Source organism: Oxyura jamaicensis, chromosome 1 (assembly GCF_011077185.1).
Source record: "Oxyura jamaicensis isolate SHBP4307 breed ruddy duck chromosome 1, BPBGC_Ojam_1.0, whole genome shotgun sequence".
Classification (NCBI taxonomy): domain Eukaryota; kingdom Metazoa; phylum Chordata; class Aves; order Anseriformes; family Anatidae; genus Oxyura; species Oxyura jamaicensis.
The window spans coordinates 95,794,897-96,017,561 of record NC_048893.1 but is presented as its reverse complement, the minus strand read 5'-3'; the positions used below and the strand labels follow the sequence as shown (position 1 = coordinate 96,017,561).

Genomic DNA, 222,665 nt, shown 5'->3' with positions numbered 1-222,665 from the left:
AAAAAAAAAAAAAATAGGAAGAGGAAAGAGCATATTCCAAACATTATAAGGGTGGTGAATGGGGAGACCTATGGATATGTGCTACTTTGCCATCACAAGAGTGAAATAATGTACACACCTCACAAGCCTCTTGGTGGGAGGAGGAGCCTTGGATCAGAGGAAGAATGTTTAGTGTTTTCTTATTCTTTAATATAAATGACAGACTGTAAATAAAGTAACTGATCTTAATTGTGTAATTCATTACTATTTATAGTTGCCCTAAAGAATGCCCCGATGAAACTGAGCATTTTAACCCTATGCTTGTTAAAACATACCTTTTATGGTGTATATATGCACACACATCACATATGGGCCACTGCCTTATGAAATCACAGGAAGACAGCTATTTCCCAGTGTTGGACTCCAGGGCCAGACTGACTCAAAGATCATACACAGCAGTCATGAGTTCATCAGAGTGCGAAGCATTACAGTTTTCTTCTTTAAATACAACCTACTTACACTCTACCAAAATAGCTGAACACATCTAAAATAAAACAGCAAAAACCCCTAAGGACAGGAAAACCACAGAGCTCTTGCAAAGAACGACTGTTGGTATTGGGTGCTGCAGTGCTCCCATTTTCTAGGTCCTTGAGATACAAGTAGTCAGTGGTACCTACTTATACAAGACCATACATTTGAAAGCTCTGAAGGAAAATGTTTTTTCCTACTACTCATGGATAGATATACTTCACTACAAGTATAATGAGATAGATCATCCATTGCACAGTAAGTCATTCTAGATCAAAGCCACAGGAGTCTCGTCTCCCCTCCATCTACTCCTTCTGGCTAGTTTCAGCAAAGAAGTGTGTTTCCTCAGCTGTAGCTTAAATCAAGAAATCACAAAAACTGTAACTTCAAGCAGTAGGCAGTTGGAAGCTAATTAGTCCTGTTTGATGTTCAGCTGTATGCTTCTGCACCAGTGGATACCAGGCAGGTTTAAGTGATCAAATAACTGGCTTTAAAATCTTCCAGAGGGGACTAATAGGATGAAAATTGCAATTGCTTTGTAAATAGCTCACAAGTAGTATAAGCTTCTGATGGAACATGCAACACTCTGTATCACACAGAAAATTGCTTGTATTCTTGTGATGATGATTGGTTTTAAACACCAGAAATCATCCTTGAAGCTGTACAGATTCTGAGCATCTAAAACTGCAGCTTGTTTTTAGATATGGGAAAGGACAGAGGATTGGTGTTTTTGGCAAAAACAGCACACCAAAAAAAAAATAATGCACATTTGATTTAGCAGACACAAAAAGAGAAGCACCAGAAAAACTGTAGTAATTTCAAAGCTCTGGCTACAAAGCTGAGCAAATACAGCACAGATGTAACAAAAGTACTTGGGATGTTCTGTCATTGCAGAAAAAAGCAGGTCACATATCCATCTGTCTGCTTCTAGGTCAGCAACTCAAATTGAGATGAGATGATGGTGGGGATGAAGCATGTGGGCAGAACATTTTGCCTTTGATTCATTGCTGCCTGGCTTCCTGGCTTTGAGAACACTTCTGAAGGAGCTTTCAGAGCCCTTTTTGGAGCATGTAACTTTACTTCTGGTTAGTGCAGCAGCATTGCAAGCCATTCAAGACAAAGTGATTAACAACATGCACAAATTCTGTCTGGAACAGAGTTTCTTTTCATGTCTGTGACAGGCTGTATGAATGGGAAGGCTCAAACTGATATGTTAGTGAAGTTGATATTATCCTGTAAGTTTCCCACAGTAAAAAAAAAAAAAAAAAAAAAAGGCACTAAATCTGTGGGATATTTTGGTGCCTTTAGCCATACATTACACCAACTACATAAAGTTTTAAAAAAGTGAAGGGGATTGATATCTAACACTTTCCACACAGTAGAATGAAAATGACAGAAGAAATGTCTAGAGAGTACCTATTTAAAGAGTTTTTAAAAGCTTGTCTTTCATCATGTTAAGCTCAGCAGTTACAGAGGTATTATCCCCCTTCATTTCCCTACAATATTACAGCATTATACATACTGATGAACAGTCATGTTTTAAAACTTCAGTCAGCATATGTCAAAGGAAAAAAAAAAAGATATTGAAATGAAATACACAGAGGCATTAAGACTTTCAACACCTAGGAGACAAATTTTAATCCTCTTGACTTCAAAAGCTGTAGTCTAACACTTGTATTTTCCACAAGTATACATGCCTTGGCTTTGCTGGTAAGCGCTGTTGTACATAGTCACTGCAGAAGGAGAGCTTTCTTCTAGGGCCCTACTCCCCCTCTAAAATTGCAACAGTTGAAAGGGCAGAATGAAAGCAGGTTCAAGACCGTTTCCCTTCCAGTAGTGTTGTCTCATCAGGAAACCAAATACTAAAGTAAAAACATTTTAATGTTGAGTGAGTGCTATTGTACATCAGAAATGGTCTTAAGGAAACCAAGACACTGGAAATGTGGTGCACATTGTGATAAAGGGTTAAAGGCAGGGAACTGGGGCACCTGGACAAGGCTGAGTGCAGACCAATTTGGAGCAGGAAGACAGAGGAACAGAGCACCCTGGGAGCCAGTGCAGGCAAAGGGTGGATAAATGTGTTAACTGAGTGGTTCTGATTCTGCCACCAAGGTGACAGCTGTGCTGTAGCAACCCTGCGCTTTTCCCCACAGCATTAACTACAGCCCATGGTTTCCAAATTGTACTGTTCTTCCCTTCCCAGCTAATACTGGTGAACCTCACTGGAGAGGTGTATGTCCTCCCTAACTAATGGAGTATCTGCTTACTCAAGGAAACCCTTTGGTTTCTAAGAGCTAACTTTATTCATTCACATGGAAAATGACTTGACACTGGGATCACTGGAGTTTCTGATAATTTCTTGCATTTATTTATTATTTTTTTGGATGGATGGGCCAATGCATGGAATGGGGTTGCACAGGGATGAAGCAAAGTTGTATGACAAAAGAAGCCTTTTGCACAGGAGATCTGTAGCAGGTGCAGCTAAAAGGGAGCCAAGCTTTGAACCTGCATGCTTTAAATTTACATAGCTCTCTGCATTGTAGACACAGGAAGATCAAGTCTTTAATATCTTAATTTAGGTATTTGAAATGAATGCACAATTTAACCCTGACCTTTCCATCTCTCCATTCCCCTTAAGCAAAATAGAAAGATTCTCTTTTTTTTTTTTCCTCCCCTGAAAGCACCTCGAAAATAGATGCATGAGCGACGACAAAGCTTGCAAATAGCATAGTGGAAAGCGTCACAAAACAAAAACAAAAATCATTGTTATAACAAGTGCTTTGTAGTCAGACCAGGATTTAGTTAACACTAAATACATAATACACAGGACAAATATAAAGCATAAAATCTTAAACTAATATCAACTTGCTTTTAATGCCATCCATCTTGCAACTATCCATTTAGCTAGCATACTTGGAAGAAGTAATATGTGACCTCATCACTAAAAACTATTATAGTATATTCACATAAGGAAGTTTAGGTAGGATCACATTTAAGAGGAAGGTGAAAAACAGGATGACCACCTTAAGAAACATGACAAAAATTTGGGAAGATCTGTCCAGAATAAATAAGAATGAAGGTGTAGTAAGAGAAGACAGAGAGAGGTAAGTATTTTATTGTAGTTTTTTCCCCTATAGTGTTGAAATCCAGATAGTCTTCTCCCTTTTTTAGAATTTGTCTCTGTAGTATACAAAATCCCATGCTAAATATATTGCTCCTCTGAACCAGCATAGCAGGTCCTACGTTCTAAAATTAATTACATTATTTTCAGCGTAGCATGTTTTCACTGAAGTTTGCTCTTTCACAGTATCTATTTTCCAACAAGCAATGAAAACAATCTGGTCACTTCAGATGTGAGAAAGCAAACAGCAACAACAAAAAATGACCTTTCTAATGGAAAGATTTTCTCAAAAGTTCTTCAATTCCAATGCAAAGAAACACTGAGGTTTCTAAATATGGAAAGCCTATCACCTAAAATTTAGCTAGCTTTCACTAGTCAGCTTTTTTTTTTCCTCTGTCTTATTAGTCACTTAGGAAGTTTCTTTCAAATACCAATCAAATATTTGATTCTTGCTACATTTCTGAAGGAATCAGAATTCACACACAACTTCCATAGCATCCTGACTAATGTGGCTAAAAGGCATTTTTGATTTCAAAATGTTTCCCCACCAGCTTCCACTTTCACAACATGCTAATGACATAATGAAGTGAGACAGAATGGGAAAAAGTATTTCAACTCATAGTATTTTATGGATGAGAAATATTAAGAAACCATCCGGGCAAAAGGAATGCTGAAGATATTTCATTGACTTGCTTTATGCAAGTGAGACAGCAGCAACATAATCCATCTGAAATCTCTTACTTTAGAGCTTGTAAACGATCTCACCATACTCCAGCTCAGCAGACTGCTGCCTCCCCCTGTAATAAAACTCAGGTTCAAAACTCAGGTTTAAAGCAGGCCAGGACAGGACAATCCAGCCAAATAAACTGAATTATATTAAAATAAGAAGTAAAATAAAAATAAAACAATTAATAAAATAATTAAAAAGAAGGCCCATTACCCTCCTTCAAGTAAAACATTGATGCTCAAATGCAAGAAGTTGCTAAGCAAAACCTTCACAAGCAAAGATCCCTAACCCCCAAGGCCACGTGGTTGAGGGTACTCTCATATCACCAGTCACAACTGAAAATATAATTTGAAATACAAGGACATTTAAGAACTGTTCATCTTATCAAAATGATATGCAATGCTAAAGCAGATAGGCAATTATAAGAACTTTTCCTCTTTAAAATATGGATGACATTTACTTTTCCACATTATTTGCTTTTGATTGGCCAAGGCTCAGAATTAAATTCATTAAAAGTATAAGCCACCTTTTATGAGCTGAAGGATGCAGAGTTGCTAGGAAACAAAGTTATGATCATAGCGTAAGCTTTCATGACAGCTGGAGGAAGTACTTTATTAGAAGTCCAACTGGGGTATTCAAGAAACAGAATGAGAAAGACAATGGAAGTGGGAGTCTCTTCCATATTTAGTACCTCTACATTAAAAAGACATACTGTGTAGGCAAATTCCTGTCTGTTATGCTGCCTTAAGTCTGCCCTTAAGGCAGCAACCCAATGAGAAACATTAAATGGAAAAGACCTTCCCCTCCCACTACCCCCCCCCCCCCCCCAAAAAAAAAAAAAAACAAACAACGAAAAAAAAAAGGCACACAATCCCCCAAAACATTGATGAAATACCACTTATGTCCCACACAAAGTTACTATTGCAACGATTACAGACAAGCCTTCAGGCTGCAATTTGGGAACTCATCAGCTGAAAGAGACTGAATAGGATCAGAATACAGGTGCAGTCATGGGATGGATGGGACCAGACTTGGAAAAACATCTCATATATATCGGACAATCATAAAGACTGATTACCATGTTAGTAAGCACTCGGGATCTCATCTTCAACATTACACTCATTAGTAACCAATGTTTAGTTTGGATTAATCTAGAAAGCTGCAGACACATAGAAAACATGTTTTGTTGTTGTTGTTTTTAAGGAAAACTGTTAGAACACGAGAGTTCAAGAGCCAGGTTGTACAAACAGCTACCATATCAATAATTTTGGGTGTAGGTGTTTCTAGCCAAGACTTCATCTCTGATCTATAGGGAATAACTGTTCTGTCTTAGTAACTGTGCTGCCTCTAAATAGTTCAGATTGAAGAAGGTGATTCTCCCCCTGTACTCCACTCTTGTGAGACCCCACCTGGAGTACTGCGTTCTGCTCTTGGGCCTCCAGCACAAGAAGGACGTGGACCATTGGAGTAGGTTCAGAGGAGGGCCAGGAGGATGATCAGAGGTCTGGAGCACCTCCTATGAAGTCTATGAAGTCAGGCTGAGGGAGCTGGAGATGTTCAGCCTGGAGAAGAGAAGGCTCTGGGGGAACCTTATAGCAGATTTCCAGTACCTACAGGGGTATAGAGGAAAGCTGAGAAGGGACTCTTTGTCAGGGAGTGTAGGGATAGGACAAGGAATAATCTTTTTAAACTAAAAGAGGATATATTTGAACTAGACATTAGTAGGAAAGGCTTCACTGTAAGGGTTGTAAGGTAATGGAACAGGCTGCCCAGAGAAGCTGTGGATTCCCCATACCTGGAGGTGTTCAAGACCAGGCTGGATGGGGCTTTGAGCAACCTGGTCTAGTGGGAGGTGTTCTCGCCCATGGCAGGGGGGTGGAATTAGGTGGTCTTTAAGGTCTCTTCCAACTCAAAACATTCTGTGTTTCTATGGATCATTTTGTATCGGAAGACTAAGATTTTTTCTTGTTTAGTTACACCAAATAAATATAAAAGAATCATAGAATATGGATAGTGGATCACATGGGGAGCAGAGCATAAACTACATATGTCAGAATATCTGTTTTCAAATCAAGTATAGGATATCCAAGATTATAATATAACTCAGTTCTTCAACCTCTATGACCATTGAGCTAATATGGTTCAGGAGCACATGCTATTTTTTTTTTTTTTTTGCAGTCATTACACATTTTTAAATTTATTTTTTTCCTGCCACCTGCAGAGAAAGGAAGACCTTCTGTGGACAAGAATAACCATTCTCACATTAGTATCGGTCTATCTGCGGAAGAGCTGCCTTCTGATCTCAGATTACCAACTTCTGCAGAATACCACAGCATGCTGAAGACACACAAAAGATTTTGATTTCTGTATTCCTGTCTCCTGCAGTGGTCACAGCCCCTTCTGGTCACAGCCCACTCCTTTGCTCTCCTCCAGCACAGATCTTCAATTAAAGCCACACAGGGAGGCAACAAGACCAAAGCAGGATGCCAGCTACATCCAGGTGCCTTCCCAAGGATATCCAAAGGCAAGTTGGGCTCTAGGCTAACCCTAGCCCAGGCCATCGTGCTCCAGCCCAGGGCCCTCCTGCCCCATCACCCTTCCAGGAGCTGAGTTTGTCAAAGGTGTTCCTCCAGAACTGTGGAGAATAGGGGCAGTGGAGAAGGAGGCATCATTCTCCTTTCTGCTTCTTTACAATAAGAGTCTCAATGACATTACTGTTTTCATTAACCCTACATTCTGTCCATCAAATATCATACCAAATTAACAATTTTTCCAGACTCTACACAACTGAAAGGCAACACACTGTTTAAGGATGCTTCCTTTACCATCCATTTCATATTAAGGATTAATAGTAATACACACTAGAGGTAAAAGAAAGACCTGGTGACACACACACAGTATCAACAAAGAGGACAACAGGCACCAACATTGCAGCTGGATAAAAGGTAATCAGTCTCAAGCAGGCTGTATAAATACTTGATGTTACAAATATTCAGCGTTACAAATTTTCAGTTTTCACTGTAGGATCTTAAAAAAAAAAAAAGAAAAAAAAAAAAAAAAAAAAACATGCCATTCAGTGTTTTTTCCTCAGTGCCTCTCTCCACAACTGGAGAAACACATTTAACCCACTGCAACGTCATGTGAAGAATGAAGCAGCAAGCTCTGCAGCTTTTTTGGGTTAATCAACATAGGGGAAAATAAGCCAAAAGCTGCCCATCTCAAACTGAAAAGTCAGCCTCAGATTTACTATAATCAGAACCTTCAGAGAAAGATGTGATAAATCTTTGTGTGGTACTATAATGCCTTCATGGCACACCTTCTAAGAAATTGTCTCCTTTACTGAGATACTTGCAACTTTCTTGAAAACTCTTCCCTACATTTATTTAAACACAGATAAATGGACTACTTTAAAACCATGAAGAGAAAGGGCCAGGGAAGGGTAGAACCAAAATACAGTTAAAATCACACATGGATACTTTCAAAGGGGTGTCAAAAAGCTACTTACATATTTACAGGGTTTTTCAGAATATCTCTGCTCTGAGATCTATCTCCAAATATTTTTGTTATAGAAATACCTTATTCCAGAATCCTGACAGGGTAGCTGGTTATCAGTAAGTCTAAGAATACTGCTGCTGCACATTACCTTTATCTTGCTTTTATTCTTAGATCACCACTGTTGTAATAACCCTATTAGTATTCTTTGCAAACCCTGCTAACAGCTCAGTTAGTGCCTATGTACACTTCGCAGTATTGCTCTAACCAAAAAAAAAGTTAAAATCTCCTCAGGCATCACTATAATAAACATTCATTTTAGAGAACAGGATGTTTTGTCGATACCTTTGTGGTACATTCTTGCCTGTGTTGAAATCCAACACTGCCAAGTAAAATCTGTCATTTAAAAAGCTACATGATACTTCACAGCTGGGGCTTGGCAAGGGTCACCTTCTGTTCCACAGTCAAATTCCAAAGCTTCTGAAATTTGTTAATATTCACAATTGATACACTGACCCCTCAGCTGAGGCATCAGATGGAGGTACAAAGAAGAGATTTAAAACCTACTTAAGTGAAGTTTGCTGATGCTAGATCAAGGATTTGGATTTTGAACATATGTTGAGAACATATTCAGGGTAGGTCTGAAAAGCCCCACATTACAAACCATTAAGTGTCTGAAGAATGGCACTGAAATAAGTCAAAAGCTGGAAGGAGTATTCTAGCGCGCACACACACACACAAACACACACACAAAAAAAAAAAAAAAAAACTTTCCTTTTTTTTATGTCTATAAAGACAGACACAGAAAAGATAAGCAACAAAGAAAAAAAAATGAAGATAGATTTCCTCCATGTTTTAACTCTTGCTCCCTCATTTATCAAGATCATGTGTAGGATGTCCAGATTTTAGCAACAGGAAAGCAACAGGTAGCTCTGCAGGGACAAACATGACAGATAGATACCTTTTCAACTGTCCCAATGCAGAGTCTGGATCCTCATCTTCCTCACTCCCTTCCATTTCATTGTGAGAACTTCAAGGTCCCAGGGCTGCTTCCTGGTAGGGAGACATATGGAAAATCCCATGCCTTCTATGGAAAGATATCTGCTATTAAAATCAGGGACTACACAGCAGTTCAGAGGCCAATGGAACCAACATCCAGACATCGTAGCCTTCCCTGTATTGTTTCTGGACATGTAACAGCTGCTTCATTTGGTACATTTAACCCTCTGCTCTTGTAAATAAATGCAAAAATCCTAAGAAAACTCATAGTTGCTACTTGCTCATCAAGATGATGTATGAAAACCATTTAACATTTTCAAATGAAGAAAAAGATGCTTAAAAAAAACAGCTCTTAAAGTATGGGGTGAGAGGATTCTTGCTGTACTAAGTCTTTTGTTAACCAGAGATTCTGAACTTGAAGAGCAAAAGCACAGTTTCCATGGTTTATCCCTTGTACAATGAACTAAATTGATGGCTTCTCCCTCAAGCGTCACTGTTTTGGCTCTGAATACTTACTCATTCCCGTAAGCAAGACAAAAATCCCAGCTGAGGCAGAAAGATTTTGGAAAAAATTATCTCATTTAGTTCTGAATCATTGTCTGTATAGCCAAATAAGATCAGGGCACAGCCATTTGCAGGTGTCAAGTCAGGCTCTATAACTCTGTATATACTTTGAATAAAGGTCCCAGCAGGCTATCCTGTGACAGTCACAGTGTTGGCTAGAAACTGTTCTTCCTCTTCAAAACAGAAAGAAAACATACAAACAAAATCTAAGATCGGGACATCAAGATCTCTTCCCATAACAGAGCTATTTTGTGAGCAGTCTGATAGGTCCTTTAGTGTAATTACCTGCAGGATGTCAACTAATTAAGTTTAGTTCTGGAATTATAACCATTTTGCAGATGGCTGAAGACAGCATGGACTGAGGCCATGCTACCAGCTGAAGCCTCTGGGCCACATTAATTACTGTGTGCCATTTGTATTTGCTCCATGCCTAAGATATAAAGCTTAGATTGTCGCTTCTCTACAGGCATGCTCTGACCCTCTAAGATGAAATAACTTCACAGTTTTCAGGACTGCATTAACTGATGATTAGTTGAGTGCTAAGTCAATTAAGCATGCTTCATTTTCATTATCAGATATGGCTGAGTACTCCATTTATTCATTAAGCAGGTTGCCAAGGTCGTTATAGGTATTCTGAATGTAGTCTTCCAAAGTGGGAGATAAACAATCTTTTGTCTTTGCTTAATGGTTATCCATTTTGTAATATATACTCTTCTTTAAAAATAAATAAATAAAAACAAAAATAAAAACAAAAGCCACTTAGCTTACATACCAGACAATTTTCTTTGAGCAGACAGCTCTCTTGCATTATGTTTTAGAATTCTTCACATAATTTGAACTACTATGAATATTACAATATTACTGGGCTTTAGCTCAGTCACTTTTTTTTTTTCAGATTTTTCAAAGATTGAATCTAAATTATCTTGCACATTAATCAGTTTCATCTATGCTGCATACTGCAAAGATAACAGATACCAGTGCTGCACAAAGGCAAAGTCAGCCACCCCACAGCACATCTGGTACCCAGGGCACCTTTCCAGGAGGGGAGTGGCCACGACACAAAAGGAGCCTGGAGCTGGGGTCCTCAACATCTGAAGTGTACCTATTCGACCTTGACCCTAAGGGCTCCATGCCCCTACTTTTACTTTGCATACAATTCCTTTGAAAACCCATTAAAAGTCAAAACCTTTCAGCCTTTCTGAGATTATTATTAAAATGTTTGTCACCACTTCTTCCCATCAGATGTGAATCCAGACTAGATTTTCTGCAAAATACCAAAGGTTATTAAACAAACAAAACAACAACAAAAGATTAATTCCTAATCCTGATCCTGCTAAAACACAAAACAAGGTGCTTGAATTAGATTTTTTTTCCCTAGTACACAGCAAAATTTCTCTTCGTAGCTTAATTTTGAAGCTTCTTAACATGCTTACAGAGCTATCACTGTTAAGGCTCCTGAAACGTGCTTACAGAGCTATCACTATTTTACATGAAATACAGCACAAGTAATGGAAATTCCCTAAGCTGAAAAAGGAACCTCTATTTCTTTGAAGAAATTCAGAAGCAGGTAACAGCAGAAACTTAGGATAGCTACTTCAGAGATAGTGTAAAGATCCCTCCTTTCTCCATCCTCTACATACAAATACATATTTTGCATGTCCAGTGAAAATGTTGATACAAAACTGGGACCTCTTCAGTTGCACAGAAGCATATCCTGTTGTCCTTTCCCACAGTCCATAATGAAACTAAGTCTACCTGTATGGAAAGAATTCAATTTGTCCAAAATTAAGTTTTCTGTAACGCAAAAAATAGCAAATAGTGTGCAGGGACAAAATTAGAAAAGCCAAAGCTCATCTGGAGCTCAATCTGGCTACTGCTGTTAAAGATAACAAAAAATGTTTTTATAAATACATCAACACAAAAAGGAGGACTAAGGAGAATCTCCATCCTTTACTGGATGCGGGGGGAAACTTAGTTACAAGAGATGAGGAAAAGGTGGAGGTGCTCAATGCCTTCTTCGCCTCAGTCTTTAATGGCAATTCCGCTTGTTCTCTAGATACCCAGTACCCTGAACTGGTGGAAGGGGATGGGGAGAGAGATGTGGCCCTCACTATCCATGAAGAAATGTTTGGTGACCTGGTACGGCACTTGGATGTGCACAAGTCAATTGGGCCGGATGGGATCCACCCAAGGGTACTGAGAGAACTGGCAGAGGAGCTGGCCAAGCCACTTACCATCATTTATCAACAGTCCTGGCTATCGGGGGAGGTCCCAGTTGACTGGCGGCTAGCAAATGTGACACCCATCTACAAGAAGGGCCGGAGGACTGACCCGGGAAACCACAGGCCTGTCAGTTTGACCTCAGTGCCAGGGAAGCTCATGGAGAAGATTATCTCGAGAGTCATCACGCAGCACTTGCAGGGCAAGCAGGCAATCAGGCCCAGTCAGCATGGGTTTATGAAAGGCAGGTCCTGCTTGACTAACCTGATCTCCTTCTATGACAAAGCTGGGTGGATGAGGGAAAGGCTGTGGATGTGGTCTACCTTGACTTCAGCAAGGCTTTTGACACCGTTTCCCACAGCATTCTCCTCCAGAAACTGGCTGCTCTTGGTTTGGACTGGCGCACGCTTCCTTGGGTTAGAAACTGGCTGGATAGCCGGGCCCAAAGAGTTGTGGTAAATGGAGTCAAATCCAGTTGGAGGCCGGTCACTAGTGGCGTTCCCCAGGGCTCGGTGCTGGGGCCGGTCCTCTTCAATATCTTCATCGATGATCTGGATGAGGGCATTGAGTGCACCCTCAGTAAGTTTGCAGATGACACCAAGTTAGGTACATGTGTCGATCTGCTCGAGGGTAGGAAGGCTCTGCAGGAGGATCTGGATAGGCTGCACCGATGGGCTGGGGTCAACTGCATGAAGTTCAACAAGGCCAAGTGCCGGGTCCTGCACCTGGGGCGCAATAACCCCAAGCAGAGCTACAGGCTGGGAGATGAGTGGTTGGAGAGCTACCAGGCAGAGAAGGACCTGGGAGTGATGGTTGATAGTCGGCTGAATATGAGCCAGCAGTGTGCTCAGGTGGCCAAGAAGGCCAACAGCATCCTGGCCTGTATAAGAAACAGTGTGGCCAGCAGGGCCAGGGAGGTGATTGTCCCCCTGTACTCAGCTCTGGTGAGGCCGCACCTCGAGTACTGTGTTCAGTTTTGGGCCCCTCGCTACAAGAAGGACATGGAGGTGCTTGAGCGAGTCCAGAGAAGGGCTACGAAGCTGGTGAGGGGCCTAGAGAACAAGTCTTACGAGCAGCAACTGAGGGAGCTGGGATTGTTCAGCCTGGAGAAAAGGAGGCTCAGGGGTGACCTTATCGCTCTCTACAGGTACCTCAAGGGAGGCTGTAGCAAGGTGGGGGTTGGTCTGTTCTCCCACGTGCCTGGTGACAGGACGAGGGGGAATGGGCTTAAGTTGCGCCAGGGGAGGTTTAGGTTGGATGTTAGGAGGAACTTCTTTACCGGAAGGGTTGTTAGACACTGGAACGGGCTGCCCAGGGAAGTGGTTGAGTCACCATCCCTGGAGGTCTTTAAAAGACGTTTAGATGTAGAGCTTAGGGATATGGTTTAGTGGGGACTGTTAGTGTTAGGTCAGAGGTTGGACTTGATGATCTTGAGGTCTCTTCCAACCTAGAAAATTCTGTGATTCTGTGAAGTAATATAAACCTTAGGTAAAAGAAAAGTAGTATTTGGGAGTAGTTTAATAGAAGCCAAGAACCAAAGTCCTTCCAACGCCACAAGTTTAAGTGGCATAGGAAGACAGAATTTGGAAGACAAATTGACATCCATAACAAGATCCTCATTAATGACTCGTGTCTAACTCTTCAATATTTGTATAGAAATAAAATTAAGGAAGTTCACGTACTTCTGAGTCAATGACTATCAGTGATCTCATACAGTCTTCAGCTAAGGCTTTTGATATTTGATGAGCTGATGTTGGAGAAAATATTGTTGTAATGACTTCTCCAACTATTCAATGGCATATTAAATAAATAACAGAATAAAGCCTGTGTAACTATGCCTGAGGGTTGAAAATCATTCATAAATAAATAAATCCAAGTTATTTCTGCAGCCTGTGGAACAATAGCTGTCTGTATCCTATTTTCTCATAGCATTTAAATATTTTGCAGCTAGAATGTAATGTCTATATGTAAATAAAAGATTAAAAAAAAAGAAAACATCACTTCTACATATATGGAGGTTAAAACAGACAAAGCTGAACTGTAACCTGATAATCTTCATAGATAGCCTATATTTCAACAATACTGACTGGATATTTCAGTTAGAGGAATTACCACGATGAACAGATTCTTGATTCAAGATCTTTTCTGCACTTACATAATCATTTTTATTGCCTGAGCCAGACTATTTCATACAGTGCTGTATGGACATGTTACTTATCCAGAATTATGGACCACTAGAGACTATAGTTTTAAGCTACAAGCTAATACACTATGGGAGGGCTAGGGACGTGGGTGGTATTTGGAAGACTGGTTGGAAGATAGGACGACAAAGAAAGAACATCTTATTGAACATCTCATTAATTATGTCGATTTCCTGATTTTCCCAAGAAAGGAAAGATGAAAGGGCTCACACTGTTTTACCAGCTCACTATTTGTTCATTCTGAAGTCAAGTGGAGTGACAGCTTGACACTAGATATACTCCAGGAGGGAGAAGCCAGTTGACAAAAAGTCATAGTTTCATCTGTCTTTCACTGCTTCGCAGCTGCCCTTGTCAGTGTTTTATCTGGCTGCAGTTGCCGCTGTTAAATTTTTGTGATTTATAGGTACAGCATCGCCTCATGAATTACAGAGATAAAGTGACATCCAGATTGTGACTTCTGTAATTTCTTGTTTTGCCTTACACTACAATTAAGACAAATCTCTCTTATATTAGAGAACACTGGGGTGGGGGGTGTGAAACAGGCCAAATCAAGCTCAGGCATACTAAACTCAGATCCATGTGTGTATAAAGAGCAAATTCACATTAACATTGGGCTGAGCTAGGACTCTACATTCCTACATGATCAATGAAGCATGCAGAGGATGATTCAGGACCCCCTTGTATAGTTCTTCATTGACCAATGAGCTATAGCTCTTCATTCCAAGCTTCTAACCTAGTTAAAGGTGGATAGCAAGAGGTATTCATGCTATCCAGGTGATAAAATAAGGCCATTTGCATTTGCCTGCTATTTACCTAGCATGCACCTAGCAGACTTGAAGAATAAAACTCAGCCCTAGCACAAATAGAAAGAACATTAATTGAAGTCAGTAAGACATCCGTTTGCTTACTGCAAGGCTGCCTTCTCTTCTATGAAAACGAGAACATCATGCCACTAAACTCAGAAAATCCTTATCTCCTAGTTTGATGCTTTGGCACACACCTACTCCGATACTCAAGCTGTAACCCTCCTTTGCTTTTTCCACGTTTGTGGAAAGGGGATTGTTGAAGGTCTAAGACATGCGGTATATCTTTATACTTGGGAAAGTTCTTTACACAAGTTGTACCTAACAGATCTTTTCTGACCAGAAACCTAAGCACATCTTTTCTGACCATTGGCATAAATAATGGGAGCAGCAGTTTCTAACCAAGGTATGGTTGTACTTCACCTATCAGCTTTTATGTCATTAGCATTTACTTCTCCCATGCATCTCTCATCAAGGTACATCTCAATATCACAGAAAAATATGGTACTTTTTCAGTTCTCACAAAAGCTGTGGCATTTCATCCTGATGTTTTGCCTGCATTGAAATGTGCACCAGAAGAAGAAGTAGAAGATAAAAAATAATCCCCTAAGATGAAACAAAAGAAGCCTGAACAATTATGCCTAAGCCTTGAGATTCAAAAAATAAGAGATGTGTCATTCCACCATAAATTAATTTAGCAAAATTGCAATAGCTCTAGTCTAAAACTCAATCTATGTGTTTTTACCAAATGAAGGATAATGGCAGTATAATTTGATCATGTTTTCTGTCTACCCAAAGGGTAAAAATTCTGCAAGTTAAGGGCTATGATTTGCCAGGTAGACGTATACCTTCCAAAAGCTTAAAGCTGAATGCAATAAGTTCACGTTACAATGAAGGTGCTTAATTTAAAAAGTGAAGATAATTAAATAGTAAGATATTCTCAAAGAGTTTTAAGCCAACTTGAGACATCCTGCAGAAGCTGTGATCCTGACCAAGTCTCTACAGCTTATTCAACACAAGAAGACAATCATGTTATTTGTTTTAAATATCTACACTTAATTAAAAAAAAAAAAAAAGAGGAAAAAAAATAAACAGAAAACTATGAGAACTTCAGCACTTAACAAAAAGCCAGGTGTTTCTATCCTCAGTGTTTGCCTTTAATTGAAGACACAGCCCTTTGCCCCATGTCATGCTATTACTATTTCTTGGCACTGCTCAGCATAGCACTTACACATAGCAATACTATTTCTACTCTCCATAGTCATCGTGAAACACACATAATTCATCTACTCTCTCAATGTACTGCAGCTAAAGGGCAGACTGCAGAAGCTTCCTCCTAAAACTGTCAGATGTTAAATTAAAAGACACCGCCATGATTATGGTAGAAAGCTAGGCTTTTATTTTAGAGTGTAGCAACATCTTAGGTAATGCCTGTATCCTCACCTCTTTCACCAAGGACAAGACTAACCCAAAATTACTACCTCATATTTCCCCCAGAGGAACACGCACATTTTACCTGCAGGAACACAGGAACATTCTGTAATTGTCTCTAACCTGAGACAATCCAGCACCTAACTTTCTTGGGTTCCAGTTTAAAATCTCAATTTAATCAATCAAAACTAGTGAGAGCACCTTTGTCCATGTCTACTGGCCTTCCATAATTAAACTGTCAAGAGCAGCTGGCATTTTTGGCTCTGTGAGCAGCAATATATGTTTTCTCAATTATCAGGTTTTTGCCAATACTTTCCCCCTGCCACCCCCCCCCCCAAAAAAAAAAAAAAAATCCAACTTGCATTTTATCAAAAATCCACTGAAAAGAAGCCACCTGACTTTACCCTGCAATTTCCACATAAAGTAATAGCACTAGGAACAGACCATAAGGCAAACAATGTCAAATCCTATGGAGGGAAAAAAAAAAAAGGTGAAAAATTTGAAGGTGGCTGTTTTTAGCAGTATGGTAGCACTGACAAAGCTATAGATCTGAATTGATCTTAAGATGCCAGTGGAGCACTAATGTTTTCCTATTATCTACTGCTGGCAAGATGCAGTAACAGCCTAGATGCGGGGGAGGTAAGGAGAGAGAAAAGTGAAAGACGACTGCAAAATAAAATGTTACATAAGGATAAAACATTATTAAGCCAGAAACAGGTAAAATGAAGCTTCAGAGTCTCTGGCTCTCAGCCCAGCCCACTAAAGCATGCAGTTTCTAGATGACAGACACCTGGCACATTTAAAGTCCACAAGTACATGATGTTGAGCAAAAAAATGCCTTGATTTAGCATCTGCCTCAAAGCATTCCCCAAGACTCACCAGGTGAGATACAGCCATCCAGAATTTTAGAATGATTAACCATTTCTGTTTTCTTGATAATTTTGGAAATTAAGCCAAAGCCTAAACAGACCATGAAAATCCAGTGATGCACAGTTTCAGCTGGAAGGGATTGATGATCTGGAAATGGGAAGGTGAAACCAATTTATTTCCTCCATTTTCTTCTCTGACTCAATAAAGGAATCACACTAACTACAGTTAGAAAGGTCTCTATCCCCATTGTATAAAGAAAGAAAATAAAACTTTCCCTACACAACAGGCTTGCAACAACCTGCAGATACCCAAGTATGAATTTGCTTTCAGCTTCTAATTTTTTGGATGGTCCATGGACCATACATTTTGTCAGGGAGTGTGATGATAGGCCAGGGGTAGTTATTTTAAACCATGAGGGGAGATTTAGATGAGTTGTTAGAATGCAATTCACTCAAAGGGTGGTGAGGCACTGACACAGGCTGCCCAGAGAAACTGTGGATGCCCCATCCCTGCAGGCGTTCAAGGCCAGACTGGATGGGGCTTTGGGCAACCTGGTCTGGTGGGAGGTGTCCCCATCCACACTAGGGGGTTGGAACTCAGTGGTGTTTACGGTCCCTTCCAAGACAAATCTATCTATGATAAACTGCAGCCACAATCGTCTTCGCTATTGGAGATATGGTATAGGAAGAATGTTTGCATAGACTCACCTATCATCCGTAGGTTGCTTGAGACTTTCCCTTTCCCATGGGAGACAGGCACTCTTAAATTGTATTTGAAACAGCCTGTACTTTTTCTTTCTCCTTTGTGTAGGAAGGAAGTCAGCATACTTAAATGGGCAAGATAGTCTCCATCCTGCATAAGCTCTTTCTAAAGAAATTGAATACATAAAGCAAAAGCACTGCATTTTCCCCAGCAGGTCTGGGAATTCAGTTCAACAATTTGCATTAGCATGTCAAAGAGAAAAACAAAGTCAAAAAAAACAAAACAAAACAAAAAAAACCAACCTCTGCCCAGTAGAACAACCAGAAAACCACGTGATTATCTTTTTTAACTGTCATTCCACAGATTATATTCTTGGCCACCAGCCCTGTCCCAGATAGAGGGGGTACCAGAATTTGCAAATTTATGTCAGCAGGATTGACTTAGGTTAATTAACTGAGATTTGTTAAATGAGCTAACTGTACTGAATTAACTATACATCTCATATCACCATAATAATAAAAAAGTCCATTTTTTAAGGCTCTAGTCCAGGCAATGCTTCAGCTTAATCTCTAACACTCTGCACATAGCAATTTGAAGAAACTTCACAAGAAAAATACATAGCTGTAGCTCCTTCCTTCTTCCTATCTGTGGGAGAAAGTATATCTCAACACCAAGTTTCCTTAATAAGCCTGTATTTTTGTTAACAAGGAGGAAATGTGCATAAATCTGCAGGACCCCAGAACCTATCCATGCTGCCCTGCTTATATAGCATAAATGATATTTGCTCTATGTAAAAGAGGAAAATTTTATAGTAAATTTAAAAACTCTCACTTTTTAAACAATAATATGTTAAAGTATATGAATTGTTTTAGAGGTCTTGGAATATTTTTAAATCTGAAGCCAGATGCTTAATTTTCAGTAGGCTTTATATAATAATATAAATAAGGGTCTTAGCCTTGCTAGGTTTGAGCTGCAGTTTTTCATGTGTTGGATAGATTTTGAATGGACCCAGAGAAGAAGATTATGGTTTGTTTAAGCAAATAAAAAGAAAGTATCTAGTTACTCAGAAGACTACAAATAAATAAAGAACAATTTTAAACAGAAGTAATTACATTTAAGAATGAATTACATTTTCTCCTGAAGAAAGTATTTAAAAGTGAGCTAACATTCAAAGACAGTAACTTTCAAACATAGAGATGAATCTTCAGGAGGTCAGCAAGAAGAAGGAGATCTATCAGGACAAATAAATATCTTATCTGAAAGAAGAGGCTGAATCCAAAATATCAATTGAGCAAGGACCTAATTCTCCCCCAGAAAGCTCCAAAATCCCTGCTCCTCTAGGCATGGTAATATTAAGCATGTGCAGTGTTTTAGTGTTTTACCACATTCATCAAAACAAAAAGACCCAGAATCTGATTATCCTCATCACAAAATATGGTCAAAATCTCTCAACAGTAAAATCAGGTTTGAATCATTAAGAAATACATTGCCAAAAAAAAAATCTAACTGGGTTCAGTCCTACCATGTGCTTCTTTATGCTATTTTTAAAGTGTTCTTCTGACAAAGTGATTTTCTACTGCCCCTCCCCATAGAGTCTAGTCCCCAGGATTCATGTCAGTGAAGATCCAGGCTCAGAGTCTAGGTACTTTAAAATAAAAACTTTTTACTTCACTTGATCAGAGATCACAGAATGAAGGGAATCACCTTCCTCCTCTTTCTCTCCTTGGAAAGAAGGAAGTCCTGAAAAACAATTTATTACTGAAAGCTGTTTGAGTACAGCTGATTGCCCTGCACTTAGAACAAGTCTTACCAGATTATATTTGCTTACTAAATTGTAAGTTTAACTCTCTATGAAAGTAATCAATGTTACCATGGATAATTGCACTATTTATATTTAAAAAGCTTACCACCCAGGAAGCAGTCTCCCAAGATAATTTCATCTCCAGAATCCCCCTCTAGTTTAATTGATTTTTTTTAATTCTCACATCACTTTTTTTTTTAATATATATATATGTTTTCATACTCATTTTGCCCTTCTTTCTGGGCCTTTCACCAATTTATCTATGTATCTACTGTTAATCTTGTAAAATTCCAGGACCCAGAATAAACCACAGTCTTGGGATAGGTGTGCCTACATCCCTACATCTTCTCCTTACAAGGAGCTCACTAAAGAACAAGAAAGAATTTCAAACACAAAATGCTAGATTGTGTGTGCGTGCGTGGGGGGGGGGGGGGGGGCCCAAAGAACAAGAAAATCTATATTTATTTTTAATATCAGAAGCATAGTTACCATGTCAGACAGAATAGAGTTTCTCTATAACTCTTCCTGTGTCCTGCATTCTCACAAGCTGGTTTGTGTTCCCAACCTCAGCTTCTGACTTCTCAGACAATTTCTGAGCCCTTCCCATCAGTTGCTCAGGGGTTTTATTAGCTCCCTGCTACCTTTGCTACTCTCTGCCTGAGTGACGTGACCCCATCAATATGCCCCTGCCCAGCCCAACCGTGCAACACTATAAAAATCCTCCTCTCCTGGAGATGTACACAGCCAATTCTCAGCCAGATAATCTCCAGCTCTTGCTGGAGGCCTCTTGCTCAGAGTAATGCAACAAAAATGAAAACGAAATCAACCGCACAGCCTCTCTCCTTCTAATAACATATACAGTTTGTCTCCTTTTTACTAGGTGCAGTCATCAGTAATTCATGATGACACGATTAATCTCACACTCAGTCCCTTTTCCCAATTTGAAAGAGCCCCTTTCGGAGTACTGTGGCTTTCTGCAAGCCCTAGCACACAGCCTGAGATGTCAAGACCTACCATCTCCCTGACCCTGCTCCTCACATTTCAGCCCTATCTCTGCAGCCTCCTGCCTGAGCCTCTGTAGGAGTCCAGGCTTCCTCTTCCTTCCTAAAATGCATTTTTTGTGTCACAGCATGAATTTTCCAAAGCAGGAAAAAGCAAGAGGTTTTTCATATAAACCACCTGCCTATCTGTCTGGACTTTGAAGCCTGCATTTTTCTACAGAGCAGATCTGACAGAGCTTTGCTATCAATTTATAGGGAGAGAAAGAAAGCCACAGCAACTGCTGGAGGAGCCCCAGTGCTCCCACTGTCCACAGGAAAGCCCTGTGCAGCCTGATGAGGCTGTGCCCACCAAGGAGCTCTGCAACTATATCTTATTCTGGTACCAACAGTTATGAGAAATTACCCATTGTGCCTTAATTTCTACTTCTAAGACAGGAGAGAAAAAAAAAAAAAAAAAAAAAAAAAAAAAAAAAAAAAACACTACCACATACATACATAGGGTGGGAAGATCAAGAAAGCAGCAGGTCCTGAAACATCATTAAACACTAGAAACATTTGGCTACAAAACACAAATATAATCTCATTGTTGAAGCTAGTATTACAAATATTTCTTGGGAGAGAAAAAATGCTGTTTTCTTGGTATTATCTGAAGACCTCAGTAATGCGTTGTTTCTAAACTAGATGAAGTGTTAGAAACAAACAATAGACTGTCTTATCCAGCCCCACACCTCCTTATCCAGCTCCTCCAGAATAAGCTGCAGGCCTGAGCATGCATCCTTTGTACGCTGACAAAACACTTGTTGGACGTACTGAGTGAGGAAAGGTTTGGAGATATAAGATCATTTCTCCAAGAAAAGTAGCATTCTACCCAGCTGTCAAGAAGCACAAGTTCCTTCCTAGTCCTTGCAAGCTGCAAATTTAGTTATTTGCAGCATGCATCCCTGAGAAAAAATGGTCACATTCAGAGGAAAGACCATGCATAGTGGAAAGGAGAAAGGAACGCTATATAGACATAGACAGTTATTAACCTCTTAATTCAGTGTTACAGGAAAAAAAAAAAAAAAAAAAAAAAAAAAGTGTATGAATGCCTCAGTCTAAGAGTAAGCATCACTAACATAAAGAAATAGCCATTAGGGAACTGGAAATATTTTGAGTTAAAATTTTGTCTCAGACAAGATAACAAATTATTGTCCAGTCTTAGTATTGTGGGAAAGATTCAATCCCATACTACAGAATAAATAAATAAATAAATCAGACAAAGTGAGATCTTTGGGTCAGGGGAAGGAAGATTGGCAATCACCCTCTGTCTTCCTCTGCTGTGGAACCCAGCAGCATAGCTTGCAAGACAACTCCAGAGAGTTCCAACCCAGCCACATTCTTACGCCAAAAGTAAAGTGAAATGAACAAACACTATATGAGATCATTATATGAGCATAGTTCAGAACAAAAGCGAATTTAATTCAGGGTTTTAAAAAATAACACACACATCCTACCTCCTCTGTATTTTACTGCCAGCCAACCTATTCTGTAAAATTTTCCTCTGCTTCTGGTTCACAGTTCCAGAATATCCCAGCAGTTGCTGGGATATTGCATTTTGGGATAATTTCAATGAATGAGAAATACAATAAAGAGCAAAGAAAGTTGGAAAAGGAGCTTTCAGAACATGTTTAATTTAAACATATCTATGGTTAAAGCCTCCCACTTAGTTCACTACCAAACTTAAACGCAGATATTCTAATCTCTGACTATTTTTACTTAAAAAAAAAAATCCCTATGTTCTTGTTCTCTGAACTGAGGGTACCACCGTCTTAAACATTTTCTTGAGAGGATATAAAGGGAAGATCATTCTCAAGTACTTTTTCTTTACCCTCCCGCCTGATATTTCAGAAGTTTCTCCCTGAAACTAAATAAATAAATAAATGAGTACTTTAAGGTATTTATTTAGATATGATTCCTATCCCTCTTTCAGGAAAAAATAAGAAATCTGCAATTAAATTCTCATATTGACATCAGCTGGGATAACCTCATCTTTGGAGCAATCTTATATGAATTTTAAGCTAAAGTATTTCAGAGCAGCCTTAACTGCAGCAGTCAGCGATTTTCTTCTAGAGAAAATGAGAATTGTATTACCATATATCCTTCTGACCCCAATATAGTCACAAAAGAATCTGAGGAATGACACACACAGAAGATGCATACACCTGCTGAGAGACATTATAACATGGTACACAGCAGCCAGCATAGCCCAAGAAGACAAACTACTGTATGAAAACCCTTGCAAAACTGAAGATGCACTGTGCAGTTCTTGAGCAGAAGGGAATAATTGGCTTCACATAACCAAAGCAATTCTTTCCACTCCTTTGGTATCAGCCCAGTAGATTCTCAGGAAGCCCCTCACTGCTCTGAACGTAGATTTATTTTTTTTGATAGACATGTGAGAGCCTTGGTGAAGTCCAGATCTTAATCTCAGCGAGGAAAAAAAAATCCAAAGACCTCCCTCTAAAGGAGCATAAGTAGTAGTATTGAAAAGCACTGCTTTATACTGTTCACTTTCAAACCATGAAGCAAACATGATTTCTGATATTTCTATCTTCCATGAACAGAAAGAGCATTTCTCTGGCATTAAAAGTGTGAAATGGCAGCTGAAGTGAAAATAGTGTTTTTACCAAATCAGTGACATTTCCTTCTCTCCCTAGTGTATCACCCTAACCTAAACTAATGTTTTCTGAAATATCAGCTATGTACTTTCACATTAGCTAAGTGTCTTGGGCTTTAACTTAAATTAGTGAAATAAAATTTACTCCAGTAAAGATAAGGAAAGTAAACTCAGCATGTTACATGTGCATAGAAAGTCACTGTGTGCAAATATTAAAAAAAAAAAAAAAATCCCAGTGATAAGAGTAATGCAGATCTTTTCTTCCTTTATTGAACCCATATCCAATTCCTTGACAATATGACAACTGGAGCAATTTAGGGTCAGAATATATATCTGCTGTCATGCTTAGGCTCTGGAGGCCCTGCTTTAACCTCTGGCACCATGGCTAGTATGGCAGCCTTTCCAGATCCATTTTCTGAGCAATTTTATATTGAAGGTTTTTGGTGTGTGCGCGTGTGTTTTTTTTCTCCCTCATTAGAATCCCAGTCATTGGCTGAACCCAACAGATGTACATTTTTATCATATTTGCTGGTGTATAAAGGCTCAACATAGAGGCAGAGAGGTGTGATATGATCTAAAAAGGAAGTTTGCAAAAATGAAAGATTATGCTCAAGGACTAAATTTGCCCTAGTAAATTGCTTTACACCTACAAATTCCTTCTAAGCTGGCATATGACAGAGTTCAACTCAACCTTAGTGCCATAAAAATGCAAATTGAGCATCCGGGTAATTCCTTCCACACCAGTGCTCCAGGTCAAGTTTTAGTAGTTCAGGATGTCAGGTTAAAGAAGTGTTTACTTATGCAGGAGATTTACAAAATAATAATAATAATAAACACTACTTATACAGAGAGAGAAGTATAATTATATATAGAAAAAGGATTGAACCTTAAAAACTTCTCCCGTTTGTGGTATTTCCATCCTAAATTGGATTAATTTTTGACACAGTTTCCTAGGAAAAGGTCAATTATTTTTCAAGTCCTACAGGCTGTTTTAGAGGAGATATTCTCATCAAATTCTGAAGATTTTCTTCCTTTTTATTTTTTTTTTTTATTTTTGGTGACAGTATTGGTCCTCTGTGGGTGCATAGATTGGTTCATAAGCTATAAGTACTCACTTAGAAAGTATTCATTCACTGTTATTTATGTTTTATGTATTTTGCATATAACAATATTAAGCCTTAAAAAAAGTGCTCTCTAAAAAAGTGCTCTCTGTACACAATCCAGACTACTGCTTGCAATAATTTTAGTTAGCTTGAATGTATTGTCTTCTAAATTAAGACCAAAACAACAACACACCAGCAACACATGGAATGGAACCAGTATAGGAAGTTCCTTGAATCAGAATACTTTTTTCTTTCAAGGGACTAACAAAAAAAAAAATGGTCTTATAGAGTTGGAAAAATTAATGTTAATTTTTTATTTTCACATCTTCTTGTCAATTGCTGAAAAGGATTCTGTACACTTTCATTTTTTGTAGATGAAAAATTGCATTAATAAGATTTACTTGATTGTTATTGTGCGTAGAATTCACTAAAGGAAAAATATATTACCAGATTCTTTACTTTATAGTTGTAATTCACACAAAAGAAAGTTAAGTACACCTTCTGGGAAGAATATGCTTACTACGAAGGACACAAAGACTAGATTAATGTTTACAAACAAGGTCTGAGTACTGCACTAAGGTAAAATATGAAGGGGAGTTTGAATTATATGATTTATTACTTAAACTGAAAGCTCATTTTAAGAGCTGTAGAAATATTAGAGTTAATTTAGAAGAGTTTTGAGTAACACTTCAGTTGTTTTGAAGTTGTTTAGATGACTAAGATGATAGGTTAATGACGTACTAAGTGAAATGATCCATGGCACCTGCATTAGAATTGCAGTAATGCTATTTATGATAACAACAATCTTCACATCAGCCCTAACTACTGTTTTTGAAGGTTATTAGGTATTTTAAAATGAGATTTACGTTTATGTTGTGGTTAACATGTTTTATTTCTTCAGTTTGCATGCCTTTCCCTTGACTTTGTAATTGTAAGTACTACATAACCTGGCAAAAAATTTTGGTCCATGTCTCTATGGGGTTACATACTGAAGATGTCTTCTAGTCTTCACCTTCAATAGACTATATCCAAACATCAAGGGACATTTTTTTCATCTAAAAGGAAGTAATCTTCCTCGCTAGTCAGTCGTGTAAGTTACAGCAAGAGTTAGGAACATGAAGATTTTTCCATTTTCCAGTGTTCCAGAATCCCTCACAGCTGGGTCCCCGTCTCTTGTTACAGCTTTTTTCATCTAGTCATACTAATAGCCAAGACTGACTATGGCCATGCCAGCCCCTGCTGTTTCAAAGAAGCTGGGAGGGAAATTTATATATATAAATTAATATATATATAATATAAATTAATATATAAATTAATATAAGTTTTATATATAATATTTTATATTTTGCTGGTTTCCTTTCTTTTCTTGGCATAAGGATATTGGAATAGAGATAGCCAAACCCTTTACCAGAATATACCATTTACATCATATAGAAACCCTTCTACTTATATGCATCGTGCACTATTTGAAGTATTTTATTATAGGTTCCCTCTATACCACAGGAAAGTACAACTGCTTCCACTAATATTACGGAGTTTTAACTTCATTTAATGGATATGGAATACTTCAAAAATCAGTCATCCAGGAAATAAGGCTGCAGATTTTGGAAGAGAATGGAAATAAATAAGAGCATGGAATACTGATAAGAAATTTTGTGCAAAAGGGAATTAAATTTCTCTGGAGCTGTTAAAAAAAAAAAAAAAAAAAAAAAAGGAAAAAAAAATGTGCTTCACCCATCAAACTTCCTTTTCTAATACTGGTGGTCATCTGTAAGGCTTTCAAAAAAAGACTGCATGAGTAAACTAATTTCATGTGCCATATTTGCACAGTGACAAATATGACAGTTTTCTTTATTAAAATGGGGCAACAGGGAAATTCCCTTTGTGCTTTGGTAGCCTGCCAGAAAGAGGTAAACAAGGTGACATAACATCCTGCAGAAAGCTAGCAGGAATGCAGAACTCCAAAACCTGGTTGCTAGCTCCTGCAAGCTTTATCTTCCTCACTGGAAATTACTCATTTTGAGTAAAAACTGATGAAGTCATCTAAAGTGCCACACAGTTCTCAGGAGGCAAGGTTTTTCTTTTGATGGCTTCTTATATTCCAGGGCAAAACAGTATCTTTGAAGAGAGGCAGGGGGACCCTCTTGATGGTGAAGCTGATCCAGAAAGTTCTGAAGATGGCCTGTTTAGTAGCCAGGGACAAAACTATTTGATTTTTTTATTTTTAAACTTCAAAAGTAATTTTGCACTTACCAAAATTCAAGCGTAATTCTTTGTCCTGAATTGCCCTGTCTCATGTTTTACCCAGTAGTCACAATTTTAAAAACCTACTGTATTACACTAGGAATACACAGGTGGAAATAATTAGATTCCAGTGTAGGAACACAAAGACAAAGAACTGCAGCTTGTTTCAAGTAAATGAAGGTGACATGATGCTGAACAGAGTTACAGTAAGCAGCCTCTTCTTTTCAAATGCTATAGCACAAAAAGAAAAAAAAAAAAAGAAAACATAGTAAGCAGCAGAGAGAAGGAAAAAAAAATGCTTTGTTCCTTAACTCAGCTTTCAGCAAGCAGAAAAAATTCAGTGTGCTATTTCATCTAGCTCCAACAGACTGATGTATTTTCTTAGGTGAAACTATTGTTTCCCAGGTAGCTACATGGTCATTTCCCCAGCATCCTCAACCTCCTGGCACATCTCAGCAATTCACAAGCACCTCCTCTTTGGGAGTAGGTAGACGGTGTCCTATCTCCAACATACAGAACAGTGGCAGTGATGAAAAAGGGACAAGCCATTTGGAGAAGAGAACAGAGCTGAGAATATGGAAGGAGAGGGACAGGGAGGAATGTCTGCAAGAGGAAGCATTACAGAGGTACAGCAAACTACTAGGGAAGAAGGAGCAAGGAAACAGCATCTAAACTTGGCTGTCAGGCAGAGATTGAATGATCCTGGTATGGCAGTAAATGAGACAGTATGGATCAGAAATGGGATGTGCTGGAGCTGGAATTGGAAAGGGAAGAAGGTACTATCACAGAATAAGAGTCAAGCAGAATGATTAGCACTGCTCACATGAGGGATAGCAGTAGGACACCCCCTCTCCCCTAAGGAGGGTCACGGCAATTCAGGGGCAGAGGAGGAAGAAAAAGGGAAACAGGGATAGGTCCCTGGTGCAAATGTGCTTCCAGGAGCTCAAGACAAGCACCAAGCAGTTGCAGCAGACAATATAGTGGAATCACGAGTGTAACACAGTCTTACATTAAATCAGTCACCCACATATAGATGGTCTACTGTACTGGCCATCACACCCACAGATGGTGCATACCAAGGCATCTGCTTATCCACAGGACAGGAAAATTTTGTTCAAATGAACACTTATAAGCACCTGATGCTGCTTCTGCTGCTCAGGCTGAGTACATCAACACAGCCTCCACTCATTCCTTCTAGCCCATTTTTCATGTGTCCCTTCTCTTCTTAATGCTGCTTTTTTTTCCTCAGTTCACAAAATCCATCACTTGAATTTGTCTAGGCTGGCCTCCCCAGATTGAGCCTTGCTCAGTTTTGGCTGTCACAATAAACATAAAAAAGTGATTCCTAATGTCTGAAGGAGAGATTCGAGCTTAGCAATGATGAAATTGAGCAGTATAGTACAACATCTCCTGGAAAGCAAGAGATGGAAAAAAGAAAAATAACACTCCACATGGTGCAATAGGAATAAAAACATCTTCAAAACTCTCTTCAGACCTAGTGCCAAATCATTTCAATGTGCAATGCAGTTTCTAGAGAAGCTCCCGATTATATGCCATTAACGCACTGCACAGGATTCATATTCTCTGAACAGATACCCTAACACAAACTCATTTGTCAGTCAGGCCTGTAACTTTTCAAATTCTTCTAGAGTTTGGAGGAAAGCATTCAAAATGCCTCTTAGTGGACCACAAAACAGCCCATCAGTGTTTTTGGTACATTGTGATATGATTAAAAATTCTTGCAATGCAAAAAGCCTGACTAGCCAGAAATTTAGCCATTTAGAAGAGGTTAAATAGTTAACAGGCACAATTTCTCAATAGATAACTGTGATGCTGAGTTTCCAGTATCAATTTTTAAATCATGAAAGTGTCACCCAAACATCTGTAGAACTGTTATGAGTTATCAGTGAAATAGGAGGAATACAACATTTTATCTTTTTACTGATACGGAGGATATATACATATAAAATCTGATTAAACAAAGCTTTCTGCTGGTACTGGTCATTAGCAGTTGTTTAAAGAAGAGCACAAAACTGTGTGTTTACATCCATCCATCTGCAGAACAGCCACAAGTGACAAAAACCTCCTGAACAGGTGGTAGTGCTGTTTATGATAGTGTATTTTTTGTTGTTGTTGCTTGATTTTTGTTTTACATTGTATAATCCTTGACAGCCTCCTCCCTGCCACCATGGATTCCTTCAGCTTTTAGTATCTACAGTTTCCTGCAGCAAGGAATCATGCAGCTTCGTGAACAGCCATTCACAATGCTGCTCAAGTACTTCCCTCTGCTTGCAGTAATGTGAGAAGGACTTAAAGGTTTTCAGTGCTTCTCAGAAAAATCAGATCATCCCTTCACATGAAATGCTTTTTCTAAAGTTCAGATTCATAGATAATGCTGCTCTAAATTTACACATAACAAAAATGTTTTACTGTACTTAAAGGCACATGCACTCCGCTGCTGCAGAGACTCTGGGCCTTGCAAAACTGTTCAAAACAAATGAAAAAATAAACAAACCTATGTACCAGCCTTCTGGCTTTTAAACTTGATCTTGAACCACATCATACACAATGTTTGACACTAAATGATGTCAGGGTGAAAGATCTCTCTAGAGCTCCTTCTCCTCTAGATCCAGAGGAAACACCACTTGACATGTGATCTCATTTGGGGTTTTCTTCCCAAGACATTGAGTATTTTCTGCTGAGAAGTAGTAAGACAAATTAGGCTTGATTAAAAAGGGAAAAAAAAAAAACTGATGTTTTGAGGGAGAACTGGTGCTTGTATTCCTGTGAGGAGTCTTGGCATCTTAATCACCAGGACACATTGCAGGCATATTATAGTGTCCATGTGTTAGAAAAAGTCTGTGAACCATAGCCATCTACCACAGGCAACATAAGCAAAAAAGTTCAGCTCAGTAGAGCCACAACATGCATAGCATGCTCATCAACTCAGAGTTATATTACACCTTACCCATTTTATGGAGTAAATTACATAACTACTTTCTTTGCTCCTCTGAGACAGATCTACTATGGCATGGAAACTCTACCAATAACATTTTAGTGAAAGCCTACTTTCTAACAGGTTAAAAAGGTTTCTATATCTAATTGCTTCATAGTTTAAACTTGAAGATGTAAAAACACATATTCCTCCACATTTTATAGTGAATCCTCCTTCCACTGGGGGAGGGCACAAACTACGAATACCACTCTTGCTGGCAGGAGCTCCACAAAGTGCTGGAGAAGACTGGCTAGTTGGCCCACAATAATGACTTTCGCCATGCTGGGCAATCACCCTTGTTGGGATACCAGTGCCCCAGGATGCTCACTCCATCCCTGTCTGCCCACTATCACTGCCCAACTGGCTGGAGCCCCACTAGCATGAGAGGTGGTTCTCCCAACCCTTGCCCCTTCCTGAGGGGTAATGCAGCCCAGAGTCCCTGCCTTCTCAACTAGAGATATGGACAGCAGACACCCACAGTACCCAAACATATTTGCTGTGTAGGAACCTGCACCAGGGAACACAAGGAAGACAGCACCAGCGCTCAGAAACTTACATTTAATGGTCACTAAGGCTCTCTGCAAGCAAGCAAGGGAATAGATAAGCTATAACCCATTACAAATGGATTTTTCATCCTAAACAGCTTTCAGCTGCAGTATAAAGACAGCCCATGCTAGATAAACATCTTCAGTGTATTTTGTTAGCAACAGTTCACATCATGGGAAGTCAGTGTGCTGAGTATTAGTTATTTGTGTCTGTAGTATTACAGATTGTTATCGTGACTGTATAAGTAAAAGAAAGAAATGGATTAATACAACATTGACAATAATATTGTTATTAATATATAGATAGTTAACTTTATCACCAAAAGATACACCCTTATCGCATTTTCTCAGTACTCTGGAGCAACCTCCATAATATCATTCACATATTATGTACACACCAGAACAGCAGACAGCTGCATGATTAAACACACTGCATTATTAAGAATACCAATTCCTAACCAGTTATGAATCATGAAAAAAAATTGTGTAGTCATGAAAAGCATCTTTAATAGAAATAGATATTTTATTTGGGTGATTTTATGCCACATAAATATTTATGTGTTATTAAATAACGTTTGATTGACTCTTTGGTATACTGTCTGGCTAATGTAAACACAAATGTTGCTAAGGTCTTCTCTGTCAATATCTGAAACAAAAAGAAAAAATGATATACAGTTGCTCTTCCCTCCCCCTTCCCACCCCCCCAAACAAAAACATTCTCAAATTCATAGAAACCAAAACAAAAGTAAGGCAATTTCAGTCACAGCATTCAAAGCTTTTCAAAGCCTTATATTCTCTAGTATAAGACACTGACTTCCTTATTTAAAACTGAATACCTTCCTAAAGTCACTGACGTATTGTCTACAAAAAAAAAAAAAAAAAAAAAAAAAAGATGTATACATCCTCCCAGTCTTCAAACAAAAGTAAATGTCAATAAGTCTTAAAGTACTTTTTGGCTGACCCTTTCCATAACTTCTCACATATCTGTAGGAACAGCCTTCATCATCTTGTAATGACGTTGACCATGCTGAACAGCACCTCCCACAGATAATATTTTGATCCCACCGAACACCAGGTACCATTCTCAGATGTTTCTAAGTCACGAAAATTATGCCAGTCCATGATTCCCCAGCACAAAAGAATGCTGTCTTATCTACGGCCCTTGCCTGAACTTGTGCTCCCAGATTTATTATTATATTTGCAACTTTGCTGATTCTTTTTACACATTTTACTTCACGTATAATTTATGCTCCTCTTCCAGTTGTCCTCATCTCTTGCCTCAGATACATTCCTAATACCTGCCTATAGTATGGCAGAAAATGAAACAAAACCCCTTACAATTACTGTCCATATAACTGTGAGGTTTGATCTGTAATCATGAAGGAAGTATTAACGGTCTTCTTTCTCTTGCCCAGTATTTTAACTCAGATATGACCCATTCTGAATCTTTCTTCACTTTTTCTTTCTATTCATTTTTGTCTCCGTAAGAGTGCTCTCAGTCCTTGCACGCCTCCTCCTTGCAGGATTTTTCCATACCATTAATTATTTTTGCTTCTTCCACCTCCATCTCTACTCTCTTGTCAGCAGCAGGCAGGCTAAAAGTGCGGTTTTCCAGATGGCTGCGCATGCCACAGTGAGGGTGACTGACATTAAGTATTATTTCCTCTGTTCTTTCCACAACCTGTTAGTAATTTTTGGTTCTTAACAAACCAAATCTTTTTTTTTATTTTTATTTATGGTCTGCAGTTAAGTCTGAAGCTATCAGAGCAGCATGTAAACAATTCACATTATTCCTTCTGCTGTACGTTAACTTGCATACATCAGCAATCAGTTTGACCTACCACATGTTAACAGTTGCCTTGTTTTGTCAGGTCCCTGCAAAACTCCTTAATATAGCACATCAGTATTAAGCAGCAAATCAGGATGCCTCAGGGCTGAAGAAACTCTAGCTTAAACACTAACTTCAACTGGAGCCAGTATTTTCTTTGGTGTGTCTTAAGCAGTCTCTCTCATAGCCTACTCCTCTCACACTCCTTCAGGACCTGCCCACCAACAGTTTCTTTGACACTTCTCAGAGAATGATAAGCAGAGGGCAGACATGAAGTAGGACTGAACAGCAGAACTCAAGTTGGTAACGCCACATTCATGACTGCAGATTCTCAAGGAACATGTAGTGGCATTCTTTAGAATAAAGAATTACAAAGTTCCTCAGTTCAGACTGAAGGCAGAAGAAATCATTTATGCATATCCAAGGATTTCTATGTATCTTTCTCAATGCTCAAAGTCCCTCTGCCAATATTTGTTACTGCAAACTCAGCCTCTGGATGGAGCTTCCTTTGAGTAGTCCTTAATCAATCACTTCCTATGCATCCATTAGCTCATCCTCAAATGACATCAGTTGTAGAAATAGACAGGCAGCAAATTACTGCACTACTAGAACCAGTCAAGCTCTCTGTAAAATACGGAACAATTCAACATGAATCAAGGTGACAACTGAATACTCTTCATAGTAATCACAGTATTTTACTACTAGGCAGAATGATCAGAAGCAAAAATAAGAAGTTTGCCTCTCCAAATCCAAGCTACATCTCCTCAAGAAAACCCACTTTTCAGAGTAGCACATTCCAGCCATCTAGTAATAACAGTGTGAGGACACATGCTACAAATACTTATGCACAGAGCACAGTATATACAAGAGCACAGTAAGGGTGTTAAAGAAAAAAAAAAAAAAAAACACTAAGGAAAAAACCTAAGGCAAGAAAACACTCCCACAAGATGACTCAAGAATTTAGACATTTGCATGAAAATTTTTGGGTTGAAAAAAAAAGAGGTAGAGTAGATGTAAAATGCTATAGTTACCGAAAGGTAATAAACCAGATGTAAGAGCCAGTAGTAAACATGCTTGCTTTTAGGGAAATTGTGTATGCTTTGATTGCAAAACTGTCAGAATGCAGAATAGAAATATATTCTATACTTTACAGTAGGTCATTTGAAAACTTTAATAGGAGGAGGAAAAAAAATCAAATACTTCTTCTGGAAAAAAAAAAAAAAAAAAAAAAAAAAAGCCTCTTAAGACAATGAAAAAAATCCAGGACAGTTGCTTAAAACAGTAGAGGTTTAAAATGTCTCAGAGAGGTCCATAAAATCTTTGAAAATCTTTTTTCTAATATTGAGTTTGACCTATCATGAGACAGAGAACCCTTAGATTCAGAGATGTACAAATAGTTTAGATATAGAAATTAAAAACAGGAAAACATTGGTGTAATGCTAAGACCTTACCAAAAGAAAAGCTTATTTGAATGCTGCATTCAGAGAAAAGTTAACTTCTGCAGTTGGGCTATTAAAACCAATTAACCCTGCCCTGAACATATAAGGCTACAGTTACCTTGCAAGATTACCAGTCTGCCTATTGTGATTCCATTATGTAAATCCTTAGGCAACTTTATAAGAAAGACTACTAAACAACTATAAACAGCACCATATTCAATATTTCACCCTACACCATGCCAAGGAACACCAAACTACTACAAGCACGAAGACTTCTGATTGAACACAGGCTCTTACAATTGTTTTCTGGATTCTTGTGAAAGCACCATTGGGTTTACATTTCTCCGACAACACAATCCAGGGTTCACCTGTGTTATAGATTGTTAGTTTCTGCCAGAATGGCTTATTAACTCTTCCATCCCCCTTATAGTGAAAGTTAATAGATTAAAAAAAAAAAAAAAAAAACTCTACAAACAATTAATTGTTGCTTCATTTCTCTGGACTACATCATAGGAAGTAATTTTGTAAAGTAATGTTTACCCATAAAAACTATCACTCATAAGTTTTGTATATTTTCAGTCATCAGTTAATCCCGCTTAGTATTTATACTGACAATTCCTCCTAGTTTACTGAGTCTCTCAAAATATCCAATTCTTTCTTGTGACCTTGGTGCTGAAGGATGTTTTGACTCAATTCAAGTAAAGAGCAAGTCCTCTTTGCCCCTAAAGAAAAAGCAATGAACAAACACCTCAGTATAAGCAAAGATAATCTAGAGCTGTAGAATAATCTCTCCTGGGGCTTCATTGAAATTTAATTTCTTGGTAAAAGCAAGACAACTGGATAGATTCAGTTGATTTTCCTAGCTAGTCTTATTCTAGAAGAGAGGATGAAAAATGGATAGCAATAAGGGGAAAAAGAAGTCCCAGATGATGATAAAACAGGAAGCTTGGACACATTAACCAGTGTATACACTTGCTCTTAAAGAATTAATCTCCAAGCCAGAAGACAGATACATAAATGCTCAAGACAAGTCTTCAAGGCTTCTCACTGGCCCAAGAAATATTTATTTGTATGAGGTAGCACAGAAGGGAGAAGAAAACCAGAGAAACTGAGAGGTGCCTATTACAAAATACCCGATAGTACAGCACACCAAACAAGACATACTGGCTATCATCTGCAGCATCTGCCTGAACTATTATTTCATTTTTTTCAAGGGCGGGAGACAAGTATCTTAGTCACTTACCCAGAAGTACAGAAATCTGAGGTCTGCTGTTTTACAAGAAACTTGTTTCACTACAAAACCCTTTCTCTTTCCACATGATAGAAGCTTTCCAAGAACATTACTGAAAATGTATGGAGACACCTAAAACACTGTTCTCTCCAAAAGGTTTCAGTTTGGAAGGAAATTCATAGAGTAAGAAGAAAAATAAACCATAGAGTAACTTAATTAGCTGAAATATAACACAGTTGCAAGGAAATATCAGAAATGCTATGACAAACACCATCTACAGAGAAAAGCAACACTCAAAATCACTGGATTAAGAGAAGCATTCTCACCAAACCATATACAGGCCCAGGTTCTTGATTGAGTTTCAGTCTGAACATCCTGAACACACTAACACCAGCAGGAAGTGAAGGGAGGAGAGCAAATCAAGCTTCTGTGAGTCAAACAAAATGAAGCCTGCTTGGAGACATCAAAAAAAAAAGGTATCCTTGTCTCAGGAACACCCAGAATGCATTGACTGGTAAAATACTGAGCAGTTGTTTCTCAAATGGATTTCAACAGAGCTGCTGTATCTGCCTACAGGAGCACAGCTCTCTACTGTTTTAGTTGATTCTACGTTAGTCTCCACAGCTAGGAAGAATAAGACTTCTTGAAAATTTAAAACAGAAAATTTAGTGGTGCTTTAAATCCCAAATCATAGCTACTTGTGTATCATGACAACGACACTGTTAGATGTTGAGAAATCCCAGTCTTTTAGCTATTTCCCCATATCTACTTGGAGGTTAGCCAGAGTAGTCTGATAGATACCTAGATAAGCATCTTTGCTTGTTTAGATGCCAGCATTACTTTTGCATTGGAGGTGGTACAAAAGTTGTTTAGAACAAACAACCATTTGATAATACAAAAATAGTTACATTTAGTGATTGCTACATTTATATGGATTCATATCCATAATATCATTTTGAATTTACAGTCTCCTATAAATAAGGAAAGAGCTGAGGTCCTCAGTCTGCTCTTCCAGCTTCTCTGACAATCAAGCTTATATCAGATTCCAGATTTTGTAAATAGGGCCATCGATCCTCTCTGTGCACAAGTCCAAAACACCTAGTACAATTTTTAAATGCTTGCAATCTAAAATACTATTGACTGAATCAACTACTCTTTATATTTCTTAATGGCAGACCTTCCCAAATATATTTTGTATGGTCTGACTGGGACTTTTCTGAACTCCTAACAAAAACTAAGTCCGGTAGCTACAATTATGATGGGGAGGGGAGGGGGGAACACCTTCGACCAGATTATCCTATACAGAAAAGGTAATTTGGGAGGGAAGCACAATAACATCACCTACTCAAATTGAACAAAATCAGGAGATTCTAATTGCTCTTTCTTCTCTTTAGAGAAAGTTCCCATTGGAAAGGAAGGCCAAAACCAAATTCTTGAAACAATAAAATCAAACTAACCCAAGAACCATTACTGCTGGGCCCTGCCAGCACAAACACCAAGTCTTCAGAAAGCAAGAAAGAAGATGCTAACTCAGTAACTTGGTTCAACCATTTGCCTATTGAGCCTAGTTCACAAAAATCAAGCCAAAGTAGAGCTGGTTAATAGGAACAACATCTGACATGGAAGACATTACAAGAACCCATCCAGAACATGTAGCTCTTTAATATGACAAGAGGAAACAGTGGTCCTAGAATAGTTGTGAAGGAGGACAGCAGTAGTACACAAAGAATCCTGGAGCAACTTTTGTTGTTTTTCTTCTGAGAAGAATGGCTGGAAAACAATTTCACAATAAATAAATAAATAAATAAATAAATAAATGGAAAATAAAGAGGACTATCAAAGACTACTTGCAGAAAGTGTTGAGCTGTTTTGTTTCAAGTAAAACTGACTTGCAGACCTTAAAGGGTTTAAAAAAAAAAAAAAAAAAAAAAAAAAAGCTTTCCTCACACTTGGGTGCAAAAGAGATGAAGTAGGAGACAACTAGCCCCTCCACCCATAACAGGTAACATATAAAAGCATAAAAATTTCAATAGTTCATAGAATCCTTGTTTTTCCCCTATGCTGGAATCCCATGTCAAAGCAAAAAGATATCTCTAGACCTTCCTTCCATCCAGATGCAGAAGATAAAAGGGTTTAGATGTCCTGAAAGCAGCTTGTATTCCTACCACAGCTGTACCCATCAGTTTAGTTACAAATAGAGTGCAGGGCAAAAAACTTCAGTGAAATGATGTTTAACTAGGAATTAAATGTGAAAGAAAATGAAACACTACCCCCAAAAATGGCTGGGTCTCTGTACTGTCTTCTAAACTGTAAGGTTTTGTCAGGTAACAGACATTGAACTGATTGTCGGGTTGCTGGAATGGACATAATGGAATGAAGGTGTCCAGTTTTCCAACGTCTGCTATAATAATGAGCTCAGGTTTTGGTACTTCAAAATAATAGACCTCACTACCTACATGTCAGCTGAAACGAACCAAAACATTTTAGAAAAAGGTTCCCAAACAGCATTAGGAAAGTATGGAAATCATAGCAAAACAGACACTTCCACTGAAATAGAGTAAACTGTATAGCTTGGGAAAAAAAAAAAAAAAAAAAAAAAAAAAAATCAGTTAAATATCATCTTTTTGTAGCATGCAGAAGCTAAACCACAGTTCAACCACACCAGATTGTGAATAGTGCAATGCTTTAACATATGCCTTTTTCTATAATTCTCAGTCAATAAAAAAAAATGGAAACCATTTATTATTTCAGTTCCTGCCTCAGATGGCTATTCTAGAAATGGCATGAAAGTAAACATAAGGAAAACAATGCAGCAAGCTACTTTGCTGTGTTTCACTCCAGCTTGTATTTCTTCAGAAACTCTAACAACCAAAAAGTCCCATAGAAGACTGAATTGTTCCACCATATGCACTCTACCTCAATAGCACCTATTGAAAAATAATAAAGATACATAAACCTCTGTACACTTAATCACAAAGCAGAGAAATTAGGGCAAAAAAGAAATCCTTGCAGAGGATGAATGACAGGTGCACTAGCTGGCCAGATGAAGGACCTGCAGATCTGGAGGACAGCTGTTCTTGGAACAGTCCCTTCAACATGGTCTCCAATTGTTGGGTTGAATATTTCCTTAGCCCAAATCACCTGTATATATCTCCAAAGAGAAAACCAAAAAGAACTATGCAGTACTAAATGTACTTTTTTCCCTTTGAAGTGTACATCCATGCCCTTCATAAGTTGCTGGAATTCAAAGTAATTGAAATCTGTATAGCATATCTCATCTTAATATGCTTTTGTTGTTATTAGCCTTGCCCCTCCCCAACTTTTCTCTCCCAGTCTAGGCAGAAAAATAATGCAGTTAATAATGGGTAAAAATTCAAGAAGCATATAGAAGATAATTGATTTGAATCTTTACCAATTACTAATAGCCATTATGAGAATATTAATTTTCATCTGCATTGTTTGTCTACCTACTCTAAATTATCGGGGGGGAAAAGGAAGAAAAACAGTATGCTTTAGATGTTTGTAGCCCAGCACTCTCCCTGATGGCACTTTGCATTTCTGCAGTGAGCCAGGTTTTGTACCTAATGATCATTCTCACAGGTAACACTTATTTGTAAGCAACAGCTGAAGGTCCAAATCCTGAAAGCTACTTCATAACTTTGCAGCCAAAGGCTAAAGGTAAAACAATAATAAGTAATTGTTGCCTTATCTGTACTTGAGTATCATAGCAGAGTTTGAACTTATTCCATCATCTCAAGTCACCAGCAACAAATTTACTATCTCCAAAAGAATCAACAAGATGACTCTCACCCAGCAGAAACTCAGGTCACAGCCATTTTAAAAGATAATGGTTGAACACTTACCTCAGTATAAAGTATTGACAACAAGATAGTCTGATATGTTGATACACTGAAAATCCTAGTCCTCTCCTGCCATATAGGCATTTTTAACAGTCCTTTTAACAGAATGACATCATGCTGGATGCATAATAATATGTATTAACAAGAGGAAGTGCTGGGTCCTGCAACTGGGACGGGGCAACCCTGCCTATGTGTACATACTGACTGATGAGAGCAGCCCCACAGAGAGGGATCTGGGGATCGTGGTTGCTGGCTCATGTTAAACTTGCTGTCAGTGTGCCCTGACAGCCAGGAGGGCCGACAGTATCCTGGGATGCATCAAGCACAGCATTGCTAGTCGGTCAAGGGAAGTGATTGTCCTGCTCTACTCTGCCCTGGTGCGGCTTCATCTCGAGTAGTGTGTGCAGTTCTGGGCACCACAGTACAAAAAGGACATTCAACTGTTGGAGAGTGTCCAGAGGAGGGCTACAAAGATGGTGAAGGGCCTAGAAGGGAAGACATATGAGGAGCGGCTGAGGTCATTTGGCCTGTTCAGCCTGGAAAAGTGGAAGCTGAGGGGAGACCTCATCGCAGTCTGCAGCTTTCTCACGAAGGGGAGTAGAGGGGCATGCACCAATCTATTCTTAGTCACCAGTGATAGGACCTGGGGGAATGGTGTCAAGCTGAGGCAGGGGAGGTTTAGGCTAGACATCAGGAAGAGGTTCTTCACTGAGAGGGTGGCACACTGGAACAGGCTCCCCAGGGAAGAAGTCGCTGTTCACAAGGAGGTATATTTTCAGGTTGCTCCAGAATCAAGTCAAAATACTGATTCTCATTTTAGGTATACTCAGAAATGACCATTGAATTGCAGAACTGGGAATCCAGAGAGTAGGCCCATGAAATTACAAATTCATATCCTTGAGGTGACTTGTAAGCAGAGGGCCTCTTTTAGGTCTGCCTAAAGATTTTGCCCGTAAGTTATGATTCCAGGCATGGCAGACCAGTTTTCATTTTACTGAATTTACATACAGCCAGAACCATTTATCTGTTTGCCTAGCTATAGAAGAAAGGTGGCTCAGCTTGCTAAGCAAGAAATAATGATCATTTCAGATGATTACTTGATGAATTTAATGAAGAACACAATTAGCATGGCATAGAATGAACATGAAACATGCAACTCTTTTGATATCAGCTTTTCCTAGAAGGTAGGAACCTAGCAGGTAGCTATTGTAACAGTTTCAAATCTTAATCTATGGACTGTAATTATGTATCATGAAATAGAGTATGCATGTATAGAGAAAAGAGTTTTCTGGACTATATTAACCTTTGGAATTAGTCTGAGCTCTAAATGGTGTGAATTTTGACAACTCAGTAGGAGGACAATCTCCTTTTTCTTTAAGAAGCACAAAAGCTGATACAAATTGAAGAGGACCTCCTCAGTAATTAGATGTGAAAAGAAGGGGGGAAAAGTTTAATCTCTGCAGAAAACAGGCGCTGATGAATCAGCAAGTGATAGCTTTCCTATGGAATCAGGTAAGGACTGCTGTGGGGAGGGAGATGTAAGGCAAGAAGACAACCACTGAGTACTAGGCAGAACAAGAGGCAACAGGGTGCAGAACATGTCCTCTTCCCTCATCCAAAGAAAAAGGATGTACATGAGAAAAAGGGAAAAAGAATTATTCCTGAGGCTGATTTTAAAAGCAGTTTCATTATTATTTGGAAGTCATTCCTATAGTCAGTGCAACAAAAAGAAAAGAATACTTGCAACTGTCTTAACGCAAATGCTCTCTGCAACCTTACAGAATGCTATTATGTCCTGCACTTGCCTCCTCAAAGGGCTTAATACTGAAAGATGATTCCCTGTGGCTTAAACTCCTCATATAATGCAACAGCTGTGAAGTGACAAGATAGCTCCATATAACAGAACATCTCAAGCCAACAATAAGGATCCCGTGGGCTACAAATGCATGACCACTGGCTGACTACAGACTACATATATCACACTTTAACGTCTTCTAAAGTCTGAAAGAAGTTCAGGCAGAATTTGCAACATCAGTTTCAGCACCTTAAAAAGAAACCTTCAGTGGAGAACTGCATGACAAAATGACAGCTTTTGGGCTCACTTTGTGGCCACTCACTTTTGGAAAGCCCTTTCACTTTTCAGGGTACCTATTTCCGTGACAGAGACGCTGCTTGTTAGACCCAAAGTCTTTATTACATACTTAGTTTTGTAAACATAGTAACTCTACATCTTATCTGGATGACACTTTCAATCTGAATCTTACATGTCAGGAAGGTACAGGAAAATATACTAGAAGCACTGCAATATCCAGCAAGGTGATTTACTCAGTAAAATTATTACCCACTTTATCCTGGAGTGGTTTTACCTGTTTCCTTCAGCTCCCTTCAATAAAAGCAAAGTCTTGTTGTGTAGCAAGAGTTTTCCAAGAACATGATCTTAACACACAAGCAGTGTATTATTTATTATATATTATGTATTATATTATTATTTATATATATTTATATATATTATGTATTATATTATATTATTATATATATTATGTATTATATTTGTTCTGGATGTATTCACCAAGCTGGAAATACTGCAATCACCACTGAAGGGTTCTAGAAGCAAGACCTGTTATAGCCTACAACAATAATCTCCCTGTAGCACCATTCAGACATTGCTACGTGATAACAACCAGCATAACAGTAAAAATTACACCACATGTGCTATGGTATCTGAAGAATCACGATTTCAGCAGTAAACACTTTTCATCTTAAGGAACAATCAACATGTTCCTTACTTCATGCTCACCCTCCCTTTTATGACCATCTCTTTTTATGTGACACCCGTCTTATCATTACACTGGCAAACCACTATTTTGCTATTTTCTGTTGAAAAGTAGAACTAGCTTAGATAGATATCTATACCTAAAAGCTTCAATCACTGAAAAGATTTAGATACTTATTGTATGACTCAGTCCTAATGCTTCAAGCAGGATTTTACTTATGTTGAAAGATATTTTTAATCTTGAAAGATCATTTATCTGACCAGCATCTCTTTAAGGTGCAAAAGAAATATATATATATTAAAAAAAAAAAAAAAAAAAGCCTTTCTTCCATAGTTCCCCCCCAACATGGACTAATTCATCTCTTTCCCTTCCTGTTTAACTTCAAATAATGAAGCTGCAAATACTACATAGGAAAAGTGACTGATGTCATAGCAGTTAACAGGCAGATATTATTACTTCCCCACCCCCTTCTTCTCTTCTTAAATATTAAAACAATATGTTTTTAAAATGTATTGAGAACTATTGGTTCCAGTGTAACAAAGATTAATAAAATAATGATACAGAACAATTTTCAAAAAATCAAGTGTATTTAAGCTTTCTCTAGAGGCTAGTCTAGAAGTTCAGACAAACAGATAGTAGCGACATACTCTGGGAAGGGCAATGGAGCAAGTATGATATGTTGTTCCCACAACACTTGAAACTGAAGCAAATCCTCAGTATACCATGACCAAGATTTCTAGCATAGCCTGCAGTCACTGGAAGGCATTTTTCCTTTTTCCTGATCCTTTGTACAAGTTTTCCACCTCTTGAAACATGCAGGTGAGTTGGAGCCCCATGCTATCACCCTTGGACTGCAGTACAAAGAGTGATGGTGAGTTGAGGCACTTACAGTATTTTGGGGTTAGAGGTTAAAAAACACCATACTTTTAGCTAAGGAATGTCTTGTTATTTTCCTGCTAATTTAACTCATAAAATTTATTTATAATAAAAAAAAGACAGCTCCAAGTTTATTAGACATAGTTTCTCTTCCAGCCAAGATATTTTCCTCCCAGCAGCAGTAGTTCCAGTGGTAGTCAGAAAACATACACAAAGCCCAAACTCTTCTTCTTAATGAAGTATATTAGCTATTATAGCCAGACTTCCTTTCCAATCTCCCCTCCCTCCCCCCACTTTTTTTTTTTTCATGGAGTTAGGGAGTGGGTAGGAGAGAAAGCAACTTATCCCTTTCTTAAGACAACCTGACCAACTTCCTGAGTAGAATAAAGGTAATTTATAGACACAAAAATACTGAAAATGAACTTGATTCAATAATTTCATGGTAAAATTAGAATGCAGAGATTGTTGTTAGGTTCAAATACTTTTGTAACAGTCCATCTCTGACAAACAAGCCAAAAATTATCTAAATTTCACAGATTTAAGTCTTTAAGAAATTCAATAATTGCATTTCAAGCTACTGGAAGTTCTGTAAAAGCACAAATCAAACCACCTGAAATTGTACAGGCTCTTATGTATCCATCACATACAAATTGGAAGAAGGTTGTCTTTAAATTAACTGCCTGACGAAACACTACAAAAATGCAGCAATAATGGAAAGATTGATATTTAGGCTGTTATGCTAATTAAATAAATTAAATGAAGCTGTTGACCTTACAATGACAAATTCAGGCTTTTAAAAAAATATTTTACATCAACATTGTCAGGATGCCATTATTTTCAAGTTCAGCTATATTAATCCTTACAATCTTTTCAAATTCAGATTAAAAGCACATCTTCCAAGATGTTTGCACTACCTCTGATGACTGCAGAGGTTTATAACAAGATTACTGCTGAAATATAATGGTATTGCCATCAGTTGAGTTTAAAAAAAAAAAAAAAAAAAAAGAGAAAAAGTAAAAAAAAAAAAAAAATCGGCCTTATTTATAGTTTTCACTTTCTATAATGACAGATATAGTTTTAAGATTATACGTAGACCTAGCAATACAGCACTAAACCAAGCAACTCAAAAAGATTCACATAACAAGTGATGGCATGGTATCTGTGTATAACAAACAAGCACAACAGCTACCAAAACTGATGAATACTAAAAACAGAAGAACTCATGGACCAGATTTTCTTTATGCAGGTTGCCTAAATGGTGAAAAATCACATCTCATCATTAAACAAAGAATAAAACTTTCTACTTTCTTTAAAAGGACAATAGATGGGGCTCATAAAGCTATGATAAAAATCAAGATAATTGTATTTTATCAGTTGTCCCACCTTGTCAAATCTTTCTGACTGTGCTAGCTCTTCAAGAGCTTTATTTTGCTCCCCACAAAAGAAAACTGAAAAGATGTAGGGGTGGACCATAACACACTATCAGAAAATTTACAGTTCAGGATAGAGCAAGTTTCTAGCCCAGGTCAAAAGAACTTTGTTTCATATGGGTCACTGCCGATAGTGCTCTCAGAACTGTCCTTGAGGTCAGACTCTTTCATCATCCTCCTTGCACGGGGTCATCTCTTTACCCTTCTTCCCTGCCACCTTTCAGCTTTGAGGTTACCAGAGCATCAGAATAGCTGCCACATTGTGCATTACAGGAGATGCAATTATACTGCAGTCCAGTCATTAGGCTGCTGCCTTTTGGTCAAAATACTGCATTCTGTTTTTAACCACAAGCATTTGAAACCTTTGTTTTCCAGTTAGGAGCTGACTGTATCAAATAGTCAATGAAATATGACCTAGTACTTAGAAGAGTGACACATGAGCTCGCTTAGTTATAGGCAAGATTTATACAGACGCTCATGGAATGCAAACATGCTGCATGTTGATGTGGGGTGAGAATGACCAACAGCCATATAGATAATCAGCTAAACTCATGCTCCTACTTATACAGCCACTCTGTGGAATACAGTACAGACTTCTGCTGGCAAGTTTAGGCCTTTCTTCGTAAGACAGCATACTTATCAGGCTGTGTTCTGTCATTATGACCTGGATCAATAAACTCTATTTCTGCCCTTGTTCTCTGCATGCAGATTCTCCATCAGCCTTACTGAAATTTTTTCTCACCTCAGTGAGTTATGTTCCAGAGCACATCAGCTTGCTGCAAAGTAGACCCTGCAGCAAAGAGTTGTTTTTGAATTTTGGGCAAGACAGAAAGCTTGTTTTACAGCATAAATATATTAACCATGGATTTACTTACAGGATTAGTAAATCCCTGAAGGGGGTGGGGGGATGTCAAGATATGTAACTAGCATCTCCTATATTCTCAACTCAAATGTTAACTCATTTTTCCCCTATGTCTTTAACTACTACCAGGAGGCAAGATATACTTTCATAAAGTCTGTTAATTGATAATTAAAACACTCCCACATACTAGATACTTTACTCACAAGAGACAGTATTCTAAGTGACAAAGCAGAAGAGGAGCCTGAGACACATTGCATAAGCCTCAGACTTAGGAGATGCGAACACAAATTTCCTTCAAGTCAACACAGATTTTGAAACCACTTGTAAACAAATTGCCTGCCCAGGCAAGGCAGGAGTCAGGCAGAGCCACAAGGCAGTCTCTGAGCAAGGGCTGTAGAACAGGACTTTGCCCACATGTCCCCCACTCTTTATTGGAACAAGACAGGGCTTTATCCCTCTGACAGATGCCATCTCACTTCTCAAAGGACAGAATAAATAATCATTTAGAAGATGACTTCTCATCTTTTCATTGAGCAGCACTAAGAAAAGTTTAGACAGAGTCAAAGCAATATAATTAGAAAGCTGGGCAACATGTAGCATAGTAAACCCCAGAACAACCAGCTAATCTGTCATGGGTGCTGTGAGATGACAGGCTTGTTGACAACAAGCAGTTCTCAGAGACAGCTGCTTCTTCCTCTGAGGGAAGAGAAACGAGGTAAGCATAGTCTCTTTCTCTGTACACCAGACTGGCTATGCTAGGAAGCAAGAGCCATTTGCCTTCAGCAAGAGTCTGCTTGGCAGCTTCTGTATGAAGCCACTGGGGACAGCCCTAACCTTGCTTACAACCACAGCAGTAGTGACAAAAGCACAGAAGGAAGCAGCAGAAAGGGGTGTTGAGCCAGTACTGCTCTTCAGTGATGTTTCTGCAGATAGGTTTCAAACCAACCGTCCCAGCGGCTGAAGAATGACCAGAGCATATATGGCTATTAAATTATGTTGCTTATGCTGGCAGAATTACCTAGGAGGAGCAGATCTTACACATACTAGGACCAGAGACATGATATCACTTCTCAGCAGATTACACATCAGGGTGGAGCCTGGCCCAGGAAACCAAGTTTCTCTCCATTGGCCTGACTAAATGAAGGTTGTAGTTTCATCTGGGACACAGTCAATTATTTTATTAGTAGCTGGTATGTGCAGTATTTTGGATTTAGGACAAGAATGCTGATAACCCACTGATGCGTCAGTTGAGGCAGAGCAGTGCTCACACAGAACCAAGGACGTTCCAGCTTCTGGTGCTGCCCTGCTAGTGAAGAGGCTGGGGGTGCACCAGGAGCTGGGAAGGGACACAGCCAGGACAGCTGGCCCAAGGCTGCCAAAAGGGATGTCCCATGCCATGCAATGTTCTGCTCAACCCTAAAACTGGGGGATTTGGCCAAGAGGGGTTGCCACTTTGGGGGGATTGGCTGCACACCAGCTCAGTTGGCTGATGCTGAAAAACTGGTTTTTGTTGTTATATGTCAACCTCCCCCCCCCCCCCCCCCCACCAAACCGTTATCTTAGCCCATGAGTTCCTTCACTTTTCTAATTTTCTTTCCCACCCCACTGTGGGCATGCAGGGGGAAGGAGTGAGCAAACAGCTGTGTAGCATTTAGTTGCCTGTCAGATTAAGCCACAACAGTCAGCCACCAAAAACATGGGTTCAGCTACTAGAACCAGTTAACAGAGAATGCACCCTTTTACACTGCTCATAGACAGGCCTCACATACATAAAGCATCTAGGGTTGCCCCATTAAAGAGATCAGACATTGTCTCATAATGCATCTTTAGTGGCTGTTATTAACCAACTCAGGACAACTGCTGCAAAATTGCAGTAGCTTACTCCTCCACCACAAAAACTTTCACAACTTCAACTGTTGATGTGAGTGAGTCACCACACTTTTCCTGTATTGGGTGTCAGACCTGTGCATCAGATTTGCTGTTCATGAAATGCTAGCTTCAGTCATGACATGGAACTGAAAGAGAAGTGCAGACTTGCATGAAAAGGGCACCAGTAAGTCTGATGTGATTCCCAGGGTGCTCTATGAGAGCAATCACACATTGCTCATCAAAAACTCATTTTGCTTGGTCTTTTACAAAGGTATCCCAGTGAGAAATACCAATGCCACGGCTTTTTCTTTATTTGTTTGCCTGGCCATGCAGATGGAATCTCCATACACCAGCTCATCTGCTTTTTTTCCAGAAGTGTCATCTTTGTTTTGCACAGGAAACCAGCAGCAAAGTACCCCTCCAACTAAAACAAGCTACTATTAGAGGCCTGTTATACCACCACATTAATCAGCAAAGCCCAAATGACCAGATATGTTCAGTGGTATTAAAATACAAAATTTAAGAGATGGCTAAGTAGTTTGTTAGGACAAATAAAACTCCTTACAACTAAAAGCTAACTGCCTGAAATCATTTCCAACTCCCCATTTCTGAGCTAAGATAATATGGGATGTGCCACTCCTATAGGCTCTACCATCTCTCCATATTTTCACATTATTTACTGATTGATTCCTTCTTAGCCCTGTGATAGACAGCAAGCTGCTTGAAGAGTCCATCCCTCCAGGAACATGGATGGATACCTGGCCACGTTAACACCAGAGTGATTGTTTATCCTCACCTCTCTATTTTTCTGAAACGATGTATAGGTTGGAGGCTCTGCAATTATTTGGCATAGAACATGGAGCAGAGGTGGTGATGTCATCCAAACGTTGTCTCACTATGATCATAGTGAGAATGATCATAGTGAACAAAGCTTCTTTCAGAACTGTCCTAATTTGTACTTACATTATTACACGTCTGGAGTCCCCAGAGCTCTGACATCCCTTAGTTAGCAAGTGAAAGGCACATTAATTATCATGACTATCCATTCTAATTGTCCGTGCTCTTAAAGTCTTTTTGGTTGATTATTTGAAAGTGATTTAAAATAAGTTTTTAAAAAGTAATCCTCTTCTACAAAAGTTACTGTGGTTGGTTAAGCAAGAGAGAAGATGATATCATCTTCTCTAGCAACAGTTGTGTCAGAGCAACAGCTAGCAGCACATTTTTGTTATTACACAGAATTCCTGACCAATACTATTCTTGTTGCTTTTGGTTTCCCCCTCCCCCACTGGAAACACAAGTACATGCAGAGAACACATCATTGGTGGTAAGGGCACGGAAAGTCTATCCAGTTCCACATCTCTTCTAGTGAACTGGTAGTCAACAAGTACCTAGCAACTGTTCACATATACATGCTTGCTCACTTGGATACAAATAGACACTTGTTTTGCGTTATTGTTGTGGATAAGTCACACCTACCTCTTCTCATTCTTTGACTGACACAGGAACTTCACATATTTGAAATATAGAAAAAGTTTTCCATGCTTAATAACTTTTATTTACATCCCAAAGCCTTTTGGTAATGCACAGGGTAACATGCATAATTTATCACACAGCACTATCAATTTTCTTAGATGTTTAACATTTAGCAGTGCCAATTGGATTTTTCCACTGAACTCATTTTATAACATCAATCCTCCTGAAAACCTTTCAGGAAAAAAGTCCCAGTTATTTATCTAACTAGAATCTAAACATTACAGATAATGCTACTTCATTTTAACTGTACAGATGACTTCATTTAAGAGGAAGAGACTTTAAACCTTCCACTTCAAATGGACAGAAGGCTCTGGTTTTCCATCTCTGCGCATTTCATACATACTCGCTCATCAACTGTCTCCTCTCCATGTTACCCAATCGTTCTTCTGGATCTTTCAATAACTTAATTATAGAACAGAGTGTAACCTACCAGTATAACATGAATTTTACTGTTGAAGAACAGTTTATTCAACTTTCAAAAACAACATTGCAAGAAGTAAAGAGCTATACTTTCTGTGCTTGTAAGGGTTTACATTTTTATTAATACTGATAAGGAGTAATAATATACTAAGAGAAACTAATCTTTTCAACCCTTTTGGAAAGGATTTTTTGTCAACATTTTATTAGACTGGAGATGTTGAACAGACTTCTCCACATCTTTTTACAAGACAAAGAAAAATAGTTATGTGGATATGAAGGTCAGTTTTATCATATTAATGACGCCTTAGGTCCTTTAGACCCACATTCAAGTTCAGGAAATTGTTTGCCATTATTTGCAGTGAGGGAAGGGTTAACCTGAACAATCAGACAGCAATGTTGAAGTGATCTAGCAACAACAAACTCTAAAGAGATCAATTGTTTTAATCTAAAACACTTTAGTTCAGATTTATAACCACAAAGCATGCCATCATACCAGAGATGAGAGATACAATTTTTTTCAAAAACAACATGATTTTAATTTGACATAACACCAGCTTATTATTTATTTGTTTACATTAGCATCACCAAACTGAGGATTTCCCCCCCACACACTTCAAAATCCCCAAGACATCGGGGGGGGGGGGGGGGGAGAACATTAGGGATCTCACAAATTTCTCTAGAGGCAGAAAAAGAACACTTGCATTGTTTTGAGAAAGCCCAGAAAAACATTTGAAGCAACCCTGAAATTCTCCAGAGCTTGAGCCATACACTCATCTAATGATAATGCTCTTCAAATCCATGCACTGCATCCAGAATTTAGGGAATGCTCCTCTCATGATTTGTAGGTGCCATGCATCTGGAAGATATATCAATAAGGACCTTGCATACCTGAAACCTAATGACTGAATACATCAAAACAAAACTAAACAAATCCAAGAAGTCTCATTTTGATTTCTATGTTGTGATACTTCAAGCCCATTTCAACAGTTAGGTATATTTATATTTTTCCCAATTAATCTTTTTCTCTTTTGTAATCCTACATGGACTTTTAGAAGTACCTGTGGCTGAGATTAATGCCACATGCAGCAGACAAGCACCACAGTTCACTGCACAGGCTGTTCCCTATGCAGTAAGCAAGGTACTTCTTGTCACATGTAATTCACAAAGCAAATTAAGTATGCCAGACTCAGTGAACATTGTGAAAGCTCAAAGGAGAAAGGGGCTCAGAGCACAATCAACAGAAAGGAAACAACAAGGTAACAATGGGTTCACCAATTATTTTCAGGCTGAGCTTTAAAGAATTTTGACCATCTCAGAGCTGTAGTTAATACACTAAGGAAAGTCTTAAAAATACTTGGACACTACTGCAAAAACATGGGACTTTGGAAAGACATCTCATCTGAAGAAAAAAAATCCCTCCATTCAAGAGGAAGTCAGACAACTTATAACTGGAGTACTTTCATAATAAACTAGAATAGAACAATGTCCAATGCTTCTTATTGATGCAGAAGTGTTTTCTAACAGACACTATTGCAACATTGATGCAATATTCTTTGCCAAACATGAACAAATTGAAAAGATGCTAATTCAATGCTTTAAAAACTCTTTTTGAAGGTTTATGCTTTTTCAAGATGAAAACTCTTACATAGCTTTCTCTTATTCTATAGCGTTGCTATTGATCCTTCACCATCACTTAAATTTATTTGTGCCAGTCCCAGAGCTGGCTTATATAGAAAACAGACCTTTTTTTTTTTTTTTTTAAACCAATGCCAAGTAGAAATGGGTAACCACTTCTACCTTGCCACGATTATAAGGTGGATTTTAGTCTCTCATGAATGGGAGGAGGCTTATGCCAACTGATTTGTTGATTAGGCAACCAGATTTTTATTTTAAATAAATCACAATTCCTGGTAAATTGACAATCGTTCATAATAAATCACATGGTCTTTTCATTACTTCAATTTCAATTCTTTCTCTCACCACTCTTAGTAGAGGGCTGTGTGTTCTTATCTGAGCACCAGAGAGTAAGAAGGAAGAAAGAATGAAAAGGGAAACCAAAAAGGGGCGGGGGAGGAGCTGTTATGAGAAGGCAAACTAAACAAGACTATTCAACCATTCAACCTTGGGATGACTGGGATGAGAATTATCTTGCGCTCAAGATCAGAGCTTTTTGTTCATTATTTCAGGAAGCCTTTAAAAACAGCAAGAATAGTCCTTAAATGTAAAAAAAAAAAAAAAAAAAATAAAGACATTCTTTCACCAAATACCACTATCCCAGCAAACTTGTGAAGGTTCATGATAAAATGTACAAAAACCACCTACAATATACATACGCATTAATCTTTTATTAAAACTTTGCTTAGGAGCAGCACTTAGTAAAATGCTTAATCTATGGTCTCAAACTTGATTCTAGAAAGAAGTAAAGGTTTTTCCCCTTCAATTCCCTTGCTAGTTTTCTGATCCGTCAATAGGGTCTACTTGCACTGATCAAGAACTGTAAATAATTTTGATGGTTTAAGAAAAAAAACTCAAACTAGTTGTTGGTCATTAATAGTAGTTCAACACTGTATGCAATGCAACATATACCCATGTAAAATACTGCTCATCATAGTTCAATGTACTCAAACAAGTTCTACCTTCATTAATTTTGTCTCAGGCCATCAACAGAACATGGCAAGGCCATTCCTGTTTTTTCTTCTAGAAACATCATGGGAGAATTCAAAAATGTTTGCTGACAATTAATTAATTGCATCAAGAGCCATGTGAAAAGGTCCCCTAACACAACCAATAACAGTATGATTTTATAATGGCCTTAAGATCTAAAAGGGAGACACCTCCATTGGAAAAAAAAATACTAATGTTAATGAGCTACAAAGATGAGGAAGATCTCATAAGACAAGCAGATGAGGAGAAAAAATGAAAGGGAAAATATTTTATTTCAATTTCCATTAGACTTCAGTGGCAGAATATGTTATTACCATTAGCGGAATAGGACCAAGGTATTTCACAGCTACATAAAATTAACTTGAGGAGTGAAGTTACAGCAGCAAGTACCAGAAAAGATGACTTTCTAAACAAGGAGGAAAAATACAATGTAAATAAATCTATGTGCTCATGTGCACATCCTTGCAATGCAAGAGTTTGAGACACCCAGGGGATTCAAATATCTAAGTTCTGTTACAGTAAAGAAAAAATAAGTATCCAGATCTCCACAACAACTGAGTTTTTGCTCAGGGCCAAGACTCCAGATTACTGCATTTGCACACACAGCTTAAAACAACATTTTTATTCATGCAAATTAAGCTGCAGTCACCAAACATCAGAAGACTAGCTCTAGTCATTGTTATATGATTTTGGTAGATTCTCACCATGAGAACTTGTCAGTGTCACAGATCCTCCCTCATCCCTCCCAGCCCCATACCTGGGGACACTGGGGAGAAAAGTGTTCTAAGAGGCAACCAAAAACAGTCTTAACAGAGGCAGAAGATAACAAAAAAAAAATGTTTAGTTTCAATTGTGATTAGATTTAGCAGTTTCAGTAAAAGATTACCAACGCAGATGAGGCATTACATTTTACATTTAGAATATTGCAGTATCAGGAAAAAATATATACGGTTGTAAAGGTCTGGATTCATTTATTCACATAAGGGATACTAGAGCATGTGATATTTCCTGCAACAACATTAGTGTTCTACGGGCATCTTTTTTTCTTTCACCAAAAGCACCTAAGCTTTTGTAACTCTGCCTGAAATCCGTTATAACTACCGCATTGCACACAGAAATTGATGAACACCAAAATTTAGAGCTAATCTAACAATCCATCCATAGGAAAACATGCTTGATTTTTACTCAGATGGTTGATGGATTATAAAAGGTTATAAAGCAATGTACTTTCTCAGCTAACTATAAACACCTTAACCTAATTCAAATTGCAACATAAGTCTGACTACACTGTGATTTCACAGCAGTTTCTTGCTGTAAGTGACAATCAAAATACTGATCTAAGATAACATTAACACTTGTAAAACTGCTGTTCAGTCTCTCACAAAAAAAAAAAAAAAAAAAAAAAAAGTGAGAAATAGTGTGATTTTATGTCAACACAAAAATAGAAATTAATGGAATCCATACTGTTCAATGGCTTAAACCACAATGTTGACTTTGAGGTAAAAGAGGTCAGGAAGAAATAGTTTCAGTGCAAATAAACCAAAAACTCTCAAAAAAAAAAACAAAAAAAAAAACTCAGAAGTAAAGAGTTGGGTGTTGACCTTGAACTACAATGGCTTCCAAAACCTTGATTTAATTTTCAGTCAACAGCTCCAAGCACAGATAAGTTCCATCTTCATCCATTTTATACAGCTGTTTATCTTCCTACCTGTATTTCCATGTTTACAAATTGGTATTTCACTGAAACAAAGTATGCAGTTCAGAAGAATTTCTCACTAAATTTTTGCTCCTAAATATATACCCATGTCCAAAGGAAAAGCAGAACACAGCAGTTAAATCGGCAGTACATAATAGCAAGACATACCTGCATTACTTGAATCACTCAGCCCAAATACCAATGTTTCATAACACAGTTTCATATGCGTAGTTTTCCTCATCTCCAGTATGGGCACTGCCTGAAAACAACGGAACTAGTTCTTTCTAAATTTAGAAGAAAAATTGGTAGTGGTTAACCCTCGTGAAGTTGTATGACCCTTTGACATTCTAAGGAGGAAAACCCAAAAGCTCTTGCAGACATTTTCATTTATTTCATTATATAATTAGTGATGCAAGCCCATTACACAACCAATATGTGAAAAAGCAGCAGCTGCTATTTCAGCCGCTGTGGCTGCAACCCGGTGACCTTGCCATTATTCAAAAAATGTATTGCAGTTTTGGTCACTTTTGTAGTGTGATTTTATGAAGGTAAAGTGATTTAATACCTGTTTTAGAAGCAGATATCATGCTATATCCCTGCATGATAGATTTCAGATATATATACAACCAAGACACGGGCATATTAGCTTTTCCTCATAGATAAATGAACAGCTTATTAAATCTATAGATGCATGTGTGCATATGCACACATTGCAAGGAATTTAGGAAGTTTACACAAAGTATGCTCCTGTGTGCAGTGCCTACTCCAAGGGAAAACACAAGATGAAAGCCTCCTCTGGACCCATCAAGGTACCACAGATACTTCATAAACAGGGTGGTACTCCAGATGTGCTTAGCAACAAGCAAATAGAGAGTACTCAGATCAATTAGCTGGTGGCAATATCCACTGAGAAGGCTTAGCAACAAAACTGATGTTGTGAGTTCAGCCACTTGATGAAAAAAGTTTAGCAAACTCATGGTTGTCAAGAATATCCAAAAGTTGCAAAGAAGCATTCTCTATGCTGACTTATTTTGGGTTTGTTTGAAGAATTGGAAAATTTTTATCTCCTTTCTTTTTCCTTGTGCATTATCTTGGCCATTACACTCATTTTTCTATGAATGAATGGACCTTTTGCCATTCTGTTTCTTTACAGCACACCTGCGAAGGTGTCTGTCTTCATTCATCCCCTCATTTTTTGCAAATGGACAAAAGCGTTGTAGCATAACCCATCACAGCGTGTAGTGCAGCCTCCGCTGCAGAGCGTTAAGAAAAGGCTGGTGTGCTCAGAAACAGCATGTTTTGAGTTTTCAGTGACTGACTAGTAATTAGTGATCCCAAAATAGTAACTCCAGGCTTGTAGCTTCTTAACAGCGCAAGGCTGATCAAACTGCTCAATGCAGTCAATCTCCTGCATCATTCTGAAGTTGTAGCTTTTAACAACTGAATACAAAATATTCAGGCATTGTTTACACACTAGTATGTTTACATTATATATCTAGAAGTATTAATGAACCTTTTTTAATAAGCACATTTAATTTGGATCACATATCTGAAAATAAACATTTGAAAGCCTGAAGCTTCCAAGACCACCTCCTCCTTGTCTCTCCCACCAGAGAATACCTCAACTGAATTTGGGTCTTTCAAAAGGACATATAAATGCACCTTTAGGAGGTTTTTACAAGGACCAGTCCTTATAGAAACATCCATCAAAACACACAGTGACCCAAAGCAATCAATATTCAGAGCTTCTCCATAGGTCACAAAGAAACCAGGCTCAACACGCCCCAGCTCCCCACGTTCTTCTGATTGCATCGAATATTTCAATCTGACACTCCCAAAGGGAGTAGCTGCAGGTCTGAGCTGAGAGAAGGAGAAAGGAGGGCCCAGAGCAACTGCACAGCTGTTCCTGCATCTGAGCTTACACAGTTTGCCAATACACACTAAGAGAACATTAGACAGCTTTAACTGACCCCTAGCAAAACCCTACCACAACAGAGACTGGCTATTTATTATTGGAGGTAGTTTTCTCTTCCCAATTATGAATAGAAACTTCATCTAGGACCAAAGAGATTTTTGTTAATTAACTTCTATCTGAACTGGCAGCTAAGAGAGATTTCCATTACCAGTTTGCTGTCACCGCTATTTTGAGAAATCTTCACCTAACCAACAGATCCATCCAGGTCTGGGGCCCCCAGCACAAGAAGGATGTGGAGCTGCTCAAGCAGGTCCAGAGGAGGGCTACAAAGATGATCAAGGGGCTGGAGCACCTATCCTACAACGAAAGGCTGAACAGCCCCAGCTCTCTAAGCCTACAGAAGAGAAGGCTCCAGGGTGACCTCATGGCAGCCTTTCAATATTTAAAGAGGTCTTATAAAAAGGATGGAGAAGGACTCTTTACTTGGGTAGATAATGATAGGACAAGGGGAAATGGTCTTAAACTAAAAGAGGTGAAATTTAGATTAGGGGTTAGGCTGAAATTCTTCACTCAGAGGGTGGTGAGGCACTGGAACAGGTTGCCCAGAGAGGCTGTGGATGCCCCACCCTGGACATGTTCAAGACCAGGCTGGATGAGGCCCTGGACAACCTGGTCTAGCGGGTAGCATCCTTGCCTCAACCAGGGGAGTTGGAACTAGATGATCTTTAAGGTCTCTCCCTTCCAACACAAGCCATTTTATGATTCCATGATTTTATGATCTCAGTAAAACAAAGGGGATCACTGTTATATTAATGCTGCTTACTAAACCTTTGTAATGGGTGGAGTACCAAACCATCATTTCCATAAGTGATATTTTCCATACATAAGAATTATACATGAAGCATCTTCTGTAACAAAAGAACAAAAAAATCCTCTGTAAAATATTCTTTGGAATTTTAAAACACCCACATCCGTATTTTTTTTTTTTTCCCCACTCCATTTTGTCTCTCTCCCCAGTGGTCAGTTAAGCCAGGTTTCACAACATTGTTCCTTTTAAGTCTGTTTTACAAGTGACTAAATGAGAAAAAGACAAAAAAATGCTGCCTGCAGTATTTATGCTTTATTTGCCACAGCTTGAAATAAGGCACTGGAAGGGACACTGGAAGTATTACTGATGTTGTGCAAATCCTTTGCTTTATTTGCAACCTATTGATGCATATGCAGGAGCACACAATAAAATACCATTAAAGTGATAAATGTTTTTAACTACCATGAGCTTCCCTATCTCATGTTCTTTGGTAACTCTTCAACTGTTTTTCTTCTGCTAAGCAAAATTAAATACCTTATTTTTAAAAATACAAGCAGATTGAGAGTTCATGATTCCAATGCCTGTGATAACCTTACCAATGTTGCAGTGACACTGGGTGCATAGACTATTTCACTAAAAGAGGAACGATATGGAATGAAGAGTGACAAATATTTGTTGTAAATGGGTACAGCAAACACATGCTGGAAACTAAAATGCATTTCGTTTTGGCCAATTAAATTTGAATATACAAGTGGCAAATCTCTAAACTATAAACATCCGTGGCAAAAAAGTCTGCTTTCTCAACACTGGCCTCTATTATATTTGTACAGCAACACTGCTGTTGAGTTCATAGTCTAAATTATTCCCTTTTAAGGCTCCAAGTCTCCATTCTACAAGCATCTATTTAACTTTTTTCAGCTCTCTAGGGGTTTGTCTTTTACCTCATGAAACTCCTTAAATTAAAAGCAAGATAAGGATGCAGTTAAGTTCTTGCCATCGTTTCCTGTCCCTTATTGTAGGCAGCATTTTTTTTTCGCTAGAAATGTGAATATTCTAAAATAGAGGAAAACATCAAATTTCCCTGGAACAGTGTTTCTTTGCTTTATGACAAGCATCTGTATACTAAATGGCATCTGCCTCACTGAAGAATGGAATTTTCCCCACATGCTGAGGCAGTCAGGTATGTAATGTACTGTAAGTCATATATTGTGATTATTACTTTAAAAAGAAAAATGTATGTATTCCTTTTCCCCAAGTGACAATCAAATTACAGGCAACTGTAACTCAGACACTGGGGACAACACTAAAGTGCTTATTCAGCAAGCAAGACAGTTCACAAGTAAAAGGGATGGTGTGCTTTTTGCTTTTTTTAAAGCTGGGATTTCAACTGCAGTAGAGGTTGTCTGCAGTTTTAGTAATGTGCTATTTCTGCTGTTACACCCCCCCCCCCCCCCCCCCCCCCGATGTTACAGGATTTTACACAGCTCTAGAAGAAACTTTATTACTAAAAAACTGCAAGGACTGACATACACAAGAATAAAATACCTCTCCAATTAAAGTTAAAAAACAGCCAAGAACACTTTTTTTTTTTTGCCAAACCCCAGCTTCCTACCTAGTACCCTGAAATAGAACCCCCGTGCTTCACTTCCCTCTTCTCCTTCATACAGCTCCCACACCACACAAGAAATATTGCTATCTCATGATCTAAGCCAAGCTTCACAATCCCATGGAGAGAAAGAGAAATGGGGGGGGTGAAAGAAGTAAAGAATTCTTCAACATCTGAGTGTTTGTTTACTTAAAAAAAAGTGTCACTTTGATAATCCATTTACCTCATTGCTGCCCAGACTTCTAGGCAGATCTTGTTTGGCACTGCAGTCTCCAGAAAAATTGTTTTTTCCAGTACAGTTTTCTCCCTCACTGAGCTAAGTATTTAGAGGCTAGAGGCATCAGATCTCAAACGATTTGGTGCTCAGGATTTAACAAGGAATTTTACCAGTGATTTTTTCTTCTGAAGGACATCTCTTGTACCTGTCATCTTCTGAAGATGATTTGTTTGTCTTATTTATACTCTTGTGGAAAGGATGTTTATGATCTGGGATGATAGTTAATTCTATTTTAGATTTTTTTATGGCTGTTACATATTCACTCTACAAAATAATATTCCTTGTTTATTAATATCTCATTTTTACTGGAAAAAAATGAGCCAATAACTTCCACTATACTACAGCCATTAGAAAAGGAAAATATTACATGCAGCAGCTATCAGTGTGGTTTAATAGTGTTGTTGTTGTCACTTGAAAATTCTTCCAAGTACAAAATCAGAAGTTGAGAAATAGTTCCCAAAAGATTATCTAAGGATAAAGGAAACAAAACCTGGATCTTAACTATGGCTATCAAGTTATGGCAAAGCCATAATTACTTATGTCTTAAAGACAACATTACAACTGGGACCATTATAGTACACATGTACATTAATTATCACAGAGGTTAGTAAGATGAAAGTGAAAGACAGTAGACAGCACAAATGAGACATGTTGTATAAAGGGAAGAGATGTCTCCTGTCTTTGAAGAAAAGTTCTTTTTTTTTTTTTTTTTTTTTTTTTTTTGCAAATTATTTCATTTTGGTTACATTCTCCCAATAATGTTTGGTGTTTTTTTTTTTTGTTTCTTTGTTTTGTTTTCCAAAACAGATAGTAGCTTTGGTTTATACAGCATTAACTACTAAGCAATTCAAAGAGTTACTAAGATGACAACCATACATAAAAGTGTTTCTACCTTAATTAAAAATCATATTGCTATTTCAAAAGCCTTCTGTAGTCCTTTAAAATTATAATATTTGTTCAATTTGCACTATGCTTAGTGTTTTAGCTATCTTTCCTTAAAGTTGCCTGTAAATAACTTCAGATACAACAAGGATACTGAACTAGGGGTGAAATTATACATAACCTGGAGGAAAATAAGTTCTGTATTTAACTGCTGGTATTCTGTACAAGAACAGAACACTGTTGTAAAGATCAGTTTTATAAACCATAACTGCCATCCATGCTCAAAACATCATCATCTCCAGAGCCATGCATGAGGCTTTCTGGAGTAAAAATGCTTTCCAAATCAGACAAGTTCAATAGATCATTTTACATTTACTCTAGGCTACAGAATTACAATTACATAGTGAATTCCTCCAGCTGAACAGCTAGTTGGTGTTGTAGGGCACCTCCCTAGAAATCAAATTCTTTCCAACTTTTCTGTGGGATGAAACAAAAATCAGGGTAGTTATTTTTCTTCCAAGCATTAGTATTCAGTGAATGGTATCTGGCTGCTACAGTATTCCTCCTGTAAGAGGGGAACAGCAGCTCTGAAAAGCTGAAGTATTTTTCTGAAGTGTAGGCACTCAGACCACTAGGCACCAATCCTAATAAGATCCCCATTAACCGTTCAGGATCAGGGCTTCTGGCTGTAGCATGTTTTGTGGACAGAAGGAAAAAAAGTAGTTGAAATACTTATCACTCCTGTCAGCATGCAGAGATTTACATAAGAAACACTTCAATAAGTCACTGTGTGGTGCCAAGGTCTCGAACACAGGCAATGATGTTGTACAGGACCAGGCATCCAGAGAGACTCCCCAGGGAAGTCCCATGAACTGCAGTTATCAGTCCCCTCACCTCTCACGTCAGTAACCCCAACACGCTCCCTGCACTGTTCCTAACTCCACTCTCAGCCTGAGCTTGGTAGAAATATGCAATAGAATCATCATAGAATATACAAGCGAGAAGGGACCCACAAGAATCCTCGAGTCCAACTATAATATTGCTGGATTTATAGCAAAAGTGTGTTGACTCTTACTTGTATCTCAGAAGGAATTATTGACCATTTCATATATGGCAAGGTGTTGGCATGAAGGCATACCATAACAGTACAGTGAATGTTGCACATGGGAAAATAGATGAAGACATAATACACTGAAATTTGCAGATATTAGAAAAATAAACTGAGACCATCTCTAAACATTTAGAAAAGCTTTGCAAATATCTTAGTCTCCTAAGATCCTTTTGCAGTTCTGTAGCCTTGAGCAAAAGGCTAATAACATTTGATTTTTACTCTTGCAAAATAAAGGCGAGTTTGCAGATTTTGCTACATACATTTAATATTAAGAGACATTTTAACATATTGACTACTTTCTGCAAGCCTGGATAAAAGTTAATATCTAATAGATATCAGTAGAAAAAAAAAAAAAAGAAAACAAAAAAGAAAACAAAAAATGACACCCTGATGTTCATGTGAGCTACTGTTCTGAAGAAGAAAAAAAATCAAGTTACATAGAATTTGAAATTTAGAAGATGGACTGTTCTCCAAAGCTGAAAAATTACTTAAGACACAATAAAGCAAGTAACTTACATTCTCTAATTTCCCAGTTAATGTTTATTAAGCTTTTGTTAAAAAAATGTTGTTAGCAGTGCACAGTCTTGGACAACTGCTTAAAGCAAGCGTCAGTGAAAGGTATTTACATGGAATTGTTTTTTCACCTTTTTGAAGGGAAAATGTGGGTGTCAATTACAACAATGCAAGCAGAACAAATTTTGGAAAATAAGCATTGTATTTTATTGGGTTATACAAATAAGCTATTTCCAAAGCAGTTTTATAGTGGTACAGTTAGTATGTTCAGCATTGCATTGTACTGAAGAAGTGACTTCGGGGGGGAACACACAACCAACATTCTGTAGTGCATCAGAAATAGATATTGAATTATAAGAAATTAATTTCAAGTAGAACTCTACTAATCTGCAGCTCTTTTGAAATTTAGATACTCTTTAAATATTTAAATATTAACATTTCAGCCAGAATTCTCTCAGCATGTTTTATTCCTCCAAAGCACAGTTTTTGTCCTGAATGAGTCAGGGGGAAATTATCTAGTAATCATAACAACTATAAACTCATTAATTAGTTGACTCACTTGAATTTACTCTGGAAAATAAATAAAGTACTCCATTCTCACCACTTTTCTCCTCACCTTTCATGAGAATGGGTTTAGAAAACAATAATACAACAGTAATATACTTGTTAACAAGCTTATTTACAGTCATCTATGGTCATTCCCTTCTGAACTTTCCATTAAGAAACAGCAGACTTATCACCCAAAATTTTTATTTCTATTTGTAGTTTAAGGCACAATATTTTCATCCACACTGCAAGCATATTTAGATACAATTTTTAGGGTCTAATAGACTAATTATAAAGTAGGTACTCAACATCCGCTACAGAAACTTGCAAAGTCAAAGGCACAAATCCCAATGATATTTTTTATACTCCTATATACTCTCAGCAAGTTGTAACTTTCAATATCCAGCATACACATGTATACACCTTTACAAAGAAAACAGGAGTACAGCAATTTTGTATTTGATGAACTTCAGATTAACTCAAAACATAACATTTCTTGTTCTCTTTTCTGCAGAACCTGCCGCATTTCATCTTAATATTCAGCATAAATAATGGATCTTCTTTATTGGAATATATGATAGAACATAGTCCATATAATATAAACAGTCCATCTTAAAGATCAGCACATTTTATATTCTTCAAGAAAGCCAAAAAGAAAATCAGTTTGAAATAATATGACAGTAGGAAGAACTAGATGAGTCATAAAAAGATTATTTTATAGTAAAAAAGTATCTCAATCTCTCAGTCATACTTGAAGTGCTGTTCTGAGAAATTTTGGTGTGTTTTTTTGAATCTTGTATTGGAAAAAGTTACTATAACAATAGCTTTGCTTAGGAAAAATAGGTGTGGAAATATACTAATGCTGGAATTTTTGCCTCTTCATCAAAATCTTACCAAGCCTTTCTGTAGGCTTTCATTAATCACATGTAGCTACACAAAAAAAGAACAAAGAGCTCTTGTCCAAATTCTATCAAAGATTCTGGTGAGACAAGATAAAGTATATTGCTAATTTTCCAAAGAATAAAATAATAAAAAAAACACACACAAGTAATCAACAACAACAAAACACCCACACCTTGATGATATTCTAACCTGTTTGTATTTCTCCCCACCATGGGATTTGATTGAGATTAACATGTATATTAGTAATACAATTATCACAAATAAATTAACACACACATTCCTCTTTAAAAAATAGCAAAAATATTATATATAATAAGTGTTAATATAGGGATAAATCTTCCCAGAGCATCAAAGGACTTAAATATTTTAATTCTAAATATTTATCTTAAGGTTAACCATAAAATATAATTTCACATATTCAAAATCTTTCTCAAATGAAGCTTCAACTCGCAGAACAGCAGGACTCATCTCTCCTACATTATCTTTATGAATATTTTTATTAAAGACCATGCTACCTACTAGTAACAACATCATAACATCAGATGCTTCCTCATCACTAAGTAAAGCATTCATAACATGCATCAAAACCATCATCACTTTATCGCTTGAAACAGCCTTGAGAGCCATATGACCCTGACAAAAAAAAAAAAAAAAAAAGCCACCAGACCACCTTGAGTTCACGGACAACATCCCCACAGTAGCCCTGCAAGACAGCACCTAGAGATATAGCAACCTCACCTGCACATAACTTCAGTGAGATGGACAAGTTTTAAATCATTTTACCTTGATTTAGCTGCAACAGATGAAAGGAGAGAGGTGCTGTGAATCCAGCTGTACTTCCCATTTCATCAAATATCTGACAGATGAAAACTTTTGCCTACAGCCTGAATGCCACCATCTCAGGTACCAGTGGTAAACTTCTTGCTTCAGGTCTTCTCAATCTTCAGTTGCTGAGAACCAAAACAAATTAACAGCTTGCCCAGAAGAACTACAGTTGCAGCTTAGGTTTTGTTTTTTAGGAGAGGCTGTACTGCTGAAGCACAGAGACCAGCCACTCACCTGACCAAGGCAGACTGCACACACTTCAACCCTCCACTTCCTTCCAGCTACCAAACCCACCTGACTTTTTCTATCCCTTTATAGAAATCACCTGGCTATTTCCCAGTTGGATCTGATATCAATGAAAACCAGCTGGCTCCCTAGCCTCAAGCTCCTCCTAGCCCAAAAAGCAGATCAAATTAAATTTATAAATTCAAAATAACATATTTATAGGTTTAAATGTTTTTTATTGTTAACTGCAAATACTTTCCCTCATAAAAAATCTTCCAACACATTGATGAAGGAAGTTTTCATGTTCAGGAAACCAGCCTGCAAGTATTTTTGGTAGACAGCAAATATACCCTTAGGAGGAATCTTGGTTTTCACCTAAGAATTGATTTTTTCTCTGCAAAGATAGTTTCATAAAAAACAACTGCAAACAGACAATGGTTAAAGTTTGAAGAAAACTATACCTGAACTTCATACAGATTATGCTAGGAATGAACTAATGAGCCTCAGATCACTCTTATATCAAATAAATCTTAAGACCATGGATGTGACAGAACACCTAATCATATTTTACAATTCCTCCTAAATATTCTAAGACATAATGAGAGTAGAATGCAAGAGACACCCTTAAGGCTATGAAAATGATTTTGAAAGATTGTCTCTACTAAATGTTAAGAGCAAAGGTTCTGTTAGAGGTAGGGGAGTAGAATGGAGACTGAGAAAGTAAAAGCACTCATAGCATAGGAATTATAGATAAGAACATGCTTTAAAAGGCATCTTCTCTATGAGGGAGCAGGTGGGTATCTAATGGCTTTGGATGAATGCAGGAGTTTGTAAGTTAGAAAAAGACAAAAAATTGCCAATGAAAATTGAGAGAAAAAAAATGTAGAAAAGTGGATGTTTTGGGAAAATGTATGGAAGAAAAACATTCAAAGCTCCACGGTGACAGAGGGAGCTCACTATCTATTAAGAAAAAGGGAAGTCACAAGGGTGAATAAAGCAAGACAAAAAACTTAAGAGAGATGGTTATCTGTAGGGAAACACATGGATGTCCAGCAAAAGGTTTTAAGAGTAAAAGCAGAACTGACAGTAACTTCCCCAGCCTAGATGACTTTGGAGAAAGGCAACTGTCACGAGCAGGTTTCCCTCCCTTGTGAATAACTGAAAGTCTGACTGTAGTGAACAGCCATGAATTTTACCAGCCTTAGATCCTGGGGATCTCGTGCAATAGTTGGTTGTTCAACAAATATCTATTTGATTCTTATTTTTTAAGAAAACACACTAACAAACAGTACTTCTGCATTATAAGAACACTGCTGTTTACAAAGTTATATTGAAACACCTATTGAAAAAAAAAATAAAAAAATACAATCTAGTGATTTATATAGAAAATAACACAAAAGTACCTTTTCTTATACCCTTTCAGAAGAGCATTTTACAGTCTCCAATTCATCTGAGCTTTGAAAGAGTATGCTCATCCGAGCACAGAGTAAAACATAAAGATAGATTGGTGGCGGTCCTAAAATATGATTTACATTTTTGCAAGTTCGGAAACTGAAGAAACTGATAACATTACACATCTCCAGAAATGTGTCTTGGTGACAAAGCTGCTTTTCAGAAAGCAGGGACATTTAAAATCTCAAATATATTCATTCCATAGTCTATATTCAAAGCAAATCCAAGTTCTTGCACAAAAGGAGGTGAGCAATCAGCCAGCTATACGCTACTATTAATGATGCAAGAAGCTATTTCAGCAACTGGGATCTTTAAAAGCAAAAGCTGTCAAGGAAAGATGCACTTATTTCAAATCCATTAGAATATTTGTCTCAGGTATTCTTCCATATCCTCACCTGAGCTCACTCTATTTAAGAACAATGCAATTAGTCTAGTTTTTTAATAATGGAATATTTAAAACCTTTGCAATAAATATGTCCCTGGGCTTTTCTTTTTCCCATGGAATTTTCTAAATATGAATCAAAGCAGAAGAAAACAGGAAGATTCAGAGAAGTTTGAACAAACCTTTCACCTTAAATTAAATATTATTTGGTGCGTTCTATTTATTTTTAGTCAATCAGAACCACACACAAAGATCTCCTTAAGAAACCTGTGATTTAGTGCCAGGCTGTTTTGGAAATTTATCAGTATCTTTCTGGACTAAGAAGGATAAGGAAAGGGGATGAAGATTTTTTTGAGAAGTCCTGCAGTCTTAGTCAAAGTCAGCACTTGGTGGCACTACAATGGCAAACATAGATCCATACATGGGCAAGGCTTTCTTGGTCTTATTCTGCCAAAAATCAGCACAAATGTCCACCTAAGTGTATAAAAGGCCTTAGAGCAAGAGATGTTGGACTTGACAGAGTAATCAGAGAATCACAGAATCATCTAGGTTGGAAGAGACCTCCAAGATCACCAAGTCCAACCTCTCACCTAACACTAACAAATCCTCCACTAAACCATATCACTAAGCTCTACATCTAAACATCTTTTAAAACCTCCAGGGATGGTGACTCAACCACTTCCCTGGGCAGCCTGTTCCAATGCCTAACAACCCTTTCAGTAAATAAGTTCTTCCTAATATCTAACCTAACCCTCCCATAGCACATCTTTAGCCCATTCCCCCTCTTCCTGTCACCAGGCACGTGGGAGAATAGACCAACCCCCACCTCACTACAACTTTCTTTAAGGTACCTGTAGAGTGTGATAAGGTCCCCCTGAGCCTCCTCTTATCCAGGCTGAACAATCCCAGCTCCCTCAGCTGCTGCTCGTAAGACTTGTTCTCCAGACCCTTCACCAGCTTTGTTGCTCTTCTCTGGACTCGCTCAAGCACCTCCATGTCCTTCTTGTAGCGAGGGGCCCAAAACTGAACACAGTACTTGACGTGCAGCCTCACCAGAGCCAAGTACAGGGGGACAATCACTTCCATAGCCCTGCTGGCCACACTGTTTCTTTGTTTCTTATGCAAGCCAGGATGCTGTTGGCCTTCTTGGCCACCTGAGCACACTGCTGGCTGAGACAAATGCATACTTACTATTCAGCCACCAGGGAAGATGTGCTTTCCTTAGTTATTAGTATACTACCATTTGCCTTTCTTTTTCTGCTCTTTCTCCGGTACGGTTTGTAAATGCATCTTGAAAAAGATTATTTACCTCTCTGTCCTTCCTGATGAATGATGGGACTACTTCTTCCTTCCTGAAGAAAACAGATCTGGCTACTCATAAGATTTAGGTTGTTAGACCTGCTTTTTTACACCAGGGAGAAGGCAGTAATTCACTTTGGCAAGCTCTCCTTAGTTTTGAAAATATCTCCAAGATGACAAAGAGTCTATTTTTTAGTGAAAACAACTGTGTCCCACGGACTTTAACAGAAGGTTTTCAACTGATCTGAATCAGAACAAAATCATCCTGTTTATTGAGACAACTGCTGTGGGCAAAGATCAAAGTGCAAAGATTCAAAGTATCAAAATAATTCTGGTAGTCTATTAGCACAGAACAAACCTATGGGCTTTTTGGATGGGATTCTGACTGAATAAAATGCTCTTAAGAAATCCAAAGTGAAAGACTGTTGTAGCATCAAAAGGTAGTATGGTACATAGTTTACCTCTTTCAGTTAATGTTGCTTATATATGCTCCTTCCCAAGGATTTTGAAATGTTTGCATATGAATTTGATTGAGTAAAGGTATAGCTTCATAGCACTGATAATATAGATGTCCTTCCTCATTTTATGTAGGTAGGAATTTTCCTTTTCTCTATTATCCACAGCACTTATCCTCATCCGATACAGTACATCACACGTTTTTGAACTCTATTATTATCACTCTGCTTTCAACCTTCCTTCTATAAAAAGTAACCAAATTCTTTAAATAAATATGAGTGAGCTTCAAGAGGTGAGAAAGGCTAAGAATAAGTTACCTCATGTGACAGTGTTTCTGTTCTCTTTTATCCCACTTTGCTATTTTATCTAATACAATTGGAAGAGATTTTCACCTGCCCATAGAATCTGCAGTCCTTGCACAATGGACCCTTTTTCTTCAGTTGAGGCTTCCAAAATAAACTTTATTAGAAGTAATTGTGAAAATAATAATAATAATAATAATAGAATCAGGAATAATAAAAGTAAATAGAAATGAGAAAGGAGGGTGCCCTAAAAGGACAGAATCAAAGAAATGGTACAACATGACAGGAAATTAAAACACACCTTATAAACAGAAGATGAATAGATTAGAGAAAAGGCAATATCTGGATAAATTAGGAGGAAGCATGGTAAAGTGGAACATTACAGGGGCTAGTCCATATTCTTTTCTTCAACTTAAATTACTTCAGATTTTGTTGAAGTAGAATGAAATATATTTTGTCTCAAATGAATGCTGCCTCTTCAGACCTGAATTATGTCACCGGCACTTTTGCACGTTTAAATAGACAGTATGCTTTTCTTTTGCCATTTTCATAAGTTATTCCACTGCCACTCTTGTGTTTTTTGTTTGTTTGTTTTTTAATCAACATTGATACATCTCTACAAGCACTCCTGACATCAATGATTCCTGTGATCAGTATTCGTGCAAGGCATTTCTCTTTGGGGAAAAAGAGATACTCTTTTTTTTACTATTACTGCTGAGCTAAGGACTGAAGTTGTTATTTATATTACTGTTTTATACTCTACAGCAGACCTTTTAATTTGAGATATCAGATACATTTTAATGTTCTAAGTAATGACATTATTACCTATGTAGCTGTAAGCATGCCGTGTACCATTTTGCCCTGCAATTAACATTTTCTCCTTTTTCCTATGAATAGCATAGGTTTCCAGTTGCATACTGCTCAGATACAAGTGCGTGTGCATGTGCAAGCATGATCACAGCAGCTGACAGAACAGCAGCACCCAGCCAAGCAGAAAATACAATTTCCGGGAGATAAAAACATGCGTTCCTAGAGACAACAATCTGCCCAAAGAAGTAGTCTGATAAATGTATTTACCTAGTACTTTAGCAGTGAAAATGATCAAGACTTCTCTAGTGGCTCTCATCTAAAGGGTCCCTCAAACCCTTATGTTCTTTGTTTCGATAAAGAATAGATTTGCTACTTACAAAAGACTGACTTATCCACCTAATCTCCTAGGCTGCTATCATTTTAGAAAAAAAAAAAATTGTTTTGCATAGTCTCTAGACTTTAGAAAAAAAGTGAAATGTGGAGGACATCCTCACTTTTGGAAGAAGGAGGATATCATATGGATTTTGCTGGCTTCACTTTCTCTGTACATGAATATCCACACTGATATATGTTGGCTTAAAGAAATCCTCTAAAAACCCAGTGGACAACTGGAATGGAAGTTACTAAATCTAAGAAAGAAAGATTAAACTTCTCCCTGACATAATCCAGTTGTAAATCAGGGTATCAGCATCCAGGGAGCCTTGTCCTCCCTTTCAGCTGTGTGTCATATTGAGTTTTCACACTCAGGAAACTCTGTAATGAACTTTTCTGTTAACAGTACATTTGATGTATTCTTTCTGTGTGACTTACCATTTCATTCCTCTTTTCATGTACCTCATGAGATAACATCCATGCTTTTTCAAGTATCAGTCCCTTTCCTGTTCCTCAGTTACCCTCTGCTGTATATCTTCTTTTCCCCTCTCTCTTCACAGAAGTTGCAGCATATCCCTTTTTCAAGATGGAGTCTTGGCCTCTCTATTTTTCCCTGGATAGGAGTAACCAACCAAGACTTGTCCCATATACCATGCTAAATTTGCTGTGGGGCATGCTTGAGCTTTATCCAATGGCTTCTATGATGAGAGCAGGTTTGAATACATTGAGTGTAAGTATTATTTACAAAAGGTAAACATTTTCACATTTTCCCCGTCTAGATAAACAGCAATGAGATACATGCATTTCATTAAGCAAAAATAATCAGCTGTTTTCATAAGTAGCAATCTTCATTCTCACTTAATAGTCAGACTTTAAGGGAGCTGAGAGTGTTTTAATTAAAGGATGCAAACAAATGTCCTGATTTTGAGAGATGCTGAGCACCTGGTATTCCATACCACAGGTGGTCTGAGCACTGACCTGCTCCACTGACCCTCATTAAGGGCACACCAAAGCACAGCATGGTGACGGCTATGCAAGGCAGAGTCAACAAGGCTAAATTCCTTGCTCTTTAAACATGGTGATATAAATAATAACATCATAACCCCCGTCATTTAACCAAAGCTATTTAGGCATCCTCATGTCATATTTTATCCCAAACATGTAGGTATTTATAGCAAAGCAGAAAACGCAAGGACTGTGAGGCATCAGTCCTGTGGTCATCTTGGGACTCAGCAACAGCTCCCAAAGATGACAGATGCTAAGCACTGGCAGCCGTACTGCAGGTTCAGCAAGCATCTTCTCACCTCTTCTGTCCACCAAACCACTCATGGAGCCCCTGCGCACTGCTCTGAGGTGTTCAGTCCTCGAGCTGAGCCTGCTCTGCATCTCACTGTCACACTGATTCAAGTGTCCCCTCAGACCACATAAGCTAGTCAGGATATGCACAACAGTCAGGTTTGCTCAGAAAAAACAGCAAAAGATTGCAGGGATTTTTAAAGGGAGGGGATGGTCAACCAGAGCTCTCAAACCCCTGTGATGCTGGGCTGCTGCCCTGATAAATCTCTGCCATGGAAGAGGTTCTTCTCCAAAGCAGTGTGGCCTTAGATACTGAGCATCAGCTTTTACACTTACCTTTCATAAACTCTGTAAAAATTCACTAGAGCTCTTCTGTGTTACCCTGGCTTAATATTGACAGGCAATGGTGGGATGGCACAGCAGAGGAAAGGTAACAAGGAGGTACCAGGAAGAGCAGCAAAAAAAACAGTTAAGCACATAGCAGCTTGTTACGACAGGCAGCCAGTTTCCATAGTGGAGTTTGGCCTGGGATCTCCTCTGAACTCGTCTCAGACTGATAGCACAGGCTGCCATCACACCCATGAACATGATAAAACTTAAACTACAATGGTAATTTCACCTCCATGTTCAGGTCTTACTTTGATTATTGGAAAAACAGCCCTGTAATCTGTACAGGCATACCCTGAACTGAGGGGGGAGAAGGGAGTACCAGCCATCCATTACCTTCCTAATCCATTTGCAGCACAGAACGGAGAGCTTTGCCAGCACGCTACATGCTCTTCCAGAGCAAAAGTCTGGTATTGCCTTTGTTTTTTTTTCAAACCCATGCCTGGCAAGGAGGAAGTGTGTGAGAAAAAAAAAAAAAAAAAAAAAAAAAAAAAAAAACACCGGGGGGGGGGGAGCCCACAGCATCTCTACATTGTTAATCTCCAGGCCTGTGGATGCAGTTCAGGAAGAGAGAAAGGAAGGCAGGCAGCAAACCCCAGCTACCAGTTTGACACTAGTGAGTGAGAAACAATGAAGCAGCAAGGAACAACTAAGGCAAGCAGCAAGGAGCAGCTGATGTCCCTAAGAAATAAATATCTCATAAAAAAACAGACCCCACAGACAAATGGAATCTCTCACAGGAGAGGAAATTGTCCACCTGATTTATTGCACCAGCGTCATTTAAACATGATGAAAAAGCCCCAGACTTTCAAACTTATCTAGTCTCTTGCTTTCAGGAGGTAGGAGAGTTTACACAGGATAGTGGCTTACAACCCATCTCCAATTTTTTTTTTTATTTTTATTTTTTTAATCGATATTGATTTGGGGCACTCTTTACAGAGGTAGAAAGAGAAAAACAACCTGGACTTCATGGCTGGGTACTGGAAACCAAATACTGGGATAAATGAGGATTCCCTCTCCCACCTCTCCCAACACCAGATTCACAGTCCAGCTCATCTCCCACCACATTGGCCCTTGGGAAGCAGAGCTCAGGTGCAGTAAAGGGCCTGCTGGCATGCACAGTAAATAAGTAATTCCATAACTCACATCTCTTCCCCAGGCTCTGAATGCACTGAGGTGAGAAAGATGCAAGAGGTGAGAAAGGCTGTTTTCTGAAGTGGCAAGTGACCCTCACTCATGCCAATCTTCCATAGCCTTACTGATGTCTTCAGACCCCTAATTTCCAATTTAATGTAGTCTGTGGAGAGTTTATTTACCATAAACAGAAATGGACAGAAATCCCCCTTGGAATTCTCCTGACCACAGACCCTTGGAGAATTGTCTCAGAACAAATTTCTGAGATGCTGGTGACTAACCCTGACTGTTCAAGGAAGAAGTTGGGACTTCCATCTCATTGCTGGAGATGAACACTCTTTGGAAACCAAATGGGGTGCAGTCTTGAATTTGAGGAATCTGTTTTTTACATTATTTTTCATCTAATAAAGATGTTTTGCTGCATAAAGTTACTCAGAAAGGGACTGAAATGCATGCAGTTATGTTACAAAACTCATCAGTGTTCTGCATCCACAGCCCAGCCACCATGCCAATGTTTTAATTGCTTATTACTAATCATTCAAGCAATCCATTATTATGATTATCTGTGCTGTCACAGTGTCTTGCAGCCCAAGTCCAAGATCAAGACTTTAATGAGATAGGCACTATGGAAATTCAGAGCAAAAAGACTGGCTGAAAAACCTTGGGATCTAAGTACATAAGAAGTGTGGGCCTTCTTCCCTAGGAATTCCAAGGCCCTGTATGCAGCCATTACCTGTTCATTGGCCTACATTTTTTTATTTTTTCTGATGGGATTAAATAGCTTTATCTAATCTAACGAAAATATCACTTAAGATAAGTAAAAAATTGCTACAGCTGTTTGTGTGACACTCAGAAACAGGAGAAAGAAAAAGAAAAAGTAAAACACACAGTTTTAAAGCAAACAAGAAGGGCTTTTGGTAAGTCCAGTCGCTAGCTCTGCTGTGGAACAGCTTGCTGGAAGGACATTGTGGAAACCTAAAGTATAAATGTGTTCAAAAAGTGGCTAGTTTGTAAGCTTCAGCAAGATGAGAGGGTGTAACAGGACAAGGCACTCTGTGTTTGCCCCAGTCTTATGCCCTTTTCCTGCATACTGACTACCAGCTCTCCTCAGAGAGGCGATAATGGACTTTGAAGGACTTTGTGCCTGACCCACTGTGACTTCTCCTATGTAGAAGGACACAACAAGAAATATACTCTCAAAAATAAACTTTAGATTTCTACCTATTATAATCAAAACAGAACAGCCACTTCTTGTTACCATCAAAGCTATTGCTGTGAGACACACACACTGGTCAAGGTGCTGCTGCACTGGGTAGGGGCAGCTTTGCTCAAATGTGCAATCTCAGGCTGGGCCATGCTTTGAAGGCAAAAGAACACACAAAGCACAAAGTAGCAATGAGCAATTCCCACCTGTGTCACAGGAATCATACCACAGGAAGCAAGAGGTCCTAAGGAGGTATTTGAAGGAGGAACTGGAGACGTTACTTGTGCACACTGTGACAACCAGTACCCTTGCACTCTGCTTCGGGAATCACTAGAGAATTTCTGCCACCGTCAGTTTTCCCTAGGAGAAAATCTTTGCAAAAGGTTTATAGGTGCTGCAGTAAATCATATACTAAATTGTTGGTTCTAGAGAGGCACTTTCACATCCCCCACTAGACCGGCTGTAATGGCATTGATCTGAGGCCAGAAGCAGATGATAGTGCGAACACAGGTTAATCATACATGGTCAGCTCTTACTCATCAGCAGCAATGGACAAAGGAATGTTTTGCTTAACTTCTGCTATTTCTAAGTCACTTGTGGTATAATTAAAACTTTGTTCATTAAATCAAACAACATCAGGAGATACACACGACTGGTAGCTGGGGGAGCAGAAGACTTTATTCAGTAGTATCATAACCTGCAAAAGAAAAAAAGGTATTCCATTCATCTAAAACTGGAACTTTAAAAGCCTGAAGAATACCAGCCCTAAGCAGCCTCCTCAGATCCTGGCAGACGTCAAGTGATCCAGGGAGACCACCTCTAAAGAGACCAATGTAAATATAGTGTGGCTGTGTGATGCAGGTAGGTGTTAGAGCTACTGTCTACTTAGGTTTTCCTTTGCCTTTTTGAATAGCCAAAGGCATAAAAGAATCTCTAGCACTTTCATCTTTTTACAGTATTTGTAGGATCAAAGTTTGCAATGTTATGTAGGGGGCTGGTTTAACCAAAACAAAGACTTGTATAAACAGAGGTCCAAGCAAACAACAAACCTCATGAGCTGAAAACAGGGCACATATGGTTTACTAACTAGCACCTAGGATCACTCAGTACCAAGGTAAATATCCATGAGGAAAGTAAATTGCACAGAGCATTGGAAAAAGGAGCTGAAAGTACTGCTTGCAATTAGGTCATCCGTGACCTCTCAGCTTTACAGGATGATGGGCTAGAAGCATCCACAGGGATGTGTTGAGCTGGGAGGCCCAGTGCTGCATGCCAAGGAGAGAGAGAAAAGGCACGGAATAGGTGTGCAGCTGACAGCAGGTCGATTACGTCTCAAGCACATCTGAGCAGCAGCAAGGTATCAGTCACTTCAAAAATCTCCCCATCCAAACACGCTGCTCTGCCAGCTGGTCTTTTGCCTTTGCAGAAGCGCTGAGTGCATCCTTGTCCACCCCTGTGCCACATCACACGCAGCCTGGCAACTCTTCCTCACAGCCTGGCCATAACATTTTGGAGGAGGAGAACAGCCTCACCCAAGAGCATGCACTCCAGAGGAGCCCAAACTCCACGGAAGATGGGCGGCTGATGCAGACCTTCCCCTCCCACCCCCTTCCCCGGCACAAGGCGCGGATCTAGAATACGGCGACCCCGCAACCAGCCCCTCCATCCCACCTCGGATACCCCGGGGCCCACTGGGGCCGGCTCGGCGGGTGCGGACAGCCTGGGAGCCGCGGGTGGAGCCGCGCCGCACCGCAGCCCGCAGTCCGCTGCCCTCCCCTGGCGGCCGCGGCTCCGCTCCGCTCCGCTCCTCCCCGCGGCTCTCCGCGGAGCCGCCTCCCGCAGCGCTCCGGGGCCAGGCAGCGGGAGAGGAGCTGTCGGGGCGGCGCCGGAGCGCAGCCGGTAGAGTTTGCCCGGCCGCCGGCTGCCTCCTCCCCTTCCCCCCCCCCCCCCCCCCCTTCGTGGTTTTTAATTTTTTTTAATTTTTTTTTTCTTCGCCTTTTTGACGAGGGGGGAACCGGGGCTGCTGCTTCGCGCTCCGCGGCGCTGGAGTGGATGCGCACGGACCAGTCCTCGTGGAAACGGCTCCCGGCATTTCCCCCCCAAAAAAAACCCAGCCCCACCAACCCACCCAGTTGGATAATTGAAACGGTAAATCTGGCTAACTTTTCATTATCTCGCTTGCTGTGTGCTTATACCTGTAGATATTTATGGCTTATCTGGCTTCTTTTCGTTGTCCTTTGGTTTTCATTAATTAGCTTCTCTTGTACTGCTGGAGAACTTGAAACGTTGGGGTATCTAACAGAGCAGGACTCAGTTTCTGCTTTATCTTAAAGTTGGACTGAGGAATGGAAACCTTCCCAGTTGATATCAGCCTTGCACATACATTTACTTGTTTTATTAACCTGAACATAGATGAGATTTCATATGACAGCATTCCTTTGACTTTGCTTTTCCTTAGCTTAATTTTTGCTGATGCCAAGACAACATAGATATGTATATGCTACACACATGCAGTCCTGTATGCTGATTGATTTTGTATGCTGGCATTCACATCTGAAAATACAAGTAGGCTATGAATCTTTTTATTTTATCACGTCAACATGTGAACTGTCATCTGTTTTCATCTTAATTTAACTTGTAGATCCTGCCAAGACAAGGTCACCCAAAGAGACTCAAATGGTACTTCTCATCCCTGTAATTATTTAAGTTATTGAAACATGCTATGAGTTGCAGTCTGTATAATTTGTATAGCTTCTTAATCTGGTAGGCTTTTGTTTGAGAGAGAATTAATTTTATACATATTAATTACATACATTCATAAAGTTGGATGCTTTATGACACTGGGCACCCCAGGATTTTTCCACATTATAAAAAACAACTTTATATTTCTTTGTTTTGTCAGATATTATAATTTCATGTATATTTATGCTTTCTACTATTAGATGTTCTTGGAGCAGTAACCCAGTAAACGTTTACATGAGGAAAATAGAAATGAGAGGTTATTAAAAAAAAAAAAAAAAAAAAAGTTACTATATACATGGAAAAAAGCCCCTCTTATTCTCATAAAATAGGGGAAAATGAGAGTAACAGTTTCATAGCTAGTAAATATGATTGACCTGAACTTAGCTGCACAATATGAGCTAAACTTCAAACTCAGAAAAAAAAACTCAGCTTAGTGTAGACTCTGTAGCTCTTCATTGATCTTGTTTCTTTGCTTCCTGAGAAGTCATTTATGTATTGATCTACCTACCTATGCATACAGGTACATATGCTACAGCACAAGCACACGTACACAATCACAATAGCAGCCAAGCACAAGATTTTGTGATTCCAGTTTTTGAGCCACACAAGTCTACAAACAATGGTAAGAAAAGGCAGAAGGAGAGATTTACAACACTTAATCTTGGGCACTTATTTTAGGAACCTTAGCTTGAGGACAAGTCTCAGTGGTCAAAGAAGAGAAAGAGGATCCCACACACCCTTCAACATGCATAGCATTTGCTTCTGCTCTAAACTGTTGCTTGCTGTCATTACAATTATATTTGAATTCATCTTCCAAAAACTTGTGTCCATCTGTCATTTATCTTGTTATTGTTGAAAACAGGATAGAATGTTAGTTGTTTATTTCTAGATTGCTAAATATTAAGAGCTGTTGACCCAAGAAACAAATCTTCTGCAAAGTTTGTATTTTTTTTCCCAAACCTGTGTGCTGCTGTGTGCTGACACCAGACACTAATTTCCTGCAGTGTTGCATTAAAGAGGAATTGGGAAGCAGGGAGCGCAGTTTCTTATGCACATAGGAGATGAATGTTTAAGTGACTGGCCAACAATGCTGTTCAGAGCGTTAGTAAATCCAGGGAATGTTACTGTCTGAATACTGCAAAGAGTACAGCATTGACCTTTACATCAGGTTGCTTTAAGGTACTGTAAGCACACTGCTCTTGGTACCCCAGCCTATGCCTCTTCATAATTATCAAACACTCGTGGGCAAGACAGCACCTTCTATCTTTGGCATGTCATAAATATCTGAAAGTTTCTTCATTTTCATCACAGAGAGTGAAGTGTTTGTAGAGTCAACAAAGGAAAAAAAGTAATGAACCACAAACCATTGTGAAATTTTAATACAAGAACTAAAATAGATTCTTAGGTAAGTCAGAAGTTCTGCTTTCTTGAGGAAAAAATATTTGAGTTTCTGTTGCTTTAATTTTTTCCCAAAGGTTTTTGCTTCTGTCTTTCACTGGCTTTAGTGAAACCTACAGATATTCAAGTCCAGTCTTCCTCTTCCTTCCTTCCTTCCCGTCTGCAAGCTCCAAATTACCTTTTTGTTTGTTTGTTTGTTTTTTAAATCCAGACAGCAAATGGAAGGGCTAACCGAATACACACAGGCAGGAGGCACTATTTGCTTGCAGAGTTTGATTTCCCAATGCTGAGATTGCTCTTGCGCTGGGGTTACAGACACACACACAAAGGCTCATACTGCACATGACATCTCTCAGATGCTCAGTGCTTTCTGTATCAGTTCCACATCTGGGAATGACATACCACTATTTTAGCATTTAAGACATAAGTGATTAAAATTTAGACCACTTTTGTAACCTACTGTAACCTACTGGTGCACAGCTGCTAGAAGTTGCAACCGAGGTTATTGGATCTAGACGAGTAGAATGTTTTTTTTTTTTTTGCCCCAAGTTATTCATTGGAAAAACTGTTGTGACCTGCCAGATTCAGTGGCTTGCCCCTAGTATTAGCCCTTCACCCAGAAACAGTGGAAAAAAACTTTGTAGCTTCAGAATGAAAGAAACACTGACTTTAGTCAGCTTTAGTATTTGAAACCATTTTAATACCGTTGTATTTTATATGACCAAACTCCACGTGTGATTATCCATTTAACCTGTGAGATAACTACAGAAATTGTTGGAGACAACTTGTACTATAGCATACTAAGTGATTAATGTTAGGTACACAATATAATGTTTTCACTATTTGATGGGTTGTATCTGATGGCTTTTAATGTTGGTGGGTTTGTTGGTTTTTGTTGTTGCTGTATTTTTTTTAATTAGTGTTGCATTTATTTTGCCTGCAGGATTTCTCTGTAATTTATGATCACAAACAAAGGTTACAGACTCTCTAATTCAAGCTTCAACTATTATAGCATTTTTATACAAATGTTCATTTACTTTGTCGTGGCGTTTAGCAAGAAGGATCTATCAATGTGATCCATTATTCTGCATCTATTGTGTGAAGTTATTCTATCAAAAATGTGTCCCTTGGTTATATTTTTTTTTTGCAAACTAATTACACATGAAACATAATATTGCCTTCTACTTCTACATTATGTTTCCAATTGCAATAAAGTTTCCAACTGTATAAGTTTCAATACAAGAACAAAACATTTTTTTTTCAGTTGACATTTGATGTCCATGGCAGGAAAGGTTGCACAAGGCAGCTGCTCCTGGCAGAAAAGCAAGTCCTTCAGAATGTGCACTTTACATTTTAATTAAAACCAGAACATACTACAGAAAATATTGGGAATGTGTCTCATATGTCTTTAATTTCAAGCATTACTTTCATTATGTTCCTCTTTACAAATTAGTGATGGAGTATGAGAATAGAATTGTTGGTCTTTTCCTTCACACTTTCTTCATGTCATCAGTTTTCCTTCAGTTCGTGGAGGAAGAAAACACAAAAGAGTACAGAAAACTACACAGACCAAGACACTCTAATTACTATTCAGTTCCCCTTGCCTATTATTGGAGGGTATAATATCATAATCTGGAAGGCTTACTCAGAAGTGGAAGTGATATAAAACTAGGTTTGACTCTTACAGCTGTGCATCTCTGTGTGTGCATTTGCAGTTTCTCTGCCAGGAAAGAGGCAGGGAGCCTGAACCTGGTTAGTTAGCTTTATATATCAAATGTAGCTTGTTCTACCATGAAGTATCAGCAGCTAAGCACCACAAAAGGCTCAACCTAAATACGCCCATGCACTGGCTTCATCAACAAACAAGAGGATTTCTATAAAGTATGAGTTGTGATTTTGTTTATTAGAAGAAAGAAAAAAAAAAAAAACCCTACATCAGCATACAAACATGTAGCCTTCTTGAATATATTTAAGTAGTGTTTTTTAATGGCAAAATGCAAGCTGGACTTTGAAAGTTTTTTGTTGTTGTTTTTTTTTTTGTTTTTGAGGGCTTATCACAATGAAGAAGCAGCCATCCCAATTAAAGTTTTGGATTATTACTCCCTAGAAACAGTCTGTTGCCATTCTGAAAGTAATTCACCGCATTTTGGTAAAACCATCACTTAATTATGTTCAATAAGTGTGCAACTGTTTCAGGCTTTGACTGAACTGGTTTTTAGTTGGTGATGGAAAATACAAAGGCTTATTGGCAAAACATCCAAGCATGAATTAGCAAGTCAGCTGGCCCACTAGCAAACACAGCCATTATGCCTTAGGAGCTAAACTAGTGAAAAATCATTCTCCACCACAAGGAATATTTCATTGAATACAGAGCTTAATCTCTCAAGACTGTCACTATGAGGTGCAAAGGTGATCCAGCTACCTGCTTGGGTATATATATGTTATATATATGCATACTGATACAAACACACACATCAACTTCATAGAGGTCAAATACAAAACCCATAAAAATAAGTAATATTTGTGAGGAATTATGAAGGAACATTAGGAGCGTGATCAGTCGGAAAAGAGGAGAGCAGAAAGGAGAACTAAGAGAAACACAGAAATGTCAGACCCATTATGTAAATTTCGGACAGATTGGGTGAGAAGGACTGAACTGGCTTACTTAACCTAGAAAAGCTACTTACTGTGCAACAATGAAGTGATTACAATTTGATGGATGTTTTATGATAAAGCAAAACCAGGAATTCCTCCAAAAGGTACTTTGTGCCTATCGAAGTGTGGTTGCATTTGGCAGCTTCCCTTGGCTTGAGCAGAACATCCTATCTCTGCAGCTATAAATCACAATCAAAACTATAATAAATTTTAGAGACTTTTGACCTTCAAAATAGAATTTATGAGTCTTTAACTACTGTATGTGTAACTACATAGTCACATCTGCAATAAAAATTCTGGACAAATAGACAACAGTCAAATGCCCCTTCTCTTTTTTTTCCCCTCACAGTAGTGGAAACAAAAGTTAATTTTAACCAGATTTCATTCCTTTTGCCCACAGTAACTCTTGCTTCCTAGAGCTGTCTGTAGTTAGCTCCTATAGCAGCATAATAATGAGAGCAGAACGTTTGGCTTGGGCCTTTTCACAGACAGAAATTCTGAATGTTCTCTGATTATTGCTTCCTTTCTCTGATAGAGGACAGAGGAGCTCAGTGAATCACTCCTAGGGTCAGCACAATAGTGTGATTTCAGCATCACATTGCATTTTCTCTCTTCGCTCTTCCTCCCAGTCTCACCATCTTTCTCACCTGACAGCAGCTAGATTTCAGGCAGACCACGCTCTCTTTGTCCTCAGCTGTCTGATTCCTGGTCTTCTGAATTCCTGGATTGCTTCTGATTGCACTCGCATGAAATGCTCTGACACTGCCCTGACTGAAAAATGTTCACTGTGGGCAGCAGTAGTTATTGTTGCTGTTGTTTTTCCCCTACGTGGGAAATCAGCGTGCATAATACTTGTAGTATATGTAGTATACTGTAGTATGTGAGAAACAAGCATTTTCCAGCTGTAAGGTGCAGATGATTTCTCTGTATCATAACCACATTCATTAGTCTCTAGATAGAGTTGGGCCATAATTTGGTCTTTTGCTGAAGAAGAGTTGATCTTTCCTATGGAAGAAAACGAAAGCATTTCAATTTTTTTTTTACCTGGCATAAACACTCCTCATTAGATAGCATTAAATCTATTCGGCTCATTCATACTAAGCATAAGACTATCTATGAAGTTTAATGTGGAAAAAAAAAAAAAAAAAAGTAACTACCAGTATTCATTCTCTTATCCTTAGTGTTGTGCTAGATTATAAAAGATCAGCATGGCTTGGCCAAACCAGTCTATTAGTGATGGAACCCACAGAGTACAAGTTTCCTAGCTCACTGTGATGACTACAGGTCACTGAGCCACTGAGGAGAAGGGAGAGCTCTGAAACCAAAAGAGAGAACTGAAATAAATACATCTATTATTAACACATGATCTCTGGAAGAGATTTCAGGCTGTGGTTTGTTGGTCTCTCAACAACCACCAGAGAATGTAGGCAAATTTGGACCATATCCAGTATTGTTTAGAGACACAGCCCAGCCAGCTATAATACATGCCTCCAGCTGTTGTTACATTAAATCCTAGTAACTATGGAACAAGCTTCTAACTTGCCACAGACACAAAGCAATAAATATGGCTTGGGTGAATATATAAGAAGGGGTGTGTACCACTGGCTGGAAAACTTTACTTAGAAAATAGGTCTTAATAATTCATTATTACAACTACTGTCAAACTGCAAGGCATGTACCACTTGTGGTTGACCAGGAGACTCTCCTGGGTGTCATGTAATGTTTTAATTAAAATTTTAATAACACTTAATATTTAATTATTCATTAACAGATCAGCAGAGGGAATTACTTGTACACTTGGTAAGTGTGCAGGTGATACCAGGTTGAGGAGGAATGCAAATAAGTTGAACAATGGAATTGGACTTTAAAGTTTTTATAAGAAATGTAGTTCAAAAGAATGAGTATCAAATATGCTCTTGAACATGAACAACCAAGAGGGTGAATGGAAGATCAGAAATGACTGACCAGTCAGAGACATTTGTGCCAACATACATCAACATCACAGGGCTGACTCATGTCCAGATGATGTAATCAGCAGATAGTTTTTGAAAAACTGCTACATGGCCATCCACATCCTGAATTTAGGCATGTGAGGAACAGTGAGAGCAGGGCTTCTCTGCAAGGAGAGTGTGCAGGGAGCTGAGGTGACCCCAGCACAGATGTTGCCTCAACCAAGAGGCCACAGACCCACAGGGTCTAGGCAGACAGAGCCAGGGGATGATAATGGGGTCCATTGACAGTCCAGATGTCATGAGAGGATGAACCAGGGCCAGGGGCCACCCACCCAGGGAGGACAGCCAGGAACAGACAGTGATACTGACATTTTTCAGTAACATTGAAAAAATCCAAACACACCAGATAAAACAAGTAAATAATACAATTATCTGTTCAAGAAAAGAGGGAAGTTAAACTTTAGGAGTCTAATATCATTTAAGACTCTGTAAAGGCTGCATTTAAGGCAGTTTATATCTTTCTTAGGGAAATGACTTACATTCTGTCCTCTCTAACACTTGTATCTACATAAACAATCTTCTATATTGGGCTTGCCCAACAAAATGGCATCATTACCATCTCCTCTGCACAAAGAATTTTTACATTAGGGTTATAAATTAAGCTCATTTTCACTCTTTTTTTTACTGAAGGCTTTTGATTTTTTTCTTCCAGCCAACCCTCACTCTTCTCAAGGACTGTACTGCAGGACTTAGGAAATTACCTGATGACTGACAGTTGCCAGTGGCAAAAAAGGCCCCTGCTGTTTTGGGAAAGATTAAATGTATGTTTCTTTTCATCTAGACTAAAAGCCTAGGGTGCCTATTTTTTGCTGGTTTTGTTTTTGTTGTTGCTGTTTGTTTGTTGTTGTTTGTTTGTAGGGTTTTTTTTGGTTAATATTTTAGGATGTTTATGTTTAGAATAAAGAACTACTTTCTATTCCTAATGAGTACCTGTGGGTATGTCTACACTGTCACTTCCCTGATTTGTTCTTAAGTCCCTATCTTCTAATCATCTAAACTGCATCAAAGTTAATTTGTTCCTGAAACATTTTGGAGCAAACCACCGGTTCCCATTAAGACAAAAGGCAGGTAGGGATCTGGAACTTATTTGCTGAGGAGACCATTTCAAATAAGCACAATAGCTGAGACCATACCCAGATTTGGATCTTTCTGTCCTACACAGTTTTCTCCAGTGCATTCCCAGCAGACCTTCTACCCTTAATGGCTCACAAACCCTGCTGCAGTATCTACAAACACACAACCTATCTCCCCCTTGGTATTATGCTATTGTCTTTCATTCCACTGGAGCTGTTTTGAACCATAAAACCTCTAAAAAAAACAGTAATAATCTCTTTGAGTCACAGAGACCTTTGTTAGGTGCCTTGAAGTGTGAGCACAGCTTCTCCCACTGCACTAAATGGGGATTAACATATATTGGGGGCACAGGGCACTTTTTTTCTTTTTTTTTTTTTTTCATTTCAAATTTCTACAATGGCCTAGTGACACCAAGTTATCTCCTTGGCGAAAATAGACAAAGCTCTCTTCACTAGGGCCAGCCAGTTACTGAGAGACTGATGACAAAATGAAGAAGTGAGATGAGCAGCCTAAGATGTCTCCCTTAGATTTTGGCATAAAAGTCAATGGCATTTTTAACCATCTGTAAAGGTAGATTTGAACTAGAAAATAGACTTATTTTTGTATATAGCTAGTAAGGAAAGACAAGGAAAGAGAGCTGCAGGTATCATTATGTGGTGGGCTTTCCAAATCCCATAGTAAGAGCAAAGAATAGGAGCTTTCCAAAAGCTGACACTTTTCTAGAAAAGAGTTGCTCTCAGGTGAAGCAATTGCACAGTCCCTAGTGAACAAGTCTGAGCTCTGTGTACATGATATTGTGACAGGAATTTATATATTTATTGTGGAATTCTTAATCCACTGCAACCATCTAAAAAACAAATGTCTCATCCACTTACTTATGTGATATTTGATCAGCAGCTCTGTGTGTATATCTTATTTAAGATGACCTATTAAGCTGTCACCCATAGCTGCTGGACATATAACCGATAACACCATCAGGAAAAGCAAGCGTTAAAATGGAAACTAGCTTTACTTGCTTTTGTAAACTTTTGTCTGCCATTCCAGAACCTTGCAGCTTGGCCAACACAAACTCACACAGAGTGCAGGTTTACCATGATGGCATTTCTTAATTATCTCTCTTTAGTGCATTTGTGTTTCATTTCTCTACTCTCAGGTAACAAGTAAAGTTTGCTGTTCATTAGCCTCATCCTTGATCTTGCACTGAAACCATTTACTGGCTCTTGGCAGTTTGTTAGGCTAATGACACACATCTTTTGTTATATATAGCTACATTTAAGAAATAAGCAGACCATGTTTAATCATTTTAGTCACTTCAAACTACTAAATCTCTCTTAAGGGGGGGGGGGGGGGGGGGGGAAAGGAAGGAAGGACGCAAAAAAGCTGGACTGAATCTTCACCTGTTTTTATTATAAAAGTACCAGAAAAGTGTGGAAAATATGAATGAAGGGAACCAGATGTTAGACATGGTAAGATTTGCTGTTGTTTTTTTTTAAAGATATCATCCTATGAAGGATGATCAGCTACTGTCTCAATGGTGCACATCACTGGTTACATTAAAGATTTCTGTCTAAAGCATGATGTTTAATCTCAGAAAAACAGTCATTAATTTCTAATTTTGAAAGTTAGGGAAAAAGTTAGAAAAAGCATATCAATCATTAATGACAACTAGCAAAATTCTGAATGTAACAACTTAGTCTTTAAAAAGAGAAGAGGAAAACACAGCTTGCACATTTTCAGGGCTATATAATACAACATCCTGCTGTGAGCTGTACTTCTGAATATTTAAACATAGTTTCTTCCTTGGGTACTGGTGGGGAAAGGGGAGAAAGCATAAGAAAAAGGCTAGGTTATGAAACCAAAGAGGGTGAGAAGAAAGAAGAGTGGGAGGAGCTGTCACTCACAAGAGCAGCCCTCAAACTCCATTGACTAGGTAAGAGCACTTTGTTTAGGTACAAAATGTGAAATGTGCATTGGCAAAAATAGATAAATGAAAATGTTAACTGAGGGACACTAAACCAAAGTTTTGAACTATGCAGTTTTGAAAACATTCTGCCATTCCCTTCCACATCTAAACGTTTCTTGTCTGATTGTGAATTTTATCCGTTTGTTTCTTGCTTCATCACTGGTTGGCAGCGCTGCTCCTGCACCCAGCCAGAGACAAAGACCACTTGTGCATCTGGCAGAGTGGAGAAGTGCAAATGGATGCAGCAACCCATGTACCAACATTTCAAGGGGATTTGATTACACATAGGAAAGGGTAAGATATCTATCTAAGGAAGAGATGCCATTCAAAGGGTCCTGGACAGGCTGGAGAAGTGAGCACTGCGTCCAGGTCTGGGGCCCTAGCAGAAGAAAGATGTGGACCTGTTAGAGTGGGTCCAGACGAGGGCCACAAAGATGATCAGAGGGCTGGAGCACCTCTCCTATGAAGAAAGGCTGGGAGAGCTGGGGACGTGCAGCCTGGAGAAGAGAAGTCTCCAGGAAGACCTCATTGTGACCTTTCAAAACTTAAAGGGGTCTTATAAAAAAGATGGAGAAGGACTCGTTACTCAGGTAGACTATGATAGGACAAGGGGGAATGGTCTTAAACTGAAAGAGGATAGATTTAAACTAGACATGAGGAAAGTCTTCACCATAAGGGTTGTAAGGCACTGGAACAGGCTGCCCAGGGAAGCTGTGGATGCCCCATCATTGGAGGTGTTCAAGGCCAGGCTGGATGGGGCCTTGGCCAGCCTGATCTAGTGGGTGGCATCCCTGCCCATGATAGGGGATTGGAGTTAAATGATCTTTAAGGTCCCTTCCAACCCAAGCCATTCTACGATTCTATGAACTCCACAGTTAAACTAGAGCTCGTCCCAGCCTGTGGCAGTGGAGAACTGTCGGGCTAGATGGTGAAAAAAGGACAACATTACTTAATCTTTAATCATATATAAATACAACTTGTCCTTTTAGACTTCTGCTTTGCCAAGAATTCAAAGACTAGCCTTGTGGTTAAAACTATCAGGTCTGTGTGTTTGTGAGGGGGACTTAAAGAGAGATCACGTGAAGCACAGAAGACAAAGAACAGAAGTAAAACCAGTGAAGCTGCCTGGATTTGGTCATAGGCTTTAACCACAGGCAGGAGAGAACAGTGCTAGGGCAGCAGACTGCAATGGACAGGGACTTTCTTTGCTTACAATGATGTTCTGTTAAATCAGAGTTGCTGCAGTGAGCCAGAGCACACACAATCAAGGTGAGCAGCTGCTAGAAAGAGAAGACATCTCCAGGAACTGCAAATCCAACACATTAGGGCTCTGCCTGAATCATCCCCTCTGTCTGAACCATTTCCACAGTGGGAGCAGCCTAGACTGTCACCCCTGTGGCAGCAGAATTCATTTCTGCCTTCTTTGCTGAGAAAATTTGACCTGGCTGAGTGAATTCTTTTCAGTTTCTCCCACTTTTTCAGCACAAGTAATAACGTGATTGCATGAAGCATGGCAATAGCAAGTAGCTATATGGCAGTACTACTCTGTGAATGCAGCTCCATGGTGTGTCAAGTCTTAAGCTTCATGAGGAAAAAACGTTTACTTTTACTTCTTTGATAAAATAGCTGGGCCATTTTGCAGTGTACAATACTAGGATTTTGACAGGGTACAGAGAGAGCTTACCTTTTGATTTAATCATCTTACCTCAAGCCTGGAGACTTTTTTTTTTTTTTTTTTTTTTCAAAAAAGGCAGGCTTCTGTTTTTCAGAAATAAATCATGTAGTCTCAGCTGAGCCTCCCAAGGGAAGAACATGTCAAAGCAGCCTCTCTGGTTTCAGTGTCCATGTGGCAGTACCAGGAGTCCATTCTGTTATGGAGAAAATAACAGATTTTTGGGTACATGTACATATACTTATCAGACACGAGGATATTTCTTTTTACAGAACCAAATTATTTCTGATAAATAACGTTACACTAATTGTTTTAATAAAGGTATTTTTAAGGGTCTTTTTTTACAGCTTTTATAATGTTTTTGCTCAGCATCAATACATCTGCTCTTTTGCATTGCCTACTCTGTTCTAGTGCATCCCACTGTCATCCTTCCCACGGGAGGTCTTTTCAGCTCTTGGACCATCATATCTGCTTACATTAAGGTTGATAATTGGAGCAAAAACTTGTGGAAGTCTGGGCATCATGATGAAAATTATGCCCTGTAACTCTGTGATTTATTTCATATACTGAAGGGAGCTTAAGTTATTTAAGAATCTCCAGGTTTATTTACTGATACTTTGTATTTCAAAGAAATATTTATGTAAGGTGAAAAAGTGAAGTTCTGCTAAATTAAGCAAAAAGTCAAAGCAAAACAAAACAATCAACCACAAACCATTTTTAAAATAAGACATTCAATGGCTTTACAAGAAACTACAGAGTACAAATGTTGGTTGTTGTTGGGTGGTGTTTTTTTGTTGTTGTTGTTTCGAGTATTCTGAAAATCAAAGAAATAGCTCTATGGAAGACTTACCTCTTAAATGCTTTGTTATAAAATACTAGAAAACTAGAGAAAACACATACAATACAGTTAAACTAAGAATGGAAAAGAAACGATGCCAAGTGGGAAGGGAATTTGTCGCCTTGTTCTCTTTTTGGAGAATGGGTGCAAACTAGCAATGAAGTCAAGATTTATGCAGGAAACATAAGCCCTCTCACAACTCTGCTGTATTTTCTTCATGGCAGTTCTGAATTTATCTCTGACATTTAAAGGTATATTGTACTGAAGCTTTTCAGAGCTTCTTTTTTTTTCAAAAGGAAAGTTGGTTTTGATTACCTTGTGTCTGTCATGGATGCATCACAAACTTCCCAGCATCTTCCTACTCTGACACTAAGATTTATATTCTCCATTGAACAGTTTAAATAATATATAAAGTTGCAGCATAAAAAAAAAGTCCAGCATCCATGATACATTTAGGGAGAACACTCTTGTTCCCCATACTGTTTTCAGTGACTTAATGATCTCTGTATTGCTCTGTGAACACAGAAGTTTCCAAAAAAAAAATATATATATATATATGTTTACCCAGAGGTACCTGCATTCATGTTCTGAAGAACTAACATTGAAGAACAACTGTAACCGATAAAGCTGAGGAAATGATATTCTTGGTGAACCACGTATTTACTGAAACACTGCAATTTAAATTGGTAATTTTTTTTCTGAATACATCCAAATAGTTTTACCAGGGGAAAAAAAAAAAAAAAAAAAAAAAATTTTTGAAAAAAAAAAAGAGCACAGAGATGCTTTTTTTTCTTTTTTTTTTCTAACAGTTTTGATACAGCAAATAAGATAGTTACAAAAGGATGACAGTATTTCTGTTTTCCTAATAATTCAGCAATTGGAGAGCACATTTCACGTGCAGCTTCTTGCTCTTTTGGGGATTCCCTTCTTGCAGCCACCAGTAGAAAGCTCTATCCTCAAGTACAACAGGGGAGGACACTGCAGTTCGGTTCTCCTGTTCTTGCTGTTCTCAGACAGACTGGGAGCCATGCAACAGCATAAGGAATGGCTCTCTAAGCATCTTTCTAGGGCACTCTGTAAGGTTTCTGTGTCCTGGTTCAAAGGACATTTTTCCCCATGTAAGCTGCAAGTGGAAAGGTAGAAGAAACCAGAACTGTGTGTTGTTAGGTGTGCAGACGCCCAAGCTTGGAGCTGCTTTACCTTTCCCCAGCACAGGCAGAGCTGATCTCTGCTGGGGTAAAAGTGAATAATAAAAGAAAATCAAGACATGCAACATCCAACTTTTTTGTGTTTTTGTCCAAATGAATCCAAATGAATAGGGAAAGATATTTTTGGCAATTTGGAACAACAGCCAAAAAGAAATCTAATACTCATTTTGCAGAAAATCCCATTAAATTAATCTTTCTCAGGACCTATCTGTGAAGACAATCTGATGCAACACATGAAAACCAGGGGAAAAAACATACACTACAATCTCAATATCTGTGCCACAGCCATGTAAATCACTTGCAAGAACATCTTGCAAGTTATCTGCTGTGTTTGGACACATCCTGACACATCGATGGAGAAAGAGGAGAATCAGTCCTGATTGTCTTTGGCAAGTGCTTTCTGTTATGAACTCACACCGAGGTGCTGCCCTTCCATAAAGGACTGCTCTCACCTGGTTTTCACTGGTTGTATGACCACAGTTGTAAGATGGAAGAATGGCCATTCAGTTGTGTTTATTTTTTTTTGATTCAGAGAGAGTGGTATACTGCTGTCTATGGTCAAAGCCAGGGATGATATGGAAGATCAGGAAGCTCATCTCTCATCTTCCCAAGTAATATGGTAATGACAGTGACTTCTCAGGAACATGGTGAGGCTAAACTGGTGACCGCTACACAGTCAGTTAACAGGACCACCGCAACATTAATATCAGCTTGTGACAACCAAAGAGGACTTCGTCTGGTGGTTTAGAAATTGCTCAACTCTGTCTCAGTCAGAAAATTCATAAAAACAATCTTTATGCAGAAATACTGGAGAAATATTAGAAGGAAAAAAAAAAAAAAAGAGAGAGAGAGAGAGAGAGAGAGAGATTTGGCCAGAATTTACCTGGAAGAAAAAAAGATTAAAATGGAATTAAAAAGCAGAAAGATGAGAAGCTATATAACATTTTTCTGACCCCGATGCAACTATCTGCCAAAATCTAACTTCCAGCACCTGCAAAAGAGGTTTGTGACCACGAAAGAGAATGAGGGAAAAAATACATTTATCTTTTTATTATTATTATTATTTAATAAACCTGTAAGGCACCATGCTGGAAGCAGCACAGGAATCTAGATAGTTCCATGCTGTTGCACTGAATTTTAAAGTTAAAGGCAGACTGGCAGAGAGATTTGTTGAAAATACATGTAGGCTGAAACACCATCTATGCAGGAAGGAACTCTGTAAGCGTCAGGAGCTGATTTATTTCATCAGAACTAACTTCACTCATAAATGTGATTCTGACTTTTTCTGCCAATTCTTTTCATAGAAGCAATACATATTGTAGGTGCGATCAACTTGCGTATCCTTTTCCAAGTGAGCTACTTTTGCAACATCATCATTTTGTCATGCTTTTTCTGCTAATCTAATGTGTAGCACACCTGTGACTAACTGATTTTTACTTTCATTTTTTATTGAGACAATACTGTGTAGACTTTTTTGGCAGTATCCTGACATAAATCTTTGTCTGCTGAGCCCAAGCAAATTTACCTTCTGGAAATTCATTCATTTAATCTAGAGAGTCATGGATCATTTGATGAATGATAAAATTGCATGGTCAGCCTGAAAAGTAAGCCATTCATATATATATTTTTTTTTTTTTTTTTTTTTTTAAAAAAAAAAAAAAAAAAAAAAAAAGTTTGCTCTTGTACAGCTCTAACTATGACTCACTGACCCAAGAACTCAAAGAACTGCAGGGATATTAAGAACATAAAAACAATTATTTTAATAAATCAAAGTATTTAAAGAAGACAGGAAATACAGACTTGTTTGTCCCATCTGAAACAGAAAGCCTGTCTGTGCTAATGAGAACAGATCATACCCCTCTCATTCCATTACAAAATTTCTTGGACCAACACCTGTCAAGAAAATGTTATCACTAGATGCATTGCCTTTTAAAGAGTTGTAGGAATCAATGAATGTAAGGATCAAGAAGTACTGCTCTTGCCTTCAGTAAGAAAAACATTTGGTGCCCTGTCTCCTTTCTTCAGACTCTCCTCTTTCTGCCTTCAACAGTCACCAACTCTGAAAGAGCTGAGCTGCAATGAAGAAATACCCTGAAGGAACAGAGAGACCCTGTAGGCAGAACTGCTCTTCCCAGGGAACAGATACCTCCCCACCAGGGGATAAAAAGTCCTCTGTATTGAGGGTGAAGAAGGGGGAGGAACAGGACAAAAATACACCATTCTTCGTATCTTCTACTCCTTCCAGAACCTACCCTGAAAGTGAGGATCAGTGCTCCTCTGTAGGGAAGGGAACTACAGGCATCTGTCCTCACCACTCTTGTTTGATGCCTCTAAGAGTGAGCAGTGTCACGCCTAGCATTCAGACCAGAGCATCTACAGGAGAGCGTCTCATTTGTAGCAGTAAACTGGCTTAGATTCAATTCAATTTAGATTGAAGTGATGATAATGTGCTGTAGGAAGGAACTAAGAAGGTAATTCAGAAGGTGTTTCTGCCTATTGGAAGGTTATCTGGATAGTTACTCTTACTATTTGTTTGCAATTTAAATTCCCAGTTACATCTAAGTAGTCAGTGAGCACGTGTGTGCACATGTGCTTGTCTTTTATTTTTTTAATGCCATTTTACATATATGACTGGAGGAATCAATGGAATGTAGAAGTGTCCCTATCAGAACCAGGTAAACACACAAATGAATCAATTGAAAAGATAAAAATACTTCCAGTGCAGTCTCTGCTTTTCAAGTTCTCCAGCATGATAACAAGGAGGCTGTAGCACAGACTGTGGCACCGGGCTCTACGTGGGAAGTGACGGTAAAAGCAAAACCTTATCTGAACAGGCTGTCCAACAGTTAACTTGCCAACTCTCAGGCACATGCACACAAGCCAGCAACACCATTTTATGCTCACTGCTGACTACAGCGCTGCTTGTGAGGAAGTTTTGAAGGCAGGCGTCTTGTCTAAGAAAACACTGATTGCATCAGACTGCCTGAGAAACTGCCTCCTTCCTTGCACCATGTTGAGGAAGCCAAGCTAACAGAGGTACGAAAGCTGCTTCTGCATCCTGCAAGAGGACAGCACAAGGCCTGTGAGGGATCTGCTGATTCTGAAGTTTCCTTCCCTGCCTGGTAATGCTAAATATTGTGCAGCCCCTTTGCCTTGGAGAACATGCTCCACACCATCTGTGAGTGGGCTTCAGGCTGGTTCTTCCTCGGCAAAATAGCAGGAGCTGGGCTGTATTTTGGGGCAGTGCCTGGTGGCTGCTCATCTAGAGCAGGGAAACAGAAATAACATTTTTGGGCCAGTGGAAACGTTAACGATTGCAGAAGTTCAGTCTTTACAGAGCACTATCTGGGGACAAAGTACCTGGCTAAAAACCTCACAGAGACTATAAAAGAATAAATCAAATTATGTAAGTCATTACGAAACAATATCTTTTGTGCAATCAGAACTGCAATCTAGGCTGTTAGCAACTAATTCAGATCATTTCTGGACATTGCTTATGATTGCTAAAAGGGAAGGTAGCAAGCCACTCTTGTAGCCAAGCTTGTAATACAGTGTCTTGCACTAGGATAAGCTGAAAATCACTTCAAAAGCATTGGTGTAATGGTCAGTTCTGGGATATCCGATATGCTGTAGTGCAATCAAAAAGCATAAACAGGAATTACAGCTGGTCTGAGGAGGGAGGAAGGGCAGAGACCATGTGAAAGAGGACAGGGTATAAAACCCTGTGGAGAGCCTGAAGCTGCCCCTTCCCACAGCACAGCACACAAGATTCACCTCTAGTCTGTGGCACAAAGGGTTCCCACTTCATTTCATCCTCTGCTGATCTTCCTGCGACAAACTTCTCTGTGGCTTCTAGCTCAAGGTTACTCACTCTGCGATCTTGGTACAAGAACATGCAAACTCACTCAAGCAAGCTCTAAACAAGGCATGCGGTTTTGGAGGCCTCCACATCAGAGATGTGTCCCTTACTTCACCTGTAGCCAGGCATAAATATAAAGGATAAGAACTGGGGAAATACAATTCAGTTTTGCAGCTATTCCATCCAGGTAAGGTGACACAAGACATTCACAGTTGGTTCTGCAGATCCTTCCAAGGCTTCTGTCTTCCCCATATGCAGTAATGTCAACTGATTGCTGACTTTGAATACAGCTTTTCATCACAGAAATGTTGACAGTTTAATTATAGGAGGCCCCACATGAGTTAGAAGAGAGCATACAGAGCTTAGTATCGCAACTCCCAACAAGTTCTTTGAGCAGTGAACCTTTTGAAGCTTGCTTTTCTGTAGCTTTTGTTCCTACAACAGTTTTCAGTCCTTCTGTTTGCTCCTACAGATTCTCTGATATCTAATAATAGGTTGAACTCATGCTGTGGCCTTTCCATTAGCAGGGGTTTGCCTTGTATCTATTTAGCAGTATGTTTTCACGAAGCATATAGGAACTCTTGATCTCTCTGCAAATGTAGTTAAAACCAGGCAATGACTTCTAAGGAACGCATGGGGACTGACAGACAGCAGGATCTTGTAAGGACCATTTCCCTAGGAAACTGGATTAAAAGACTGGTGGCTGGTAATGCAGCAGGCTAATTCAACCCTTCCTTTTCTCTCACCAAAATAAGAGATTTAAAAAAAAAAAAAAAAAAAAAAAAAAAAAGTTAATTAGCAGATTTTCATTCAGGGGAAGATAACTCTCCAGATTTTATTGCATTAATAGGGTCTAGAAGAATGACATTTTTATGTCCTTCTATAACTAGAAAAAAAAAAAAATTAAGTGTCCTTTCTTATTTATTACTGGTGATTTGCTTTATCAGGGATTTCCATTGCATGGTGTCTCCTTTGAAATAATTTCAAAATCATTATCTCTCTAAGGCTGTTTCAAGCAACATCACAGAAAGCTCCCGTAACCTGTTTTCCTACTAGAACTTTTATCTTTCTTGATTATCAGCTGTGTTCCCATGACAATTCCTGCACTCACACATCCCAGAATTAGCTCCTAACACGTTCCAGCCTGATGGTACATCAAGCCCACTCAGTGCTTTGGAAGCTACATGTACGCAGCAGGCTCTGAATCTGTGGGGAAAGAAAGGTCTCCAGTGTGGGTATTAAGACTTACATTTATGATTGAAAGATGGCAGAAAGGGTGTACAGAAGGGAGTGAAAGAAGTAAAAGACACTCAGGTTTACCTCCAAAAAATAGTTGGGGGATAGGAAAACATCTATGTAATAAGCATATACCTTTGGTGAAATGGAGCACATGCTTAAAAATGGCTTGTCAACTTAACTTCAGTCAGATGGTAAGGCAAAAAATGAATACATCTGTATTTTGAATTCACTTTCCTGCAGCTTTCCATCATTGAACTCTCAGTTTTCCTGGGAGCTTACTATTTCTGTCAGGTGGCCAGGTGTCATTTCCACTTTAAATGCTGCTGCATAGCTGGATGCATTCCAGTTGCAGATCTACATACCTTTTTCAAGACTGCAACAGTCATCTTAGCCAAAACCTCAGCAAACCCTTGAAGAGATCTACTAAGAAAAAAAAAAAAAAAAAAAAAAAAAAAAAAAAAAGTGCTACTTGCCATAAAAGCACCATAAATGATGCTATACATCCAGCTGGACCAGTAGCCAAGAGAGCAGCATCTGGATGCTCCACTACTGCAAGCTAAGTCAAGGACCACTGTAATGGTTTGGCTCTGCCAGTGCTGTTGGTTTGCTAGGAAAGCCACTGTTGCTCTCCCACATCTTGTGGCCAGCTCTAATGTTTCTCAGCCAAGACATGATGAATTCCAGCCAGAGCTGCTGGCAGATCTTTATGCCAGAAGCCCTGACAAACCAAAACTGCCAGCAGAACTTGTTCAGCTTTAATACAGCTACCCAGAGAGCTGCTGAGTAATTTTTTTCTGCCAGTAGTTGGAGTTCACAGATGAAAGCTGCTCTGCAGCTTCTTAAGTGTGTTTGCTCCCAGCTTGTTCTCGAGAAGCTCTCCAGACTGAAGAAGTAAAGCTCTTCAACTTGTCTCCATCTGAGAACAGCCTACCATCTCACCATATGTCACAACAGCATTTTCTAACATTTTCTTCTCCCTCTTGGTGCTTCTTACAACTTTCCAAAGTTCGCCCTCTGGCATTATCCAAATGGCACAGCAGTGTCAAGCCACAAAAAATGCACCTGGGAACACCTGCATTTATGGAATATCAGAAAGTCTCTTTGCTCCCAAGTAATCACCCTATCTCACTCAGTATGATGGTACCTCAATGAAAAAAAAAAAAAAAAAAAAAAAAAAAGCTTATAATGCAAGCATAGTTACCAAGATAGCAGGCACAGGAGAAAATGCAATTGAGATCTGCTTCACTGTTTGAACAATGCTCTGAGCTTTCAGCTACCTTCAGCTTTTATAAGATATATTATCCAAAGGAAGTAATTTAAAGACGCACAGAGATTTTAAGGTATTCAGTTGGCTTTAATCACAGCCTCAAATCAAATGCTTTGATTTCAGAGAAGTTATTGCAGAAGTCTATTTTTGCTATGCAGTTTGTACAAACCTTCAATAACATAAAATTTAAAGTAAAAATAATGCATTCAAGGGCAAGAGTGTCTTTCTGAGGGGTCACCTATATTAGTAATATTGTTCTCATTCTGACAGGATCTCTGCCACAATACTAATAAAAACATTACTGCCTATAGCACGAGCTCCCATCGCCATTTTAATGAGACTCTTTTTGTTCCTTGGTGGAAAACCTCACAATAGCATCTATCCATCTCCATAGGGATATACACAAAGAGGTTCCTAGTTGTTTCTCTGCCTCTCTCCAATTTCCCAACAGCCCTTCCACCAATTCAGAGTTACACAGACACCCTCCAAGTCCCTGTGCTGAACAGAGGGGTGGCCAACGGCCATGCCCTGCAGATCTACAGGCTGAGTCCAGGAAGAGACCATGGGAAGTGGAGAGGGAAAAAACATTGCATTATTGTTGCCATAGAGACAGGAATTAGCACAATAACTATTGTGTTGTGCTTCAAAGCTCCCTGCTCTCCAGTTTTAACTCCTTCCCCCAGCTCCACCACCACTTCTGCTCTGTCCCAGCAATATCCCACCACACCTGACAGATTTCTGGGTCAGAAACTGGAAATGGAGTGGCAGAATAAGAACATGAAGTCTGGTTAGGGACCAGGAAAAGAAAGCAAGGCCTTGTAGAAAGAGGAGATCATAAAGTGTCATAAAACACAGGGACACACAGAAAAGGGTTTTGGAAATTGTATGGAAACAGAAGATGGGAAATATTTTAGTACTGTACTGTTACCCTCTACCCTTCTTTAGAGAAGCCCTGCCTCTCATGGCAAGCAAAGCACAGGCGGTACACCACTTGGCAGTATAATCTGGGACTGTCACTTTCCCTCCTGTATGAAACAGCCTCCCCTTTTTCTTCAGCACTGAGAGGAAAAAAAATATTCTAGTAAGTAAATCACATTTTCTTGTGGAAGGAATAACAAACATTGGTATGAATTCGATAGTTTTAAAGTTTTTCACATCCACACCGTTACTTTCAATTAAATGGTTGGACCATTTCTGATGGGTCCGATGTTCCATTGCCCTAAAGCTTGTACTGTTTATTATGTTTGAGCTGTTGTTGACAAATTCAACACCCTTCTGTAAAACCATCCATGCTCTAAATATGTAGAAACACTGGAAAAGCATTAAAAAGGAATAATGAAGATTCAGTTTTGAAAACTAGGGGGACAAGGCATTTCTGATCCGCTAGGCATCACAATTAACTAAAGGTGCTGGAGGCAGCTTCTCTGGCTATGTAAAGCATCTCTGAAGATCTTTTGCCTGCCAATAATTGTGTCTCTTGCTGCTACAGCCATTGTGCAAAACCCAGCAAACAAGTCTTGCTCGGCTACCTCCGGCCCTGCATTATGCACCGGCCTTTCTTCTTTCAACCTTTCAAAACCATGCTCCCCTGCAACCACCAAAAGCACAGCTGAAATCTTTGCCTAGCTAGTGAAAGATATCATAAAGCAGCAATGCAGAGGATGAAATTAGCTTTCCAGGACAGCAGTGGCATGCCCAGCCCTGCCCAGCCAGCTCTGCCAGGGAGCAGGGCTCCAGCCACAGGGAACATGGGCTGTGAAAAGGGCCCAAAATCCAGCTGGGGGATATTCTATTCTATTCACACTTAGCCTTGTTGTTGTATATCCTCATGCTGCATCACACCCTTTCCTGAAAACGAATATTGCTTTTCTGAACCAAGGGAGCTGAGCTACTGGAAGTTCATTTGGTGCAGGTAGAATCCAACAAAATTATCTCCTTACATTTCATCCTCCTTTGTGCAAACTGACAAAGCAAATGGGTCTTCACAAGCCACCTGGCTGTGCAACTGCAAATACAGACAGTAGCATCTCCATCATGAGGTCACGAGGGATCTCACAGAATCACTTTTCCTCCCTGTTGGCTGAAAACAACTTGAAAATGGGAGAAGTTTGCAAAATACAGTTGAATAATACAACTGATTTTAGCTTCTGCTACTCCCCAGTCCCAGCATTCCCAGAGTTTATTGTACAGTTTCAAACCAAGATTTGGGGGAAAGAAAAAGAAAACACCTCAATTTGCTTTTTGACCTGTGACAGGAGAGAATATTATGAGGCTAACCTGTGGTGTTGTGCTGTGGTGTCAGAGACATTGTTGCACAGATTTAAGAGTAGTGAGAAATGACCAACTTTGGCTGTTAGTTACTGTACAGAAGTTTTCAAACAAAACCATAATTTCTAATAACTTGTTCTCATAGGCAGGCCTTCAAAATGATGAAAATGAATGCTTTAAAAGTAAGGGAGCATCTTCACTCCTTTATTGATCTATACAGTATATTTTGTAAGAGCAAGAGAAGAAAGTCCAAAAGCAGAACAACGTTCAGTGGGGCTTTCAACTCCACCCTCACCATCTCATGCTTCCGTCCCTCCAGACTTGCAAAAGAAAATACCTTCAGACCAAAAGTCCTATACCTGTTGCTTCTGTAGACATTCCCTTGTCTTGCTGCTGAAAACCTATGCTTTTAATACAGCATCATATAAGGAACACCTTTCTGAGAAAACTTTAAACCAGACATGAAACAGACAGAAAAACTGTTCTTTCAAGCTCAGGAGGTTCATGGCAAATCAACTCTTTAATTCCATCTCTCTTCTCTAGTCAGCAAAGCATCTGACTACTATGCTTATTATAAAAGGTTGTCTCAGTAGTAAATAAGGAATTTCAACACAAAGCACAACTGCGCTCTAGAATGACTAAAGTCTGAAAACATGGGAATCGTGGAGGTGGGTGAGGACTGCTGCTAACAACTCTGTTCCCTGAAAATCTTGTTTCATGGAATGTCATAAATAAAATTATGACAAATAACTACAATCTTCTAACTCTCAAAATCGCAGGATGGGGAGAAGCAGTGGGGTGTAGATTTTGCTCACCTGCCAACAGTGCAGCATGCAAAAATGCCATTGTGAAGTTCCAAAATCACAGTCAAGAGAATCACTCAGCAGTCGCCAAGCTGGGAAATAGATTTACCTGCTTAACCCTCCGGTGGTGCAGTAACTTTGAGTGCAGGTTGAAATCATCTGTACTTCTACTGCATTTTCCTGTTATGCTTCTAAAAGATGGGCCAATGAACTCCTTTATTTTGTGAACCCTAAAGAAAGACAAGAAATTATAAATATTTTTTTTCTGTTGTTCCCTAACCTTTATAGATCTCTGAGAATTTTATGTCTTTAGTGTGATTTACTTATTGTTATCCCTGGATCTTTTTTTTTTTTTTTTTTTTTTGGTATCATAAGCAGAATAAAATTTCTGAATAACAGAGAACATTCTGTGCTTCTATTTGGGGGGTCACTTCACAGATAAAACACTAATATGAATCCCTAGATTATTTAAACACTTAATCTCACCAAAAAATTAAAAGGACTTACATACCTAAGCTAAAAAGATTTTTAAAAATAAAAATAAATAAATGTCACAGTAGGCTGGGACTACTCTGTGTTAATCTAGATATAGTTTGTATCCAGGTGGTCTCACTGAGATATGTTTGGTTTCCCTCTAACATCATGAATGGTACTTAGCTAGTTAATACATCTTCTAGCGGTGGACTTGGCAGTGCTAGGTTAAAGGTTGGAGTAGATGATCTTATAGGTCTTTTCCAACCTAAATGATTCTGTGATCCTATGATCTTCACGGTGTGAATAAAATTAAGCCAGACATCTCAAGAACCTGGGCATCATCCGTATTAATAAAACTGTATTTCACAAGGTTTCTTTTAAGCATGAGCACAATATGGTCAAAGTATGGGGAACTTTCACACCTTTAGCCAGGGTCAGTTTGGGCTATTTGCTGTGTTGTGAAATGGTTCAAATGGGTCACATAGATGGTCTGTTACATGCAAAGCAATGCCTGGCTCCATGGCTCTGAGTGACGACTGAGTGAGAAACTGCAGAGCTTCTCAGGGTACTCCATCTCATCCACATTAGCTTTGTCCTGTAGGAAACACAATACTCCTGGTCCTTGGCTGTTGTTAAGAATCCAACCTGATGGTTAATAAAACTGTCATGATGGTTTTTTTTTTTTTTAAAAAAAAAAAAAAAAAAAAAAAAAAACTCAGTGGCTTGGAAATCAAGGCTGAGTGATATTAACTAGCTCAAGTCTTGAACAGAGTCATGTGATACCATCCAGTGGAGAGCTGCAAGGTGGTAACAACTGCTTTGTATCTTCCAAAGAACACAAGGCACTTAGCAAAACGGGTGTAGGCTGGTACATAATGGCACATAGGGCATAAAGATTTGCTGGCATCTATTCGCTGTCATGTTGCAGCAAGTGCTGCACTTTGCAGTGTTTTTCAAGCCCATTTTTATTTTCCTTTCCACTTGCCTTTGAAGCTTTGATCACAATGCCGTACATCTAAAGACACCTGAGAAACAGATTGCTAGGCAACAGATGCTGCAAAGGACAGCTTCCTCTCCCTCAGTGCTGAGATGGCAAGACACCTTGTGGTGCTCAAAGTTGCCTGTTGCAAAATATTCATACCAAAAATGGCTTAGTGTTATTCAGGCAATCAGGTGAAGCAAGAAATTACTTGGCAAGTAGGAGTTAAATAGGAATAAGGAAAAGAGGCAGTTCAAGGAAATAAAAGAGAAACATGATGGAGGGCTTCAAAAGACAACATGAAATAAGGAGGTGTTTTGAAAAGTGTGGGAATAGGAAGAGAATAGGAAAAAATATCAAAACAGATACAAAGGAGATCTCAAGACCTGTATGACAGCATAAAATATGAGTTTAATTCACTGTCATTCTTATAAAAGTTTGTTATTACGGTAATGTTTAGCATTCATTTATTATGGGAATGTTTAGCATTCATTTTACACCACACTATGAAAAAATATGTCTACAATGAGGAAACTAACCTTACTGTTGTATTTTCCTTCAGAATTATCAAATAAATCATTTTATATAATTTCAACACAGTCCATAAATGTTATCCATGGAGTAATAGAAAAGCTTATATTGATCACCACTTGGGAGAGAATGCAGAAATATACATGGCCAGCGACCCAAGTTATATAAATCTTCAGAGAGGACAAATGGGTATTTCACCCAAAATATAATTTGGAGGCCAACGTATACATGCAAGATGGGATACTTGACAATGCTAAGCAAACAAATTGTTGTGCCTGTCTTATAAGAACTTCTTTCAAGATAGGAAAAGCAAGGGGCTAAAGTAACCTGATCTGGAAGTACAGTATAGTGCTGCATTTAGGAAGTGTGTTTTCCTTGTCTAAATATGAAACTGCTATTTTAAATGTGTAAATAGGCTTGCCCAGTAAGATGGCAACACAGATTGCAGTGGCAACACAAACATGCTAGGTATGCAGAACCAAGAAAGTACTGAGCAGCCATGAGAGCTGAGTGTTAGAGATGAAGAAATGCAGACATACAGTGAAAATTAGGCTTTGCAAGGGATATTAAAACAAACGGGGAGAAACAGAGTTGCTATGCAAGAAAAAATGGAACAGATTAAAGATAATCTAGGTACAACAAAAAACTAAGTAAATACTCTGCCTCGTTTCAGATCAAAGGAGATGTTGAGCATGGAACAAAAGGCAGAATGGCTAACAGGAATCAGGTTAGGGGGATTGTTAAGGAACTTATTTGGTCTTTTGAAACCAAATAATTTTCACAGCAGAATTCTGAAAGAACAAGACTTTAATGACTATACAATTGCAAAGAGGTTGATGAAAGACTGTTTCAGCTTGCCAAAATAATGGCTGAGAGAAGGACAAGGGTTCTGTTCTGTCTGCAAACATATCACTGAAGTAAAAACCAGAGAATGGAAGGAAAAAAAAAAAAAAAAAAAAAAAAAAAAAAGATAAAACAGTTAAAGGGCAATTTTGACATGAGAGCAAACATCCTGAAGTTAGAAAAATGTTTCTACCTTCAAGGCAATGAAGTTTGGGAACAATCTTCCAAAGAGAGTAACTGGTACAAAACTAGTTAGAAATGGAAACTGATCACAGTCTGGAAAAAGGGTTTAGTGACAAATTTGCCTGAGGCAGGTAGAAGAAAGAGCTTTTCGAGTCCTTTTTTCTATCAATTTCTCTCTAATCAGGTCTCTGTGATTCCTCCATGATGTTTCACTGTGCCTAATATTCCAGCATGGAGTAACAATCTTTCGCCACATTAATATTATCAGTCAGTTTAGCTACGTTCTATTTTGCATATGTCTCACTCCAGCAAAATATATGTGTACACACACTGACAAACTCCCTACACGAGGTACATATTATCTCACAAAACAGAGTTTTATTTTGGACAAATCAGCACAGTGTGCAGTTTTCCACTTGTGCCAGTTTTTCCTTGAGCTGAGAGAGAAAATGGAGAAGCCATGCCCTGCCTTCTCTAACAGCTGAATTTCCTCAATGGCTCCCCACTCATGTAATCGACTGCGTCCAAGCCACCCAGAGCAGACACACGTTTAAGTAAAAGCAACCAAGGATTTCCCCTCAATCCATTACCTTAAAACTTTAGCAGAATGATTCAAAGTCTGTCAGAGCCAAAACAAACTATTGATACTATTGAAACATAACAGAAAAGAAGGCCCAAGACTTCAGATAATTACTTATATACTTTTCAGGTTTGGAGCAAGTGAGATATTCCCTCAACAGGCTTAAGTAAACCTCAGTACATGTTTTGTTTGTGAATTGTTCAGATGTTTAGATGTTGTTTGGTTTTTTTTTGTTTTGTTTTGTTTTTTTTTGTTGTTTTTTTTTTTACCAATGACACACCACCTTGGCAAATTCCTTTTTACTTTTGCACCAATATATACTTGTTTCAAGCACATGATATTTCACAAACTTACTCTAAGGTTTCTTATTAAAAAACCTTGCAACAGTCTCAGAGGAAAAGAATTCTGCAAACAGAGTAATGTTAAATATTGTATTTTTGGAAAACTGGAGTGTAGTGCCAATTAGCCTGCAGTAGTCTGAAGGCAAAATTCCCCCATCCCCTACCAGGCAAGGTCACTGAAGCTGTTGCACACATGCTAACACAACCTTTTACTGCATATACACATTTAAAATAATTATTTTGTATGCCAAGATGTATCATCTTCTTTTAAGTTCATTTCCAGTGAGTAATGGATGGCTCTAAATCCAATTTAATCCATTTTTACCACGCAATTTTCTGCAATGTCTACTATTTTCAGAGTATATTACATCTTCACTACTTCTGAATGTATCTTATTAAGTAGCAATTGCAAATATATGTATCATAAATTCCTGTTCTGTAATTCCTCCTTTTAGTCAAATCTAACTTCCTTCATTCTTGAAAGCACAAAAAAAAACCCTGTAGAACAAACATACATTTCAATTGGACTCCATATAACAGTCACTGAACAAAGACATTTCAGAGATAACCTGTATTTATTTGTTCCTAAAACCAATTCCCTTTTCTACTGACTCCTTTAAATGCATTTTGCCTTTACAAAAATTGATATATAGTTATGCAATTCAGTTTGATGACAGACTTTCTTTTTTAAAACGTTGGAAATTAAATTTACTAGTATCTTTTTTCTCGTCCTCAGAAGATCAGCTTGAGGTATTTGAGCAGCATTTGGAAAACCTCTACAAACCCGAGTTAAAAAGAGAAACAAGAGAGTGGGGGATTCTGCAAAGCCCAGGAGTACCCATTTCACTTCTTCCCTAGCTGAAATGTAGAAGGGCTCTGGAGGGATGCCAGGATGTTGTTATCCTTAGATCCCACATGCAGGAGGGGTTTGGGTGGTTTTGTTTGTTTGTTTTCACAGTCTCCATATGAAGTTCTTCCTGCTTATATGAGACCAGTTATTCAAATGGGAATAAAGATTCAACTTTAAGAAAATTCTTACATTTATCTGCTTAAAAAAAATCTTAAATCTGTTGACTTCACAGGCTCTAAGCCACTTATGTTAAAGCTATTTTTTCTGCACTCCTGCTTCACAGAAGCGACAGTTTGTCAACAGGTTTTACTACATTGCTTTTGAAGGGGTTCTGGACGTGAGCATCCCATTCTAACCAGATTTTACTCAATCACAATGAAAACAGCAGGAAAGCATGGTAGTGCTTTTTCCTTCCATATAAATGATAGTTCTGCCTATAAAATGGCCATAAAAGCAGCAGGCAGGAACTTTATAAAATTTTGTCTGTCAGTTATTCTCGTGTCAAGTATACATTATTTGCAAGTTAAACTTGTTTTGTTTTCTGCAATCTGCCAGCTCTACAAACTCAAGCTGACAATCAAGAAAAGTTCTTCTCATGCATAATTACTGTTAACGAAGAATCCTCTGGCCAAATTGATTCACTGACACTTGGGCATTTTGTTTCCTGTCAGCATTTTTTTCGGCTTTTTTTTTTTTTTTTAAGTTAAACAAGAAAATATTGGATCTGGTTTGCTGTCAGCACATCTCCTCTGCTGGGCTTGCACACCAAAGCAAGCAGTTAAAACACCAGCTTTAAAAGTAAGCTAGTTACTATAATTTTGAATACATATAAATAACATAACAAGTAGGCGGCAATTTTACATTGGAGTGGGAGATGCTAGGGAAAGTCGTTTTTCAGCACAACTTTTGAAGTACCTGGGACTGAGTGGTGCTGTCTTTCACTTGTATTTCACTCTGCCCTTTTCTATAAACTTGTAGCACCTTCACTTTACTAAACTCCATGAAAAAATATTTTCAGGGATAGAAGTTTTCAGGGACAAAAGTTTTCAGGGCTTGGGAAGAGAAAATTAGACCATTAATTCAGTTTTATTCTTTAATAAACAAAGTGTATTTTAGCACCTACATTTCCAGCTTTGGAACAATTATCTTATGGTAAAGAATGTTATGTCCAAACCAATGGGCCAAGTGCCAAAGTTGATTTTAATTTGAAACAAGTTGGGAATCTCTGCCTGTCTCATATCAATATTCAAGAGTTTATCAAGAAGAGTGGACTGATTCCCCCCCTTCTTTTTTCATATGGAGTAACATATACTGGTATCTGTAATCATTACCTACTTTTATTGTACTGATAACAGTTTTTCATAATAATTATTACACACCAGTTGCCTAGAAGAAAGGAAACACCTGTAAATGTAAATTCTCCTTTGATGAAAGACCGCTAGGTGATACGTAATGTCTGCAAGACATTGATGTTGTACCCACTCACATCCAGAAGTCAGCCAATTTTTTACGCCTAAGTGATTACTCCCAGTGGCAAATGAAACTGCCTTCCCTGCTTCTCCAGATGCATGAATTTTTCAGCTTATTGCCTTTTTGCAGAAAGGAAGATCAAAGTAAAGATGGTGATAAATATCTCTAACTCTATCCAAATCAATATCTTCAAACATAAAGATGAAGTGCTTTAAATAAGTTTGCACAAAGATTCTCTCAGTACTATATCAATCTGCAAGAAATGATATACGTACTCTGTCAACACTGTGGAACTTTATGAATGTACTTTAAGATGAAATTGACAGTTAATAGCAAATAATCCTAACATTTGCTAACATAGTCAACAAAAGATGGTTTAAAGCAGACAGATTGTTATTTACAGCTGCACCAGATGGGACAATTTGAAAAATGTTTAGCTGCTCTTTAGTTAACATTTAAAATATATCCCTCAACATCCTTGAATATTTTTAAACTGAGGAGATTTCATTTTTGAGTAATATTTTCTGCAAATATTTTTATGTTCCTGCTGTCATGTACAATTATACATGCCTGTAAATAAAAGACAAATTGCCTAAAGAAAACTACCACTGGAGCTTACACAGCAGAAACATTAAATATTAATAAATGAATACATCAATTTTAGTAGAGAGAGACTGAACTTTGTGGGAAACTTGTATGTTATTTATTGTAATATATTATTTGAATTGAATGTTTATACTGCAGTATACATTCAGGGGGGATTAGTGCCATCTGTGTGTCTAGTTCTCAGATAAATGGTCAATAACAAAACCTTTAAGGAAGGGACCTTGAGGTGGTCATGTTTTGATTCAATTATTTTCAAATGTCTTTAGACTCCCCAAATCCACTGCAGGTCTTTGCAGTTTTCTTCCACCCTTCTGCAACGTTCTCTAAGTATAAAATTACTTTAACAACTAAAATCCTGAGGGGTGGCACAAGGACACAGGAGCTGCTGAGGTGGTGCTAGGACTGCCCTAAGCACAGGGGCCATACCCAGAGCAAGCTCTATGCCTCATGTCTAACCCCGTGAAAATAAAGATTAAACTCTTCTGTCCCCTGTGGCAGGGTTTTCTCTGCTCCTTATAGCCAACTCATCCCAGAAACAGGATGAGAGTAAACATTAGTTTGCAGAAGAGGCACCAAGGAGAAGCAGCAGGGAGTCGTCCAAACACAAAGCATCAAGGCACCACTCACCTAGAGTTTACCTCTTCTACCTTAACTCCAGTCCTGTCCTGACATCCCCTTGCTTGGCTGCCACTTATTTTACTGTGAAAAATCCTGTTTTTAATCTACTGCCATATAGTTCTCAGTGCTGTCTGAGTCTCACATATTCAAAGAAGAAGATAAAGCACTTTTTGTTGTTGGATCCACATAACACATTAAAAGTGTATCTAAATGCATAAATAAAGACCTAAACTTTTCACTTTGATGAACACCAGTACCTTACATTTCTCTCATGGCACTGCATTAAATCATGACCTTCAGCACACTTACAGGACAGGATCTTCAAATTTCCCTTGGAGTTTTAAATACTACACCTTTCCTACACAAATTTCACAAGAACAGGTCTTTTAGATACATGTCTAAGAAAATCAAGCAAGAACTTGATTAACTTTCTATCTGTACCAGACAGTTTGGACATACTATTTTATTAGCTGTTAAATCATTTAACCTGTGCACTACTACTACTGTTATGAGCTGGAAACACTAATTACAAGATTCTTGCAAGGGGAAAAGAATATCTTTATGCTTTTTCACCTCTGGTTTATCAGAGCTGGAGTGTGGCACTGTTTCAACTATGGCTCCTCTAATTGTAATTTAGAGTATGTTTGCCCTAGTCTTCAATACAAAGAGAAATAAAAGGGGGGCGGCTAACATTTCAAACTTGCAACCAGAAGTGGTCATGGGATTTTAGGTTTTATTTTAACATTGTGCTTAGAGAAGTAGTCTCTACCACCCTGGAAGGACATGGAGTCAGAAACTGCAGTATACCAGCAGGAAGAATTTAAGATGAATAATTTTTTTGCTTTATTTTCCAAGTACACTAGCTCTAATTTTACGACCTTGGCACATCAAACCAGACTATACAGTCTTTTGCAATAATAATTGTTTCCACTGCTAAATGGTAGTAATGCTAGCATGCTGGATTAATATCCTAATGACTTCTACTCTTCTGGTCCCTTTTTCACTCTTCAATAGATGAACAGGGAAAAGGGAGAATAGGGAACAGAAAGATGAAAAGCCCTCAGAGAGCTGGGTTTAGGTTCTCTTGTTCTCATTTGAAAATTAAATTTTCAAGATGATACAATAGTAGTCAACCCATAGCAGTTTCATAGGCACAGAGCTGTGAGTACTGTGTATAGCTCAGGAAAGGACTACATGCTCTTCATAAAGTTCTCACTTGAGACATAGCCTAACTAAATAATGTAGATTTTGTATTTTAGTTTAATATGTACCTTTGAGAAAGATGCATCAAGGGACATGTCTTCCAGGACTCTGGTAACTACAGTGATACTCAGCAACTGAAGACTCCTGGAACAAATAAAGAGTCCATAAAAGACTTAATTTCTAATGGCTCTTGATTGTCGTAAAGAGTTGTTGCTGTGCACAGGTCTGTTCTCTCTGGTCTGAGCTGTGAAGGTCCACCCAACCCCAACAGAGAATCTCAGATATTCAGCTCCTGCAGTAGGCTTCCGTCAATGTCCATGCCAATAACATGAGTCACCTAGCAACATCACTGCTGTGTGGGTTCTGGATTTAAGTACATTATAAAGGAATTGCCACATTCCCACATTCTTAGAGGATGCGTACACACAGAACTAGTTTTTGTAGGTGAGATTTTCCAAGCGATACTGCTGATCCACTTTAGAACATGCAAAATATTTGTTTTTATGAAGTTGTATCAATTGGTGTCATTGTTTGCAGCAAGATTTTCATAGGTAACTTAGATGTTTACATCTGACCAGGGCATCCTACATTCTCGTTATAGCCAATGAAAAGAAAAAGACTTTAAAAAAAAAAAAAAAAAATCCTCTCACCTCTTAAAAGTTTAATTTTCAGATACAAAACACTGTACTCTAGAAGGGCTACTGAATATAAATGGAAGGCAAAAATATATATTTAATAGATATTAGTATCGCATACATCTACATTTAACAAAAATAATCTCTTCCCTTGAATTTCTCACATCATATTGTTGAATTTAATATCATTAGAAGTAGAAACTACTACTTTTAAATGGGTACATTAAAATAGTTTTAAAATATTGGTCCTCCTGTATTACATCCAACTTGAAAGGCTGTGGTAAGTTAACCAAGTAAAAGGACTCTTTACAGTAAAAAATATTCTTGGTTACAGATTGAGTTTGCCTTGGACACTGAATACAGTATAAAGATCATTGCAGCTGATCCACAGAATAGTTATAAAAAATTTTGAAAAACAAAGCTCATTTAATGGAAGAATAATATGAGAATCAAACACCACACTAAGCATAAAGGATGCCTGGCTGTGCATGGATCTGGGAAAAAAAAAAAAAAAAAAAAAAAAAAAAAAAGTACAATGTATTCCCTTCCAGGTGTAAAGATTGCTCATCCAGGCTGTTTTGTGTTGTCTTTTTTTTTTTTTAAAGCTTCTAGCCTATGAGATTAATTCGCTGTTCATCAACCAAGATGCACATATGACATACTGCAAGAAGACAATATTGCTGCTTTGATGGCTTTTATATAAGAGGTTTCTGACATTTGATATTTGCTGGATCCCATCCCTTCATTGCTTAGCTTCCATGCTAATGAGCAAATAGTCTTTATTTACATTACTCCTTAAAAAAAAACTGCAAGAAATTCCTGCATAGCATTTCTTTTCAGTGCAAGTATTTCATTCCAGTACTTCAAATATCAATTTTGTATGCAACAAGCTCTAGCTTTATGTGAATTTGAATCCATAATTTTTACATAAAATACTTTGATTTTCAGATGAACTTTTCCTTACAAGGTTCTGTTTGCCTAGTACCTTTAGCTGTGCACCTCCTCCTACCACCAACGCATCTACTTGTACATGTCCCAGGGGCAGCAATGATGTTGTTTAGTTAGTGCTAGTTTAAATCAAAAGACTTTGCAACCATTGTCTTCAGAAATCACATGGGTAAGAGTTCAGAATACCATTAGTGTCTTTCACCACAGAAATACTTAAGAGAGTAGATGGCATAAAGGTTCTCAAGGAGTAAACAGTTATGATTAGAGCTCACATCTCTACATGTTCCAATTCTGTTTGAATCTCTTCTTTCTGTGGCAAGGCTCTTCTACAGAGACTTAAGTCAGATATAACAATCCTTTCCTGAAGTAGTTTTAAATTATATAGCTTCTGGTGTAGAATTGAGTTGCTTTGCTTTTGTGCATCTCATGAAGGAGAGACCATCACCCCCCCTGCTCTCCCCACACCCTTTCAGCATCCCTTGCAGTTTGATATTCCTTGGGTAAACTTTTGTGTTTAGTCTCTGCAAGCTTATCAGATGTAGACTTGAGGGAGGTGTGGATTGTAAACCTTTCTAATTTGTCAGTGTCACAGGAACAGAATAGTTGCATTTGTTTGATTATAAATCTATTTTAAGCACTATTTGGGAACAATTTCAAGTTTTTGCAGTTAAGTGACAGCAGCTGTGTCTTGACTGTGTCCTTTGTAAATCTAGCTCCTTCTTCCTCCCAAATAAAAGATTATCTAAAAAATTAATATGCTAGTTATAGACAGGACATCAGAAATATCTTAACTACAAAACCACATTAAAATTGAGAGATCATACACTAGTAATGGTAACTTGGAGTGATTTTTTTTAACAAGTGTCTTGCTTTTTCATGAGTGCCTACTCAAAACTAACACTATTGATCAATTAGCATCTACATGATAAGAATCCATTCATCTTTTTCTGTACTATCTTTATATGTTCAAATTTGTATTTGTTTTGTCTTTTGTACATTTTACAGTATTTTATGAATCAACCAAAATTGGAAGTTGGAAAAAAAAAAATTAACTCTATGCTCATCTGCATGAAAATCTGGATCCAGACAAGACAGCTGGGACAAGGAACTCTGCTTTAAAACAGAGTTCATTCACATTATGTAGGGATTTATACACTTAAGAATTTCTGCAGACAGAAAATTAAGTCTATGCTACAGATCCTTGAGCCGTGCAATAGTACAGCCAACAAAATTCACATGCATGACACTAATACAGTATTAAGCCTCAGCACTGGTATTTCTTTTGGTTACCTGCCATCAGTAAGAGAGGAGTTCTTTTTACCTATGACACATCTTTTTTGAGTTTTCCTTTCTCCTTCCTTTGAATCCTGAGATTAAGTCTTCAGTGCCTTTCAGCATTGAGCATTTTTTCCCCAAAGTTGGTCCCATCAACTGGCTGCAGCTAGAGACAGACTGAAAGTAGCATGAGCCAGCTTACCTACCAACACAGCTCCCAGGGCTAGGGCAGGAATTCCTCTACACATCCCTCAGGCTAAGACAAACCACTTCAGCCAAAGCAAAAAAGCAAGAGATGAGCCAACATAAAAACAGTCTCTTACCTTTAGCATGAGGCATAATTTTAAGACTTCTGTGCATTTTGCTCATCAAGTTACCTCCTATTGCAATCACTTAGCACACACAATACTCTTATTTGTTCCTGGCTTCTGTTACTTCATCACATATGGCCTAGGTTTGTAACAGCATTATCAAACAATTTGTTCCTGGACTGCTTGCAAACATGCAAAGTAGATGTTTTGCAGACCTTCTGAATCAGACACCTGTGGTCAAATAGCCTGTGCATGCAGGAGGCTAGTATAAGCCTTCCAAACCATTAATAGCACTTAAAATAAATTTTGTTCTGTAAAACTCGTAATTGTAGATGCAGAATGTATGTTTATGCAAGTGCTCTGAAGCAGCAGTTTGAGTTCTTCTCAGGTTGATTGTATTTACCCTAGGCAGAAGTATTTTTCAAGCTGTTTGAAATAATTGGCAGCAAGCCCCGTAACAGTTATTCTAAGAATTAGATTGCTAAAACACAGTAAAAAGCCCAAACTGATTTCCTAATAGTCTTCTAGCCAGCAGTCTAATTTTAACACCTCCCCTTGACCAGCAGCAATGACTGACAATGTGCAACTCTGGAGACTTTCCACTCATAAAGACATATATAATTGTACATAGATAGCCTGGAGCATTTCTTCATCCCCACCGAAAAGCAGCATACTGGCCTTAGCATTTCCAGCTGGTTCATTCAGAAAACTTCCCCTCCCCCATCTAGCCCCCCAAAACCACCTGGTCCTAGCCAATTTCCCATCCTCCCCTCCCAGTCAATTCCATCACCTGTCTCTGTACTTGCCCACCACAAACAGGGACCAAACTGCTCCTGCTAAGCTTGGTCTACCCCCATCATGCTCTTTACCTAAGCCAGTCACCCAGAGCAGGAAGAAAGGCATTCAGCATACATTATTATGACACCATTAATCATTACAATTGTTTTTAGTGAACAAAACACGCTGCAGAAACAGTAGGCAGTAATGCTAGTATCATTTGTTTCATCTGCAGTGACAAGGCAGTATGACCTAACTGCAGCTTTCCTGTAGTTCATTTATTGTAGATATCACAGCTGCGATTCTGAAGAGCCTTGGTAGTTTGAACATGCTGCTGACAAAAATAATATGCGAATTGTGACTTTAGTGTCCTAGCCAGCTTTTAAGATGAATTTATCCTCTGGTTATGTTTACTGAGATCTAAGGTGTCTGCTTTTAATTTTATATAATTGCAATACATGCTGAAAGAGAAAGGGAAACTTTGGGGAACGTATGCAGGGGGATTCCATCTCCAAATATAGCCAGAGCACAAATGAAACAACCCTCCTGTATAAATAAGCAGTGGGATTCTTCATAAGGGAATATTTAGTATACTGACTGAAAGAAAACTGGAGAGGAAAAAAAAAAAAAAACACTATAACACTCATCTAATAATGGCTTTTCATTAAAAGTGTGATCTCTTCTAGCTATTCATTATTTCTGAAATGGTTTAAAACATACAGTGTAAGTTGCAGGTGTGGGAGTTACAATTCAAGGTATCAAGGAAAACAATATACAGACAGACACAAACAAATCACAACAGAAGAAAATGGCCTATATCATCATTTACACAGGGCTGAGTTACATTATGTTTTTTCATAAATACTAGCTCCTGTGAAAACAGAAATCAGTTTCCCTCATAGAACAGTATTTTTAGAGGCAATCCTATGCCAATTAGTATTAACCAAGATCATTAAAAATAAAAAACATACAGAAAGCAACTCTCTAGAGTGAGAAATGGTGTAACATCAGTTCTACAATGCATCTGTCTGCTTAATGGGTTGAATCACTGTCATGTCTGAGCTCCTCAAAACCATCCTGCAAGATAGGAAGGTATCAGGATCTACACACAGTCTCTTGTAAACTGGCAAATGGGATAGAAGTAACAAAAGGGCCCATTCAATGCACCACACTTATTTGTGTTCTTTTTCAATGGAGCTGGACATTGAACCATCTAATACTTTACACAGAAAAGCAGCCATGCCCCAAGGACAGCAGATGTCTTCAAATACTGAGCAGTATATGTTTTCATGCTGTCCAAGAGCAGAATGAGGTCAGCGAGGAAGAAATTGTAAAATACTGCTTTTTAATACTTTGTTAGTGGTGACACAGCTTCACTGCCCACTTTCATGTCTCCAGACTGTGATGCTATAAAGCCCAATGCTTACATGGACTCATACACTCAACTTTTTTTTTCAGACTTCATAAGACTTTAACAATGAAGTCCAAAACACTGGTTTTAAGCAAAGTGCTGCAAAGATTTGGATCATGTTACCTAAGAGATCATCTTTTATCATATGTTGCTGATCACATTTTGACTTCAGATCACAAAATGTCTTCAAGCTAAAGACTAAGAGGGAAGTTGTGAGCTTAGCATATCCAGTGATGGACCCTTCAGATCTGAGTTCTGAGTTGTGCTTTCCCCTTTAAACAGCCACATCCTGGAGGTCTGCTTGGAACCTGCACAATCAAGTGTGTCCTTGGTGCACTGTCACCAGAAAAAAAGAAAAAAAAAAAAAAAAGAAAAAGAAAAGGATTCCCATTAGGGAAACGCAAGTCACCAGCAGCCCTGGAGCTAACATCCAGCAAGTAATACCCAATTAAAAATATACCATAAGCTGATAACAAATGTCATAGCTCTTGGCCCAGGCAGCCAAACTGCTTAAAAAGAGAGGTCGCAGAATGTGCTGATGCACTCAGTGACCTGACAGCAAATCTAACCCTGCCCTGGATAGAAAGTCTGGTCAGAGCTAGCAAGGTGCAGGAGATAATCAGTTCTTGTATACACATATATTAGAATGGAGTGAGAAGATTAATCTCTTTATTCAGAGACCAGTGAGATTATCAAGAAGAGTTGAACAGTATGTGCAGGGGAGAAAAAAAAAAAAAAAAAAAATCTTATTATGAAAAAAAAAATAAAAACAAGGAAAGGGAAGTAAAAAGATTCTAGCATCAAAAACACTAATTTGTTGGAAGAGGAACATCAGTCAGCAGGTTGGACTGCACACTGGGTGAGAAAGCAATGAGGAAGAGAAGTGGGAGGAATAATAAGAACAAAAAGCAGCAGCTAATGGGATGAATTTCTGTGAGAACAGGCCTAAAGAGTTAGAGATACATATGCAAAAGTCCCTACCAAGCAGAGGTCTAACGGGGTGCGCTTAAGGGAGTGGGAGGTTCACACAGACAAAATCTGACATTAAGTATGTACTCTATTGTCTATTGTCCAATGCTTTTACAGATATAACAGTATATAATTTCTTCTCATCAGACCCTGAACCCTTCACAGAAATTCAAGAAGGAACTTTTTAAAGTCATGAAGTAAACACTCATATCATTAAAAAGCACCTCTTTAAAATGGATGTCACTGTAGAGTTGTCGGGAGGGTGGGGGAGGGGGGTTGTTTTGTTTTTTGTGCATATGTGGGGTTTCTATTGTTGTTGTTTTGACTTCCTAAACCCAAGGAACAGTACAAAATTGACATAAAAGCCTAGAGAGAAAGAGCTCTTTGCTAAAAGGTAGCTTAAACTAGAAGCTTCTTCCAAGATGTAAAGCCACTTCAGTATTATACACTCCGAGTCACTCAGCAGGCTGTCAGCAGTGAGAGACCTATTTAACTAAGAGATATCCCTGAAGACTACACCAGTACCTGAAGCACCACAAAAAAACTTATTTATGTTTTTATATTTTACAATGATCACAGAGAAAAGCCTTCCCTGGTTTCTAGGTCTTAGGCAACATATTTCATCCAGTTTTGTAAGGAGATCTAAAAATCTCTCCTGCAGATGCTCCAGTGAACCTGCAGAGCAAAGTAAAAAATGCTGGGCCTTACTCACAGCCATGTAATCCTACTTACTCCTGAAGAGAAAGCGACACGTACAATGGAGATCAAAAGTACTTAGAGATACAGGCCCAGCTCCCTAGAGACAAATGAACAGCAGAAGAAATGCTCTGAGGCTTGAAACAGTCAAAAGAACAACTACAGAAATTACATAATGCCAGAGTCTCACAGAGTTTGGGTTTTGGCATTAACAAAGAGGTTAAACAGTTGAAAAAAAATCCTGTTAAACACCTGTTCCTTCTGTTTCCTGCTGTTGCATCCAAATGTTATTTAAATTCTGTTCTTTCCTGAATTAGTTTTCAAGTTGCAGTATTATATCAGCTTCACAGTCAGTATCTTGCTGCTTCTTTTATTCATCCCAGAAGCAACTGGTTTTAACAGCTGGCTACACTTAGTGTTTCATTCCTTCACCTATATACAAATATATACATAGATACACATATATATATATAAATAGGCCTTTACACATTTTATCAACTATACTGTCTGGATAATTTTTTTAACACTTCTTTAACACACTATTCTTGTTCTGGTAAATGAGGAGGACTGATATTCACACAACAGTATTTACTTAAACTGCTCAGAACAAAAAAAAAAAAAAAAAAAAAAAAAAAAAAAAAAAAAGGTCTTCTGTGTTTTGTCTTTGTCTTCTGCTAAAAAGTACTAAAGAAAAAGATGGTGCAGTGTTCTCAGGATGCTGAAAATGACCAGGTCCTCTAACCAGCCATCAAAGCATTTACTGTAAACAACACAGCAAGACATAGCTTGCACTGTGCTTGGTTTTTGAGAGGACAGGCTATGAGTCAGGGTGTGCCCTAAAGACAGGAAGGAGGACAGGGATGAAAATAGAAGTCCTAGGAAATTGCATTTTGCTTTTGTCTGTTCCCTCCCATTTTTCACCTTCAATGTTCCTTCTTCCACTCATTTTATATCTCCCACTTCTATCAGCCTCCCCTGAAAGCTTTGCTCTTACCAGCAGCATCCGGCACTCACCCCTGCTTGCACCTATCCTCCTCCCAGTCCTTCCTGTGTAGCTGGAGCCAGCTGCTCTGTTTTATCATCTACCTTTTCCTTAACCTGCCACACAGAGGTGTAACCTGCTATACCTCTTTGGAGGAAACAATAAGCATAATTAGTCAAACCCTGTTGCCAAGCTCCTCAATTGTAATCCTTGCCTCAAGTGCTACCTCAACCAGAGCGCAGTGCCATCTTCCTCCTGGAAAAGCACCCATATGCCAGTTCATTTTGTCAGCAAAAATCCTAAGGGTTCTGCTGTACGCATCAATAAATCTCAGTTCTCAGAGCAGCATCAGCTACAGGCATACATGAAGCCAGCACTGCAGCTTACATGCTCGGCTTCCAAGTCTGCCAGTGCTGAAGCCTCAGAAGTTTCAAATGTGCAGGGGGTCCCTGTCCTCTCTCCTATTTTTCATGCAACAGCCAGAGTAGCAAATGCAACTCTTACCGCACTTTCCTCCGTGACCTACCATCATCCTTCTCCTCTGCCTCCTTCTGCTGTGTCTCAGACAGACTTGTCCTTCATCCTTGGGATTGGGAATCTCAACTTTATCTCTGCCACTAACAAGCCTTGAGCATATTCTGCCTCAAATTTTCCTGTCTTCAGTACTAGTCAAGGCACTAACCAACTGCAATGGCCTTTTCCACAGCATAAACCCTGTCTGGGACTGCCTTCATCTAGCCATGTGGGTCCTGTGGTATTTAGGAATAAACTTATTTCCCCAGGCTCTTCAGCCATAATCCATAAACCCAACACTAGCATTAACTATGTCCTCAGTGATACATACAGTACTCCATGGCTAGCAACGACTTATGTTATAACAGGCCTTGCTGGGTCTAACAGCAACAATATCTTTTCTGATCTCCAGTCCATTGCCTTAATCTTAGTCCTAGTGCCAACCTTGGTATTAAGAACACTGTAGCAACCATTCCTTGACCTAGAATTAACGATGAGACATAAGAACAGATATCTTTTATTGAGTTAAATGCCTTGAAAGGCTCAACGGTAAAACTTTTTTCTTCCTATCACCTTAGACAGCCATTGCAGAGACAGCCCTAGTCCTATCTTTGTCTGGGGGCCTCCTAGAAACCATTAGTCATTTCTAAATTAATTGGGGGGTGGAGGAGGATCTTCTATGTGAATAACAATATAAGTCACATCCATACAGATTTAGTAGGGTGCTGCAAAAACCTGCCTGTTCAGATCCTAAGCTTTCCAACTCCCTGTGCAGGAATCAGTTTTCTCCAAATTAATCACTCACCATTACCAGAGCACTTGTATAATCTGCCCCTTCAGGCTTCTAGAAAATTCAGCAAAAAAAAAGTAATGCTCTATAGTATGACGTCACAGAAAATACACCTGTTTGCCACTTACCATATTCAGAATGATTTCTCCTCCTCCATTTGCCCCCTCACAACACTGCCCTTCTGGTAACCAGCAACAGATTTTGCTCTGCAGTTCCTTATCTCTAAAACCTTAACCGTAAGTTCAACCCTGACTGATGGAGGATGGCATCAATGTCCTGTATGAGCAGCAGTCAGTGGCTTCACCTAAACTCAGGTCTGGTTACACTTCAGCTAAGGGCTAGCAGGATCCCTCTCTTTTTGTTGTAACTCTTGCCCTGATGAGGTATCTCCAGAAGAACAAGCCCAGGAGGACAGGGAAAGATCTTGGCTCATCTCACTCCTTCCTAGGCAAATAAGCTGCCAAGGGCACACTGGTCTGCTCCATGTTACAGTCCCCACAAGCAGATCAGATGCTGACAGAGATGGAGATGACAGCACTGCTAGGAGCAGTCCCAGAGCAGTCCCAGTCTTCAAAAACAAACACCCTGGGGCTAGTGCCAGACCTCCTCTGCATCACAGGAGGTGACAGCAACTATCATGTCACACATTTCTGAAAACACACAATCAGGTGTCCAGCTCTTGACAGGTGCTACGTTGGCTAAAAGAGGTTCCAAACAATGGGGCCTGTCTTCAAACACTAGTTTCATTGCTGTTTAAAGTTTCTTGCTTAGGGAGTTTGCTATTCTAAGACTGATAGCCTGAAATATAACACATAAAATAAAATAAAAAAAAAAAAAAAAAAAAAAAAAAAAAGCTTGATAAAAGCAAAAGCTCGATTAGTATTTTTCTCCTGCTTACTCAGGCTTGTAGTCAATCTTCAACTCTCCAGTCAGGATAAGATGACCTGATGACCTTTGCTTAGACCCTACGTCTTCTAGTCTAAATAACTACCATGCTCCAAGTCCAAAAAGGTAGGGAAAAGGTTTTCCAGGAAGGGAAGCATTGTTCATGATTGAAAAGTAAACAGTTGTGTCTTCAGGAGCCAAGGAGGAGGGTGTGAGCCTGAGATTTAGGAGAGGAAAATAATGAGATAAAACACATCTGTGCTTTTTCATTATACATCCATTTTTCTTAAAGATGTTTTTCTTTGTGGGAATATGAAATGGTGAGATGGTCTGCATATTGCCCTCTTTCCTCACAGCTTTTATCTGAAATTTTGCAGCACCCAGTCTTGGCTTCAAATTCTTGAATTGTCTATAAACAACAGTGGAAAATTTATGATGGAGTGAGTGCAATACATTTCTTATAAATATATAGAAGAAAATATTCTCTTACCCTAAACAACATGCTCTATAGGCACTTCTATATTTTCAGTATAAAATTGATTTAGCTAATCCTCTGTATGTACACTGTGTACTTAAATTCAATTGCATTTTTTCTGCTTTCAAATGTTCAGATTTTGAAGACTGATTTTCTAATTACCTGTACATTCCCACCATTTTTAATGTAAATGAATGTTGATGACAATGAAAATTTGTTTTACATAAGCTGTAAAGGAGTGAGGAAATCTGTATCAATTATAGTTGATGATAGTAGATTTGCCTGTCTTTATCCCATCTACTGAAAATGGAGACTTCATTCAATCCTCTTGTCCTTTTATGACCTCTCTTGCTTACCTGTTTAATTTGTTAGTAATGGCAGAATATGCAATGTTATTAACATTGTATTTGTATATTTTGAAGAACATTTATCACTTTGTTAGAGATTTTGTGTATTCTGCCATTAACATATCAAAGATTTACTTAATTCCTTTAAAATGTTTAACCTATTTTTACTATTTATAATGTATAGCTTCTCAATATATATTTAAAAATGGATGAGTTTTTACTGTTAGATGCTCAGTTTCTCAGGTGTGTTATACATAGCAAATTGGTGAGATATATCTTGAAATTCCCAACTTTTCTGTAATATACATCTGCTCCAGAGAAGTGGTAAGTCTACCCTAAAATGTTCAGCTGTAAATGCGTCAATCTGAACCTAGGAATTACCAACTGGAGACAGCAACTCATTATTTCACAGCAGGCTAGCTATGTGGAGTCATTTTTTTCTATATTAAACAGCTCTGAGAGAAAAAGTTGAGGCAGTGGGGGGTTTGTTTAGTTCTTCTCTGAAGGAGGACACAGGTCCCAGTCCAGCAACTATGATCACATCAGCAAGCCTAGACACTATAGTGGGAGAATCACCAGCTTCTATAAGAATTTGTTACCAGTGCAAAGATCTGCTGATGTGCATCCAGCAGCTTTGCCAGAGCTTTACTCTAGAAGTTTGGAGCTGAGTAGTATTCAGATATGTAAGACTCAGGGAACTTTGCACATCTTGAGAGTCTGGATTTTTTTCCCTGTATATTCACAACCGTGTCAATCATAAGGTAAAAACCTGCAGGTGTTTTTCTGTAAGCCCGAAAATTAAGGCACAGAGACATTTTAACAAAGTTGGCTTAGCTTGGGCAAAGATTTTCAGTTATCATAGACATACTACTTGCTTATGTGTTGACTCCCATTCCATATTAGCCCATAATTTTTAATAAAATGAAGTAAATCTAGCCTTCTTTACAGTGGGGGAAATCTTCAGAAAAAGCAGGTGTTGCTCTATCATTCACCTTTTTCTTGGAATTTGCCAAGCTAGGCTCAAGTGTGCATAGGTACCCCCACCTACTCTAACAAGGAAAAAAATAATGTTTCTTTAGACACACTGATCTCTGACTGATCTGAGGAGCACGTGCGTGTGAATTTAGTTAAGCAACAAGAAAACAGATGAGGTGCAATTGGCCATCCTTAACATTAAAAAAAGTACTCAGTTTCTGCTCCATAGTAAAAGAGAGCACAGGAAAACTTCAAGTCTTTCCACAGAGAATGGATAGCAGATAGTGCAGTTGTCTCAGCTGTCACAGGTTAGATGACCCATGGAGAAAAGGAGAAATAAAGCAGTTTTTACTCATAGTAAATGGTTAACCATCAAGAATTTCTAGCCTGTAGGTGGAAGTTGAATGGACAATTTTTTGTGTCTGAGAAGAAATAATAGCAGCAACAGTCTGTGACTTAAACTGGAATAACCATGCCAGTTCAGATTTGTGTTTCATCTTTAATCAAAAACAGGCAGAATGCTAAGCTGGCCTCCCTAAACTGGAGAAGGATAAGGAAGAGGAGGGGATTTTATGTACTTGGCACTAGCAAATGAATTATATGGTTTTTGAGCTCTAAGACTTCATTTTTTAAACTAAACCATCCTGTGAAGCATAGACACTTTTACTGAACAGAAGAATGTGGTTTAGTACATGATTAGGTGAAAGACCTTGGAAAGCTTGTCCCTGAAAATATTTTAATTCAGATAAAATCCAGACATCTTTATCTAAATCTGCAATCTATTTGATACATTTTGCCTCCTCAACATAAAAGAAAGCTAGATATTTCTCACTTCACTCTCTTTTTGAGAGAAACAAACACAATTTGTGCAGCATTAAGGTACAGAGCAAAAATAACCAATGCACACTTTTCAAAATTCCCCAATTTAAATAGCACTAAAAATAATTTCTTCATAAAAGAAGTTCTACTTTATCCTTATATAATTACAAACATCTCTATAATGTTCTCAAATGCATCAACACCCTTTGTGTAGAAAGTTAACAAGTGATTTATCACTGCATATAAAAAGGTTAGGCTTGAGATTTAAGCTCAGACAGGCTGCTGGCTAATTTTTCTAAACTGATGCAGCTTTTGGGTATGACTTCAAATGGCTGCAATGAAATATAATTTAGCAGAATGGAGAGGAATTATTTGATTGCACACCACCATAAAATAGATCTGGTTTTGAAAGGAGAGATGGTACCTCTGAAAATGGCATACTTTGAGCTGTATTCATCAGGACCCTACAAACACCAGTCAGTTTGGAAAATAGAGACTGACATCATTAAATTACCCAAATCATATCTTAACTTTCTTTCACAGCAATAATTGCACTTACAAATATGCTTTTTGTGTTACTCCATATGAGTTGTTGTGATGTATCCTTCTGGTACATTCTCACAACTTTGAGGAAACTGGTGAGAAATTGTTTTGGCTGAGTGAGAGTTTCCACTCTGGTTGCATTCTGCTCAAGTACTCCTCCCTGGCAGCAACTCTCTACATTTGCTCCAACGCCAACCCAACAGTGCAGAAAAACAGATCAAAGAAAGATGGAAATATTCCATGCTTAGGCTGGCCAAAGCCATTTGTCTTCAAAAAATACTCATAAAGAAAGCTATCCAAGTCAGTGAAAGATAATAGAAATGCTTCCCAAGACCTTTTATGCTAGGTCAACAGGGTATGTACTTGCCTTCAACAGAAGTAAAATACTACCTTCAGCAGGTTCCACTGCCATTCCTATGCCCCCACAAAGGAAATTTTCCACAAAGACTACTTCGACAGCAGCAACTGTACTGGAAAGAAAACGGGTAAAGAATCCAAGTAGGCTTTGGAAAGCCACTGTGTTGTTCAATACCCCAAACTTTGTTAGCACTGATTACCAACAGCAGAGTCATTATCAGTGGCTCGGTGACTCACTGGGGACAAGGCAGCAGGACTTTATTTTTTCCAAGAACTTTCTCTAAGTCCGGTATCACCAACAGCTATACATTAAAACAGAGGCACCATTCCAGGAAAGGTTGAGCTATACGACCACTTTGGTAAAAGATTATTACATAGGACTCAGATGCTGCCTGCTAAAAAGGTATGCATTTCTGCTATGTAAGACATTGCTCTGTCAGCACACAGAGAGGCAGCACACTTATCATACCTCTTATACCAGTCAAGAAGTGGCAGATAAATTTTAAAATACTAGGCACTCTCCTCGTGAATTTTTTCTTGTCCACTATTATGTGCTTTTCTCTTTGGAAGTACTCTGAGTAAGTGACCAAAAGAATCTAAGTCATTTTAGTAACATTGCTTTCACAGAGAGATACTAGTGTTCATCATGAGTTCAGATGATCAAGAACCAAAATGTTACATCAAAAACTCTACTTAATACAACTGAAATTTTATTTTCCTTTAATTTTGAGAACAAAGTTCTTTACTTAATTAATCATGGGTTGCTTTCCAAAAAAAAAAAAAAAAAAATCATTTTATTCACTCAAAAAGGTCAAAATATGGTATAGGAGGAACACAAAGAAGTAAAACTTTGGCTATAATTATCTTGATAGGTTAGACAAGGAGCTTGTTTTACTCTTTTTTTTTTTTCCCCCTTATCTTTAGTAATTAAGGTAGAAATTGAAACAAAACAACAACAAAATCCTTTCTCCTTTAAAATGAACTTCAAACTCTTCTTCAGGCTTAGTCAAGAAATAGTCCTTTCCAGTTTCCTGATCTGCCAAGGTTTGACAGACAAATCCTGAAAATTGTGACAAAAATCTGTGTTTTTCATTAGATGCCTGAAGATAATTAAATTACCTCTGGCTCAGTCCTGCCATATTTTGAAACTGCTGAGTCACTTTTTTGTCTTGTTGCAAGGCCTGAAGAAAACAGGCTTTGAAAGAAAAAATCCCTTTTAAAGAAAATGAAAGGGCATTAACTTCTTTCCTCTGCATATGCAGTTTACTGAGGAAAGTTCCATTCAGAGAACAGCAAAGCAACTCTGACTACTTGGTCTTGCTTATTTTCCCTTACCTCATTAGACATCAAGGAATGTTAGAGCTAATAAAAAGATATAAAGTGTCCTTCCAAATAGTCCACGGCTTCACATGTGATCTTTTAGGTTCTTTATCATATAACTTTTATCTTTATGAGAGAAAGTTCTCTCAGTCATGGTTAATTAATGTCTGGGACCCAAAATTGTTTTAAGTGTGTATCTATTACTTTGATTTGTGTTTCATAATTGATTTGTCTTGAAGCAAAACAAAGGGAAATGCAAGCTGACATAATTTTGTTCTATTGCTATTTATGTAATTCTTTAAATATATTAATTAAATTACTACCCATTGTTGACATTAAGTAACAATAATATTTGCAGATGACTGGGTCTTGCATTTATTACTATTACTATTTTCATACTCAGAGGATGTATTCCTATGGAATATGTAAAGATCAACAACAGTACTGCAAAGTGACAGAAACAAAAAAAATGGTGGAGCAGGAAAATATAATTCCACAATCACAACCTAGCTTTTTTTTAGGTAAGGAATTATTTCTATCTATTTATATCTTCTCCTTCTCTTGTGGTTTCATGAACCAACTAACTCTGTGTAGGCCTCATGGCAGAAATGGATCTTTGGGAAAGATGTTCAATAGAAAAGTTAGTTTTTCAGCATGTTCAACAAAGATCTATTTTCTTTTGCCATAAGATAATAAATAACAGATGTGTAAGCCAGCCTAACTTTCTGGAGCAGTAGAGGTAGAAGGAATGCATTCATGCCATACAAATGAAGACAGGTGGGGCAACCTTATATTTCTGCTTCTCCTGCCCATCCCTGCTTTAAATCCTCATCTCCAATTAGTGATGACATGTTCTAATCCTCTTTATACAAGCCATCTGAGGATTGTAGCTTCACATGGGAAATATCAGGGGAAGAAAATCTACAGACAAAAATCCTTCTTTCTAACATAAGCATTTGATAACATAAAAGGAAGAGTTGAAAAAAAAAATAGAATACATAAGTAAACGTTTTGCAGGAAGGTTTGTTTAGAACTAAATATTGAGATCTGAATATCTCAATAAATATTGAGATTAGATTGAGATCTTTGAGGGTGCAATTTATGCCTGCAAATCTCATTTCATATCGAAATAGTCATACCTGGGATTTGCTAAAATTCTTTTTCAGTAATAGAAGAAATAATGATAATAATCAGCTTTGTTTCCACAAACTGTCAACAAAAATTGCTCACAAAGATGACCATCTACCCACTTAACCCTTCATTAACTCTTCATTTTCATTTTTGCTTTGCTGCAATCTTCCTCATCATCAGATGTCAAAGGTTTCATTTATTTTTATGGCATTGAACATTTGAAAAGGATTTATTTATACACAGATAATGTCATGTAGCACTAGATCCTCAGCTTCAAGCTCAGAAATACTTACTGTGGTCAGATAAATTATCATTTTATTATTATTATGCCTATGCAAAGTAAACACATTTTGAGAATATTTATTTTTCTTTCAATTGAGGCAGGGAGTTTATGACATTTGAGCATAGGCTCTTCTTTCCTATTTTATGCATTTGCCTTCTGGTCATTGTCAACCCCTGAAGTTAGAATAAAAAATTCCTTTTTACTGTACTGTCAGTGTGCTGTCATTACTGTGGACTTTTTCTTCTCCTGGAAGGCTGCTTTGTAAGTTGTTTTTGAAAAGCTATACTTGTGTGTTTGGGATTTATAAAACTGTACTGATCCATCATTTTCTGGCATATCCAATGCAGTCACTGTAAATTTGGAGTAAAAGAGTTCCCATCCAGCTAAGGACATCAAGCCATTCTGGGACGTATTATCTACTTCTAAGCCCTTGCCCCTTTTATACAGGGAAAACAAACAGTTCAAGATCACAGATTGATTTCTGTTTGCCTTTGCACTAAGGCTGTCATTTTCGTTATGCCACCTCCAGTGTCTGCTGGTTTTGAGAATACAAAACCTCATGCATGATTTTGAACCTAGGTCTTCTGTACTATAGCAAATGGTGCTGCCAGTTGAGCTTTTAAAACAGCTGTCAAATTCATGTAAAGATGATTTTTTCCAATAATTATCTTAGCACAAGATACTATTTTAAAAGTCTGATTTAGCATCCTCCACAGAATAAGTAAGGCACTTTTAGTTTTGTCGTGGAATTATTGCAGATGCTATTTTTAACCATACACAAAATAAATAAATAAATAATAATAATAATAAGAAAATCCACGCATTCCACAGGACGTTTTCCATTGTTTTTCACAAGATCAAAGCCCTCACAATATTGATGCCCTTACTAGGATGAAAGAGTTGGAACTGATAGCTCTGCTTTTTGGTTACAGGCAGACTTCCACAAGAGGTAATAAACATTCAGACCTGAAGCAAAAGAACTGTGAGGCTTGAAAAGCAATGGAAGTAATGAATATGCTTCAGAGACAGAGTCAGGTCCAGAATTACTGGACCAGGAACCACCTCCTTAAAGGCAGTTGCTGTTATGCATAAATTGAGATCATTGGCATTTTGAGCAGATGTGAAATGTTTTTATATTGGGTAAAATAGAGGCTTATATTTAGAAATATTAATTCCTGGTATGTACAAGACAACCCTGCTCATCTGTTAAAAGCTTGGCATCTGTTTACTAAATGAAACGGTTAATTCATACAATCTGGGGCAAGTTCCTATTTTTTCCCTGTGCCTGGGGATATTCTACTACAAAAAAAAAAAAAAAAAAAAAAAAAAAAAAAAAAGTCTGGCTGTAAACTACTTATCAATGGCTCCAGAAGTCCCGATTTATGCAATTCTGTAATGTCTTCCTCTCCATTATCAGTTTATAGGAATCATTATTACAAAGATAGCCTCAGTTACTGATTGAACATAACTTATTTCTTCAGCTGTTCTTAGAAAGCTAAAAGAAATCATAATCCCATACAGACTATACCTGCTGGCTAGGTAAGGTTCTCCTAGGAGATATTTGTTCAGTATAGGTGCTGAACCTCCAGGTCCTTATCCCAGGGTACTTAACATTGTAATTAAGCCAAAATGATGGAAGATAAAACAGCTACATTCATATTACTCTATCACCAACAAGGATTCCCACATCCACCCTCCTCTCTCCTACAAAAAAGGTCTTAGCAAGACCTGGTAGACAGCCTTCCCAGGAATGTCTAGATAACAAGGTGCAAATATTGATTAGAAGGGGACGCAGGTGGCTTCCAGGTTCCCTTCAGAGGACACTCATTCCTCATTCGGGCCAGAATTATGTACAGCGGGTGGTGGGCCAGCTGTGAAATTCTAAACTGATAAGGACAATGAAAATATGAGGATGCAGAAGCTGGAAGGAAAGAAGGCTGGGGAAAGGACAGACTGCAGAGGGAAGGTCGGTACAAAAAGCCCTAGAGTTTGGGAAAGAACAGAGCCTTCTATTTCTCTAGGAAAATAAACAAACAAACAATCTCCAAGGTGTCTAAGTGCAACCTCTACTTTCTGTTAACTATAATTTCTTAACTTGGAATGAAACTCTGCATGTAAGGTCTCAAACAGGAACTAGAAGTCATCTTCCACTCCTACTTCTTAGGACAGTATCTGAAAGACAGAAACCTTTTTGAGTATTGTAAGATATACCTAAAATTATCCTAGCTCTAGTAGACTTTCACATTCTTATATAGAATGTAGTTTTGCCACATCCAATGCAATGTGTTGAAGGAAAAAGGATTCAGACAATGCTTACCCTAACAACTTGCAAGCAAAACCAGGCGGGAGGACTACTTTGCCTCTGCCTTGATCAGTTGTTGCCGATCATCTGCTGGATGCTTAATCAGAAACAGTCAAGTACATCATTACTCTCTTTAGCACTGGACTTGAACACTCTTCTTCCCATAGTAGCTCATACTGGCCACTCCACCTTCTCAGCTTCCAGGCCTTGCTTAGAGATAGAGAAATCTGTACGCCAAGAGTAAGGGAAAAGGCGAAAGCACATGCACTCACTTTAGTAATTAAAGTCTATTATTACAGCCAATAAGTTACATTTTGAAGGTTAATGCTCTGTACTGAGAAGAATAATTTTTGAAAAATGTAAGTCTTGCATCTACCAGTAACATAGATTGAATCATAATAATAATAATAATAATAATAATAATAAATAGCTTTTACTTTTCCATGATATTCCAACACATACTAGACTAATGTTATATTTCACAATTTGTTAGGAACTTTCCCTCGTATCATGAGGTCACTGCCTGTCCTTTAGCAATAATGAAACCCCTATTTCCCAAAGTTACACTGACAACCTCAAGAAACTATGCCATTGCCTAGACTGGCCTAGGCCATAATGTCATGTAGATGGTACAACAAACAGGACTGTAACCATCCTTATAACCTGCCCCAGAGAGCTTTGTGCTGTGGAAACTCATCTAGTACCAAGTCATGGTCAAACATTAGTAGAATTATATTATGGATAAATTACCACATTATTTGATAATGTCTGAAAATATATTAGTTTCATTCTTTTTTTTCCAGCAAATCAATGATCTTCCCGAATTTTTTGCCTTTTATTTTGCTCTTTTGACTCGTTGACTGGTCTTCTGATTTGAAATAAAAACTGCCTTTGATATTCGCTGAATTTTAAGCACATTAGCCTTTTAAATACCTTATATTCACAATTAAACCAGACTCTTAACTAAAACTAAGTCAGTTTTCTTCAATTTCTTGAGCTCCTCAAGTGGAGCCCATTTCTGGAGTAACAAATCCTACAAAGTTTTTACTAGTCATTAGCTTGTTATAAAGAACTTCAGATATTACCAGCTATATTGCTATATGAATTCTGTGTGGTTTTCCTGACACTAACCTCTAAGCTTTTAAAGAATCATCACCAGTTAGTTGAAGAAATCCTGCAAATTACAGTTTAACACTTCTGAAAGATGGTTTTCTTCCTCTGAAGTAGAGATCTCTCTCACTGTCACTTATGGAGTCTATATTTATGACATTTTGCTTTCTCACAGGTATTTGGCAGTATCCAGTATTGCTAAGAGTGATGCAATTCCTCCTTCCACTCTACCCCCTGGGCCTCCTGGCATAGAGGCTGTCTTACCAAGGCTAATGCAAATATTGGAAATGGTGAGTCACTTTTTACCCTCATACGTAGAGGCTCTATGGGGGCCCTCTCATGACCGCTATGCCTAATTTAAGGGTCATCAAATTCATTTAATTGGATCTTCCATCAAGGCTCTGCAAAGCATGTTCAACAGAGAGTTTTGCTGAGCTCTGAGATTGATCTTCTTGTAAGATAATGCAGGAGAGAAAGGGGTCTGAAGAGACAAATGTTGCCAGGTAAGGGTTGACATACAGCCCTATGGCAGCCTTAACTGTTCAATGTCAGCACACTCAGTGCAATAGAAAGCTGTAGACCTGATAGGGAAAAGTCAAAAAGGACAATCAGTTTGAGAAAAGGAAGGTGGTGACCAATGGAGGGAGAACTATAAATAAGTGAAGAACATCCACTGCAGTCTGAGTTCAGGCACTGCAGGAGAAGCTTGCAGTCTGCAGTCCTAGACCTGACCAAACTTCTCTGCAACCTTGGACATTTAAATATTCAACCAAGGGGAAAAAAAAAAAAACAGTGGTAGTAGTATAACGCTTCACTTCACAAAAGTATTTTAAAGGCTTAATTTTTGTAGGACATTTTGAATATGAAAAGCACAGCAGTACTCATTATTTTGCTTAACTAAAGATCTCTTTGCCTAGATGAACCCTAAAATCTTTTGATGGTAGCTCATCATGAAGATGCGTTAGGATTTTTCTCACTTTTGTGTTGTCCGGTGGTTATTTCATGCCACTGCGTGCTTGTTTTTGTTTTTGCCATGTGCAGTTTTTCAAAGTGACCTTTCCCATAATGCATAAATGTAGCTTCCTAACAACAACAACGATGAAATCCCCAAATCCTTGTGTTCCCTAACAGTTAAAATGCAATGATACCAATTCTCAAAACACCTTAAATTGGCTTACATACAACAGCATTTAAAAAACGAAGGGTAAAACTTCCTGCAACTGTGCCAGGAGACAATGTTGTCACTTAATATTGGTATGTCTGGATAATAAAGGAACAAGAGACAAATTTAAATCTTCAGCAATCAATTATGAACAAATGCATATTAAGTGTGATTGCTCATAAATGTACCTGAAAATTGCATATGCTCAGAGGGAATAAAGAAATGCACTACTGTTCTATATTCTATGAAATCTTTCTCAGGACATTTTCTCTCGCTACTTTTTTGATAGAAGAAGAAACAGACACTACAGACAAGCCTGACATTTTCAGATGTTCTGCACTCCTTACCCTCACTTATATCTACATAAGTTCAGAGTCCTGACATGTCAGAGCTGTGTCTATGGCCTGGGTGTATGATTAGTCAAAGTGCTCTTTAAAATTCTTATTCACAGCAAAAAAGGCAAAGAAAGTTGCTGTGCTTGTAATAAAAGAACAATTAAAAAAGCGTCACTGTGGATAGCTGTAAAATTAACAAAAATAAGAAAGTCTTCTAACTGATACGCTGTAATCTTAATTAAACATACAGATTTTAGTGAAGGTTTTGTCACAATACAGACCGTTTTCAGCCTTTACAAGCCTTTCCTGCCACCATGAAGAATGCAGAGAGAAATAATAAGTTCCCAAACATGTATGATTTTATACTTCTAAGCAGGACTTTTCCTTGGCCAGCAGTTCCTCTAACTGCTAAATTCTAGGATGGATGAGCCAATAAGAGACGTGTAGCTGTGGTGGTTAGGAACATGGTTTAGTGGTAGACTTGGCCATGCAGGGTTGATGGTTGGACTTGATGGTCTTAGAATTCTTTTCCAACCTAAATGATTCTAGGATTCTTTCTGATGTTTTTCTGATTTGGGACCTCATTAATTTATCTTTTAAAACAAGGACTAAAGAATGCACAAATCATAAATCAAGAGAAAAACATTACAGGTAGAAGGCAGAATAACCATCAAGGTATCAGGAAAACAGCAAGGTAGTTGGTGCTCTTTGTCTCTAACAGTGTTTTAGCCCATGAGTTGCATACCAGACTGCATGAAACACTTACTCTGGCCTGTTAAGCTATGAAAGTTAGCAGCATCCAAACCAACTATAGGTATTAAAAGCTCTTGGGACAGCTGTGATTATAACATGGAAAAGGAGGGATTTCATACCCTATCTAGAAAGTTCAGCAGACCCAGGTGTGATGAATGTTTGCTACAAAAGCTTCTTGCTTTTTTTTTTTTCTCCTACATTTTTGAAAATGTACTTTCTTCCTTACTGTTCCTCTTTCTTTTATATTTAGTACAAGAGAAATTTTGGCTATTCAGTATTTCTACTATATCTGAGGTGATATTACAGAGAGAAACTACCTGGTGGGAGAAAATGGAAGGGAAGAATAAACAAATAAACAGTGTGCTTGTTTTTTTACCCTTCTTTTTTTTTATGATGGAAGTTTGCTTGCTGGTTGTATGCTAGTTTGCAAAAGACAGTGACAGACTAGCAGCTTAAAGAAGACAGGTCTCAACAACGCATTTTACTGCACCGAATGTTTTGTAACAGTTTGTGTCGCATAAAGCACTTTCATACCATCTGTGCTCCAACAGCAAAGGACTCTGTCCCAGGCAGAGCCTTTTGTCTTTTCATAGTCAACAGGATTCAATGGAGATGGATATCAGAATTATAAAACTTGTCTCTGGTTGGATGTGTGTAGTGTATCAGCTTCCCCTGCAAATCCTCTGTATTCCTAACATCCCACAGTCTGTCAAGAAAATCAGCACAGTGCCCCAGACATGCAGACATGAAGAAAAGTATCATATCGATACTAGTATCTAATCTAGTATGATATAGAAAATAGTATCATATAAATCACATTGGTGCCACTTTTTAATACTGGGCTGATTTGCTGAAGAAAAGAAATAATATAAGCAATGCAAGAAAAGGAAATGCAATTGAAAGGCAAGCATTGGTCTCATTAGCGTTTGCTATGCAAATTCATTATATTCTGGAGAAGGTAAAAATATTTTAATGAGGAAAACAAAGACTGCACCTCCTCAAACATTTCTTTTAAAATCAGGTTTTATAAGGACAACTTATTTCTCAGATGAATACAGATAATACATACACAATCTGAAAATTAAATAGAGGCCATGAGAAACCTGAGTATCTTGATTACAACAAATTGCCTTCTTTAGGTTGTGGTGTTAGCCATTACTAAATAATTATTTGTTGCTTAGCACTGGAATAAAGGCAATCATTAATACTAATCTTTACATAAGTAAAATAAAGCATTATTCCTTATACCGCCACCAGACCTTGTTTTTCTCTACTAAAATTGTATATGTCAATGGCAGTGAAAAAGTAACTGAGTTGCCATCACTTTCTTTTATTCTTTAGAAATAGATATAGATTATCTATAGATCTATAGATTATCTATATTCTTTAGATATAGAAAATGGGGCACAGAGCGGGGATGGGGGGGAAGGGAGAGAGAAAGATCTGAAAAAGAGTCAAACAGACCCCCCCCCCCCATGCAGATGGCCATAAAAGCACTCTGTTTTCCATATTGTCCACTCTGACTCACATGTTTCTCATTATCATCGTTGTTTCATGGATTTTTCTTATTTTAATGAATTTCAATGCTAAGACATATCTATTTTCTTGGCTGTCCTGCTTCATTATTGTGATGAAAGCAGTCTTTTAATTTTAAACATTATTATTAAAAGTAACACATGAAAATCTTATCTGAAAGATGCATTGTTTTGGCAGTAGATACAAATCAAAATGCAACTGCCAAGGTACTCAATTGTATACTTTGATAAACGACTGAGTAAATTTTAGGCAAGAAGGAGAAAGGCACTTAGCAGCATTTATCATTTTAATTACTAGCATATTTGTAGACTAGCATATTTGTATATCTTTCTTATACCTCAATAAGGTCAAAACTGAAGCTAGCTCTATACATAGCAGTTAGCTGGTGAAGTCTTTGTCTCTTGAATACGTTACAGCAGAATTATTCTAAAAAGACTCGCTTTTCCTGAATCTGTTCTTCAATGCATTAAGCACTAACATCTTTCAACATTAAGTAGGTTTATGTTATGCCACTTCCTCTTTTGTTAACCATGTAAATATTCACAATCTATTTGTCTTTGAATATACTCATTTTATTATTATTATTATTTGGGATCTTATGAGGTGTTCATTATTACCTAGGCTGAATGGTCCATAAGAACACTTGCTAAATAAGCTCTTCACTAGGACATACACATCCGACAATAAGCTGTCATAATTATATTTACCTTTAGTTTTGAATCTTACAGGTGTGTGCTTTGTAGGTTGTTTTTTGTTGTTGCTCTTTGTGTTTTTTTGTTGTTGTTGTCATTGTTTGTTTGTTCTTTTTTCTCTCAGCTAAAAACAATGCAACTAACTAATTTATTGAAAACCCTGAACTTTACTGAAGAGTGGTTAGAGCATCCTGCAGGCTGTTGCTGGACAACATACAGACATGATACAAGTTCATCTGTACCTCAGCTGAGAATATCTCATGGAGTTTAACACATGTGGTGTTCCATGATGCTTAACCCTTAGCTATTTAGAGCTGGCATATTCTTTACTACACTGGCTCCCAGCAGATGCCTCAATCCACTGACCTTTGCAATGCCACAGAGGTTACAGAGATTGCTTTAAGGCTGGGATCCATAGTAGTGCATCCTGAATACTTATGAAGACAGAAAGTCATTTGGGCTCACAGAATCTTCTAAAATATGCAAGACGTCTCTCTGGTCCCTTATCCTTTCCAAATGGCAATATAATGCAGATTTTAAGTGCCAGTCTATCACCCTCACATATTGCTGCCCACATAAAGGAAGCAAGTATGCTCTGCTACCTCAGGGTCATGAAATACTTCACTTCCCTGTTAGCAAATACAAGCACCTCCAGTAAAAGAGAGGCATAAGCTTATCATATCACTGTATAACTGATTCGTATCTGATACGCAGCTTGTGCCAATTTTGTCTCTGCACACTTCCTTGCTGGACATCTTTTTGTTTTATAGCAGTCTGTCAAACTTAAAGGTAACTAAAGAGATGCTCGGCCCCATGTAAATGTTATCATTTCTCTAATTGTAGATAGCTCAACTAAAACAATTTTTGGAGTCCGTAGACAGCAACAATGCTGGTGTACATATATTTTTCCTCAGCATTAAACTAGAATTTATTTCAACTTTCTTGCCAACTAGCTTCTTCTCTGACCTCTGCATTTGCTTTTTTTTTTTTCTTCGATATACACTGATCTAGTTTTAGACAGCATTACAAGGAGTTATCATGTGATTTAACAAAAGCAATTTGTTAAAGATTTAGAAATGGAAAACTGAAATGCAGATAGGAGTTATGTACAGAAAGGCCTCATTTTGACATCCTTTGCCCTCACTAATATAAAATAATAGCCTGGACACATTAGTGTTTTTTGGTTGGTTGGTTTTTGGTTTGGTTTGGATTGTTTTTTTATGTGTGTTTGGTTTTTATGTTTGTTTGTTTTGTTTTGGGGTTTGTTGTTGTTTTTTTTTTGGGGGGGGGGTCAAATATTATTCGGGAGAACTGATAATTTAAAATTTGTTTTACTATCGTACTATAGAGTTCATTCAAAAAGTTTTAGCAAAATTCCTACATGTTAAATTTGACTTTGAGGTTATTTTAATTATACTGGAACCTCCTAACTTGAACTTAACAAAGTCACGTAGATGTTGCACTTCAATTAGAAAATTCCCAAGTTTGGTACAGACACTGAGGCAGAAGAAGACCTATCAGAAGATTAAACTTAATTACATTTTTACACTATAAAGCTGAAAAGCTGACCTTTGCCAATTGCTTCTATTATCGTGTATTGCAAGAATTATGTTACTTCTTTAGGTTATAGCTGAAGTAGATTATATCAGCTGAAACTACATGAATCATAATTCTGTTTTAGTCAGTGGACTCCGGGGAGGACAATTTTAGCTACAAATGAATAGGGTCAATTACACTTGAGCTAATGGAAGAAAAATTATTAATATTTTGATAAAATAAGTACTTTTATAAATAAATGGGTGGAAATTGTCCACAGTTTTAAAATGTGTTTTTGAAAGTAGCTCTAATCACCATATATTTGATAAATCTGTTTCCTGCTTTGAACACAGTAATGTCATCACCTAAATATGTCTAGTTGAATTAAAATAAAGTCTGTTATTGTAGAAATGGTTAGTACAGCAAAGCTCAGCAGATTTTCTTTTGAAAGGCTCAGCAGATAAGTATTCAAAGTTGGGATTTTATTCAGTGTAACTCAGTGATTCTAACCAGTGGCTTAATGAATTGCTGTACTGCATAAGCCATGACTGTATCTGAGGTACAAGAGCATGAATACAAAGGTCTATCCACTAAACTGTATAGAATTATCCTGGAGTGCTTATTTGTTCTTAATTGTGTTATTGTAATAGTGCCTAGATACCCATCTTGTACTGAACAAACATACAGTAGTAAATGGTCCTTTTGCTAAAGAGCTTTCAGTATAAACAGGAAAAATGAATGCTTTGGAAAAATTATTTTCGAAAATAATTGTGGTACTGCTTAACTTGACAAAATTTTAACAGCTTAACGCCCTTCAGAAACTTGTTCAGTTATGTCAGGCAATTAAAATCCACTTTTGTAGTGATTTAATAGTTTGCATCTGCCTTCCATCTTAATGCACCTTAAGTTGCAAACTTGCATCCCTAAAAATATTTCAGCAAACAACTATTTTATCTAATATATACCATGCATATCTTCCTGTACCCAGGAGTCCTTTTGTCACATGTAATGACATGAAGCTGGTTTTGTAGTGTGGCTTCAAGGCCTTTGAAAAGAGGATGACCATCACCTTTACTACGAACAACCACATTTCAGTCTGAAGAGCAGATGGGCCAGCACAGTGCACTGCTAACAGCAAGCTATGGTCTTAGCCTGAATATACATACAATCACAGTAACAGAAAAATTTAGTGCTTGTTGCTATAATAACTATGACTAAAACTGCACATGAAAAATCCCTATCTTTATCTGAGTGACTTCTCTTTTTTGCCTCACTTCAAACCACCAGGGTAATAGCCGTTTTAGAGCCTTTCCAGCTTTCCCTTGTATTTCCATCCCAGTAGTTCCAAAGGATTTTTCCAGTTGCAATGATAGATTTACCAAAGATCTGGGGGACACATAGAAAAGATGAAGGGTGGAGGGAACAACTTTGCATGCATTTGAAAGAACCCCATGCTCTCTACGTTTTGTTTGCAGCCTCCAGAATAGAAGGACTTGTAAGAGCTTGTGTTTGGGGTTTTGGTGCCTTGCTGCTGCCACCAATTCTGGTATCTGGATTGCAGTCACTTGCATTGTAAACACAAATGTGCACAGCCTATTAGGAGCATAAAATATAACCACAACTACTTCAAGGAAGTTAGTCTTCTGATCTGCAAAATACTGGAAACACATTCCTTGATATCTTAGATATTTCACCTGTGGAAAAAATGCCATAGTTTATGACTTTCCCTTCTGTAAGATAAACTGCTAATTCTGCAGAATATTAGGAAGTATCCATGTTTCTAAGCTTATGTTAAGACCCAAATGAAAACTCAAAGCATAGAGAAGAAAAAATAATAAAATTAAATTTAAAAGGGACTTTTTGTACCTTGAACTCAAATGCTACGCTAAGTTGCTGACTGTCATCTCTCATTCAGTTATTCACTCATGAGATGCACACACACAGTGACTTAGGTTAAGTGACAGCTTTTATACCTCAGTGTGGTGTGAGCTCTTGTGCAACAGTGTTATAATTTTACAATGACTCTCCTTCTCACCTATTCTCAACTGAAGAAAGGCAAAGCTTAAAGCAGAGACAAGTGAAACAAATGATGATGTTGAAGGATGGAAATGCCTGTGGCCACTGGCTAACCATTCTTCAAAACCATCACTAAATAGGAAACTGCTACTTTTTTCACAGCTGTGTGACTACAACTTGCAGGTGATATTTCCGAGTTCTCAGCTGCAACTATGTTTTTCATGTCCATAATTAAGACAATGACACTGGATTCAGTCTGTCATCATCCCAAAATACACCATTTGTTTGCTGCAGAACAAATCAACAAGGGAGAGGAAAACTTTTCAGCCTCGTTCTCCAAGGCTAAAAGCATACTTTCAGGCTATTAACCATCTGGCAAAATCTTTCCAGCTTGAATGCAAGAATCCTACAACAATCCTGTTAAGTCTTTTATATTCTACTACTACGAATGAGCTTTTAAAAAAAAAAAAAAATCAATCAATCCTGCATGTCAATATATGGGCTCCTTTCATTGACACCCAACAAGTATGCTGGTACTGGGTCAGACTTTAGTGATGGCTTCAAAAACAGTCACGTTGGGACAGTCCTGTTGAAAATGGCTTTAAAGTTCCTGAGATGGAGGTTACATATAGTCATCATGTTCAATACCAGTGTTGGTGTTTTTTTCCATGAATCTGTCACCATCCTTTTCCGATCTATTTATATTGTTGACTGCTTCAGTATCCTGTGGCAATGAATACTGCAGTTTTAATAACTTCATAGCCTCATGAATTCTGCAATAGGACATGTCCTGGGTTATTAAAAATGTGCTTGCAGATACTTCCACTGCTTCCAGTGGAATTTCTCTAATTTATCTTGCATAGCTAAAGCAAGAATTTGTTACTTTGGGCTTTGTAAGGTGAATATGCTTTATGCTGAGCACAAAAAGCAGAGTAGAGGATTTTGCTTGCACATTTCATCTCTAAACAGATCTAAATGAAATGACTTATCTTCAAATAATCAAATCAGGAGTGGAAATTAAAATTCATGAACTTTATGAAGCTTAGGATTCGCCTTCCCTATAATAAATATCTGAGACCAACCAATACAGTTACAGCCCTGAAAATTATATATATTTAATATTTCAAGCACAAGTCTGTCACAACTTCACAGAGGCAATTTAACACTGACATTAAAAATAAATAAATAAATAAATAAGAAATTATGGTTTATGTAATAATAACAGCTTTATTAAAAAAGCTTTTAGAAATTATCACAGAAATTTACCATTTACATGGACTCATTATACACTTCAAAATATTTTTTTTCTGAAGTAATGGAACAGAAACAAAATTAAATGTCCCTTTAGATTTCACTCAGGGAAGATTTTCTTTTGTATATCTTTGACTCTAACCTTTTGACAGCTAAAATGAGTGTTGCATTACTAAAATGGATAATGCACCCTCCTTATTATCTTCAGATATAGTACAGTAAATACTGATTAGATTTAACATGTTAGGTTTACAACAGAAACGATACTGAATCTGTATGAGTGTGTCAATGAATGATGTCAAGCTGTACTTTAGGCTTCACTATTTCCAATTTCAATTTAAAATTGACTTTTATGTCAGCTTGAGTAGGTTTTTTAAATATTAATAACATATGTATATGCATACTTATACAAATATTATTTAAATTGCTATAATTTAAGAATAAGCATTCTCTTTCTCCCCTGCTGTCTTTCAGACAGCTCCTTTGTACAGGAAAAACAAACCCTGTATCAGACAAAGCCTGTTATATATTTTCAGGGGATATAATAATCATAATTTAATTTTCTGTGGCAGCTCCTCTTTCCCTACACTTGTAACAGGATTGTGGCATCAGAAGTGTACAGTTTTCATGGTAGCAGAACAGTGTACTGGAAAATTATGACTTTATAGTTTCATAAGCTCTGTGTCCTTTTCCCAGCATTTTCAGGACTGCAATATGCAGGTTGATAAAATCAACAATCAATTATATTATGTGGCTAATGGGGATAAGAATGAGAACAAAGTGAAAACATGAGTTGTATTTATGGTGAATATTTTGAGGTTGGTAGTTTATTTTTCAAGCAGGCTTGTCCCTGATCACTACTGGGAGGACAATTCTATGTCAGTGATGCAATTCTTAGGCCCCTGCCATGCCAGACTGCCCACTTTTTCCAACACCCACAGAATATCCTGTTTATTCCCAAGGCTCATATTCATTTCTTAATTAAATCTTGACAGTTAAATTGTCATTTATGGGAAAAATCTATGGTTCTTTGTGAGACAGTGTCTGGACACATTAAAACCATCTGGTCAAGGGTGGTTTTGTTTTGTTTTTTGTTTGTTTTTTTGTTTGTTTTAAAACAGTTCAACCAGGTATGCCTTGAAAGCATTACTAAGGATAAGCGGTAGGTATTTGAATATGCTTCCGGGATGAAATGCAAGATTTTGCAGGGAGTCCACAGTGCTGTAAAGCTCAGTCATAACGTTTGGTATGTTGTTCTGCTACAAGAATCCACAGTCTACTTGGACACCAATTTATTTTCCAAATCCTCTTCTCCCAACGTCAGCTACCCAGCCTATGTAGCCAGGTGTTATTATTACCATTTTCTTTAACTCACCTCTGACCTACATTCACTCAGCTGCTTGTTAGTCTTTCACATATAAATAGACTTTAAATGTTACTGTGTGATTTCAAACTTATGTTAATAGATAACACCACCCACTCATACTAAAGAGAAATACTACTTCATCATCTTACAGGTTTAGAACCATAGTTAAGATAAACTTGAGGAGCCCTTTATACATCTCACTCCAAACACGCACATTTGAAAAGTGCTCTTATTAATATCTTCATAATAATTATTTTCTTACTCCTTATTACCATAGAGGTGATTCTTATTACTGAAAAACAGTTAATGTTACTTTCCAAAGGAAAGAGCTGCAAAGTTGATTTGAAGTTCTGTTTGCATTTAGAACAGTTGATCTTGCCCACTCTGTGGTACTCCTTTACAAAACCAAACACATTAGTAAGTGTTTGAGCAGGGGTGGGAAGCCAGAGTTCAGTAGTGTGTGAGAAGACAAAGGGAGACATATTAAACTTCTACAGGGACAGGAAATTTGGTACTGCAGACAAAAATAGCCAGCATTGTGCAAATCAGTGCAAATTATCAGGGACACCACTTCAGGGAAAGCAGGAATTTCCATTTCAGTTTAAGATATTCCTGCAGTGCAATACTTCTTTTTCCACAGTGAATGAGCAGACATCTTGCCTTTAATCTTCATCTTTAAAATGAAAATGTTACAATGGTAGAATAGGCACTAGAAGGTGCATTGAAACTGTGTGGAGCACACCAGCAAAAGAAATGTGCCCCCCAAACTATCAGGCATAGATGGTCTGGTATGCGCACTGCTCAGGCACATCCTCTGGAGCAAACGGACCATGCGGCAATACCTAACTAAAATAATGGAAAGAAATCCATGGAAGATTGCTGCATGGTCAGACACCATACCCACTCCAGAGGTTCCTGAAAAGTCAGTAGAAGATGATGTAGACCAGGAGATTAACAGAGTGCTACCTTGCTCTTCATTTCCACACTTTTCTATAAGCATACACATGGGACACTTTTCTGTCCCTTAGTTCTACTCATCCTGTTATTTGACAGAGCTAAGAATTAACACAAAGCAAGCCATAGTGATAAATAATGGCTTGCAGTCCAATAGCCAGAATAAGCTGGTTGTCTTGGAAGTCACGATGCATCAATGCATCATTTTACTCATAGGCAGCACAAGAGCTGAAGTCAACAAGCCCTACAGGTTTGAACCATGGGCTGATCTCCTTTGATATGCTTTCCATGGGAAGCCCCTGCATGAAGATTACTCCTTCCTATTTGAATGCAGACATCAGTGAAAATAGTGCCAGACTTACCAACTATAGAATCTGTTTGTTTGCCCTTTTTTTGTAGTGGGCTGTCCTGGAGCCATAATCCAGGGCCAAAGCAATCTTTGTTTTGAGTTTATCTGCCCTCTGACATTTTCACCCAGGCTGTTAGCCCTTGTGCCATCAGGAAGAGTTATTATCTATTATTCTTACAATGTGCTTTTTTCAGGTAAACGTTAAGACCATGAAAATCTGTGTCCTAGACTTCCACAGTAGTGTCTTTTTACCACTGCTATGATGTTTGCATTATATGACTGTGTTATAGCTTAGGGCATAAGAATTTGAACATACAAAGGCTGTTGTTGGAGGGGCACAGATGTGGTGCTGCCTCATTACTACTGTTTCGGAGCAGGCTTGGGCATAAAACTCTCCAGGTTTTGGTATTTGGTTTTCCTCTATTAGAAATTGTCACTCTGTATGGGAGACAATTTAAGTACATGCACAGTACTGATAATAAGAGGATCAGAGACCTTAAGTAAAACAGGAGGTAAAAAGATAATGTAGTCACAGTGCAAGGGCAGCACATCCTCAGGACAAAAGGGGAAAGGGGGAAGAGAAAGAGCACAACCACGACAAGATCGGCTGTATGACGCATACCAGTTCACAGCCTCCTGAAGGTTTTTCCAAGGTCTCCTACCAAAGGGAGAATAATTGAAGCTACTTTTATATATTGCTTATTGGGAACAGAATTTGGGAAAGGCACTAGAGATACAACATGAGTGTCAGAGGGAAGGCTATCCCCTGCATCTAATAGGTAACAGCAATAAAGTGAAATAGCAGTCCACCAGGTCTGTGAATAAGAGAATTAAATCGAACACTTGTGCATCTCAAAAAATTTTTAGCATAGTTTATAAATAGTAGACGACCTAGTTAAATAAAAAATTATGGATGCTCTTTCTGGATCACATTGTTTTCACCCAAGATCCTTAATAATACAATATTAGTATCATAAAATGGGATATTAATATTTATGCATATAAATTATAGGAAAATACTTAGACATCTGCTTTTATGTACACCACCATTGCAATCTGAACCATAAATTTCCTTTAATGACTGTAACTCCAAGGAATAGTATTCAAGGAGTTTAGGCAAACTAGCAGGATGATACTTCTAGTTGCAAAACCATTAAAAATATCTTCAGAATGGTCTCAGGATTAGAAGTGACACAGAAGGATGACTTAATATATTCTCTGACATGGAGAAAAGTAGGTTTCTGTTGTCTAGAATTGTAAAATAAAATATTCTAAACACCCAAATTGCAGATTTCAAAGGAAATCTATTGAAACTGAAAATATTCCTTGCGAATCACATCTTCCTAATCTTAGCACAGTAGGTTTTTGCATAATTCATTTTGATGCTCTACCTGAAAAAATCATCACATTGCAAAAAAAAGCACTGGTTAAACAAGCAACGTTTTTAGCCTTATTTGGGAAGGTAAGTAGACTCTTAGTTTGTATGCTTATGTGTACACGAAGAGCATACAAAAAACACCCTATAAAATGTACATCAAAGAAATATATTGTTCACAGACAATCAGATGTTAGAAAAAGACAAAATTAAAACTGTCGTGCAATTCAAATTCATCTCCCTTGCTTTGTTGTACCGTCTTTCATTGGACCATATTTTGTCATTTTTCCCATGGGACCCTGCTAAATTTATCAGTCAGTGACCATGAGCACTGGACAGACATTAGTGTTTTTCCCCCAGCCATTACTTTTTTTCTACTGTGCATCAGTTACTATCCACCCGAATTGATCACTTCCTCACGGTCCTTATCAATGGTGCTCATCACTGTAGACCTCTTCTGAACAACAGCAAAGGCCTCTTCCCCAAATCCATGAGAGCCTGTAGCACTGTTCTTGTTCTGAGGACAGAAAGATGACACTGCCACCAGTATCTACTAACTTGCATGGCCCTAGCTTAAGAAGAGGGTAGCCTCAATTGCCAGAGATTTAAGCAATGCACAGGCCTTTATTTTTATTTAGAGAACACAACTCCTCGATATCAGCTTTTCAAAGCATCTTACCACTTCTGCAAATCAGACAGCCTCTCTCAAGTCAAGCACTGAAGACGACACAGACAGAGAAGAGCTTTGCTTAACTTCAGAGAGTTTTTAAGTGATACTAGGACAGAAAGAGGGTTAAAATTCCTTTAGGACTAGAAACAAATGTCTAACCCTGAAATATTTCTTTTCTTTCACGTTACTTACACTTTGATTCTGTAACAAAGCAGGCAGAAGTCTGACTCTCTCTAAAGTTCTACCTTAGACCCTGAACACCATCTTTGCACAAGCAAGCTCATAGCCAGTGTTTTCTCCTGATAAAGTTATTTTGCTGAATCTTCTCCCTTTTTAAAACAGCACAAAGGAGAGCTCCTGGAGCATCCATCATGTACCGTTACCTTAACAGTTGGTCCCAATACCCTTGAATCACTAACACCAGCATCTTTGAGCTAACCAAACATAGGAAAGCACCTTAAGCTGTTAATGTTTCTGGGCCTACTGCTAGCAGAATACATTTTGGCAGTGGATGTCACAACTTTTGGCTAATAAGAGGAAAAATCTAGAGATGGTAGGAACAGGGACAGTTTTCCAGCTTTGGTGACTGGACACTAACAGCTATCCACTTCCAACCTGTCTTTCTTTTCACCGCTTTCTCTCCTCACACTAGTCTGCTTGCAGCACTTTCCCAGAAAGAAACATCCTTTATTCTGTGATGATGGTGAGTCATCCCCCTCACTGTAATTTCCCATCTTCCTTCTCTCAAAGTTTTGAAGACTTTCTCAATCAAACACTGCTGTAAGAATTTTAAGAGTGGCAAAATCACAGTTTTCCTTAACCTCCTTCTCTGCATAGCCCAGCTACTCTAGTTCATCCCACCACAATTCATCCTGACGCACAGATTCAGCATGACAATTTTGTTCACAAAGCTACAGAAAGTTGATAATCATTGTACAATGGAAAATATGGGGATAATTTTAGGCATTCTCACCTGAATGAATTTCAGAATGATTGCACACATCTCCAAGGTACTAGGTAGCAAATCTATTTTTATTTTCATTCTTTACTCACAAACCTGGAGATCCAGTAATGTCTTACAACATACTGTGTTATGACAGCAGAGTGTATGTATATGTCCTATACAAGCATTTGTTATTTTAGGTGGGGGATGTTATTTCACTATATTCAACAACGCTTTAAAATATTTTCCTAAATTAGACTTTTTACTTTCTGTTAGACAAAACCAGATTCTTTTCATCCACACAGGGGCGTTCAAGTTAAATGTAGCTATTATCAACACCAACCGAAATATTTTGCAAGAAAAGGAAAGCCCAATGAAAACCAACAGGATGCAAAACAAAGATACTGGATTATATTGACTGTATAGTAATAGCAATGCCAGTTTGTCCATTTCATTGTTAATTAGCTAGGAAATAGCCAGACTATTGAAATAAATACTCCCTGTTCTATTCAGAACTCTGCACGCTCAGATTAAAACACTTATTCTGTTTGCATGAGAGGCCATCCAGTCCTCTCAAACACAACTATTACCTAGCATTACAGGTACCAGAACAGAAGGAATATAAAAATCAAATGTTTATAGTTTAACTTCAGAGTTAATCTTAGATTTGTACTGATGTCTACAATCCAGTTAATGTTTGTATTTTAAAGTCTTGCTTCCAGCACTTTTAATGAATAACATTCAGGGTCTGAACACAGTTTGAAGAAAAAACAATCTAGAATATTGTGCAAGTATCACTCTTTCCTGCCCAAAAGAGCTGGCATAATTGCAGTATTTTTACATGTTTAGAGGTTACTTCTTAGAAGCAATTTCCTAATTTAGACACAGCAGCCAGGATTAAAATAGTGGCAGACAGTAGCAGTGAATACAAAAGTAATTTTGGACCATAAAATAATGGAGGAAGTAGTGTGTAGTTTCTAACATTGCTTTTGCCTCTTTATGTTAATTAGCTAAGCTGCAATTTATTAGAATCATCTACTAAACAAAGCTTCATTATTTTGTTTCCTTAATTTTGTGCAGTTTGCTTTTTTCTTCTCCCTCAAGCTATTACCCTTAATTCTTGATGTGGAAACAGACTATTTTGTTTGCACTCAACTTATTTGATGCTTTCTATGACTTGTAGAACTGAAGAAAAATACTACTAACAGACATCAGGCAATGAACTTTGCTTTTAAAACTATGAAGTTCCCATTTTCCTTATAATATTCCTTAAAACATTCCTATTTTTTTTTAACCTTCCTTGAAGGTCCAAGGTTTTAGTAACTCCTAAGTGAGCCTTAAATCCTCTTCTGGAACTATGTTCCAAGCACAGAGAAGTACTTTTCTTCTGGTAAATGGGTTCCGGATTGTGGCCCACTCCTGGCAATGGGGCCCTAAGTCAAGAGCATTTGTGCCAAACTGGAGAAATAACCAATTTAGCAAGAGATAACCATTGTCCTTAGTGATTTTCAAAGCACTATATTTAGGTATGAATAATAATATATAATTACAATTAGACAATATATAATTATAATATAATATATAATTAAATAATAACCTGCATCAAGCAGGGTGGCAAATGGCAGGGTAGTAAAAGGAACTCCGCCAAAAAAGGACCCAAGCGATCAAAAGCTGGACGTGAGTTAGCAGTGCCATAGTACTGAAGAAAAAAAGAGAACATTTACTGTAAATACATAAAACAGGGCATAACAAAGCATTCCTTTCCTCCACACCCCCTCCGCGGCCCCCCCCCCCCCACAAAATAAAAAAAAAAAAAGCAATATTTTTGAGAAAGACAGGAATTAATGGAAAAGCACCCAGAAAAGAACAAGGAAAAAAAATCAAAGGGCTAGTAGAAATATCAAAGAAATTAAGTTCTTTAGTCTAAACAGAGGAAGCAGAGAAGAAAGCCTAAAGGCTGGTGCAGTGAGGGAGGGAATAAAGCAATCTCCATGCCCACTCAGAATGCAGTATGAAGGTGTACATGGCAACAAGGAAGCTTTAGCTCAACATTTTGTGACTGCGTTGGTAGATCGTGCCTAGGAGTTGCTTAATTTCTATTGCTGGAGTGCCTTAAATGAGAGAAAGATAATTATTTGTGAGATGTGGCAGTAACATTGGGGTAATGGAATACTCAAATTACTGCTCAAAGCAGGTTTTCAAGCAAATCACATTATTGTCTTGCACACACAATGTTCCCATAACCAATTCTGCCTTCACAGAAGCTTAAGAGTGGCACTGACATAACCAAGTGCATGGCTAGTCTAAACAAGAGATTTAAGGGTTAGTGAGTCTTTTATTTTTGTCATCAGCTTAGAGACTCTGTCTCTTTGGGTAGGTTTCTTCCAGCATCTTTTATTTAGAATCAGCATTTTTTAACGGAGCTTAAAAAACAGCAAGACCCAAACGTCTGCTCCTCAGAAGCCTAACATTGCTCATTTTTTTGGCAATCTCAACAGATACTCAGATCTTATATATTTAACAAAAAACAATTATCAAACATATACTTTTATTTAAACAACCTCATGGCTTCCTTTTGATCCCCTCTCTAAGACCCTTTCCTTTTCAGTAAATTTTCTGGAGGACAAAACATCCTTGGCACTTTACCAAGTGTAATGAACTACCTACCTATCAGTCAGAAAATGCTAATGAAGGAAGCAGGGGATGCCTCAGACTAAGGACTTGTTATTGGTTTTTAGAGAATTAATTGCGCACTTGGGAGGCAGTAACTTCTTAATTACAGTCCTCAGGGGAGTGGGAGGAATCAAAGTGCTGTCATGTCTGGAAGGGACTTGACACAAGTAGCCAGAGTGGCCTAATCCTATCAGAGGAGAAAACACTTGATCCATACTCCAGAAAGCTCCCAGCCTTGTTCAGGCACTCTGTAATTAAGTATTTAAAAACTGCTCCCCTCAGTGCACTTCTCTGCTTCTGGTCGTCTATCATGTTCCTCACTTAAGTCATCAGCATGGTTAACCACCATTAGGCATCTCAGCCAAATGCACATGGGAATACTGAATGTATTATGTGATTATAGAAATCATTCCTTCTTTAGAAGTTAGGGACATTGGAAAGAATTCATGCTTGAGAGCAGTATTGAAACATATGCTAATTTTATTTATTTCAAAACCTGAGTTTAGTTCTTTTTAGAATAAAAATATTGCTGGATCAGGACATTGAAGAGACTGGAAAAAGGGAATATCATAGAATCAGTTGGGTTGGAGAAGACCTCTAAGATCATCAAATCCAATTGTCAGCCTAGTACTGCCAAGTCTACCACTAAACCACATCCCTAAGAACCACACCATGTGTCTTTTGAATACCTCCAGGGATGATGACTCAACCATTTCCATGGGCAGCCTGATCCAATGCCTCATAATCCTTTCAGTGAATAAATTTTTCCTAACATCCAACCTAAACCTCCCTGGTGTAACCTGAGGATTTTACCTCTTGTACTACCACTTGTTGCTTGGGAGAAGAGACCAACCCCCACCCCACTACAACCTCTTTTGAGGTAGTTGTAGAGAGTGATAAGGTCTCCCCTGAACCTCCTTTTATCTAGGCTGAATAAACCCAGTGCCCTCATCTGCTCCTCATAATTCTTGTTCCGCAGACCCTTCAACAGCTTTGTAGCCCTTCTCTGGGCATACTCCAGCACCTTGATGTCCTTCTTGTAATGAAGGGCCCAAAACTGAACACAGCACTCGAGGTGTGGCCTCACTAGAGATGAGTACAGGGGAACTATCACATCCCTGCTCCTGCTGGCTACACTATTCCTGATACAAGCCAGGACACTGTTGGTCTTCCTGGCTACCTGAGCACACTGCTGGCTCATGTTCAGACAGCTATCAACCAATACTCCCAGGTCCCTTTCCTCCAGGCAGCTTTACAGTCACTCTTCACCCAGTTTGTAGAATTGCATGGGGTTGTTTTGCCTCAAGTGCAGGACCCGGCACTTAGCCATGGTGAACCTCATACAGGTGGCCTCAGCTCATTGGTTCAGCCTATCCAGATCCCTCTGCAGAGCCTTCCCACCCTCAAGCAGATCAACACTCACATCCAACTTGGTGTCACCTGAAAACTTACTGAAGGTGCACTCGATCCCCTTGTCCAGATCATTGATAAAGATATTGAAGAGAACTGCCCCCAGTACTGAGCCCTGAGGGACACCACTTATGACTGGCCTCCAACTGGATTTAACTCCAATCACCACAACTCTTTGGGCCCAGCCATCCACCCATTTTTTACCCAGCAAAGCATATACCCATCCAAGCCATGAGTAGCTGGTTTCTCCAGAAGAATGTTGTGGGAAACAGTGTCAAAAGCTTTACTAAATTCTAGGCAGACAACATCCACAGCCTTTCTCCCATCCACTAAGCACATCACCTTGTCATAGAAGGAGATCAGGTTTGTCATGCAGGGGCATGTCGGGGTGTGGCTGGTCTTGGTCCCACCAAAGCCTTATCAGCCACTCTCATAAGAGCTGCTGGCTTCTGGCTGCTCCCTCGAGTTTCCTCAATGCAGGAAACCCCCCTGCACATCGCCATCCCCTGCTCCACTGCAGAATGCATCTGACCTGGAGCTGATCACCTCAGCAATATCCACATAACATGTAAAGTGTGTCATTTAAAAAGGAATTCAACTATTCATCTTTTGACCATCAACAAATCTGCAGCCTACAACAGTTAGAAGTAAGTACATTCTGTAGGCAAGTTTTTCACAATTTACTAATGCTTGCCTCTCTTGCACTTCCCTCCTTCTTGTTTAACCCTGGTGCCAATCAAAATCAGGATCCCAGATTTGGAAGAGAAAACACTGGTAAAACTAAAAGTAGTATGAAGCAGCTACTTATTTTAACCGAGTGCTGCCCAGCCATCCAACCACCAACAAACCAGAGACCACTTTGCGAAGCACTGTTCTTTCATACACACACCCCACGTTTCACAGGGGTAAATAACCCAAGAAACTTTCAGTGTTATTAGCTGGAAGTTCACTTCCTGTGGATACAGCAATTCACCATATTCAGGACAGCTCATTGCCACTAAAAACACCAGAGATGCCCTCTGACTTCCAGCTTGGTTGAACTCACCCACAACTGAAACAGAATAGTAGACCATCATATTGCCAGTCTAGGCAACTCACTGTTGTATTAAAAAAAAAAAAAAAAAAAAAAAAAAAAAAAAAAGACACATTTTGCACATTTTGTATAAATAAAGGAAAGAAACAAGTATGATGCACTATATAATAAATGAAGCAATCTTTTAAAATTGTAACCCATAACTTTGTAAAGCTAAGCACTTGCAGGCAGTCTCACCAAACTTCAGTTGAACTGTTGAACTTTGGCACTAGAAAGGTACTGTACAAGGCTGGTGTCTCATTAATGCAGCCACATCACAGCAATTCATGAAGGAAGATACGGGGGAGAAGGATGAGCTAATTTAGCTCTGAATCCCACTGAAGAGAATGTCATGCTCACTCCCCCTCAGCAGTGGGCTTTTCATATGGCTGCATCCAGGGTGGTTAGTGGCTAAAAAGAGAAATTGCTGCCACTGAGACAGAGCAAGCCACTCACTCTTCAGCCTTTTTGCTGCTGTCCCTCTCAGTAGTAATAGAGTTCTTCCCTGTTAAAATATCTTCTTTTTAACCTCAGCCTACTCTGGCTAGAGATAGAATGTATTTGCTTTGTAGGGAAAAGGATAAAATGAGACATTGTTTTCATGTTCTAAATTGTGGTTGAAGAGCTATACGAAAGTGAAATATTTTCATGGTTTTCAAAAAATACACCAGATTTCGATTAACAGACATGTATCTCTCAGTGAACAAAGCAAGTCAAATACATGTTTTGTTTCTAATCCTGTAGGCAACGCTAGTTAGAATATATTGCATACATTTATCATCACTTAACACATACTGCTTTCTCTACAGTAAGCAACAGCCTAACATTCCATCTCCACACTCCTGTCATGTGAAAAAACTGTATTCATCTTGAGGTCTGTAAATCTTTATATGAACTATTTCTGTGAGATCCACACAAAACAATTAGGGAGGTGAAAACTAAAACCAACACACTACTGGAGCAGGACATCGGAGTTGTCATACAGGGACTTGCATTTCTACTGGAAGATTCTTAGTAGTCTACAAAATGTCTGGGGAAAAAAATAAGTTGAGAACCACTACAGAAGCTAAATACACCCAGGTTATACCTGCATGGTATAACCATGGACCCATGGCTTTCAATAGCAAAAGACATGCCCTTTGAGAGAGGCCACTGAAACAAAGGAAGGAATAGCAATATTCACAGAAATATAACCACTAGGATTTTATTATGTAAAATATTAAAATGAAAGGGATGATGAAAATTTGAGAAAAATTAGGAGTGTCTGTAGTTAATTTGATGGAGAGGGAAAGTTAATAAGAAAAATACAGCATAGGTTAACTAGCCAGAAGGTACTCTATTTACAAAAAAATGGAAGCTTAATAGAGGAAAAAAAAGTCAAGAAGACAAGCCAACATTTTATGCTGAAAGATTATTAATGCACCAACAGTCTGAACATTAAGTTAAGGTTCTATAATGAGGCTAACAGTCTGTGGAGCTGGTTCAGTCATAAGACTGTTCTCTCCGTAATGCATGCCATAACCATTAAAGATGAAACACAGTATTTGCAAGGCAGAAATAGACACAAAACAGAAGAACATCATAGCAAACAAAAAGCTCTTGTTCTATTCAGACTTGGGCAATGCACAGCAGAGTAAAAAGAAAAGACAGTTGCAGGCGCTCTCTCTCTATCGCACTCTCCTAACTTCTGAGAGGTAAAGCGGATATATGCTCTTTGTGGAAAGATGTCCAAAAGCCAGCTGTAGCTTAGGGAATAAATCTTTCATGGCTCCCTCTACAGTTAATGGATGGAGGAATGTTCCTCATGAAAACAAATCTGACAGGAACTTGCCTGTAAATTTTCTGAATTACCCTGTAGGATGCTAGATTAGAAGTGGCTGTTATGACAGAAGGCAGAACTTCAATCCAAAGGAATTTAGCCATAAATTTGAGGACCAGGCAAAAAAACATCATACAGTTCAACACAGAAAAGTGAAAAGCTCTGCACATGGGGAAGAATAACCCCATGCATCTGTAAAGGCTGGAAACAAAATTGGCCAATTAGCCTGAAAAGATCCTGAAGTTACACTGGATGCCAGATTAATATAAATCAACACCACTCTCTTGTCAGAGAGAAGGCAAATGACCATATTAACAGAAGCATGTCCAGCAGATTGAGAGAAGTTATTATCCCCCTCTAATCAGCATTGATAAGGCTGCACTTGGAGTACTTCATTCACTTTTGGGATGAGCGATGTGTTCAAGAGCAAAGTAGAGACTCTGGATATAGTCCAGTTGCTGAGATAGTCAGGACCCATGGCTTTCAAGAAGAGAATGAAAGTGGAGTTCATGAAGTCTGAAGGGATGATCTGCTAGTGTCTACAACTGCTTGGAGGAAGGTAACAAAAACAACAGAGCCAAATGGTTTTTGAGAGTGTGGCAGGCAGCATAACAAAGGCCAACATTCACAAACAGTGTCCTGGAAGGTTCATAATGGAGACTGAAAAAAAAAAATAAAAAAATAAAAATAAAAAAATAAAAAAAATAAACTTTCCACTAAGAGGACAGTGCAGTACTATTGCCCAGAGAGTCTGGAGTCTGTAATGTCTCAGTTATGGGTGATTTTCATAACTCACCTGGACAAAGCCGTAGCTTACATGGTCTCTGATATCAGAAGTCTTCCATATACAAAGAACAGGCTGGACAAGGTGACTGCAGCTGTCCCTTCCAACCACAGCCTCTGTGATTCTTTGACTCCCCACAGGAGCCTCACTATTAATTGGTTTAGGGAAACAAGTGTCCCCTGTAGAATAAAGCTGTGCAAATTAATCTCTCTTTCTGAACCTGCAGGAGAATACAAAGCCACAAATCTCTATGGTCTTTCACAGGGTTGTAAAAGTTAGGAAAGTGTATGGTGAGCTTTTCTTTCTATTTCCCCATACCCATTAAAATTACAAGCAATGCTTCAAAATATGCATCCATACGATCACACCTTAGACCTTGAGACAGGAACAAGAAGCCCTTGAAAATAATGTGGCATGGAATACAGATCATCAGCTACATTAACAACCTCTAGCCAGTAAGCAAGTTAATGGTGAAAGTAAAATTAAGCAGTAAATTCCAAGGTGGTTATTGCAGGCTGGGGAACAAACTAAGCATGGGGGACTTAACAAAATAGATCTAGACAGTATGTGATTGCTAACCATAGGTCTCAAAGAAGTGTTTGGCATGTGTTTTGTTATTTTTTTTTAAATAATTTTCAATAGTGGAGTAACTTATTTAAATGAGATAGCATTCTGACTGAAGCTACATGGCCACTATGGGATGGGAAAAATGCATACTTATTCATATTGCTTCAAGTTCAAGAGACTTGCCTACTATTCACTGGTAAACATCTAAAATTGACATGGCTTATCTGAACAGAAATGCTTTGTGAATAACACACAACACTAACCACGTACGTCATATCTAAGGACTAGCTCAAGCATGGTGCAAGCCACAGATGAAATAATACATATCCCTTTCCTTTCTTCCATGTCTCTTGGGAGCACTGTGCTGTGAAGATTTTGTCAGAAAGACTGCAATAGCTTCAGAGGCAAAGAAAGGAACAAGTTGTAGGGACCATTCTGTACAAACATTGTTAAAAACTCTGTTTTAGCATCCTTAGAAAGATCAACATTCATTTCTATGGTTCAGAACATCTCTCTCTCCCCCCTACTAAGGGGGGTTTTGGTAGCACAGCAAGTGCTACCTGTTCACAAGTACTGCAGGGTAGATAACATTTTGGAATAACTTCTCAGGAGACCAGAGCAGAGTAATTCTTGCCCTATATTTCCAACCTGTACAGGTGCAAAGAAAAATATGAAGTGACATTACTTGCTGGCTTGATATCCCAGTACGCACAGTAAGATGTGGATAAAATTAGTCTTACTGACCAAATTAGAAATGGGTAGCCATACGTGCTTGCATTTACATCAGTAGACACATTAAGTTAGGGCAGAAACTGAGCAGTGAATTAAGAGATTGTCATCCTCACCCAAGAGCTTGGTTTATAATTGAGCAGCAGCAGTTCCAAGGGCAAGATATAGAAACACTAATTCCCAGGCAAGAGATAGAAACACTAATTCCCAGTAACAAGACTTAAGAGCAACATTTTTTTGTGAAAGAATGTACAAATTACAAGCGACTGTGTGCCTCTACAACACTATCTAGAAGTGCATGGACTTGTACATTCTAGAGAGCAGAAGGCTCTGAGGTGAGAAAGCTCACACATTTTTACTGGGGCAACATGGGGGAGTGAAGCAAGGGGGCTGTATGGCCGGAAGCATGGCACTGCATGCAAAGAAGCTGTTTATTATGTTTGGCTGCATGATGCAAATGAATGTCCACAGAATACATATACTAAAGTCCTGATTTATGCTTCCTAACATGTCAAACAACATTTACCTTTCTAAATAATTTTGCCATCAGTAAATAAGTCAATACTTTAAATAATCAATCCATAAGACAAGTCTTAGCTAAAGAGGTCACCATAAACCAGCAGTGAAAATTAGGAGAATTCTCTTTTTCTTCCTTGAGAGCATCCTCTATAAATGTTAGGTGGTAGGCATTAATGTGGTACATGCAGATAATTTGTATGACTTTTGAAATATGTGTCTTGATATAGATAGTAAAATTCTAGCTATGACAGACCTAGCTCAGAGGGAAAGTCACAACAGGATGCCTTCAGCCATGAATTCTTGTACCTTATGATGAGCAATGGCACATTATCAAGAGAAATCAGGCCTAAATCCTGCCCTCAATCTGTAAGCACAACTATTGACATTATTTCTGAAAGGCTTAAGTGGCCTTTATGAAAATATATGGTTATATTTCTCCCCATCAGTGATGAACTATCAAGAGCATCGCAAAGACATAAGACTTAACAGAAGTGCTGCAAGCTAGTGACTGATTTAATGACAGCAGAGAGACTAATAGTAACGGTATCCCCAAGAAGCAGGTAGGTATTGTATGACGGCAATTTTGCAGAAATATGGACCTTCATGCAAGAACAGAAGCCTAGGAATAGGTTAGCAAAGCACATGCAGCACAAGGCCAGCGCAGGACTGATAAACCACTGAGATAATAGGCTCACCATCTCTCATGAACCAAAACTAACAACATTAAAGTTATCAGTTTCTTCCTTGTCATAATCTAAAGCAGAATTCAGCCTCCACACCTTCCCCTGCTTATGACAAAACTCAGGTCAGTTCTCTCTTTCCTTCTGGCACCTTCACTAGCAGTGAAATGAGGATTAACAGAATCTCTAATGAACATGAACACTGAAGCAATATTTGGACTCTAAACACAGCTTCACCATACATCTGTAGATGCCTGTAATCACTACTGCATTAGCATAAGGAGATGGGTAACTGGCTAACAACAATTACAACAACTGCAGTGGTCACAAGGCTAATTATTTGGGCAGCTATACTTGAAAGCAAAGGTACAGATTGGTTGCACATCCACCTGTCCTTTCCCTTGTTTTCAAATGCACTGAGATGCAGCCCCCTTGAGGCTTGCCCTTTGTAGCAATGCCTCTAATGATAAAGTACAAGTAATCATCCATTGTCACAAGTATCATGACTTTCACAAATATGACCAAAAAAAAAATCTTATCCATGGCTTAACAGGTTGGTAAATAAATTAGTTTCAAGCAACCACTTGTTACCATTGATATTTAGAATTAATAAATCTCTACTTCACTCCTGTTAGAGTTTCCCACTCAGTTTTTCCTTAAGTGGGGAGCAATCTTCATAGGATTCTTAGCCAGGGCAAAAGTATTCTTCTAAGAGAGTAGATAAACCAGAAAAGAGATGGTGGTTAGTAGAACCACAAAGAGAAGGAAATGATAAGTAATTCTGTGAAAGCAGTTTGTTTCATTTATATTGAACACTAAATTAAACGCTCCAAGCAGCACTGAAAACAGTAATTGACTTTCATCTTCACGTAATATCAATGACATTTTTCAACACAGCATGCACTGTGCTTAAAATGCTGTTGCTTATGGTACTGAACTTATTTACAGCCAGACAATCACAATTCAGGGAAAGAGATAAATACAGAGAAATAACCACATCTCTACTAAACAGTTTTGATTATCTTGCCCCTTCATGTGTGGGGGCTGCTTTTATTACTATTATTTTATTTATTTGTTTTGGTAGCATTTGTGTTCCCTTGTCAGCAGTGAGTTTTCAATGAAAAGGTAGGAAAGCTTGAGACCAAGTTTCTGTGTGTCTCCATTCCCTCACTCTGACCAAGGAGAGAAAGGGGTGGACTGGCAGAAGGAAGACCATGCACAAGTGAGAAGGTTTGTTAAGACCACATATTAACAAAAACCACTAGAATTAAGCATTTGTGGAAATCATAGCCTCCACTACATAAAAAGCAAATGCAATAGCTGTTGTTGGCTCTCGGCTTCAGTCCCAGCAGCCCAGCATTGACAGGAGCAGGGAACACAGCCTACTTGACTTCATGGGCTACAGAACCAGCATTGGCTTTCTGGGTGGTGGTGTGTGCATCTGCAGCATCTCATGGGAAAACATTTGAGTATTTTGAGATCTTGGTGAGCCTAACAGTAGCTGTTTTTAACAGTATCAACTTTAAAATAAAAACAAAACCCAAGGTGAACAACAATGTATAGGAAAAGCCACTCTTGGAATATTTTAAGAAGCTTCTACAAATTAAGTAGTTAATTAAGTAGTTGTTACTACTTTAAAAAAAAAAAAAAAAAAAAAAATCTTGATTTATTAGCCTGAATCTGAATATTAGAAAGACCCTAGCCCTCACTTCAATTATTTATTCTCCTGTCTCCCACACATCCTATCTATAGGCCACTGCTCCATATGCATGATTTATATGTAAAATCTTTACAGTTAGAATGACCTATACTCATGTCATAGAATTATGACATACGCACAGAATGCGTATTTATTTCCCTACACACACAGAAGAAAATAAGTTTATATGCAAAGATATTTCATTAATTCTTTTGTCTTTACAACCTTGAATATACTAGCCTGTAAACACACACACCATTTGAATAATGTGATCATAATCCTTGAAAGAATGAGAAATATTACCAATAACTCTAAAAACAATACTTCTAGGGAAGATTTCCAAGTTTTACAAGACTTCCCAAGATTTACAGGCAGGAGTCCAGATGTGAAACATAGCTGATAATGTTCTGCTAGAGCTCTGTTCAGACAATTTACTCCTTTGAGTCCCTGTGGGACAGCATCCAAATCTTTCACAGGACACTCAAGCTTCTCAAGGCCTCCAGATTGCTGCAAAATCGGTAGCTGGCAAAGTTTACACCTTTATGCAACTTCTGTCCTTTTCTTCACTGGGTGCTTTCAGACCGAAAACCTGGCAAAACCCCCAAGACAGTCTTTTTTTAAGCACGCCCAGGGGACTGATGAGTTTTTCTCCAGCTAATAATTTCTTTCCTGGCTCTCTGCTTGTTGTAAACTACTTATTTTCTTCCTTTGAGGTCCTTTTGTTCAACTGTAAAAAGAACAAACGACTCCTGTGGGTAACTCACCAGGCAGTCATTGACAGAAATTGCTATCACTGACCTCAACATCATGCACATCTGGGAACAGGGTGATTCATGCCCATGCAGCCTATGAACACCCACATAGCTCAGCAAGTTTAAAAGCACACAGCATTCCACAAACAGAAACTGGGTATCTCCTACCTTGTTCTGTGGCTGATTTATGCCACTTTAACATCCCATCACAAGCACACTGGTCACTATAATTGAGTACAGGTTTACAGAGTTCTCACTGTAGGAGGCTCTGTTCCAAACTGACTGCAAAGCCAAACGTCAGCACCTGGCAGCAAGTCATTTTGTTTTGTTTACCCATTTTTTAACGTTCGTGCCAGGGCAGAAGATATATTTAAGATCGTGCTAACCTTTTTAACCATCTAGAAAACAGATACCAACTGCATAGTCAGATAAAGAGATTTGGGGAAAAGGCTGTTTGATTTCTAAAATGAAACACTTCTCTATGGATGGGAATTTTGTTTGTTTGTTTGTTTCTTAGAGGAAGCACTAATCCTACAAATGCTAGCAGGCAGTGAAGAGAGGGAGGCTGAAATAAGACCTCATAGTACAGGTCTGCCAAGCAATCTCTACAGCGCATTGGTGTGGAGTACTGTACTCCAAGCATCACTTGGTAAAGCCAGCCCAGCTTGTTTGCAAGATCTAGGCCAGCAAATTTCATTCTTTGCAGAAGCAACCAGTACGAGGAGGAGTGACAGACCCCGAGGCTGAAGCACACATGGTTTTTAGGATGGAGAGCAGCACACCTGTTGGGCTGTGACAACACAGGGGCATAGAGGCATTAGATGACTGAAGCCTTAAAAAAAAAAAAAAAAAAAAAAAAAAAAAAAAAAAAAGCATAAAGAAATGGTGCTTCTTCCTAATCCGTGTTATTTGCTATAACACATTTACTGTCCTGTCTCAAGATCTCCAAAAAGTTTTTTGTTTTTTTTCTCCATCAGATAGATCGTTGATATGTAAGGCTCTCAAGCCAGGCTCTGAGAACAGGATCAGGTTTTGTCTGCCTCCTGACTCTAAGGTAGAAAAAACTGATCTCAAAATACAGGAAAATAAAAAAGAGCCAGGAGATATACCAGGGAGGAAAACATTAAATGCAGTCACAAAGTAAGTGTTCTAGAGATGGATTAATCTTTGATGCCTTTGGTTCTGATTCTGCTTCAAGCATCTTAACTCTGAATGGTGATGCTCTTGCTGTAACCAGGCTAGTAACAGAGCCTTGCAAAGCTGTCACCACAACATCACAGTGATGCTCCATCTGCCTCTCAAATGAGGTTTTTAAGAGACACCACCCACTCCAAGAAGGGGTACATGTCTTTGTAAATTGAGAGCTAGACACATCCACTTCAGGGACTGTGCCCTGTGCACTGCAGTCTGTGTATTCCTGGCAGGATATTTTCTTATTGCAGGTGTAGGTGGCCAGAGACCAAAACATTCTTTAATGGGCTGGGAATAACAAATCTTGCAACACATTGCTTAAGATATTTTCAATATCCGCAACTTAGAAGCAGATATATTAAGGTAACTGCTTAATTTCTTGAAAAATTTGCCAGACTTTACAGCAGAGTCAGAATATACACAGAGTGGGAAGTTTTCCACTGCTCTTTATCCTGCATTACTGAAGGTCTGAAAAAGCAAAGAACTTCCTCTTCTTTGGGAGAAGACAGTTGTGTGCTTTACAGAACTGAATTTATTGCCTTGCTATTCGTTTTAGGAGATCAGGGTGGTTCGAGTGTATCAAACTGTTCTCAATCGGAAGTTAAACACAAACATTTCCAGGAATCATTACATCTAGAATCATCATAACAAAAGGAGGTTCAAGCGCATATGGGGGCAAGTCCTGCTAAGCATCAAGCACACTCCAGCTTCAAAATTTAAAATAGCGTGGAAGGGGATGGATCCCTGTGGAGCTGCATCTCATAGCACAGGTTGTGGTCTCCAGAAAGATAAAGGTTGCTTGCAGCACCTCTCCTGTTTAGCAAAATCTGCAATGCTTCATACCGATTCCTGCAGGGAAGGCCACAAATAGGGCACCCTCACACTGAGGCAGCACGTTTTCCAGGAAGGTTTCCTTGTACCTCTAGCTGCAGTACAGGCACACACATACAAAGCCACTGGAAATCTTGCTCTCTAACCAGGAGCACAAGTAGCTAGTACTGTTAACCAAAGGGAAAGGCCAGCTCAGGGAAAGAAGACAAAAGAAAAGACTGTTCCCCGATTCAAGCCACTAAGCATGTCAGCATACCACTAGAAAGCACTCCTCTGCTCTCATCTCTTTTTGAAGGTGGATTCTATGTTTGGCACTCCTGATGATGTAAACCCCTCTGCTTGAAAACACTCTCCATAGGCAGGTTAGAGAGTACTGCCAAGAGCAATGGGAGCATCACAAGCAGAGAGCAGGCTGGGGTGAAGAAGATCTAGAGGTCTGTTCTGCGCTCTTTCCTGTCCATTTCCTGGGGGAGGTAGGACATGGCATTTAGCCTTCCTATACTTTTTTTCATTATTGTTTTTGAAAGAACAGAGTATAATATTAAGCTTTCTGACATTGAGAATTAGTATGTAAAGGGCTTTAAGGTTAGGTTACATAAAACCACAGAAGTAAGAAGTCTGCTAGCCATCATTTATTAATATGCATTTATTTTGTGCAAGAATAGGCAGCAATGCCACCAGATCCACATACCAACTGGCAATAGTCTCTTCCATTTCAGTAAGATAGAGCAGAATATACATTCTTAAAGAGAAGAGGGATGTCTGTCACACACATCATGGATAACATTTGCTCTGTCTCTGGTTGTAAAAACAGAGAAGTAAAGACATGTTGCAAGATCATTGGCAATAGATTGCCATTCTTCAAGGCATGCTGTTTACAAATTGAAATTACTATTTTTTAAGATGCTAGCAGCATCATGTAAATTGCCTTGGAGAGCTATGAGCCCTCAAATTTGAAAGTCTGACAGTAGGCCATTTCAGGATAGACAATCTCGTTATTTCAGGAGATTGAGTTCTGTTGTAATTAATGATAATTAGTAAGTCAGAGGTCAAAAAGGTGAAAATAGGATCATTATTGATGTTGAGAAAATATTCTTGCAATTTCTTATTTAATGATGAATAAAAGCACTACTCCTAGGAATAAGTGTCTGTAAGTATAATATTGAACAACTAGTTATGCTCTCACCGCACAGCACGTATTTGTTTACAGTAACCGCAAGAAACAGAGTACTAAGCTTCATTGTGGCTTTAGGCTTCTGGAAATCAATAGTGCAAAATTAAGTTTGCCCTGTAATGAACTAGATGTCAGTTGGCAAGTTCTCTGACACAGAGTGCCAAGCAATGGCATCTCTCCAGAGGGCATGTCCACAGCCCTAGACCACAGATCTGTGCCTTGAATCCCACACAGCGGGTGGCTGATGGCATTTCCTTTGGTCTCTGTGTCCTCAGGGTGCCTGTACAGCATCTGCATCACCAGGTGCTGCTAACTTATGCTCAATTGATTCCACCACAGGGGAACCATTAACTCCTCTCCTCACCACCACAGGAGCTGAGCATACCTTTCTTGCACTTTTGACACAATATAAAAAATAATAACAAGCACAGAAGAGCAGGACTGAATCAAAACACTTCCATGCAGAACAGCTGGGAGGAACTGAGACTGAGAACACGGCCTCGAAGTTTGCTTGTTTTATTCAGAGAAGCCCTAGAGCAAGTCAAGCACTGGACTGCTGTGCCCTGAGGATGGTTTGGGTGCTGCCTTGCTGTAAAGTTCATTCTTCCCCACCAGGGTAGCAGTGGACATTTTGGTAATTTATAGTGGCTGGCAGACTCCATGGAAAGGAATAGGGAGCACTAAATCTCTGACCTAGACTCTCACATAAACTTAGCCTTCCCATTAATTAAGGTACTAGGCTGCAGCTGACATACCCTCATTTTTTTAAAATCATGAGAGACCAGAAAGGTCCTTTTAGAGCAGAAGGGCAGCACAGCAGTAGCAAATTAAAACTTCATTGCAGCTTTTGAGTAAGCACTTCATCTGTATGTTACACAGCACATCCACCTGGACAGATAAATTTTATAATAAATTTTATAAACTACTGACTTGTCTTTATGTACTTCCAAATCTAACTATAAGAAGGAAAAGCAGCAAAAGTCTCTTCACTTTTTTTTTTTTTTTTTTAAATTTTCAAATCAGTCTCTGTTCTTGAAGAACACAGGGCTATTTAAAGATACTGTGCTGGTCCAGAAAGCTATGTGAGAACATCAACTGGCCCTATCTTCATTAGCCGTAGGGTCTAGTCTCCTATAAACTTATTTGCTTCCAGTTAAAGGGAAGAAAAATAAATCTATTTTATCTCTAAATAAAAGAAAAAAAAAATCTATAAACTTACTGGTTGGCTGCCAAAAATCTGTAAATAGCATGAGCCACTAAATGTAGCTATGAACCAAGCCTTTCATCTGCAAAGTACTTTCAAAGCCTCTACTTTCTTAAATGTCATTTCAATAGCCTGTTTGGTACAGGTCATTCTTCCTTCCCTGTGGTAGCTTGGCTTTCGCTGTTCTAATGAATAGCTTCTGCCCGAAGGAGTTTGCTTTCAGCTGTCCTCTGCGGAACAAGGTGCCAACCAGGAAAGCAGACCCAAAGCTCATATTATTCTACACACTCAGTGCCCTCTCCTTCACTCGGTGCTGCTACTACCTCCTGCCATGCCCAAGGAAGTGACTGCAATAAATAGATATTATCCATAAAAAGAATTGAGAAGCATCTTTCCTGCTATCTGACCCTTTATAATACAGTTACTAGCCATATTTATGAAGGTTTGATTATCTCAGGCTATTATCAGCTGAAAACTGCTTCTTTACAGAGTGCTTTTTTTCCCCTTACAGAATAAATCACTTCAAACAGCCAAAACTGTGCCCAAATAATGTCTACAAATTTATAGTCTGTTAATGTAAATTACACATATTTGCAAGCTCAGTTCTATCAAAACTGTCCTAAAAGACAAAACTGTCCTGAAAAACATATGCTGTCCTTTGCTACTACTAAAACAAAACTGAAGTTACATTCGCTTTGAAGACCATACACAAAAGCTGATGCCCAACTCTGTCTAGTAAAAGCAGATCCTGACTTGATCAAAATCTGATCTTCTATAAGAAAACATAGAGGCACATTTCCCCTTACATTATTCTGAGATATTTAAATTTATGAAAAGCTATTTATGACAACCACCAATGGCTTCCTAGAACTAGTACACACCGCGTCAAGCAAAGAATAGCATTTCTATGGCAACTGTCTCCTCACATTTCAAAAATGGGTGAACAAGAAGCACTCATCCTCTTCTATGTTTTTCATTTCCTTAGTAGTATTTTGTCTTTCCATTCACCTAGCTCTTTATAACCAAGGTAGGAAAAGGACACTTTTTAGTTAAACTCTGTAGAAGTTGCCGGATGCTTGGCCTTTTGGTTGTTAAAGCTCTGTACCAACAGAGCCAGAAGATCTGTATTACTATTCCTGCTTCTGCTACTGACCCATGGCAAGGCACAGCCAGCTATAAATTAAAGCACTGTCATTTGCCTCGGACATCAGTCTGCCAAGGATAACGAACTGGGCACAGACCACTTTATCAGTGCTGGAAGCCTACCAAACAAAACCAGGCGCCTCCACCACCCTGGGATGGCTGCTCCACCAACCAAGGGAGAAAGGAGTCTGGTGCACATGGCTCATTCCAGCACAGCAGCTGCCATCATCCCTGCCCTGGTGGAAGCAGCCTGGTTAACCTCTGGCTTTCCAGCCCAGCTCAGTTCTTCCCCCCTACACCTCCCCTTCACCCTTGAGGCAACATTAGTCACATTTCTTCCCACGCTTCAGAGAAGATCTGAGCCAGCTCTGCCATGCCATAAGCAGCTTGCCCACTTCTGAATCCTGAATCATACCTTTACCCCAAAGGATCGCATCATGTTTGTTCCGCTCTTCTAATTGCTTCACTTTAGCATCCTTCATATAACATGGAAGAAAACATGGTGTGAGAACTGGAGTCAGACAACCATGAAAAACTGAAGAACTTATGTTTTGGGAAGAAGTACACAACAGCAGCAACGACCATGAAAGTGGCCTTCATGCTGCAGGCTTGCATATTTGTACTCATGTTTGCTGAAACTGCAGTGATCTGAATGCAGTCAAGCTGCTCAAATTTTAGAGTTTAAGGAAGAATCAAAAAGTTTATTTTTAGCAAGCAAAGCAGTCTCTGTAGTCAGGAGAGACCTGGAAATCTCTCTCCCTTTGTTTCTTCTCTCCTCCCAAATGACCGCTTTAATATCCTCAGATAGAGAAAAATATTTAAAGTATTACTTGAAAACACTTTGCTCCTCCTTGAAAAAGACCACAAGCAGCTCTATCTTATTCTGCATGTCAGACTGGATATCATGGAAAAGACAGGCAAACAGCACTATTCAACCATTTTGATTTTCAAGGTCTTTTGTGATAAATGTTCAAACTTTTACTGTTTCTAAGACTGAAACTTGTCATTCACAACCCCCACATTTCTTTATGCTTTGTTCTGAACACAAAATATGTAATTTCTTGTGTTAAGGAACCTTTGCAACTCTTTCACGGAATGAGCAAGTTCTACCTTATTTCACTTTTCCTTTGTTCAAGTTATGAATAGAGTCAGCGTCTTCAGACTTAGAAATATTGCACAGGCCAGCTCTAAACCTTAGCATGTACTGGGATGGAGTTTGCTTTCCAGAACTTGCTTCCCTGCCCAGACCACCCTATAATGTCAGTCAGAAGTGTCCAGAACAAAACTGTGCTTAGGAGAAACTGATAGTGTTTCCTAATTAAGATTTCCTCCTAGCTCTGATCAGGCTGATTTTTTCAAGATGCAGTGCTATCACTTCTACACTTGGAGTGGGACCATATACACCTTGTCCCACTACTACATCTCTGTGGAGTCAGGAGGTGAATTCTCAATTTTCAGCACCCGTACCCTTGAATGAGACATGCCCCAGAGTCAATTTGCTGTGTATTACACGAGCCCTATTATCAGCTTTAGACAGTATTTTTGTTCTTGGGTTTACTTGGCTTATTACCGAAAATGTCATTTAAAAATAGGTATTTTAAATATTTCCACTAGACATCTAATGGATCAGATAAACAGGTAGTCCATCAAATAGAAAAAATAAAAATAAAATCAAGACAGTAAAACATGCTTGCTTAGCTAATTTCTCTGCTTATTTGTCCTCAAGGATAACTTGCTTCATATATGCACACAAAGTCTTTCTAATAATTTCACTTTTCCCCATCATTTAACATTAGCTGTAAGTTCATACTCATTACATCTATGAAATTGTCCATACTTTAATACTTTCCAACAAAAATTTGTGACAAGGCACGTCATTGCTGCTCTAAAAAACAGCTATATTTTTTACACAAAAGCATAAAAAAAAAATTGTTGCTGCATACTACTTTCATGCAGTACCATTACTTTCTTGTATAATTTAGTTTTATAGGATTCAAAACAGGATAAGATAATTGACAAATTGATATTCTATTAACAAATCAACGTTATTTTTGCATAACTGACATATTTCTGTTGCAGAAAACCTTGCTCATCTACCCTGCATGCCAGACAGGATTTAGGGGTCTAGACTCTCTTCCAGTGAAAAGATGACCTTCATCATTCTCAGCTCTTAAATTCAAAAGGGATTCATAGAAAATGAATACAAAGTTGATCCCTGCTCCAGTGTGGTTATACGTCACTCAATTTTTGGCACTTGAGGATAGATGGCTCTGAAAGTATATGTGAAGAAACTAGGCAGTTCAGGAAGACTAGAGCAAGGGATCGTGCTCAGGCTCAGTGGGGTGGGCAAAGATACTCTAAAGCATTAAACTGCCTATGTTTCTGTGTGTACAAGTCTCAGAAAACCCTTACAAATTCTTTTTAAACACATAATAACTTCAGAGTAACTACCAGAGTTCCCCTCCCCATATATAATGCCATCACTGCAGTGTAGGAGCTTGAAGACTTATCATTTTGGGGGCTGGTTAATGGGATAGAAGCATTCATAGTTTTACTTGAAAATGAAGAAAAGTCTTTTACTTGTCAGCATTATCAAAATTGTTAACATGCAGGAAATATTATGGTCTTCTATTAAAACAATGCTTCCAAATAGCCTAATAGTTGTAACCTTTAAATCCTAATCTAAGTCTAAAGAAGGAGCAGAAATTCACAATAAATTGTCAGACAGCATTTTGAGATTTTGCAACTGAATGCACAAGGCTGCTCTACTCCGATAATGAAAGGGGTGAAAGTTTGATAAGTATTTCCTAAGCAAACGAAGTTTCAACAATCCCCTCTTCCAAGTGGTAAAACATTCACTGTTATCATGAATCTGCCAAGAAACTTTAAACCAGTCAAGTGGATGTTTCTTGCAGATAAAGTTATAAAATATTTCTACCAGAACTGAGGCATAAAATTATAGAAATCATTGCTTGATTCAATACTTTTCACACAGATTTAAGAAAATGAGTCTATCTGATCTGAAACCGGGAAGCCAGTCCACCAGCATAAATAAAAATAACACCCCAAAGGAGCTTCTCCAAATTATCTATGCATCACTTTGGAGGAACGATGTGAAAGTTATTTCAAGCAACTCCTAATAGATTCAGTGTTGGAAGAGTGTTTAAACCAAAACTTATATTGTGAGGATGACCCTGAACTGACCACATCAGACCCTGCCCAGGTCCAGTAGACATTGGTGCCATCCTGGAGACAACGCAGGCAGAGTGGGTGGGTACCAGTGGTTGCTAATAGAATGGAATATTGCACCAGACGTGTAATAAACTCTCAGAATTCCTGCTAGCAACGTGGGAGGGAATGCACAGTGACTTTTGTGCAGGGTGCCCAGCCCAGGCAGTGGGGGTCCCATCTTTGGCTCCGGGTGTCCCTTTCAGGCTGTGTCGTTTCCTCACTACCCCCTGAAACCTCTCCTGCTACTGCCTGGGGCCTTCCAGTGCTACTAGAATAGACACCTATCCCTTTCATTTTTTATACATGTGCATACGCACCTGCACACATTATTTTTGTATACATACGTATTGTTTGCATCAAAGTTCCAGAGAAGGAGCAAACACCTCACTATTTAAGTTTTCTGACTCCAAATGCCCAGGTCTCTCTTGCGATCCCCAATACTCACATATCTGCTGCAATATCCTTTGAGATAAACTTCTTTCATCTCAGAGGAAATTAATTAAAATGCTGAGACTTTTCATTTAGGGCACTTTCTAATTAAGCTACCAATCTTTAAAGCTTCTGACTTCTGAGACTCATTGTTCTTTGCACAAGATGAGGAGGCAGTCACAATTCATTGTCTTTATAGAGACATATTAGTTTAAAAAAAAAAAAAAAATGCTTGCAATTTCATTTCCTTGAAATTAGAAATGCTTGTGCAGTTGTGTAGTTTAATATAGGGAAATAGCCAGACTCTGCTATGTAAGACATAGCACATCCTCAGCACATCCTGCTGTCGTGGCATGTTTTAAAAAGGTGTGCTCAAGCATACAAATCTTTTGAGATTTTAATTACAGTGTTGTAGACTCTCTAAAATTTCTTTAGTTCCACACATTGGGCCATTACCTCACAGCTCAGATTTTCATATTCTCACTTATGAGGAACTGATTAATACAAATAGGATAAACGCCAAATAGCACCATATACTGTTTTCCAATTAGAAGACACAATGAGAGTTTTAATGTCAAAAGGATTACAGGAAAGCACCTACTTTATAAGCAAGGAGTTCAAAGATTGAATGCAATGAAGCCTTAGATCCCTATTGCCTGTCCACTGAGTTTCCCTTTACAAGGATGTAAAGGTAAATGGTAAAGCCCTATGGCATAAATTCCCCACGAGAAATGATCCCCATATTAACATCACAATTTTATCTGTAGCATGTAACAATTTAGAAACAACCCAAAGGACAAGCTCATCCTGTAAAACACTTCTTGCATGCCTTTGCTCTGCTAGTTACCTTCAATGACGAAGCCTTGCAAAGCTGACATCCCCATAGCTTTTAAACACTTCTACAACCTTCTTGGACCACCAAGTAATGCTACTATAGATATGATAAAAGTTCTGTTTGAAAATTTCTCTGTCAACTTTTTTATTATTAGTATAGTTTGGTCAGGATCCATTTCCTCTAGCTCTAGAGATCCACACTGCAGATTTCTATATCTGAATTAGCCTTCCAAGGCTCTCTTTATAATCAGCTGGGAGAAATAAGCACCTTCAGGCACAATTCATCTGACCCAAATGAAACATCTACTTCAGGATGAGAACAATTGTGCCCTAGAGATGAGATGACTGTTTCTGTGTAGGGTGACAATTCAGGGTTAGATGGCTGCAATTAGTCAAATCAATTCCACCATTTGTGTTTTAAAGCATTTTTCCCCTAAGATTCCTTCCCCATTTTGACAACAATGTACTGAAATTTTATACAATAAGAGGAAGCGTTAAATGATGGCATGTTATAGAGGTCACCCTCTAAAGGGCTGTTCTCATTTTAAGAGCAGTTCCCAACAGAAGGAAATCATCAGTTTGCTCTAATTAATGTGGCTGAACATGTGTACTAAAACCATCTTCCTCCATTCTCCACTCTCACATTCAATAACTTGACAGGATACTTCATGCTCTTAGGTGCCTATTTCAATTTGAAACACTCTCTGAATAGCACTTGTAGCTAATTGATTTGTTTTAATTTACTTTCAACCTACTATCTAATATTCCAGCTTGGTATTTTTAAAATTCTGAATGCAGCAGAAGGCCTGCCTGTACGAAAAGCTTTTCTGAGCTCCTCCAAGGGGCTTTCAAGCCACAGACCATGGGCAAAGAGGCAACGGGAGTACATACATCTCCAGCCAGGCTAGAGTTGCACAAGGCAGATATTCCCACCCATTTCCAGAGTAATAAGATTTAATCCTTTTTACCAGTGCAGACACAGAAACAGGGTGCTAGTCAATGCTTGCTCCTTTGGGATTTACAACACGGATGGCTTCTAGGGGCATTTCTCTCAAGCTTTTGGGCATTTCCAGAAAGAAACACAGAGTGGTCTCTTTGGTCAGTTAGCTCAACTGACTTTCCAAGTCCCACATCCATTACATTTAGTGTCATTAGTACAGAAGCAGACTCAGCTATGTTATTTTATCCATCCACTCACACGAGGTATACCACTGTGTTAAAATAAGTATCAACTAGACACTTCTCTGGTATCAGGAGCTTAAGTATAGGAATAGCTTTCCTCAGACAAAGTGAAAAAGCCAGGTTCCTGCTATTTTTACCTTTCATCCAGCCTCTGCCAAGATAGACAGGCTTACTCAGTGTAAAACATGGAGATAAACCTCCTCCCAAGAGAGGAATATGCCAATGTTAACTGTGCTTTTCGACAGTCTACCAACTACTTTTGTTTCCTGAGCTTCATGTGCATAATTTGATTGCTGAGGCACCACATGCACTAAGAATAATGCCAGATTCCTTTGTGGCTCATCTACAAACACCTGGCATAGATAACCCACGTAGAACAGGATTAGTGATGCCTCATCTGGTACTGGGTCATCTGCCATCCTTGGCAGAAAATCTCTTTCTCTGGTCCCTCTTCTTTCAAACAATACCTCTTACCAACAGCGTAGAAATCAGATACATCTGATATAAATATATCTCATATATATGAAGAGCATCTTACAGTTTGATTTTTGAGTCATCCTGTGTGTAGCCATGAGTTGTACTTGATGATCCTTGAGGGCCCTTTCCAGCTCAGGATATTCGACTATTCTGTGTCATGGTTTGGCTTCAGCCATCTCAAATGGAGGTAGGACTGACTTTCTAGTAAAGCACCAGGTTAACTTGACAAGGAGGAGAACCTGACCCTTTGAGGCACAGTTATTTTCAGCCACACACTAGTTCCTAGAAAATTAGTTTCTTACTAGAGATAGTAAGACTTGGGAAAAAATCTTACAAAAAGTATGCTTCATGAATACATCCTCAGATTACATCATTTTTTGTAAAAGACTTTCAACTTGCATCTCTGCTTCAGATAAAGGAAGACTCAAGGACCTCCTTCTGTCTTTTTATTATTAAAAAAATCAAAGAGTATTTACTCAATTTTTCCACTGGCTTTACTTGGAGAGAGGTTTACAGCTGTTAACCAGCTAAATGGCCTTTAATTAAGATAGTCTGTTCTCCTGTTCCACTAGGAACTAATTACCACAGCCTTGTTCAAGGCATGACAAATATTTTTATTTGCCATGTCTGAATCTGTAGTCTTTGAAGTTTATGGCACATAAACTTAGTTGGGCCTTCCTCAGAGGAGACATCTTTTGTCAGGGTGACTGGAATGGACCAATTAGCAAGTTCAGTGTTTGATTTCAATGCATCCTGCACCTCCAAAGTTTCTAAGTACTGATGCTTTAGGAGAGCAGGCATTTTCTAACTTCCTGAACAAATGGCTGGAAAACAAAGTGCTTAGGCTCCACCTCTAGCTCGCACCTTCAAAACCTCATTTATATCAATCCATCGATAGTTCCACACCTGAGTGAAACAAAAAGTTTTAAGAAGTGTTCCAAGATGGCAAACATAAATGCAAAGCACCATTACGAAGAGTAAGCCATTCTTAACAGTAAGTTCATTGTCTTGCAGGGCTTTTCAGCAACCTTGATGCCCATTATATTTCCACCCAGTTCTCCAGGCTTAATAAATATCCCAGAGTTTTCAGTATTCTCCATGACATTCATAAGGCCAGCACTGTGCTTTCTCCAACAAAATAAGTCCTCATAAATTTCAAGTAAAAGCTAGCAGGGACATCAGTAACTTTTTAGCAAACTTAGGCTGGGCTTCTACCTTGCAGTTCAGAAGCACTGGATGTGGGGAAAAAAAAATAAGCCTCTTACCTGGGAGGCACATCTGAAATGATTTGATGCTGAGTTCTCTACAGTAGAGAGTTAATGGACAATGCTCATTGCTCAGACTCCTTGGAGACTGTACAGAGATGGGCATGGGAAATGTAACCGACTCACAGCTGCCAAGTGGTATGGATGGGGAATAAGAGCCTGATGGGAGCATTTGGTCAAATTGCATGGAAAGACATCCTAAAAGCTGTATGAAACAGAGGTTTGAACTCTAGACCTGTCCTCAAGGACAGAGAGGAACTTGGAACTACAAATGAACAAAAGTACTTAGTTTACCTCTCCTGGAGCAATCAGTCATCTATTTGCACATTGCTTTTCAGTTAAAGCTAAAACCAAAAACTTGGCTTTAGCTTCCCTGTCTTCATAGTACACAAGGAAAGAAAGAGGAGAGAATCTTCAGCTTCTGGGTTGCTAATATTATCAAAAAACTGAAAGGTTACTTAAAAAAATAAAAACATCATGTACAAAATGGCAATCCAGATGATCAAACACACAGAAAATCTGAATAATTAAAGGTGTACATACGTTACTTTTCTATTGCCACTCATTATTATTACTATTGTAATTTTATATACAGAAAGAAGGGCTACATCTCCTTTGTAGAAGAGGTTTATTTGATTAACTCCATATCTAAGGTGGGAAAATTACAGTAGTACTTCCTAGAGGAACAGAGGCACCATTAAGACTATATATCTCTTTCATTGTATATTCACAGTTCCTGATACAGTGTTTGCAATATAGCAGTTGAGGGAAATGCTATTAAATGACACTTCTGTTTAGTCTCCACAACTTGAGATACTTAAGTATAATTTATTTCCCAAGAGCAAGGTTGATACTCAGTTGCTTTAAATACTTAACACTAAATATCCTTTAAAGATATACAGGAAGCCAACAAGATGTTGAACGTCTTTCTCAAGAAATTGGTTCTTTATCCTGTTTCATGGGGCCTAGAACATTTATGCAAGCTTTTCTCTGGTCATAAACAGAACTTTAGGAAAAATAAGTAGTTGATTCTACACCTTTTGGCTAAAGTTAATAAATATAGGCAGTCTTGGTTATCTTTTCAAACAATTATCCTGCAAATGACTACAGCAATAGCATTACAGGCTTCTTTATAGCTGGTAAAAAATAATTTTAAACCACACAAAACTAAGTCCAGGAGGAGGCATTTGGATTCCTCACCCCCTAAGAAGTGAATCGTTAAATCTCTAGCAACTGGAGCGTACATATAGGAATAATACTATCCTGACTGAAGAGGACACAGGATTTGAATATGCCTTTAATGTTCTGATCAAATAGTCTTAAAGGGCAGTTGATTCTTAAGTGAAAAGTGAAACTATGAAACAGCAAAAATTGCAGACTGACATTATTACTACAGTCAGAAGAAATTTCCTGTGCTCAGTCTCTTTTTTGATAGATAAATGATCCAAATATTGCTTCTCCCAGGAGTCCCAAGCAACATTTGGAACAATCTTAAAGGCAATTACTTTTGAGTCTGCCTGCTCTGAAACTACACATATAAATATTTAATAGCACAGCTTAAGGAAACTTTTCAAAAGCATTTTCCTTTCCTGTGACACACCTTTTGCTGTTTTTACATAGCTGCTTTTAAAGCACAAGTGCAGCAATCATTATCTATAGCAAACTGAAAATATTAAGAAGACCTATTCCCATATGCGTCATTGCAATTTATACCATAGTTTTTAATATGAACCTGCAATGCAGCCAATACTTGCAGCTGAAGAAGCCTGAAAAAGTAACTGCTGGCATCATTTTTATACAATGACACTGGAACATATAGTTGCACTCAAAAAAACTAATACTTCAGCTTCAGTTTCAGACCGGAAAATAACTCCCGTGCCATGGAATCAAGCAAATAAAAAGGCCCCTGCTACCGATTTCCTAAACGGATGTCTCTTCTCAACAATTATACTGCAGACTTTTGTTAGCACAATGCCTCCAGTGACACAGCTGAGCTTCCTTCTAAGGCATACTTCTTAGCCACACAAAACTTCGAGAAAGCACACACTCAGTAGCTGAATAAAAGGTCACAAGTGCCTCTTCTCTACTCTTACACATTAGCAAAGGAACAGCCTCCAAGACAACGACCCCCTGGTACTTTTAGCCTGGACAATACCTTTCTCATGGATATTCTGTATTAACTGTCATGGTAGCAAAAGATTTTTAATGACATTATGCCAAAAAAAAAAAAAAATCTACATTATCAAGAAACAATCAGATCTTTCCTTAACAGCTTTTAAAGCTATCAGTCCTTAACCCTTGGTCGGGTAGAGCAAGGGTTAAGCAAAGGTTCAGCAAGACAGGGAAAGACATGTGTACTGTCAGTGACCCAGGAAAAGGAGCCTCAGGTGGAACAAATTTACTTCATTAGGTGGAAGGAAATTTCAAAATTTCAAGGGAAGACAGGTTGAGGAATAGTCACCTTGTGCTCAAAACACCAGATACGTTTGAGGGAATAAAAAAGCCCCTCTCATCACATACAGCAAATTTAGCTATCCCACCAGGAGAGGATGAGAGGAGCAGAAAGAAGGATCTGCTGTTTTTCTGAATACAGATCTGCTAATAGCAGTCCCCCGAGGCTCCAGCTGTTCCCCTCAGGTTTGGCGCAGAGAACCAAACTTGTAACAATCACTCGTCCTTACAAGGTTACCTTGAGCAGCGTGTAAGCATTTGTCCACGCTAACTGTAAACACTGAGCATCGTCACTCTGCAGCACCAGGTTCTGGGGACCATTAGCAACATTTCTCACTGCAGCAGCTGAGCAACCTCTGATGAAACTAAACAGCTCTGATTAAACCAGTCCAGTTGGACCAGAGGAAGAACAACTGTGAGCTGTAACAGATTATTTGAACAAGATACTTGATCGTCCCCCTGTACTCGGCTCTGGTGAGGCTGCACCTCGAGTACTGCGTTCAGTTTTGGGCCCCTCGCTACAAGAAGGACATCGAGGTGCTTGAGCGGGTCCAAAGAAGGGCGACGAAGCTGGTGAGGGGCCTGGAGAACAAGTCCTACGAGGAGCGGCTGAAGGAGCTGGGCTTATTCAGCCTGGAGAAGAGGAGGCTCAGGGGCGACCTTATCGCTCTCTACAGATACCTTAAAGGAGGCTGTAGAGAGGTGGGGGTTGGCCTGTTCTCCCACGTGCCTGGTGACAGGACGAGGGGGAATGGGCTAAAGTTGCGCCAGGGGAGTTTTAGGTCAGATGTTAGGAAGAGCTTCTTTACTGAAAGGGTTGTGAGGCATTGGAACAGGCTGCTCAGGGAGGTGGTGGAGTCACCATCCCTGGAAGTCTTCAAAAGACGTTTAGATGTAGAGCTTAGGGATATGGTTTAGTGGGGACTGTTAGTGTTAGGTTAGAGGTTGGACTCGATGATCTTGAGGTCTCTTCCAACCTAGAAATTCTGTGATTCTGTGAAAGGTGCTGGGGAAATAGTTGACTATGCCATCCCTACAGGAATGTTGCAATAAACCCATAGTGCATGTCTATTGCAACATGAATACATTGGGTTACACACAAGATCCATCCACCAGGAAAGCCTGCATCTGGAAGAAGGCAGGTTGTGTGTCCAAGGGAAGACATAGTTAGCCAAGCAGGGAGTTGTTCTCCCTGAAATGACTTACATTCTGCTCAGAGAACTGCATCTCCATCCCACCTACTGCTGCGCATTATTCCATGACAATAAATTCATCTTCTGTATTTATGAAACCTCTGCTACTAAACAATGAAACCTCTGCTAAGAAGAAGCCATAAAGTGCTGCTGGAAAGGGGCTGTTCAAGGGCATGGTGTTGGCTCTTTTTTTTTTTTTCTAGTTAATTTTCTGTGCTGCCAATGGAAAGCTATCACCAGCTCCGTTGTACTTGCTGGAAGTTGCTGCAGAAACAAAGCAATATCTGCATAAAGAACATGCTTCGTTCTTGCCATCCAACTTCAATACTGCTATCTACAGGAAAAACACTTCTGTTAATAACCACTGAAGTCAGAAGCCAACATAAAAGCAGAAGATACTTTAAAAAAAAAAAAAAAAAAAAAAACATACAGACCATGTCAGACCCAATTATCTAAATTAAAATCTTTATCCATTTCAATGTAGTAAGAACATAAACCTACTGATCCCATTAAATGCAGCTGAAACACATCTTACAGCAATGCTTTTCATCATAACATAAGGTTAATCTAATGATCCTGTACTATATTTGATTTTTTTGTTGTTGTTGAGATGTTTTTTGTTGTTGTTGTTGTTTTTTGTTTTGTTTTTTTTTGGTCAGGTTTGGTTTTGCTTTTCTTCTTACTTCAATGTTCTGCATTTACTTTCGATGTTATATCTCTTCTCCAACTGAGATATACGAGAAACCTTCATGGCACTTAAAGGTCTACATTTCAACTGCTGGCTGAAAATAGTAGGGAAGCAAGTATTTTCAGAGAATTTTTTCCTCCTAAGCTGCTGTCTCAACTGATAAGTTTTCCGAAAAACTCTTATGCTGTTTTTTATAGTTCTTAATTAAAATTTGTTTTAGGTAAGTTGATTCACAAATGGTTATACCTATGAGGTTTTCTCCCATGCAGTGCTGCTTTCTAGTGAATTGAGAGCACTGACAGTCAACGTTGTGGCCAAACCAAATCATATTGGATTAATCAAGATAAATAAATATAGGTGCAATATTAATAAAATGTTATTCCTGATCTAGCAGATTCAAAGATTTTAGGACACTACTAGCTGCATGGCCTAAATTAGCTATACTAATATGCTATATTAGTAAATTAGCTATACTAATATACCTTCTAATGGAGAGGAAAAAAAAAAAAATATATCAGAAACAGAGAGAACAAAGTGACTGGAATAAATTACTTGCAGAAGGAAGTACTGTGATTACATGTCTGGTCTAATGCAATCTATTTGAGTTACCAGAAAGGATAATAGATGTTGCAGTAGAGGTGAAGTAACAACAAACCCAGTATCTGCAGCTAATGATTCTGGAACTTTTCATCCCCTAAATCTGGAGGCAAACACCTACAGAACAGACAGGGTTTCAAAGTAAAGACAATATATTTATTTCTTCAGATGCTGGGAACTACATTAATTTTCTGTTCTAACTGCTTTCCCTAACACAGCAAGTTAGGCAAGCAAAAAGCTAATTCATGTGCCCTGTTAGATTGACCAAGTACATTTTTATGCTGGCTTCATACCCTGGTTGGATAAATAAGTGGACAATAAAAAGTTACAGTAGCTCTCAGTCAAATCAGCCAGGAAGAAGCTCCATTTGCTCTGTTATCCAATATTTCACATTCTGTTCAAACTCCCTCTCTTGTCTTTTCAAGAATAATTTCAAGAGGGGAAAGAAAAAAAGAATTTTAAAAAATATTTAAAAAAAAAAAAATGTTCCAAAAGAACTATGGCACTAGTTTAGCCCTGTGGCATTTTTTTTTTGATAGGTCCATTTAAAATTAGATTGTTAGATTGTTGTCAGCCAGTAATTTGGCTGTTTCTCTTCAGCCTTGCTAGTTTTACTTGAAGCCATAGATACTTTTGTCAACTGATTAGAGAAGACACTTTCTTCCTAGATGTGTATATCTAGAACCATATCTACATCCTAAAAATTGAGAATCAAGAAATAAAGGGGTAAAAGAACCTCAGAACGTAATGACATCATTGAGATTCTAGAAGTGGGGAAAAATTAAATTAGAAAAAGGGACTACACAAATGTGAAGACTTGACTAAATCTGTTCACCACTTCTTTCCAGAGGAGTTAACATTAAAAAATTCTTCAGCTTCAAAGAGTAAAAACTCATTTTGAACATGAAGAAAACAGTTTTCAACAAGTTCTTAAAACATAAAACATTGAAATGATGAACAAAAATAGGACACAATATATATGCTTACATGCATAAGTGCATCCAATGTAAAATTATATTATATTTTTTATTACTTGCCCACAGTATGTTACTGATAAAAGCCCCTCTCTGGAAACTTTGGAAGCTTCAAAGAGTAAAACTGAAGCGGAATTTTAGCAGAGAGATTCGAAGTTATCGTTTGATCTTTTCCAATCTCCTGGTAGAAAAAGAGTTCATCGTGCTATAGTTCTGAGTTAAATCCAACAATTTACTGATGCTTGCTGATATGAGAGGTCAACTGTAAGCACCACAGGGAAAAGAATTCAGGATTTCTAGAAGTGCTAGGCACAAGGGTGCTCTGCTACACAGCAAGCAAGACAGATGATACAGAATCAATGGCTTGCCTTTGAGTTTTTCCAGGCTTCCTCTAGTCTCTGAAGATTAGTACACTTTGCCTCTGTCCTTTACTAATGCTTTTTAACCATGTTATTTTGTGAAAGCACTTCTTACTTTCTTTCTCTCTCTCAGAAACTACCGGAACCACAGACAGCATGCCATCCCTAAGAATGCACTGGAAGTTTTTGAACTCTCCTAAAGCAGCTCAGAGTAATGATATGCTTTCTATGGATTTGGGCAACTAGGGAAAATCATTTCAATGTTTCTGTTCACCACCAGAACAATATTACATGTTGTCATCTGATCAAAAAATATATATTTCTAATAAAGAAGTGCTGTAAAACACCTTTTAGTAAACAGTCCTTGTGAAATGTTTTGAAGTATATTGCTAGTGTACACCAACATTACAAATAAACATTCTTACCATATGAAAAGACAAATTTCCTTAGCATACAACCTAAGGAAAAAAGAGCTGCTTAAATTATCACTTCTTTAAATTGGTATTATAATCTAAAAGACAGCTTTGCTCAGCCATCTTTTGAAGTTGCATACGTCTTGCGTACATCTTAGGAAACATACAGCTGAAGTGTTGTCTACAAGCATCCCTAGCATAAAGTAGTATCTTAAATTCCATGCAGTACTAGAGGTTTTCATAATTGCAAAGTTATGATTTAAAAGTTCTTAGAAAACCAACATCAATAGATTCTCAAGGGAGGGGAAAATAATACCAAAAAAAATTTCAAAAAAAAAAAAGCTTTGAAATTTTGTTTGGAAATAAGTTTCTTATGATTATCATTTAAGAGTTTTACAAGTTTTATCAATTAGAAGTCTGGGGGGCCATTTGAACCTGGATAATCTTGTTAGACAACGGCTGTCTCTACTGAATTCATGGGACAACAATAAGGCAGTTTTTCATAATTAATTCTGATTCATCTGCTTTAATTTGAAGAAGCCATTCACAGTCATCTGTGCTGTATGTCAAGTGTCACAACTACATCAGAATTATGCAAAGGAAAAAGCTGTGTGTGACAGTCTGTTATTTTCCTATCAGAAATGAAAGGGAGTTCATGAAGTGTTAGAGAGCTTAAGACCTTATTTAGTAATCAAAGTGTCTGCAACAGGAGACCTGACGGATCCAGAAAGCTTCCTGGGAAAGGTATATCTTTCTGGATTTGGAGTCAACACGTTTTAACACTGCCCTGCTGCTATTTGCATTCTTGAAAGCGTTGTACCCCTGAAGACAGGCCCAAGGCCAACGACTTCCAGGAATTATTCAACAAGCCACAATGCCAGCTGACCACAGAGAAAGCCACTCCCTGCCAAAACGTGATGCAGAAAGCCCTGTCCTGAGTGCTGTGGGCCAGCTCCAGACCTACTCTGGCCTGGGCATGGCACCAGGCTGCTCCAGCCGCATCCCCCCACCTCCTTGCCCCAGCAGCCCCGTCAGCACAATAGCTCATCCAGAGGCAGCACAGAAACCCCAAAAGCAGGCTTCCACTGCACCACATGGACAAGCTATTTGGCATCCTGGCTCTTGAGATGTTACTGCATTTGCATACACTTGATGCGATTGAATGGCAGCGTGGGATATATACACTCACAAGCACTGTGCAGGAGGTGCTCCCACACCCCTCTTCTTTCACAGGCTCTCCCTCCAGCTCCCCAGCTTGATTCACTCTCACTAGCCTCCCCCATTCCCATAGCTCTCCTATCCACGCCTCTGATTTTATACAAGGTGTACCAGAACTTGTGTTTCAAACACTGGCAGTTCTAACAAAGAGCATGCTATAATGCAATAACAAACTGAAGTAGGGAGAAAGGCACCCTCGAGAGTCCCAGAGTATTTGGAAACGGCAGAAAGGAGGAAAGCTAAAGCCCACTCTTCACGAGACAAGCTTTGCCAGAATGGCTGCATCCTATGTCCTCAGGCATAACTGCTTTACACCAGCCAGAAACAAATGCTTTTTACCATTAGAACTGCTGCCAATGCACCGAGTGAACTAGACTCTTCTGGCTAAAACATTCAATTGTATCAATTGAATTGCCTCTACACAGGAACAAGAACCAGCACTGTGGCACCCCATGCAGAGCACAGCAAAAGTCATGTTCTTTTCAGTACAGAACTAAGTCTTAAGGCACAGAATCCGGATTTTGGAAAGATGGCCCCCAGCATAAATGCTCACAGTAGGTGACCAAATCAATCTTAGTAGAAATATCTAGGGGGAAATAAATGCAATGCTACTTAGAAAGCATCAGTCTCAGCTATCTAATAAAACTTTGCTACTTCACCAGATGAAGAGTCTCTATTTTCCTATGAAGGAATCTAATAGCTTGGATCTCCACAGGCTGACACAGTGCCACCACAGTGTGTGGTTTTGAGTCCACTGCAAGTCAGTGTGAGCACAGTAACCCAAGCCAGCCTGCCTTGTGGGCAGTTAGTTACTTCTGAAATGAAAACCCCTGGGGACATTCCCAGAATGGGATCCTGCCCAACAGCTCCACTTCCTAAGCAAGTTATCTCAAGACTTCCCCAGTCTTCCACCTGCCCATTCCAAGCTCCACCCATGCTATGTTCCTTTTTCCACACCAAGCTTTTTGTGATCTTCAACCTACGAGATGATCAGATAACAACCAGAACAAAGACAGATGACATCAGATGATGTGATAAAAACTACAAGGCAAGACACCAGAAAGTATGCTGTAAGACAGTCTTTGTATAAAAAAAAAAAATAAAAAAATAATTAAAAAAAAGCACAGTCTTCACAAGAATAAAAAACAGGCAAAGTGCAGAGACAAGGTGGCAGATTGTGTGAATTTTGGCATCTCTCCAAATTGCAAGCAATTAACCACAGATTTTACTGTTCTTGTGTCGTGCAGAAACCCTGCTGCAGAGGAGCACACTGACCTGTCACATTCACTCCGCTTCCACCTAACACCTCTGAGGCCAGTTTTTCCTCCAAGTTGTCCTGGTAAGCACACAGCAGAAAAAGAAATATCCTAATGCTAGCCCAGGTGATAATTTGAAAATGGTGTCTTCTTATTTTGCCGATCTTTTTCAGACACATTTGAAGATAGTTTTCTTACTGTCCTGGAGAAAACAAGGCAGTTTCTTCCAGCTCAGTAAAAGGTTTCAGAGTTTATGTAGAAAAATATGTTAGATAAAACCCACCTCTCTACTACTACTAGAAAAGGCTAAAGCGATGCTTCAGAGAATCAGAAACTCCCATGAGCTCCAACTATCAAATGCGACTAACTGGATTAAGACAAACTCCCAAGGAACTAAGACAAAAGGTACACATATTAACCGAGAGTTCAGGTAACAGGAGCCATTCCATCAAAATGTTTATTAACTGAAATGCATTCAGTTAATTATTTTATTATTTTTTTAATAAAAACATTTTTTCCCCAGATTTTTCAGGTTGGCAGGACTCTGGTAGACACCCCCCCACCCCCCCACCCCCCAAAGATGAGCCCCTTTTTGTAATAGGTTTTCAGAGGTAGGCGTATCAATGAAAAAGGTTTCTGACTTCTAACTGCATGCATGTGTTCTCTGAGGGCTGGCAAAGAACACTTGGCCCTGAAGCATAAGGATGAGTGGGAAGTGGGAGAAACAAGGCTGCATTTTATTATCATTCAAAGGAAGTAAAGCTACCTCTTAACCTCCTTGCTCCAACACTGCTTTATCATTCCTGCAGGTTTCAAGCCCTTATCTGAAGGGCAGTGTTTTGAAATATAAGCACAGCTATTCTCCGTTTTTACCTTGCAGCACAAATTTAGTTGATGATTGTTAAAGAAAGCCACTCCTGCACAGCATAAAATTCTGTGATTCTTTGATTCATTGCCAAACCAAATAAAAACTCAAAACAAAATAAACAACAACAACAAAAAACCTTGCTTTTCCTTCCACAGAATTGAAAAAAAAAAAAAAATTAAACATCCTTTCCTAATATAGAAAAGTTTTGGTTAAATAGAGCCTTCAGACTGTTAGATGCAAAATAAATTAAAGATACTTGCTTGGACCCTGAACACCCAGACAAGGACACACCTCTAAGGACAGGATGTTGACCATACAGGAATTTGTCTGTCTGTACAGAGCACTTGTGGGTTTTGCTCAGTGGGGAGCTCACACAGGACGATGGGATGCCCAGGCACTCTTTTGTTTCTCACAGAAGTTTATTTACACAGCTCCCACAGGGACTGTTGTCCAGGCCCTGGATCTCCCAGACCTGGGGCTCCTCCAGACTATACAGGATATACGAGATAGCTACACCCAGACCACTACCCTGAGAGGTCTGAACTTTGGAGTAAGATCAGCCTCAAAGAGGAAAGGGAACTGAGCCCTGCAGTCTAATGAACTACAAAAAATGAATCACTGCCATCTCCTCTGGCAGTATTATGAATATAGGTCTGTTTTTTTCCACTTTCTTCAGCCAAAATGATCAAATTCAGAACAGGTTCACAGTCCAGCTACCCAACAACTGAAGCTACATTTGGGAGGCATGTTTACTGTTTTATATAAGCAAGCCTGTCATGCTGTGGACCATATCATTCTTGCTGTTCCTCCTTCCTCACTCCCAGAGTGCTCACTGGGAAGCTGGCTTGCCTTTCCCCTCCCCATCCCCCTTCAGCTAGATTAAAACAGATGGCAGAGGGACATGAAATAAAGAGCAAACACAGATGAGTGACTAATTTTCCAAAAGGAGACAAAAAAAAAAAAAAAAAAAAAAAAAAAAAAAAACCTCAGCTTCAACACTCGAAGCAGCAAGGAATGCATAATTACTTTGTGAACATCATTCTTCCATATAAGCAAATGCAGCAGTTGCCACGATATGATGACAATAAGCAGGGGAGGTATCCTCCAGGCAGGCTTGACAAGCAGCAACAGACTATGCTGCAATCCAACGGATGCAAGTAGAGAACATGGCAAACACCTGGAGGAGAGCATTACAGACTAACTCCACCTAGGTAGCAACCCTGCTTCCCAGGAAGGTTTTGCTGGGCACTTGGCTTGGTTACCTGGCTGAAATGAAAGCTAGCTCTGGGGGTACCTCCCCAGGAACTGCCTTTGAAACGGGACACCTGTGAATCCCTCTTTGTGGGATTGTCACTTTGGGGCTTGAAGAGTCTGGTGTTTTGCAGGCTGGAAAACGTGGAGCAACTGGTAACTCTGGTGGAGTAGCAAACAAGGACCACAGCCTTCTGGAGGGAGACGTGGCAAAGGGATCACAGCCAGCATGCTGCAGTACTTGTGGCCTCAATAGGAAACATGAAGGTGAGTTGATGACAACAGGGAGGTGAGGACAGGAGTTACCACAGCGCTTCACTTTGCCCCTTTGCCAGGGGTTACTGCTTTCACTCTGGCTCTCTGGGAGTTGGTGCTCGCATCTCTCTTAGCAGCACCCAGAGGCACAGGGCAAGTTCTGCTTCCCTGGCAGCTTGAACAAGCCCTCAGACTTTACATTTCAGCTGCTTCAGTGGAAACACTACCTCCATCCTATTGACTTTGGTCCAGGAACAATAAGATGACAGAGGAGACATCTGGGGTGGTAACTTTCAGGGCTAAGTCTGTCAGAGTTCATCATTTTTACCATTTGGGATTATTTCTGTTGGTTAAAAGAATTTTAAGAGCTGTCCAGAAAACTAAAGTAAGCATCATCTTTGTTGTGCCTAACACAAAACATACTGCAGTGTATCATTTTGCCAACACAGGGACTTTTAGACTGGTAACATGGCTAAGAAAAGCATCAGATGCAGGTTTACTGTGCATCTTCTGTGCATTGCATTCAAGGACTTGTCTTTGCCATTCTCTAACAAATCAGAGCTCCTGCACTCAGACAATAAATGGCTTTGTGCATCTCTAAGCTGGAGGCACGTATCCTCCAGGATTCTGAGATTTGTTTCCTTCACGTGTTATATTGGTATTCAGGACATGCTGCAAAGCCTATTTATTTACCCGTGCTTCTCCCGAGAGGGTGCTTGGTAGGCAGAATTTTATATTATCTTTAGTTGATATTAGTTCAATTGATTTATCTGTAGTTTTGTAGTTATTTATGGTCTGTGTTTCTAGAAATGGGTCTGTTGTGACCTTCTACAAGTGGAAATGATAAATAACTCCAGTTAACGAAGACTCGAGCAGCAAAATCTAAACATTTTTTCAGTTATTCCTCCACCTCACCAATACATTTCAGGTCCAGAACATGCTCAGTCCTGTGAATTGAAACAGCGTGACCCAAAACAGTGACTCTAAAGCATTACTTCAGCATGCACATGTGATTGTTTGCTGACAGATGAAGGACTGGAAATAACTCTGTCTTGTAATTATGGACACAGATATAGCTCTTAAAAAAGAGGGGGGAGAAAGGGGGGAGGGGGGAGGTAAGTTTACAGCCATTTTAGAATATCTGGCAGCACACCAAGATTTACATATTTTAGTTGTGGCGTAGCAGGGGGAGGTACATCTACAACAAGCATATAGCAATGCAGATCAGGTATGGCAGCCTTGAGATTTCTGCTTCTCCTTTCAAACTGCTGATGGACATTTACTTTGCATTCCAGGGATGACAATGTTTACTACAGGTCTGCAGCAGCTGCCTTCAGCCAGCAAGCAACTCCTCTTACACACCAGCCAGTCACCCTACTTCATTTCAGGGGATGCACTGTAGCTCTAAAAGCCTTAGGAAGAGTTAAGGGGAGAACAGATCTTAAGGACAGGCACTAAAAATCAAATGAGAGCACTCTTCTCTCTTTCTCAGCTGGTGAGACTTCAGAGTTTGGGCTCAACAAAGCACTTATCCACCACCAGATTTGGTAGGAGTTCATACTCTTTAAACAGATTTGTTTAATTCAAAGGAGTGTTATTTCCTTCTGCTCAAATTTAATGTGATTGATCACTACTAAGCTAATTATCATTAGCATACAATTTGGTTGGTATCTAAAGGCAGTGACAGCCATATCGGGAAGGATTTTTACAAGCTCATAAATACTGCTTTTGGAAGAAATGTTAGCTCTCAAGCAATTCTGGTACTTACAACTGCCTTATTCTATGGCTATTTTAGTCTTACCTCCAGTGTCTGGCTAGCCTGTGCAGGTGGTAAAAACAAGATGGCTGAATGCAAGCACAGAGTCTTCCCTATCATCAGGAAAATAAATTTGTAGGATCAGTTTCCATTAAAGCAAGAAAGCTGGGCCTCTTTAAATGGCTTACTGATCAGTTTGGCCAATAAAGCAAGGAATCCCACTAGCAGGTGAAATGCTTTATCATTTCAAAGCCAGCTGGAGCCTGTTAAGTGAGAGGAGATGGCCAGGATCTATTTCACTGGCACAACTTTGTATTAATTCAGTGGAGTCAAAAGGACAGCCTGGCAGTGCAAATGCTGCTACTGTTTTCTGGAGTATTTTAAGTATCCCCAGTTCAGATAGTTGTTCATTTTGCTTCCTGAGCCTCTACTTCTGCTTTTGATGATGACATTTTAAACTAAACATGCTTTGGTAAGGACCCCACACATACAGAAAACAAGCTAACACCCCCCAAGTATACTCAGAAAACTTGTATGCAAAAAGCAGTAATTAAACTCTAATCAAGTTTTCTCCTTGACATTGCTTACAGCAGTTTAAAACAAGTCAGACACATAATAAAATAAAATAAAATAAAATAAAATAAAATAAAATAAAATAAAATAAAATAAAGAACTCCAGCAGCTGTAAGCTAATAGTTCAAGTTAAAATCAGGACCAGAAACAGTAGGCTCATGTCACCTTTCCCAAAGGCATTCCCAGCCATGTTTCTCCAGCACCTGGACAAAATTCATACTACTTCCCAACTTTAGGCAAAGGCAGTTTTCTAAACCTACAAGGACAGACTGATACTACTGAACAAGAGCAATTTAATTATTCTTCTGTAAATCTCAGACATAAATGTGCGTTTATGGGTTTAATACACGCACACATGCTCCTACAAAACTGAGGAAAGCAAATAATGTTCTTTATTCCGTGAATTGCCAATTGAAAAAAACAACATTTATATTTGTGATGAAGCTATACAGACGCTATAAAGCTATACAGATGATACAGTTGCCTTTAAAATCAAGGAGATACATTCTGGTCATCTTGTCATGCTGCATTTGGTCAGGAAAAAAAAAAATCCATAGAAGTGGCTAATTCCTCAAAAAAAATAACAACATCAACATATCCAAGATAACAGACACACTATCTTTGGTAAACAGCAAAATCTATCGTTTACAGAGCTCTTGTTCGGCATAACATTTCAATGGGTCAACTGAAACATCATACTTGTGTTTTAATAGCAGTTAGAGAATAAATTACTCTGTTAAGATCTATAGTGAAGATAAAGCGCACAACATCCTCTTCACTAATCTTAAATTCAGGAGAATATTAACACAGTGCACAGAATCGAAGCTTCAAGGCTTTCAAAAGTTTTCCAACAGCAGCTGCATACTGTAAAGATGATGAGGAGAAAGAGAAAAAATAAATAAATAAAAAATAAAAAATAAAAACCTTCCATGGGATCAGATGTATTCCAATAGGAAGCTTCATCCTTCAAAAGGGACACTGAGTAGCCAGTTACACAAAAGCAGCCTTAGAAATATCTGGACTGTAAGAATTTCTTTGAAAATATATACATTTCACCACTGAATCCATCTTATATTGGAATACGGATCTTCAGTTGAGCATGACTGCAAGATGGTTTTCATTCATCAAAGTAAATTCACTACCTGGAGAACAGGGCCCAAAGTCTTCTGTGCTTCCTTCTGAAGTCTTTTTTAGCTGTAAATCTTGCTCTGTAGACTCACATGGAGCTAACAGCAAAGCCTGAACTGGAAGTACTGTGTGCAGTTACACCAGTATGCCTACAGCACCTGGGGGCACCACCTGAGATTAGGTCTTCCCTGTACTAAATGCATACAACAGATACTTTCTGCTGCTAAGAGAAGACAACATATGTATGCAAAGTGGGCTAGCAGGGAAGTACTCCTGTAGCTATTTTATAGAGAATGAATTGAAGCACTTAAATGAATTTACACAAAAATTGATGAGGAAGGCCTCCGGCAGAGGGGTAGAAGCCAGCTCTCCTGTAACCCAATCCAGCGCACAGTTTACAGGATCACCCTTCATACTCCCAAAAACGGTTCTGTTGTTTGCTGAGGACCAAAGCCAGTGACAGCCACTGATTGATCTGAGTTCAGCGTGGAGAGAGGAAATCCAGAATTAGTTCATCCTGTACGCGATCATGAGAGAAAGAAGCAGTAGTCCTTAAATGCTGTCAGGCTTTTAACTCTACTTATTTATAAAACAGTATTTTTACCTAACAATCCCCCAGTAACCTTGCACAAATTCCTGCCACAGCTAGCAGAAGCCTCCCATCCCACTTGGACAGGAAAGCCACCAAACTTTGTGACCAGCAGCCCCAAACAGCACAGCACAGTGGATGGGCTCTGGAGCCTCAGAGGGAGCCACCACCTTGGAGGGCAGATCTTGTTGCCCATCCTGGATGGTGCCACACTCCCTGGTCTGCACAGCAGCCCATGGGAACCACCCTGGACACCAGTTGCTGGGGCTCTGAAGGCAACAGCAGAAGGTCTTAACACTCCACACAGGAATAGAAGGGTGGGATTCCAGACTGGAACCATTAAAACGCAGGTTATATCCCATGAATGGGAGACCCCAGCACGGGTATCTAACAGCAGCATGCTGAAAACATGCATGGCAGTCTTCAATACTGCTGTGAGCCCATGCTGTCAGCCTAAATGAAATCAGAGCATACTGGCTGACAATCTTTAAACCACAGAAAGAGACATATGGCAAGTAAGCGCATTGCTGTCACTACGCTTCTTACAAAGAGCTTCACAATCATTGCAGTCCTAAGGAAACCTACTTATTCCTACACACCAGTGCCTTGAACCCCCCCATACCATTTTCCTTACTCCACAGACTCAAACTGAATAATCTTTCAAAAGCTCTTAATCAACTTTCATTATATCGAAATTGCTTTTTGCTTGCTTGCAATTAAAGACTAATATCTAAAGAGTCAGAAATTTATAAGGTAATTAACCATAATGAGTAACTGTTTTAAAATATGATCAACTGCTGGATATCAACAGAAGACTTAGTATTTCCCAATAAGTATTTTTTTCCCATGTGTTTACTCACGCTCAGAAGTGATGATTTATTTAGCAGAGGTTGAACCTTCACCAGATAATACTATACTTGCCTATTCCTTCTCTGGAAGGCTGCTAGCTATAGACAAAAATATCTGCAGCCTAGCAATTACTGTGGATCCAGGGGGTTTTAAGGTGACACTGACATGACGAAAGATCTATTTTATGCATGTGAAGTGTGTTTCAAGTTCAGAGAGAGGGACACAGATAGAAAAAGAACATGTGCAGGCTGTAATCAGCTCATGTACAGGACAAGATTCCGTGTAGTGTTTGTAAATAACAGCAAATAAGATGTTTCCTCTCCTTGTCCTTCCATACAATTAAATGGTGGGGTCAAGCAATGTTAAAAACCTTTTTTAGTAACCCAATAGCATATTAAGCATTGCCCAGGTTAGAGTATCAAACTAAATTGGTCCAAGGGACCAAGGTTATATACAGTACATGAGAATTTTTTAAGCCTCTTCAGCACAATACCAAAAAGCTTTAGTTATGTTAGTGAGACCCTTTCTTTCATAAGAAAAAAAAAAAAAAAAAAAAAAAAAAAATCACTTATTTAATATATTTCCCTATTTCTGGCATCCAGTGCAATGCAAGTGCAACCCACTTACTACAGTCCAGGACTGGTCAAAGGAAACCCCACTTAGGGGTTCATCTGGTAGGTCTTCCACGCACAGGAAATCGCATGTCAAAACTTGCAAGAGGATTATCTGATCATCTTACTGGGAGTTATGAGCTCTAGACTAAAAAGCTGGAAACTCCTACTTAGCTTCAGCCTGTGAAGTGCTCAGAAACCCTCCTTGATAAGAGTGTAGGGTGGAACAGCACTTCCCCAGAACACAACTGAGAATTCATTTCATCAGTATTTCCTTGCTTTTTACTTCCTGCGGAGCCATAAGAGTTATACTGTTTCCGCAGAGATAGTCACTAGTGGAACAATCAGCATTCAAGTTCTGTGCAGTTTTCTATGGCAGCAACCAGGGAACAGCAAAACTTGAGTAAAGTAATGATGTTTTCAAGAGTCTAATATATGCAAAATATTTCAGTTAGACAATAAGACAGACATCTGAAGATTTAAAATATATCCAGCAGTTTAATTTTAGAGTTGCATAGGAGGAATTAAACTTTCAACATGGAAATGTTTCTTCTCATACTCGTACAGCAGTTGTTCACTTTACTGGTTTCTCTAGAAAGCTGTGTCCAAGTTTAGAAAGCCCATGTTTCACTATATACAAGGAAGGACTCGTACTGATGGGAAAGAATGGATTCATATAGAGAAAAGAAGTACTATACCAACTTCCTGTGGATTAAAGTTTTCAATAGTATTTACATTGCTCAGCAGAGTAGACAGCATTAGCCTAGAGGCTACAGTCACTACTTACCTTAGGATGAGATTGCCCAAGTTTAACCAGTTTTGAGAACGCACTACAACGAAGCATTTAGCAAAAGGCTGGCTCTGTACCATGGGGGCCATGTGGATGCCACTGCCACTGGACAGGGCTGGTTGTTCCCTGCCACAGTTCGCAGCACCCTGCGGGGCAGTACCATCTCAGGCACCGCCGCACGCTCCTCTCCCCTGCTGTGCAAACATGCCCTTCCCAACAGCACAACCATGGAGAAAGAGAAGGCAGTGTATCCCACATCGTGTTAGCCAGGAAAATCTCTGTCTAGAGTCAGAATCATTTCTAATAGGTCTAATGTTCCTGTAATTTTGGTGCCTGTAGTCTTTTAAGATAACAAAAATGAAGGCTCTCCACAGACTGAAGATGCACTTCCTGAAGTGTTTTTATTTTTCTAACAGGTAGCTTCTACTGGTAAAGATCACCTTTAAAAGGGAACATGGATTTAATAAACTCAACGGAACAAAACAGTACGTCAGAAGAACTATTCAAATGGGTGACATCCAAGATTCTCATTTCCATTACCTTGTCCGTACTTGCGCTAATGACAACAGCCATCAATTCTCTTGTGATGACTGCAATAATTGTGACAAGAAAGCTCCACCACCCCGCCAACTATTTAATCTGCTCTCTTGCAGTGACTGATTTCCTTGTGGCAGTCCTAGTGATGCCCTTCAGCATTGTCTACATTGTAAAGGAGACGTGGATCATGGGGCAAGTGGTGTGTGACATTTGGCTGAGCGTGGACATTACATGCTGCACGTGTTCCATCTTGCACCTCTCTGCCATTGCTTTGGATCGGTACAGAGCAATCACGGACGCTGTGGAATATGCACGGAAAAGGACACCAAAGCATGCAGGCATCATGATTGCAGTAGTATGGATCATATCTATTTTTATCTCCATGCCGCCTTTGTTTTGGCGGCACCAGACAACCAGCAGGGATGATGAATGTATCATCAAACATGACCACATTGTTTTCACCATTTACTCTACGTTTGGCGCCTTCTATATCCCATTGGCCTTGATTCTGATCCTTTATTACAAGATATACAAGGCAGCAAAGACATTTCACAGAAGAAGCGTCAGCCGGATTGTCAGGGAGGAGGTAAACGGACAAGTCCTTTTGGACACAGGTGAAAGAAGCACCAAATTGGCTTCAATGCCCAGCACAACGGAGAAGACATCAGATCCACTGGTGGACTGTGATAAAATCAATATCACCGTACGAAGCCCCAGGTCTGAATCTAAGCACGAGAAGTCCTGGAAAAAACAGAGAATCTCTAGCACAAGAGAGCGAAAGGCAGCAACTACTCTGGGTCTGATCCTGGGGGCATTTGTGATCTGCTGGCTCCCTTTTTTTGTAAAAGAAGTAGTTGTTAATACCTGTGAAAGATGTCACATCTCAGAAGACATGTCTAATTTCCTAGCATGGCTAGGATATATCAATTCCCTTATTAATCCTCTAATCTACACAATCTTTAATGAAGATTTCAAGAAAGCATTCCAGAAGCTTGTGCGGTGTAGGCAATATTTCTAAGAGCTTTTGTTCATATAAGGAGAACATATTCCTTGTTTGCTTTTTTTTTTTAAAACATGTATAAATTTATATAACTGAGTTCACATTTGTTGTATTTAAGGAAAAACACCAAGACTCTGCATTTACATAATGACTCTTTTGTATTAGTAGTACTGGGAGCATAAATTGCCCATGTTTTAAAGAGATGGAGCTTCTGGGATCAGTTTTGCTCTGGAAAAGGAGGTAGCATTTATTCATTGTGGCCCTGAGCCACTTAGGATTTGCAGAGCCACCTAGTTTGAAGCATTCAGGTATTATCTTAAATATAAAGGAAATACATGCTTGAAGTAGACAAAACAAAGAAACAAAATTAGAAAGAAAGAAGAAAAAAAAAGCAACAACTAACCAATGAAGTTTTAAGTGAAACACCACACAGGTTTTAGTATCTGTTGTCAATGAGACAGAAAATACAGCTTAGAATTAAAGACTTAACTTTATTAATTTGTCACAGGCCTGCATCATAGAGCCAAGCCATTCCCAGCAAAGGGTAGTAGCTTTAATTATACCTAGCATCATCCTCTGTTAACTAATTGAGTGCAGCTGCAGCCCTGCCCTAACCTAGATCGAGGACTTCTCAGGGTTATGCCCCAGCAGTAGTCAAGGCACTTGCATGGGTTACCAGTTCATAGCGAGCCGGTGTTGCATGCTCTCTGCCACTGCACACCCAAGACGGATGTGGACACAGGCCCAGGGGAATGGCTGGTAGTCAGGGCACCTCACATGATTTGCATGCACACAGTGCCTGGTGCTCAGAGACGCCATTTCAGTAGGGACTATGGAATGTTTACCTCATAAAAAGCAACTGGTCCTCCTGATGGGGATGTTGGAAAGGAGAGAAACATGAAATACTCCCTGTTCCTTCAGCCCTACCTCATATGCCTGACTTTCTGAACACCAAATCCTGCCACACGGCTTGTTCCAGGGCCACTGAAGCATTGCTGAAGGTGAGTGGTTCAGTGAGCTTGGGTTGAGGGCCACCTACTGAAGCTCCAGCTCAGCATAGGCTGGAAGCCAGTTAGGCCCGAAGCCTAACATCCCCCAAGTCTTTTCTCAACCGCTAGGGCTGTGTGCCCTCTTCCCAGCCATGTACAAAAGAGAGACCAACTGCAGTGCCAGCACCGTGGGTCCCAAGAAAAGGTCCTTCAGCAGCTTCTCCAGAAAGGGCAGGGGGAGTGATCTCAGTCAGCAGCACACACCTGGGGAGGGGAAGCTGCAGAATGCTCAGGGGCTGGCACCTCCAAACCCCCAGTTTCCCCACAGTATCTAGTCCCAGTCCCCAGTCCCAGCAAAGCCGAAGGGACCTGTAAGCACTCCAGCCATCCCCGGCCAACTGCTGTGGCCAAAGATAGCCACGATGAACAAGGCCTTTAGTGGGCTGCCTGCAAAGGCCTCAAGGACAGCACCTTGGCCAATCTTGATTTACACACTCTAGATACCAAGACACAGCACTGCTAACTGCAACAGCCCTTGCCTCAAAACTGTCAGTGCAAGTTTGTCAGCAGCTAAGGGTACTAGCAAGACAGTGGGCTTTTACCCCCACGGTGCAGATGAGTAGCCAAGAGCCACCACAGAGCCTGGGGATGGGTTTTGCACTTTTCAGGTCAGACAGATTTAGACTGCGTCACCAAGACTCTGGCTTTGCATTTGTTGCCAGCAATTCAATACTGTCTAGCAGGAACAGGGACTGGAGGCTCCTTACAGAAACTACAAATCCTGCTGTCAGCTGAAGCAATCCTTCAGAGATGCTCTGATTTGGCACATGGGCTGGCAGCTTTGGGATGTCACAAAGAAGCTGAGACATGAGACTGCTACACGGAGCCTTAATTTGGGAAAGGTGTCACTGGTCTTTGCAGTTTTTCTTCCAAGAGACTTTAGCTTTTTGTATTAGACAAGAAAATCCAGAAAAATGCTATCACTTCTTTCTCTCTCCTGCTTTCCCTCCCCTTATATTCCAGACTGTGGAGCTTAATGATTTTTATATTTTGCCCACTAGCTACAAGCTCCCACAACAGCTGTCAGAGGTGTTTCATGCAAAATGACAAGGTTTGAGGCCTAGGATATTGAACTAATTTGTTTCTGTCACTTGAAACTTTCTATATTCTGCTTTCACATCAAGATCCAAATGAGATACTACTCAGAAGTAATAGAAACAATGCATTTCTTTTACTGCTGATTTTAACCCCTGCAGGAGCCTAGTGGAAAGCTTACCTGTCACACCGCATAGCTCTTGTGCAGCAGTAGCACAGCTAAATTTTGAAGGATGCAGCAGCGTGTAATTTGGCTTGCGCTCAGCATAAGCAAACACACTTGATACCACTGCAGTCAGAGTACAGCTGCGGCAGCCCCCATGACCTCAGCACTGGCTATATTATGCTAAAAGAAAATAACCATTTTAAAGATCAGCTGTGCTCTGCTGTCTCCAGAAAGATCCACACAATTGTTTCCTCAAAGGATTATCAGATTAGCAAGGAAACCACACTGAAATGTTTAAGGTTGAAGACCTCTGTTTCCCTTGTTTCCTGAGTACTGTGTCAAAACATGGGACATCTAGAGCCACAGCTTCCACTCCCCTGCTTTTCCCTGTATATCTGCTGGAGAGTAGCGTATATCACTTTTCCTCTTACATGTAAAAACTTTGACAATACCCTGTGAAAGCAAACTGGAAGAAAAACTAGGGGTTGCTTCTGAGGAGAAAAGATGCTTAAGATACTCATATTTAAATAATAATGGTGAGGCTCAAAGAATGGAGTAGCATGTAGATAAACAGAAAATAGCTGTCATTTATGCACTGTCAACAGTATTATACTCTGAATCTACTTAAGCTGCTAAACATTTCTCGAAATGCAAGGGTGGTTTCTTTTGTATCCTTTTCACTGAGCTGTATGTGCTCACCCTTCAACACCCAGTGATGGAAGATGCAACTACAAGAAATCTAAGCAAACAAGCGGATAGTTATCTTAATTAAAAGCACTTACGGATTGTGGACCATCATTTCTCGGTGTCTGAAATTTCCACAGTGCCAAACACTCATACATCCACACACAGAATCATTTTATCTCTAACATTTATCATGTGATGTGCTAAGAAAAATATCTGACTTTTTCTTTCAAGATGCATAACAGTTAAGATTTCTGTTGGATGGATGCTGCTTTCACCTCCCCACAAGGTACACAGGCACCCACTGGAGCTTAGTACTGAATCCAAGGAGCAAGAGAGAAACTGCAAAATTTTATGCCCTAGAACTACATATGTTTACAAGTAGCTCTTTACCCTCTAAGAGTTCAGTCTCAGAAAAGAGAAAAAAAAATGTCTATTTTCTTAACTATTTATCAGAAGAGCATGTGTGTATTGAAGCAAAGGGTTTTACATATCCTCTGCTTTGTGTGAAGCTCTCTGGACTCCTGTCACTGGTGTAACTGCCCTCCCAGTTGCTGCTTGCTGCCTACCTACCCACCCATAAATTTAGATTTCTTCTAATACCTAGGGAACTGAATTTGGAGCAGCTGACCTGGTCCCACTTCATCTTTCAGAGAGGATGATTCCTGAAGCAGCTGTGAACACTATATGCAATTCAGGTAGATGTTTTTTGCTAACAGCAAGCAGTTAAATACACCTCATTATTCTGTGCTCAGTCCTTCACTTTTCCTCCCTGCCAAATGTTTTATTGGTGCCCTCTCCCCTTGAGGAGAGCACATCCCTACAGATGGGTTGGGCTACAAATACACTTTTGTTTTAGTGATGCAGTCACACTTGTTAATGCATGACTGTACCGCCCAGAAACACCCACCTCATCCAAATGTGCTTTTGGCAGTCACTGCCTTCAGCTGGTGCCTAATTGTTCTTGGTGTTAGGGAGGTACATAGAAATAACTACGTATCAAATCATTTTCTCCAGTAGTTACAAACTTAGCACGTTATTTCTAGGCAAGTATTATTTATTTGACCTTTGCATTTCAGATTCCTTTGCATAAGGGAAACAGAAAGCCACCGCTGTAGCTGTTGAAAGGAAGGACATTTTTGAACTCTGCGCACCAAAGAAAAAAGGCTGCAAGAAAAGCATGAGGAAGCCCTTGTAGCAGCCCTGTAAAGACTGAGCATAAACCTAACACTTGCAAGCACCCCAGCACTCACGTAGTAAGTGTTACCTGCTGTTTGTTCTCATATTCCTCTTCTGAAAAGTGCTGCTGCACTACAGGGGCAGTACTAACAATATCAGAACTACTAAAAATACCAGCAATGTTTTGATATCCCCTCCCCTACACAATCCTGAAATAAAAGAAATAGATTTTTATTATTTTTAAGGATTTTCCATTTGTCTTCTGGGGACACTAATTTTTAATTTTTTTTCCTCTCTCTTTAACCAGGAAGGGTAAGCCTTTAAAAGAAATATAAACATTTCTATGACCTAGGGTTTATAGACATCATTTAGTAACTCAAGAAATCAAAGCTTTGGTGATACAGAGCTTGGCTAAGACGATTACAGAGAACAGAACAGGCAAAAGTCAGCAGCATTGGCATGAACAGACAAGGTTACCAGTTCAATCCAAAACCTTTCCAAAGCCTTTCTGGTGTCAAATCCCTCTCATAAAAGACAGCAATGACTGAAAAAAATTTATATCCTCAAGAAAATACTGAAGTCTGCATTTTCTACAATCTAGTTGTTTACTTCATGTTCAGATGAGTTTAAGTAAGAATTCTGCGACTCAAAATAATTGCAAAGAAATATTTTTAGGTAAGGAAAAGGTACTGTGCTTCATTAGTCAATCTGTACAATTATGTATTAAAAACCTCAGTTGAGGCAGAGTAAAAAGTGAAAGAAGATGCTTATTGAACATTTATTTTTTTATCCACTAGTAGTTCAAATCAATTGTATCCACTCTTTAAGGCATATATTTATTTAAACTACAGTTTTGAAGGTATGAATTGCTACATAACAGATGAGTGGCACTAATAAAATGTTTCCTTTTCCACTTTAAAATGAGAGGTCCTATACATACACAATACTTTTTCTCGCTAAATCAAATATTTTCCTGTTCTCCACATACGCTCATTGATTTCAAACTCAGAGCAGTATATTATAGTTTGGATTTAAAGATAAAAAACATATTTGATGCCACAAAAAAAGTGCTAAGTGCTGAGTTAAAGCTCGAGGAGCAATTAATCTTCTTGCTTCAGTTTAGATCATGACTGGTAGTAGATGTTTAATGCAATAACTAGCTCTCTGCTGGCAGTACTCCAAGATGCAAAAGCTGTGGCTAATTTGTATGACAGCAAGCATCTGCTAAGCAACTCACTTTTGGCTAAGCCCGGTTTCCTGTATTTCACAGTACAAAGCTGCATAACGTAGTCCACAGCCATGAAATAAGAAATCACCCCATTTGCACTCCAACCCTTTCTAAAGTGCTAGTCACTATAAAATACCTGCTCCACAAACACACACCATTAACTGGCAAGAGCAAAGTTGTGTCTTTATCCACAGCAAAAACAGACAAAAGCTTTCATATCTCTTACTTTCTTGGAGGTAGCCAGGAGGCAGCCTGACCAGACTGGGGTAAGGTGGGCTCATCACAGGCCAGCACTGCTGCCTGACCAGGTGCAAAAAGAGATCTCTTCAAGCAGAACGCCACCAGCAGCAAGTTCAGTCAGCACTAGCTAGCAACAAAATAAAAAGTAGTCCAGTATCTGCCACATCTTCTGTGGCAAAGGAAGTCCAATAACATATCAATTGTCCCTTCAGTCATCTGGTCATTTCCTGCACCTTATTTTCTATCCTAACTTAGCTGGGCTCTGTCAGCTCTTCTGGCTTGTTTAGCAAGACAGTTTTGTATCAGCTTTGTGCTGATCAGTACCGGGCTTGCATACCCTGTTATCATAAAGCTCAGCTCTGAAGCTTGAGGTCAGTCTTCAGCTTGGGTAAATGCAAAGAGACAGTAATTTAAGATAATAAAAATTTAAGGTAAGGACTTGATGTGGATTTTTCTTCCGCAACTACTCTGACAGCAAGTAAACCAAGGTCCTTTTGAACCCAAACTAGTTTTCCAAGCAAGATATTTATATTACAGCCAAGCATGACCTTAATTTTCACAGGCAAATATAAGCTATATTACTATTAGACTGTTTTTAACCTCATTCATTGACAGTCTTTTGCATTTTGTCAAATTCTCCCATCTTGTTTTCAAACTGTAGAAGAAATATTAACTAATTATCTGAGGTAAGTAGGTCATATCGCCACTTTACAGGTAGGAAACCAGAAGCCCAGGGAAGTGGACACCTCAGTCTGGATAAGGTCCCAGAATGCTATTTAACATGCTAAACAAGAGAAGGGAACATTTCCAAACACAGTGCTAGAATCGCAGCATGGTCAAGACTGGAATGGACATCTGGAGGTCATCTAGGAGGGCCACCTATAGCAGGCTCCCAGGACCACGTCCAGATGGCCTTTGAGTATCTCTAAGGGTGGAGACTCCACAACTTCCCTGTGATACCAGTGTCAGTCACCCTCACGGAAAAAAAAAAAAAAAAAAAAAAAAAAAAAAAAAAAAAAGTTTCCTGATGTTCACATGGAACCCATTGTGTTTTAGTTTGTGCCTGCTGCCTCTTCTGCCTCTTGTCCAATCTCTGAGCAACGCTGAAAAGAGCTTGCCTGGCTTTGTCTTCTTTACACCCACTCTTCAGGTGTTTATACACACTGATAAAATCCCACCTGAGTCTTCTCCTCTAGGCTGCAGTCCCAGCTCTCCAAACCTTTCCTCTTATGAGAGATGCTGCAGTCCTTTAATCACCTCAGTGGTCCTTTGCTGAACTCTCTCCAGGATGTCCCAGCATATCTTATACTGGGGAGCCCAAAACTGGACACAGTACTCCAGGTGTGGCCTCAACAGTAACAGAGAGGAAGGATCACCTCATACATTCCTCCAACTGGCGGCAACACTCCTGCTAATACAGTCCAAGAGGCTGTTGTCCTTGTTTTCATCAAGGGCACATTGCTGACTCATGTTCAGCCTTGTGCCCACCAGCACCCCCAAGGCAGTTTCTGCAAAGCTGCATTCCAGCTGGTCATCCCCCAGCAACTAATGGCACCTGGGGTTGTTCCTCTGCAGGTGAAGGGCTTTAGGATTCCCTTTGTTGAACTATACAAAAAATCTCATAGTAGTGTGAGAGAAAAAAAGGAGCTATGGATTGAAGCAAATTAGAAAAGGGGAAGGAGAAAAACAGGAGGAGACGGACTGAGCAGCTTTTTTCCTTCTAGTGCCAGGGAGCCTTGAAACAAACTTGTTTGAACTCAAGTGCAAGTTTATTTTGAAGCTGCCTAGAACCTCTTGGGGGCTGAGCACAGAGACAGAGAACATACACATGAGCACGTACAGGGCCAGTACAGCACCCTGTATCTGAGCACACAGGATCCTTCTCAAAGATCAGTGTGATAATACTGGTCAGCACCAGGCATATGAAGCCAGTGAGACTGGGAAACTATTAAGTATTGGGATTTTAAGAGCTACAGATAGGAAAGGAAAAAAAATAGTACTATCTAAGCACATCTTTTCAAATCATACCTACATTTCAACATTATCCTCTACCCCTCTCAAAAACCACCTTGAACACAGGAAGTGTTAATGGAGACTTGCCACTAGCTTTAGAACTAGCTGGGGATATTCACTCAGCTTTGTTCCCCAAACACAAGGTACACAAAGTCAAACAAACCACTACCACAATTTCTGCCTCTGCTCGTTCAATACTCTGGTGTATGCCAACCCTACCGTCCCTGGTCCCCTGCCAGCCTGGCCTTCACCCATCTCCAACTCAATGAATATGGAGTTAAAGCACTTCATAATCAATTTACTCCACAAGTCCTCTTTTTTGTTTGACTGGAGAATAACAACAGAAAGCAGCACCAAAAAAATAAAAATAAAAAATCTCCAGGCTCTAAACCTGCAAACAAAACAGAGAATGAAATAAAATGAAGCAGTCTAGATTCAAGAGAAAATAAATCAAGGAACACTTCTCTGAATCATCCGTTCTACTCACTCCACTCCATGGTCTGACTGTTCTTACCCACAGCACAATGCACACCTTAAATGAAGGGTAAGTTTATTTCAGAGGAAACTGGCTTATATTGTATTACTGGACAAAAGAGCTCATTTAAAGATCCTTCAGGGGAACGAAGAAGGCTACCGAATGATACCTCCTCTGCCTTCTCTTTTCCTCTACTGTACTAGGCAAACTGAAGAGGAGAGATGCATTCATGATGAACGTGCAGGCAAGGAAACAGCACAGATGAAAAAACTGTCAGGGAGAAGGAGAAAAGAGAGAACAGCAGAGCAGGCTTTCCTTGAGGGATGGATTTGGCCTCTCTTCGTCCTGTGGAGTGTTTTCTTACCACATCTGAAGCCATACAACTACTGTGAACACAGTGCCAGGCCACCACCAAGCATTAATAGAGCACCCAAATGGCATGCTGAGGGGTTCACCGGAGTCAAGAGGGGGGAGCACGTCCAGGCTACCTGGTGGGATGTACCAGGAGACCCTGCCATGCTGCTGGAGCTGGGAAGCTCTCCAAGGGCCAAGCAGCTTTCCCTCAGCCACTGCACGCTCCATGGCATGCACAACCGTGGCCTGAACCCACCCCTCCACTGACCGCTTGCTGCTGCAGCCTCCACATGCAGCCAACACCAAACCAAGTCCTCATCATCGTCACGATCCTGCAGGCCCAGGGATGAGCAGGGGGAGACAAAAACACAGCCAAAATGACAAGCAAAGCAAGCTTGCAGCTCACCGAGCTACTCAAGGAGCACACTGGCTCTGGTAATGCAGAGCCATTGTGGAGTCCTGGACTCAGTTACATTTATTGAACGGGCTTTGAAAATAAATGCCAATGGTGAGAAAATCACACGTTGTATGTACGGGGGGGGGGGGGGGGGGGAAGGCGCATAGGAGAAACAGGAGACCTTTTTTAAAAAAAAAAAAAAAAATCTCTAACTATCCTGGGCCATTCGTGCCTAAGGCGACCTGCTGCGATGTCAGGATTTGGGTCACTGCCCCTGTCTCGTGTTCCCCCGGACACATTACAGCCCCCACGTCCCCACGCCCCCATGTCGTCCAGCAGCGCCCGGGCCGAGCGGAGCAGAGCGGGCGCCATTTCCCGGGCGGGCGGTTCCCCCTAGCGGCCCCGGGATGCGCCGCGCCGGCGCTGAGGGGGCCGAGCCCCACGGTCGTCGCCTCCCTCCCGACAGCGGCCTGCGGAGCCTCGGGGCTCCTTCCGACCCCGGAGCCTTCCACCCCGGGCAGCCGGGGGCCGTGTCATCGCGAAAAGGGCGCTGCCTTCCCGGCCTCCTTCCTCTCACACCCAAAGGGCTGACTCCAGCAGCAGCATCACTCCCATTCTCTGTTGGCCCCCGTGTCACTGGTGGCGTTACCCCATGCCCACACCAAGCAATCACCAGTAGCGAGTACATGGCTTTGTGGGTGCACCCCTGGGTGGGGGTTAGCACCTGCCAGTATGAAGGGCTTGAGGAGCTGGGAAGCCTTCCCTATAGGATCCCTCTCCTACCCAGCAAGACAGAGCTGTGCTCAGACCCCATGCATCCACCTGCGTTCCCCTTCATTAGCATTAACAACTAGTGTCAAGGCTTACTGTAATTAGTTGCACACACACACACGTGTGTGCACAGAGAGTTTCAAATTAAGGCTGATTAACATGCCTGGCAACAAAAGGGATGATTACTAGGACAGTAGCCCAAGAGTAACCACCAAGCACACAGCTGGTTAAAGACTGCATGGCTGAGAGAAGGGAAAAGAGATTAATATAACTTTCCTCTGGGTTAATGCTCACTTCTGTAGCACAAGACTTCTGGGAAACCAACTGCCAGAGGCACTGGAGTTTTCCTAGGTAGGAGAAGGGGACGAGACATTTGCTCCCTCTCATTGACACTTCAAGATTGAAGTAATTTATGTCTCTATAACATTTTGTTAGCTGAGGGAGACTCCAGGGCATTTAAATTAAAGCTGACAGGTCTGGGGAGTTCAACAACTTCTGTGAGACCTCTCTAGCAAAGGTCAGGAAGGGCTGTCATTTGAAATGATGTGCTGAAACATCTACACAGTTTGAAAATGTACATTAAAAAAATTACAGATCACCAGAGATCAGCTCCCCTGATAAATTCTAATAGCATAGGTATCAGCTGCAGATTAAAAGTTTCTAGGACAGTTTCTAGAGAAGCTCTTTCATTGTATGTTATTATATTTTTATTTCAGTATTAAATTTTAAGGAGTCATGAGCAATACCAGGCACATACCAAATAGCAACTCACCCCTCCATTTAAGAAAATAATGACATTAAGTATGGTGACTGCTATTGATTCAGCCTCAGCTGTGGTTACCAGGCCAGAGACATCATTCAAAGTTGCTCTTCGCCACATTTTGCAATTGCACAATACTGTGTAGAGCAGCCAAAACAGCTTCATTTCCAAACGCTGTAACTCCTCTCATATTGTAATGGTGTAAAGGACAAAGCAAGGCATGAGGCAATGGAGAACTGTGCTTTGAAATTATAGACTGGTCTGTAACTGAAATGTCATGCTAGGAAGGAAAATAACATTTGTGCTTCACCATAATTTATATCTCCCTGTCATTATATATTTTCAGTTAAATTATACTGACAGAGTCCCTGGATTTGGTGGCATACTGGGCAGCAGATTACAAATTGTACCAATCTGCAGAACAGCAAGCATGTGAGACAGACACATTTTGAAGAGCAGCAGCCAGGGAGTTTGAAGGGGAGGGGAAAAGGGACTGAACAGTTTCCCATGTGGTAGAGCCAAGCACTTGCAGGAAGTACTGGTTGAGACACCCCCCCCCCCCCCAGCCAGCTTTTAAAAAGAGGATAATTATAGTCCAAAAAAAAAATCTCAGGGTGTCTAAAATGTAATATCAATGCAACCTTGAATTGTCTAGTCACTGACTTACACTTAGGTATATCTGTTGGTCCCTGTTAGATGTCTAGTTCCATTCCTGTGCTTGGGATAGTGCACCTAGAAGAGTTTATGCCTTTCACTTGAAGCTTGAATTTTATTTTATTTTATTTTAATTTAGGCAGTGCAGGAGCCACTTGAGCTGCTTTGAGAAGTGGAAATGAAAAATGACAGATTTCTGACTCCCGTGCTTCTGTCAACATCTCTTCTCCTTTTTTTCTGTCCCATATGTTCTCTTTCACTCTCACACAGACAAAAAGACCTGGAAATTTCTTTCCTCTTCCAAGTTTCGTTGAATTCTAAGAGGGAGAAAAATAATCAAACCAAAGAGTACTCTAAACCTTTCAAAAGAAATGTGAGGCTGGTTAGCGTTACCTATGCTGCATTACCAAAGAAATACACAGTGGCAGTATGATTCCATCTTGTCCCTTCTGCTGTAGGATATATATTGCTGTGAAGGAAGCAGGACTCAGGTAATTACAAATGTTTACACACCCTGAGGATGAGCTAGTTCTAAATAGTTGAGAACTCACATTTTCAGGTGGTTTAGGGAGCTATGCAAATTTTCCTATTGCATTTGGCAGGGCTATAAGGTGTTGCAAACTCCATCCAACTCAATAGCCATGGAAAGCATAGGTAAGATTTTTTTTGCCAAATTGTACTTTTCACAATATTTAACATTAGTTTGATGCAGAAATATCACAGGGACTCTTTCTACTTGCAACATTTCACTATATAATCAGCAAATATAAAATAAACTCTTTCCATTGTTCCCTTGTCCCAACATAGTTCTTTGTCTCGACATGACATATGCAGACAAACATTCTAGCATGGGAGTTCTCCTTGCTCAAACATATTTCCTGGAGTTTCATTGCTGGAACAGGCAGAAATCTAATGATAACATCAGTATTGCAGGAGATCCAAAGATGTGAAGTAAGCTATCTTCTCTACGCTAAGAAGGTATCTGTCAAAGGCCCTGAGGTAAAACAAGTGAGTTAGTGATCTAACAGGTAAGGACAAGAGCATCCCCAGGCCCCAGAAAAGGAAATGAAGACTGATGCTGAGCCAGACAGCTGATATGCCCTGAAACACACCCAAAAGGAGTGAAATCCACTATCCAGCATCCAGGAAGGTGCCCACCTTGCCAACAGGTCCCTCTCTATTCACATGAGCTCCTGTCCCCTGTACCTGCAGCTGCTGGAGGATAAGGCAGGGACATGCCACCTTGTGGCAGTGTGCTGGCCCTCAAATCCACAGGGCTGAGGTCACCGTGGCAGCAAAAGGCCAATCCGTACACACAGCCAAGGAAGCTGCCAGACTTTGTATCCCTATTGAACTTCAATTTACATGCAAGTACTGCCTCCTATATAGGCTGCTGTCATTAAGCTGTGTTAAGGCATGGCTATTTCTGAGCCCCATGAGGGCTTTTTTGTGCAAGGAAAATCTCCCACTGACCACTTAGTACAGCTCTCCATTTGCATAGCATCATGTTGCTGGAACAATACAGAGCAGCCCAGCATGAATGTAGTCCAGACAGCCCTGGTCTTTGTAGCCAGGAAGAGAGAAGTTGCAAAAGCAGTCATTGCCTTCTCTGTGCTGTTCACAGACCTAGGACATTCAGCAAGTTGGTTCATCATTTTGGTGATTTTGTTTGCTATCTGATCCTATGCTGTCTGGTAGTGTCGCTTGCACAGTAAGCACAGCCAGGGGAAGAAAAAAAAAAAAAAAAAAAAAAGCATTGTCCAAATGCCATTCTGTTCTAGTTCTGGACTCTAGAAATTGCATGGATCTGACCAATATGACTTCCAAATCTTTCCTCCAAAACAGCATGCAAGTTCCTCAACCAAAAATTTGCTGTCAGCCAGCATTAACCCAGCTGTCTTTGCCATATATCACATCTTCACACCAAGATTGAACATGGGGCTACAGAAATCCCTCCGTAAGGTCTATGGAGATATTCCCAAAGGTTAACATTAGCCTGGTGAGGTAGATTTCCTCTAGGGAATGCTTCAGGTGGTGGTTGTTCAAAGAGTTGTTCAAGAGTTGGCTTCAGAATAGCTAAAAATAGACTGTAGAAATTAGCCACAGAACCTGAATGCTATTTCCCTTGTCACCTTGTCAGGTAGACAGAGCATGAGACTTCAAACAGTCCTTACAGCACACCTGGCAGGAATTGGAAAAATATTGCCGCTTGTGCCCTGTATCCTCTATTCATTCTATTAATGCAGAGCCTTTAAAAACCACAACAACCTGTCAAAACCAAGTCCAGGAAGAAAAATACCAGCAACTGAAGTCAAAAGATGTTTACATTCACCTTTGTCTTGTTCCATGTGCCCTGTCTGTGAAACAACTAGTCCCTGGGGAGTACTCCAGATATAGCCTGATTCTACGAGTGTCTGCAGACAGGCCATCAAAATGTAAAAATTTGTTGCCATAAGTTATAAGAGCTTTGTTTAAGTAGATAAAGTGCCTTCCCACCACTGTACAGCAATCTAATTCTGTGAATTTATCTCAGCTCTGCTTTTAGAGAATATGGCTTTAAAACTAGCATAGCCTCAGATGTACCATGAAGAACCTAATGTAATGTAAAGCTAAGCTGTGAGAACTCCTGGTGCCCCCAGAAATGGTAATGTTCCTACCAACTACAGAAGGGTTAGGATGTCATCCAACATTTAGGCATGATATAAAAATGCAATTTGCTCTGATTTTTTTTCTTTTAGTACCCCTTCTTTTCTAGTCTGTCTAATTATCTCTGTTTACCACTCTAAGCTGTAAAGGGAGAAAGCTGGATTCGACTTTAAGGCTCTGTCTTCTGTTCATCAGTTAAGAAAGGCCTTATAGTGCTTAATGTAGCTGTATCACAAACATTGGAAACATCTGCCAGCCTGCGTCTCACCTGGTGAACAGTGATGGTCTGGGAAGGGAAGCATCTAGCCATCTGTCCCACTGACTGACAAAGCACCTTTACTGTATGTAACTAAGTCTGCAAGGAGGAAAAGCAGGAAGGAGCAATCTAGCAATGGGGCCTGAAGATAGAAGGGCAGAGACTTCAATGCCTGACACCTGAAATGGGAAGAAGAATGGTGCTTAGGTACAGCTACAATGTCTGCTCCACCTCCCCAGGAGAATAAGGGATGCACTGTAACGGCAGAGTGAAGAGGGCCACCTGAAATCATCTGGGGGCATGGGAATGCCTTGCTTTTACATCTTAAATCCCCTCCAAGATTCAACAGAATAATAGCAATTGGCCTCGTTCTCTGTGGCTATCCTTGGTGTCTTTACCTTGACATCTCTGTGGAATTGCCAGGAAAACATGAATTTTTCCATGATTAACCATTGGTGTCTCGTTCCACTGCAGGTAGCCTACATTTAACACAACCTGGAAAAGAAAAAGCCTTAGGGCAAATGCAAGTGGAATCCAGCTACCAGATGAACCCAGGCTAACACAGATAACTAGATAACTTTGCTAGACTCAGGCTGAGAAAAGAAAATGTTACTGTTTTCAGCCATAAGCTCTGATGTGGACAACAACAGACAAAGCTTCTGTGTTTGATTCCCATGAAAACAAAACAAAAAATGTTCCGTTATTTCAGAAACTCCAGCCAGCCAGAGGTTTGGGATCCTGGCAAACTGCTCCTAGCACATACAGCTTGGCTGCTTCTGATGATGCATAAACACCCTGGTGCTTGCACAACACAGCACAAGTTGTGGCTCTGTTAATGTTTCTAGGCTTTTATAGGTATGTTTCTACTTCCTCTTTACATAGTACGTCCCCATTCATTTGTGGTGGTTTCTTTGCCCCAACCACATCGTGATATTTTTCTCTCCTTACACTTGTTACCACCCATTTCTTCACTGGTGGACCACTGCTTTCTCAGAGAGGCTTTATAAACCACAAGACAGATATAGTCTGATACCTAGCTCCTACTTGCAGAATCACTGCCCACAAATAACATTTTTCATTTGTGTTTTTGCAAGGATGCCAAGAGAGCAAAGCTAATAACCTGGATTTTTTTTTCAAGCATAAACCAGTGAAACACAGAAATAAAGATACTAGCCTGTTCCCAAAAGACTAAAGAGTGCTCCCCAGTAAAATGAAGAATAAAAAAAAGAATCTGGGGATAAACCAGGCGTTTATCTGAATGACAACACTGTCAGACAGCACTTTTCTCTGTCAGGTTATGTCAAGAGGTAGCTGGGGAATACCTTCCTTCCAGGCTGCTTCTGACTGAAGTTCATGGAAACCTGATGCAATTAGTCAGTGCCTGTTGTGTATAGCCATTATAGCTGTGGGACATCAATGCATTGTACAATTTCCTTGCTGATCTTCTCATCTTGTTTTCTAAGTTAGTTAAATGCATTATAAGGCCCAGGCTACAGTAATCTAGCCACAAAACTCAAGCAGCACAGGAGCAATTCACTCGGTACCTTACTTCTTATTTAAACAGACAAAAGCAAGCTCATCCCACTCTTCATTTCACAGGTGTGTAGGTTTTCTAAAGCTTTCTCAATAATCAGAGATTAAACAGATGAATAGATCTTTATATTAGTAAGAACAAGGCTTGAGGCAGCAGCAGGGTTCAGGTCTTTAGCCCACTGAGATGCTAATGTTACTGGTATCCTCACCTCACAGAGGGCACAGCAACCTGGTGGAATTATTTAAACAATCCAGCCTCAAACATCAGGAGCCTCATTTTTTTTTTCTATTTCTGTTGAGCTATTGTACTTACCACAATGCCCCTTGCCTACTGTCTGAGTTCTTCATTGTCTCTTACAGTGATTAAAATAATGCATTTCCAGGAGAAACAAGGAAGTGCTATCGTCCTCACAGACAGAGAATCAAAGCAGAGAGAAAGAGGGACAAAGTGCTTGCCTGAGATCACAAAACAGCAACAAAGAATTAAACTCAAGTCTCCTCACTCACTATGACATTATCTGACTCCTTCCTTGGGTTTCATTATGGCATTAAAAAAAGAAAAAGTACAATACTGAAGTCAGAAAACAAGCCTTTGACATCGAAGTTGGGGTCTAGAGTAGAGATTTTATGGAATAATATATAGGTATTCATCATTTTTAGCTAGGATCATTATTTTTAACCCCTACTGTTTAAAATCATGGCTAAGGCTTCAGAAAATATTTTCTTTGGGATTCTTTTAATTAGTCATAGACAGCTGTAGTGTCCAGGTCCACTGAGTTTTCAAATATCTCTGTAAGACCCAGGGACATCACAGTTCTACAATCACAAAGTAAACCAAACATAGATGTGGCAACTCTAACATAGGATTTTAATACAAAACAAAAATCAAGACAAAAGCATCAGAAATTTTAGGAGTAAGCAGTGAAAACTAGCAATGCTGTAGTCAGGTTGAGTTGTCAGAGATATTGGGAAGTGAAAAATGACTGGCAGGAGGGAATTCGGTATGGAGGCAATAGGAGAAAAGTTGAGCATACCTCTGTGGAAGTCCAGAACCAAGTTTCCGCTCTGTCCATTCAATGTTAGACTAAGATAACTCCCCAAAATTACCAATTAGTATCCTGAGGAAAGGGGTTGGCCTTCCAGATATGGGTCAGCCAAGGCCACCTGCATAGTGGCTAACTTCTATCACACCTTCAGAGGCAGATGTTTGATTCAGATACAGCAGACGCAGGATTTGAGGAGGTGTCCATCCTTCTGAGACAGATGGGGTGTTCTGTTGTGTGTGTTTATCCCCATTCCTCAGGAACAGACAAAAAAATGAGCAAGAGTTTTGTTTGTTCCCTTTGCCTCAAGATAAAGTCATTAATTTTCATCTCTGCTTGAGCACCTGCTGAATACTCTGATGTGAAGTCATTACACACCAAGCTAGACACAAGGCTGATAATTAAAGTTTCCTCACACTTTGTTGGTATCACTTTTCTAATCTTTTCACTGCTCTGGCTGACCCTTTACACCCTGGACAGCTGTCTCAGGCCAAAGTGGGACCTAGTCTGAAGGGTGGGCCCAGCCAGGCCAACCTCACCAGCAAACTTGGACCAAAATAAAAATAAATTGAAATCTCTATAGTTATTCTGCCCTGCCCCCCCCCCTCACACACACACTTTTACTTACAGGTCTACTTACAGGCTGGTGATGGTGTGTCTGTGTGTGACCCAGAATACAAGCACCGCAGTGTCTCCTGGGCCTTCCAAACTACAGGGACATGACCAGAGCTTCAGAGCTGAGGACTGTACCCACCACAGCTCCTGTCCTTGCACAGCTTTACTTGCACACCCCGAGAGAGCCCTCTGCTCATCATTTGGAAGTGTTTTGCAAGAGCAGCCTGCTGGCAATTCTTGTTTTATCCTTGAGCTTCTTGACATTTAAGACTGGTCTCTCTGCCAGGTAAATATTTTTCCTCATCCTTGGAGGTACTCTGTGCATTTCTACTATCTGTTCCAAGAGAATTTGCCTTTATTTCCAGAATTGTCTGGGGATATTTTTTTTTCCTCTGCTTTAGATGTCTCCAACAGCTTTACACCTTTAACACAAAGAAATACCAGGCTTTAGTCAAACTGAATTCCCTGAGCTTCATACTCCGACTGACCTCACCATTTAGTTCCCTCCTGTCATGTATGGTTTTTCCTATTTAAAATAGGAATAAAAGTCACAGACCTGTATTCCAATTCACATCAACTAAATCAACCTCACTTTCACTCAAGGTATTTTCTACAACCATCTCATCTATATTGTTGATGTTAGTTGCAGAAACAAAATGTTAAGCAGTATCACCCTCAGCTGCTTCACTGACTGCTCAGTTAAACATATATTTTGATTTTCACACCCATGGCCTATCATTGCTAATGGTTTTCAGTCTCAGTGACTTGAGAAATTAAAATTTCCTGTGATACAAATCTCAGGAGTATTTCTCTCTCTAATAGCATTAAAGAATTCTTTGTTCATATCCAAATTCAACTCCCCAGTCTATCCCAGAAGGGCCTCTTTTAACATCCTTTCCTAAAATGATTTTGGTCATGACTAATCTACTTTATTCACATTATCACTCTTTTTTTAAAATATAATTTCTTAATATGACTCCACTCCTCCACTGCCTTTAAACTCTTATTTCTATAATTTCTGCACAGCACATTTCTAACATGATTGCTCTTTGCCATGTAATAATTGCTGCTGCTATTCTACCATGCTGCAGTCAATGTCATATTCAGTTTCATGCACTGCACATCACCTGCAATCCACTTGCCAGGTATGAATACACGAGAACGTCTGTTGTCTCCTGTTAACCACACACTTCCTAACAATGTAAAAATCGGTCATTTGATTCTTGATATCACCAACTTGACTACAATCAGCAAGTGTTGCTCCTTTTTTCCCCCTTCTCATTTTATTTTAAAGAGAGGTATAAAGATTTCACTACTCTCCCAAAACATTTCCTTCATTTCTCAGTTTAAAGCTCCTCTTACAAGTCTTGCTAAGTGAGATCTCGGGAAGCTATTTCTTCAACATTACCTGTTCTCAGAGAAATCCCCTTGGCATGGACTTTCCTCCTAACCGCAGTTCCTACATTGATTGTACTAATCTTCATTGATTTGTCTGGCTTTCACACTTCATTCCAAGGACTGAAAATATTTTTAACAAAGCTCACCTGGACATGCTCTTGAGTATCGATCATTCTGGCACAATAATTTTTGATCCAAATATTGGAGTCATCATACTGGAGTGCAGGTTTATCAATGACTATTAAGAGATGATTCAAATGCAACCTCCATCTCACAAAGTCTTACACCACAGACTGCAGAAAGCCAGGCAAGGTGTTGAAAGGGCAGGGCAGCTGTATGTGTGTTTTTTTCTCTGCTGGTCACTGTTCAAGGCAGGATGCAACACCGGATAGACCAGCACTGAAATTAGCCCTGTCCCTGTCAGAGAGGAAAGCAAAGCTGAAATAATACCTCAGGACAGCAACCTTCTACCATTGTTATCAAGACATGAGAACAGGGGTTGTTTGCTCATATGTTTCAGATGGTAATATGTTTCAGATGGTAAAAATACGTGTACAAAAACAAAATAAAACAGAACAGTCTCTGCCACTCCATTTACTGGCTGTTACATTGCAACAAACAACAGTTTTTATCAAAATAAAAATGTGGGGCTTGTGAAAAGGAGCTGGATTAAGAATGCTATGGAGAAAAACCCTCATATGAATTGCAGAAATTACAATGACAGGCAAGTTCCCTCAGTCTAACACTAGCTACAGGGCAGGAAAATGCAGTGATTCCTCCATGCCTGTTCACTATCTGTCTGTGCAAAGACTCATCACAGCAACATCAATGTAGAAGTTGCTTTCAAAGGCATGAACACCGATCCACTGGGAATATACAGCACATTTAACACAGGCCAGCCATGCTGACAGAGAAACCGCCTATAATCCCTCTTAAACAAATTAAATTTGTGAAGAAACACCTAGTACTTATCTTTGAAATATAAATGTCCTCATGTAGTATGGAAATTCTGAATCAAATTCGTACAAAATTATGCCAAATTCATACGAAGTTAAAACAGTCCAGAGCCAGCGCCAGGATGTCTTCTATATTCCTGGGCTAGCTTCTTTCACAGCCAACTACTTACTCGAATTATAATGCAGTGCAGAAGCATTCAAGTAATGGCTCAGAGCAAATTCATCCCACCAGGTCTGAGTCCTGCATCAGCAGCACTAAAACTGGAAGTGCAAAAAAATGCCTGCCCATTAGATAATGCAAGTATATAAAATGTTTGCCGAGTGCGAGCTCCATAGCTGGGACTGGTGTCTTGTATTGTCACTAGTCAATGCAGCCTAAGCATTTGGCTTTTTTTTTTTTTAAGATATGCTAATTCTCAAATTGCACTCATGCACAATGGCTTTTTAGCTGCAAGCTGTTGTGCGATAACAGTAGAAATTCTGTGCCAGTTTACTATTTTTTTAACTACTGAATAAGTCAAATGAGACTCATGCATTTGCAAATAACCGTACAGATTGTATTACATCATTCTCCTTGTTATTCCAACATTCATGAGGAAAACATGTGGCTTAGCTGGCACTAGTGCCTGCATGCAGCCTTTGTTTTCTTGCTGAGCAATCCAGGGGTACCAGATCACCCAAAGATACAGTCTATAATGCTTTTTCCTGGACAGAAAGAGGCCTACCAGGAGCATATTCAGTAAGATCCTGTTCTTTTCCATGAACATGCTTTGTGTAATCACTGAGAGAGAGAGAGAGGGAGAGAGAGAGAGAAAGAGATTAAATACAGGAGCACTGCACATCAGCAGTTTTCAGTGCCTTCTTGGGGCTGATGCTCAAGTTATTTCTTGCATACAAAGCAGATTTAAAAAAAAAAAAAAATCACACTACAGGAAGAGGTTGTTTAACAAAAGCTATGTTTATCATCGGCTGCATAGGCTTGGCAGGAGTGGTTTGAAAGAGCACAACATGGGTTGAGAAGATTTTCTTTTGGGCTAACTCTAGCCTGATCCTGTGAACTGAGCACCCACTAGCAGCTGGAGAGCATTAGGTGTACCCCCGGGGTACATCTCCTGCTTTAGCTCCATCAGGAAATAAGCAAGTTGGCGGTGTGCCCCAAGGCTGTTTGACAATGTGAACCCAGCACAGTAAGCATGGACCATTAGGAGTTTCTCTTCAAAAGCACAGTCCTGACCCAAACTAACGCGAATGTTAATGCATCTGCCCACAGATGACTACAGAAAATAACGACCACAGAAGAATATCAGGAATGGAACATGGACACCAGCTTTAGTGTGATCAAGCCTCGCAGTACTAGAGCAGTTGGTACATACAAAGCTCAAGTTGCTTTTACTTATTTGACAAGCTGTGTTTGAAATATGTGGTTTTCTGAGAATGTGCTAGAGGATGATGACAGCTGCAGCTGAGAAATAAAGAATGTTATGTATGTAGAAAAACATTTTCTCCATGCCTTAACATCATCTTTATTCTTTCTTCTTTCCTCCTCTCTACCCTACCCTGAGCTGTTTCCTTCAGTGAAAGCAATGTTTTTAAACTGCTGAAGCTGGTCATAGATGGGCAGTAATGACTACCACAGATGATTTTTTTTCTGCCTTACATCAGACTGATACCAAGACAAGAAAAGGGCTTAAAATTCTCACAGGAAAAAAAAAAAAAAATCCATTAGTCTGAGATGCACTTTACAGTCACAGTCAGATGGGATTTCCATTTGTGTATCAGCAATTCAGATTCTTTTTTCCTAAAGAAAGAAATTATATGCTAACAACATGTTAATAGAAAACAAAGACCGGGATTTTAAGTTCACAGAAAGTATATATATATTTCAGGTAACGGTTTCCACAGCAACTTTTAATTTTATCCCTCATGTGTCTATCTGGCTAATAAGGTCTTTCACAACATTTATATATAATGAGATGTTCTGTTGATGGGAAAATAAGAAACTAATTTCTCAAGAAAAAAAAATATAACATTTTCTGTATATATTCACAGCTTCACATGCACATAGAAAAATATACATGCATAGCCACATAAAGATGTTTGCATATATGCGCACAATTTTATTTTTGCTGTATGTATCACCATGAAACAGGAGACCACTGTTGATCATACAAGCATGACAGTGATAAAGAACGATAGCAAGTGCAGCTGGTAGACAATCAGACGTGGAGGCAGGCAGTGCCCATGAAGGTATCTCAGCTCTGCAGGCACTAACCTGTCCGATGAGGGAGGCAGCTCTAACAGTGCACTAATTTCTGTTGTTTGATTCTAATCTGCCAGATTTGAATATTTCAAGCAATTGAGGACAAGACAAGCATCCAGACCTGAGTTTCTCAGTAACTGGCTCGCTCATCTTTTTTTCCACACAACACTCCTCTTGCACAAGAGATAGAGTACAAGCAATGCGTTTCTGTACGAAGCAAATTTTTCTGCATGGGGCCACCTGTTTTGCACAGAAGAGAGGGTTGCATACTTCCTATATGATAAATTTAATATAGAAAGGATTTTATTTATTTATTTTTCCTACACAGTTTCTCTTTCATTCTTACACATGTAAATCAAAAATGCAAATACAGCCAGATACAAACACTACACTATGGCATATAAACACTGTTGGGACTGTGGCAGCAGCCAGACAAAAATCAATTCAAAAAGCACTTACCTTTGTTTGCTTAGTAGTAGGTACTGCCAGAAGAGAGAATAGAGCAAGTGGAAATTAAATTTTCAGAGCTCAGTACAGAGTGATAAGATTAAAGTGAGAAGATTTAGAGATGTATCGTCAGCATAAAATGCCTCAGTATGTGGAGTCTATGTTTACAGCATCCTCTTTCTTACTATAGCTCTGTTAGTGAATTAGCCTTTTAGCTTTATTTCGTTTTAAAACTTTCAGTAATGGGTAAGTGTAAATATTTTTGAAGCCCGAGTATCCTCCTATTCTGACCTCTTCTCAGAAACAATGCAGAAGTCCTGTTCGACTGAGGCATCACTGACAGTCAGCTAAAACAAGGAGTTTGTGTGCAGCAACTTAACACGCTGGTTAAAAAAAAAAAAAAAAAAAAAAAAAAAAAAAAAAAACAGTTTCAATAAAAAAACCTGACTCTGGCTGGAAGTGTACTGCACAACCCTAAACATGCAGGCATTGATTGCTCATCCTACCTCCTGCAGTGCATTCCATCCCACCCAGAAACACACAAGAGGAATGTTCATCCATGTGCAATATTTATTAGGCAGAGACAATGCACATTTCAAACAACAAAGTCCTTGGCATTTCCCTTTGTTGAACTTCATGTTGAACCCATTTTCCTAGCGTCTTGAGGTTCCCTGAATAACAGCACAAGCTTCTGGTTCATCAACCACTCTTGCCAGTGTCATATGAACTAGAAACTCGCTGAGAATGCACCAGCATTAATGGAGATGTTAAACAGCATCAGACCCAGTATTGACCTGTAGTACAGCACTAGGGACTGGCCTCCAGCCAGACATCATACTGCTGATCACAGCCTGTCTCGCCTGTCAGTTTCCAGTCCACCTCCCTGTTCACTTTTCTGGTAAGTTTGTCTATGAGGATGATATGAGGGACAGCTCAAAAGCCTTGCTAGAGTCAGGATAAACAGCATCCCATGTTCTCCCCTTACACGCCAAGCCATTCATCCCATCATAGAAAAATAACAAGTTGTTCAAATACAATTTCCCTTTTATAAACCCACACTGAGCACCCCCAGCCACCTTCTTGTCCTGAGTATGTTTGGAAATTTTTTCCAGGATTATTTGCTCCTTCCCAGGGGTCAATGTGAGGCTGACTGGTCTGTAGTTCCCTGGATCATCCTTTTTTCCCTTCTGGAAGGTAGGGGAAACATTTGCTTCATGCAGCTCAGGCCATGATCTTTCAGACAACCAAGAGCAGCCTCACGATGACACCAGCCAATTCCCACAGCACATGCACGTCTAGATAGTTTAACTGTTCCCCAACCCGACCACCCTCCACTGAGAGCCAGCCTTCCTTGCTGTATTTTCCCACTGATCTTAGGGACCTGGGATTCCTGAAGGCAAATCTTACTACAAAGAGCATTATTTGAGGGCTGTCTCTGAAGTTGTACCTTGGCATGGTAGTCCCTGCTAACAGAGGAGCTGGAGTGCTAAAAAGACATAGGCATTGCTACACAACATGAACACACTCAAGTCAAAAACACAGCACTGCTCTGACACACAGGGAAAGCCAGTGCACTTGGCTCCTGACTAACCATTGCACACGTGCTTGTGTGGGCACATGTGCTGGGGAAAGGGGATGGGTCTCTCCTCTATCTATACTGCCCTGAAAAAAGAATATCACATACCTCAAACAGCTTTTCAGAAAAACAACTCTTAAGTATACTGAATGCATCAGAAAAAAGACTGAAGTCATTTTAAAACCCACCATCTCTCTTTCCGCCTCCAATCTCCACCCATGTGTAAATGAGACCATGATATATCCAACATCATCAGATTAAAACTTTTATTTGTGAAGCAGAGGAAGGCATTTCTTTTGAAAAAGGGTGATTCTTCTGATTATTCATCAAACATTTTACTGGGATTCTGTTTCACCAGAGCATCCCTGTGCTGGCAAGGAACACACTATATCTGTCTCCCAGCCACCATCCCAAATGACAGGCTCAGGTGATACTGAAATACTTCAGGCTGTTGCATCAAGGTATGTATCTTATGGAGAACTATTCCTAGCAAAGGGCTCTAGCAGTATCTTCCTCTGCTGCTTATCCACCTGTTTGTCATTTTTGGAAGAAAATAGCTGAGGTTAATACTTGCTAAAAGGCATCCCAGCCCATGTCTTCCTTTCAAAAATAATGCAGAATAGAACTGAGAAGTAGAGACCTGGATGTACATGCCAGTTTCTGTCACCCATACCTTGGGAGAGAGAACTGCTGGCAAAGGCACCAATACATAGAGGGAGGATAAGTAATACTTCATCACACGAGGAAAAGCAGAAAAACTACCTCTTCGGGTAACTATTCTTCATCTGCCTCTGACCGTAATCTGGTGGACTAGCACAAATAACAGTCATGTTAATAAAATCTTTCTCACGGATGAACACAGAACAGTGAAGAACAAAACCACCTTCCACTGCCCATCCTGAACACAAACCAACATCCTCTGTCACAGGCAATCAGCTGTCCCTCTCTACTTTAGGTTGGGGCACAATAAAGCAGTTTCTACACAACACAATGTGGGAATGTTGTAGTGAATGAGATCCCAGACTTGACCTAATACTGAGTATTTCTTGAAGAGCTGTTTGGCAGTTGACAGCATTATCACCTGGAAAAGCAAAAAGATTGTCCTTCTGTAAATGAAGTGAGTTTTTATATTCGTGTTTTCCTTGATGCACTAAGATACAAAAGGTACGATCTACTTAGCAGACGATTTTGTAGCATTTAATCATGAGAAAGTATCTACAAAATATAAGCTCCTGATATAACATTACTGTAAACTCATGCAAACAAGGAACATCTGCAAGCAAGATGTTTTTGCATTGAAAGCCTGGTTTCTTTTTCAAAGAAAAGACAGGGGGATGGGAAGTTCTGCTTGGAGGAGTACAGCAGTTAAGAGACTTGGAAAGATTTTGCAGAAATTTCCTGTTTGTGAGACAAGGAACAAGATACAGAGGTTTGGCTACACCCTCTGCACCTGTGAGTCAAATTACCCACCAGACTCCCAGGAAAACTGCTCATCCTTTTCAAGACCTTTGTCACCAAAGATACTGACTTTAGCTGGTGACACTCAGGTCAGATATCCCAGTAGATCCTGATGAAAGGAATAATCTATTGCATTACTTCTCATGCGGCAAGAGAAAATGAATAATCTCTGGCTGTTTCAAAATTCTTACCGAGCATGCAGCTTAAATATCATCAGGATATTGGAGCTAAAATCAGTGCTATAATACAGAGAATAACACAAGTTTTCACAGAAAAATAAAAGACCAAGAATGAGGAGTCAGAGCAAAGTCAGACTGGCTCTAGTCTGAAGCAGGAACTCCAAGAAGCTTCTCTGGGTACTGTGTTTTACTCTGTGCGGGTGGATTTGATATCATCACCAAAACAACCAGAAAATACATGGGAAACCAAGCAGCAGACATAGTAATAGCTTGATAATGACGAGAGAGAATCTGGAGGAAGTGGAGCAAAAATCGTCCTTACACTGTTTGTTTCTACTGTTATTGGGGAAAAGCTTCATGTTTGCAAATGCTCAAGAAGTCTGTGATTTTTAATACCATTTGCTTCTTTCTCTGAAAATATTATTGCTTATTAATCAAGTAAATTGCATTTCTTTTCTGTGATGGAGCTAGGACCACAATTTCTTTTTCTGTGATGGAGCTAGGACCACAAGCGTTTTCAACAATGTAAGCATCAGACACAGGTATAGTCCTATTCAAAAAAAAATTATTTAAAAAAAAAAAAAAAATGACATTGTATCAGAGGTGCTTTGTTCTATGTCTGAACTAAGTAAAATCACTGATAAATGAGTTTGGCTGAAAAGCCTCAATGATAAATGCCTGCTTAGTTTCTCTGAGTTTTCATGGATCCCTGATGCTGTGATTGAGTGGTACAAAGCCATATGGAAACTATGGAGTCAAAAAAAATAATTTGCCTAATAAAATTATGTATATTACACATTTGGATTTGGTATGTAAGCTTGGATTTATAGGCATTGAAGCACAACAGTGGTTTGCAATAAAGAGAGAGATTAATTTCCTATTATGTATTGGCCAAAAAAAAAAAAAAAATCAAGGAGACCTGCATTAAGTATGTCTACCAGTTCAGTGAAATGCACTAGTAAATACCAAAGTAAATCACAGTTTGAAACATACTGTTTTTAACAAATAAATTTATTTATTTATTTTTAATTCACTGAGAGGAACTAGGACCTACTAAAGCAACTGAACAGAGAATGCAATTGCCTTTGATGCTAAAATGGAAGAAAGAGAATTGGATGGTAAAAATCATTGGAGAAGATTAAAATCAATAAACTGAGAAAAATAGAGCATCAGAGCACTGTTGAGACAACTCTCAGGAAATAAAGAGAAATGTGGGTAATTGCTTAAAGAAACAACATTAAGAGCACAAACACAAATTGCTCCAGGACTATTTAGGACAGAGAGTTGATAGAAAATGTAATAGATGTCACACATGGATAAATAATGATCTCTCCACTGACCTCCAGCTCATGAAAGATGCATACAGATTGCGGACACCACGCCAAATAGCTGAAGACAAGTTCACAATATATATATATATATTTAAAAAAAAAAAAAAAAAAAAAAAAAAAAACAGCAAAACAGTATTCCACAGGAGTTACAGTAATTAGGATATCCAAGCAAAGTAGTATTTTCTCATCATAGAAGAAAGGCTATGATAAATAATACCAAAAAAAAAAAAAAAAAAAAGACCAAAAAATACAACTATAAGAAAAAACAATATTGAAACAGCTTTTCACTGAACTGACAAATACCTTTAGGATATTTACCACATTTCCAAAATCTGCCAGAAAATTATTTATCTTCTTCATTTCAGTCCTGATGTTGAAAATTGGGTTTTAAAACAAATCTTAATCTGAGGTTGCATTCCAATTTATGAAGTTCTAAACTCAACATTTTGTCAGCTATTGTTTTTTTCCACATTCAGTGAAAAGAATGAGAATAAAAAAATGCACCTTGCATTCAATTTTGTTGGCACTTTCTCTGGAAGCACAGTTTCTAAAGTACAACTGCCACTTGCTCATCTGCAGGTTACACCCCATAAGGGACTCATTTTGCTGCTATAAAAATCATATCCTCACACTCCCAACCATATTTTTTTGTCAGAAAGTGCTAACAGCTCATCCCAATGCCCATCTCCTTTTAGAAGCTCTCTCATAATAATTATTCCAAAAAGTCAGCATTTCTCTAGCCATTTTCACAATTAGAATACATGGAAATTTACAATCTAAAACACTCACCTTGCTTAAATTTGCTTTTCATGCAGATAAAATATATTTTAAAATACCAAAAGTATGCACATAATGAAGAAAAAAAAACATGGTTAATGTAATCATAAAAGAATTCTTAAGCTGATTACTTTCCACACCAAATTCCTTCAAGAGTCAAAATACACAATTTGGACTCTTTGGTTGACATCAGTATGACTTCCTCATTACAAAACCTGAGAGAAGAGCTTCCCATATGACAAAACCTGTCTTTCACCAGTCATGGTCAGAAGTTAAGGTACCCAGTGACAGCCAGAGTGAATAGAAAAAGCAACCAGTCACAGTATAAAGTACCGAGCTGCAACAACCCAATATCATGCTTATTCTCCTTTAGACCTTAGCTGTCTTGACCTCCTCTGTCAACCCTTCCTCCAGCCTCCTGTTTTCCTCTTGCTGCTTCCATGCAAATTTGCTCACCTCACAGACCTGTGTCTCTTCTCCAAAGCACCAAGTGCTTCTTTCCTGAGCATACTCAAAGGCCCATGGCTTGGCTCATCCCATCTTCCTCCTTTCAAAGATGATTCCCTTAGAAGTGCTGACAGGTCCACTAGAACAGTTATTACCCATTGACAACTTGGACAGTCGTACATAGTATGTAGTAGTACACACTCCTGTGGTCAAAAAGCTCCTGTGAATTTCATATAGCTACAAAGAAGTGAACTCTGTATCCGAAACTGCCTACTACTTGCGCCACAACTGCAATGCATACAAAAGATAAGCAGAAAATTAAGTGAGATTGGTCCAATTATTATGTTCTGCCTAAAAGCCCCATTCATGTCCCAGCCTTTCTTACAATCACCCTCACCAGTCACATTATTCTCTTTGACCTAATATGTTTTATTAATCTTACACAACAAGCTTGAAAAACATGAGGGCCAATTTTATTTCAGAAGGAAGATACAACAGTTAGGCAGCTGAGGCCTTTTAATGCCTGCCACATGTGGCTTTGGCTGAGCTGTGGGTTGGTAACAAGCTTTTTGTTGGCAGGGAGTGGGTGATGATCACACCCTGACCAGGCCACCATGCTGTAAGTTAATTTTCTGAGAGGCTGCAGCTGAAGTGGCTCTTGGGCCATCCCAGAAATAAGAAATAAGGTTAACCATCATCAGCATGGCTGTTTAGAGCTCTAGAACTGCCAAGAGAATCAATTTCACTGCATACCTGTGGCACAAAAGGACCTATCTCATTGCCAGAGCACTGTGTGTTAGCATATCCAGAACAAAGTCTCCTCAGAATTTCTGGGTCAGTGGAAATGTTGACATGTTGCAGGTGACTGGCCCAATTCCACCAAATATAATTTAAAAGGGAAAATAAAATCACAAACATGGAAACCATGCTTCTCTGCCATGGGTAATTATTACAATGGAGCTTCTCTGGAGGGCTTCCCCCACACAATCACCTCCCTGAAGTTTTATTTCCTATGTCTACTTTAGCTCTTACTGTTCAACATTTCTCACTGTGCAAAGGAATCATGAGAAGTTCTTGCTTTAGACCCTTAAAATCACAACACATGTTCACCATGTTTATCAAAACCAGATTGCTCCATAGCCTAACTCTCCTCAGCTTGACAGCTGCTGTATCATCCTGATGTCTGGCTGCAATGGTCCAGCTTCTGAATAAGACAGACTCAAATTGCAGCAGCTGTAGGAACCCTGGATTAGACCCAGCTGGGCTGTTCCCTAAGAGACATGAGATCTTTCCCCTATTTCAGAGGCTTTCAGACACAACTGACTCCTTGACAGTACCCTGGCTGTGAAAGGTCCAGGTTGATAGGAAGAACATAAAAGGATGTTGGATTGTGCTCGTTATGCACTGCCAACTACAGGCCAGCAGAACCAGGAAACCACGTCCTTACACTCAGCTGTGAATTTCACTCGAGCTACTGGACACTTTTCCTAACTAGAATCACTGAAGACCTGTTTTCACTAATTTCAAGCTAGCTGTCATGTATTTCTCCCAGAGGCTGTATACATGGAAAGGTACATCTCCTTCCCAGCAGATGATATGAAGAAGCTGTACACAGCTCTGTGGCAGTAACCCACCACTGACATTTAGCACCACAAGAATGGCTACACTGAGTTACACAACAGGGATGAATGGGCTACCTTCTGTAGGCACTTGTCATAAGCCAGGGAGTTGCTCATCATGCTCTTCTGATGCGACTGAAAGGAAAGCCTGGAGCAGTGTCAGTAGGTGCTCATCCTTCTCTATTTAGAGCTGATAAAGTGAAATGCAACTGAAAGGCACTGAGGGATCTTCATGCCTACGTCATACTTAGTGCTATATTAGTGCCTGGAAAAGGTTTCACAAGCCTGACTTATGAAAACTGAAATTATCAAGCAATCTGTGGTTTTCTTCAGCTTGGGGACAGGGAGATAAGAAGAAATACATGGTTTGATTAGTTGTTGGTGTTTTTTTAAACATGCACACCATCTGCATTTTTTACAAATTAACACTGCTCTTCTCTTTAAAACCAGGGTGTGATGTGGTCAGTAAAGAGTTACCCAAATAGCCCCAGAAATCATTTGAGATAAATATTTGCATATTTATATTTTTACTTCTAAATTAATCTTAGAAAATTGTTCATTGCTATTTCTCATTTTCATATCAAGTACAAATTCAAATTTGCTTTTTTTTTCTGTCATTATCAATGCAAATAGAAAGTTTAATTGAAAAAGAAATACAGTAAAGGAAAAAAAAAAAAAAAAGAAAGAAAGAAATAGTAGATATTTATCTGTAACATGTAACTACCTATCTAGAAAAAAGTCTTATTTTTTCATTTCTGCTGGATAGGTCTTCCTGGCCTTTTCAGGGTCCCTTGTGTCACTTTCTGGTTTCCAGCACTGAATTGCAAAGAGAATCCAGTCACTAAATTGGACTACACAGAAGTGCTACATTTTCACCAGCAGTCTCTTACTCAGTCACAAAAATATGTCAATTATTGATTTGAGAGAAAACAACACATGCCTCAGAGTCCATCTTCCAAAAAAAAAAAAAAAAATCAAATGTGTGTTTTTCCAGCTCGGTCTTTAGAAGTTGCAAATATTTTGAGAGTTGTTCTGATATTTACAGGGAGAGAGGAATCATTTACTAAAGCAGGTTGCTCCCTTGACTGTTTTCAGGTCAGGAAGGACAAAGGCTTTTCTAGGACAGCATTGAGTATGTGACTACTTTGCTAGCCTGCTGTGCATGAGATCTGAGATTTGTTAGTTCAAGGACAAGTGCAAGCAACTGTACCATTAGTAGCTGAGCTGGTATTAGACTACTTATGCCTACATTGTTAATAGTTCATAAATTTATTTCCTGCTGCATAATTCTGATAGATATCTTCTTCTAAGACATGAGGGTTGACTTCAGGTGTGTTTTTATGTGGTGGTGTGGACCTGAAGTTCTCGGTCTGCAATATAAAGAAAAATATGTATCATTATATTATGTTGTAGAATTTTGTAGAGCCATCATATCTACAGAGGCCAATCAAAAAAAGCAAGCCCAAAAGAGAAGTAGCAGACAGCAGTAGTTTTGCAAAGGAAACTTGAAGCAAAGGAGTAGGGTGCATAGGGTGAAACCTGAACCGTCAGAGGGAAACAAGTGCATTCACAAAGTCTAAATAAGACAACCTTCTGAACCTCTTTTTCTTAATGAGATTGGAAACAAATTTTGAGAAGTCAGTATTTTCAGCAAAATAGATCACAACGAACAATGCTAACTTCTCTGAGAAAATAAAACAAAACAAAACAAACAAACAAACAAAAAAAAAGGTCAGGAGACAGGCATTCCAATGTAGGCACCTAAAATTACTGGAAGCTTTTGAGTTTGATCTCAGCAGCTCCCACTCCTGTCAGTCAAATTCTGCTGAACACCATAGAAGAGCATATCAGGAAATTAATCATTCTGGCTTCAGAGCACTGTTTGACTAGTTTGCAACAAACAAGGCACACAGCCATTAATTTCACCGTGAGCAGAAAACAAAATATGGAATAATTGCTCTTTCAGTGCATTAAATGAGGCAGAAGCCCTGAGGAAAGAGAAGCATATTATCATGCTGTTAAATATGTATCAGGACACCCTGGAATTAGAGAGGAAAGTGGCAAAATTTAGCAGTGTTGTTTCCTAGCTCCTGAATGTCTGAACTGCAACTTAAAATATAAAAGTTTCATAGCTGTTTGTGTTGCTAAAATAGCTAATAGAGCATAAGGAACTGCACCCTTTTCCCTCCATGTAAATGCCCGCCTGTTTTCATCACATCTTTAATCATGCAGATTTCTGTCATCAGGGGCAATACACATTCTTAAGGAAAAGATCAGAGTTAAGATTACTCTGTGAAGCAGACTTGTGAACAGATTAACATTGGGAAGATCTAAAATTCAGTTTAAACCTTGGCATTGCAAATTTAATTTATAGTATTCTTGGGCAGGAAATGCACTACTCTATTCTCCATCTAATGCTCATGCAATTACTCAGATATTCTGAGTAATGAAGTTAGGACCATCCAAATAATAAATACCCTTCCAGACACACAGTTCCTTGTTCCCCTTCTCCAAGCACAAACAGAGATAAACAGAAGTTTTTTTCAGAGCAGTCACATGTTGCAATGAAATTAAATGTTTTAGTGAAGAAAACAACAAACAAAAACAATTAAAGAATCACTAAAGCACACACACACACACACAAATAAAAGCCCACTTACCACAGTCAGTACTGGTGGCCCATGTGCCAATTTACGTAAGCAGAAAGCTGGAAGTAGGAAATCAAAATGGTTTGATGGGACATGGTGCAAAGTTGTTATGTGCTGCCCTCAACAGCCGAAGGACTATCTTTTAAATAGTTGCTCTCATTGGTTAAGTTCTCACCTCTTATGCCCTACTCCTGAATACACTATTTTTTTATTTTCCCCTTCACTGAAAGTTCTGGTCTCCCTGGGGGATATGATTGAACTGACTCAGGTGTACTTTTCTGAGGGGGCATGATGGCCTAAGGACCTCTCTTCTTTCCATTTTAAGACTTCACTCAGGCTTCTACTCCATCCATACCCCATCACAGCCATCTTACTTAACTCCAAGAGTGGGAGAGCATTGAGTCAACTGAGCTGACTCAATGACCAGTATGAGCTGACTCAATGCCCATGAAATCTACACAGCCTGAAAAACTATGATTGTACCAGTGGGATGCATGTACGTTTGACCTATTCTTACATTTGCTTAAGGGAAAGCTTATGACTGCTGATGGAAACAGGATATGAAGTGGGGGAAGGATTGTTTGTGACTAGTCATTAGACTAGTGTCTAGACTAGTCCGTGAACACTTCTTTCTTATATACTGAACTTTTATGTTGGTAAATGCAGAATGATCATTCTAAATACTAAAAACTCGAGACCTTCTCTACTCTCAGCAATTATTGTTTTCTTCCTGGGTGACTCTCTGCTGTATACATAATACATTGATAGTGTAACAACAATGGCTCTTACAAAAATCTGAGCTTGTTTTAAAATTCTGTCTCCTCATTTGTTAAGACTTTTTCAAAGGGTCAATGCATCCCCTGTGGACATTTTCCTCAGTCCTTTCCTCCCAGCCCACTCTCAACAATAACGTACATGTCATGGAACCTGCAAGTAGTCAGACATGGAATGGTAAAATATTTCAGACTCATTAAATGACTTACCTTTGCATGTGAAAATTAAGTATAAAAGCACACCAACACCAATGATAGCAGCAACACTTGCAGGCAGTCCCACCAGGAGATAATGAAGCCTGGAGGAAGAGTCTGAGAGATGAGAAAAGAAAGCTGATTACAGAGCTAGATGTCAGTATCCACTGACTATATGATATTGGCAAGTACCTTAACCAGAAAGGAGACCTAATGCTCTACCCCCGCAGCACCAATGAGCTGTGAGAGATAGATGAGATGTTTATACACCAACCAGGAATAGGAACTACTTTACACGTCCAGTTGTGTGTAGACAGAACTAACAGAATCAACAGAACTAACTAGACAACCCTGCAGAATGCTGTAATTAACAGCTGGTCTATCTTGATTTCTGTCTTTCGTGCCTCTGCTGAGATATTTTGGTGATATGAACACTTATTTAGATGTTCATACAAATTTTACTGTCAGAAACTTAGATCAGATCCAGCACAGACATCTGCAAAGCTGAATTTTACCCTTTTCTACCTTTGGCCCTGGGAAAGACTGATCTAGAGTCACACACAGACAGTCTCCAAGGAAGTTTTCCAGTGGGGAGGTGGACAAAATTCAGCTCTGGGGAGTTAAAAGTTTCACATAAAAAATTAGTGAACTGCATCACAGTTGCTGTGGAGAGCAACTTTTCTATCATTACTGATTAAAAAGAGTCACTGAAACAGAAGGAGGAACTCTTGCAAAATAAATAGGGATAAAGTAAGTTCACACTGGAAGCTTCCCCATATCACGCCATCAATTAGTTTCAGTTGATTAAATTATTAATTTCTCTATCAATATGTACAAGAACTTTGGCTTTTCACCCCACTAAACAATCTGCCAAACCCTGGGATCCAGCTGGAACAGCTACATAGAAAAACACAAAGAATCACAAGAGCATGATGATGAGCAATTACAGAATGATGTTATTTACATGACAGATCTAGGGAGAGATTCTGGTTCATAGCTGGGTGGGTAACCAGGCAGGTAACAGTGGTGTGCGTGCTGTTGACCCGGCCAATGTAGCTGACTATGGTCACTGTTCCATTGCTGTGTTTGAATTCTTCCTCAGAGCTGTTATTACTTGCAGGGATCCAGGAGATTTTGGCAGCTGGCTTTCCAGCAGCAGCTTGGCAGACAGCCACTCTGCTCTTGTCAGAGGTCAGAGTCACTGTAGGAGGGACTACAGAAGAAGAAAAAAGACCACAATTGTTATTTCTAGTTCAGGGTAAAGTCTCCAACTGAGAATCAGAAGAATCAGTGGTATTTTTTAGTTTACATGGCCAAACCAAGACATTTTAAAATAATTTGGAATATTAGCACCAGTTATCTTTAGGGAAAAAAATACATCAAAGTCCAAGGTAAATAAATATATCTAAAATATGCTAGCTGCATTTAGAAGTATTGTTTCCTCATGTTTTCCAGAAGATGACTATAGATGTAACAGGAGAAGATGGGCTGATGGACAGAGCTGGATTAAATATAGATTTATAAGTATAGCAGTACATACTGGGGAAAAAAAAAAAAATGAAAAAAAAAAAGAGAGAAAAAAAAAAAAAGAAAAAAAAATACCAGCTTACTGAAGCTATAGCTAAAACATTTAGGAAAGAAGATTATATAGAGCTACAGAATGGCTTGGAAGGGACCTTAAAGACCACCCAGCTCCAACCCCCTGCCATGGGTAGGAACACTTCCCACTAGATCAGGTTGCCCAAAGCCCTATCCAACCTGACCTCAAAAACCTTCAAGGATGGGGCATCCACAGCTTCTCTGGGCAACCTGTTCCAGTGCCTCACCACCCTCTGAGTGAAGAATTTCTGCCTTATATCTAATCTAAGTTAGAATCTAGAATTAGATATATATGTAGAATCGAGAATTTGACAGTCGGGAAAGAAAGGAATTGGACAAGAACTATTCTGTCTAAAGCCCAACAATTCATATTCTATATTTGACAAAACAACTAAAAATTGACTAATATAACCAGAATACAAAATTCTCTCACAGTAAAATGTTTCTTGAAATTTAAAGAAACCTAGAGAAAATTTACCAGTCCGAGAAAGATTATCTGATATATTGGTTATGTTTCCTAACACACATTTGTTCCTGCCTAGGTTGAAAATAGCCTAGTTTCATTTTTATTTTAGTGATGCAGCCTTACAGACAATTTTCAGTGTTTCTGTAAGAGTGAAATATTTCCAAATAATGTCTTGAAACTCTCACTTCTTTCCTACTTGGCTCTTACCCACACAAAATACACATTGTGTACATTGTGAATTTTGGTTCAGCATCCTCCGGCTCAGTTTGAAGTGCCAATATTTATTTAATATCTTCTATTTGCATTAACTTAAGCAAGACTGTGTACTCCTGGTTGTGGGAACATTCACACAACATTGAAATCCTGTATTATGCCCAAAGAACTACCTCAGAAACTACCCAGAGTGTTGCATTTGGTACGTCTTTGCCTGTTCATGAGTGAGAAGGGAAAAATATATATATATCCTTAAAACAGCCCAGTCCTGTTCTATAACTCTGCATGCCTCCTTCCCTTCTCCAAACAGCCACTCCAACTGAATCAAGTTACTACTTTGTTTTTGATCTCAGCATACAACCATTTGGTCTTTTAACACCAAATCAAATCATTTTTATCTCCATCCAACAACTACAAAAAAAACACTAGGTGTGTCTTACCTATCACAGACAGAGAAGAGGAAAAATGAAAATTCCCCATATCGCTGGCAATTTCACAGGTGTAATTTCCCTCATCACTCAGGTCCACAGGGTAAATACGAAGAGCAGGGTCCCTGTCAGGTGAATATTTCCACATCATCCTCTCACTGCAGTTTAACTTTCTTGTCTTGTTGAGATCATTTCTATAGGCCAAAGAGCAGGAAGTGTTGGATTTTATCTCCCATGTCACCATCATCAAATACAGTTTGGAGATGGAAGCACAAGTCAACACAGCCTCATGGCCAGCCTCCACATTCACAATGTTATAAGCTACATAAGAAGAAAACAAAAACAAAAACAAAAGAGAGAAAAAAGGAAAAAAAAAAAAAAAAAAAGGAAAAAAAATTTTAAAGTTAAAAATGATGTCACAGCCTTCATCAAAGCATAGGTGCAGCTTGGCAGCCTTGAGGACATATTGCTTGCTCTGTGCAGCCGCATATAAGTCATATTCAATTTCCAGGTCCTGCTTCCTGCTGTCGCTGACTTTGAAGTCTGAAAATGCAGTGGAAAAGGTGTCTTTGTGGATACTGTGCAGGTACATGATATATACTGATGAGCTGCAAGTCCTTCATTTTTTTTGGTCAGCAGTTTCCTATTGCTTTAATATGGACTTTGAAAACCCATTGGGGAGGCCAGGATTCACCCTTATGGGAAAGAAAAGTTTAGTTGTTTTTTGTTTTTTTGTTCGTCTTAGAAAAAGTAGATTGTGTTATTGAATTAGGTACCTTAGTTAAAATCTAAGTAAAACCTGGGAGATGACTACACCTGTAACAATTGTAAAACACTTGGCACAGTAGTTCTTCGCTCATATGTAACATGGGGCATATATAAATGCTTTTTCTGCCAGAAACCATAGATGTCCTGATGATCCCAGCTGAACAGAAGATGCATCTTCAGATGATTTGTGTTTTGGATCCCTATCAGGTATATTACCCTGTGCCACTCTGGGAAGCACAAGATTATTTTGCCAGCTGAGGTGACATCACTCTTCATGCTCACATTAAAAAATAAGCAAATTCCTCTGGGGAACTCTGAAATGTCAGCATATGTGCAAGTTGGTCATACAGAGTACCACACAGTGCTGACTGTAGCTTGGACCTTTCTCACTTACCTGACCCTTCAACCAGGCTGATAATCAAGAAAAGGAGTGCAGCCAGAACTGACCACGTCTGAGCCATCTTTAGCAAAATGAATCAGCACTGCAGAAACTGAAGGCAAAGGAAATGACAGGTAGTCACAAATTGTCACGGAAATACCTTCAAAGATAACAAAAAGTAAAACCTTTGTTTCCTTTGAAAACAGAAGTTCTAAAAAAGACCCCATGTCAAGTATTATTCTTATGCTGGAGGGAGAAAGTAAAAAGGGCTTCAAAAACAAACAAACAAGACTTCTATTTACAAACAAATTTAAGAGAGGGGAAAAGGAAAAGGAAAGAAATAAAGAAAGAGAGAGAGAAAGAAAGAAAGAAAGAGAGAGAGAAAGAAAGAAAGAGAGAAAGGATCTCTGACACCCTTTTCCAGTCATCTCTAGCTGCTCATTATTCATGGCCAGTCCAACTAGCTAGCACAAGGATGACTACAAATCTCTTACTGCTGCTTTGTAGACTTGCCTGCAGAAGATTTTAAAAACTTTTGCCGTAGAAAACATGCGTGTATTACAACTCCTTTTGAAAAATCAAGGTAACAGCATGTATAAGAAAGTTCAGGATCTAGATTCAACTATTTGAAGGAAGTAACCTAAAGAAATGTCTCATAATCCTTGCCCTGCTTTTAATTTCTCAAAGGGTCACTCCACTTCTTCAGTAAAACTAAAAAGGCAACTGTCTTCTTGCAAGAAGAGATCAAAAATGTGAGTTTGTTTCCTGCTTTCTTAGATACCGTGAACTGAAGAAGCATTTAGTAACTTACATTGTTCCCTAGCTATGTATGCTTTTTAACAAACTGTATCTTACAAATTGCTAGCTCCTTTTTGGCAAAAGGGGAAGCTGCTTATCGGTAAGATTGAGATGGTGCTTTCATCCAAATCCATAGTTTGCCAGTTCACAGAAAAAAAAAAAAAAAAAAAAAAAAAAAAAAAAAAAAAAAAAAA

At 39.1% G+C, this 222,665-nt stretch overlaps 2 protein-coding genes and 3 long non-coding RNA genes across 12 annotated transcripts in view; 1 reads left to right on the top strand and 4 right to left on the bottom strand.

The window, feature by feature from the left end:
- Nucleotides 1–57,855: 57,855 nt before the first annotated feature.
- Nucleotides 57,856–62,123, bottom strand: LOC118160528. Its single transcript, XR_004747548.1, has 2 exons — nt 61,809–62,123; nt 57,856–58,908 (listed from the first exon to the last, which is right to left on the bottom strand). It is a non-coding gene; the product is annotated as an uncharacterized LOC118160528 (long non-coding RNA).
- Nucleotides 62,124–73,034: 10,911 nt separating this feature from the next.
- Nucleotides 73,035–192,215, top strand: HTR1F (5-hydroxytryptamine receptor 1F). 4 transcript variants are annotated; one of them, XM_035315308.1, is made up of 6 exons: nt 73,035–73,317; nt 124,875–124,989; nt 154,659–154,797; nt 174,443–174,534; nt 176,705–176,837; nt 183,538–192,215. In XM_035315308.1, the coding sequence occupies exon 6, from the start codon at nt 183,576–183,578 to the stop codon at nt 184,674–184,676; it is 1,101 nt and encodes a 366-aa protein (XP_035171199.1). In that variant the 5' UTR covers nt 73,035–73,317; nt 124,875–124,989; nt 154,659–154,797; nt 174,443–174,534; nt 176,705–176,837; nt 183,538–183,575; the 3' UTR covers nt 184,677–192,215. The 4 variants fall into 4 exon arrangements, with proteins under 4 accessions (XP_035171199.1, XP_035171198.1, XP_035171197.1 ...); XM_035315307.1 differs by having other exon boundaries at nt 154,659–154,836; XM_035315306.1 differs by lacking the exon at nt 154,659–154,797.
- LOC118160527 lies at nt 77,975–108,660 on the bottom strand. Of its 2 annotated transcripts, none has more exons than XR_004747546.1 (3): nt 108,027–108,660; nt 84,719–84,881; nt 77,975–78,969 (listed from the first exon to the last, which is right to left on the bottom strand). It is a non-coding gene; the product is annotated as an uncharacterized LOC118160527 (long non-coding RNA). The 2 variants fall into 2 exon arrangements; XR_004747547.1 differs by lacking the exon at nt 108,027–108,660 and adding an exon at nt 96,277–96,393.
- LOC118160529 lies at nt 177,089–178,742 on the bottom strand. Its single transcript, XR_004747549.1, has 2 exons — nt 178,627–178,742; nt 177,089–178,237 (listed from the first exon to the last, which is right to left on the bottom strand). It is a non-coding gene; the product is annotated as an uncharacterized LOC118160529 (long non-coding RNA).
- Nucleotides 192,216–215,121: 22,906 nt separating the features above from the next.
- Nucleotides 215,122–222,665, bottom strand: part of LOC118177713 (cell surface glycoprotein CD200 receptor 1-A-like) — a 10,221-nt gene continuing 2,677 nt past the window's right edge. For 3 of the 4 annotated variants that reach the window (XM_035346068.1, XM_035346864.1, XM_035308669.1), the window contains 6 exons: nt 221,689–221,785; nt 220,539–220,847; nt 218,785–219,033; nt 217,836–217,937; nt 216,861–216,911; nt 215,122–215,574 (listed from right to left, as the gene is read on the bottom strand). In XM_035346068.1, coding sequence (XP_035201959.1) covers nt 215,543–215,574; nt 216,861–216,911; nt 217,836–217,937; nt 218,785–219,033; nt 220,539–220,847; nt 221,689–221,755 — 810 coding nt within the window. In that variant the 5' untranslated portion in view covers nt 221,756–221,785 and the 3' untranslated portion in view covers nt 215,122–215,542. Of the gene's footprint in view, nt 215,575–216,860; nt 216,912–217,835; nt 217,938–218,784; nt 219,034–220,538; nt 220,848–221,688; nt 221,834–222,665 lie in introns of all 4 variants that reach the window. The other variant, XM_035347647.1, reaches the window with a different exon arrangement.

Excerpts from the sequence above, each read along its gene's own strand:
- HTR1F (XM_035315309.1), top strand. The coding sequence starts at position 183,576 with ATGGATTTAATAAACTCAACGGAACAAAACAGTACGTCAGAAGAACTA.